This window comes from Saccostrea echinata, unplaced genomic scaffold (assembly GCF_033153115.1).
Source record: "Saccostrea echinata isolate AGI-Se365-2 ecotype Australia unplaced genomic scaffold, CSIRO_AGI_Sech_v1 ptg000051l, whole genome shotgun sequence".
In the NCBI taxonomy this organism is placed as follows: Eukaryota; Metazoa; Mollusca; class Bivalvia; order Ostreida; family Ostreidae; genus Saccostrea; species Saccostrea echinata.
In genome coordinates this window covers 1637577-1925934 of record NW_026889800.1, presented here as the reverse complement: position 1 = coordinate 1925934, position 288358 = coordinate 1637577, and the positions used below count along the sequence as shown (strand labels likewise).

Below are 288358 nucleotides of genomic sequence, written 5' to 3'. Positions count from 1 at the left end.
GTGTAGCTGTATATGGACTATTTTTACTTCATATAAAATGTATATATTTCAAGCACTTGTTAATATAATATTTAAACACCGATAAATGCTCCCTTCTCTAGTGATGTATTTACTTATACATGCATATATATACTGTAAATCAACTGCCAGCAACAAATATGCACGAGCATACTATATAATTTCAAAATACTCATTTCAAAATAAGCGTAGTATTCTTTAATTTTTATATCTTACTTTTATTTTTAGCCTTTAACCATCGAAATACAATAAAGAGCTAAATCCATGAAGGGGCTAAATCGGCCTATTTTTTCAGGAAAATCAAACTGAGGGGAAGAAGAAAATTAACAATAGAAATATTATCCTTGGGTATCAAACTTGAAAAGTTTATGCCAATTTTTTTATTTGATGACGTCATATTTGTACAGAAAACGTCTAAACACGCGCACTTTGCTAGTTTTTATCAAAATAAAGCATTTTTGTCGTCTTTGGTTCAAATTTTTGCTGTGACCACACCCTTCGAACGAAATAAAATTTATACCATTGAAAAGAAGATTAAAATATGAATAAATAAAGTATATTTTTATTTTGTTCGAGGGGTGTGGCCACATCGAAATTAATACTTTTCGTTCGATTCAAATACCTTAGCACCGACTCACACTGTGCAAATAGCGGGGATTACCCTACATTAATAGAAAAGAAAAAGATTCTATATTGTTTTTGTAAATATTAAAAAGTTTCGAAATGCGAATGTTATATTTCTTATAAGTTATTTTGTGTTGTGGTGCAAAAAAGTACGAAAAACTCTTGCTAAGCATGACTGCATGTAGATGCAATAATGTCGACATTTTGTGGACTACGTGTCTCAGTCCTGACCCAAGACTTTTCCTTCAAGAAGTTGATCTATAACTCATCATTATGCTGAAAAATAATAATTATGTGTTCTCTTTTCCTCTGACAGCCTATTTATTTATGCTTTTCCAACTCCCGGCTCCTCGTCACCATGGTCATTATGTAATCAAAGGGAGATCACCCGAAAAACATGTAGGCCTAGGCTACATCTTTATTTTCTCCTGCGTGGCCGTGTCGGAATAGCCTAGAATATTAAACAATTTACATCGGATGCATCTATCAAGACGTATTTATAATGATTGTTTTGTCACCTTACAAAACATAAATTGTTTATGTCCTGAAGTCTGCATCGACAGCATACAAATGGTTAATGTTACGCAATAGAGTCTATTATAACTATACATGTATTATAATTATAACCCATACCCAACATGCGTTGCAGAAATCTCCAGTGGCATTTTAAGACAAAAGATTAATTAATATTTATTAGTGAAAACCTTTACTGATCCGAGACTTCTAAACACAAATTGTTACGAAGTATTGAACCTAGAAAATTCGAGTTGACAGATCAAATAAACAATAGATTGATTTTACAGATCGCATGTAATTTTTTTGATAGGCCTCTATAAGAAAGTTGCCCTATATTGTATAAACGAATAACTTACTACCAAGGCAGTGACAACTCTTTATGGTTTTAAGTAATTTCAGTATCGCATGCATGCAGTGACCTAGCCAACACATGAAAAAAAAAAGGTCAAAGGGAGGCTATTTGCTATTGTAACAGGCCCAAGGGAGAGAGGGCAACCAAGATTAGCAAGCATGTTTATAATGTAGTAGTGTAAATTCATAACGGGGGGATTAAAGCATTGATATAAAATAAAAAAGAAGCAAAAAAACCTATTACATTTACAAAAAAAAAAAAAAAAAAAAAAAAAAAAAAAAGACAGGGGTTATTGGGAGGGGGGGGGGGGTTCGGGATTCCCACTGTCACTCATTAAATACGTGGGACAGTTCGACCAATTACTGCTGCCATTTAAACAAGAAAGTAGTAAAGTGAATAAATAACAATGCCAATTATATTAGTCCTTGTATATGCAGTATTAAAAGAATAGTAAATTCAATAGCAGTTTTCATTTTTTTTTTCAATCTCCTTGATAAAAATTTGATTTAAAAACGATTGATTTTTCGTGACTCAGTCATTGCATAAATTTATTTTACATGTAGATCCCAGGCTCGTAGGTAGCAATTTCAGTTTGGAGGGGGGGGGGGGGATGGCACAGCTATACATTTTCAGTTGGGGGCACTATCAGCTAGCAAAATTCCTTGACAAGCAAAAAAAAAAGGGGGGGGGGCATCAGACGTTTTTATTGACAGGGCACAAGCAGATAGTAGCTTTGTTTTATATAGTATACTTTATATCGGCAAAATTATTGGGGGGGGGGGAGGGGCATAGCCACACCCCCCCCCCGTTTCCTACGGCCATGCATCCTGAATGTAATATATATTATTATTAACGGATATAACCGCTGATTTTGCCTGTCTATCTATTTGTTTTTTGAAAGGATGTCTATATAGAATATAACTTCATAGATCGGGCATTTGAACATGATATTTTTTTTTGTGGGGGGGGGGGGGGGGTATGGTAATATGTCGCTCGACATGTGGTCTATAATTTTTTTAGACGGTCTGTAATGATTGCCATTTACTACTGCCAGTAGCTGTTTTTCGTATATTTTTGTTTAATTACAAAGAGTAACGATCCGAAAACGTCCAAGTTAAAAATCTCATATGTGCAATATGTATACGATATTATGATTATTTTATCGTCTTCTGTACTCATTATCGCCAATCTATTTGTAGTTGTGTTAGAAATTGCACATGGAGAAACGAAATGTTATTTTAAATATTTGAAAATTATGAGTAAAATGTTAAAACTGGTTTTGAACTATATGAAAGTCTTAGATGTTGTCTTAGATGTTGTTATGTTTCAATTTAATTTTCACTTCTCACCAGATAATCATTACTGTATGATTTTATTAAAAAGGGTTAATAAAAGGTACTCCCCAAAATGGGAGTGTGTAAGATATGATAATATGATAAAAAACGATTAGTTAGCAATAATTAATTCGATCGTTTTTGTCATCTGAAATCTTCATACCTATTGTGGGTACATAAAAAACGTTTCTCTTTGATGATATAACATATTTATCATAATTAGTGAACTTTATTTCAAGTAAGTAATTTACATTGAGTAAAGTGGTATGCTGCCATTTCTGTTTATCTTTTTTTAAACTTCAGGTTCCGTTTTGAAATTCAAATACTTCGGAAATCTTGTGTTTTCGTTGGACCCTTAATATTTTTGCGGCCGATTTGATGCTTTGCATCACTCTTGTTTAAAAGTCAGTAGTGGCTTCTTTCCTCTCAATCTGTGGTGCGCAGGATTACCGTCAAACATCACAATTGTACGTGTATTACATGTGTGAACTACGATTTCATTTCAAATGTCCGGAAAATGCCATCAATTACGGAAGTGCAACGAAATTCTCAAAATGACAATAAAATAGATGGTAACTTCAAACGTATTCATTTTTAATGCAACTTTTCATTTTAATTTTGTTTTTTGTTTTGTTATTGAAGAGTACTTTTTTGTTGTTTTCAGCTTAACGTGCCTCTTATTATCATTTAAAACGTGTTACATGTATCAACGATCATACCAGACAATCGTTGTATATAACAAATATTTGGCATTTCTTTAGAGTACAAATAGATTTAATTAAAAAATAAACCAAAAGTTTTCAGAACTTCTTGAAAAATTCATAGTAAAATTTTCCCAAAATTTTAAAGAAGAGCCTATATTGGTTATTTCTATTCCATATGTACATATGTTACTTTCTTATACAAAATGTCAACGTCACAACGTTAATGTATGTAACGTCAAAGTAATGACGTGATAGTATTAATAAGGAAAACAATACCAAATTTAAACGAATGTAAAAAGAGAACCAAAAAAGATATTCTTAAAAAATAAATTGTTTTACAACATACAAATCTTAGAGTTTTATGTGAGAAAGTTTCATTTATTTTGATGACTGGGCCGATTTAGCCCCTTCGTGGATTTAGCTCTTTGTCATAATTAATGTGCTACATGTAAAAGCTTTTCTATTTACGTATCGAAATAATAAAGTTACTGTACTGTTGTATTGCGAATGTCTTTAAACATAATTTAAAAAAAAAAAACTGTACACATTGAGTTAAATGCAAAAAAAGTGCATTACTGTTATTTATACATATGTGATCAATTATGCAAAGCCTAATTATTATTATACTTTTGATTATTGTGGGGTCCATTTTTTTTTTTTTATTTGAGAGGTAGTTCCGAGAAGGACCACCCCACCCCCCACCCCTCCTCTGGTGGTTTCAAGGCTTATGTTTTCGTTGGTTTATTATATAGAATTAAAAATAAAATTTTACAGATACCCCAAAACAACCTCGTTGTTAAAAAATATTGCGAACGGGAGTACGTGTATTTGGGAGAAAATAAAGAAAAAGTGGCAACATGGGTTGTTTTCATTTGCAAAACGTCATTTTTGGTAAAATGGTTTTGAATAAAAGAAGGGGGTCGATAGCTCTTATTCATTTACATAGAAATTATAATAATTAGTAGTCAAGAATGAGAGAGAGAGAGAGATAGAGATGTGAAATTATGCAATAGCTTGGACATCTGAAAGTCTTATCACTGAGCCTTTCTATTGGTACTTCATTGTTCAAATGATTTGATAAAAATTGAATTTTAATTTCGATAAATGTATGCTATGAATTTAATTTAAATTTGATGTTGCAATTTTACCGTATTATTTTTTTTTTTAAAAATGTTTATCCTCCGCTTTTAAATTACTGTTTATAAAAGTGCGTGATCTGATATAGTTTGGTGTTGGACAAGAGCAGATCAAGAATCGCCAGGTCTTAAAAATCTGATTTTGAGTATACAAGTATACATACAAATGGATTGTATTAACAAGAACCCGAAAGTGATAACTTGGGTTATATGTATAGGCTCAGTCTAATGTGTTTGTTTTGCACTAAAATGAGCAATATCTATTTAAAAGTGTAATTCATCCTTACAAATGCGCACGTTTAGAAACGCACAAAATCTTTTTTATCTTTCACTGCGTATCAAAAGAGACTCGTTACTTATAAAATACACACTATAAAATATATTTTAAATCATAATGTTTATATATATATATATATATATATATATATATATATATATATATATATATATATATATATATATATATATATATATATATATATATATATATATTCATTTTTGCTCGATTTTACTTCGTTCTTTGTTTTTGTACTTTTCGTTTCGTTTCGGTAGGTTTCGTTTTGATTTCGTTTCGTTTTGTTTCGTTTCGGTAGGTTTCGTTTCGTTTCGTAAGATTTCGTTTCGTTTCATTTCGTTCCGTTTCGTTTCGTTTCTATTTCGTTTCGCATTTTACAGGTACCCTGGTTTCATGCCTCCTGTCAGATTATAAACTTCAAGGTTGATGAATCCCTTGACAATACTAATTCATGAGTATGCGTTCAGTGTGGTATGCCACACTTCAGCAGTGGCCTATTCTCTTTAAGTTACCTAGAATTAGAAGACACCTATGCCCCTCATGATCAAGAGAACAATGAATCTAGCATGGATCTACGATCCAGTGCACCACAAATTACATCAACATCATAGACAGGAGTCGAAAACAAAGCACCAATAGTAAGGATAATGTTAGCAGAGAGATAAAGACCCTAAATATCGTAGGTCTATCCTTAATTAAAAAAGTGAATTCCAAAATATCATAAATTTTGTTTCGCGTGATATTGTAGTAGGTATTGAATCATGGTTGACACCTGATGCTAGAGACTGTGAGGAATTCCAGTAGACATGCTTTACACTGTATTTCATAGGAACGGAGATACAACCACAGAGGGGGGGGGGTATTTATACTTGTTCGTAAACAGATTACAGCATCAAGAGTCTCTGAACTGGAAACTGACTGTGAGTTGTTATGGGACAGACAAAGTTGTACTGTATGGTAGTAAATCAGTATATGTACATGCTTATTACAAACCAGAGGATGTAGATGCACAGAGCTTAGTTGAGCTGAACATCTCGGTATCAGGTTTGCTGATAAAGGTGGCACCATCTGGCTTCTACGCGACTTTACTATGTCGAAATATGATTTGAGAAGAGATAGCATAGTTGTAGAAATGCAGCTTTATATGAGTACTTCAAATAGCTAATACAAATGTAAGCAGTTCTTCTGAAGGAATTAATCCAACACTAGATTCGGCATAAAATTAATTTATTATATGCCTCATAGAACAAATGACCTAAGCTAAAAAGTATGAATAGAAAAACTCTCACAACACAATACACGCATAAGACGATTACTTTACATTTAACGTCGACATTAACAACAAATAAAGAGTAAAATATAAAATACATTTATATAAATATTATAAATATAATAAAGGTAAACAGAAACATACCAGGAATTCTACCTTAAGTAAAACTTTAAATAATATTGCCATTATTATGTCAACATACAGTACGTTTTCACCGCTTAAAGAAAACGTATCCTCAAACCAGCACCAGTAGAGAAGGCACTTTCAGTCGGTTTTTAGCCCAAAATCACCTCTCTCTCCCAGCTATGTAATATGAAGGTGAATAACCAACATAACAGTACTCCTCAATCAATTGAGTACAACTCAATGATGAATCCTTCCAAGCAGGAAGTCATATGTCTGAAACACAGAATGTCTAGAGAATCTGATTAGAAAACTGTTCCTGTGAAATTCTCTTCGGGGTAGTGTTGACCTTATTACTTTTCGTTAAGACATATCTTTCTTTTTATAGACGTCATGTGATGAAGTGCTTGGTTTAGCCTTAGGCTCATATACGTCTATACAATGGATGACAATAAAACATTGATGTAACCATCAATTGTCGCCCGGGAAATAAATAAAGTAAACAATGGAAATGAGTCTTGATCATCACACCGCTTCGATATGTGTGAAAAAGGCATGCATCTAAATGATGGAGACAATAGTAGAGAATATTTTGAAAACTTATAGTCGGATGAAAATCGAACAAAAACGATACCCTTTTAAACTTTATCAATTCCTCAAGTAAATGTTGGCTACATAAAATATCATTTGAAACCAGACACATGCATCACCTATTTTCAAAAATGTCTTTCACTTTATGATTATAAAACACGAACTGTGTTAAGTACGTTTTTATGCGATAAGTAAAATTCGATGTTCTAAAAAAAAGGGACCTGTCGTTTTTTCGATAGTAAATGATAAGCAACTTTATATATTAAATATGAAAAACATATGTATTTTTACAGATTCACTTTATGGAAGTAAATATATTGTGTATCTCGTAATTTATAAAGGGAAAGAACATTCTGATTAACAATCTTTTTAATGTTTAGAAAACCTTTAATTCTGAAAAACTTCTCCCACCTCAATCCCCATATACCAACATTTAAACTTATAAGTATAGAGCAGCCCGGTCCTCCGGGCTGCAATAATAGTAAATGTTTCATAAAACGAACCACAAGAAGCGTACCGTACCGTGCACAAAGCAAATGGTACCGTTCACAAAACGAACCGTACCGTTTATGTATATTTTTTTTTGGAAATAATTATGCAAGCCGTGCCTCGAAAGCATTCCGATCCCTGCAATGACCAAACACAGTAAATCAGTTCCATTTATTTCTTTTGACGCAGCGCCCGTTAAAGAAGGGCGGAAATTATCCCTAGAGATTCAAAAATTATTATTATGTACCATGCATGTGGACTTATATCTGTTAGCATAAGGAAACTACTCAAAACTAGTTCTGACTTCAAAACAACTCGACAGACTGGGGAGAGTTGGAGGCGATTCCGGGTTGTGCTTGACTGACATTTTTTTTTATATTAAATGCAGCATATATTTTCGTGTACAATTCATGATAAATAAAAGTGAATTTAACACTTTATCGTTTATTTCCATTGCTTTTATCTACTCTATTCTTGTCTTTATGAACGTTCTTGGAAACCAGGACACATTGAAAAATGTGTTAGGCTTCTGTGCTTTTTTTTCCCCAAAATCAAGTCCTTAATATCCTTTTTTATTAATGTAAGTAAAGGTTTAAGGGAGATATATGATTACAAATTTAGCAACAAAAAAAATTAAATTAAAAAATGCGGAATAAATTGTCAATTTGAAAGCAGACATGTTAAACTGCAAACACCCTCTGGATCACAAGAAAAAATAAATAAAGGCGATGTATATACATGTATAAATAATATGTGTTGATTTTCACTCTTATGACCAACCCAAGATGCTATCGTCAATATAACCATACTGTAAAAAAAAGTTCGATCGCCACATTTTCGCATGGAATTTTCAGTTTAACACACGTGTTCAAAAAACAAATCTGGATATATGTCAGAATTAATTTTCATTTAAAGCATTTTCCCATTTCATATGCTTTATTCACTGAAACATGCAGATGAAATATATTACCTGGAATTGAAGCAAAAAGCCCAGTTTATTTTTTTTAAAGAAATGCTTAGTCCGTGCATGCGTGTTCATCCATTTTTTTTTAAAGAAACACTGTACATTTCTTGCTATGGTCTCGTTATTTAGACTGACATGTTTCTATACTTTCGTCATTTGCTCTAAAACATTTGAAAATTTCGATCAAGTTTTGATAAAATATTGTCATCACACGTGCACAGATAAAAACTTTAGGTTGTTTATATTAATAAAACCGTATCTTATCCCGTTAGTCGAGATATGCCTACATTCACACGTGTCTTAAACAGTAAGTCTACAACAGAAAAAAAAGTTTTAATCAGTAGATAAACAGGATTTCATGTGCAGTCATTTTTTCTTCTAGATCTTCAATAAAACAAATATTGAGTTTGAGCCAAACATCTAAGGAATCTCTATAAAAAATATAATTCCTCGCAAATAAAATAAAACCTACTTATTTTCTATTGTTGTTTGATCATTCGGCGTAAAGTACCGTGCACAAAGCGAACAATACCGTGCACAAAGCGTACCGTACCGTTCACAAAGCGTACCGTACCGATCACAAAGCGTACCGTACCGTTCACAAAACAAACCGTACCGTACAAAAACCGAAACGAACCGTACCGTGCAGGTTTTAGGGTCTGTAGTTTAGCAATAGGAACATTCTCAGCTGTTATCTCACTTTGCCCATTCATTCTAATATAAAGTTAACAGAGTTCTCCACATTTGAAAATATAACCATGGAGGAAGCTGCGCGAAGGCCAAATGTGACCAAAAACACAAATGCGTGTTAGACTTCATAACCTTCATTAAACACAAAACTTAACCACAGCACAAAAAGTTGAAATAACCAATATTTTTTTAAGCTAAAAAATAAAAATAAAAAACATTATGCATCTTACTCTACAAATGTAACAAAATTGGCCCAAAAATGTAGAAGCATTTTGAAGGAATTTCAAAAAAAAATATTTTGATAGAGTAACCATGGCAACATTATTCAAAAACTGATGAATGGGTAGTATTTTGAAAAAAAAAGTTAACAGACACACAAACGAACAGACGAACGAACACCGACATCCTACCAATGCCTAAGCTTTTTTAACTGCATGGTGTATGAAAACTTACTGATGGCATGCATGGTAAATATAACTTAGTATAACCAGGGACATAAATTTGACATAACTATAATTTTGCTTTCTCTATTCTGTCTTTTTTCTAAACGAACTTTTTTCTACATATTGCATTTTCGTCGAGTTTCCTCCATTGTTTACTTCTCCACGTGCCCCAGTGCTAAATATAGCGCCACGCGACGTTTCATAAAAACGGGAGGTAACTCTAAAACTAAGACGACGATTGGCACTTGCGTACATTTTATCAGAAAGACAATAAAGTTGATACTTAAAAACAAAGCATGAGGAATTGATTAAATACAAAGAATAGGAAATTTTAAAAGGGTTAATTTTTTTCTGGGCACAGAAATCGGATGCTTTTCGATTAAAATGTTGTTACTGCTCGTTATGTCATTTTTTTTTATTTATTTATTTTTTTTTTTGTAAATCTGTTACCGTATAGTGAACACGTTGGAATTCCCAAAATTACCATGTGTACAGGGTAAAATTCTCAAGAAATTGATCATCAGCTGATTGACTCTCCATTGTCACGCTTCAAAGCATAGTCGCCGATCAGCGACCGTGTTTGTTTAGCGCAGTCCGCTTTCCCTTGAGGCATGCGGAGTGCATGGCAGTCGTAGTATAAACACAATTAACTATTCAAGTCATCAAAAAGTAGGTGTCAATACTAAAATGCAATACAAATTTAATCATGGCGGCCGCCGATTTTAACCATGGCGCAGCTTGTTTACCATGGCGCACATAAATTTAAGCATGGCGGGCCGCCATGGTAAAACCCCTTGTGGAGAACATTGAAGTTAAGGAATCTACCCCTACTGACCCAGCTCCAGATCGGATAACACAGAGAACCAAACTTAGCATCAAAATATGTCTTACTGCCTATTCAACCAACATAACAAATTTGAGATTAAAGAAGAATGACAGACAGACAGACGGACAAACAGACAGATAGAGTGATTGCTATAGGACATCTGCAATTCCTTGCGGGCCCTTATTATTAAATGGGACCTATGCCAGGCTTACAAGAACTCATGTACAAGATAGTAAATGGTCTGAGAAACACCTCTTCAGTTCAGTACAACTTGTCCCCCCCCCCCCCCCCAGTAGGACTACTCGGTCACCTCATACCCTCAACTTTCGTCAGATTCAGAAAAAATCTACAAAAAGGTTAATAAAAACTCATTTTTCCCACTTACTATACTTCAGTGGAAGAGATTTTCAGACAGTGTTGTTTCACTTCCAGATATTGAGAAATTTAAACAAGAGTTGGGCAAACTGAAACACCATAGACCAACGTTATATAAAATTGCTTTTATCTTTGTGAAAACTGATTTGCTTAACTTTTATCTTCTCCAATAACATAATATACTTTTTCTCTTTTTACCATATTGATTTTTTCAACTTTCTCCTACTGTAACCCGGGGTCTGGGGAGGTCCAGTAGGAATGGAATGACTTCAAGTAAAGTTTACATCATTTATTTAGAACAATACTTGGAACAGTCAACGGTTGATATGGTATACAGTGGTCAGTTGAGATTTTGACCCTGTAACAAAGTAAAAGCTTAATTAACACATTGCAAGAAAGATAACTCTTACGTTCAAGATTCTGAATAAAATGAAAATCCTAGTTAACTCCTTTTATATACAAGACTCGAAAATATTTGTGTCTATCAAAATTATCTATATCTGCTCATTATTTTAGAAAACAAAATATTTTAACATACTGATACAATTTTCATGCATACATAACGAAAATATTTACATGTATGTTTCGACAGTATTATGATGTATCATGATATAAATTTCAAACATAATACTCTAGAAATTATGTTTACCTCACATGAAGTGTAAAGGTCGTATAGCAGTTAATATCTAGCTTACATTATCTGATCATAAGAACTACATGTATATCTAAAAGTAACAATAGGCCCATGGGCCACAACGCTCACCTGAGTAACTTTGGTCCTGCTGTTCTTCACCAGACTTCCACCCATGTAATACATATTGTGGCCTTTTCATACCCCAGGGGTCAGGATTTCAACAATTTAGAATCTACACTACCACAAAATGTTTCGACATAAGTGGTTCTTGAGAAGAAGATTTTTAAAGATTTTTCGTATATATTTCAATATAAAAATTGGCTTCCCTATTTTGGGCCCACCCTACCTTGGGGGCAATGATCTTAACAATTTAGAATCTACACTACCCCAGGATACCTCAACTTAAGTTCCTGGCCCAGTGGTTCTTGAGAAGAAGATTTTTAAAGATTTTTTGTATATATATTTCAATGTAAAACTTGGATTCCCTATTGTGGCCCCACCCTACCCCGGAGGTCATGATTTTAACAATTTAGAATCTGCACTATCCTAGGATGCTTCCACATAAGTTCCAGCTTTTCTGGCTCATTGGTTCTTGAGAAGAAGATTTTTTATGACCTCACCCAATTTTTGCCTTTTCTTGATTAGCTCCCCTTGTAAGGGGGGTTGGCCCTTCATTTTAACAGTTTAATCTCTCTTTTACCCAAGGATGATTTGTCCTAATTTTGGTTAAAATTGGCCCATTGGTTCTTGAGAAGTTGAAAATGTGAAAAGTTTACAGACGGATGGACAGACCGACAGTTAAACAGACAGACGGACGGACGACGGACAATGGGTGATCAGAAAAGCTCACTTGAGCTTTCAGCTCTGGTGAGCTAAAATAAGTACACTGACCTCAGCTACTCAGTTCACCGTGCTATATCTATAATTATAGTACAAATCCTGTCTTTCTTTCAAAAGAAATGTTACATTTATACATGTGTTTACCATCAATATAATAAGCTATTTCAATAGAAAAGGTTTCTAAATATTTCTGTAATCACATAACAGCTGCCCTTTTCACAAAAAATCTTAAGAATAATAATGATAACTCCATAATTTTTGGTCAATAAAAATATTAGTTTTTTCTTAAAATATTATTTACAATGTAATTAAATAGAAATATAAGATTTTATATGACTTTCTACAGCTTAGATACTTCTTAGAGAAAGGGTAAGTATTTATCTTAGTTCCAAGATTTTTTGTGAGAAGGGCCACAGATATAATTTATGCATTTAATATAAAGACTATATATGTACATACAAATCAACTGACCTGATTATGAGAATAAACTGCAAAGCATAACAAGAGGCCCAAGGGCCTTAACGGTCACCTGAGTTTAATACAACAATTGAGAGGATCATAGAGTATAAAATCAACTGATAGATGAAGCTTTCTTGCCCAAAAGCAAGAGAAGTAGGAAGATCAAGATCAACAAAATAATTCGTTTAATATTCAGTAACAACTCAAAAATTAAGTTCTAATCTATCTCCCTCTCATCACTATTACCATATAGACTATTAACAAACTATTAGTGCTTCTGTACTATCTTTAATGTCATAATACAACCTCTCACACTGACCTGTCTTCGTCTTTGAAGAACATTTAATAAGATATTTTGTCTCATCTTTATTTATCTATTATTTACAGGTTTACCTGATAATTAAAACTAAGAAAGTACAAAAATTCTAGCATAATTCTCTTATTGTATTAACCTTTCAAATACATTATTTACAGAGATTAATTATCAAAGGTGAATGGAAAAGAGACATAACTTCTCTCAGTAGAATAAAAATAATAGAGCCCTGCCCAGGACCTGATTGCTTGACCAAATCAAAATCTGGTAAAAATACCCTTGCTTATTAAAACGTTTACTCAGTTTGCCTCTGATATGTCCAGAAGCAGAGAAGAATTTCACATGTATAATGCATTTTCACTACAGATTCAACACAGCCCTACCCTAACACCACAACCCATGACTCATGACCCAGGGTCAAGAAATTTACAAATTTGGAAGAGTTACCCTCAACATCATAACTATGCACTTCAAAGAATTAACACATTTCCACTATATTATCAATACCCCCCTCCCCTTTGTAATGCCCGAACCAATGACCCTGGGATAGGACCGCAAGTTTAAAAATTTCTGTTAGAAGCACCTTTATTCATCATAACTATGCAATTTGTTTATCTGCTTAACACTAAGGAGCAGATAGGATTAATTAATAGAATTAATGCATTTTCATAATATTATCAATAGAGCCCCACCCTTACACACAAATTCTGACTCAGGAGCAATGAAACTCAAAATTCTGAATGAAGCACTCTTGCTCATCATAGCTAAACACTTAGTTTCTTTGCTTTATAAACAGAGGCAGTAAAGAACTTTTTCAAAGATATTATGCTTTTCACTATATAATCAATAGAGCCCCCCCCCCCTTTCCACCAGAAACCCTGACCTTGGGGCAATATATTTCTGATCACAGTTTTGGAAGAGGCATCCTTGCCTATCATAATCATGCACTCAGTTTGGTAAAATAACCTCCAGTGGCAGAGAAGAAGATTTTCAAAGTATTGATGCATTTTCACTATATAATCAATAAAGCCCCGCACTAACACCAGAGCCCCTGACCCAGGGGCCATGAAATTCACAATTTTGGAAGAGTTACTCTAGCTCATCATAGCTATACACTTAGTTTCTTTGCTTTATAAACAGAGGCAGAAAGAACATTTTCAAAAATATTATGCTTTTCACTTTATAATCCATACAGCCAACCCCTTTCCACAGAAACTCTGACCCTGGGGCAATATATTTCTGATCACAATTTCGGAAGAGGCATCCTTGCCTATCATAATCATGCACTTAGTTTGTTAAAATAACTCTAGGGGCAGAGAAGAAGATTTTCAAAGTATTAATGCATTTTCTCTATATAATCAATAGAGCCCCGCCCTAAGACCTGAACACCTGACCAAGGGGCCATGGAATTCACAATTTTGGAAGAGACATCCTTGCTTATCATATTTATGTACTCAGTTACTGTAGTTTGTTTAATACCCAAGAGCAGAAAGGAAGATTTTCAAAGAATTAATACATTTTCACTTTATGATCAATAGAGCCCCACCCTAACTGCAGAACCCCTGACCCAGTGGCCATGAAATTCACAATTTTGGAAGAGACACACTTGTTCATCACAACTATGCATTTTTTCTTATTTATTAATCATTATGCAAACCCATTTACAATTTCTAACTATCCCGGGTCAGGATAGTTAGTAAAACATTAATAACAGTGTAACAAATATTTATTATAGCATTTCTACAAATGACACTATCTTATTTTTAAACATAATGAGTTTTCGTTAACTTCATTAATAAGTCCATATTGTTTTTAATCTTATTTTTTACATAAGAAAGTAACATATCATTTGTTTCAGTTTTGTTCTGACATCTACAAAACATTTTATATTTATATATCTTATATGCTAGGAAAGACACAAAGGTATTTAAATATTGTATTTTGGAATTCTGTTCAGAAAAAAACCCTAAGATGACATGTTTCCACTGTACATCAAAATTTAACACAGAACTCAGATTTTCCGTAGTATTTGAACATGTTCACAATCAAAAAGTAAATGTCTAATATCTTCAATTTCATCACACATATTACAAAAAGCAGATGTTCTGTATTTGCATTTAAAAAGAAAACTGTTACAACACAATGTATCATTTAACAGTTTGTAATTAAATTCACATATTCTTTTGTCATAGATGTCTTTTACTTTGTTTCTATATATAAACTTCCAGCTCTCTTTGGCAACAGAAAATAATTTTTTAAACATTAATTGATGACTTGGAGCTTTAAATTTCTTAAAGAGTAGATTATCGTAGAAAAAATTACATTTTTTATCTTCAATACAATATACACCATTGATAAAATTAAAATAACACTTTCCTATAGTCTGTATGTATGAACAACAAGTCATATTAAATTTTAAAGCTTTTTTATAGATTGTCGTTTTTAATATTTTATATTCACACATCCAATTCGATTTTTGTTTCAAATCAAGGGACAATTCTTGTAGAGTTTTAAATTGTCCATTTTTGTTAAAAAGGTCTTTACCATGTGTTATCCCACTTCGGATCCAATTTAAAAAAAAACTATTGTTTTGTTTTCATATTTAAACATATTATTATTCCATATTGGTTGCTGAGCAAAACTTACATTAGATAATTTAGTTTCATCGATATATCTTTTACAATCAATAAAACTACAGAACACTTCTTTATGAAAAAAAATCGGGAGGTTTGAAATGATTTTAAAATCTGAGGATTTTGTCTCCGATAAAGTTAATATATAATTAATATCGACATTAAGGTAGAACCTATGTCGGAAAAGTCTTTGTCACAAGATTTTCAAACTTTTCAAAATGATAAATTAGCACTCGCTTATCAATCAGTTAAAAATATATGTTATGTTTCCTTGTTATTAAATGAAGTGCAGCCTGTGCAACTTGGAATGATAATTTTACACTATGACTACATATTTTTTAGCCATTTTTTTTTTAAGTTTTAGGGGTACTGGTCATAAAGTGAATAAAGAAAATCACAAAAATACTTCTTCAAACATCGTCATTTATAGACTTTATTAACTGAACTGTACTAAGCAATATTATTCAAGAATAAATTCTTTTTTATTCAATTGACATAAAAGATTAAGTGCGAATATAGGCAAATGTGCTAAAATATTTTTTGATTCAATTTACAACCTAAATTTGTAAATATTTGTTCAAAAGTCTTTGTCAGAATGTTTTCAATCTTTAAAATGATGAAGAACATACCCAAATGATAAGAAAAAGTGATTAAAATATAAACCTTTCCCCACAAACTAATGAGAGACACTATTTATCAATACTTCTTTTGTTGACCTTTTTGCACTTACACAAGATTTAATTATTAAATGACTGTTTTGGGGTTACGTTCAGATTTACAATGTGAATATTTATCAAAAAATGTAATTTTTTTTCATTTAAAAAGATAATATTTAAAGGAAACATTATTATTATACACCAACCATTATGAATAATTAACAAATAATTATGAAAAGGAATGCACGTCATTTCATGATAGACATTACAAAATTTACACACAATTTTTAACAGATCTTTGACTCAGACACATTCCATCAAGATATTGTATTTTTAAATTTCTTAGGATTTTTCAAATAGAACCTTAGGTCACCAGCTCAGTTCACAACTATCAAACATGTTTACTGGGCGACAAAATGTAGTGCATTGCAACCGTAAAGTGAAAATAGAATAAATCGCACTACTGTGAAGCCTTTACAGTGTAAAACAACAAACAGAAAATCTATTTTTGTCAAAGGAATAATCATCTGGTATGAGGAAAGATACGGGAGGGGGAGCAACATTGAATGCAATATTATAAAATATAAAATATAAGTTATACAGCAATGGATTACGTAGGGTGACCTGTGGTCTCCCTAATGATATTATTATTTCATGTAAGTCAACAGTATCTATTTAACACGGTACCTACAGCAACCTCTGATCTCCTTATAATATATCAGAGTAGGCGACCTCCTGTCTCTGCATTCGTAGATATAACAGGCAGGGGTAGGAGGTACATTGTAGGTCTTGCCCCCCAACCCGCTCGGACTCTTCACTGATCCTTAAAGATAATGGAATAATTGTTTATTGTTTAATTAATTATATTAGGTGTCCTTTGGTCTCCTTTTTGAGATCATACCTCAATAGGCGACCTTATCAGTTTAACACTTTAGTAAACATCTGGTTAGTTAATCTTACAGAGTAGATGTACACCCTGTCATGCGAAGATGGAGGCTGAAGTTCTCCTCCCCCTTTCCCAGGAATTTACACTTATCAAATTCATAAACGAATCAAAACTTCTAGTATATTTTCCAAAATAATAAACTTAAAAAACATGGACCCATTGTCAATTGCTTCTGGGATACATATACTGTATACGAAGCAAAAGTTGTCTAATATCATCCACAATCCAATTGCATAAACTTAGAGAATTTATTTGGAGAAATTGTGAAATTGTTTGCTTGTAAAAAGACATCAGGGTCTCAATTTTTGTTTGGAGTGGATTTGAAAAATAATTCTTTACATGCCACATTTTTTTTAAAATTATTGTCTCCTTATAACTTCAAGTGGCCTCATGTTTTCCTAATAATGGACAATATAAAATTACCTCTGTTCTACTGATTCATATACCACTTCGTCTGACCTCTGATATCTTTATTGAAGTACAATATAAGACAACCTCATGTTTCCATATTCTTTATGTGGGGAGCAAAGGTAACATAAAGTTTGTATGAATATGGAGACCATAGGTCCCTTTATATTGTACATCATTAGTAGGACCAGAGAACACATTGTATTGTACATCAAAAGAAAGACAAGAGGTCCCCTAATATCCTTCATCTATAGGGAGATCAGAGGTCCCCTTATATCCTACATCTATAAGGAGACCAGAGGGCACCTTATATTGTAGATCAATAGGGAGACCAGACGTCCTCTTATATCCTACATGTACATCTTTAGGGAGACCAGAGGACACCCTATATTGTTCATCATTTGCAGACCACTGATCACGTAAGGCTGTGTATAATATGATTACGGAGACCAGATGTCCCCATATTGTGTACTTAATTAGGGTGACCAGAGGTCCGTTTATATTGTACATCAATAGGAAGACCAGAGGTCACCTTATATTGTACATTATTAGGAAGATTGAAGGTCCCCTTATATCCTACATCAATAGGGAGACCAAAGGTCCCCTTATATCCTACATCTATAGGGAGACCAGAAGACACCTTATATTGTACATCAATGGGGAGACCAGAGGTCACCTTATATTGTACATCAATAGGGAGACCAGAAGTTCCCTTATATCTTACATCAGAAGGGAGACCAGAAGATACCTTATATTGTACATCAATAGGGAAACCAGATATCACTTACATTGTACATCAATAGGGAGACCAAAGGTCACCTTATATCCTACATCAGTAGGGAAACTAGAGGACACCTTATATTGTACATCAATAGGAAAACCAGAGGACACCTTATATTTTACATCAATAGGGAGACCAGAGGTCACCTTATATTGTATATTAGTAGGGAGACCAGAAGTCACCTTATATTATATGAGTACAGTATAATATGTGTATAATATGAATTCGGAGATCAGAGGTCCCCATATGGTGTACTTCATTAGGGTGACCAGAGGTCCCCTTATATTGTACATCAACATGTAGACCAGAGGTCACCTTACATTGTACATTATTAGAAAGATCAAAGGTCCCTTTATATCTTACATCAGTAGGGAGGCCAGAAGTCCCCTTATGTCCCACATCTATAGGGAGGACACTTTATTTTTTACATCAATAGGAAAACCAGAGGACACCTTATATTTGACATTAGTAGGGAGACCAGAGGTCACACTATATTGTACATGAGTACAGTATAACATGTGTATAATATGAATACAGAGACCAGAGGTCCCCACATGGTGTACTTCATTAGGGTGACCAGAGGTCCGTTTATATTGTACATCAATAGGGAGACCAGAGGTCACCTTATATTGTACATCAATAGGGAGACCAGAGGTCCCCTTATATCCTACATCAGTAGGGAGACCAGAGGACACCTTATATTTTACATCAATAGGGAAACCAGAGGACACCTTATATTTTACATCAATAGGGAGACCAGAGGTCACCTTATATGGTACATTAGTAGGGAGACCAGAGGTCCTCTTTTATCCTACATCAGTAGGGGGACCAGAAAACACCTTTTATTGTACATCAATAGGGAAACCAGAGATCACTTCTATTGTACATCACTAGGGAGATCAAAGGTCCCCTTATATCCTACATTAGTGGGGAGACCAGAGGACACCTTATATTGTACATTAGTAGGGAGACCAGAAGTCACATTATATTGTACATGAATACTGAGACCTGGGGTCCCCTTATTTTGTTAATCATTGGGGAGAACATATTTTATATAAAAGGTCATCTTATGGTGTACATTATTCAAGAGACCAGAGGTCACATAAAGTTGTATATGAATATGAAGAGTAGAGAACATCTTATATTGTTCATCATTTGCAGACCACTGATCACATAAGGTTGTGTATAATATGGATATGTGAGACCAGAGGTCCCCTTATGTTGTACTTCATTAGGGTGACCAGAGGTCCCCTTATATTGTACATCCTTGGGAGACAAGAAGTCACCTTATATTTTACATTAATAGGGAATTCAGAGGTCACCTTATATTGTATATCAATAGGGAGACCAGAGGTCACCTTATATTGTACACCAATAGGGAGACCAGAGGTCAACTTATAGTGTACATCATAAGGGATTCCAAAAGTCACTTTAAATTGTACATCAATAGGGAGACCAGAGGTCACCTAATGTTGTACATCAATAGGGAGACCAGGGGTCACCTAATATTGTACATCAATTGGGGGACCAGAGGTTGCCTTATGTTGTACATCAGTAGGCAGACCAGAGGTCACCTTATGTTGTACTTCATTGTGGAGACCAGAGGTTACCTTATGCTGTTGTTTAGAGAGACCAGGGGTCACATAGAGTTTATATATATGCCAAGACCAGAGGTCCTCTTATATGAAACATAATTAGGGAGAACATGCAGAGGTCACGTAAAGTTGTGAATGAATACGGAGACCAGAGGTCTCCATATATTGTACATTACAGTGTTATAGGGAGAGCAGATATCAGAAAAAAAGTTTTTATGAATGCAGAGATCAGGCTTCTACGATACTAGACTCTGCTCAACTAAAAGACAACTCAAAAACAAAATAAAGCAATAAGTATGAAAATAAGCTTCTGAACATTTAATCATGTGAAGAAAAAATTACTTCTTTCACTCTAATATTTCTAATATCTTACATAAACAAAGATTGCAACAGTTCTTTTATATATCATAACACAAATAAAGATTATGAAAGATGTGGAGATAACGAACAGTATTCGAGCTAAAGAGTCCATTAAACATTAAAAAATAGGAGCGGAGCAAACACGGACCTCCTAAACATCAGAGGTGGGATAAGTTGCCATGCAGGAGTGAGCATCCCATGCCGACCAGTCACACCCACCGTGTGCTCCTTGTCATGTTCGTGAAAAAACGGAATCCGTGGACAACTCAGTGTGTGAATAATGGCCTAACAATCAGTTTGAAAAAAGTCAGTCAGCATTTGACTTAATTGCCGACAAGGTCATTGTATCGACCATAGAACTAACGAAATGATGACTTTAAACGAGACTACTGATATTCTTGCTTCATCAACTTGTTTGTCAATTACTTAACTCGTTTTAGAAATTGATCATACGAGGAGCATGCTCTTCCGTATCGAATCAACTGAGAGATATAAACTCCGTATGCAGGTGACAAAGGTAAATTGCTGCATAAGTAAGGGAAGTTGACGATTGAAAAGTGTTGTTAGATAACCATTAAGGATGGATTCTTGTCAGCATTTTACGTCGTCAATGGGTCTCCATAAATTATGCATGTCGTAAAATGCAAAATTCATATTCAATTATACTGAAGGAAAACTATTAGTTAATTTGTCAGTTTAAGTAATGTTGAATCTATTTCTTATGAAATAAATAAATTTTTCGTAATATTTTCTTTGATTTGCGACAATCGCCATAATATTCGCAATTCAGTAGCGAATGTCAACATATCCAGATCATTTCCTTTAGAAAACCCTGAGATGGTAGTTTTGTAAAATCTACAAACTGTGAACATTATCGAAGCATTGCAGAAGCCCAGGGACAGTTATGACAAATTAAATCATAGTTATTTATGTCCGGGGCATTCCGATCAGCCAAAAGGGAAGCTTGAACTTGAAGGTCACAAACACGTGTAAGATTGCAGATCCACGTTGCCTCGTCTGATGTCATGTTGGGTGCAAGTGAGCATGTAAGTTAGTACATATGTCTGAAGATTTTTATAATTTTGAAATTGAATTACATGCTGGTTTGTATTGATTTATGGGAATTCGCACGGAAATTATAGATCTGTTATCTATTTCGTCTGCTTATTCCCGCGACTTGTCAACATTTGAAGAGGATATATTTCGTGTGTTCGTCAGGTTTATGACTAATAATTCACAAAAATAGCATTTTTTGTATATGATTACAAGAAATTATATATTTTTTAGTCTACTTTGTTCAAGACACAACAATCATCAAGTTATTAGAAAAGTAAGGTGTTCCGCTTGGGTACAAATCAAACGGAAAATAACTTGATATTATATGTGGAATATCAATAATATTGAAATACACAATTGTCTAATAAATAGAGCAAAATGAAACATTATTCTTCAAAAACTATTTATATTATTATTATTATTTATTTTTTTTTTTTACTTTTCTGTACTTTGAGGATAAAAGATGTATATTTATTTATATCTAATACACTATAATATAAGACATTATATATGTGGTAGAATCTATTAAAATATCTTCATTCATTTAAATCAATAAATGAAATACAGATGAGATAAGTTGTTTAATCTTACAATCAATTTCCATTAATTAAAAAAAAAATAGTCTAAGGGATGTTCATGTTTAATTCTTAGGAGAAAAACAACCCTACTTAATCCTAGACTAGAAAAAAAGACTTGAGGTCAGAACACAGGATGATTGAGCAAGGGGTGCTGCCAGATGGACTATTGAGGTACATGTATAAGAAATATGGACACAACTTTATCTAAATATCATGTAATGCAGCATCTGTGCTGCTATGTAAAATATATTACTTTTTTTTTTAAATTATAGGTAAACAAAAAATTTGGACTTTCACCAGGTGGACACATGTTCAGCAGGAAATTCTCACATCAAATGAATGATGGTTGTCTGTGGAAAAGAGATTTTCTCGGAATATCTCATGTCAGAAGCAGGAATTACATATTTATCTGATCAAAGAAATGTTTTTATAGAACATGTTATCAAAGTCACTGCTGCTAATTGTTGCATGATTCCATTCTTGATTTTTTTCAGAAACTTTCAGTCAAAAATAGTTTTATTTATAATTATATAATGTTTAATTATTTGATTCCCAAGTACCCGATACAGTGCACACTTTGTAGAATGTATTTACTCTACAAAATCTTTGATTCAAATTTGAAATCTTACTCCCAGAGTGAATTTTTCAAGCTTTATATTATCTTTCATCAGATTACAATGTGAAGATTTACATGTACTGGCATTACAACAACTTGTAAATGATATATACCTAGCTCTATGTATTCAGTTGCTTTACATCTTCAAATACAGTTAAAATCTTAAAATACAGTTCTGAAATGCATAAAAATGTGCCTGCTTTAGATCATTTAGTTAAAGGGTGATTTTAAGCAAGAGCATGCAGAACAAAATTGCTGGTAGTGGCCGGGTTAAAATTTAGATTTTTATAAATGAACTACAATACATATACATGTACTTGCAGTAGAAACCCCCAAGAGGTAATTTTTAATTCAATTTCAATACAAGTTATTGACACTGATAAATAAATGTTTGTGTTACAAATTCTCAAAAAAAAATTTCATCCTTGAATAATTATTTTGCATCTAAATGTGAAATTAAGTTTGATAGCTGCATGCATATTATTGTTACAAAGTTCAAGGATGTCATTTTCAGGCAAAGATGTCAAAGGGCATTTGATTGTCATAAATGGCTTTTTTGTTATCTTAAAACTCCAGCAAATTTTTACGCAATATATGATCACATTGAGGAGTTATATATATTGGTGCTGAACAAACTATATACTTATAAATGTGTGTAGGTATTTATTGTCCCTCGCTTTCGCAAAAGCGAGGGGATATTATATCTCATTCGTCTGTCGGTCTGTCTGTCACAAAAACTTTAACCTTGGCCATAACTTTTGAGTAAGAAGAGATTGGGCTTTTGTATTATATACTGTGAATTTTGACCCCATGACCTTGGCCTTGAAGTTTGACTTACTTTTCAAAAAAATTTATGTTACCTTAAATTGGCATTACTTTTGAATGAGAAAAGATAGGACTTTCATATTATGCCTGTTCATTACCTGTGAAAAGACCTTTTGAAAATATACTATGACTTTTGACCCCTTGACCTTGAAGTTTGACCTACTTTTCAAAAAATTAACATTTCTTTAAATTGGTCATTAAATTTAAATGAGAAAAGATAGGGCTTTCATATTAAATATGAACATAACCTGTAAGAATACCTTTCCAAATGTACTATGATTTTGACCCCATGACTATTACCTTGAAGTTTGACCTACTTTTCAAAATTTTTATCTTTGCTTATAACTTTTGATTTAGAATAGTTAGGGCTTTCATATTTGACATGTGCATTAGTAGTGACAAGGTGTTTCCGAGCATGCTATAATTTTTGACCCCCTTACCTTGACCTTCATGTTTGACCTAAATTTCAAAAAAATTACATTTGGAGATTACTTTTGAATGACATATGATAGGGTGTTCATATTTGATAAGTGCATTACCTGTGTCAAAATGTTTCTGAATATGCTATGATATTTGACCCCGTGACCTTGACCTTCCAGTTTGACCTAATTTTCAAACATTTCATTAATTTGCTAAGTTTTGAAGGAGCAAAGATAGGGCATTCATATTGGACAAGTGCATTACCTGTGACAAGCATTTCCAAATGTACTATGATTTTTAATCCCATAACCTTGACCTTGAAGTTTGACCTAATTTTTTAAAAGTTTAGCATTGCTAATAATGTTTGATTGAGAGAAGATATATGGTATTTACATTTGACATGTGCATTACCTGCTCAAGACATTTCTGAATGTATACTCTGGCCCGGTTTCTGCTATTTTTTTTTTACATGTGCATCACTTGTGAGAAGATCTTTTGGTTTTTATTATGATATTTGACCTCATGACCTTGATGTTGAAGTTTGATGTAGTTTTGAGAAGCTATAATCTTTGCCATAACTGTTATTAATTCAATAATTTATGTTGTATGATGCACAGATAAGACAGGACAAACAAACACGACAGTTACATGTACAATAGGCCATAAATAATGGCATCCCATCCACTAAGACATCGAAAGGGGGGACCACAATTCTTTGAATTTGCTTGTTGTTTTCAAAACTCAGTCGACAAATGTAATATCCAATAATAACATGATACCAGGGACCTATATGTATATAACTACATAATTATACATGTATAGGCATGTATATTAGTCCCTCTGATATTCATATATTAAGCATTGAATGTCTAGATTCATATGGCATGTTCACTATACATGTATATTGATTTCATGTTTATATAATAAATAATGTATTGAAATCTTTTCTAGTCTATGAAAATTTTATGTATGATTTTTCGCATAATTTATTGGAAGGTTTATTATTTATTCCTGGTTATATTGAAGGTTAAGTTGCTTTGAATTAGTCCTGTGCATGTGAAGAATGCATGTGATAATTTTTCTGTAATTGCCACTAGAAAATTGATGTATTTTATAAAATTGTCAAACATAACATTCATAAGAATAAAATGACAGAGGAAATTCGAAATGAATATTTTGAATATCATTAGTGTAAAATACCATAAAAATAGATGTGTAACTGGTAGAAATGAATTTTTTATGTCACAATTACACCAAATTGATATATTTTTGGGGGATTAAAAATCTTTCTTATAGACATTAAAAACACTCTGTAAATTGAAGATTTCAGAAAGTATAGAGTAAATTCGGGCTAATTTTTTTTCGATAATTTGCCTGATTACTATATCTTTTTTACCTTGTAAATTAATCTTAAACCTTTGAATATTCATCAGACAAAAATCTAAATATTTGACATTATATGGTCAATTGTAAAAATTGAGATGAATTTTCAAGTGAATTCATGAAAACTGAGAATTTCGAAAAAATATCGAGGAAATTCGGATTAAATGTATTTATTGAATATAAAGGATTTCATGTTATCTTTTCACCAGCTCATTTCATATGAATTAGTTATCAAAAATAAGTAACAACTTAATTTTTATGGTGAAAGATATTTTTTCAGTCAGCAAAATTTATTCATATGCATAAATTTCAAAACTTCTCTGTGTAAAAGTACTATTTTTAGTACTGACTTTCAAATGACCTTGACTGAAAATCAAGGCCGATGACACCAAAGTTTTTGGATGTAAAAATAGTGTAAACAGTCTGAATATTGAGAATTCAGAAAATCAAGATTCTGCCATTATAAGAAATATGAGAAGAATCCATCCTTAACGTCTTTTTCTAGTGAAAGATCCAAATATAAAACAGATGTGTCAGACTCTGTGGTATCTTTTATTTCAAGCTTAACGGGATACTGTATGTGTACTTTAAAAAGCGGGCTTCATATTTTAGCGGCTTTGGTGCGGACAACTCTGATTTATGAATGCCGCTAAGAAATAATTTCTAAATGCAATACAGGACACAGGCATGTGTAGCGCTAATTCATGATAACACCAACAACTCTGTACCCAGTGATTGTGAATACGCCAAATTATGTACACGTACAGTATATCGTGTCGACATAAGAATGGGAATAACTATTGTTTATTGACAATACGTCGTTGATATATCTAAATGTCGAGTTGAAGGCCACAGCAAGTGTTTTCGTCTTTTCACGTAAAAGATTTTGAACAAATTCTGCTTCATATAATACAAATAAAAGTTACCTCTTTACCTATAGAAAAAGGAAAATCCACAGACTTTAAGAACTTTAAATGAGACTAAAATTAAGTCCAAATTTAGTTTTAATATCCTGAATTTGTTTTCAAATTAACTGATAATCAACTACAAACATATAATGAACAATGAAAAAAAAAATAGATTGGGATACCAAACAGAGATCGATCTCAAAATTCCTATTAACAAGGGACTTTGAGAACAGAGCAGAAAACACAGATTCATAAATTCCAGAGATGAGATCAGATGCATAGGAGCGAGCATCCCTTGTTGACTGGTCACATCAAATTTATTGTCATCAGCCTTCTTTGAACAATATCTTGCAAATGGAATGATTAAATAATGTGACATATTAATGCAGAGACCGGAGGTCATATAGTATGGTATTTCAATAAGGAGACTGGAGTGTGCAAAACAGTAACCAGATACCACCAATGTTAGGATAAGAGGTAAACTAATGATGCATATCAAAACGGAGACCAGAGGTTATCTTATATTGTACATTAATAGGGAGATCAGAAGTCAAATTATATTATACATCAATAGGGACACTAGAGGACACCTTATATTTTTCAGTCAGCATGTGACGTAATGGTAAATTTTATTTGCTGACAAGGTCATTGTATCGACCATAGAACTTATGAAATGATGACTTTAAACGAGACTGCTGATATTCTTGCTTCATCAACTTCTTTGTCAATAACTTACCTCGTTTTAAAAATTGTTCATACGTAAAACATGCTCTTCCCTATTGAATCAACTGCGAGATAGCATTAGGGAGACCAGAGAACAACATATAAAGTACATCAATAGGGAAATAAGATGTTCAATATAAGGTGATCTCTGGTATCCCTATTGATGTACAATATACAATATAAGGTGATCTCTGGTCTCCCTAATTATGTACAATATAAGGTGTCCACTGGTCTCCCTATTGATTACAAAATAAGGTGACCTCTGGCCTCCCTATCTATGTACAATATACTGTGTCCTCTGGTCTCCCTATTGATGTACCATTTAAGGTGACCTCTGGTCCCCCTAATTATGTACAATATAAGGTGACCTCTGGTCTCCCTATTGATGTACCAAATAAGTGACCTCTGGTCTCCCTAATTGTGTATAATATAAGATGACCACTGGTCTCCCTATTGATGTACAATATAAGGTGACCTCTGGTCACCCTAATTATGTACAATATAAGGTGATCTCTGGCCTCCCTAATTATGTACAATATACAGTGTCCACTGGTCTCTACTGATGTACTATTTAAATGACCTCTGTCCCCCTAATTATGTACAATATAAGGTGACCTCTGGTCTCCCTATTGATGTACAAAATAAGTTACCTCTGGTCTCCCTAATTATGAACAATACACAGTGTCCTCTGGTCTCCCTATTGATGTACAATATAAGGTGACCTCTGGTTTTCATTTTGATGTACAATTTAAGGTGACCTCTGGTCTCCCTATAGATGTACAAAATAAGTGACCTCTGGTCTCCCTAATTATGTATAATATAAGGTGACCACTGGTCTCCCTATTGGTGTACTATAAAAGCTGACCTATGGTCTCCCTATTGATTTACAATATAAGGGGGCCTCTGGTCTCCGTTTTAATGTGCAATAGAAGGTGACCTCGGGTCTCCTTATTAATGTACAATATAAGGTGACCTCTTGTCTCCCTTTTGATATGAAACAGTTTACCACTGGTCTACACATTGGTAGTATCTGGTGACTGTTTTGCACACTCTTGTCTCCTTATTGATATGCAATACCTGATGACCTCCGGTCTCCGCATTGATATGACACATTATTTTATCATTCCATATGCAAGATATTGCTCAAAGCAGGCTTATGACAATAAATTTGATGTGACCAGGGATGATCCCTCCTATGAATCTGATCCTATCTCTTTAGGGATCTGTGTTTTATACTCTGTTTTCAAATTCCTTTGTTAATAGAATTTTTGAAATCAATCTCTGTTTGGTATCTCAACCTTTTTATTCAATTGTTCACTATATGTTTGTATTTGAAAATCAGTTAATTTGAAAACAAATTCAGGATATTAAAACTAAATTTGGACTTAATATTATTCTCATTTAAATAAAGTCTGTGGATTTTCCTTTTTTCTATAGGAACAAAGGTAACCTTTATTTGTATTATGATATAAAATAACCTTTATTTGTGTTATGATAAAAGAACTGGTGTACTCTTTGTTTATGTAAGATAGGAGAAATTATAGAGTGAAAGAAATTATAAACCTCCTTAAGGAAGCTTATTTTCATACTTTTTGCGTTTATTATTTTTTTTCGTTGTCTTTTAGTTAAGCAGAGTTAAGTATCATAGATGACTGATGATAATACTGAACCATCGACCTAAATTGAATACTTTAGGTCTATGAATGAACGAATGAAGAAAAAGTCTCATTTTCCCTGTGTGCAATTTTTAACACACTAACAGATACATTGGTTCTCAAACTGCTGATAATGATACATGTATTGTTTGATAAAGTTAAGCAGTGAAACATTTGTGAAAGAGGGGGGGGGGGGGAGCGTACAACACCAAGCCTTAATTATGACATCAACTTGTCATGTTTTAATGTTTAAAACATTACCTTCACGTCTCTGCTAATCTATTAGAAAGATCTATATAAAGTTATTAATATAATTGTATTTGAGTAAGACAGAGAAAACTGTTTTTTTTTTAAATAAAATTCAATCAAAATATAGGGTGACCTGAGGTCACCATATTCATACAGATGAATTTACTTTTGTGCCTTTAATGCCTGAAGAGTTCATATAATGTTTTATTACTACGCAAAATGACGAACTATTTGCGGGTGACCCAAGGTCCTAGTTGAGCGTACGTTTTATCCTCCTGCAACTCATTTACTTGATATGACGTCATACGACGTAGGTTCTACGTTAAGACGATTTAAATAGCCTTGTACTATATATTTCGTTGAGTATACAATTCTTATCTATTAAGAATCTAGTCAATGCCGCCTTTAAAGCCTTAAATTTCAATTCAATATCTATCACACCTATTCCACCATCTTCCTGTTTTCCGATCACAGTATCTCTTTTAATTCTATCGCGTTTATTCCATATGAAGCTAAATATGCTGCTTTTAATTTGTCGAATATGTTCGGGATCGGGTATCGGTAATATTGAACCCATATAAATAAGTTGTGACGTAGCTATTGAATTAACGGCACATGATTTCCCGAAAATAGTCAATTTTCTTTTTTTTTTTTCCAAGATTCAAAGAGTTTTTCCATATTTTGAAAAGTTTTTAACCAAATTCATAACATTGAATTTTATTATGGCCAATATGTATACCTAAACATCGAACAGCATCATTAGTTACCTGTATGCCTCCTACATTGGTGTACATGTATTTATCTTTAAGACTACCTAGTAATATACATTGTGTTTTGCTTAAATTAATTTTTGAGCCAGCGTGTTTACAAAATTCATTAACAGTCGTTACTGCGACATTTAAAGAAGATATATCTTTTAAAGCCAGTGTGACATCGTCTGCATGCTGAATATTTTTTATATCTCTTTTCATGTTTGATATATTAATATCTTGTATTTCATTATTATTTTTAATTTTAAGGGCCAATATTTCTGCCACAAATAGATACAATAGGTACCTGGACACATTTGTTTTCCAAGATGTCCTCCATAACATACACCTTGGTAGACTCCCACTGCTCGTTAGATTTTTTTTTTCCTAAGCGTAGAGCGGCAAGGGCATCATCGGCATCCTTGATGATATTGGCAGACTCTAGGTCACCACATCTTACTGCTATAATGTACTGAAAGGCATGCTCAACCGTTTGACACCAAAGATATCCATATCGCATGGGTAAAAATTGGATAGAACATCCTCTGCACCACAGAAAGGGGTCAAATACTTTTGTGGCTGGTAATGAGGGCATGCTTCATTCCCGGGGGAAAGGCCAGGTTGTTTGCATATCTTACAGCAGGTATCGAATGCACAATTAGAGCGAGTGTGGTCGGTTTTCCAGCAATTTGTACATAGAAGGTTTATGTCCTTTTTGGGTTGACCGTAGTGAAAAATCTTACACTGAATACCACCACAGTAATAAATTGTGGGTAGATATTTTCCGTCTGGAAGAGGCTCAATATACATGAACCTGGTCCCATTTAGGATACGTTGTCATCCAGTTTGTGTCTGGATGGCGGATCTTTTCGTACACCTTTTTACTTGTTAATTTAACATTCAGCTTGTTAAGTAGTTCTTGTACCGCGGAATTGGCTACAGAGAGGGGGAGACCACATATCCGTAGTTTAAGAGTTTTTTGAGTCACAGATTTAGCACCAGAGGTGTATGGGTTCGTATCATAAAACTGGTAGGATACACTATTGATATCAATACCCTGCGTGAGAAGCTTAAGTCGGCATTCTGTACTTTTGAGATAAATTCTCCAAAGATTGCGGTCAAGTTGCACACAGAGAAGATCATAGCCGATTACTTATTTTATTGGGTCAATAAGATCAAAATCTGTGATCTGTTTTTTAGAGGAACCCCGAGGGTCATTGTTCTTCAAGTATAACGGCTTTGATGTTCTATCGACCGTGGAAGAGATTGAGCCGAAATCACTCTCGGCCATCGTCAGGTGAAATACACAGGTAAACAAGTGAGAAGAAATTACTGATGAAATCAACAAACATATACACACGAAATTAAACTTTTTTACAATGAACTTTTGCTGAAAAATCCTGAAGCCAAGCATACACATATACACACTAGACTTCCGAAACTTAAATATTCCTCAAGAAGAAACTCAGTTTCGGAGGAAATTGTCATAAAAACACAGAGCGGCAGAAAAACACGTCTAGCTTCGTCTGTGTCACGTGACTTTCTTTCAACTATGGATTTAGTTTGTTTCCTGAGTACCCAGGAGCAGAGAAGATTTTTTCAGGAATAATGCATTTTCACTATATAATCAACAGAGCCCTGCCCTAGCATCAGAACCCCTGACCCTAAGGCCATGGAATTTCACAATTTCAGAAGAGGGCTCAATCCTTATTACAATCATGCCAATAGTTTGACTGTTTGATGTCCAGGAGTAAAGTAGAAGATTTCTATAGTAACTAACAGTACCACTACTAAAAATATATTCATATTGAATAAACTCACGTGTTGGAAATAATTTTATAAATAATGAAAATAATAAATTAATTAATCATAATATATTGATTTAAAAAAAATGATAACAAATTTCACTCTGTCACACAACATTTTACTTTTTAACCAGCAGCGCACTGTACTCAGAATACTCAAAATATGATGAGTATTGTCGAGATATAGATAGATAAACTAACTTAGGGATCGATGTACCCTCAGCTATATTATATAACTGAAATTATGCCGTAATTAATTTTTCCGAGCTGTTTCTTTACTATTTATTTGTTTAAAGTTTATATCTCATACATATCAGAAATCATTTTAGATATTCACATAGCTATTTTATAGGTACTAGTTTGAGTGATTTCCATTGACCGTTGCTTATAAATTAACTGTGATAGCGGCATTCTCAAATCACTTACGGCTAAAGAATCCAAAGGTTCAATCTTTCTTTTCTTCTCTCTTAGGGTATGACAATTTGATTCGGAGGGAGGGGGCTGGAAATAAATAATCTGTCCTCGAAAATGTTTAGAATCAAAATTCTGTCCTTTACTGGCAAGAATATAAATAATCTGTCCATGAATAGTGCTACTGAGACCCCCCCCCCTCTCCCCCATTAAACCAAATAGAGTTTTGGAGTTTAGACTTTTACTTCTTTCTTTTATTTTTGCTTGTCAAACTTTTTTTAGTGAAAAAAAAAATAATCTGCCCTTGATCATCTTGCAAATAAATAATCTATCCTTGACTGGCATGAAAATAAATAATCTGACTCCAAAATTTTTGCCCTCAAATGGTTATCCCCTGGGGTTTAATCCCGGACTGCTCGTGCAGTCTTATTTTTATTTATTTATTAATTTTTTTGGTTTAGGACATGGTTTAAATTCTGTAAATTGTAACCAATTCCTTAACTAGACTCACATTGGTTCAAGGATGAATTAGATATCCATTGACCTTTATTGTGTTATTTATCATCAATAAATTGCTTTGTCCCTTTTGTAGGGCGTTCGGAAATTCTCAGTTTGCTTGCACTAGAGATCCACTTTAATTTTCAGGGTGTTGTATGGAATCTATTAGGGTGTATGAAAGCTCACTCCCATATGTTTAACACATATATACATCATTTTTTTTCTCTCATATTTTTGTTATCAAATTATTTACTTTGTTATTATTTATGCAGTAAATAATTTATTTTTCTACCTCATTTTTTTTTTTTTTTTTTTTTTTTTTTGCTTGCATTTTGAGATTATTTTGGGAACTTATTTGTAATTTGTTGTCAACTGCAAATTATTCAAAATACTAACCATAAAAAAATAGCTGTTAGCATTCCAACTTTCTTCTTAATTCAAGGTGTCGATCATAATCTAGGAATCTCAGAACCTGGGTTTAATAAAATAGGACCAGTAATTTTAAATTTACATAGTTGGTGGAGTTAGTCTGTTCCTTAGTTTAAATTTAAAGGATGATTTTGACATTCATTTATACTTTGGGCAGACTGAGTTCATTGTGGCCACAGACAAACTGGTTTCTGTTACACTTCCATATTAATATGATTTTTCAATGGCTTTGCTATTCTTGTGAAGATTTTTTTGGAATTATATTCCTATGTAAAGCTTTGATCTCCTATTGAAGCTCCGCCCTTCTACAAAATGGTCATGATTTGAACAAACTTATTCAACAATGCAATGCAGCTTTCAAATAAACATTTTCTGGCCAAGTGGTTCTTAACTGCGTCCCAGATAGCATGACTACGCTGGGCCAACATTGGTAAATGGTTGTATGGTTGGCGTTGGGTGGACAACGTTGGGCCAACGTTGGACCAATGTAACGATGTCAACCTTCTTGATCTTGTTGGGATTCCTATGTTGGCCCAACGTTGGTCCAACGTAACCAACTTCTATATTCGCTCAACTTTCAAAGGGAGTTAGGATTCTAATGTTGGCCCAACGTTGGCCCAACGTTTGTAATACACCCTTACTGAAAATGTCTAATCAAGTTGGTAGTAGTACGTCGGCCCAGCGTTGGCCCGATGTTAGCATGTATAAGTGTTTCAAGATGGGATATTTATATTGGGCCAATGTTGGCCCAGTTATTGTACTGCCAACTAAATGATGGTGTCCATGTAAGCTGATGAGCGTTACGTTGGTCCAACGTTGGTTCCAAGTTCTTAAATCGTTATGTTCCCAATGTTGCCCCATTGAACTGTTGTGTTGCAAGCTTATTTGATTGCAAAACGTTAATTGAGATGCACATTCTGAAATAATAGAGGGCATTCGCTGTCCTTGCTTTTAATTGGATGACTGCATCTGTTTAGATCTGATATTTTCACCATTCTTATCTTTGAACTAAAGTGATTACAGCACCAAAAAGTTTTTTGTTTTTTTGTTTTTTTTTTTTTTTTGTTTTTTAGTGGGTGCATGATTATTTATTAGTTTTAAAATCCTTGGCTCTAAATTATGAATTATTTCATGAGCGTTGTATTCATGAGAATAAGAGAAGACTGAATAACACTTAAAAAGTTCCCAAGAACAGGATGTGAATGAAGCTTACATATACATAAATCAAGATAACACAGCTTTATAATTAAATTGAAACAAAAGTTAGGCGTTCGCTAAAGCTTGGAGAGTCGCGGCGATGAAAACACCAAACTGTTGGGTGAGCTGTCAGATTTAATTGCTCACAGGTGGGTGATAGACTCAAAATGCAGAGCAAGTATAAGAAGGGAGATTTAAGAACTATGGATTATACCATTGTTACAGCTGCATCTTAGAAGCGATGTAAGTATAATTATACTTATTAATTCAAGTTTACTGTTAAATTAAAATTGTTCATCCTTTTCTTGTTTATGCTCACAAGCACTATATAAGTTAATGTAAATATGAATTATATATGTGTATACAGTTGGCACATACATGTACTTTAAACTTTTATTTACAATAACTTCTAGTGCCATTAAGAAATACATAATAAGTAAGGTAAAAAAACATCTTTCAACTTGTCTCCATCTATTGTCTATTGCATACACGATTATGATTTTAACAAGGATACTAAGGTTTATAGATCAACATGTACTAGTAGTATTTTACATCGTTGTCTTTAAAAGACTTAATTACATGATTTATATATTGGAGTCTGTACGTATTTGCTTTGTTTCCAATACCAAATCATTTGTATTTTCAATCAGAGACTGTAAGGAAAACAAATGTTGTAGCGGTAACTGACAATGAAACTGAAGAACATAAAGGACTGTATGAAGAACGTATGCCTAAGATCAAGATGGAGGCCTGGGGAGGCGACAAAGGGAGGAAAAAAGAAAGAGCGGGAAACTAAACAATAGGACAGTGATAGAGGAAGTGAGCCAGGATTTAGAACTTTAAATTAATATTTTTTCATACATTTCCACCATTATCTATTTTAAAAGTAATTTTGTAAATTCTGATTGAATTGATATATATCTATAAAATTATTTTACAGTGAATCACTTGTAATGTTTTCTTTGAACGTGTATGCATTATGAATGCAGGTTGAAGTGTGTATTTTTTTTTAAACAATTATGAGAAAGGTCTATATAAAGAATTATTTATAAATGTATTTTCAAGAAGTATTCATTCAATTTATTTAAACATATGTAAGTTTCATCCAACAATTGGCCAACAGAAAGAAGCTTAAGGCCAAGAAACCGTAAATATCGGACCAATCATTCAATGAAGGGTCAACGTTGGGCCAACCTAACTAACCGATTGCAAATGTTGTTTCTATGTTGGCTGTTAGTTGGCTTACTATAATAACTACGTTGGCCCAACAATATGCCATCTGACATTTCAACAAAGGCCCAACATTGGGCCAACCTAACCAACCAGTTGTTAAGGTTGGCTGTTAGTTGGCTTACAATTATACCTACGTTGGCCCAACAATATGCCGTCATGTTGGACCAACGTTGGGCCGATGAGCAAAATGACCGTGGGCCAACGTAGGACTACCAACAATGGGCCAACGTTGGAAAAAAAATTGGGCCAACGTTGGCCCAACAATGTCTTGCTATCTGGGGTGTCTACGAGAAAACCATGCAGAATGCTATGAAAGCAGGTTTTTCAAAATTTCTTGAAACTTTGCATACAAAGTGAGATCAAGGTCACTTACTTACTGCGTAAGTTTGGTGACGTCATTTGATTTGTTACCATGGATACAGGGAGAATTAGTTTATCGTCGTCCTATTTCTATGCCCAATATCGAAAAATAATACCTTTTGTACATATTCTGTTTGTGTTTAAAAAATTTCCATAATATCTTCAAAATCAATGGATTTAAGGAATTAAAACCTTTGAAAAAAAATATTTACAGAATTTATTCCACATACTTTTTTGAATGTGAAGAGCTACGAGTGCAAAAATGTCACGATAATTGTAAGGAATACAGATATTTGAATAGTATGCAGAAAAACAGCTATAAAATTCCAAGAAACGCTTCCATTGATTTAATATTTTTAAAAAGTGATTGTTTTTAAATATTTTATTTAGTATTAATGGGATTTTGGTTGCAAATTTCAATTAATGGAGTTTTCACTCTTGTAAGTGCAGAACTGCAAGTGCAAAAAGGTCACAATAATTCGAGGGGATATTCTGTAGAAAAAAACAGGCATAGAATTTCAAGAGACACTTCAGTGATTATATTTTTTATCAAGAAGTATTTGTTTTAAGATATTTTAGTAAAAATAATAGGTAATTTGGTGGCACATTTGAATTAGTTGATTTTTTCACCCTAGCAAAATTACATTATATCTGGGTAGAAAGGCATACTGGACTACTGGAGTGATTACATTTTGAATGTTAAATCATTTCAGGCACATGACCTTCAATCTTCATGACTGAAATTAGCTTATATTTATCCAGAATGTCACAAAGATGCATGATTTGAATATTTGTTTACCCAGAAGTCTTTTTCAAGACTGTAGCTCTACTGGTTTGTACTTCTAACAAAGGAAGAGATAAGTAGCAGTTAGACTTGAAACTTTGCAACAGCAATAAATAGAATAATGATCCTTGATTTGGTCTCTTTTCGTGGAAATCTGACTAAAACTAAAGGAGGAGTAGATTTTAAAAGATTTTTACAGAAGTTTCTATTTTAGTTACCATGGCAACACCGTTCATCAAAATCAAAATCCGATAAAAAAAAAATTATGTATCTTAGTGTAGTCTACTTGTGTGCCAAGTAATATTGAAATCAAACCAAAACTGTAGGAGGAGTAGCTTTTGTTGACAGACAGATGACCAACACCTTACTATCGCATAAGCTCTTCTGGTCTCTAACCAGCAGAGCTAAAAATCTTGAGTTTTTGACAAGGCTCAATGTATTATAGCAATGAACTGGCTATACATGTAGCTATGGGGCTCATTTTACAGGATCCCTTAGCATGAAAATGCACATCGCGAAAACTGCAAATACATAAAATTGCAAGTTTAACAGAGAGAGTGTTCAAAAATGTGAACACATCAGTAAATAAAATCCACTTTTTCACAGTGTTGCCCAAATTTCATACAGTTCTTCACTGCAAAAGTTGTTTTTAAACATGCAACACATTTTATACAAATGCTGATTTTGTTTGCCCTAAAATTATACAAATGAATGAACAGAACAAAGTTTATGTCTTTTTTAATACCATAAAGTCTTAAAAACACAACCAGTATTTAAATTAAGTATTTGACAATGCTCAATTAAGTTCTTTCCTGAAAGAAAGCAAATTTTTTTTTAAATATATGAAACATTAATTAGTGTCTAGGAAAATCAAGGAGTCCCAAAACTGTCATGAAAAAAACAAGAGGCCCAGGGGCCACATCGCTCACCTGAGCACTCTGGCTAGGAAAAAGCAGGAATCAGTTCAGTCTTGAAAAGTTTTGATATCAAAGTGGTTTTGGGGGGGGGGGGGGGGGCGGCGGATTTGAACTTGAATCTATACCTCAAAGGGATGCTGTTGAATTAATATAACAAGTAATGGCTATGCTGTTCTTAAGAAGACAATTTTTATTGATATATCATTTGTATTCCTTTGTATAACTATGATCCCCTGTTATGCCCCCCCCCCTATTCTCTGGGGGGGGGGGGTTCATGATTTGAACAAAATTTGAATCTACATTACCTGAGGATGCTTCCATTTAAATATGACTAATTATGGCTTTGCTGTTCTTGAGAAGAAGATTTTAAAAGGCTTTTTCCTATGTATTCCTATGTATAACTTTGATCGCCCATTGTGGCCCCACCCTACCCCCGGGGGTCATGATTTGAACAAACTTGAATCTACACTACCTGAGGTTGCTTCCATACAAGTTTCATATTTTCAAGCACAGTGGTTCTTGAGAAGAAGATTTTTAAATGATGCCATCAATTTTTCACAAATTCATGATTGGAAGAAGGTGTGGCCCTTCATTTGAACAAACTTGAATTCCCTTTACCCAAGGATACTTTGTGGCAAGTTTGGTTGAAATTGGCCCAGTGGTTCTTGAGAAGAAGATGAAAATGTGAAAAGTTTACAACGACGACAACGACAACGATGACGACAGACAATGGACAAATTTCGATCAGAAAAGCTCACTTGAGCCTTCGGCTCAGGTGAGCTAAAAAACATTTGATCCTTTTCCTTTGGAATGCAGCGTCGACAGCTTGAAGCATCAACTCTGTACCTTGGCATGGTGCAACAGGCCCTATTGCTAAATGTGCTGACGTATGTAAAATATTCCTGTACAGTATTGCAAATAGTCCAATTTTGAGATATTTGACACTTTAAGGGAGGGTAATCTCCATTTGACAGGATATGCTTTGCATGACTGAACAATTTATGCTGAGATCTTTCATCTTTTGACCAATTTAGATGCACTGATATGAATTCAAAATCTGTAAAAGCAATGACAAATTGATGTTTGAATTAAAGTTTATAATTGATATTGCAATAATCATGATAATCAAAGAAGACATTTTAGTACAGTAAATTTTCATTTATACCCAAAAGCAAAAGAGCATGTATTTTGATGTTCTAAATGACATTGGGAATTAGGGAATAATTTCAATTTTAGAACAAAGGGACCTTGGCAATGCTAGCCTGAATCACCTTTATTTCCTATTTTGTAAGAGATCCAAATGCCTTAAATGGCTACTTGAGTTTAATGCAAACCTGCAAATGATCCAAATATAAAACAAGCTAATTCAGAGAATTGTGGCCCCCACTTATGGAAAAAGATGAGGATGGAAAAACTGGACAAAAAAACATGCAGATGGAAAAAGAAAAAGGTCAACCTTAACCTTTCAGCTTTTGGCCTTAAAGTCAATTGGTGTCTTTTTTTATTAAAGAAATAAATTCAAGACCTCAAAGAGACCCAGAGTTATCACCAGGACATATAATTTAATGCAAGATATGAATTTTTCAACTTGACCTTTTAACTTAGAAATCAAAGGGGATTTCTTTAAGTCATTGGGAATTATGATATAAAATTTAACAGAAAAAGCTCAAGGTATTGTAGGAATTTCCAACCTTGACCTTTTGACCTCAAATCAATAGGGATCTTCTCTAGCCTGTAAGGAGTTGTGATATGAAATGATATTGCAAAAACTCAAAGGCTTTAAGAGATATTGTTCCCAAATTAAAGTGTTATAGTACATACATGTACAGACAGAATGACAAACGGACAGACCAAAATTAATATCCCCACTTACAGTACAACAAAGGGACAACAAAATAAACTGTTTACATAAAAACACACATACTTGCCTGTACAAGTTATTTATAAATAATTGATAAACATTTACTGGGGGGGAGGTTGTGACCTACAGGTATTAGGTCATATATGTTTTCTGTTATGTCCATGACTTCTTCCATTTTCCTCCACTCTTTGCTCTGTAAAATAATTGAAAAAGCCATGAAGTATATATTCCCTTATAAATTATAGTTAATGCTAAAAATGCTAATGCTGAAACATTTTGAATGAATCATAATTAAATAATCTGAAAGCTCAAAACTTGAACTATATGGACTGGACCCTTCAGTTTATCAGTCACATATTCAGGCATCTACACCATTTGGACCTAACTTCACATAAATTGTTCTCTGTTATTTTACTTATCAGTAATGTGAATGAGCAGTTACATGTATATTATCATGATTATAGTAACTTGTATGTATACATTATAAAATGTTAACCACATGTACAAACTCTGGTTCATCTCATTGAACTGCATGATAACAATGTCCACTTAGTTATATTTTTCAGTGTGGAAATGAAACATATTTGTTAATTTTATTTTTTGAGATATTAAACATTGACATTATCTTTATTATTATGTAGTACCTTAAAAATATTATATTATATTACAGTAAGTGATCACCTGTTTGGTTTGATTCATTTGTTGCCTTGTCAATAGGAACACATTTCTGCTAAAGAATAAACATTAATTTTAATATTAACTATACAATACTTAATAATCCTCATAGTTACATGAATACTTATAACCAGTTATGTACACATAAAATGAATTTTAATATTTTAATTTTAATATTTAAATTTTATTAAAATTTTAATATTTTAACATAATAAAAAAATTTAATATTAACTATACAAAACTTAATAATCCTCATAGTTACATGAATACTTATAACCAGTTATGTACACATAAAATGAAACAGAAATCACACTTGAGATTTTATTTTTAGAACTAATTCAAAATAAAATGCAATTGAAATTTTATTTCCAAACAGGATTGGATCATTTACATGTGAAATCTATCAATATTATGAAACTATTGAGTGTAAAAGTCATTCCTCAACATTTACTGTAGAATCCTTAATTTATGTGAGTACTAAATATACTCGAATGAGAACAAGAATTAACAAGTGGACTGCTCAAGAGTTTTCACTTTTTACATGTATTTCAGCTATAAAATAATAAAAGCAATTTTGCTTCATAAGTGAAACTTGATGTATAAGCTACTGAGTGAATTTTAGAAATAATTTGATAAAACTTTTACATATAATTATAAACGCACAGTATATGTATACATGTATGTACCTTTAAGCTCTTCCTTCAGCTTTACTTCCATACTGATTTCTTAGTGTGTGTTTCTATACATCTTTTGCATATACCTGTAACAATTAGGAATCAAATACAATTGTAAGTTTATAAATATAAACCATTATAGATTGGACATGTAAGTTGTATAAACTTGATATCAATAGGTTTTCACAAACTATAAAGACAAAGTCAGTAAATATTTCCAATTATGATATCACTTTGTGATATTATATTTACATGTATAGGGTTGTCCTTAAGACCTGTGGGCTGGGGAATTTCTTCACCTATAATGACATAATTCCCCAATTACTCTGGTATTGCCCTCTCAACCCTCACTAAGGGGAGGAACCCCCAACATGCTTTTTTTTTTTAATCTGTTTCATTTCTTATGGACAACCCAAATATCATGTACAGTGTCTCTCTGAAAACTTTAAGGTCAGAAATTAAGTTAATTTCAATGGTTTAGCAAAATTCCTTAAGTTTTTAATTCCTTGAGGGACACACAAAAACTGCATAATGTTCTTACCAGTTCCAACAGGCAAAACCTCATTCAGCTTGACCCTCTCGGTTAACGGGTTTGCATAATAGCGTCTCCCCTATCAGATATGAGTGACAACATGTTCTTTTTTTCCTTTTCCAGTGTAGACCAAGTATATTTCTGTGTTTGACACATACATGTACATGTAGGTATGTTTACAGAAATTAGACGGTCCAAGTGGCAAGTCCCATAACAGCTGCATGGTTCAAGATGGTTAATGATAAGAAGCGTTTCAGGGACAGAAATGTCTTCTGAGCTGCATTTAAAATACCTTGTATATTCAGCTGAATCTATTTTACAATCTTTCAACAAGGCTAGAGATCTTTTATCATAATACTGTCCTCAAATCAACACTTCATCTTTTCGTCTGCCATTAAGACACCATACTTTTAATTCCTTTAAATAAGGAGAGTTCCACTAAGGTAGATAATTTTTCTAATAATTTCAGCCAACTTCAATCTATTTTTAAATTAGCATAATGCCATTTGCAACCAAATTCCTTTTAACTATATATTGATTTTGAAGGTTTTTTTTTTTTTGCAATTAAACTGATATTTATAATGTTTTAAGGGTTTTGTCTTGGGTTTTTACAGCATTCTAAAGATAGTGGTATTTTAAACACATTAATTTAATCTAACTTTAGATCCCACTTTTACAGAAGCAGTGTTGATAAATGAAATTAAATAAAATATTTCTAGTTAGAGCACTTTCTTTAAATTTATTTAATATGTGACATTTGAATAAAAGTGCACTTTTTCCTGCAATTTTTTTTCTCTTAATCTATGGGTGTTTTTCAAAATATTTTCATAAAATGTGCTAAAAATAGAATATAGGGCTATAATAGGGATCCCCAAAGGTACCTGACAGTTTTGATACTGGGATTTATTAGAGGACACATGATGCTAATCAGAAACAATAAAATCAGTCAAAATGATCACAATGCCTTTCATAATAAAATTTGGATTTTGCATGGTTTTCTCGTAGACACGCATTTAAGAAAGTTTTAAAAAGCTGCTAATGTATTTTCACTCATTCTTATTTATCTCAACTTGAAAGTGGGCGTAGACTTTCATTTGAAGAAACCAAAAATCCCTTCATCCAAGGATGCCTTGTGGTAAATTCTGTTAAAATTAGCCAGCGGTTTTGGAGAAGAAATCAAAATTGTAAAAAGTTTAACCCTTTCTCTACCGGTGCATTTTAAGCGACTTTGGAGACCTTTTGACATATCATTATAAATTAATTTTTACCTTTTTTATCCAAAGGGAAAGCTAGGCATAATGCATACCATTTTGTAGGGAATTTTCCAGAGATGATATTCCATAGAAATTCAGATACCTCTGACTTTACTACTGGAAATAGAGGTTAAAGGTCAAATAAGTGCAGAATTTTATTGAATTTTTGGACACTTTTTAATTTTTAAGCTAAAAATTTACAATGATGTATGTTGAAATATGAAATTTAGAATATACTCACAAAAGGGCATTATACTGAACTACATTAATCACATAAACTTTTTTTTCAATTCTGCAAAATAAAGATTTTAAAGAGGTTGCTAAGCAACGGGTATTTTGTATTTTTCGGGCAGTATTTCTTGGTTTTTGCTCATCCAAATCACATTTATGCATTCCATTACCTTTTAAAGTCAGATATGGGGTCATAATATTAAGAGGGATGTACAGTAAATATTTGTGTTAAAGTTTGACCTCAGTAGGCTTATTTTTAGGAGGTCAAAGGTCAAATAAGTGCAGAATTTTATCAGTTTTTTCCAACAATTTTCAATATTCTAGCTAAAATTTTACAACAATGAATGCTGAAATAGAGTTCTGAATAAACTCTTTAGAAGGCATCATGCTGAACTACAACATCCGTATACCACTTATGTTCAAATATGTGTCCAATGACCTCTAAGTGGTTGCTAAGCAACAACAAAAATTTCAATTTTTCGGTTGTATAAGTTTGTTACCGCTCATTCATGGAAAGCTACTTTTGTGCTTTTCATGATGTTGTAAGTAAGATATGGGACAAAAATAATGTATAGAACATACATGTACATCAGATAGTTGTCTTAAGTATTGACCTTGACATTTCTTTTCTTAGGGGGTCAAGGTCATATCAATACAGAATTCTGCCTTAAATTGCAAGAACATATCCATTTTGAAATGCTGCAATTATTATGGACATACTGTCTAATAATTGACATATAAAATTGTGAATGACAAAATCCACAGAGATATTACACGAATGAATTGTTCTTTTTTTTTTTTTTTTAATTTTGCATATCTTGGTTGCCATTCAAAAAATATATCTATAACTTAAGTGAACTGACATAAAATTTGTAAGATGTGATTACATGTATATGTAATATACATATATATATGTATTAGTGACATATATATATATTAGTGACACATACTTTTAAAATAATATGGTAAAAAAGTAATGCAACCAGTTATCAACAAATTTTCATAAATTATACAGTTAAGTACTTATTTCATCATTTTCAAAAACTACCACAATTTTCTTTATCTATTGGAATATAAGAAAATACTTCCAATTTTCTTTTCTTACAAAAATTATCTTACATTTTCTAGTTTTTAACAGATTTCATGGCTTTATTGTGTCACTTGTTAAAACAATTTTTTTTCATTTGATAAGTATGAAGAAACCTCACAAGATGGACAATGCATGGAACTTTAAATCTCTTTTTCAAATAAGTGGCTTTTTCATTACAATCCTTTCATTCATCTTATTTATGTGGCATGCATTTGCTCATCTTTGGAAGCCAAGGATATCTGATCCGCTACTCTTCTCACAAACCCTTGGCCTATTATGCTATCAAAAGTCAGTATTGTTTAGGTCACATGACCTCGAATCACAGCTTGCATTAATGATAGAAATAAAGAGCATTTTTAAAAATGAAGTAACTGAAGAATAATAAACAAGCAGATAGGTTTATTTGTTAGTATACTTGCAAGTCTATTTCTGCTACATAGATTCCAGATTACATGATGTACACATCATCTTCAAGTTGGACGATGCCATAGCTATTTAAAGAATGGAAGTCTAGCATCTTATGAATCATTGTTTACATGAGTTTTTCATTATTAAGAATCCAGAAATATCCTGAATGAAGATAATGTTATTTAGCACTTGCTGTCTGGTCAAATGATGTCTATAAACTTTAATCATGACTTGAGAAAAAAAAAATCCTGACTATTGATAGCAAAATAAGCTAAGGATTTGTGAGAAGAATACCGATATTCAATAGCCATGTTTGATGAGAAACATTTGACTTGGTCTTTTAATGCAATAATTGACAATGCAAGTATAACAAAAAAATTCAAGCTCTCTAAAATTTGAAGTACAATTTGCGATTTGGGTTTCTTTTGTTCCAATTTCTTTAAAAATGAGTTCACAATCATAAGATCAAGTAAATAAAAAACCCAGTACTTTCCACCATTGCAACTATGTTCCAATGTATGATGGATATTTACAAGCAAATTGAACTGACAAACCCACAACTCCCATACATTTAACATAAGATTGGCTAATAAAGGTTTTTAAATTTCTTTTCTAACTCAATTTAACCTGAATTTCAATGAAAAATCACAAACAGGTTTGGCTGAACAGTGATGTAAAAATTACATAACAGTAACTACTATACAATCTTTCTGTTAAACAAAAATAAATCCATTTCTTGATACCAAAAAAATCATCTTTATTATCATGAATTTTCCCCCAATGTTTAATTCAGCAAGACAATGTACACTAACTGACTTCATCACAAGATTTTTAAATTCTTTGCAAAGTGCTTTAGGGGTACAATAAAGACTTGAACTGTCATCTTGAAAAAAAATGAATTTATGGCAATATTTAATGCAAAACATTTAGTCAATCAGTTAAAAATGGGGGTTTTTTTAACCCAAATATACAAATCCAGAAATATTGCTAACTGAATTCCAAATCAGACATCAATCACAAAATGCTGAATACCAGAGCACTTTTGCTTTGTGGCCACCATTCTTTCATCAACTGCCATCTCTCTGAAAGACTGGAGGATCTCCGTTGACTTGTCCAAGATATAATCAGTTCTGGTTGTATTCGCACAATTAGTTTCTATCCTATAAAAGATTAAGTTTTTATAATTAAATAGGTATTATAAAATTTATGTAAATTTACATATATAAGAGTAAGAAAGCTAGAATTAACACACTGATTATGTTGAAATAACTTTTTCAAATTAAAAGTATTTATTTATAAAGTTTATTTATTATGTGATATATTTAGTTACATGTATATGGTATGGGGACGTCAATGTATTATGACTAAAAAATTACCAGCCTAGTAGTAAACCATCATTTCAGTCAATTATTGAGCTAAAAGAAATAACATACCCATTAATTCTATCAAAATTTAAAAAAATACCTTTTTCAGTTTCGGCTGTCAGGGTTTTTAAGTGAAAGGATACAACGGACTGAAAACTGTTTCTCCAGGGCAAAATTCTCCGAACAAGGTTGTTCGTGTGCATGGGAGTGTTGACAAATAGCCATCCATTGAATGAAGTTTGACCATCCATGTATATGTGATAATTCAAAAGAAACTGAAAATTGAGAAACAGAAATTCTATTCACATACATCATGCAGAATGAAAATACCACAGCGGTCTATAAAAGAAAGCTGGCTCCATATTTGAGCATAATGGGTGGTAAAATGGCGAATTTACATGCATAATAATGCATTATAAATATCATGTGTATCACATATTTTTTTTCAAAATATTAGTCAATGTGTGAATGCAATATCAAATAAATACAATTAAAAGTTCACTTTATTTAGAATTAATGTTTAGAGATACAGGAATTTTCACTACAAAAAGAAAGAAAAATGATTTACCTGTTCATTGGTTATAATAAGCACCTGTGTCCTCCACATCATGGTCTTTCCAGTGCATGGTAGGGTTAGCAAGTGAATCTTCACAGCTGAACGTTCCGAAACCAGCACCCTAAACATGCTAAAAAATTCGATGTGTTTGTGTTAGACGACAACTCTCAAGAATTATGCCAAACTTGATTTTACTTTGAATGGTACTTGGGGTGGTCATCAAAAGTTATACACTTCAAAAACAACACAAAATTAGCTGAACAAGTATCAATCTAATAATGCAAGTTCATACCGGCTAACGCCAATGCATGTACATATATCAGTATCAGTGTGCATAGTGTACCACTTGTTTTCATTTGAACGTGAATAAATGCACTTTCAAAACAGTTTTAAACTCTTCAACCAATACTTACTCACCTCTAATACCAAAGGAATGACCGTCTTATCTGATGAATTGATGTGATGTTCTCCATCATAAAATAATCATGAAAATTGATGTGAACTCACATTATCGTGTTGTTGTTTACTGCTACAGCGGAAACACGTGGTAATCTCGACTCGTATCAACTCTTACAGTGATGAGTCGTGTAAAATTTATGCGAGTGCTTGTTTCAAAATGGATTAAATTTAAATTTCATGTCAGTATAGGTCTACTTATATTTTATATAAAGAATATATGACACATACAGCAATATAAATTCTGACTTTTTCGACGTAAAGACTCTTAGGGAATATACATGTACATTTTTTTTTACTCAACATTATTCTATGTATAAAATAGATAAGTAAATTCATTATGTGAAAAAAAAATACCACACTTCACTAAAGGTTTAAAGATATTATTTGTTTTTTTTAACCAATTATTTGTTAAAAGCATTTATTTCAATAAAAATATATAATAAAATAGTATTAAACAGTATGTTGTTCCGAGTGAGGCGCAACGAAATCGACCTTAATATTGATCAGCCCCGATTTTTCAACAAAAAATTACGCGGAGGTGCAAAATTCAAACTATCGTAATTCAGAAAATACTGAGAGTTAGAATACCAGTAAAGGCTTGTTGAAATGGACATTTTCTTCACTTTTACCAGCTGTATTTTGTTTTCCCTATTTCAATACAGAAATACAAGTAAAAATGAGATTTGTTTAAATATTATGAATAAAAACGAGAAAAAACACAAACATGGAAGAAAATGCTTGTTTTTAAAAAATATTTTAAAGTAAAAACAACAATTTTTACATATTTTAAAAGCAGGGAAAATATGCTTTTTAAATATATCAAACTTTCTTTATGCAATTAATCAGGAAAAATATGCCAATCGTCGGGAAAATCGTCCTTGCTTTGGAAATTTGCGCCATTTTCAAAAAGTCATGAATGTCTTCAAAACGTAAAATCTATTCATTACCGACGTATAATCTATAAAATTTTTACAGGTTTTAAAAGTAGAGAAAATTTCCTAAAAGATGATATATAGATTATATACCTTAATGCTATCATAAAAAAAGATACGGAGATCCTGTTTTCGCGAAGTCTTGTTTTAACGCGCTATCGGTCATATTGACCGATGCGGTAGAGAAGGGGTTAAAGAAGACACACGCAACTCAAATGACAACAGACAGACATAGTAACCCCATTGAACAGAAAAAGCTCAGTTAAACCTTTAGCTCAGATAAGATATACAGGTAAAATATCAAAAGTTTACAAACACAACGAGAAGAGAGATTACAGTTCAGGTGACATATAAATCATTATAATACTTTTATGTACAAATAATAAACTAGAAAAATACAAAAAGAAATAATAATTGTGCACATAAAATGAAAGCAAAACCATACGTTCTAGATTTACAAATTAAATTTACAAACAATGTTTGTGTATGTACAAATTTATTTTCAAGATAAAAAATCCAATGAAAAAATTAAACAAGAAACACACTTAAAATTTATGAACATATTCTATACAATAAACAAAGAAGGTGTTGCAGTTCTTTAGTCATTTTCCTTTAAGGTGTAGCTGTTTAAAAGAAAAAAAATTAAGTAACAGAAAACAACATTAATTTTTTTAAGATACAACGGTATATACAACAATGTAGAACAATGTTGGAAACTGCATATTGACTTCCAATTGGCCATTAAATAAAGTATAAATTAGGGACTCGATAAAATATGCCAAATTTTCATCTTATATATATATATATATATATATATATATATATATATATATATATATATATATATATATATATATATATATATATATATATATATATATATATAAGATGTAAATTTCGATATTTTTAATTTCTAGAGGATAGAAAATCAGTTCGCTATATACTTAAATTCGGTATACTCGAGTTCGTTATTTCCTTAAAATTTTACAAGGAATTGATATGAATTTCACCGGAGATTTCAAAAAAAAAATCGCTATATCCGTAAATTTGCTATACCCGTGTCTGTACGAAATGGGATCTACTGTAGTAATATTTTAAATTCACACAGAATTAAACTGTTTTCCTCGATACTGTGATTCAAATCTAATAAGACAATATGCTATTATTTAGTTGGCGATGTCTAAGAAAATAAAGTATCATTTTTAAATAATTTATTTTTTTCATACTCATTGCGTTTTATTTTGTGGCTCAAATTTGCCTTGAAAATTGAAAATGACTCAATGAAATGTCTTTGATGATGCATTAACAGCGTGATTGTGACACGATAGCGTTGTTCTTCTTTGAAGTTTGCTGTTCTGTATTAGCAATACAGAATGGCTTACAATGAGCGGAGCTACTTTCCGTTCTGTATTAGCCCTATATATACTGTCTTGTGTTAGCCAACTCTTCTGTATCTAAAAAAATACAGCACGGTCAAATAATAAATCTGATTCAATTTATCAAAATCACGTACAAATAGCAAATGCTGAAATTTTTCCTATGATAAATTTTGGAGAAATATTTCCTTAGGAATGTAAAATGTCAAAATCTCTCATTCACTTTTAAAAAATTATTCCGCACAGAATCTACACGTTATTTCGATTCAAACGAAAAGGAAAATTCGCAATTATGGAAAACATCGTATGTTGGATAAATTCCTGAAAACTTGTTTGCTTTTCCTGCTTTTTGTGTCCCCTTCATAATAGTAAAGCCAATGGGTTCACGGATGCAGCATACAAAATAAAAATCCGTAACATCAAAAAACTGTCTGCAACGCCTGTATGTGTATTTAGTTAAACTGAGATTTTTAAGACTCCTGAAATAAATTTGGATCAATCTCCATCTACAACAACATTAAATCGTCCACCTTATCAATTAAGACTGACTTCAAGTCTGTTACGTCTATCCCGTTGTCAAAACTAATCTGACTAAATCTTACATTGTCCGTGGAAATATATATGCTGCGGACGTATACTCTCCGTCGAGGCCTCATCTACAGAGAGAACAAACGAACTCTTGCGGAAGTTTGGATGCTGCATAGCTATAAAAAGGGCGGTGCATTTTTTTTTTTTGATTGATTGTGTCACAAATCATTTAGAGAAATCGACAGGTTCTGTATCGTAAATACAAAATTGGGGGTGAAGACTCGTGCTAAGCACTCGATCGTCCACCCCCAAATTTGTATCTACGATACAGAACCCGTCTCGTTCTCTCAATAATACTTATTGGAGACATATATATATATATATTTACATTTCCAATGTCTTTGTCCGAGATAAAATTACAAATTGTAAAAATACTTTATTTCTACATAAATCTACTGGTTCATCGATAGGCGCGGTTAAAAAAATATCACGTGCGGGGCGGGACAAATAGAGACAGAAGCGGGGCTATTAGCACGGGAATTTGCAGAATCAGGAGCATGTAAATATAAGGAATAACTGTCAGATTTTTTGGATTCATGACGATGATCAATCGATTGGCTTGCGTGATAATTTTATGCATAAACGCCTTCGGCGTTTATGCAAATTATCACGCAAGCCACTCGATTGATCACATCATGAATCCAAAAAATAAGACAGTTATTCCTTAAATATATATATATATATATATATATATATATATATATATATATATATATATATATATATATATATATATATATATATGTATTGAAAAAATATTCACACACATTGTCTACAGTACATCTTTCAAAATGATGTGCGAGGTGCATTGGCCATTAATTATTGCTTTTAATGTTCTAACTTTTCTCATGCAATATGCCGACATTGACAATCTAAAAATGTTCATCAACAGGTCACGAGTTGGTTTCTATGTTACGAAAAACTATGCATGATATAAACAAAAAATAAGAAATGTTTTGTTATAGCAAACTGAACATACCCAACGCATAAATAAAGTCATCTATGTAGCTTTATCTACATTTAGAGATACATGTAACTTATGCGTCATGCGTTGTGGGTATTTAGATGTCATTCTCGATTAAGGGGAAAATTGCGAGTTTCTGCAACACCCACAATAGTGATTTTTTGTGTGTATTTATGTACATGTATATGATAAAAATATTTATCAGTAATTATTTCAGGGAAATGCTCCACACAAGTCTGCAAGGGTTCCTTACAGAATGTAATTTTTCGAATAATTTACATATGCACACCTCTGTGATTCTATTTTCCTTTGTGTCCATATTTCCTATTTAGATTTCCATTGCTTATTCAGCAAATCAATGACATCGCTTCGTTCTATGAACGTCAAACCTCTACATATGTCCTGACGGCTTAAATTTGGACGCCTTTCTTGCAATTTTAAGAAAGATTTATGCATCCTTTCTTTAACAAATGGAACGTCTTCCTCGAGCTGTTCTATACATATATGTGGCAGACCTAAAAATCGCACCAAATGTGTGTAATCCTTTGAAAGGTTCTCCTTTAACATATCGAACTCACTCTCTGACACAGGCTGAGAAGGTGTTGATATTTCACTACATTCAAAGTCTGACACTTGAAAAGTCCCAACATAATCTGCTGCTTCTCCATCTCCAGCTTCACGTAAAATTCTCTCCAACTCTTCAAGGTGATTCTCGGTAGAACTTTTGCATTTCCATTTATAGAGAATTCTAAATCTATCTTCTTCAACATTGGCGGTTTCTTTCATATGTACTCCGAAAGCATGAGCAAGCACTAAGGAGGATGAAATTCCATGTAATTTTCTGGACACCGCATTCAAAATCAATTCAGTTGCTAAAATTAGAAGATACCATATAAGACTCTCCAAACCATTTTCTTATTTTATATATTTGAGATATCCATATTTCAGTTAATAAATGTTTTCCTTTCCCAAAATATGAAAATCATGAAAAATAAAAAGATAATGGGAAAAGTCAACAATGATGATACATACATGGAACTGATTCCTCCACACTTTTACTCGCTGCTTGTTGTTCCTATTTGATAAACAGATTAGAATTACACAACTCAAAATTTATTTTTAATTTTGCTTTTTACAGGGTGGGCAAAAACGGGAAATACTCATATTTCCCAGAAAGTGGGAAATACTGGTAATTACCGGGAATTACTGGTATTTCCCGGGAAATACTGGGAAATAAGAAATAGCTTCATATTTCATAATTTTAATTATATTTGTGGGGGGTATTGACATGTAGTATACCTTTTTAGCTAAGATTTCTACCTGGTATCACTGTCTCTGATTTAAAAATTTCTGGTGTCCAAGTAATTCTTTCAATATAATCATAACAGTATATTCATATACCAGTCACGAGTGTCATTTGTTTTATTTGTTTCATGTCTGAGTCAGATGTAGTATATAAACTTCCATGAAATGAACCCAAAGATCCCTGGGTTTTTATGTAACTAAAGAAGGTTCTAAGAAAATTGTTAAATGTAGAGTGTGGTGTAAATATCAAACCTAAGAAGAGGCTTTTCAGTCTACTCAAGGACATTAAATTTCAAAACAGGAGACAAAACTGTCCAGAGCAATTTGTTAAAACAACATGATAATCATTGATTATAATAGCTACAGAGTTTATAGTAAGATTAAAACAAGTGTGATTTTTCTTAGATTTATAATTAATAAACTTAATAATTTTACAAAACTGCATGAAAAGAAACTTGAATTGGAAAACTTCTGTTTTGTTTTTAATATACAGCCAAGGAAATGTTTACAGCTTCAGAATGCTTATGGGATGGGGACCTGGATTCTGAATAATTATGTTAATTTGCACTTTGAGACATATTCAATATTATTCATCATGTGTTTTTATATCCATTTCTTTCTTAATTTTGAATAAAATTGATAGAATTAAAGAAATAAAAAGATTAATAATGTAGTATTTCCCAATATTTCCCAGTTTAGAGAAAATTTGTAGTATTTACCGGGACGGGAAATACCGGTATTTTTTTCCCTTCTATTGAAATTTAGACATATGTAATCACACCTATCTTGTTTAGTATTTCAAATATATAATGGAAAAACACAATTGTACACCCCCTCCTAAATTACTGATATTCATCAGGTATATAATATTCTGATATCAATTCTATATTCCTGTGAAGCAGAATTTATATGTAATATTTTACCCAACATATTCTACAGAAGGGACAATCAACCCTCTTTATCTAATAATTTAATGTATAGGATGCGACCGCATTTTGTATAAAAGTTAAACATCTTAAGATGTAAATACATTCAAGGTGTTTTTCCAAGCTTGCAGTAAAAGCCCGATAAGAGGAGCTTGAGTAATTAGTTATTCCCATTCCTATGTCGACTCGATATATACCTGTGAACCTGAAATGAAAGACACCACAGGGTCTGCCAGATATATTTCATATTATAATATTACTGGCTATAGACGACAAAGGCTAACTCAAAACTAACAAAATTACATGACAAACGAGATGACTCCAGTGTTTTTTATCGGCAACTTTCCTTATTTATGAATCCGCTATTATTTGCATATGGTGTTTATATCTCCAAACTTATTCGCTACTCAAGAGCATTGCAACCACTATTAGAATAACGGCCACTATTGAAATAATTATTGAAATAGTGGTTGAAAATGCATTTAAAAACCAAAAGTAGATCAAAGCACTATTAAACGTTCACCAATGAAATAATTTATTTCAATAATGGTTGTTATTTTAATAAATCACTAATAAGCATATCCACTACTGAAGTAAAAATTAGTATCTGACTCAACTGATTTTTGTATTATAAGTGTAGGCAGTGTGACCCAATGTCTCTATTGTCAAGGAAATATACATACATAAATCTACTTGAAGAATAAGAATTATTTAACAGTTTTTTGTTGTGATTATCATTACCTTCAACAGATATATTATCTAACGTGTATTTAAATTGAAATTATCCATGAAGAAAAAGGTTCAAAATATAGGTACATATAGTAGGTTTTATTTCAATGTTACACCTACTATTGATATAAATCTCACTATTTAAATACTTATTTCAAAGGTAAGCATTATTTAAATGCTGTGTGGAAACGTACTTCTGGTTTTGATATGCAATGTAAACCATTATTAAAATGGTTATTTCAATAATTTTTGCTATTTCAATAGTGGTTGCAATCTGGTTTGCTTTTAAAATGCATTTTAACCACTATCAAAATAATTATTTCATTAGTTAACGTTATTTCTATAGTGATTGCAAGTTGGTTTTGGTTTTGAAATGCATTTTCAACTACTATTGAAATAGTTATTTTAACAGTAGGCGTTATTTCAATAGTTGATAGCATGCTCTGAACACGATCAAATTTTAAACCGAGACAGCTACCCGCACATAAGTTGATATTACAGGGATTTCAACAACCTCGTTTAAAGTCAGCATTTCGGGAATTTTATGGTCATTATAATGATCTTATTAGCAAATATAACGTATACCCGGGTCGTATTTAAGTTTATTTGTTTCATATCAAGTGCTAGGCTTTGCTTTTGTACTAAATTTGACTACAGAATGTTCCATCTACTCGATCAATACATTGGGTTCACGACGGATGTGACCGGTCAACAGGGGATGCTTACTCCTCTTACGCACCTGATCCAATCTCTGGGATTTCCGGGCGTCCGCATTTATGCCCTGTTCACATGTAGTTTTTATGAATTAGACCACTATTTGTTATCTTCACCTTTTTCATTCTAAGCATTTTACGGTAGAAAAGAAGCTGGAAAACTGACCAGTCAGCAAGGGCCCTGCAAAGGGATAGAAATCGGAGGGTACAGCTTAAAAGTTGAGAACTTGGAATAAAAAAAATTAAAAGGAAAATAAAAAATATATGAAGATAATAAATCATCAACTGTATGAATGAGGTTATTATAACTGTACCTAGTATATCACTGTTTCCTTTGAATTTACACAAGACCGCAATAAAAACTGACATTTTTAACTTTATCTATTTCTTTCTTAATTGATTACCGATGAAAATTATATTTCAACAAAAGAGTATTTTAACGAGAATGAATTATGGACATCATAAAAATGCACCCTTCTGTGAAATGCAAACATCATTAATGATTAACGTTAACATCAAAATAAACATCACTTGTAGACAGAGGTGTTAATCAATCTTGATGTGCCAGATACAGATCAGGCTCCTAATATTCTATGGCAGACGAGGTAATTAATCACAAGGCACTCACTACAGCCTTCCTAGTTTACAAGAGTAACATTTTCAGCAGTTATCTCTCTTTGCCTATTCATTCTCATTCAAAATAAGAAATCTACCCCACCACCTTAACACCAAACTGGATGACATGCAGTATCAATATTAGTATCAAAGTAAGTCCAATTGTCTATTCAAGCAACATACCAAATTTGAATTTAATAGGTCAACCATAAAAAAGTTATTAGGAAAAAACAGTAGATTTGCGGACGGAAAAATGACAGGCTGACAGACAGAGTGATTACTGTTTCACAATTTTGATAGAGGACTTATTGTATATTATAATCAAGACAATAGTTTGATTGCTTGATGTCCATGAGTAGAGAAGAAGATTTTTGAAAATTGCATTAATTTTTATGGCTTTGGTCCCACCCGCAGGCCGCATTGGGGGGGGGGCATGACATTTACAGAGTTTTGTCCCCATTTGCCCACAGATTCTCTTTACCAAAATTTGTTGAACTTGGTTCAGCGTTTCCAGAGAAAAAGCTAAAAATGCTCAAAGGTTTACGACCGACAAATGAAGGACGACGCAGTACGCACGCCGACGGACAAAAACAGATTGCCATAGGTCACCTGAGTGACTCAGGTAATCTAATAATGTAATTAACCAAGCAGTAATGAATTAACAAAGAATGCATTGAAGTTGATGGGGACAAGTGATTTTTTTAAGCTTCAAATAATAAATATATCAATAAATACTGTGGTTGAAAATGCATTCAATCTTTAGATTGAAATAGAATTACAATTAAAAGGATTTTTTATCGGATAGATTTCGTTTTAAATTGATTTTCATTAAATAAAAAAGATGGAGATAATATCAACAAAGTTTACAGGTCATAAATTAGGACACATTTCACACTTACAGACTAATTGTAATAAATGGGAATTATTTCTAAATATTTTCAACTTCTACACATCTGTTATTTATTCAATTTCATTGAATATGATGCTATTAGTGATGAAATGCCTTAAGAAAAATTGATAAGTATTTGGTGAACCATTTGGTTTTCCATAGTTCAAAAAACCTTTTTCAAATTACATATCACTGAGACGGTGGCCATCTCAAAGGGTTCTGCGTAATGTCAAGTGAAAAACATTACAATGTAGGATAAATTGGATTTGTAAAGAACTGTTTTAAGGAAGGATCATTTTATTTTCAGAGGTTTTTGTCTGTGCGTACGGAAAAATACTGTTTTCATTGATCCATGGTTAAACTAGAATAAAAAAATATCATTAAATTATTTGAAAAATATTTGTTTCGTGTGCATGACATAAAGCTTTAAAAAAACTAATATGGCTGACAATGCAATGTTTTATCTGCTTACTCTTTTAATTAGCAAATGAATGTTAATTATCAGTATACATAATTTAGATGATAAGAATTTCCAAACTTAATAAAGAACATTAGGATGTTGAAAAAATAATAAAGGAATGCGGTAGAGGGAATCATATTGTACTCAGATTTTGCAAACCCTTGGAATTGAAGCATGTGTCAGTGGGTCATGTATTTCACAATATCGGTAAAGGATTGAGAACTCTTAAAGTCATGCAAACAGTCTGTCTACATGATGTACATCAGTAAAGAATACTTTTATAGCATTAAATCCATTTCAATATATGACCAATTTATCCCTACCCAGGAGACTGACTTCTGAACCAAGAGGCCATAAATTAATCAATGTTAGTAAAGGTTTTATTGCTTATTATGATAATGCCAATAGTTTGCCTGCTTGATGTCCAGTACAGCAGCAGATTTTTGAAAACTGCATAAATATTGATCCAATCCTCCGGACCCTCAGAGACAGAACAGAAATTTTCCCATTTTTACTCCATAGAAACTGTATTAACTTCGAAAGATTTACAGACTGGATATTAATTTGACACTTTTTTCCTGTTAGTGATTAAATGACCTTGTGTAAAATCATGACATGCCCCCTGATTAAAAGCAAAGCTTTGCGTTAAATATTATCTTCCAATGTTTCTCTAATACAAGATATGGTTAGGACAGTAATTAAACTTTTTTTTCTGAAAGTGATCTTGAACCTGACCAAATGACCAAGAGTCACAAATCAAGACATAACTCCAATGTCCAATGTTTCTCCATGAAATATATATGGACGGACTAAAATGTTACACTTTTTGTGCCAGTGACCTATCAACTAAGCCAAATGAAATTTTGGACAAAATCAAGTCATGATGATACCCTCAGGTCATAAACAATTTCTCTACCAGTGTGATCTTGGGATGATTTCTCCACAAAGTTATAAACAATACAAAAATGCAGACAATCTAACAAACAAATGGGAAAAAAATATCCTTATATAGGCCTACGCCTTAACTGTTAATTTTTGTTTATCGGGGCTATGAAAATTAGAAATAGTTACCTTTTCCCAGAAACTCAGAGTCCTTTGTATATTTATCACGTGTTTCTCCTGAAGTCGACACCTACACTGAATTTCTTTATCAGTCTTGATTTTGGAGAGCTCACTTGCAAGGGTGAAAGATGAATCTTTTTCATTACAAATAATGTTTTGACATTTGTATCCTTTATGGAAGATTTTTGTGCCAATAAATGTTTCTGTCAGTTTTTCTATGGCTTTTTCAATATACTTTCCGATTTCGTTTGATATGTCTTTGTCTACAGTCAATGGAGTGATTCTCAATACTTGCAACTGGATATCATCATCATATATGCCAACAACAACAGTGTGTTCCTTGTGATCAAACACTGCTGCTGTTTGATAAAGACATGGACTTCCTTCACTGTCTTCGTCTATTGAAACACTCCATCTTAGAAAACTTATACAATGAGCTACAAGTCTGTAAAACACAAACATGGCAAAAGAAGTGAATCTATAGCATAAAATGGATGAGCATTCCCATTTATCTTCACAGAAATCAGCTTTAAAAAGCTTTTTGTTCATACATGGGACATACCATGACATTCCACCATCTGACACCGCCCCAAAAGACTTCAAAGGAACCAGCATTTGAAGCTTCTCCATGTATGACATAATTTCACTTTTGTGTTTCAAGTATGAGGGTTCATCTTTCCACAGAGCTTCTACCACTTTATCTTGAAGTTCCCCCGTTTTGTTGAAGGATTTCCACTGTTTGATCAATCTCCTTTTACAATCTTTATTGATATGATTTTCATCAGCAATAATCTTGCTGAAAGCATCAGCAAACCACTGAATGTCTATTACTGCATGTTCCTTTAATCTGTCTTCTTCAAAATACAGAAGAAGACCATTGTCATGGAAACACTTTAAAAATCTAGATATTTCCTCATTACTTTTAATTTGGTATTCAATTGGAAGGGATGAATTGAGCCTTTTAATTTCGCCCAGCGACAAAACCTTCCAGGCTCCATCATACAATAACTGTTCCATTAAAGCCCACGAGGAAGGCATTTCAATTTTTGTATTGATTTCATCTGTAAATAGTTCGACTATGGACGTTTTCATTGATTCCAGCATTTCCTTTGATTTTTCATTTAGTTCAACTAGACCCACAGCATATTCCCGATCATTCAGAGACTCACTTAACCAATCTCTGTCCTCGTCTGGTACAGTTTTCCAGAACTCCTCAAAATACTTCTCTATTTCCTGTAGAGCGTATTTAAGAAGAATAAAGATGACAGATAACTTTAGAACTGGTTTTCATTGCAAATGTTGAGCTAGGAAATTATTACTTACATTTGTAGATTTTCCTTCTATGTGTGTGACAACAATAAACAGTGGTGACTTAGTGCCTCCAAATGTCTTGATTGAGGTTATCCAAAACTTTAGGTAGTCTAAAAGAACAAATAGGGCATCATAATAGAAATAAATAGGGAGGCTTCTCGGATGAGAGTGTAGCTCTGCTGTTTTGTAATTAAAACGTCACCTCATAATTGACCCCAATAAACTGTTTCGATGATTTTTTTATATAGGAAAGACAACTCCAGTAGCAGTTATGAGAGTGAACAATGGTCTTCATAATGATTGTCAGGGTAAGATGTTTTCTTAAGTGCACATGGGATTCGTTTCCATTTTTTTCTTAAAGATTAAACATCAGTCATTGAATGGCAACACAAAGGAGAAAGAGCTGTTGTTTACTACTGTTTTATAAAGCACGGGTCTGTAAATATCAAGCATTTCATGAGGAAATAAATACAGAAATATCTAGTAAGAAACGGAGTGGATATGATATCTAGATTACGACAAATAATATTTTCTTTTATCCCAAGCAACAGTGAGATTCAAACATTGCAATATTCTTTTCTATTTGTTCCTTATAATTTTCTATTTGCATTGTATAATTTTCCATTTGTATGGTATAATTTTTATTTTTAACCCATGGTTACTTCTTTATCCCTTGAATATCACTATTTGGATATTTTTCTTCTCATATCCCACTGCTGTGACGTCACAATGAGTTTTGCGTGAAAGAGAGGAAGTAAAATAAGGTAAATTCATATATAAAAACGGTGTAAAACATTGATAGTTATGTATAAAACGTGATAAGAAGATTCTCCCATGACTAGTGGTGGATATGATTTTTATGCAACTCCTTTTGTGTTTTAATCCCCTCACCAAGGCTCGGCGATAGAAACACAAACCACGTTAGATAAAAATCTTATGCAACCACAAATCATTGAAGATCCTATATTTTTTTCTATAATTTTTTTCCATTTACGTGGAGACCGGTCCTTCGGATGAGACCGTATAAACCGAGGCCCCGTGTCGCAGTAGGTGTTCGCACGAAAAAGATCCCTCACTGCTCAATGGCCCTGAGTGCCGAGTATAGGTTTAAATTTGCAGCCCTCCAACGGCAAGTGGTGGCGTCCCCATATGAGTGAAAATTCTCGAGAGTGACGTTAAACAACATTCAAACAAACAAACAAAAGCTGAGGATTCTTCCCTGTAAATGTTTATAATCATGGTTTTGTTCTTCCTCTTCAGACGTTTTTTAATGATTAATTCCTATATATTTCTATGTAAAACTTTAATCCCCATTGTGGCTCCAGCCTATTCTCGAGGGTCATGATTTGAGGAAACTTAAATCTACACATTCTGATGATACTTGCTCATTATCTTCATATATTATGGCTTTTTTTTCTTGAGATTTTTTCCTTCATGTACAAAAAAATTATCAACCATTGTGGCCCCATCCTGCCCCTGGGGGTTATGATTTGAACAAACATGAATCTACAGTATGTAATGACATCACATAAATTTCAAGTTTTCTGGCCTAGTGGTTCTTGAAAAAAGATGTTTAAAAGATATCATCAAATTATAACTTATTGTTAAGTATCTCTTCTTGGAAGAGGGCTTGGTCCTTCATTTGAAAAAAGTGAACGCTTGAATGCCCTTCACCCATGGATGCTTTGAAGAGAGTTTCGTTGAAAGTGGTCCGGTGGTTCTAGAGAAAAAATCGAAAATGTAAAAAGTTTACATACGGAAGGACAGACAGACAGGAACAGGAAATAATGTGATCAGAAAAGCTCACTTCATATAACCAGGTTAAAAAATATGTATTTTTTTTATTAATGTTTCGCGAAAAAATATGCAGAATTATTTACTGCAGCAATGTACAATGTATGTCCTACTTAACAAAGTTTGAAAATGGAAAGATCAATCAGTGTCACTCATCTTCATTTTATTTCAAAACTTTAAAAGCTGTCTAAGTTTTGTTAAACAATTTTGTTCTTGAATATGTGTTTTTTATGTCTACATTAAATACTAGATGCTGTCATGAGACAGTATTACCCGCACTAAGGTGTGCCTCTAAATGCACACTCCTTCATATTGGGCTTACCAAAGAAAAAGTCAAAATAATTCTACAATTTACACAGTATATGTTTCGTCAAATCGAGCATAAAATGCTCAGGTGACCATGTGACCTATGTGCCTCTTATAGGTATTTCCTTAATTCATTACCAGTCTGAAATAACAGAATTTAATTAATGATGTAAAATAAGTTTTGATAAAAGGGGGGATATAAATTTTTGACCCATAATTGAACTTTTTAAAATTTATTTTCTCAACAACAAATAATACTACTTTAGTACAAAGCGTTTTTAATGAATTTATCAAAATGTGCAAACTTTTTTTTAGTCTTTGATTAGGCAAAAACCTTCTTGAAAAGCCAAACCCAATCAATTTTGTCACCCCCTCCCCCCCTCCCCAAACACACACACACAATTTGCCTGTTTTTGGAAATAGGCCTAGATGGCAAAGTTATGTTAAAACATCGTTTGTTATAATTTAGAATTTGTTCTTGTACTGTACATGTACGTGAACACCTTTTTGAAAATTTTTACATCACATTGGGCTTGCGTCACCCTACTAGTACTAGTTTTACCCTTATTATTTTTAGATGGTGCAATCATTACATGTATATCAGTAGAAATTAATTCATTTTGTGTTTTAATTGGATTATATTTCATGAAGTTGACAGGACCTATGATAGTCGGTAAGTACAAGTTTAAGTATAGATTGGGGTAAAATAAACCGAAATGCAAATGGTTAGGTTAAAGTTTAGAAAGGATCAAAGATCATCGAATGCCCCAATAGACGAATTTCACATTCTGAAGAGTTATCTCCCGTTGTCGACATTACATTCAGTCACATGCACAGATCCAGGAATTTTTCCGAGGGTGGGGGGGGGGGGGAGGGGGTTCCACACCTCAATCAAAAAAAATTCTAGCCCCCAATTTCCTGAGAAGCAAAAAAAAACAAACAAACGAAAAAAATAGATGCTGTCATAAGAGAGTAATACCCACACTAATGTGTTTGCCTTTAAATGCAGGCACGTAGGATCGGGGGGGGGGGAGAGGGGGGGGGGGGAGAGGGGGCCTGCCACCCACTTTTTTCGAAACATAACTTTTTACTTTTGAAAATGTTCTTGAAAGGGTTGTTTCTCCCACCCCCTCCCCCCTTTTTGTTGCATGATAGTCAAATAAAGGTAATGTAGTAGTGTACATATAAAATTGGGGTACTGAAAGAAGTTGGAACCCACCCCCACCCCACCCCACGAAATAGGATATTTGAGTATTCTGAGTTTTGAAAAATAAATTTTTTTGGCTTGTCAAGTGACGGGTGGGGGTGGGGAGAGGGGGGTTTGGCTGCTCACTTTTTAAGCTTCATATGTATAACTTTTGGTACCAACTTAACAAGGGTCCGTGTATTCTGGGGGGGGGGGGGGTGGTCCAAGGTCACTTTTAGTTGCTTTCGTATATAGGTTCCAGACCCCCCCCCCCTCTAGATCCGCGCATGTAAATATTTCATTACCAGTCTGGTATTACCTAATAATGTAAATTCTGATAAAGAGAGAATTTTTGAAAGATTTGTGTAAAAAAGGGGGTGGTTAATTTTCTACCCATAATTGGAACTTCTTGAATTTATTGTCAAAACAACAAATATTATTAATTTAGTGCATAGCTATTTTGATGAACTTAAAAAAAAATAGATGCCAAAATTACAACTTGTGCAAATTTTTATCAGTATTTGGGTAGGACTCGGAGAACCCCTTTCCAAATCTTGACCCAATCAACTTTGTCAAAAATCAACCCCACCCACGATTCACCCGTTTTCCTGTCATATTTCGAATAGATTTAACACAAACTTATGAAAAAAAAATGTATGTAATTTTAATATAAATTTTACAAATGTACACCTTTTTGGAAAATTTCTAGACTCGTGCGTGGAATTACGTCACACTGCGAGAACTACTTTTACCGTTATCATTATTGTTTTGCACATGGTGTATGTACATCATTATTACCGCTGGGATTATTAATATTTAGTGTGTGTTTTAAATGGATTTATTATTCTATCAAGTTAACAGTACTTATAACAGGTGGTAAGTACATTATGAATATGTTATTTTAAACGTTTAGTATAGAACGGGTTTGTTGTTTAACGTCCTTTTCGAGAATTTTTCGCTCATATGGAGACGCCATCACCTATGGTCGACACTTAGGGCCATTGAACATTGAGAGATCTTTTTTGTGCCAACAACTAGGGACCACGGTTTGTACAGTCTCATCCGAAGAACTGGTCTCCACGTCCCGCAGTGGATTCGAACCCGCGACTTAAGGATCAACTCCTTACTCCACGGGGTAAAATAATCGGAAATGAAAATGGTTAGGGGCCTATAGGTGGAAAAGGGTCAAAGATCATTGGAATGCCATAATTATACAAATTATCTAATGAGGCAAGTCCCTGGGGTCATTCCACTCGATCTTTGGAACCGGAAACAATAAAATAGCTGTCATTAGAGCAAAAGCCCCTAAGTCATCTTTGTATTATAACACACTAAATAGGATATATGGGATCATGACCCCCCAGAGGTCATTCCCAACCCCTAAAACTTCAAATGATCATATACATTGTATCTTGAAAATGGTTGAAAACTCTCCCCTTAACCATATATAATATTGTCCCTTGAGTCATTATTCATTAAATGGTATAAAGGTTATGACCCTTGAAGTCATCCTCATCCTGAAACTGGAAATGATCACAATATGACCTGCGTCAAAAGTGTGTTAGTGATAATCTGCTTGACATTTAATTCAGGACCACCTAGGGTCAGTCCATCCTCCTAGAATTAGAAAATGAAAATCATTCAGAGACCCATCATTACTTTGTGTACATGTACATTTTTGTATTATTCACAATTTATTTTATACCAAAACAAGTTATAAATAATTTGTATAAATAAACAAGCCTAGGGCTTGGAAGGGGGAAAAGGGGAAGGAGTTGTGTCTGCATGGTCTTAAATGTTGAAAACTCCTAAAATTTGTGAATATTAACCCGGTCGTTTCCCACTTGTCATCATTATTTACTGATCTTCCCACAACATACATGTGTCTTTATTAAATCAATAGATCATGGACTTTTTAGATCATATGCCTAGCTCTCCCTTGAATCAGGAATGGTGATATAAATATTTTAAGAATGATTAAGAATAAAAACAGGTCTTGCACAATCTCCTAAAATTGATTAAGCTCTGAAGCTCTAAGAATGAGTGAAAATTTAATGTTATTTCAAATATCCTCTTCTGAAGAACCACTGGGCCAGAAAAGTTTAAAATTATGTGAAACTTCATTACTTGTGTAGATTCAACTTTGTCCAAATCATGACCTTCAGGGGTAGGGTGCGGCCACGATAGGGATCAAAGTTTTGTAAACATGGGAATGTACAGTAAAACACGCTTATAACAAAGTGCCTGGGACGGACGGTTTTGCTTTGTTATAATTGTAATTGCATATATCCATTAAATTTACAATATATTTAAAAGTCACGGGGAATGAAAATCGCTTTGCTGCAAGTGTCAATTCATTATAGACTTGTTTTGCTATAAGCATGCTCTACTGTATAAGAAAAAAAATTCCTTCTCAAGAACCACTAGGCAAGAAAAGTTGAATCTTATGTGAAAGTTTCATTACATAATGTAGAAACAAATTTGTTCTTTCAAAACTACTCCTCCTACAGGTTTGATGCAACAAGTAGACTATACTAGTCTACATATTGTTTTTGTCAGTTTTCTTCTTCAATCAAATTTTGTCCGAGCCTTAACTAGACAACCGTTTGACATTAAGACTTCAAACTTGAAACATGGAGAGGTGGTATGGAATTGGGGTTGAGGCCACCAAACTTTTTTTTTTACCTTGACCTTACAATAAGGTCAAGGTCAATCTTTACATAAAAATATAGTCCAGGCTATAACCTGAGAACCCTTTGACATTAGGATTTCAAATTTGTAACATAGAAAAAAGACATTTACAAAAGATGCACTGATCTAAAATTTTGACCTTGACTCCTTTCTTCATTCAAGGTCAAATTGAGAAAAACACCTCCAAACCATAACTTAAGAACCTTTCGACATTTAAACTTCAATCTTGGAACATGGAGAGGTGGTTTTGAGAAAGGGTGCATGCAAACAAAATTTTTTACCTTGTTTTTATGCCCCGCCATGAATATGGCTGGTGCATAACTGCATAAAGTGTTTGTCATGTCCGTCTTCTGTCCTTTCATCCTTCCGTCTGTCTTTCCGTTTAGCTCTGTTTAAAGTTCAGTTTCAAAGAAACTATCAAATATATTTTTATCTAACTTCATATGCTGATAGATATTGATGAGAGCTATGTAACTGCATCAATATTTTTTGACCTTGACCTTTCCTTTGACCTTGACCTCACTTTTCTTAAATGTGTTTAGCTCAGTTTTAAAGATACCATTCAAGATAGTGTAATTAAACTTCTCACGTTGATACGTACTGATCTACGTTATTCAACTGCATCAACATTATTTGACCTTGACCTTTCCTTTGACGTTAACCTCACTTTTCTTAAATTAGAGTTTAGCTCAATTTTAAAGATACCATTCAAGAAAGTGTAATCAAACTTCATAAGTTGATACATACTGATGTAATCTATTCAACTGAATCAGCATTTTTTTTTTTACCTTGACCTTTCCTTTGACCTTGACCTCACTTTTCTTAAACTAATATTTAGTTCAGTTTTCATGAAATCATTCAAGATATTTAAATCAAACTTCATATGCTGATACATACTAATGAGAGCTATTCAACCGCATCAATATTTTTTGACCTTGACCTTTCCTTTAACCTTGTCCTCACTTTTCTTAAATTTGCGTCAAAATTCATAAATGGGAATATACCCTTAATTTAATCGCCAAAATATGGCTGAAATATTGCCACCTAGGCATTAAACAATAATAATCAATCATAATCAATCCCAAAGATGATTAGGCTGTTGTGTAAAATGTTGGAGGAGTTCTGGGAACCAGGGTCTTTTTATATAAAAAAAAAACATCATTTTTCGACCCCCATTTGACCCCCAGGGTGAAAATGAAAATTCCGAAACCTTATTGCACAACTACAGGACACCACCAACCACCTCCCAAAAGATAATTAGGCTACTGTGTAAAATGTAAAAGGAGTTCAGGGAACCGGGGGCTTTTTGCATAAAAACGTCATTTTTCGACCCCCATTTGACCCCAGGGTGAAAATGAAAATTCCGAAACCTTACTGCACATCTACATGACACCACCAACCACCTCGCAAAAGATGATTAGGCTACTGTGTAAAATGTAAGAGGAGTTCAGGGAACCAGGGGCTTTTTGCATTAAAAAAAAGTCTCTTTTTTTTACCCCCATTTGACCCCCAGGGTGAAAATGAAAATTCCGAAAACTTACTGTACATCTATAGGACACCACCAACCATCTCCCAAAAGATGATTAGGCTACTGTGTAAAATGTAAGAGGAGTTCAGGGAACCAGGGGCTTTTTGCATAAAAAACGTCATTTTTCGACCCCCATTTGACCCCCAGGGTGAAAATGAAAATTCCGAAACCTTACTGCACATCTACAGGACACCACTAACCATCTCCCAAAAGATGATTAGGCTACTGTGTAAAATGTAAGAGGAGTTTGAGAAAGAAGAGTGTGACAGACGGACGGACGGACGGACAGACGGACGGACGGACAGACATCAGTAACAACAATATACCCGAACTTTCTTTAGAAAGTGCAGGTATAAATATAGATGTATGCCACATTAAAAAGACATTGATCGTTTGTCTATCCCATTTTAAACAGTTAAATTCTTAAGACTGCAACAATATTTATTTTTACAAGAGATGGCAATTGGTAACTGGATAACCGGTTACACACTCAGTACATTGGTAATCAATTGCACAATCTGTAGTCGTAGAAGTATAAAACATGAATATTAGAACGAAATTTCATTCAACGATTTATTTTAAATTCTAAACAAAAATTGAAAATCTGACAATATTTTACATGTATCTTACCTTTGTAAGTCCACACAGAGAAGATGGATCCTTCTTGATTGTCCTTCTCTTTACTGACAACATCCTCAAACCTCTTAGTCATGTCCAACACAAGGATGAAAAAGGCCTTCGGTGTTACGTAAATTTGGTGGCACGCATAATAGGCCAATTGCCCAGCAAAATCCAGCATGCTTACTGTTGGTAATTTCTCTTTTTCAGACAAAATTTTCTGAAAAATTTCATCCTTCACCATTGCTTGTGCTTCTGAGGAGAGAACACTCGCCATTTTCTCTACTGTATTCTCTTCTTCTTTGCTTTTAATTTGTGAATTAGATAACTCAACATTCGCTTCTTTATTTTCCTCTCTTCTAAAAATTACTTTAGTGTTTTTATCAGTGCTTTTCAGATCCAAATTGTCCCTGTTTTCATTTGAATCAGAGATGTCTGTTGTACTGCTCGGGTCTGGTTTCAAATCTGCAGCGTTTACTCTTATAAACGTCTTCAATGGTGAGTCATCATCAATCACTGTTAAAAAAGGATTTTCTGAGTTGATACTTATACTTTATACATTTCTTTTTTTTTTTTTTTTTTGGTAAAATTTTCGAGGATTTCCGTGAATGGATCTCTTTCTTTCAAAGAGTTAAAGTAAATATCTCACAAATTTCATAACAGCCCTCCTATAAACTTCAAAATCCAGCGGCAGAGAAGATTTTAAAAGAAATAGTGCATTTTCACTAGATAATCAATAGAAACCCCTGCGGTTTACCCCTGCAGAAACCGCTACTATTAAGCAGCATTTTATCATAAGTGGTTGCTATAAACCCCTCCATCTCCACCCCCCACCCCCCCCCCCCACCCCCCACACACACAGGCACCAGAGCCCCTGACCCAGGGGCCAAGAAATTCAGAATTTTGGTAGAAGTACCATTGTTCATCATAACCATGTATTTGGTTCATTTGCTTAATACCAAGGTGCAGACATGAAGACTTTTAAAGAAATTGTGAATTTTTAACCATATTGACCGCGAGCTGCTAAAGCACAACAGCGACTTAGAAAATATGTTTCCAAATTTTAAAATAGTTATCAGATACTCTTCATCAGAGGCCCCAAATAAATTTTTTTGGAAGTTGGGTTGCCGTTGATCCATGCATGAGAAAATGATAAATCTGTCCACAAAAACAATAGATTCCATACTCGCTAAAAATTCTGTACAAATGAACAGATGAACAAGGAAATAAGATTTACCTTTTGTCGAGAAGTGTTTCAAATACTCATGAATGAAATGACGTCCCCTGATTTTTTTGTCTTTTTGTCTTATTTTTCTTTTTTTTTTATTTTTATTTATGTATTTTTTTTTTTTTTTTTTTTTTGTTTGTTTGTGTGTGTGTGTGTGTGTGTGTGTGTGTGTGTTTTGTGTTTGTTTTCATTTATTTTATTGGGGGGGGGGGGGGGGTCTGTGTATGATTTATCTCTATCTTATTCTTAATCTAGTTAATCCTGATAAAAAGTACATGTAATTATGTTCAATATTAAAAGGCATTTTGGATTATCATGTTTGTATTTTTGTATTGAATATATTTAATTTTTAATAGCTAATATCTAATGTTGTACAGGGTATAATCACTCCATCCATTTTCAATACAATTAACCGGTTAAATAAATAAATAGATAAATAAATAAATAAATAAATGAAAATATAGTGCACTAAAAATGTTCATGATTCTGGAAACAATAGAAAGTTTATGTACACCTGTGCAGTTTTTCAGTCCATAAAAATCAGCCTTGTTATTGCAGAAATGCTGCACTTTAAAGGAAAATCAATTAGGCATCCCACCATATTTCTTGAATGAAATACTGTGGGACACCTATAAATTTTATCCTTGTTTAAAAACATAATCTAACGGTCTAGGGATTGATCCCTACAAGTGTAACTTGTATGTTGTACCATTCTTTCAACTCTACTATTACAGCTTTGGGTTCAGTTCAGGGTGATTTATATTACGTGTTTTTAACAGAACAGATTCTAGTTGCGTATATCTGATGTTCAAAGTATGTTACCTATATAAAATGTTTTGCAGAAATTAGAAGAATTAATATAATAGAGGATCTGATTTGAATCTGAATCAACTTTCCCAATAAACTATATATTAGAAATTATGTTTACCTTCTAAAAGTCTGTTTCTAACAATGAAGAGATGTTGATGGACTTCCAGTCCCCTGGTGGACTTTGTGTCTTCACCGACATTTTGAGGCTGCCCTCTTAATCGCTTCAGTAGTGTTGTTTTTCCAGCATCAGCACATCCAACAAGTATTCCTCTGGCATGGGAAACAGTTGTCTTCTTCTTCCTCAAAAACTTCTTCAACTCATCAACTATGGTTATATTGTCACTGCTTGGATCTAACACAAAAACAATCATGTTCTTAGAATATTTACCAGAACACATTTTTTTCCCATTCATTTAACAAACCATTACTAAAAACATAAAAACTAGATTTAGTTTCCTTACATTTCAGCACAAACTACACATGAGTCTAAGAAGCTATAGGTCACAATGCTTAAATGACTTAAATAGCTACAGGACTCAATATTATGGCAAGTCCCACAGACTCAGACTGACCCAAATAGCTACAGGACTCAATATTTTGGCAAGTCCTACCAACTCATACTGACTAAACAGGTATAGGGCTGAACATTAAGGCACATCCCACCGACTTAGACTGACTCTAATAGTTACGGGCCTAGTCTAGGTCCAGTTTAGTTTTTTTTTTTTTTTTTTTTTTTTTTTGCTTCAGGGTAGCCCGACTGGTCATGTAAAAATACCCCTAGGTTCAATTAAATCAAAAATCAATGTTTAGATCAGGTTTCACTTTCATTTTTTCTATCCCGATGAAAAATAAAATATAATGAAAATATTTGTTTTGGAAAATTCTTCTTGTTTTATCTAATTATTAATAGTCTGTATAACAGGTTACTGATTGTGAGACATTTATTTATACTATTAATATGTATACGTATCAATATTTTGTTAATCTTGTCGCAATTTGATTTTCTTGTAAAGATGGCGGATCACTTTTGGTCTTTGGTGTATGATTAGGACTAGAGTCAGCGTCATCTTCATCCTCATCATTCGCTGGGTCGTTTAGTTTATCAAATGTTACAGGTTTAACCCTCGACGAGTCCCTGGTCACTTTCCACTCTCTTCTCTTTGCTGTTACCATTGGTCCTTTCCTAGTCACAACTTTGTATGGTTTAGGATCATAAATTGAAGTTATCTTTTCTATTACTTTATCTTCTAAGATCACGTAATCTCCTATTCGTTTTCCTGTTTCACTGGCTGCTTTGTTTTTCTTGTCCTCTCTGGATTTCATTTTAGTCTTCTTCAGGTCGTCATCTCTGCGTACTAGTTCCTCCAAGCAAGAATCGTTCATGCTGAGTGGTTAGTTCATTATGGTTGGTAATTTCGTGTTAGAGTATCTGTTGGAAAGTAACGTGTATGGTGTTATTCCGGTTTCTGAATGATGCGTTGACCTATACAAACAACGAAATTTCTGCAACTCCTGTTTCCAGTTATTTTTCTTTCAATGGATGCGGTTTTACTATCTTCATTAGAGATTACTGAAAGCCTCTGCTTGGGCATTCGCTCTTGACCAATATGGAGTGATCTTCCTGTGTCAAAAAACCTAAATGGTCTGCATATCGTGCACTCTGTTTAGAGCTAAATGGACTGCCATTTGTCTTGATACCCTTGGGTATTCCAAATATGCTTATCACTCTGTCCAGCAATGGTTGCATTTGCTGAAGCACTTTTGATGTTTTCAACTACTGGGTACCTCAAGTACTCATTTATTATTATAAACAAGTAGTCTCAAGATAGAAAGTGACCAGAAAAGTCCGCACTGAGTCTTTCCCTTGGTCTTGCGGGTAAAGGGCTCATTTTCAGTGGTTCACGCTGTATAACAGGTTTTCCCATTGCTTGACATGCAACATAGTTTCCAATAATCTTCTCAACTTTTTCGTTTATGTTATGTTCGTTAATGTTTGGAAACAAGACTTTAGAACGAATAAATGATTTTGTGTTGGTGAATCCGTGATGTCCTTCTTATGTATATGGTCCGAGTTCTGTTACCTTTGGGTATCACTACTCTAGTTCCTCTGAGTAAGATGTTGTCAGTATGTACAGTGAGCTCATATTGTAGGCTCCGGAAAGTATTTAGTTATAAAATGTCGATATCTTCATTGTCTTATAGCTGGTTAACTTTACGCCATTGGCTGTTTTTGGTAATTCAATCGCATTCTGGATTGGTTTGTCTGATATTGTGGCTGATTTTATTTCATCGAGTGACAATGCCTTGGGTACAGATGTTTCGAAGATAAAGTTTACGTAGTCCTCATGACCTGATGAAAATTACCTTCTCGAGGATGACGACAGAGGTAATCTGCAGTGTTTAACTCACCCGGTATGCATTCTATTTAAATTTGTATGGCTGCATTCTAAGTCCCTATCGTTCAATCCGAAGAAATGACTTGGTTTGACTTCAGTTTGGTCCGAATTTTCTCCAGAGGTTTGTGGACTGCTATTACTGTGAAATCAGGTGATCTATATATATATTAGCTTTGAGATGCTCAGAGGACCAAACAACGGCTAGTGCCTCTCTTTCAATCTGCCTATGTCTGCTCTCAACTGCTATTAAAGCTAGGCTAGCATAAGCTATAACATTGTTGTTCTGTGTCAAAACAGCTCCTAACGTATAGACCTATTGGGCTAGCATCTGCGATAACTTGAGTTGCCTAGTTGGGGTTAAAGTATGCAGATGTGGTTTTGTCAGATAGAATTTCTTTTTGCCTTCTAAAAGTCTTTTTTATGGTGTTCATTCCATTCCCAAGGTACATCCTTGTGTGTAAGTTTCCTGAGAATCTCAAAAGCAGTTGCATAGTTTGAAAAAAGGGAGAGGTGTAGCTGGTCATGCCCAGGAAACTACGAAGTTTCTTAACTGTTTTAGGTGGCTTCGCCTTTTTGATTGCCTTGACCTTTTTCTGGGCCAGGGGAAATTTCTTCTGGGCATAATATTACACCAAAGAAGGATATTTTCTTTTAATTCAACTGGAACTTCTTTTTGTTAAGCGTTAACTCAGCCTTGCTGATAGCATCAAATCTTTCTTCAAGGGCTTAGTCATGTTCTTCCAGCGTTTTTACGTCGTCTGATATGTTTATGGCTCCCTCGACGTGTTGAATGACACTACGCATTGCCTCTTGGATTACTTCAGAAGCCGAAGAAATTCCAAAGTTAAGTCTCTTGTATTGATAAATACGTGATGTGATAAATTGGTGATGTATCTGGGTTTTTTTATCGAGCTCTAGCTGATGATATCGTGACACAGATCAAGCTTACTGACAAGTTTGTTTGGTTCAGATCATTGACAACTTCATCCAAAGCTGGCATGATATGACCTTCACGTATTATTGCCTTATTCGATTCTCTCATGTCTAAGCAGAGGCGGATTTCTTAACCATCCTTTTTGGGTGGAGTTAATATTGGTGATATCCAAGTGGTTGGCTCATCTTCACCTTTTTCTATGATGTCTTTATCGTGCAGATGAAAATGTGTCCTTCTGTGGCGCAAAGCTACTGTATTATTGTCTTTGTTAATGTGTCGTTTGACTGTTGTATTCTTTAACTTTCCTATAACATTGAAGAGATGTTCGTACTTTTCAATTGGACAATTGACTCCGTTATATTTTGTTATATTTTGTTAATGACTTGAACAATTCCAAGGTCTGATGCAGTGTGAAATCCAATAAGGGATCCATAATTTCTTTCTACAAAATGGAATTTGTAGAGATCATGTTTTGTCATTGTCTCCACATGAAGTTTCAGAGTCCCTTGAGTTTTAATGGATTTCTTCCTCCATATGGAAGTAGTTTGGGACCTTTATCTTTCTTCTCTTTAATGAACCCGATTCTTTGATAGGTTATCTGGTAAATTATGTTGATTGACGCACCTGTGTCAACTAATAATTCTGATGATATGTTGTTGAGTTTCGCATGAACTCTAAGAGTTTTCAGTATTTTTGGGCCTCGTTTTAGAACTTGTTTTGCTGTTTTAATGCTGTATGCATATTCATCACTGTCACTGCCTGTTCTGATTTGTACATTACCGGTCTCATAGTTCACAACCCTTACTTGTCTAGGTGGTCTTTTTTGGTTTTTTTGAAGTGATTTTCCTTGCCTCAGTGGTTGCATGTAGCACCCATAGCTTTACATCTGGATTTGTGTGGCTATACCCCCCCCCCACACACACACACACATCTAAAGCAGGTGTCCTTTTTTGTGAATTTGGCCTTGATTTTGATTTGTGGTAAGCCTTGTCTGGTTTTATGTTCCTTGATCTTCCCTTGTCACATTTGGCTGCAGCTTTTCTGTTGTTTGTGTTTTTGTGGAGATGGCTTTGGCGCATCCTAAGTTCCTTTCAATCTGGGCTGAATATTTGTCTGCTGCCTCCATCGACCTCCCTAATTCAACCACAGCATCCAGGCTTGTGAATTAATCTGATTCTCTGAAATCTTTTTTTCTTACCTGAGAAAGTTGACAGTCTGAAATTAGTTGTGATCTAATGCGGTCATTTGTAAAAAAAAAAACAATATCTAGCAAGCTGTCGAAATTCTGTTATATATTCATTAATTGTTTGGTCTTCTTTTTCTTTGCATGAAGTAAATTCTTGTTCCGCGACCAATTCGTTTTTCTTTGGCGTAAACACTTTCGCTAGGTCTGTTTAGCTGAGTCGTACAGGCTCAGGTTCCGTTTTGTGAGCATCGTATATTTCATGTGTGTGTTTTCCTACATAGTGGAGCAAAAGAGCTCTTTTTCGGGCATCGTCCCGTATGTTCATTGCAAGGAAGACGTTTTCTAAACGGGTCGTGTACTTTTCCCATTTTTTACCCACGTTTGTTTTGCTTTATCTAGGTCAAATTCAGGGGAACTCGTGATGTGCGTCATACCTGATTGTTCTGTTTACACCTTTTAATTCCCGATATATTTCTTCACTTATCGATTCTCGTCGCCAATGTAATATTTTGTATATTCTCTATTGTTGCATTCTTGGCTGTAAAATGGATACAGAACAAAAAGAAAATAAATTCCAGTATTCTACAATATAAACAAATACTGAACAGATAGTGGATACTTCAACTATTATTGACTATAGTTAATTTTTGTTAGGGCATAACGATGCCTAGAACTAAATCGGGTTGAAATGTGTCTACCTTTCTGATATTTTCCCTAAACTCAAATAAACTGAAGTTTATTTTATAATAAAATTGTTTATTTTTTGCACCTCACAGAAAAAGACCAACTTTCGGTAATCATTGACTTGTTTTATTCTTTACTCAACAATGGGTCTTTTTCATCTTAATATATTCCAGTAATGTTCAAAAAGACATTCAATAATCTACGGATATAAGAAATTGAGGTTAGATCTAGTTAAATTGTGGTCAGGAGTAGTGACTTTAGAGGTCAGGACTAGTGATGTTGAGATCAGTGCTAGTGACGATAATGAGGTCAGATATAGTGAGGCATTGGGCATGACTAGTAAAAAGGTCAGGCCTACTGAAGATGAGGCCAGGACTTGTAAAATTGAGGTCAGGTCTAGTGACCTTTAGGTCAGGTCTAGTTCAGTTGAGGCCAGGAGTAGTGAAGTTGAGGGCAGAACTAGTGAAGTTGAGGTCAGGTCTAGTGAAGTTGAGGTCAGTTCTAATGAAGTTGAGGTCAGGACTAGTAAAGTTAAGGACAGGTCAGGTGAAGTTCAGTGCAGGACTTTTGAAGTTGAGGCCAGGTCTAGTGAAGTTGATGTCAAGTCTAGTAAAATTTTTAGGTACTACTGACTAGTCTAGTTTGTTTTAGAGTTAATGTTGAGCTCTGTAGCTGTTATTGATCAAAATGAAAATGCATTGACGTATCCTACTTTGGTAGCATTGGCATAACGTAAATTACTTGATACATATGTTACGAATTATTTCATTTTTTAAAGAATAATTTTTGAGTCACAAATATTCAATAATAAAGAATTCAGTGAACATGAAGTCAAAACGCAATAAGAACAACTTACCCCTCAAGACAGAAACCCCCCCCCCCCTCAACACAACTGATATGAAGACAACTCGCCCCATGATTTTTCCATATATATTTTATATGTATTGAGATAAATGTTCATATTTTTCATTTTTGCCTTAAAATATAAATACTAAATACAAGTAATTAAACAAAAAATAACCTGTGACATTTACGAACAACGAAAATCTTTTTTTTTAAACTTTTTAAAAAAAAAAATTAACAGATGGAATTAAAGATATTTACAGTATCACAGACCTGACACAGGGTCAAACTGCCTTAAGAATCCCGACTCGGGTAAAACACACTAACAGCATAGTTTAACTTTTCCTAAGACCCTGTTACAAAATGAGCTACATGTGTGTGTTACACTAGAGCTGTTGTAACAGAAATTTCACAAACATGAACCAGAGGTACTGTGAGTTGTAAACCTATAGGGCTTAGAACAAACATTATTAGTTGAACATTGTAAACTTGGAATATATTCATATCATAATCATTTTAGCAATTAATAGAGAGCTTATTAGTACCAGTAACTTAAAATAAAAGGATTGACATTAATGGTGTACCACATGCAGTGACTTTATAATTGGAAAAGGGACTTTAATTCCATGAATTTTAACTTGTTAAAACAAATTGGATTTTGATGTTGGTACTGTGAACTATAATTTTGTAAATTTTTTTGTAATGGAATTGATCAGAATACACTAATAAGGCCCATCGATACTAAGTAATAAAATTCGAACGGAAATGCAAAGTTACATGTACCATTAAGATTCTTGACCAAGAGCAATAAAGTTGGGAACTCTGAAGTTGATAAGTAAAAGAGATCAGGCCTTGTACATCTGTGGTGCTGAGATGGAAACTGAGCTCAACATAAAACTTATGTAGGTGCATGTATACCTTGATTGGAGAGTTGTGCCATGTTGGGGTTCATAGGTCAACGGACAGAACTACGTACAAGAGTAGGTGGCAAGGCGATGGTAAGGTAGCCAATACGGCGTACTTTAATATTCAGAACATGAATACCCCCTAAGCATAAAATAACCGGTTTGCCGGAAAAAGGCATTTATTTTACTATTCTTTGGAATCACTTTTGATTCTTATCTTTCAGACTTTTCTTTAATTTGTTTTGGGTTCTAGTTCTCAGCTCTTCTTGAATATTTTGGACTATTTTTAAAAAATTTTTTGCTATTATAAGTGCTATTATTGAATTATTATAACAGATGCTTACTTTTACACATCAATATCATCATAATAAATCACTATTTCATTGCATTTCCAACAGGTCTTAACTAAAATTATATTATTCTGAACTTTGGCCTCTTTTTAAACTGTAAAAATGCTGTGCAATAACTGCTGTGCAATAACCATGCAAACTGTCAACCCAGTATACGAAGTATACAATTACTGAACACCTGCTACAGAAATGTACAACATTCCTAGACAGAGCTGTATTAATATAAATTGTGTCTATATTAAACTGTCAACATGTACAAAATGTCATCTGTTGACTTTTGTAAACCATTGTAGTAACTGTGACTGAATATTGCTTGAATTAATTGAAAGAACCATATATTATCTTTATTGTTAAGAACTATGACAATGTCACCTCCAAACCCCTAATCCCCAATCCACCAACCCACACACCTCACCCATTTTGCAACTGTACCCCCTTCAATTTACTGACATTTGTAGTGATCTATAAATAAAGTTAACCTACAAACCAAACAACTGTACTGGTTTCCATTTCTTCACTTTAGCAGTGATCTATAAAATTATACTTAATAAAATAATCGTTCACTAATGTCTTGCAGACGATTTCAGCTTTTGTTGGATTAAAAATATCCTTTAATTATTTATAAATTTGCTTGTAACATATATTGATTAATTTTTATGAATGAAAAATAACAAAACCAGTTGTCTATTTCATTGATTTATCAGTAAAATCACGGGGAGTGTAAATGTTGTGGGGAGGTCCGTAGAACAGCCCACTTGGTTCAAAACGGATATTTATCAGCTGTTTCAGGCAATACACACGTTTAGACTGCGGAAGACGACACATCGATGTAGTCTAAATAAGTATAAGATTATACAGTGAAATATTTATTTCAACTGTACAGATTTGACATGTGTTTCTGATCTGATAATTTTTTGATGACGTTCGTGATTTATTGGAGAATAATGTCCGCGGCATTTCTTTGATCTCGGCAATGAATAATTCATTAATATCTTATAAGTATACTTCTAACTATGACAATAATAAATTGTACACATATTTTACCCGAAAAGGACGTTAATGGTAAACTAACAACCAAGCTTAATGATAAATGTAATGAATTCAGCTTTTCAATCGTCAATTTCCCTTACTTATAGCAATATACCCTAATCACTTTCATATGAGGTTTATGACTCTCAATTGATTTGATACGCAAGAGCATGGTCTACGTATGACTAATTTCTAAAACTAGGTATGTCGCCCGCGTGGCGCAGTGGTTAGAGAGTCTGCTCTAGAGTCGCGGAGTAAGGAGTTGATCCTTACGTCGCGAGTTCAAATCCCACTGTGGGACGTGGAGACCGGTCCTTCGGATGAGACCGTATAAACTGAGGTCCCGTGTCGCAGTAGGTGCTGGCACGAAAAAGATCCCTCACTGCTCAATGGCCGTAAGTGCCGAGTATAGGACAAAATTTGAAGCTCTCCACCGGCAAGTGGTGGCGTCTCCATATGAGTGAAAAATTCTCGAGAGGGACGTTAAATAACATACAAACAAACAAACAAATAAAACTAGGTAGGTTATTGACAAAAAGTTGTTGAAACACGAATATCAGCAGTCTAGTTTAACGTCCTCATATTACAAGGTCTATTGTCGATACAATATCCTTATCAGCAAATATAACCTATCATTAAGTAATGATCATGACAAAAAGCACACAGCGGGTGTGACCGGTCGGCAGGGGATGCTCACTCCTCCATGGCACCTGATCACACCTCTGATGTTTGGAGGTCCGTTTTTGCTCTGCTCCTATTTTGTATTGTATAATGGACTTTTGAGCTTGAATACTGTTCGTTATCTACATATATTTCACTTTTTAGCTTTAATAATGTTTGTTATCTCAAAATTTCATACACAAAATGTTATGTAAAATATAATCATACAACAGTACTACTTACCAGTCAGAGAATCCCCGAGTCTGTATATGTTCACTGTGTTTTTGTCCCATGAACCAACCCAGAGGCAGATCATTTTGTCATCAAAAATCAGGCCGCATGGTCCGTCAATCCCGTGCTCTCGGGTCTCTATTTGTGACAGGAATTGTCCATCTTTGTCAATTATCAGTACTGAGCCGGTGTTATAATCACACACGAAGATGTGTGACAGGGAGTCTGTACAGATTCCAAGCGGATCTAGTCGTGATCCTGATGAGTGTCCTTTGAAGGAGAAGCGATAACTCCCTCCACCATCCGTCACCACTACACAGAACCAGTCAGACACAACAACATCTCCATTGCGGTTCTCTGTGATGTATCTAGGTATACAATACAGTTCCTGACCTTTGTTGTCGTACTGTATGGACTGTACGTGTTGTCCTGTGGAGTTATACCTCACTACCTTGCCTGTATTGGTATCAGTATTACGCATCACGATCAGCAGGTATCCAGTGGAGGGGGAGCTGTAGACACACCGTGGTTCCCACGGTGCTGTGTACTTTATTAAAGTAGTCTTTACTGTGTTATCTGTAGACAGTTTGTTGATGTTGTACTCTCTGTCTATATAAATTAAATCGCCCTCATTATTCACTGTGTGTACTCCATAACCACTGAGTATACCCGTCAGATGATGTAGTTGATCACCTGCTGTGTTTGTCAAGATAAGATTGTTATCATCACAGATCCAGACACGGTCTGACGTAACACGGGAAATGTGACGACCACACCTAACACCTGCCACGGATACAGATTTCTGTTTCACTGCTCTAAACATCATTTAAAGCAGACAATTATTTCTTAACTTGTCTCTTCCATGTTGTTTCCCTCCATAACAGAATCATGTGTTTATTTCATCGGTCAGGGAGATTTCACTATAAATCACATCATTGTATTATAATTATATACATCATTAACAATTCACTCATGAATCAATGTTTTGGTTTTAAAAAGTTATAGAACTGAAAAGAACTAAGGCAAAATAAACATAAATACCTTTACACTGGGTGCTGAATGCTTACAATGACTTAATGAATGCCAGTCAGAAGTGTTCTCAAAGATACCTGTCTAACAAATCAATATTTACGAATAAAAGCATAATTATATGATTTGCAAAATACTGAAAGATTTTTAAGATTCTTATAGATCATAATATGGAATATAATATTTTACTACATTTTTTTACAGTCCAGTGTGTACATTTTATAGTTTATATAAGAATTGTCTTAATAAACCTTGCTTTTGTACAAATATTAATTCATAAGTTACTATATTGGTCAGAATTAAGTATAGATTTTCGTAATTGATATATGACACACTATTTATAATAGGAATGATCAATAGTGCGTTTTTGACACAGTTAAAAAATAACTTATAGAAAATTGTATACCACACTGATACCTTGTATCTGGTAATTATCTACAGTGTGCTATGACACAGTTATGAAAAAGTAACAGAGAAATGTTTATCACACTTATTACTTGTACCTGGTAACCTATCTACAGTGTCTCGTGACACAGTAACTTTTCGTAACTTTTTCATCTTGTGTCTGTGTTCTGGGTAGAGAAAAGATAGGACATTTTAGGAATAACTCTAATTCTTGGCCAAGTTATTCAAGTATAACCTGGTTTGGGTCAGTTTACGCTTTATAACCCGCGAAGTGGATTATAAAACAGCGTAAACTGACCCAAAGCAGATTAAACTCGAAAAAACTTGACTAAGAATTAGAGTCATTCCTTATCATTTCATTTTAAAATCATTAAAGCATTGTGAATGTAGAATTTCATTGCTTTTTAATAAGTTCAAATTATGCCGATCAATAAAACAACCCTAGCAACGGTAGTCAGGAGATCTAGAAACTGATACATTGCCTAGCAGCCTTGTTGTTCTTTACATGTTGTAAGATCGAGTTATTGTTTGAAGTTAAAGGTACGTTTAATAAATGTGGAATTTGCCGTGAACCCTGAGGACTGGAAATGAGGGAATTGCATGGATGCAGATGATCAAGCTGGTTGTGAGAGAAGCGTGTCCCCATGACAAAACCAGGTCATACAAATTTAACCTGTGTTCCTTTTTGGATATTAACTAATCAGAGGCTAGAATACATCCAAAATTAAATTATTATGATATGTCACTCCTACAAAAAGTATTTTTATGTTTCATTATCTTTTTAATTATTTCTTTATCTCCATAATTCATTACCTTATTTTTTACCATGACAAAAAACATGTCTACTTTTTTTAAATAACAATATTAAAAGCTTGAAGGCTTTCATCTTGATCATTCTTTTTACTTTATCTTGATTGATTTTAACCGATTTTAAATAACATTTGATGATTTAAATGTGCATCTATGAATGCACTGGATGCATTTACATTATAGTTTATAAACGTGCGAACTCCCACATGTGAAGGAAATATGAAAACCTGTAAGGTGGTGATTTCTTCATCCTCTTAACAACTGCTCAGCACATCGTGGGGAATCTGTCAAAACAAAATCAGAACATTAACCTATATACATGTATATAATGGCCCTGTAAAACACAATACAGATAGAAGCATATATACAAATAATATACAGATAGAAGTTTACAGACAAATAATATACAGATAGAAGTATACATAGATAATACACAGAAGTATACGTACAAATAATGCTATAGTTGGTTATGTTTTAATTACAAATATGTAATGTTTGCATAAAGTTTTGTAATATGCTCTTGTGATCAGTATAACCAAGGTCATAGTCTCAGAAACCTCTTCACTGAAACAATAATATATCTGTAGAACATGATTACCTAACCCAATTATACATTTGTATTTCGACATTAAACAACAGTCACAACAGCTCTTTTTTCCTCCCTAATCCAACAAATATTTTTGATGCCACTTCATGACACATTTCTACCCCCAAGAGCAATATTTAATGAATTTGCACCATCTGACAATGTTTAGATATTAATAATATAAATGGTAGAAACTAGAACTGTTCCGAATAGAGATATACCCCCCTCCCCCTTTCCCAGGAATTTGCGAAAAGAAACCTAGCCAAAATAATTCATAGATATTAGAGTGTGTCTTAGAATGTAAACAATGACCCTTCATTCCATTTTTATGAATGTTGAAATATTGTTTAATTCAGTATTGTTTTACGTCCCGTTCGAAAATTTTCCCCTCATATAGAGACGTCACCATATACCGGTGAAGGGCTCCAAATTTAGACCTTTACTTGATACTGAAGCCATTGAGTAGTGAGGGTTCTTCATCGTTTCAAAGCCTACCGTGACACCGGGCCTCGGTTTTAAAGGTCTCATCCAAATGACCCGCAACTTTCACTTCAAAGTTCCGAGCGCTTGGCGAAGGAACAGGTGTAACCTTTTTTTTATCTAATTAGCTCAGTCGCGACCGTGATTCGAACACACAACCTTCCGATCACAGAGCGAGCGCTCTACCGACTGAGCTACAGTGAAGGTTGAATTTTGAACTATGTCACATCTTAATAAAACATCGAAAATACTAACCATATTGCAATGATCTGTCATCTTATCATGACATGGCACTTTGCAATTTGTTTGGTGAGATATTTAAGTATTGAATTATTATTTTCTTGATAGATGTAGTCTCATAACTGCAACGGTGTGTGCAGAAGAATTAAGAAATGCGTGTTATGAAACACACTGTTGCAGTTATGAGACCGTGTTTTGAAGGCTTAAGCTTTCCACAAACCTTGTAAACAAAACACACACAGAATGTAACTATTAAAAGAAGCAGTATGAAAAAATCATTTTTTACAATGTCAAATTATTTTTACCAAATTAATTTTAAACGGTTTTGACGTTTTTCTACTAAAACCTGGTTATTAGAACCTATTTTATATTTTGCGCCGTAGCCTAATCACTGGTGGTGATCTGTAGATGTGAAATAAGGTTTCGGAATTTTAATTTTACTCTGGAGCCCAAAGGAAGGGGTGTGGTAAAAAGATGTTTTTTTCTACCAAAAAAATACTGATTCCATGATTTCCTTTCTCATATTACACAGTAGCCGAATCATTTTTGAGAAGGTGATTGCTGGTGTTTTGTAGAGGTGTTACAAATTTTGGAATTCTCATTTTCACCCTAGGGCCCCAACGGAGGTCAAAAATAACATTTTTTCCCTAAAAAGACTCCTCTTAAATTTTACTCAGTAGCTTAATCACCTTTTGGAAGATGATTGATGGTTTCCTGTAGCAAAGACAATTATTGACAGACACATTTTTACTCAGGAAAGTTTCCTTAAGCCTTTAGCTCAGGTGAGTTTTTTTTTGGTGGGGGGGGGGGGGTTGAGAATTACCCTGAAGCACTTGCTCAACATAATACTCACTGCGTAGCCCTTCCTAAAGTTTGGAAGTATAGGTTAAATATATGCTGGTGAACTTTTCCCAAGTACCATGAGATTAGGTACTATGCAAAGGGAGAGACAGATCGAAGCCATTGAAAAGTTTAACAGCATACAAATATAGCATGTTTACATGAGAAATTAACTCTTTTTTTATCTATTTTATCACAACTCAGGCGTGTTTCATGCTATTTTAATTAAGATAATGATGATTTAACCCTGCTGTACAGACTCAAGTATGATAATTATACCGAGAGGGTTAGGGTTAGCCGTCTGCAACAAGTCAGGTGAGGGTCCACATGAGTAGTTTTCCTAAATAGTTTTTTTTTCTTTTTTGCATACACAAAATATAAAGAAAGTCATCTATTTTCTAATAGATTTAAAGTAAGAAACCCACAGTTGGACAGGAGGGAAAATAGGAAAGGTCCCTAAGGGCCAGGAGAGAGAAAATAGAGAGAAAATATACCCTTGACAAGTATTGTACATAAATAGGTTTCTGACCTTGACCTTTCATCTATAAAAATTAGTTCAAAGTCACTGCGCTCACTCCACCCCTATACACTCTATGAGTGAAATATAAGCCCTTCTGAGCCAAGGGGAGAGAAGATATGGTTTGGACAAGAGTTTTACAGAAAAAGTTTTGATCGACCTTAATCTTTGATCCAGAAAATTAATTCAAGTTCACTGCACACCCTTTACCCAGGTACACTCTATATGTGAAGATTGAGTCCGACTGAGTAAAGGCTGTGGACAAGGATTTTTTATGCAGATATTTTTTAATCTGATCTTTCATTTATAAATTGGTCCCAGGTTACTGCACATCCTCTACCCAAGGGAACTCCATGAATGAAGTTGAGCCCAAGTGAGCTAAGAGAAGAGATAATATGCTCCGAATAAGATTTTACACAGTGGTTTATTGGCCTTAACCTTTGCATGAAAAATTGCTTCAAAGTCCCAACACGTACAGAAAGATAGGTAGAAGGACAGACAGACGTGCATGTTGATTCCAATGTACCCCCTGATCTTTGTTTATGAGGGATGTAACAAGCATTCTGAGACTATTGCATAAGCAATACTAGTCCCCTTCAGGCAAGTGTTAACTGCATAAACTTACAAATGGAAAAAACTGTAATTATTTTCAAAAATTAAGGCGGAACAATTTGTAAATTTGATCTGTAACTCAACAAGGTTAACTAACATACCAACAAGTCAGCTCAATACATGTATCTGCAAGCAGTCAGGAAACCTTTGAAGCCTTTGCCCTAAACCAGATAAATAGCCATTTGTCAAGACACATAAAATGGTATATAGGTCATGTCACCAGGATATCTCAAAAACATGTAAGCTTTACTCTTAACAATGTATTATACTTTGTGTCATGACATATTAAACATAATATAATCATGACGCTTGAACGCAGTTTATAAGTAATATTCTTAATCACAGAGAGGTCCAGTCTTGTATTCCATCATTTTCTCAAGTTTTAGTCCACACCTTGTATTTCTTACAAATATACATCGACGATTGCATCCAAAACATTTTAATTATAAAAAAAACTCTGAATTGCCTAGATATGAAGCATCTGAAGCATAATCTTCCAACGTATTCATGTTCTTCTTCATCCTACAAATATAGTCGTGCTGGACACGTCATTACTGGTGTCGTCAATATAATTAATAATAAGGACTTTAAATCACTTATTATAAGAGTTTAGTTTAGAGATACCCGATCTGACGTCCTAATAAAAATAAAAATAAAGGAGAAATCATTCAAAGCCATATGTCAGTTTAAAAATTTTTAATATTCACAACGATCAAAATAAATTTGAATTACCATACTTATACTGGATTCCAAAACTCCATAAAATTCCTTACAAACTGAGATACATAGTGGGTTCCAGTAATTATTCTACCAAAACTCTTTTTTTTACTCCTCACTAAAATATCTAATTTTCAACTGACTTCATAATAGAAAAAGCTCCCCTTTTAAGGAGGAAATTCTTCAAACCATATGCCAGTTTTAAATATTTCTAAATTTTCCCAACAATCAAAATAAATCGAATTACCATACCTCTACTGTATTCCAAAGCTCCATAGGAGTCCTTACAAACGGAGATACATAGCGGGTTCCATTACTTATTCTACCAAGCCTCTTTCTTTACTCCTCACTTAAATATTTACAGCAGTGAATGAGAAACGTCAGAGTACTGTATAACAATATATTCGAGAAGTGGTGAAAATCAAATGTGGATACTTAAAAACTCCAAGGAACTTTTAGAACATTTGAAGTCACAATTTTTTTTTCAAAATCGATAACATCAAAATGTACGATTTTCAACACTTTATACAACCATTCAACGTATTTTTGTATTCATATGAAGCTGAATTTATTTATGAGAACAAAACACTTGCTGTGGCCTTCAACTCGACATTTAGATATATGGACAACTTATTATAAATCAGCAACAGTTACTTCCATTCTTATGTCGACTCGATATATCCCAGTGTACTTGATATAAATGACACCACAGAGTCTACAACATCTGTCTTATATTTGGACGTTTCACTGACTACAGACGATTAATGCAAACTAACAACTAAAATGTAAAACAAACGACGTGATTTCAGCTTTTCCATCGTCAACTTTCCTTATTTATATAGTAACTAGATGAAATCCCGCGCGAGCGCGGGGAATTGTATTTATACCACTAACGACAGAAAAAATCCAATAATATATATATTGTAGTTTCTACTGACAGCCTACAGGCTTATAGCAGGAAGAAATACTTTGTTCAAAATCCTGCATGAAGTAGAAGTACGTCCCCACCCCTCACCCCCTCCCCATTGTAAAACTTAAATAACAATTTCATTAACTGACGTTTATTGTGAAACCTGTTATATACTATGTTATGGATATTGTACTTCAGATACTCTTATATCATTTCCGTCAAAAAATGCACATTTTACTGAGAAATTGATTTTTTTTTTGGTAAAAATCCGCAGGTACTTGGGTCTTGGTTTTATAAATATGTATGTACCTTATTGATATTTAAAAACTGAAACCTTACCTCTTTTTTTACATATCAATAAGGTACATGCATATTTGTAATCCAAAACCCAAGTACATGCGTAAAAATTAGCTTTTATATAACGCCCTATGAATGCATTGGCGGATTTAGAGGGGGCCCAGCCCCCTCCCATTTTATGTCAAAATATACATAAAATTTAATAAATCTGTGTCTGTGGGCCCCTACCCCTACCCCAAACTGGTCCCACCTTTTCAAAATTCCTAGATACGCCACTGGAATAGGCCGAGTATTTGATACAAAAGACTGTTTTCAGAACAAAAAAACTGAAATGTATTGATTAAAGTACAAAAATACAAAATTTTAAAGCATAAATGTATTTGAACAATGCCTTGTTTATTAATTTTCTATTTTGTAAGCAGGTTTATTACGAATTTAGTCAAAATTGCATTTCGGGTTCATTGCCACGATGCTCTCAGTGAGGAATATTTACAAATTTTACCGATATATTTATTAGGAAAACCTACTAAATATATGTAATAGTCTTTCGATATATAAATATATCCACAACTTACAGTGTTATCAATGATTTACCATTATTTCAATGACCATTCACACTAAAGTTTTTTTTTGTTTTATGTTAAAGCAGCTATTTTCTTTTTAACATCGGGCTCAATGCTATATGATGTTCTAGAAGCTTCCATCAATATTACGATCGGTGAATGACAAAAATAATTTGCACATTTTCCTTTTTAATCGGTTATCACAACCTATTTCTTTTATATCATTTAAATTAAGTTTTGATTAAATAATTCAGTAATGACGTTTAATGAAATAAATAAACGATTGCTTGTTGCCAGTTTCATTAAAAATTGCCAGTAACTTAGATCCGCCAACCGGAAACGCCACCGTACTCACGTTTTTGCTATTCCATGGCTGTTTATAGAAAATAAAAGTAGACTTTTAATTTAATGTACGATACTTACGATGCAAGAGAAATCTAAATATAGTTTACGGACATCATCTTGTATCATGTGTATTCTTAGAGGAGAAAGTCAGAACTCTGGTACACCCGTTTCGGAGTTTAATTGCAGAATTTATTAATTTATAAGTATAGATATCCCATTATTACCTGCATAGGTTGTAAATTCCTTCCAACTTATTTAATACTCATGAGCATGCTCCGAGTACGACCCAAGGCAGGCTACTGACAAATAAGTTTTTGTTAATTTAAAACTATTGTTAATTGATAAACGTCGTCGATAGATCTAAACGTGGAGTTGAAGGCTTTAGCAAGTTTTTCTTCTTCTCATGTAGAAGTTTTTGAATAAATTCTGCTTCATAGGGATATGAAAACAGATCTCTTTATAAAGGAAAACAATTAGTGCCCTTGTGAATTTCAACAGTTTGTTGGAAGACCTGGTTTCCGGAGACTACATAAATGATGTCAATGAAGAACTCCAGCAAAAATTTTTAATATCATCTTTAGAGTACTTATGTGTAGAATCAGAGTGATTTTTAAAAAAAAGTAATTTTTTGATGACCAATCACAAAATACGAAAATTTTCGACTTCCATGATTCTTGAAGAAGCAGTTGTCCATAATATCAAAAAGCATAGGTTTTAATATATCCTGAGGAATGGTGTAAAAAGTGTAGAAAAGTCGTACGTCTTGATGATTTTGACTTTTGAAAAAAATAAATACTGCTGATTTTCAATTTTCTATATGCTTTTTTGAGTTTTTGATTGTATGTTGTTTAACGTCCCATTCGAGAATTTTTACTAATATGGAGACGTCACCGTATGCTGAGAAGGGCTACAAATTTACACTTATACTCGGCACTCAAGGCCAATAAGCAGAGAGGATTCTTTATTGCCTCGGTTTTTAAGGTCTCCTCCGAAGAACCACGGCCTTTACTTCTAGTGAAAGGCGCTTGGTGAAGGAACAGTCAGTACGTATGTTTACGTCTTAGGTTTGACAATGTGCAGCGAAAGAGAATCGAATCGGGCTCCCGATCACGAATCGAGCGCCCTACCACTAGGCTACCGTGACCGGTCTTGGAATTTTTGAGAATCCACATCTGATTTACACTACTTTTAGAATATGCTGTAGCAAAGTACCTTTTGAAGTTTCTCCTCTACAGCAGTTACTTTTATTGTAAGGTGTAAAAATAAGGGCTTGGTAGAGCATTTGCTGGACCCGGCAATGTATCTATGTTTTTAAGAATTTTTATGAAGTTTAGGAATCCAGTATAGGTAGTATGGAACGCCTCAGTTGCCTTATGTGGAGAACATTCATTATATGCGGATTTCTTAACATTTTGTGCTGGTACTTTTCATTATTTGCTGATACTTTGTCAATTTATGCCGATGCTTCAACATTATATGCTGATACATCAATATGATATGCTGATACTTCAACATGATATGCTGATACTTTGGCATTATATGCTGATACTTTGGCATTATATGCTGATACTTCAACATTATATGCTGATACTTTGTCATTATATGCTGATACTTTGTCATTATATGCTGATACTTCAACATTATATGCTGATACTTTAACATTGTATGATGATGAAATATATGGAGATAACGAACAGTATTCAAGCTCAAAAGTCCATTAAACAATACAAAATAGGAGCAGAGCAAACACGGACCTCTTAACATCAAAGGTGGGATCAAGTGCCATGGAGGAGTGAGCATCCCCTGCCGACCGGTCACATCCGCCGTGTGCTCCGCAGGTAGGTTAAGGCTTCCCGTAGAATATTACAGTGCACTCTGTGCCTTCACATATCTGAACTACCAAAATATGACGTCATAATGGAAAATGACGTCAAGTCACTGCAAACTTGAGGTGTTAAGACAGGGAGAGTGTCATGAACTTTACACTTTATTTCAAACTGCATGTAAAATGCTAGATAGCTATTGCAAAATTCACGGGTTGTTAATTTTTTTTTAAATCTTATATGTCCGAATATTTTAAAAATACACCGCTTACCTACCCTTGATTGAAAATCAGCATGTTCAAAATGCTTATGAAAAATATACTTTTGAAATGTACTCTAGTTTATACCCGTGGTTGGAGGTAGAATTTATTTTATGTGTATAAAAGAATCTGGCGCAGGTGATTAATGAGGATTAATCTGAGAATTTTTGTGGAAATCTGTAAGAAGAGGTTTTCTCTAACTGAATCTTGCTTGGGAAAATGTGTGTTGGCTTTGTTTTAATACAGATTACGATATTGTGTGGAAAATACCCTCAAATTTTTAGGTAAGTTGAATTTCTCAGGAAATATTTTGTACCCAAGTAATACCATGACTTTTCCCAAGCACATTTCGGATACACAAGGATATGATGAGTTTATTCATATAACAAAATGTTAATAATTATCGTGTTAATCAGCTGCGTCGAACCGATTTATATGAAACACTTCAAAAAATTATAAATGAGCGTCACGTGATCAACAAAGTCATTTGATATCATAACAAATATGTTAATGAATAGCTGAGGAAACCCTTTATATAAATTGGAAGTACTAAAGTTCAATACTTATAAATTAAAACCAAAACCGACCTCGCAATGACATATTATGTTTTGAGCGCATTTTAAAGCTTTGGGAAGCCTTAACATAGCTGCGTCCTTGTCATGATCGAGAAATAACGGAAAAATCCGTCGACAATTCAGTGTGTAAATAATGGCCTAACAATTAGTATGAAAAACATCAGTCAGCATTTGACTCAAGGATAAAATTGTATTTGCTGACAAGGTCATTATATCGACCATAGAACTTACGAAATGATGACTTTAAACGACACTGCTGATATTCTTGTTTCATCAACTTGTTTATCAATAATTTACCTCGTTTTAGAAATTGTACATACGTAGAGCATTCTCTTGCGTATCGAATCAACTGAGAGATATATACCACGTATGCAGGTGATGAAGGTATATTGCTGCATAAGTAAGGGAAGTTGACGATAAAAAAATTAAAGTCACCCATTTATCATAAAGCTTGGTTGTAAGATTACCATTAACGTCTTTTTCAAGTAAAATATCCAAATATGAAACAGATGTGTCAGACTCTCTGGTGTCTTTTATCTCAAGCTCCCCAGGATATATCGTATCGACATGAGAATGAAAATAGCCATTGTTAATTGACAATACATCGTCGATATATCTAAATGTCGAGTTGAAGGCCACAGCAAGTGTTTTCTTCTTTTCACGTACAAGATTTTGGACAAATTCTGCTTCATATCAATACAAAATAGGGTTTGCTAATAACGGGGCGCAATTGGTACCCATAGAAATTCCAATAGATTGATGGAAGACCTGGTCTCCAAAAACCACATAGATATTGTCAATCAGAAACTCAGGCATCTTTTTAATGTCAACTTCAGAGTACTTGCTTGTACAATCAGAATGTTTTTTAACAAAATAATTTTGCAAATGACCAATGACAAGGTAAGTATATTTACGAGTTCCATTTTCATTGAAAAAGCAGCTGTCAATTATATCAAAAAGCCTGGACTTTAATTTATCGTGGGGAATGGTTGTGTATAAAGTAGAAAAGTTTTTAAGCTGTTGATTTCGGTAAAATCTTGTGATTTCAAATTTTCCAAAAGTTCCTTGGAATTTTTAAGTATCAACGTCTGATTTATACCACTTCTCGAATATATTGTTGTACAGTACTCTTGAAGTTTCTCCTTCACCACTGTTAATATCTTAGTGAGGAGTAAAGAAAGAGGCTTGGTTGAACATTTACTGGAACCCGCTATGAATCTTTGTTTGTATGGATTTTTATGAAGTTTTGGAATCCAATATAAATATGGTAATTCAAATTCATTTTGGTTGTTTGGAAGATTAAAAATATTCAAAACTGACGTATGATTTTGAGGAATTTCTTCCTTAGAAAGGGAACCACGAGTAGAGTTGGATTTCAACTTGTAAAATTAAATCCAAGTTCCTCTAAAATACATTTAATATAATGAGCCTTACAAACAAAGACAATGTTGTTACCTGCTTTGTCAGCAGGGACCAGTACGTACTGATAATGTAATCTATCTAATTCTTATTTCACTTCTGGATTATTGAATACAGAAGGATATATGGTTCTCATATTGCCCCTCAATCTTTTAATGCGTGATTTTAACATACATTTGATGCACATGATACTTCACCATATGGTGCTTTAAAAATAGGTCAAACATCGGGATCGTCTTACCTAAATTGTTTGACAAGAGAAAAAAAATTCCACTACTTAATACATTAGTTTTGTTTGTAATTGCATAGTTTTATTATTAGTATATACATGTGCATGTATTGGCAAATTGATAGGACGAAAGGGGGAAGGGGGGGGGGGGCATGTGAAAACAGTCTTAAATAATAACATAATGGTAAATTTGGGAAGGCATAGATGGTAAATATGTAATATTAAGAGTGAACTACACTGAAATAACTTTGCAAAAGCGCGCGTACTACACGAAAATTTTGAGATATTTACATTCCATATACTTGGAAACAAACGATGGTACAGGGACATCAAAACAGAATAATATAAATTAGTGGAGAAACGTTTGATTCGTTGGGAGTGCATTTTTTTTTTGAGTCAGATTATATATATTCATGTTGTTATAATTATTATGTTTAATACATGTATTTTGCCCATCATTTCATATTGAAAATCCTTGGATCCGCTCCCGTAGGTGGGTAAAGGTCTTATCACTACTATAGACAAAACAATCAACACGCAGGAAATGTTCACGATCCTTCTAAATTAAGAGACTTTACACATAGTTTATCATCTCATAAAAGAAATCAGCCCATGTCCAATTTGTGTGTAAAAGTGTGTGTGTGGGGGGAGGGAGGGGGGAGGGCTTTTCTACGAATACCAACTTCTTTAAGCATTGAGAAATCTTAAAAATTAATATTTTATGGTTTAGTTCGGGTTGATATAAACTATTGCTTGCAATAGCAGACTTTCTAGCTATATTTATTATTGCAAAAAATGAATTAATACAAGTATATAATTTATTTTGATTTCTTACAGATGAATTAATACTGATGTATACTTTATGTGAAATTTAACAATTTTTAATGAACCATTACAACGGGAGCGGATCCAAGGATTTTCAATATGAAATGATGGGCAAAATACATGTATTAAACATAATAATTATAAATTCTATAGAAAAAACAGAAGAGGAGTGAATGTTAATAAAATACCAGATCACATCAGCGGCATTAATTCTTATTCATGAAACCCTTAAGATCTTTCGTATCAATTATATCTGCATATTCTATCTCGCTGTTTCGAAGGAGGGGGGAGGGGTCTTGAAAATAGACATGTTAACTAGAGCCGAGCTCGTTGCAATGCAACGAATAGGTCTTCCGTCTGAGCTCCGGACAGGACATAGTGACCTTGAGTCAAGGTCGTGCAACATTTTAAGGTTATAAACAATCCTGTAAGGGGCATCAACTTTCAAAGTTTCAACAGTAGAAAGACAGTTAAGGAATGTAAAATTCCCCCGTCAGTGAACTTGAACTTGTCCAAATAACCTTGTGTCAAGCCATGACACATTCTGCAGCTGGTTAAGAGCAAACACCATCTGTATGTCACCGACATAAAAAAAATCCCAGTCACGTATTCTTTCAGACTATTCATCCAAAACATCATATTCTAAGTGACCTCGAATTTAAGTCAAGACCATTACACACTCTGGATGATATATTTATCAACTTTTCAGTGAAATGCAAATGCATGCAATTTTTTCTATTACAAAATTATGGACCTTTTTGTTTGTTTGTTTGTATGTTGTTTAACGTCAGCTTCGAGAATTTTTCAATCATATGGAGACGCCACCATTTGCCGATGGAGGTCTCCAAATTTGACCTATACTCGGCACTCATGGCCATTGAGCAGTGAGGGATCTTTTTCGTGTCAGCACCTACTGCCAGACGGGACCTCAGTTTGTACGGTCTCATCCAAAGGATCGGTCTCTGCATCCCACATTGGGATTCGAACCTGCGACGTAAGGATCAACTCCTTAATCCACGACTCTAGAGCAGACACTCTTACCACTGCGCCACGTGCGCGACTAAACCTTTTTGAATTTTACACTTATTATATCAGTGACCTTGATCTTGCCAATAAAGAACCTATGTTAAGGTCAAAAACAACCTTTGAACAAATTATGAGCTTCCAGTGATACTCAATGACAAAGATATACCTGAAAAAGAATATTGCACTTTTCTGTCAGTGACCTTGAACTTGCCAGAAAGACCTTGGATCAAGGTCAAAACACATTCTTGGATCATAAGCAATCTCTGTATCAAGTAAAAGCTTCCAGTGATTTTATATAACAAAGTTATAACATGGGGGAAAAAATAATATTTATCTGCCAGTGACCTTGAACTTGCCGAAAAAACCTTTGTTCAAGGTCAGGACAAACCCATCTCAAGCAATCTGAGAAAAAGTTTCCTGCGTTCCTCCCACCCCTTATAAATTTATAATCCAGGCACGAATTTTGCCATTTCTTCTGTCAGTCTAGTACTATGTTATCTCAAACCGGTGGATCATAAGCAATCTTTGTTCCAAGTATGAGCTTCCAAAATTATAGCACATACAGTAATCTTACACTTTTCTGTCAGTGACCTTGAACTTACAGGAATGACCTTGGATGAAGGTCGTGTCAAACCATTTAATTTTGTCATAAGCAATTTCTGTATCAAGTATGATACTTGCTATTTTTTTTTCCAGTGACCTTGAACTTGCCGGAATGACATTGGATCAAAACCTTGACACACCCTCGGATCATTAGTAATCTTTGTACCAAGTTGACCTTCCAGTTTCTTCATAACAAAGTTATAATATCCTTGGCAAACTATCACGTACAGACGGACAGCTAGGCAGACGGACAGTGTGATTCCAGAAGACTCAAAACACCTCCACCCCAAACCCACACACTTCGTTTGGGGGGATATATAAATTCCTATGTTAAATTATGAACACTCTTTCCGGCCCAAACCTTCTCCCTGGAATCAATATTTGAAAAAAAAAATGAATGTATGCTATGTTGGAAATTTTCTCATTCTAGTCCAGGGGTTCTTGAGAATACTATTTTCAAATGACCCCATGCGCGGATCTAGAGGGGTTTGGGGGCAGTTAAATGTATATACTAAGCGAAGTAAAAGTGACCATGCTCCCCCCCCCCAGAAAACGCGGACCCTTCCTCGAAAACGCGGATCTGTGTTAAAATGGTATGAAAAGTCTTAGGTATGAAGCTTTAAAAGTCAGCGACCCCCCCCCCCCCCATACACACACACAAACACACACACGAAATTGGTTTTTCACGTTTGGGAAAAGAGTTTCTTTTTTTGGCTCGTCAAGAAATTTCTGGGTTGAATTTTTTTTTGGGGGGACCCCCCCCCCCCCGCGTGGAAAAAAATTCCTTGATCCGCGCCTGGACCCCATCTAACTTTTACTACATGTATCCGTTAAAAGAGGATGTGACCCTTCATTTGAATAAAACTTTACCAAAAATATTCTGTGTTAATTTTCGTTGTTATGGTCCTGTGGTTCTTGATAAAAATGAGAAAAATTTACAAGTAGCTTTAGAACAACGACGATAACGCTCATATACACCAAGAAAGCAAACAAAGATGAAGAATTATGAACAGAAAAGCTTCCTTGGGTCTTTGACTTGGCTTGGAAGGTGAGATACTTATTAAAAATTGAAATTATTTTGTCATTTTTTTTTTTACAATCGACGGGCCTGCATTTCAAAGAGAGAGAGAGAGAGAGAGAGAGAATTTCTAGCTAGGTCTTTGAATAACAGTGACATCGGTTCAGAAAACAAGGTCCCTAGGAATGTACATGTATATAAAATAGGCAGTGCCTATCTCTCTCGGAATTCATCACCTGCTTCTGTAAAGCTCCATCCTCACTTGTACTGACATGTACCTGGTGAAACCAACCGACTGCGAAAGGAAAACTTTCTATTTATTTCGAGGATGGGGGTATACGTATAGTGATGAGAGGAAATTTATTCACCTATACGTTCATTAAATATGAAAGATTGCTTCTGAGTATTTGTATACGATCGCACGACTTTCGTGTTAATTTATAAAAGTTGGATTATGTAAGCAAAGAACTAAACTAACATTTGTTGTAGATGAATAAAATAATTAATTAGCCGTTTATAATTTTTTTTAACATCTGTAAGAACCACTTTATTTTAAAAAACGAATAATCGTCCTATTATGGGCGCCCATGATATATTAGACAAGGTGTTTAATTAAAACATAATTCAGATATCGACATCCAGGAGAACAACACATTCTTTTTCAGTGGCGGATACAGGAGTCTTGAAAAGGGGGCCCGACCAGTTTTGTGTCGGGGTAGGGGCCCAAACCCACATAAAAAATTGATTTATTAAATCTTGTGTATATTTTGGATACAAAAGAGGGCAGGCCCTCTGAACCTCCTCTAAATCTGCCAGCGTTTTTTTTTTTCATTATCTATCAAACACGTTGACAAAGTCAAAAAGACGGTTTTAGTTTTTTAGGGCATTTTTACAGTGATATGAGAAAAGTCTGATAATTGCTGTTAATTTTAAGAAATAAAGTTCGTCATTTTTCAACCTCGTTCGGTATAATATAATTTACTGATAATTTTTTCCGTTAAGGAGGAACACATGGACGAAGGATAAAAAAGCAGTATTCTGCATGTACATGTACACATCATTGCTATAATTGTGTACTCGGGATTAAACCCCAAATCCTTCGTTACATTGTATTTGGGTATAATTTTCACATGTTCTCAGGCGGATAATCATTTATTTTTATCTGTCTTAAGACAATAATTTCAGTTAATAGAGAAATGTTTTTATTTCGTCGTTTTTTCCCATCCTTTTGGTTTACACGTTTGCTTTGTACACAAAAGCGTGTGTTCATGTACCTCTGTTTCTACACGCTATCGATGTGATCAGGGAGAACATGATATCATCCAGCAATTTACTTCTTATGAAAACACTTAATGAAAACATTTTAGGTGAAAATATATATACCCGTTAGTATCTTAGTACCTGAGTATCGACCTGTTTAATTGCAGTGTCACCAACCGTAACGATCGCTGGCCAGGACTTGAATATAATTTATTACCGTTATTAAAACAACTCGTCAGCTGAGCGGACCTATGATTTAAACAGTAAAATAGGGAAATTCCAGAGTTCGAAGTGTATTTATTTTGGGCCCTCTTCCACATAAACATTTACGCGTACTTACATGCATGTACCAGTAATTCGTGTCATGGGTAAATTCAGTTTATTAGATGAGATAAAACAAATGCATAAGATTAATCTTCCTAAACAACACGTTTTTAAAATAACCTGTCTGATATAAGGGACGGTATAAAATAACAAAGAAAATAACGGGTTTGTGTTTGTATTTAATTTAGAATGAGAACAAATCTTAACCTGTCAAATCATTTATTTTCCAGACACTAATTGCCATGCGTAATCTTCACATGCACTGACCAATAGGTCACAAGTTCGAAATGTATGGCTTCTCATTGCGTGAATTTTGTCAACACATGTCGGAACAAACTATCTAAGCCAATTGCTTCCCAAAGAAAACTGCATAGGAAGGGTTTTTTGGTACACTTTTTAACGGGTAAAATTCTTTCGACGCTCGATAGAATTTTCAAATACAAGTGAAATATTTAGCTTACTTGCGTCCGACCTAGTATTTTGTATGCAATAATATTGTAAGTTAGGAAGAAAATAATACAAACTCAAAAGTACTTAATTTTATTTTCGATTTTCCTGACAATTAAAAATGTGACCTCTACGTACAATTATCGTGATAATTACATACATGCTGTTTAATGTTCATGAAAGAAATAGCAACTTGTTAAATAATAACATTAGAGAGATAAATAAACTGTTTCTTTAATACACAAACAAAGTGGTCTTTTCGGCATTCAAAATGCATTGAATTTGAAGTGAATAAGTGAAAGGCAGTTAAGACTAGCTGATTAAAACGAGCGAGTGATAAACAGTAAGACGAAATCATATGAAAGATTCGAAATGATTTTAAAGTAATTTTCCACAAAGCGCAATTATCTCAACATCGAGAAATACAATGTTTATAAAAATAAATATGCAACTTCTTCTAATATGTAAATTGAAATGTACTAGCGACTTAATCAAAGATATTACGAAATAGTCTGAAAGATTCAACATATTTATCCACTCATCACTTAGTTAACAAAATGTATTTGGAATGGCCATTCTATGGATTGTTTTGTGTATGACCTTAGGTCGCTGGTTCACACGCCGATTGATCTTCGGTGACCTCCTTTGCCACGCGCTATGGAGGGAGGGGTTACATAATTGTAAACACACAAAGTGAATGTAAAAGGCGTGTACTTAATGGCTGTGAATAGTCTACGTTTAAAGTTTTGTTTTATTTTCTAACTTTATTGTTTGTTTTTATATGATAAGAAGAAAAGGTTATCTTTTTTTCCCTGTTTAGTAGACTGGTTTATCCAAATTTGAAAACAAACGAAATAAAAGGGAAAGTTGTCAGTAAATAATTTGGAAATAAAGCACAAAATACTTCAAGAACCTGATTCTAAAGAGTATTAGCATCTAATGTAGCTAGGTTTATTATTTATAGTAAGTTTATTTTAATTACACGCATGAAGAGCTCTTGTTTACTTGCTGAATGAAAACACTTACCTGTATATATGTTATGCTTCTAGCTCATTTAGAACACAAGACTCAAACAAAATAACGTTTTCTTGAGATCAATAAGATGTTAAATAACAACTTTAATTACGGCAGCTATTTCGAAATATTTACCGTTTTTGAGTTATAAAGCAAAAACTTTAAAGGGCCCCAGATCCCTAATTTTAGGGGCTAGACCCTTTTTAGTGGTGTCAAATGAAAGGCCTTAAAATTGTGCACAACTTTTATTCTACATGTTTTATCAAAATATTTTTAGTTTAGAAGATAAAAAGGAAAATATGTGTAAATTTTCGCTCTTTTAGGCGTTCTAATTTTTGACCCCTCTCTAGCGCCATTTTGAATACAGAAATTGAAAAACAAAAACCGATGTGCACAACTTCAGTGCTTCTATTATTTAAATTCGGTAGAATTTCTACTCCAGCTTTTGTAGTCTCTGAGCCTTTGTCTGGAAATGAAGCCTACTAAATTTTCATTTAAAGGGAGATAACCCAAAAGCGGAAGTGAATTTTTGAAATGTTTGACAGCATTCTGATAGAGTTTTGTAACGTCTATAAACCCTGCAAATTTGAGCAAAATCCGTTGAGAAATGAGCAAGATATGAGGTCTCAAAGTTGGCGTCTAGGAAAAAAAAAAAGAATAATAAGAATAATCTTAACCATCAGAATCAGTAGAAGGTCTTCCGTTGGAAACGGAAGACCTTAATTAATCGTTATTTTGTAGTATGAAGCCTTAGCATTTTGAAAACTTTATGATGAAGAGTTGTTTGTTATATGAAGGTCATTTTATTTAAAACAAAACTTGCTTTCTTAACAATTAGAGAAAATTGACAGAGAGGACAGGGGGTGGGGTGGATAAAATATGCTATTGCCTTCTTTATTTGAAAAGAGGTAAATACAAATGCGCCCACAAGATATAAACCACATACATTTTTTTTTATTTAATAGAAACTCATTGCTATGATAATATGAAGGTTTTCTGTGTCTTCTCTGTCACCAGAGAAGTCATTCTTCTGCACTTCATACTATGTGTATTACTCCAGAAGAGTCCATGTAAACTACATAAATGAAAATAAAATGAATTGTTTGTAGTGTTTAAGGAAACGCTGGTCCTACTCTTTCAAAGTTTCAAAGATGGGCCTTTACGTACCCTAGGAGTCGCCCGCGTGGTGCAGTGGTTAGAGATTCTGATCTAGAGTCGCAAAGTAAGGAGTTGATCCTTACGTTGCAGGTTCAAATCCCACTGTAGGACGTGGAGACCGGTCCTTCGTATGAGACCGTATAAACCGAGGTCCCGTGTCGCAGTAGGTGCTGGCACGATAAAGATCCCTAACTGCTCAATGGCCGAAAGTGCCGAGTATAGGACAAAATTTCTAGCTCTCCACCGGCAAGTGGTGGCGTCTCCATATGAGTGAAAAATTCTGGAGAGGGACGTTAAACAACATACAAACAAACAAACAAAACATACCCTAGGATTATTGTGGAAAAAGAAATTAGGAAAACAAAGAAATTGAATAAATAACAATTTTAAAAAAGATGAAACAAACGTTTACACAACGTTTCAGGAAACTGCACTTAAATTATTTTTTCTATTCTAATGGCAACGTTGGAGAAAATTTTAAACGGATTTGCAAAACTATGAATAGTGATTATTATTTCTGTGGAGGGTTTCAATAATATTGTCAAAGACTTCTAGGAAAATATTCAAGGACAAAACAATGTGTGGAAATGTCGCGAAATAGATTACTCGACTGCATTTGTTTTAATTATTCCTTCTTTTTTGTCGATTCTGTTCTATTATTTTGCAAGAAACACTTTGATAGGATGCGACTAACAACTCAATAAATTTACAAGACAGATTTTATGAAAAATTACAGCAAAACGAAATTTAAAACATATGACTTTGTGTCCGTTGCCATGGCAACAGTGACAAATTTCAAAATTTTGAAGGGCTTTAGTACAATTACTTGTGGTCATTATCATTTCTATAAAGTTTCAATAAATAAAATAGGCCATTTCGAGATACATGCAGGACGGAATCATTAGCAATTCAACACCAAATTGGTCACGTGACATCAACTTTTCTTCAATTAATCGTATTATTCGTCCATCTTTTTTCAAAATTTTCTTCCTAAGTTTTTGACAGGAGGCAAGGAATACTTCTCTAAAGTTTCAAAAATATTTTATTTAAAGCAGCGGAGAAAGATGAAATTAAAAAAAGGACACTTTTTATCAGTTTCCATAGCAACAGTGACAGTTTTTAAAATTTCGAAGAAAGATTACACATCTATATTTGAATTAAAGTCCAAACTTTTGACATCGTTGACAGCTGCTTTTTTCAATAAAAATGGAATTCGTAAATTTATTTACCTCGTCATTGGTCATTTACAAAATTATTTTGTTAAAAACACTCTGATTGGACACAAGTACTCTGAAGTTGACATTAAAAAGATGCTCGAGTTTCTGATTGACAATATCTATGTGGTTTAGGGAGACCTGACCCCGGGGCCATAAAACTTAGACGAGCTCACTTTTGATCTCAGTCTAACTTTTCCACTATATATTCCTTTTTGTAAAAGTGAGACTGAGATCAAACGTTAGCTCATCCAAGTTTTATGACCCCAGCCAGGATTTCCAACAATGGAATTCCCATGTGTTCTAATTGCGACCCGTTATTAGCAGACCTATTTTTGTATTCATATGAAGCAGAATTTGTTCAAAATCTTTTAAGTGAAAAGAAGAAAACACTTGCTGTGGCCTTCAAATCGACATTTAGATACATCGACGACGTATTGTCAATTAACAATGGTTATTTCCATTCTTATTTCGACAAGATATATCCCGGTGAACTTGAGAGAAAAGATACCACATAGTCGGACACATCTGTTTCATATTTGGATATTTTATTAGAAAAAAATGTTAACGGTAATATAACAACCAAACTTTATTATTAACGTGATAACTTTAACTTTTCAATCTTTAACTTCCATACTGATGCAGCAATATACCCTTATCACCTGCATACAGGGTTTATATCTGTCAGTTGATTCGATACGCCAGAGCATCCTCTACGTATTACAATTTTCATACTTTTTGTTAGGCCATTATTTACACACTGAATTGTCGACAGGTCAAACACAGGCTAATTCCGGGATTTGGACGGTAATTTAAGTTTCTTTTGTTTTGTTTTTGTGATTTGCTTGAGAGATCATATTAGGAAACTGCCCTCCATCCCGCCACACTTTCTGGCCAGTTTTTTTTTTTTTTTTTTTTTTTTTTTTAATGGTTTTTTATGGGTTTTTTTTTTATCTTTTGCTTGTCAGAATCTTTTTGAGAAGTTCCCCCCAACTTTTGAAACAGTTGCCATGGGCCTAAAATAAAGAAATTTGATACTTTCATCTGTTAAACTTTTATCAAAAGAATTAATACACATGCATTGAAGCACCCCATAAAGACTTTCGAATTACACATATATATTTGGAAATACAACGTAAGCTTTCCGTGAAATGACGTTATCCGACTTTGAATGTGGACGACGATCGAAATGAACCTTTGAAATCGGGCCAAAGGGACTTCGTTTGCTGAGAAACGGCGTGGATATGTCGAACAACCTGCAATCTTCCACCTGATTTTATTTTTAAATAATAAAAAACTTATATAATCGCTTAAGATCGTATTCTCACACGTTCTGTTACATGTGTTTTTGGACGATTTTGGTATCATGATCCCGATGTTTACCGGGGTAACCTATTTTAAAAGCATCATAAAATGAAGTATCATCATATAATATTGAAGTATCATTATAAAATGTCAAAGTATCAGCATATAATTATAATGTTGAAGTACCAGCATATACTGATAAAGTATCAGAATATAATGTTAAAGTATCATCATATAATGTTGAAGTATCAGCATATAATGACAAACTATCAGCATATAATGTTAAAATATCAGCATATCATGAATATTCTCAACATAAGGCAAGTGAGGCGCTCCATAAGGTAGGTTAAATCGAACTCATCTTGGTTGAATGGAATATTTAAAGTATTAAGGGGGTTAGACCCAGTTTCACTGTTTACATTTTAAATTTCTATGTTTATTCAAAATATAATTTCAGTTAAATGAATTGAACTTAAATGTATATGTTTAGATTTCAATGACAACGACATTCCCCTTTACATCACGTCAAACATCTGTGTTTGTAAACAAGCCACATGCTCTGTTGTTGTTAATGTTTACGTCTAACCGATATTGTGTTCAATTTGTTTACTCTGTACACATCACTGAGCACTGACTGACGGTACTGTTGAGTAGGGTTTGCTTCCTCTTATTTCTATTCTGAGTTCTCTGGATTATAGTTTTAAAACTCTTTATTAAAACACAATGAACTTTCTATTTTTTTATAGGTATCGGGAACAGAGATAAATAAACAAAACACATTCTACTTAGAGCCACTAAGATCAATGAGGAGAGAAATTATGGAACAATTGCATGATAATCGAAACTCAGGACACCTACGAAAAAAACTTGACAGAGTGTCAGATGTCTATTCTATTTGCCTGGTATGTCCAGTGACAACTGTTTGTGCCAGTCATGCAAATTATCTACCATGAAAAAGTCAGGACCAAAAAAAGTATGACAAAATGGAATGTATTGCTATCGACATAGTAGGTCCAGTAACAATTAACAGAAATGACAACCAGTGTATTGTGGTTATAGGAGATTATTTTTCCAAATGGCAAGAAACCATCCTTTTGGCTGCCTTAATGTGTTCTTTTATGTTATTTTTTTGCAGTATCATTATAGGATTTAAACCATAGCTTTGTTAAACAAATAATATTCCTCTGCGTTTTTTTCTTATATTCAATCATTTAGTTTTTATTTAGTACAAGTAAATATACCTGTAAATTTAGTAAATTGTGCTTCTGTCAATTAAATTGTTCTTTTCTAAATTTAACATGCATGTTCTTGTAATAAAAATCGTTTCAACCGTATTTGCTGTACAATACAATAAAAAAATAGGTTACTTCAACACATCAATAGGATACAGATTAATACAATTTTTTAAACTTGTTACCGAATCCTGTTTTTTCTTTACTCAATGTCTGTTATGTGTGCATGCAATTTCCCAATAACATATGGTTAAATTAATAAGCAATTAAAATCGTATAGGACTCTGTGCCAGAAAGGGTCAATAATTATAGTCAAATCAAATTTTCGTACAAGCATATTAAATTTTTTCAAAGATCAAATGGATTTTATGCTTGAAAATCACCAAAAACTGACAATGTCATGTTCAATAATTCTTCCTTGTTCCTCAGTTACTACTCTATGGTAAACAAACGAAAACAAAAGAAAAAAAACTTATTCTACCGTCAACTTCATACGTGTTGCTCCTATTGCTTTCTACAGTGAGTGACTTTACTCGATTCTACGGTGACTTTATAGGCTGATAAATTGATTTTAAATACTCTCTCTTTTCAGTCAATTTTGCTTGGTGAGTTTAGCGTTGTCCTCTAGTTTTCGACCTTGGATTGGAGATATCTGTATTTCGATCCCGTTCTTCATTTATGATTACATCATAATGTATATTATTTGCGAAAGATCTACCATTGAGGCAAGGGAAGCAAATGCCTCACTAAAATTTTAGAGATTTTTGAAAAGTGAAAATGTTTTACTTCAGTATTATGTGTGTCTTTGTACTAAAAACATTTAGAGTGAAATACGAAGATAACGAACAGTATTCAATCTCAAAATGTAAAATAAGTTTCTTTTTCTTTCGTTTTCATTTGTTTACCATAGAGTAATAATTTAATTTTGTTTGTATTCTAGCCTCTGATTGGTTAATATCTAAAAAAGAACACAAATTATTTCTGTAATACCTGGTTTGGTATGGGGACACATCCCCCTGACAACCAGCTGAATCATCTGTATCCATACAATCCTCTCATTTTCAGTCCTGGGATTCATGGAAAATTCCAGACTTAATAAATGTACCTTTAACTTCAAACAATAATTCGATCTTACCACATGTAAACAAACAACAAGGCTGCTAGGCCTATGGATCAGTTTTTACCTCCCCTCGTTTCCCATCACTTCCGTTACTTCCGTTACTATGGTTGTATTATTGAGCGGCAAATTTGAACTAATAAAAAGCAACAAAATTTTACACCCATAGTTATTTAATGATTTTAAAATTAAATTAAGGAATGACTCTAATTCTTGGCCAAATTATTCGAGTATAACCTGGTTTGGGTCGTTTATGCTGTTTTATAATCCGCGAAGCGGATTACAAAGCGTAAACTGGCCCAATTCAGGCTATACTCGAATAATTTGGCCAAGAATTAGAGTCATTCCTAAAGTAACTTAGGAATCAAAGAAGTATTATTGAACTTGACATTTTTTCGTCTATTGTGCTAGAGAGCAATGAAGATATCAAAAGGTGAAAAAATGAAGTGATCTGACCTATTATACTTACTCTGAATGTGCACGCACATTTAAATGACATAATGGTTAGGTGGAGTGCAGGGATGATTGAACACGTCCGCGGGTATCTAATGTAGTATGGGTTACCTCCATGCTAAGGCGTGCTTCCATTTAGAGTATTGTTATGATTTGGATGAGTGCTTATCATCAGATCAAAATTTGTAAATACACCGTTTAAAAGAACACTCTGAGCTCTTCGTAATGCAAGTTTCCTTAATTTGGCATTTTTTAAAACTTATTTCTTGTATTTTTTGTTTTGATATTATTATCTTTTTATCAATTGATTTTTGTCTATAATATTAAGCTTTTAAAAAAATAATTATAAAAGAAAAAATCATTTTGTATTTCAAAAAAAAAAAATCATCAAAACAGAAATTATAAAACTCACAATTAATCATATTTACAGATGTGGATATTTCAAGTCCTACTAATATAGGTAAATAACGATGTAGATAAAAATGTATGGAACCCAAAACCATCTTAAACATCAATGGATTTAAATCAGATATATCTGATCGAGACTGAATTGATATCCTTAGTCTTCCTCACAGGTTGTCAAAATGCATCCAAGAAAACATGCAAAACACTCCGGTAAACAAACAGTATGGAGGCGATATGTCTGATCACGAACCCTACAGTACCACCCAAAAGTCGCAGCAAAGCGAATCTATGAAAGATCTATGAACGACAATGCTGGTATCTCGTTTAGCATAAGGAAGGAAAGAAGGCAAAAAATCGTTTGCTTAAAACAAATATACAGTCCAGGGAAAGGGACATATTTTCAAGACCTTGTATTAAGTCAAAGGGATTCAAAGACGAAATCAAATTTTCACGCCAAAACTTCATACAAGGAAGCTGTCAATGATATAAAAAAGCCTTGATTTTAATTTATCTTGGGGAATGGTTGTGTATAAAGTTGAAAAGTCGTAAGTTTTTAAGCTGTTGATTTTGGTAAAATCTTGTGATTTCAAATTTTCCAAAAGTTCCTTGGATTTTTTAAGTATCCACATCTGATTTACACCACTTCTCGAATATATTGTTGCACAGTACTCTTCAAGTTTCTCCTTCACCACTGTTAATATCTTAGTGAGGAGTAAAGAAAGAGGCTTGGTTGAACATTTACTGGAACCCGCTATGTATCTTTGTTTGAAAGGATTTTTATGAAGTTTTGGAATCCAATATAAATATGGTAATTCAAATTCATTTTGGTTGTTTGGAATATTAAAATATTCAAAACTGACATATGATTTTGAAGAATTTCTTCCTTAGAAAGGGAACTACGAGTATAAGTTGGATTACCACTTCTGAAATTAAATCCAAGTTCCTCTAAAATACATTTAATATAATGAGCCTTACAAACAAAGACAATGTTGTTACCTGCTTTGTCAGCGGGGACCAGTACGTACTGATCATGTAATCTATCTAATTTTTTTTTCACTTCTGGATTATTGAATACAGAAGGATAGATGGTTCTCATATTGCCCCTCAATCTTTTCATGCACAATTTTAACATACATCTGATACATTTAATTCATTCTGACAAAGTGTCAAGGTCTTCTTTTTCATGTCTAGCCCATCGCCTGGCGTAGTCCTCTACAGAATCCATAATATTTATGAAATTCCGACGCCAGTTGAAGGATCGGGGTTCCCTAAATTTAGGACCTTTTAAGATTAGTGATCTAAGGTCCTCATTATTAACTATATTTACGTCACCAGTAATAACGTGTCCAGCAGGACTAGTTATAGGGCGAAGAAGAACATGAACACGCTGGAGGATTATGTTTCAGATATCCAGGTCCTGTAAAGTTTTCTTGTAATTAAAAAAGTTTGGAAGCAATAGTCGATGTATATTTGTAGGAAATACAAGGTGTAGTCTTTAACTTGAAATATGGTGGAATACAAGACTGGACCCTTTTGTGATTAAGAATATTACTTATATTAACCGCGTCAATTCCTTTGTTGGCATATTGAAGTTTAAGGAAAAAACGGATTGTTTTAGCTGCATTTTCTTCAGTTAAACACGGGAGTTTAAAAAGCCTATGATTTGCAATATCCATAATCACAGATCCGAGCCTATATTCTGGTGTCGAGGAATCAAAAAATGGACTTTCCTTGACTTTTTCAAGAAGACTATTTAAAAGTTTCAAAGGGACAGAGTAAAGTTTGGTGCGAATATGATGTAGACCTAACTGTTGATTTACGTAAGGTAGTAATGAATCAAAAGAGACATCGTGTATCAAAGGTTTATTGTCAGACCGATGCCCATGACTACGCTTACGTCTCTGTGTATGGTTAAAAAGTCCCATCACATTTACATTGTTACACTGTGGACTGGAAAGATTTCCAACACTATCGACATTGTCATCACATCCATAGGGAAAGGCTGTCCCTAGCTCTCTAATCCAAAATTCTTCTCGTTGTCTACGGAAAGGTGTACTCAGTGATGGACTGTTTATTTGGTGGTAAATCTTTTCTAGAATTCTAAATTTCATTGACAAAATAGAATGATCAGGTAAATTAATATGTTTGTATAAAAGTTACTGACCCCCATTATTTATCTGAAATCTATGACCTGATGTTCTTTTATTGAGTGATCCCTTGAATCTAACATGGAGAGGACAGCGTTTGCAACCCACAAGAATTTATCACAATTTAAGGTATTACCTTTGGCCTTTTGATAGCCCAGGTACATTTGAGCGCCTTATGGAAGCCATACTATCGGGATAACTTCTTATTACCATAGATTTGTACAAGGCTTTTCAAATGTGGCCTATCTCCACATGTGCCTAACATAAAAAAGAAGTTTGAATGCTCTGAAGATTACAAAAAAGTTTTTAATACTTTTAAGCATCTAACAACATCCAATTTGGCCAAGAATTAGAGTCATTCCTAACAAACTGTCAGATGGCCTGACATGTCCATATTCACCGTTTGTGCCAGTCATGCAAACCAATTACCATGAAAAAAATAATAGGTCCAGGAAAGGGAAAATCAAGAATGCAACGTTATTCAGTGTATGACCCCATGGAATGTAATGCTATCGGCATAGTAGATTCAGTTCCAATCACCAGAAATGACAAGCAGTATATCGTGATTATGGATTATTTTTCCATATGGTAAGAAACATTTGCTTGGGCCGCCTTCATGTTTTCAATTGTATTTATATTTTTCAAAATCATTAAAGTATTTAAACCATATCTCTTTGTTAACCAAATCATATTCCTCTGGTAAAGTTTCAGTTCCAATCACCAGAAATGACAAGCAGTATATCGTGATTATGGATTATTTTTCCATATGGTAAGAAACATTTGCTTGGGCCGCCTTCATGTTTTCAATTGTATTTATATTTTTCAAAATCATTAAAGTATTTAAACCATATCTCTTTGTTAATCAAATCATATTCCTCTGGTAAAGTTTTATAGGACCCAGTACTAGAAAGGGTTCATTATTATAGTCAAATCAAATTTTCTTACAAACATATTATTTTTTTCAAAGATCAAAAGCTTTCATGCTTAAAAATCAACAAAAAATGACAACTTCAAGTTGAATAACACTTCCTAGTTCATAAGTTACTGGTCTATGGTAAACAAACGAAAACGAAATTTAAAAAAAAAAAAAACTTACATTACCCTCGACTTCAGACGAGTAGTTCCTATTGCTTTCTGCAGTGACTTCACTCCATTCTAGGATGACTTTATAGGCTGATAAATCGGTGATAAATACTCGTTCTTTTCAGTTACGACTGCTTGGTGAATTAAGCGTTGTCCTCTAGTTTTCGACCTTAAAAAATATTTGTATTTCGATCTCGTTGTTCATTTATGCCTAAATGATAATGCGTATTATTGCCACTCACTTTTGCGAAAGTTTTCACAAAGACCGTATCCACCAGAGGCAAGCGAAGCAAATGCCTCATTAAAATTTTGGAGTTTCTTGAAGACTGAAAATGTTTAACTTCAGTATTATGTGTGCCTTTGTACTAAAACATTTTGGGTCTTTTGTGTCTATTGTCTATTGTGTTGGAGAATTATAGAGAGAACAATAGAAAAAACAATGTGGTGACCTGACCTTTTATGTTTTTTTGTGAATGAGCACGCATATTTAAATGGCATAATGGTTAGGTGGCGTAAGGATCACTTATACAAATGAGTGAACACGGTCGCGTGTATCTAATGCTGTATGGATTATCTCCTTGCTATGACGTGCTTCCGTTTAAAGTATTGTTATAATTTGGTTGAAGGCTTCATTATAAGTTCAACATTTGTATATACACCGTTTAAAAGACCACTCTGAAACTGTTCTTAATGCAAATTTTCAAAAGTTGGCAATTTATTTAAAATAGACAAAGTATTCACACGTATGTCTACTACCTTCTAATAATTACATTATGATCATTTAAAAAGCAGACCCTGTAAAGGATCGTTTAAACTTTGATGCTTTTGAACACTTTTCAGAAAGAGATGTGTTTCAATTGTTTGAGTTACTATACAGCATCTTATGTGCGGTCAGAAATGAATAAGTATGATTACTTCACTTTTTACTTAATTCTTATAACAAATCAATTATCATGTTCACCAGAATGGACTTCCAGAAGTTATTTCTTAGTTTCAAATCAACTACCTTTTGTATATAGCCATAAAACGTTTCGAATTTTGATTGCAATTTCTCTGAAGGAGACACATCTTGGAAAACGATTGTTCATGCATTATTTTCAAAACAGTTCAGCGTCAAAAACTATCACTGCACAAAAGTGCGATTATTTTGAGTAAGGTGGGAAATGCTCATAATTTCTGAAATAGCAACCCTTTGAAAATAAAGAAGAATAAATCTTCAATTCGGATTTTTTTATATTTAAAATATAATTAAATGCGTCTGTTATTTCCCATTTATTTATACTTTTTCCATTTCTATTTATCAATTTGTTAACATATTCAGACACATTCTAATCGTACACTACCAATAAATGAAATCCGTCTATTTTGAACATGTTGAAGAAAAAAAGTTTTCCCAGTTTAAATGCATATTTTTTGTTGAAAAGTAAAAAAAAAAAAATACCAAGAATTATTTCTTTACATTTTTGTTTTTATATCAAATCTATATTAATTAACTCTTGAATATGATATTAAGCGTTTGAGAAAACGTCTATTAGAAAAAATAATTTTGTATTTTTCATTGAAATAATCAAAAATATCATTAAAAATACAATTTCGTATATTAAAAGATGTGGGTATTCCAAATCCTACATATATAGGTAAATAAAATGTAGAAAACGTGTGTGGTATCCCATACAACCTAAAACATCAAAGTGGGGGAGGAAGAGATGACAACAAGGACTCTATACTTATAAGAAACGAATGCTGAGATTACTCGCACGCGCTCCGCCGCCGCCACCGGCCGGAACGCGTGGATTCCGGAAACTGTTGACTCCGGAACCCGCAGACTCCGAAACTCTTCAAACTGATAAATTGCATTCAGAAAGAGAAATCTTCAAAGACTAAAAGGATTTCTGAAGGAAAAAGAAACGACGTGTGCATTTTCTAATCGCATACTGTGCTGGTATACAGAACACAGAGTATAGAACTTCTTTGAGGTTCATTTCTGGTTAATTAGGGTTTTTTTTCTTTTTTTTAATCATGCTGGAAACCCTAAATCAAATAAATTATATCAGTGAATATCTTGTCCTGATTTAGTCTTTTTTTCAGAGGACTACGCTTCCAGGACTAAGATGGTAACGAAACATTTGAGTTTAATTGAAGGGAAGCGCTTCATCTTTTGCAATAAAATGTACAGTAAATACGACATTAGCTAAACTTTTAGAACCCATTGCAGAGAAGGATAAAATACGGAGACAATGAACAGTAATCAAGCTCAAAAGTACATTGAAATAATACAAATCGTGAGAAGAGCAAACACAGACCTCAAAAAGCATCAGTGGCGGGGTCAGGTGGCATGGAGGAGTAAGCATTCCATGTCAAAAATTGAAGTCATCACGTTCATCATTAAGTTTTGTTGTAAGGTTACAATTAACGTCTTTTTCTAATAAAATATCTAATTATGAAAAAGACGTGTCAGACTCTGTGGTATTTTAAGTCTCAAGGGATTATCTAATCAACGTAGGAATGAAAATTAATATCTTCATATTTTTTTCTATATATTGAATTGAAGATCACAGTAAGAGACTTCTCCTTTTCATATAGAAGTTTTTGAATAAAGTCTGCTTGATATGAATATAAAAATGGGTCTGCTAATAACGGGGTACAATTGATACCCAGGGGAATTCTTGCAGATTACTGGAAGCCTTGATCTCCATAAACTACAAAGATACTGCAGGATTGATAAATATTCAATCTGTACTTTACATATAGTTACATTAAATAAAAGTATGAATTTACGAAGTATAAATCTGTTTTCATACACAGGAGTCTTTATACGATACAGAGGATGTTCACTTTTTTCTTTATACATAAGCCCTGTTCAGTTGCACCTATTTAAACATTTTGCTCCTGGTTGTATTTTAGCGCTTGTGATCAGGGAAGGGAGGGGATAAGCAAGATCTACGCGTGATTATTTTTATTCCTAGTGCAAAATTTACATCTCGTCAGACTAGGTACAAATTATATCTTTTCAATATGAATAAATTTACCAGTGGTGTATTTTCAGTCATGTGAACATAGATGGCAAAATTAACAGGACAGAAATATTGAAATTTTCTCTCAAATATAGGATTATCAATTTCATTAAAAATGCTTTTTATATCAGAAAGAACAGTGATCTTTTGCTGTATTACATTAAAAATGCAAGTATTATTTTAAGTAGCATTTAAACAAAAAATAGTAATATTCCTCTTAGTGCATGGGATGAACACTGAGTTGAAGAGCAACCAGAAAGTCAATTTGCAAATCAAGAATTTACAAAATGCTTTGAAATTGCAAATTTCATACTAATTTACATAAATTTTGAGGACGCAAATGAAAGCATTACAAAAATTAGAAATACACACCAAGAGTAAAATCTGCATACATATCAAAATTACATCTGTAAGTAAATCAGTGCATGTGATCTGGGTTTTATCCTGTTTTTTGTTCTCCGTTTATTAGCATTAAAAAGGTTGTATAAAAAGAGGGTTAATAGACAAACATACCGGTACGTGGATTTAAAGAGAAAAAAAAAAAACTTTTTTTTTCTTTTAGTAACCAGTTGTGACATGTTGAATATTATAAATTCACCAAGTGATTTCTTATATCAGGTATCTTTGTGAATACTAAACTTCGTCACGTGATGTAAGGTAGCATGTTTGTCTCAAAGATGGTTGATTTTGTTATAATAGAGCATATCATGAAAAGTAACTCAACTTAAACTCCGTCCGAAAAGAGGGGGTGGGGTGGGGGTTGACGATAAGTTCATGTCCTTTATCCACTATTTAGGTGCTTGTTGGAAGTACATTACTTAGTTTTTGGTTTGTATTGAAAATAAGTAATTCGACGTATTCCTCTCTGCAGTTGTTACAAGTTATGCAATAAAGAAGGTTTTTGGTTTTGCATGACATTTTTTCATTTACATAAAAAGTTTTTCCACGCTTGAAAATAATAGAGGATCCTGTTCGTAGAAAAGGGCACGTACCACATCTGGGATCACCGCATTTTGATACTGAATATTTTTCAGGAATGGAGTTGAATTTAGCTCTGGTCAATAATTTTGTTCTTTAATTGGGTGGTTGTTGTTGGCTGTGAATTAAGTCCGATTTCTGTATAAGTTGTTGAAGGTCATTATCTCGTTCAATAATTGTAAAGTTGTTTTTCGCCTCTTGAAATATATTTTTTGTGACAACATATAATCCAAAACATTTTAATATATTTCAAGAGGCGAAAAACAACTTTACAACTATTGAACGATATAATGATCTTCAACAACTTATACAGAAATCGGACTTAATTAATTGAGAAGATAAAGCATCGAAATTCCCAGAAAATGTAAGTAAAGGAAGCATAGAAATTCCCAGAAAATGTAAGTAAAGGAAGCATAGAAATTCCTGGAAAATGTAAACAAAGGAAGCATAGAAATTCCCGGAAAAATGTAAGTAAAGGAAGCATAGAAATTCCCGGAAAAATGTAAGTAAAGGAAGCATAGAAATTCCTGGAAAATGTAAGTAAGGGAAGCATAGAAATTCCTGGAAATGTAAGAAAATGAAGAAATAAAAAATCAGGACCAGTGTACGTGAAAGACACAATTGATATTCAAGGACGATGTTTATAAATTATATTTAGATATCCCATGCAAACATATTTAAAGAAGTTATTTTCCATTATAGCAAAGAGTTCCACATCATCAAAATCTACAGGAAGCACCTCATGGTTGCAGATGTGGAAAATCCCATTGCGACATTTATTTAATTTGTAGCTTTTATTATGATATAATGAATATAAGACAGTTTCATAATTTTACTTCGTATTACTTATGATTGTCAGTTTATATATGGTAGTTTAATACAAATAACTGAATGCTGTAGATAGAGGATTCAGATGTATAGTGGGTAATTTTATAGTTATAGATCATATGTTGACTTTTTTTGTTGGTAGGATGTTACCAGAGGTGGATGATGCTGTCTTCTGTTTAAAGGTTTTGAGATACTGCATGTATATGTGGTAACTTAATGCTGTAAGTATCTGAGAGAGAGAGAGAGAGAGAGAGGAGGGGGCTGTAAGTGTGGTTACCAATGTATCTACTCAATTCTTTGAGTATGAGAGAGAGAGAAAAGAGAGAGGAGGAGGGGAATTATTGTGTGTATATTTGGCTACCAATGTATTTACTTAATGCTGTAAGTATGAGAGAGAGAGAGAGAAAGGAGAGAGGGGGAGGGGGATTATTGTGTGTATATGTGGTTACTAATGTATTTACTGAATGATGTAAGTATTAGAGAGAGAGAGGGGGGGGGGGGTTACTGCATGTATATGTTGTGGTTACCAATGTATTTACTGAATGCTAATTTCTTTCTTTGCGCTAGAAAAGGGAAGGTATTGCATATTGAGTGATTACAAATTTACATATTGAGTGATTACAAATTTGCATATTGAGTGATTACAAATTTACATATTGAGTGATTACAAAGTTACTTATTGAGTGATTACAAATTTACATTGTGCTCTAAGCATTAGTAGGACAGAGAAGGCAAAGATGGGATAATGTATGTATATTATGCTTATCCCCAGATAGCAAGACATTGTTGGGCCAACGTTGGCCCAATTTTTTTTCCAACGTTGGCCCACTGTTGGTAGTCCTACGTTGGCCCACGGTCATTTTGCTCATCGGCCCAACGTTGGTCCAACATGATGGCATATTGTTGGGCCAACGTAGGTATAATTGTAAGCCAACTAACAGCCAACCTTAACAACTGGTTGGTTAGGTTGGCCCAATGTTGGGCCTTTGTTAAAATGTCAGATGGCATATTGTTGGGCCAACGTAGTTATTATAGTAAGCCAACTAACAGCCAACATAGGAACATTTGCAATCGGTTAGTTAGGTTGGCCCAACGTTGACCCTTCATTGAATGATTGGTCCGATATTTACGGTTTATTGGCCTTAAGCTTCTTTCTGTTGGCCAATTGTTGGATGAAACTTACATCTGTTTAAATAAATTGAATGAATACTTCTTGAAAATACATTTATAAATAATTCTTTATTTAGACCTTTCTCGTAATTGTTTAAAAAAAAAATAATACACATTTCAACCTGAATTCATAATGCATACACGTTCAAAGAAAACATTACAAGTGATTCACTGTAAAATTATTTTATAGATATATATCAATTCAATCAGAATTTACAAAATTACTTTTAAAATAGATAATGGTGGAAATGTATGAAAAATATTAAAGTTCTTAATCCTGGCTCACTTCCTCTATCACTGTCCTTTTGTTTTCTTCCCCGCTCTTTCTTTTTTCCTCCCCTTGTCGCCTCCCAGGCCTCCATCTTGATTTTAGGCATACGTACTTCATACAGTCCTTTATGTTCTTTAGTTTCTTTGTCAGTTACCGCTACAAAATTTGTTTTCCTTACGGTCTCCGATTGAAAATACAAATAATTTGGAATTGGAAACAAAGTAAATACTGGTACAGACTCCAATATATAAATCATGTAATTAAGTCTTTTAAAGACAACGATGTAAAATACTACTAGTACATGTTGATCTATAAACCTTAGTATCCTTGTAAAAATCATAATCGTGTATGCAATAGACAATAGATGGAGACAAGTTGAAAAATGTTTTTACCTTACTTATTATTGTATTTCTTAATAAGCACTAGAAGTTATTGTAAATAAAAGTTTAAAGTACATGTATGTGCCAACTGTATGTACATATATAATTCATATTTACATTAACTTATATAGTGCTTGTGAGCATAAACAAGAAAAGGATGAATTCCGAACAATTTTAACAGTAAACTTGAATTAATATGAATAATTATACTTACATCGCTTCTAAGATGCAGCTGTAACAATGGTATAATCCATAGTTTTTAAATCTCCCTTCTTACTTGCTCTGCATTTTGAGTCTATCACCCACTTGTGAGCAATTGAATCTGACAGCTCACCCAACAGTTTGGTGTTTTAATCGTCGCGACTCTCCAAGCTTTAGCGAACGCCTAACTTTTGTTTCAATTTAATTATAAAGCTGTGTTATCTTGATTTATGTATATGTAGGCTTCATTCATATCCTGTTCTTTGGAACTTTTTAAATGTTATTCAGTCTTCTCTTATTCTCATGAATACAACGCTCATGAAATAATTCATAATTTAGAGCTAAGGATTTTAAAACTAATAAATAATCATGCACCCACTTAAAAAAAAAAAAAAAAAAAAAAAAAAAAAAAAAAAAACAAACTTTTTTGGTGCTGTGATCACTTTAGTTCAAAGATAAGAATGGTGAAAATATCAGATCTAAACAGATGCAGTCATCCAATTAAAAGCAAGTACAGCGAATACCCTCTATTATTTCAGAATGTGCATCTAAATTAATGTTTTGCAATCAAATAAGCTTGCAACACAACAGTTCAATGGGGCAACATTCGGAACATAACGATTTAAGAACTTGAAACCAACGTTGGCCCAACGTAACGCTCATCAGCTTACATGGACACCATCATTTAGTTGGCAGTACAATAATTGGGCCAACATTGGCCCAATATAAATATCCCATCTTGAAACACTTATACATGCCAACATCGGGCCAACGCTGGGCCGACGTACTACTACCAACTTGATTAGACATTTTCAGTAAGGTGTATTACAAACGTTGGGCCAACATTGGGCCAACATTAGAATCCTAACTCCCTTTGAAAGTTGAGCGAATATAGAAGTTGGTTACGTTGGACCAACGTTGGGCCAACATAGGAATCCCAACATGATCAAGAAGGTTGACATGGTAACATTGGTCCAACGTTGGCCCAACGTTGTCTACCCAACGTCAACCATGCAACCATTTACCAATGTTGGCCCAACGTAGTCATGCTATCTGGGTCACTGTGCCTGAGAAGCAGAGAAAGTCAACACCAAACATGATTCTAACAGATTATTTGTTTATAATACTTGAAGTAAAATCTAAAGTTAACATGAAAGACCTAGTTATTTAAATGTGTTAACCTTTAAATGTGTCATCTATTCTTTCATATCATTTATCTTTGACCTAAATCTTGCATGTTAAAATGCTTTTTCAGTTAAAGTACACCAAAGCCCAGGCTGGTATGTTTTCTACAACATTTGAGGTGGGTGGAGTGTTAGGCAGTGCTGTTATAGGAATTGTCATTGACAGGTTATCTTTTCTACAACACATTGGAGGGGTATTTGGGAGGGGATAGTGCTGTTATAGGAATTGTCATAGACAGGTTATCTGTTTACAACACATTGGAGGGGGCTGTTTGGGAGGGGGCAGTGCTGTTACAGAAATTGTCATTGACAGGTAATCTTCTACAACACATTGGAGGGGGTGTTTTAGAGGGTCAAGGAACCTGACACCAAAAGTGTGTCAGGTTTTAAGATTCATGGTGACTCAATTTTATCTGTACACAGAATACCCCCACCCCCTTACCCCAGTCAATATATATCCTATCAACAGATAATCTGCAAATTACATGCAACTGTATTGATTTTGCCTAATAAATGCCAAAAAGAAATGCTTTTCATACCTTAATAGTAAAATTTACAGATATCGTAATTACAAAATTGATATTAACCAGAATTGTAACATAATTTTGTCTAATTACAGGTCTTTAGCAGGTACCGGATATTCCGTGGCTTTATCGGCTGTCTCCCTCCTGGCGTTTTATCTGACCAGTACATGGGGAATTGTCTTTAACACGGTGTTCATGTTTTTAGCTGGAGTGTTCACCTGTGGTCCTGACAGCATCCTAAGTAATTATATATCAAATATTCACAGTGTATTACATTGTGATTAATTTGTGGATCTGACATTCCGATTGTTTTGTAGGTGGATCTTACATTGTGATTGATTTTGTAGGTGGATCTAACATTTTAATTGTTCTGTTGGTGGATCTTACAATGTAATTGTTGTGTATGTGGATCTGACATTGTAATTGTTTTGTAGGTGGATCATACTATGTGATTGTTTTGTAGGTGGATCTTACATTGTAATTGTTGTGTATGTGGATTTTACATTGTAATTGTTGTGTATGTGGATCTTACATTGTAATTGTTTCGTAGGTGGATCTTACAGTGTAATTGTTTTGTAGGTGGATCCATCCCTAATGAGCTGGGAGAGATGGATGGAAGAAATGCCGCCGCTGCAGCTGTTGGTCTTGTCAATGGTGAGTGCATTTCCTATAGAAATAATACTGCTGCTGTTGGTCTTGTCAATGGTGAGTACATTTGATATACAAAATGGAGAACTGTATATCAGCAAATTTTTGTGACACCTCATTTTCTAAAGAAAAATTGGGAGGGGAGTATATTTTAAAGAATGCAAATGAACCTAGAGTTTGCATCTTTAATCAATTTATTTTCTAAACAATACCAAGAAACACACACATTGTAACTTAAATTCCCATGATGATACACTTTAAACTTTATAGGCCATCCAGCCTTAAACAAATGCATGTACTACTTTTGTATTTTATTTCAAAATTGTTCCTTTTTATGTGCTGTCAAAATTAGCTCTTTTGTGTTTTGAAGAATACTTCTGTAGATATGAACAGGAATAAATCATTTCTGACATTAAAAGTCCAAAGCTGGCTGTATTTTACCAGGAAAAATAATTAAAAATCATAACAGCCCATATTTTGAAAATGAAAATAATAATGAGGATACATATTAAGGTATTTTCTCTTTTGTTTTTCAGGTTTTGGTAATGTTGGGACCTTTTAAGTAATAATAAAGGGGGGGGGTATATTTAATGCATATAATGATAACCTCTCCTGTCTTTTCAGGTTTTGGCAGTGTTAGTACCTTTTTGGAGGGTCCCATTATTGGGGTGATATCAGCGAACCACGGCTGGTCTGGGATGTTCTACCTTATGATTGGACTATCCGGAGTCGGCACCCTGGCCGTTCTACGTGCTCTGTCTATTTATAACAGGAGACATGGGAAAATACCAGATGCTATACCATTAGAAATGGAAGACATCGCATAAATAGGAACAAATTCATAGTGGTATGCTGCTGTTTTGTGCTATATCCTAGGATAACCTCTGGAAAGTGGCTGTTTTTATGTATGCAAGAAATCTTGCTCAGGGTGTTTTTTTATTGGTTTCAAAGGTCTTATATGTGATGAATTAACAGCAGAATATGGTCAGGTGTTCTACAAAGAAGGTGCAGTGTGATGAAGGGACAAGTTTAGCAATAACACAAAAGTCCATTGTTAATCCTGAGGGATTTTATTTATTTTTTTTTTTGCTTTAATTAGTAGCCATTTATTGGCATTTTTCCATAGAAATGGGGTAAATTATAGAACATATTAGATGGAAGAAAGTGTACATTAGACAAAAGCAAATATGTCCCAATAACTTTTTTATTAACTTGGTTTGTATAATGATATGGTAGTTCTACTTCATAAATTATTTAATGTAAAAGACAGTGTAATACTATGATATTCTTCCTTGTAAAGGTTTTAGTGTACAAAAGATTTTTTGTTTGTGATTTGTATATGTGCTCTTTGTTTTTGATTTGTATATGTGCTCTTTGTTTGCGATTTGTATATGTGCTCTTTTTTGTGATTTGTATATATGGTCTTTGTTTGTGATTTGTATGTGTGCTATTTATCATATATGTAATAATTCTAAGTTAATTTTTAACTATAGTATTTAAATTATGTTTAAACATCCTAATACTTTATTTTGTTGAAATATCTGTGTACAGAGTACATGTGTAGCTACACTGGGTGTGCACAATGTCCCATATATTTATTGAATGATGTTTTAATAAAGATATTTTTGAAGACTTGGTTAAAAATATAATTACATGTATTTATGCTTTTTTGTTATTCTTTAAAAAAAGATAATTTGGGTACAATTGAAAAAAAAAACAAAACAAAACAAAAAAAAAAAAAACGCAATTGCTCCTTTTGTAAAATCCAGCAAGTTTATTTGCCCACTTGAGGGAAGGCTCAGTGTGCTGTTCTGATCAAAATTTGTCAGTGTTTGTCATTGTAAACTTTATAAACATGTAATATCATCTTCTCCAGAACCACTTATCCAGTTTCAACTATATTACAACAAGGTATCCTTGGGTAATGGGGATTCAAGTTTGTTCAAACGAAGGACCAGGCCTTTGATCTTCCAAGGAGAGATAATTACAGAATAGTGAAAATTAATGGCATCTTTTAAACTGGGCAATGAAAGATGATACATGTGAAAGCATCCCCAGGTAGTGTAGATTTTTGTTAAGATCATGACCCGCAGGAATTGGGTAGGGCCACAATGGGCGATCAAAGTTTAATAAATATCAAAATATGATCAATTATGGTTTTCCTGTTCTTGAGAAGATTTTTAATGATTTTTTTCTACGTATTCCTATGTTAAAGTCATGTATGACGTATTTTTGATAAATTCAGACTAACTAGAATTTAAAAAAAGATCTATCTATTTGTTTTAATACTTTATATAAAGATAGGACTCTCCTGTAAATTACACAAATTAAATCAATCACGTTTCATAGATATTAGAAATTTAAAGCAGTAATCGATTTATTTACGGACTCTGCATTTAAATATCATACACAGTTTAAAGTCAATTTAACTATAGAAACGTGGGGCTATTCAAGTTCAAAATCGGTGAAAATTTTAATTTGAACGTAAAAAAAATATCCTGTTCATTTACATCCCCAGCGCTCAAGATCAAATAAAAAATTTAACCTACACTATTTAAAAAAGGTTTCACATAAATCTCAACTTTTTTTTGGCGTAGTGGATCTTGAGAAGAGTATTAAAAGGTACCACCAAATTTTAACTAATTCTTAATCATTCCCCCTTGAAATAGGGCGTGGGACTTTATTTGAACAAACTTGAATCCCCTTCACCCAAGCATGGTTTGCGACAAGTTTAGTTGAAATTGGTCCAGTGGTTTTAGAGAAGAAGTTGAAAATGTGAAAAACTTAGGGACTAACGGATTTCAAACAAAATGTGATCAGAAAAGGTTACTTGAGCTTTTAGGTCAGGTGAGCTAAACAGGTCAGCTAACAAAGGAGCACAATTAGTGCCCATCGCAATTTCTACAGTCTAAATCATGTTTGTGGTATGATCCTCGACTAGATTGACTTCAAGTATGTTTCGGAAAGATACGACTTTTAAGTCATAGAAGTGTATTTTTTTAAGGAAAAGTTAAAGAATGGGTCTTTGCTCTATATTTTTATAAACCAAAAATGTATATGTATAATGGAAATTTTGAGCATAAATTTTCAAAAAAATGTGGAATGAAGACCACCTATTAAGGAAAATTTGTCTAATAATATGATAAGATAATCTTTTTAATCCTCTTTTGGTGTGTGTGCTATTTCATACACAAAAAATATTCAATCTTTATAACATTTTTGCAAATTGGAGATTTTACATAAGGTATACTTTATTGTTATTTTATGTGTTAGCTGAAATATCAAAGAAAATTCTCTCATAATTGAGGTTCAATTTTTTTTCAGCTTTACATTTTTCGCACCATATAGACAATTCGATCGCTTTTTTCGCCCATCTTCTCTCCGAGTTTCATTTTCAGCTCTACTGGTCAGAGACCAGAAGAGCTTATGCGATAGTAAGGTGTCCGTCGTCCGTCCGTCTGTCTGTCTGTCCGTCCGTCTGTCTGTAAACATTTTTTTTTTTTGAAAATGCTACTCCTTCTACAGTTTTGATCTGATTTCAATATAAGTAGACTACAATAAGATACATAATTCTGTGAATCGGTTTTTGATTTCGATGAACGGTGTTGCCATGGTTACTAAAAATAGAAATCTCTGTGAAATACATTCAAAATGCTACTCCTCCTACAGTTTTGGGATGATTTCAATATACCTTGGCACACAAGTAGATTACACTAAGATACATTATTCTGTATATCAATTTTTTTTTTTATTTTGGTGAAGTGTTGCCATGGTTACAAAAAAATTGAATTTCTTTGATATACTTTCAAAACATTACTTTGCCTACAGTTTGGTCTGATTTTAATATAACATGGCATGCAAGTAGACTACACTGAGATACATAATTGTCTTAATTTTTTTTTTAATTTTGATGTATAATGTTGCCATGGTAACTAAAATCCAAATTTCTCTAAAATCTTTTAAATGGCTACTCCTTTTACAGTTTTAGTCTGACTGCAATTCATCTTGCCACAAAAAGAGAGTAAAACAAGGATTACTATTTATTTATTGCTGTTGCAAAGTTTCAAGTCCAAGTGGTACTTTTCTCTTCCTTAATTGTTATAAGTAGAAACCAGTAGAGCTACACTCTCGACAGAGACTTCTGGTTATTGAAGTAGCAGGTGTCTCTGCATGATTTCAAAACGCCTGGTTTTTAATTTATCTTGAGGAACTGTTTTATAAAGTGTAAAGTGGGACATTTTTTAATGTTAGTGATACTTTTTAGGGAAAAATAATGTGATATTGAATTTTCAAAAAAAATATTCTTTGGAGTTTTACATGTTTTAGAGAATCCCATTTAATTCACACCACTTTTAATGCTGTATTACAGAATGTTTGAAGTTTCTCCATAATTAACAGCATTTATTATTTCTGTAAGTAATAGAGATGGGGACTTGGTAGAGTATTTGCTGGACCCTGCAATGTATTTTAGTCTATCAGGATTTTTATGAAGTTTAGGAATCCCGTATACACTGTACCTCTATATGCCCCGGCCATACTTATGGCGGGACATAAAAACAAAACAAAACAGGTATTTGAGCCTTCGGGGTCACCTACATATATTATTGCAGATATCACGTGTTTCTGAGGCTAGAGAACTATTTGCCCATTTACATTGGTCTAGACTTTTTTTTTTAGTTTGGTAAGGATTCATCATTATCATATTCCTGTACATGTGTGTCGTCTATAAAACATCAAGAGTAAAGAAGATCTTTAGCCATTTATTTATGATAGCACATCTTTATCCCTTTCTAAGGATTTATATGTTTTTCTCACTTTGAAGGAGCCTCTATGCACTAAATCAAGTTTTCTTCTTTCTTTTTTTTTGTTTTTGATAATGAGAAAACTACATCGTATAAAGGTACAAATATTGAGATTATCTATTATAATTTCATTTTCAACAAAGGGTACTTATTCTCAAAAAATTAAAGACGTTGTAGTATTGATAAACAGAAATCACTGTTATTTACTTAAGTGGGAAAAAAACATCCAAGTAGTGTTTAGTTTATTTATCTTGGACTATTCAAATGTTAAGAATGCTGGCATTAATTACAGTTTGAGTTATTAGACTGTAGAATTTAGTTTATTGAATTTTAGATCTAAGAGTAGATAACTCTAACTCCCTAAAATACCATAAAATCAGATTCTTCTGTGTGCAGTGTATAAAGGGTTCTTGAAAAGGGACAATGTTTATATCATTTGAAGGTCCATCTATATTGTTTTAAAAAAAAATTTCTATATTAAATACCATGCATAATTATGACAGTCAAGACATACAGTCCCTGAAACCTTCTACTTTCCCACTTGAACGGTGAGCGAACGCTGAACGAACGCAGAGCGAACGGTGAGTGAACGATGTGTGAACGCTGAACGCAACTTGGTGAACGATGTGTGAACGTTGAACGGTGAGCAAACGCAGAACGCGAACGGAGCGCAAACGCGAACGCAAAGTGAACGGTGAACGAACGGTGAACGCAAAATGAACGATATATTCGGAATGCCTCTGATCTTTTCCTTGCATTGAAACTATTTTATTGTAATATAATGTCAGGTGCCAAAAAAAAAAAAATAAATAAAATAAATAATAAATAAGTAAACCAATAAATGAATGAATAAATAAGTCAATAAAATAAATTCTCCAAAATTGTCCTAAGAAAGACGATGAATGCACATTAAGTTTTTAATCACACGATTTTTAGCGCATTAGAACGTTGCAATTGTTGCCGAACGCTGAAGTATAAACAAATCAGAGAAAACTTCTGACTTATAGAATGAATTAAAGCGGTTGTAACATTCATTCATATATCTCCGTGTCAGGGCGATTTCGTGTAAAGTAATGAAAAAAATTAATTACAAAGGTCAGTGAGTTTTGCATTTTTACGCTCGTATTTTAAATTTTGAATACAATAATATATCATGCGTCATTTCTATTTTTCATGATGATTTATTGAGCTGACTTCTACATGTATATGTAGATGGCCGTGGTTACACTCGGCCAAGATAATACAAAGATATATATTCATATTATTTGTTATAAATTCAATTTTCAGAACTTGATATTTAAGTAATATGCTGTTATAGTTTTTATTAAACAGACAAATGAGAGAGAGAGAAAGAAATATTCCGTTTTAGCCCCCCTCCCTCCTTTCAGGCTTCACCAAATGTTTGTACCTATATCAAACAAAAACTCTGAATTTTTTTTTCTAAATATATCAGACAGTGAAAGTAACTTTTTTTTTTATCAACAAATCCTATCCATTTGTTTGACAGTCATACTCGTTTTTATTTTGCTGCTTCAAGTTCACACGAAGTCCACGTGCTTGTCCTGTCAATCAAAGTCATTCGACACTGTGCAGGTGTGAAAGTTTCGTCACATCAAGTTATAACATCTATTTTTATCATTTCTAGATTTGATCCAAGCATTTGAATAATAAATGAATAAAATACATTGGGCATTAACACTACTTGAATCTGAAACATACTCTCTGCCAATTTCAAATACCAACGCCGGCACGTGTACATTTTGAACTATTATTGTTTTGTGACTTTTTTAGATGCATGTTAGTTTTGAGACTGAAATTTTTGTTCTAAAAAAGACCGTAATTAAAAAAAAAAGTTAATTAAAATATTCTGGAAATACAGTAAAGACTAAGTTATCAGTGTAGGGGAAAAGGAGGGGGGGGGGTATTAATCATATTGAATGGCAAACATATAAAGTTACGGTGAAGAAAGATTTTTTTTTTCTCTATAACTATAGACTTTACATATCATAGTAGAGAAAATTCTGTACTGCAGTACATTTCAAATAAATATTTCCTTTATCAACACTATCAATTTAATTCGCTCCAAAGATAATAAATTAAGAGGATATCCGCAGTACTATGTATAACTCTCAGAACTAGTTCTGTCATATTTTCTGTAGTAATTGAAAAAAAAAAAACGTGTTAGAAATAAATATTTTCGTAATTTTGCTGCGTAATTATTTGACTTGGATAATTATATCACTATTAACGATTTGTCGTCTTTAACAACAAAATGTTGCAGTGCTTGAAGTATTTGCACATTGCCCTTAGTTAAATTTATTATTTTAGCATCGTTCTACATAGGTACAGAATGTGCTTATAACAACATGTATTTTCCAGAGTAATTTAATAAATAACCTAACAGCTAAGTTAGAATAATAAAAATATATATCGTAGATATTTTTCAACATGAAATAATGATTCTTTAAACACGATATGTTAGTTATCAAATTAAAAAAACCTGTAACTCCTTCCCTACAAAAAGATAAGTCCTTTCACATCGGAGTTCCGAATGACAATGAAAACTGAACGATAGGTGAACGCTGAACGCAATGTGAACGCAAAGTGAACGGAACGAAGAGCGAACGCTGAACGCTTTGTGAACGGTGAACGCGAGCGCATGGTGAACGGTGAACGCAAAACTGTGAACGGAGAGCGAACGGTGAACGCACGGTGAACGAACGGTGAACGCACGCTGAACGAACGGAAAAATGGGAAAGTAGAATGTTTCAGGGACTGTATCTATTCTGAATATCTTTATTACATGATGTATAACCATATCAATTCATATTAATTCAATACAACAAGCAAAGCTGAACTATGTTCTTCAATAAGAGGTAGATACCATCTATCAAACAAGAGACACATGGGACGGGCCACTACCCTCACCTGAGTCACTTTTGTCCTGGTTTTCTTTGGATTTCCCCCCATATGTACATGTATTCACATGTATAATCCTATGTAAAATTTTGATCGCCAAATGTAACCCCACCGCACCTTGGGGGAGGAATGAGGGTCATGATTTGAACAAACTTGAATGTACACTGCCTGAGGTTGCTTCCATATTAATTTGACTAATCATTGCTTTGCTGTCCGTGAGGAGATTTTAAAATATTTTTTAAATAAATATTTCTATATCAAACTTTGATTCCGTATCGTGGCCTTACCTTATCCCAAAGGACCATGGTTTGAACAATATAGAATCTACACTACCTAAGAATGTTTCCACATAAGTTAAAGCTTTTCTGGTCCAATGGTTCTTGAGAAGATTAATTTTTCCTAGTATATATTTCAATGTAAATCTTGGATTCCCTATTGTGACACCCACCTTATCCCCAGGGGCCATGATTTGAATAATTTAGTCTTCGCTACCTATGTCTACATAGGTTTCGGTTTTTCTGGCCCTGTAGTTCTTGAGATCATTTTTTAATGACTTCATGCTATTTTTTGCTTTTTCCTGATTATTTCTCCTTGGAAGGGGGTTTGGCTTTTCATTTTAACTTTTTAATTTCTTAGCAATTTATAATCCTCTTTACCCAATGATGCTCTGTTCCAAGTTTGGTTAAAATTGGTTAAAATTGACCCAGTGGTTCTAGAAAAAAATATTGAAAGTGTGAAAAGTTTACAGACGGACGGACGCCAGACAACAGGTGATCAGGAAAGCTCATTTGAGCTTTAAGCTCAAGTGAGCTCAAATCAAGGAACAACAGAAGTGTCATTTTAATGGCACACTATATTATAAACAATATTAATCATAACCAAAGGAAAAAAAGTATCGTAGCTTAATTAGAATAGGAAAAAAAGAAATGTTATCATACATTACTGAAAAAAAAGCTTGATTTAGTTCACACACATATAAACATGGATTTACACAGAACAATCGGTTCAGCTTACTTGAGGCTCTATCAAGTAAGAAACTATAACATTTAAATAAAAAATACAAATTAAATAAATGCATATTATGTGGTGAATAAGCAGGTAGATGTTCAGTTATACATACATTGTCAAGTGATAACAGTACACTTCAAAATTCATCCAGCATGGGTTCAATTACAATGCAATATTTATTACATGAGGATCTGGTGTGTTAATTTTTTGTGATTTACAAACCAATCAGAAAATAACAAAAAAGAATATTTTTTATTTTCTAAAGATTGAAAAAAAAGATTTTTTTTTTCCAAATAAAAATATTCAGACATATGGATGATTACTCCAACAAGACTCATGATCAAGTAGTGGACGAACTAGGTAGGAAAAATGTTACATTAATTTAACTGTTGATTCGCAGACAGATATATCATCAAAGTCATTCAATCTGCACGTCAACCATTCATGGTTAAGTTAAAGTACAATTTTCATATATGGTGAGATCTTTACGAGTCTAAAGCTCCAACATGCTTATTGGAAACATTTTATGTACATTATCATATAACAATTTGTTATTATTTGTCATTAATTCAACTTGAGATTTATTATAATACATTAGCATAATTAACAAAAATTATTGACACCAGCGACAAAGTAGGATAGCAAATCTGTGTCAGGAATATGCAAGCATGCATTAGATAATTACTTATGTGGCCGACTCTAAGTATAAAACGTGTACAAGCAATAGTAACATGGACATTTGAAACACAATCCTTTAAAACAGAAACATTCCCGCAATTACAAACTTAAAAAATAAGGATCCCTTAGGAATTATTATGATACAATCTATCACTAAGTCGAATACTGACTGACGTTTTTTTGTACTAATTGTTAGGTCATTATTTAAACCCTGAATTGTCTACGGATCATGATAATAAGAACACGGTGGTTGTGACTGGTCGACATGGTATGCCTACTCCTCCATGGCACCTAATCGCACATTTTTTTTTGGGGGGGGGGGGGGTGCTCTGCTTCGAATTTGTATTGTTTCGATGTATTTTGAGATTGATGTTTGTGAATATGTGTTATTATTGCGGTGAAAATGGACATTCCTCACGGAATTGTAGGCATGGGCAAAAAATTGTTTGCTGGAACTGCAACTCTCCGGGTCATAAAGCAAAACACTGTTCCTATTAGGAATACGGCAAAGAGGATAATGCCGAAAACCCATTCCTCTTAAAATCAAACCCCTTTGGTGTTTTAATCTGTCTTTGTGATGAATGTGTTGAAATATCATGCAAATGCTCACAAGTATGTAATTTACAGAATACTACTCATATATCACCAAGATCGAGTCTAGATAATGATTTTATGTCCTATTCACGTTTTAACAATGACAGTGATGTAAATTGTTCTTATAAAAATGTATCTCCTAGGAAAACTTATACATGTACATCCTTGACTACAAGTTCATCAACAAGAAATTCTAACTTATTAAATCCTGAAATCAACGAGAAATCAAACAAGAAAAATTCAAATTCACACTCATTTAATTTTGGACTCATCAAAAAAGGTCTTAGATTTGGAAATCTAAATATATGTCACATTTTGCCTAAAATTGACCAGCTTAAGCTTCTTTTATCAGGCTATCATTCTATTGATGTATTTGGTATCTGTGAAACATTTTTAAATGAACAAACGGACAACTGTGAATTAGATATCGATGGATTTAATTTTGAGAGAAGGGATAGATTAGGGAAATCAGGGGGAGGACTAATTGTATATATCTCCAATAATTTGCATTACAAACGTCGCAATGATTTTGAAAAGGGAGACATAGAAACACTATGGCTTGAAATTAACATCCCAAATTCAAAACCAATTTTTTATTGTACCGCATATAGGCCCCCATCTGCTACCACCTGTTGGGTAGAAAGTCTTACACGGGAGATAAATTGTGCATCCCGCTGTGACGATGCTGAAATCATTTTAACAGGTGATTTTAATATTGACCTGATGAAAGACCCCCCAAGGTACTGGACCTCAGCTTTTGAAGAATATGACTTCTCACAGATAATTAATGTACCCACTAGGATAACAAATGCCTCCTCAACCCTAATTGATCATGTATATACTAACCTACCCGAGAACATATGTGAATCTGTAGTACCGCCAATTGCAGTCTCTGACCACTATCCTATTTGTTTCACGAGAAAATTACATGATTATGTGAGGAAGTATAAACACACAGAGATAACATATAGAGACTTCAAAAAGTTTAATGAAATAAACTTTCTCTCAGACTTGGAAAAGGTTAATTTCCAATCTTTAGATTCACTCTCTAATCCAAATGATACATTAAAAAAATTTTATTCGCTTTTTAATACTGTACTAGACAAACATGCAAAAATAAAAACAAAAAGAGTGAAGTATGATGCAAGACCAAAATGGTTAACCCAAGAAATTCTCGAAGCACAGCACATGCGCAATAACTTCCATAAAAATAAAGACTTTGAAAACTATAGAATATGGCGAAATAAGGTAACATCACTTATCGAAAATGCAAAAATAAATTATTATAAATCAACTATAGAGCAAAACAAAAATCCACGCCAGATGTGGGACGCATTAAATAAATTAGCTTCTACTCCACAAAATTATATTCCGACCGCACTGGCACAAAATGATAATGTTACAGAGGATACACAAGAAATTGTGGAGATGTTTAATTCTCATTTTTCAAATATCTCTACTAAACTTCTTGAAGGTGTAAATAAAGAGGAGTGTGACATTAACGGCCTTTTGAATTTTGTACAATCTAAAATGGGTACAGAAATAGTTGATATCCCACTTATAAGTCCCGATGAAGTGCTTTACTTACTTAATAAGCTAGACGTTAGTAAATCATCAGGTGTAGATACCATTGGTCCACGTCTATTAAAACTTACTGCACAAATAATACATAAACCTGTGACCCACATAATAAATACTAGTATTACAACTGGTATTTTTCCTAAGAGTTTTAAACTTGCCAAAGTTACACCAGTTTTTAAGAAGGGAAACAAACTGGATCCAAATAACTACAGACCCATTTCTATTTTACCGACATTATCAAAAATTATAGAAAAACATGTGGCAAAATATATCCGATCTCTATTTTCAGACTTTGATCTTCTAATAGAATCTCAATCAGGTTTCAGAGAACTGCACTCATGTCAAACAGCCCTAACAAAAATTACAGATGAATGGTTATATGAAATGGATCAAGGCAAACTTGTTGGTACTGTCTTTCTTGACTTCAGTAAGGCATTTGACCTAGTAAATCATGAAATTCTTCTTAAAAAGCTACAGTGTTATAATTTTAATGAATTAACTTTACAGTGGTTTCGATCATATTTAAGTGACAGACTTCAAAGTGTCCATCTGTCTAACAAACAATCATCTTATCAGCAAGTCACAGCGGGAGTTCCACAGGGATCTATACTAGGGCCTCTTCTGTTTTTACTTTACATTAACGATCTTCCACTTAATATTAAAAATTCAAACATAGATTTGTTTGCAGATGATGCCACTCTACATGTCCCCGGCAAAGATTCCCAATCTATTGTAAATGCATTATCAATGGACATCGCTTGTATAGAAAGATGGTGCTCTCAGAATCAAATGGTACTTAATGCTTCAAAAACTAAATGCATGTTAATAGGCACACATCAGAAGAGATCAAAATTCTCAGAGCATGATTTTTCTTTATACATATCAAATCAGAAGCTAGACAACGTAACACATGAGAAGATTCTTGGAGTATATTTAGATAACTCTCTACAGTACAATGTACATATCGACCATGTGTGTAAGTCCCTGTCACATAAAATTTCTACCCTCCGAAGAATTAAAAAGTATCTTCCCACTCAAACACGCAAGCTGTTTTATAATGCATATATCATGCCTACTATTGATTACTGCCTTACAATTTGGGGCAATACATCCCGATCAAATCTTGACAGAGTTCATAAGCTTCAAAAACGTGCTGCAAGGTATATTTTAGATGCTCCCCCTGATGCACCCTCACGACCTCTTTTTGATGAACTTGATTGGCTAACTGTCTATGAACAACTTACTGTAAATAAATATGTATTACTATATAAATCCCTCTTTAATTCTTGCCCTACTTATTTAAATGACATGTTCCAATTTCAAAGTAATAACCAATACAATCTCCGATCTGAATCTAATGTTGACTTGTGTGTGCCAATTCATAAATGTAAACTTTTTGAAAATTCCTTCCAGTACTCTGGTGCCATGTTATGGAATGATTTACCTATACATATAAAAATGTCACCAACTCTTAATGCTTTCAAGAAACAAGTAAAACATTATGTAAAACAATGTCAGAATAATTTGTGATTCATATTTGTCTTTGTATATTTATGTATATATTTATTATATGTTTGTATGTGTATAACTATGTTAACTTTATAATGTTTATTGACAGAAGGCCCTGGGGAAGAATAGTGCTTGCACTAATCAGGTTACCTTCTTTAAATAAAGTATTATTATATTATTATTATTATCTTCATAGATTTTACAAGATCATTGCAAAGGCATTAAATATCATCGATGCTTTTAAAAAGATGTTTTGAGAATATATAAATACACAAAAGAATTTTTGTACAGAAACAAAATGATTTTCGACACTATCAATGTACGGGGCAATAAGAGGTTTGGATCCATCCAACGACCAAGGAAATTCACTTTTCTTGTCACCCTCATACAAAGATACTAGATTCTAAAACTTTCTTGAAATTTCTTCAGACATTTTTTTTAAACGGACAATGACTAATAAAGTTTGAATTTATTAGGACACCTGAGTCACTCAGGTGACCTATTGCTATCTGTTTTCGTCCGTCGTCGTGCGGGTGTGCGTCGTGCGTAAACTTTTTCACATTTTCGACTTCTTCTCAAGAACCACTGGGCCAATTTCAACCAAACTTGCCACAAAGTATCCTTGGGTAATAGTGATTCAAGTTTGTTCAAATGAAGGGCCAAGCCTTATTCCAAGGGGAGATAATTAAGAATTAGCGAAAAATTAATGGCATCTTTTAAAAATCTTCTTCTCAAGAACCACTGGGCCAAGAAAGATGAAACTTATACGGAAAAATCCTCAGATAGTGTAGATTCAAGTTTGTTCAAATCATGACCCCTGGGGGTAGGGTGGGGCCACAATGGACGATCAAAAGTTTACATAGGAATACATAGGAAAAACCTTTAAAAATCTTCTTCTCCAGGACCACTGGGCCAAGAAAGATGATACTTAGGTGCAAAAATCCTCAGGTAGTGTAGATTCAATTTTGTTCAAAGCATGACCCCTGGGGTTAGGGTGGGGCCACAATGGACGATCAAAGTTTTATAAGGAATAAATAGGAAAAATCTTTAAAAATCTTCTTCTCCAGAACCACTGGGCCAAGAAAGATGAAACTTGTGTGCAAACATCCTCAGGTAGTATAGATTCAAATTTGTTCAAATCATGACCCCCTGGGGAAGGGCGGGGCCATAATGAATCATTATGATCAAAATTTTACATGGGAATACATTGGGAAAAACTTCTCCTCCAGAACCACTGGGCCAGGAAAGATGAAACTTATGTGGAAACATCTTCAGGTAGTGTAGATTCAATTTTGTTTAAATCGTGATCCCCGGGGGTAGGGTTGGGCCACAATGGACAATGAAAATTTTACATTGGAATACACAGGAAAAATCTTTAAAAAAATTCTTTTCTCAAAAACAGCAAAGCCATGAGTGGTTATATTTACATGGAAGCATCCTCAGATATAGTATAGATTCAAGTTTGTTCAAATCATGACTCTGGGGATAGAGTGGGGCCACAACGGACGATCAAAGATTTACACATGAATACATATGAAAAATCTTTAACAATCTTCTTCTCAAGAATAGCAAAGCCATGATTTGTCTTATTTATATGGAAGCATCTTTGGGTAATGTTAATTCATATTTTTTTCAAATCTTGACCCCCTGGGGTAGGGAGGCGGCACAACAGGTGATCAAAGTTTTAGTTAGGAATATATAGGAAAGATCATTTAAAAATCTTCTCAAAAACAACAAAACCATGATAAGTCATTTTAATATAAGTTAACTTTGGTTGTAATGCATCATTTGATTGGATGAAAAATTAATACATATTATATAACCTGGGTTTGTTTTTGCAGCTTTCAATTTATGCTCTATAAATCCTCTATGGATTGTTGTTTTATACTCAGGTGATCGTTAAGGCCCTTGGGCCTCTTGTTTAATGATGCCGTCAAAACTTCTAAGCAAAATTATTTCGAAATTTGACCTTCTTATACTCATTATTTTAAAAATGATCCTCATTAAAGGTAAGGTGACATTTGTATTTTGTAACCAACAACACTTTAAAGTTTGAATTCATTGAAATCAGTAAACCAACAATTGTGAATTTCTTATCAATTGAAACTACCCCGTGTTCTACACCTTGAATTAAGTTTTTGAGAAATCTCAGTTCCAAATATCAAATTCCTTGAATGCATTCATTCAAATTTGATTGTGAATTCTATTTCAGGCCACAATTACAATTCTTGAGCAATCTAACCAGATCCACATCCATAACTCTTAGTTTGTAGATTTTAGTTAAGATTGAGCATTGCTTCAATTTCAAGCATATTTGATTTCATTGTCTTAAAAAATTCTTGCATTTTATTCTTTATAATAGCATCCTCATCTTCCTTTCTCAAGGTTAGTGTTTTAATATCCTTAAGGGTATCAAAGTATTTCTTTCCAGTGAAGGTTTCTAGTCTTTGGCAGATATTTGACATCGTCAACCAGGTGTCATCGAACTCTGTCTGAGGGATGGAGGCTGAGCTCACATGAGCAGTCAAACTGTTTCGTATTAACCTAATTCTCTCGATATCATCACCCACTGTCACCTCTCCTGCTGCTGGCTCTTCTCCCCACTTTCCTTTTGTTGGTTTAGGAATCTTTGAACTAATATTTCTGATCAATGTGTATGTTAATGAAATGTCAAAGTTCTTATATCCTAAATGTTTAGCATCTAGCAAGAGATGCTCTTGCTCTGGGCGCAATCTTTTATAAACTGGAGATGATTTAGCTTTGCTCTCAATATCAGAAGGGAGGACCTCCATCTCTAGTATATCTCTGTATGCCTGATTTAACACATCATTCATTGCCATTCCAAGTTTTGCAAATCTAGACCGACCCCCCAGGTCTTGTCCAGAGGCCATTGGAGTACTGGAATCACTCAACTTTCTCTGAAATACAGTTAAGCATAGTTACAGTGATGAAACAAACTTAGCAGAAAAAAGAAACTAAGAACAAAATGTATAAACATTGATTGATTGATTGTATGTTGTTTTACGCTCCGTTCAAGAATTTTACACTCAATTAGAGATCACCATATACTGGTGAAGGGCTTCAAATTTAGACCTTTACTCAGCACTCAGTGCCATTGAGCAGTGAGGGGTCTTTATTATGCCAACGCCTACCACGACACAGGGCCTCGATTTTTAAGGTCTCATCCAAAGGACCAACTTTCACTTCTAAGTGCCGGGCGCTTGGCGAAGGAACAGTTGTTACCTTTTTTTATCGAATTAGTTTAGTCGCAGCCATGATTTGAACACAAGACCTTCCGATCACGGAGCGTGTAAAGATATTATTCTATATGTTTATAATGATGCTAGACCAAAAGGGAAATTAACTTTATGATAGTTTTTAGAAGTACATGTAATAGAAAATTGAATGGTGTTACTATTCAGCTATTCTTCAATGTCATCACATAAGGGACATTGGTCAGTGTTTTGGTAAACTTGTTTGCCATAGTTCTAGAACAGGTCAATAAATCTGAAGCAAACTAGAAATCATTGAGATACCGACCATCTTAAAGGGCCCTGCCTTAAAGGGCCCTGCCTTTAAGTAATTGAAGAAATGTAGGATGAAAAGAACTTGTATTAAGGATTGTATAATTTAAAAATTGACGTTCTATATTCAAAAGTTTTTTCTCTGCTTGAAGAAAAAGAATAATACTGTTAACAATGGTATACAATTAAAACAGAAACAAGATATGTTTGAAGACATCACACCGGTTATTGACCAATTAAAATGAACTCATGCAGTCAATTGTAGTTCCATACATAATAAAGAACTATTTTTTTCATGATGTGAGAAATTTCATATTTTCCTCTCCTTCTATTTTTACATTTTTGGTGTCTGTGCTTAGGATATTTTATGTACTTTGTAAAATATTGGTTTTGACAAGACCTAATTCTTTCATGGCAAACGAAGGCCTCTTCCTAAGGTACACATACGATGTTTACAAACACATTGAAAACACGTGGTTTTGAGTGTATTCCTGTTTGTGGATGGAAAAAATCAGAAAATGCCATGTACATACCCTTTTTGTGTCAGCTGATGTGACTGGTAACGTTTAATAATTAAGAATTTTTTCCTGAGTTGGAATACTTGATTTTTAAAGATTTTATATTCTATATAGAATTATATAGTGAAAACAATTACCGAGTGTGATACCTTTAGAAATACATACCCCCGGTATGCTTCTTGTGTGGCATTCTGAATAAAACTTTGAAATTAAGCCTGATCTTCAGCTCTTCTAATTAGCAAATAACAAAAATTAAGCCTCTTTCTATTTATCTTACATTTATCACTGACATCGGCCACACGTTTAATAGAGAAAATTCAGATGAAGGGAAACTGTAAAGAAATGTACGGGGTTTATATCTCTCAGTTAATTCGATACACTAGAGCATGCTCTACATATGAACACTTTCTAAAACGAGGTAAGGTATTGACAAACAAGTTGAAGAAAAAAGAATATCAGCAGTCTCACTTAAATTCATCATTTCTTAAGTTCTATGGTCGATACAATGACCTTGTCAGGAAATACAATCTATCATTAAGTCAAATGCTGACTGACGTTTTTCATACTAATTGTTAGACCATTATTTACACACTGAATTGTCAACGGATTTTTTATTTCCTGGTCATGACAAGGAGCACTCGGCGGTTGTGACCTGTCGGCAGGGGATGCTCACTCCTCCATGGCACCTGATCCCACCTCTGATGTTATAGAGGTACGAGTTTGCTCTGCTCTAAAATTTGTATTGTTTAATCGACTTTTGAGCTTGAATACTGTTCGTTATCTCCATATATTTCACTTCAAAAGAATAATTAAATGATTTAAATAATATTGCACTCGATTTTGCAAAACCCCTCGAACGTGAATCATGGGGGTGGGGGTTGAATTTGCAATTTTGGTAAAAGTATTAGAACTTCTTAAACTCTTGCAAACATTTTATATTCAAAGAAAACCATATTCATATTTTGCAATAACCTTGAACTTGGAACCATGAGCCAGGGGGCCATACATTTTTCACAGTTTATTAAAAGACTTAATACTCATTAGACTCATACACATAATCAGTTTACAGGATGAACATCAGTAAAGAAGATTTTTATAAAATTTAATGCATTTCAATAAAGGATCAACGTAACTCAGCTCAAGGGTCATGAATTTAATATCTAAGGCAAAGGTTTCATTGCATATTATAATCATGCCAACATATTGACTACTAGATGTTCAGGAGTACAGATCTTTGACATATTTCATACCAATAGTTAGCTCTTAATATTGAAACTTGATTTGACGGGAAATAGGATCACTTGATCAATACAATACATAGTGCTCACGACGGGTGTGACCAGTCAACAGGGGGTGCTTACTCCCCTTAACCTCCTGATCCCACCTCTGGAATTTCCAAGGATCTGTGTCATATGCCCTGTTCATAGATTTGTGTTGTTTTTAGTTTTATCATAGATTGATCACTTATCCTCATCTTTACTTTTTAAAAACTCATTAATATTGATGGATCTGAACTCAACCCTCCAGAATTCGAAGGCAGAGTCCAAGAACTTCACAATCTTTGTTAACCTACATATATAATTTATTAAAATTGGTTCAGCTGTTCTTGAGAAGAAGCTGAAAATGTTCAAAGATAACAGACAATGCATTGTGTTTAACAAAAGCAGATAACAAAAGGTCTGAGTGACTCATGTTCCCTATAAATGGTTTGTTCAGAAAGGAACTTTGGGCCATCATCAAGATCATGACATAACGTTAGGTCATGAGCAATCCTAGCAAGCTCGGAATATATTATCCATTTGAAAGATTATGAATCACCTTTAAGTTATAAGCAATATTTGCGTCAATTGTTATCTTCCTGTGTTTCTCCATTAGAGGATATAGCTTGGATAGTAATTGAAATATTTTTTTTTTTTCAAATTGTTCAAAAGACTTTGGGTTAAGATCAATACACATCTGTAAGTAGTTAACAATCTTTGTACAAATTATAAAATTCCAGTGTCTCCATGAAACATTAATTGACTGAACATGAATGTTAGATTTTTTCGTACCAGTCAGTGACCTTTTCCCCAAATGGCATTTGGTCAAAATCAAGTCATGATGATACCCTCAGGTCATATGCAATTTCTCTGCGAGTTTGATTTTACAATGATTTTCCACCAAGTCTTAGCCCAGACATAAATGCAGACAAACCAACAAAAAGAAGGGCAAGATAATCCTTACATACCTCTAAATGTTAAGTTTTGTTTGCTGAGGAATATAATTTAGTAATTGTTACCTTTTCCCAGAAACTCAGAGTCCTTTGTACATTTATCACGTGTTTCTCCTTCAGTCGACACTTGCACTGAATGTCTTTATCAGTTTTAATATTGGAGAGCTCACTTGCAAGGGTGAAAGAAAGATCTTTTTCATTACAAATAACGTTTTGACATTTGTATCCTCTGTGGAATATTTTTGTACCGATAAATGTTTCTGTCAGTTTTTCTATGGCTTTTTCAACGGATTCTCCAATTTCATTTGATACGTCCTTGTCTATAGTCAATGGTGTGATTCTCAATACTTGCAACTGGATATCGTCATTAGATATGCCAACAACAACAGTGTGTTCATTGTGATCAAACACTGCTGCTGTTTGATAAAGACATGGACTTCCTTCATTGTCTTCGTCTATTGAAGCACTCCATCTTAGAAAACTCATGCAGTATGCTACCAGTCTGTAGAACACAAACATGGCAAAGGAAGTGAATCGAAAGCACAAAATGGAGGAGCATTCCCATTTATCTTCAAAGAAGTCAGCTTTAAACTGCTTTTTGTTCATACATGGGACATACCATGACATGCCATCTTCTGATACAGCCTCAAAAGAGTCCAAAGCTACAAGCATTTGAAGCTTCTCCATGTAAGACATAATTTCACTTTTGTGTTTCAAGTATGAAGGTTCATCTTTCCAAAGTGCATCTATTACTTTATCTTTAAGTTCTCCCATTTTATTGAAGGATTTCCATTCCTTGATTAAATTTGTTTTGCAGTCTTTATTGATATGGTTTTCATCAGCAATAATCTTGCTGAAAGCTTTAGCAAACCACTGAATGTCAAGCACTGCATTTTCCCTCAATTTCTCTTCTTCAAAATACAAAAGAAGGCCATTGTCATGGAAACACTTTAAAAACATAGACATTTCCTCATCACTTTTAATTTGGTATTCATGGGGAAGGGATAAGTTGAGCTTCCAGATTTCACTAAGGGACAAAACCTTCCATGCTCCTTCATACAATAACTGTTCCATTAAAGCCCATGAAGAAGGCATTTCAATTTTAGTATTTATCTCATCTTTAAACAGTTCAACTATGGACATTTTCATTGACTCAAGCATTTTTTTCGAGTTGTCATTTAGTTCATCTAGACCCACTGCATATTCACGATCATTGAGAGAATCTCTTAACCAATCTCTGTCCTCATCTGGAACTGCTTCCCAAAACTCCCCAAAATACTTCTTAATTTCCTGAAAAGGTAAATAAAATCATGAAAAAAGAATACATGAGGCCTAAGGGCCACAACACCAACCTGAATCTCACTGACATTCCTGTTGTTTATTACAATATTTTAAAAACTCCCATCTCTTTTCTCAAGAAAAATTATAATTGATTGAATCCAAACAACAATTTCCATATATTTCCATTTCTATTTTTTTCTCTGTGATAACTCTTTGAAAGTTAGTTGAGTTGATTTCTTGATCATTCGTTGATGCCCAGGCATTTTCTACTAACTAGACAGTGATTCCTTAAATAATTGCAAAATGTGTGGCTCTTGTATTTGAAAAAAAAAATTCTCATAAAATTCCTTTTAAAATATTGATCCCTTATTGTACCCAACCTGAACTCCTAGAGCCATAATTTGATAAACAAAAGGCCCATGGGCCACAACGCTTAAAGAGTAACTATGGCCCTTCTGTTTTTTATCAGCAGTTACTATAGTTAAATTATGTTGAACAATATTTTTTTCTTTGTTCGTTTGATTGTTCTTTTAAGGAATATTCTACATTTTGGTACTCTTGTATCACATATCACAGCCCCACTGTTCTTGAAAAGAAAAAGATTTTAAACATTGTTTTAATATATGCAAACCCATGTAAAATTTCATCACTTACTGTAGCCCCATCTTACCCCATGGGGTCACTATTTGAACAAACTTGTTTCTAAGGATGATATCACTAATCAATTAATCCAGGTTAATTAAAAAATGTTTATTTTCATGTACACTGTATATGCGGTCTTATTTAGAGGGTCCTAGGTCTTCCAATTATTCAACTGCAAACAGATGAAAGCATCAGCATATCAATGGAATCTTGGATTAACTTCAAGAGTGGTTTTTTTAATAGCTTTAATTTCAAATTATGAAAATAACATTAATTAAATCATAACGAAACCTTATACATAACGTAATTTATCAATATATTTTCATTAACCTGTGAACTACAAGGTCACTGGCTGGCATTCGTACTCGTTGACCTTGGGAAAAATTATGTGGAAGTCTGGCCCTTTGTCTCTCATTATTTTTACTATCCACTGCTTACGTAGAGCTAAGTCTTTAAGAAAAAGATGGGAGGACAAAGAAAAATCTTGTCCATTGTCCCCATTACCAGGGAACACAACAGTGGGATACCGAACTCTGCATTCTTTTAACAGATGCGCTAGACGCCATGCTGCTGCAGTCGCGTTATGTACGCCAAGCCTCGTTTTGAAAACAGGAATTTTGCATGGTCGCGTGAATAGAGCATGTTTTCACTTCTCTTATTTAACTACCTTTAACTAACTACTTTTACCCAAGAATGCTTTGTAGTAAGTTTGGTTGGAATTGGCCAAGTAGTTCTGGAGAAGATAAAAATGTGAAAAGTTAATGATGATGACAACAATGCTTAAAGACAAAGGACAAATTTTGATCAGAAAAGGTCATTCTTTGGCTCAAATGAACTTAAAATACAACTCTGTGCTAAGTTGAATACTTAGATTTGAAAATGTATAATTTCAGTTTAAACATTTGTACTCAATTTTTGTTTTACAATCGAAATCAGAAAAAAAGAATAAAGTAAAACATGCTTGTAACAAAGTGCCAGGGATGGGTGATTTTGTTTCATAATTATATAATTTCTTATATCCATTAACTTAAAAATATACTTTAAAGCCACTGGGAATGAAAATAACTTTGCTGTGAGTGTCTATTCATTATAAACATGTGTTTGCTATAAGTTTGTTTTACTGTAAATTTACCTTTACACTCTCACGATTTGTTAATGATCTGTTAATTTCTCCTAATTTACATTCAAATTGAATTACCTCTGCTAGCATAAATACTTACAGCTGTAGATTTTCTTTCTGTGTGTGTGACAACAAGAAACAGTGGTGCCTTTTTGCCTCCAAATGTCTTGATTGAGGTAATCCAAAACTTCAGGTAGTCTACAAAAACAAATAGAGCATCATAATAAAATAAAACAGGCAGATGTCTCTGACGAGAGTGTAGCTCTTCTGATTGTACTTACAAACAGTGGGAAGATAAAGTTGTACAGTGAGTTAAACTTTTTTTTTTTTTGGTTATACAGGTATAAAATTATCTGTTTCATATTTGGATATTTTACTTGAAAAAGGAATGGTAATCTAACAACCAAGCTTAATGATAAACGTGATGACTTTAACTTTTCAATCGTCAACTTCCCTTACTTATGCAGCAATATACCTTCATCACCTGCATACAGGGTTTATATCTCTCAGTTGATTCGATACGCAAGAGCATGCTCTACGTATATACAATTTCTAAAACGAGGTAAATTATTGACAAACAAGTTGATGAAACAAGAATATCAGCAGTGTCGTTTAAAGTCATCATTTCATAAGTTCTATGGTTGATACAATGACCTTGTCAGCAAATACAATTTATCTTTGAGTCAAATGCTGACAGACTTTTTTTTCTCATACTAATTGTTAGACCATTATTTACACACTGAATTGACGGCAGATTTTTCCGTTATTTCCCGAATATGACAAGGAGCACACGGTGGGTGTGATCGGTCGGCAGGGGATGCTCACTCCTCCATGGCACCTGATCCCACCTCTGATGTTTTGGAGGTCCGTGTTTGCTCTGTTCCTATTTTGTATTGTTTAATGGACTTTTGAGTTTGAATACTGTTTGTTATCTTCATATATTTCATTATACAGGTATATAATTATATGTCTAGTTGTTTTTAAAGATTCTCCAACAAATTTATTCAAATCAAGCAAAAATTTTCGGAAACAGCTTTTTGAACGCATTCTTCTAACTTCAGTAACTAGAGCAGCACTTTACCTTGACATTAAAAACGGACTGCACAAAAGTGTATCGTAATGTAGCATTCTTGTGTACAGGTACATGTACCAACTTTAATGATAGAAAATTAAATAATAAGGAATGAATTTAATAGCTACCCAAAGTTAATACTGTGTAACCTGGGTTGAGATAGTAAAGCTTTATTAACCGTGAAGCGGTTTATAAAAATAAAAATAAAAAAAATTAAGTGTTCAAACCCAGGTTATACCAGTATTACTTTAATATTTATTAAAATCATCCCTTAAACTGTAAAATCACATATTTTCGTGGTTTGAAGAAAAAATATGGGCTTGTGGGGATTTAATTTTAATTTGTGGATGAAGAATTGTTGAGTAGATATGCATATGACATTTTACATTTTGTGGTGGACATGAATTCTTGGATCTCTTCATACCTCGAAAACAACAAAAAATAAACCTCCAAGAAAATGAGTGATTTCTCAATAATTTAATTTTCTATCATTCAATGTAAAAAAAATAAAATAATTTCCCCATCAAAAATGCCTTCAATTTGTAGAAAGAGGAGTGATGCAATTTTGAATAAGGTCATTTTCACATAGGAAACACAGGCTATACAATATAATTTTTTTTTTATCCAATCAAACGGCGTGTTATAACCATAACTAAATTATGACTAATCAAGGTTTTTGCTGAACTTGAAAATTTTTTTTAAAACATTCCCTTATGCCCATTGTGGCCCCACCCTATCTCTGCTGGTTATGATTTGAACAAGTTTTACATTTCACTAACACGAGGTAAGGAGTTGATCCTTACATCGCGGGTTCGAATCCCACTGTGGGACGTGGAGACCGGTCCTTCGGATGAGACCGTATAAACCGAGGTCCTGTGTCGCAGTAGGTGCTGGCACGATAAAGATCCCTCACTGCTCAATGGCCGTAAGTGCCAAGCATAGGACAAAATTTGCAGCTCTCCATCGGCATATGGTGGCGTCTCCATATGAGTGAAAAATTCTCGAGAGGGACGTTAAACAACATACAAACAAACAAACATTTCACTAACTAAAATGCTTTAACATGTTTAATCTTTTATGGTCCAGTGCTTTTTGAAATTTTAAAAAGATCTCATTAAGATCTCACTTATTTTAATTATCTCCCCTTAAAAGAGAGTGAAGCCCTTCATTACAACATGATTAAGATAATGACAGACAAATTTTGATAAGAAAGCTCACATGAGCCTAATGCTTAGGTGAGCTAAACACTGATTGAGTTACTGTGTTATGATGTATAAATATAAACACTCAGGCGTAAACATATGACCCTCACATTTTTACGAGCTACCTGCTACAATTAAGCACTTCTTTAGCCTGCAGGCCAGAGTGTCTGTTACAAAATTATAATCTCACCTTCATTAATGCCAGCCAAAAAGACATAAATTTGATATCACAACATCATGTCTTATCTTTGTAAGTCAATATCATGACATCATGTCTTACCTTTGTAAGTCTTGATGTCACTACATCATGTCTTACCTTTGTAAGTCAATATCATGACATCCTGTCTTACCTTTGTAAGTCTTGATGTCACTACATCATGTCTTACCTTTGTAAGTCAATATCATGACATCCTGTTTTACCTTTGTAAGTCTTGATATCACTACATCATGTCTTATCTTTGTACATCTTGATATCATGACATCATGTCTTACCTTTGCAAGTCTTGATATCACGACAACATGTCTTACCTTTGTAAGTCTTGATATACTGACATCATATTTTACCTATGTAAGTCTTGATATCATGACATCATGTCGTACCTTTGTAAGTCCACACAGAGAAGATTGATCCTTCTTGATTATCTTTCGCTTTACTGACAACATCTTCAAACCTCTTAGTCATGTCCAACACAAGGATGAAGAAAGCCTTTGGTGTTACGTAAATTTGGTGGCAGGCATAATACGCTAACTGTCCAGCAAAATCCAGCATGCTTACTGTTGGTAACTTTCCTTTTTCAGACAAGATTTTCTGAAAAATTTCATCCTTCACCATTGCTTGTGCTTCTGAGGAGAGAATATTGGCCATTGTCTCTACTGTAGTCTCTTCTTCTGTGCCCTCAGTTGGTGAACTAGACATTTCCATATTATCTTCTTTCTTTTCTTCTTTGCCTTCAGTTTGAGAACTGGACAACTCAATATTTCTTTCTTTCTTTTCTTCTCTGCTATAAATTACTTCATTGTTTTTATCAGTATTTCCTCGTTCCAAATTGTCATGTTTTTCATTTGCAGCAGAGACAGAAACTTCACTGCTCGGGTCTGGTTTCAAATCTGCAGCATTTATCCTTATAAATGTCTTTAAGGGTGAGTCATCATCAGCCACTGTAAAAGAGGAATTTTGTTATTTAGTTAAGGGTTTCCTTGTAAAGCACATCATTTGTGGCTAAATATCTCTTTTATCAAAACGGGGGATTGACAACAAAAATTTTACTGATTGTATCATATATTTTGTATCGGTATATATTAAGGATGTCAACGAGTACCCGGTTAACCGGGTACTCAATCAAACGTCCGAATATCGAATACCAAAGATGGTACTCGGTTATTTGGATGTGTATTTTGTCTTATTTCAAAGTACATATTTTTATCAAAAACTAACCAAAAAATAACTTAAATGTGCATACGGATAATTAGCGTGTCGTCATCTACACATGTAAACACCCGTTTGTCGCCTGTGGCTGTGTATATACAGTAATTACCGTAACCAATCACCTAGTACACAGCTGTACTCACCTATTGTGGTCCTTAATTTTTTGATGGCTTCAATGATTGTTTTTTTTTTCAATGAACATCATTTAATATGGTCTATTATCTTCAAAATATGTAAAGATTAAAAAAATGTTTAAAGTCAGTTTCCATAGTAAGTTAAGTTATACGGGGGGAACAACCAACATATGAAAAATATTAGACTAGCAATCCAAACAACGTCCCTGCCTTCTCTTTTGCTTGTCTAATCATCACAAACCTGCGTTAGATTGTCCTCCTTTTGCGCTGATGAAATAGATCCTAAACAAGGACTGTAAACCATTTGTAACTTTTGATGTATTAATTGTGTCATTTGTATTTATTTAGTACGAAAAATCATTTCCGTTGTACTCTATGTTTATATACATTCATAAAACATGATAAAAACAGCTTTGGGGTTTAACAAATTAACAATTAAAAATTAACAAACTTGTATTTACAGTGCCCGTGTACTCGATCGGATAAACGTCCGAGTAACCGATTATCAAAAATTGATCGATTTGACATCCCTAGTATATATTGTTAGTTTACTTATGTATAACATGACAAGAGAAGTAACTCTAGTTTATGCTTAACTTATCTCCCCCTAAGGGAGCTCTTCATCTTGTAAAGTTAGTTTGAGTGTATGATGCTGAATAAAGCAAATGTCTAACAATGGTAGCAGAGCGTGGTTGGTCATTGATAAGCAAAGAAGAAAGGATGATTGTCTTGACAGGAATGAATTTTGAGAACAAAGAAACTTTATATGAAAAAGCTAAGAAATCCTTTAAAAAATTCAAAGGTGAAATGTGTGAAGGAAATGCCCCTACCAAACCAGTATCCATTAAACTTGAACCAGCATTCCTTGCTGAAAATGAAGAAGCGCTGATGGCAGCTGGATACACTAGAATGAGGAGCAGTAAATTTTATCGAGGAGGGGAAAGGAATGAGCAGATGAGAGGAAGAGGATTTCAGAGTGGTCAGAGTAGAGACTCTCATCGAGGTCAGTACCGCGGACAATCACGAGTAGGCAGCTCAGCAATTAAAAAGAGTATGAATCCATCAGGACCAGATGGGAATGTGTTGACATGCAAATCTTGTGGGTCATTCAGACATATGGTGGCCGCATGTCCTCATAGCTGGGAAAATATGGCTAACGTCAATACATGTTCAGCTGAAGAAGAATTTGTACTATTTACAGGTTACCAACCAAAGGAAATAGGACACTTGGGGATGGATGCTAGGAACTGTGCAGTTCTAGACAGTGCCTGCAGCAGTACAGTGTGTGGTAGTACATGGATCAACACATACATTGATTCACTGGATGAATTGGACAAAAATAAAATTAGGAAAACAGAGGGCAGAAGAATTTTTAACTTTGGAGGAGGAACTCGTCTTAAATCCGAAGGAGAATTTGCGATTCCAGCTCGTATAGCAGGGAAAGATGTGACGATAACTACTGATGTTGTTAATTCAGACATTCCATTACTGTTGTCAAGAACAGCTATGAAAACTGCTGGCGTAAAGCTGAACTTAGAGGATGACACAGCAGAGATTCTAGGAAAAACTATGAACCTTAATGTGACCTCTTCTGGACATTATTGTATTCCCATAGACAAAGCAGAAATGATACCTGTTGAGGAAGTCTGCTCAGTTAGAATTGATGAGGTGGATCCAAAAAAGAGATACTCAACTCTTCTGAAACTGCACCGACAATTTGCCCACCCACCAAAGAAACGACTTGTATCCCTCTTGAAAGATGCAGGTGCTTGGTGTGAGAGCTTTGAAGAAGACATTGAAAAAATAGAGCAGAGGTGTGATGTGTGCAAGACTTATGCCAGAACCCCATCACGACCTGTTGTGTCATTTCCAATGGCGTCTCATTTTAATGAGAAGGTAGCTATGGACCTAAAGTACTGGAGAGGGAAGTGGATATTACACATGATTGACATGTGGTCCAGATACACTGTGTCAGTTTTTATCCAGAGGAAAAAGACAACTGATGTTATTGATAAAATCATGTCTCATTGGATAGGAATATTTGGTGTCATGGGCGCAATTATGACAGACAATGGAGGGGAGTTTAACTCGGAAGAAATTCGAGAAGTGGCATCCATTTTGAATGTCAAAGTGTGTACTTCTGCAGGCGAAAGTCCATTTCAAAACGGCTTGTGTGAAAGAGTGCATTCTGTAACCGACATGATGCTCACAAAATTGGAACAAGACTATAAAGATGTAAGTGAAGAGAGCTTGTTGTGCTGGGCAAACATGGCTAGGAATGTATTGCAGATGTGGAACGGCTTTAGTAGCCACCAGCTTGTGTTTGGATGGAACCCCCAACTTCCGAACATCATGACGGACAAACTTCCAGCACTTGAGGGTCGTACAACGAGTGAGACATTTGCTAAACACCTCAATTTATTGCACAGCACTAGACGAGCTTACATAGAGGCAGAAGCTGATGAGAGAATCAGAAGGGCATTGTTATATAAAGTGAGAGCAGCTGAAGAATCCTATGAGAATGGTGATCAGGTGTATTACAAGCGTGAGGGTAAAGATAGATGGCTTGGACCTGGGAGAGTTGTTTTTCAAGATGGTAAAGTTGTTTTTGTTCGTCATGATGGAGTTTTTGTGCGAGTGTCACCTAACAGGTTACAGAAAATAACAGATACTGAAACTATGAGTACCGATGAAGAGAAAACACATCAAGGAGTAACAAGTGAAGTGGGACTTAAGAATAGTGCAGTCACTGAATACCTGTCAGAGAGGAAAATAGACCAAAACTCACACCAACCCCCCAAACCTGCACTGAAAGCAAATGACAGTATTCAGTACAAGATGGGATTGGAGGATGATAATTGGATAAAAGCAACAATTCTCAGCAGAGCTGGCAAAGCTTCTGGAACCAACAGGGATTGGTATAATGTAAAATATTCTGAGAGTGAAGAAGAAAAAAGCATAGACCTAGGTAGGCTTCCTTGGAAAATAATCAACCAAAATGATGAGAGTGTTAATTCTGCAACATGTGAAAATACAAACTGTGACAATATATCTCTAGCAAAACAGAATGAATTAGAGAAACTAAAAAACTTCGACACATACACTGAAGTTCTGGATGAAGGACAACATAGACTATCTACAAGATGGGTTGTTACATCAAAAGAAGGACAAGTAAGAGCTAGACTTGTAGCGCGTGGGTTCGAGGAGGAATTTTATATCCCAAGAGACAGTCCGACAGTTGGAAAGGGCGGCCTTAAGATATTTTTGACCATAACAGCAAGTAAATTATGGGACGTCAAAACCACAGACATAAAGTCAGCCTTTTTGCAAGGAAAAACACTTGACAGAGATGTTTATCTTCAACCGCCAAAGGAAAGTATCACACCTGCTGGAATGATATGGAAGTTGAAACACTGTCTATATGGACTGAAAGATGGTGCGAGACAGTTTTACTTAAGTGTTAAAGAAGAACTTAATAAACTTGGCTTTGAGCAGTGTAGTGTAGACCCAGCTCTCTTCTGCTATAGAAAGGATGGAAAGCTACATGGAATAATTTGTTCTCATGTTGATGATTTTCTCCATGCTGGGGATGAGATTTTTGAGAGACAGGTTTGCAAGTTTAGAGAGAGATTTTCAGCTGGAAAAGTTGCCGAATGCCAATTTCATTATATCGGTTTCTATCTTAAACAAGATCAAGAGGGAATAGTACTGGATCACACTAATTACATGGAGAAGTTACAAAGTGTAGAGATTGACCCCTGAGAGCAAGTCAGAAGAAAAGTCAACTAAGTGATGAAGAACAGACTGAATACAGACAAATCATAGGATAGGGCAGATCAATTGGGCAGTGCAGGGGTCTAGACCAGACCTTGCATTTGAAATGATAGACATGAGCACTAAGCTGAGAAGTGGAACCATGGCAGACTTAATCAGAGCAACAAAAACCATTAATAGGCTTAAGGACTTCAAAAGTATCCTGAGATTTCCAGTTTTAGATCTTAGCTCACTAAAAATAATAACATTTACTGATGCATCTTTAGGAAACCTTAATGATGGAATTTGAAGTACCCAAGGAGTTATTATCTGGATTATGGACAAACATGGAAAATGCTCCCCCCTTTTCTGGCAGGCTAAAAAGATCAGAAGAGTTGTCCGCTCCACCCTAGCAGCAGAGGCACTTAGTCTACAGGAAGGACTGGAGGCAAGTTTTTATTATCGACACATGTTGGAGGAAATTTTGGGAGTTCCCAGCAAATCCATCGCGATTTATGCATTTGTAGACAATAAGAGTGTGATTGAATCTGTGCATTCAACAAAACTTGTGGAGGATAAGAGACTTCGAATCGATATTGCCGCATTGACAGAAGCAGTAATTCAAGGAGAAGTGAAAAAAATTCAGTGGTGTTCGGGACAAAAACAGCTAGCAAATTGCCTAACAAAAGCAGGAGCAAATGGTTTGTGCGTTTTGGAGATTCTACAAACAGGACAGATGTTGCCAGACTTTTGTGGTTAAAAGTGACAATATTACTGTTAATCTTACAATCAGAAACATTTTAATCATTCTTAACTTTTGTTATTTTAATTTTCTTTACCCAAAAAGAGAAAAGTATAATTAATGTTAGTTTACTTATGTATAACATGACAAGAGAAGTAACTCTAGTTTATGCTTAACTTATCTCCCCCTAAGGGAGCTCTTCATCTTGTAAAGTTAGTTTGAGTGTATGATGCTGAATAAAGCAAATGTCTAACAAATATATATTATATAATTTACAATATTTTAATAATTAAATTTTGTTTGTTTGTTTTTTTTAAATGGAAATTAATGTGGCAGCTGTTGCAGAAAAAAAGGAGACAGCATTATCTCTTAAATACACTTGTGTCTGGATGAATTTCAATTAATATGTTAATTGAAGCCAAAAGGAGATAATAATCAGTGGATGTAAATATTATATCATCAAGATTATTTAAGATAGATAATTAGATACAACAGAGCTCACCTCAACGAATGCTGTTTCTAAGTACTAAGCCAAAGTCCCACCCTAAACTAATTTTCTTGTAGTGTGCATCACTAGATGCATTATTTATGCAATTTTAGTCTGATGAGGTTTGCAGCTACTCTGGAATGGACACATCTAAAAATTTATACTTTATTTAGAAAATGTAAATCAAATCCAGCATTTGAAGCAAGTTTGAGAGTTTTCATCCTTGATGCATCAACCACGCAAGTTTGGTTCAGATAGCCCTTATAGTTTCTTCGTAATGGACCTGCTCACAAAAATTTAACCTGGTCACTCATCTGGAAATGTAGGTGAAGTCCCGCATCCAAAGCATGTGCATCAATAAATGTATCTTCAGTGCAAAGTTGGTTAGCATACGGCTTACAGTCACTTTAGAAAGAAACTACACCATAAACTTTAACCTGGTCATTCATAGGGAAAATGTAATCAGATCCAGCATCCATAGCAATATTCCAGTAGTATGCATCCATAGATGTATCATCCATATAAGTTTGGTCAATATAGGCTTTTAGTTACTTGGAAATGAATTCTACTCCATAAACTTTAACTTGCTTCAAAAACTTCAACCTACTCCAAAAACATTAACCTGGTCATTCTTTAGCTGAATTTGCAGCATCTGAAACCTTGACTGGTACAATGAAATATACTAGAAGTATCTTACATGCATCTCAGATTAATATAGGGCATAGAACTACTTAAAAAAATTGGCTCCAAAAACTTTAACCTGGGATGCGGACACCGAGGGTATTACATAAGCTCCCCCCAACTTCGTTGAAGTGAGCTAAAATAAACTTTAAAATTTCCCTTGTTAAGAAAAGCAGTCACGATGAATCATATTAAAGTGGGAGCATCCTCTGGTAGATTTCATTTATTTTTGTTCAAACCATGGCCCCTGTGTATAGGGTGCTAGCTACAATTTGTAAATCCGGTGTGACAATATTAACGTGTACCAACGGACGACAATATGTGCGAATATGGGAGATACACAATGTCACCAGCGGCAATACACATAAGAAGAGAATATGTACCGTTACTGTCGTGCTGCACTGAATAGCATACAATATATGTCTGTGTGATTTACACACCAATTACATTAATAATTAATGTCGACACTGACAATATGTTCAAGTGTAACTTTTCAGCCAGCCACAATATGTACCGATGGACGACAACACGTGCATTGAGGGTAGGTACATATTGTCGCTGATAATGATATATGTACAGAATGACAATATATAGCATCACAACACATACTCTTCAATCACAAAAATCCTGGCTTATTACTTTTTCATATGAGAAGAGGTCCTCAATTAAATGAATTTAAATTTCTGCAGATCCTAAAACATGCATGTAGATATACAGTTAAACACGCTTATGATGAAGTGCCAGGGATGGACAATTTCACTTTGTTATAAGGCTTTATTCGCTAAACCTGTTAAGTTTACAAAATATTTTTAAGTCACAGGGAATGAAAATCACTTCACTGTAAGCATATTAAATTCATTATAATCATGTTTGCAATAAGCATGTTTTATTGTATGTGCATAATTATGTATACTGTCCTCACAAGGATAGTGAGGTGAAATCAAATGGTGTGTTCAATGCACATGTACATGCAGAAATACAAAATCCAACCTGCATTTTCGTAATTTCTACAGAGATTTAGATTTGTTTTCATGTTTCACCATGGATCATAGAATGATGAAGTAATTTTAGTCACATGTTAAGCTTAATATTATGGTGTTTTTTTTTCCAGGTTCACTAAAATAATAATTATTACTAAAAATTCAAAAAAGGGGGATCCGGAGCAAAGCTGTGGCTGAACACAATTTTTGTCAAAATCTTTGTACACAACACACACCTGCATGACAACAGCCAACAAAGAAAGCAATATGTCATTAGAGTGACTTAGATGACCTTCAGTTAAAAGTCCAAATTTGTCAGGATAAAATAATACATGTATTTATGAAATTATAAATTCTAACTATTTAATTAATTGGCAATTAAAGTCAAAAATACACAAGTGGTGAAAGATTTCGAATAGGTTTGATAAATAGACTAATAGTTTTAGATCACATGGGAAATACCTCTGCGGGATCAGATTTTCAAAATAATGGACACATAGGGCACCTGCATTGACTTCATTATACTTTTGAAAGTAAATTAAACCAGACGTCTCTGTCGAGACTCAAACTCTACTGCTGTGTTCTTCTAATAAAGAAAGATGCATTTTATTGAAGATTACTTGAATGTGTAAAAATTGTGTAAAATGTGTAAAAAATCTAAATAGAATTAAACTGTAGGAATAGGGTTTTTTGAAAGAATTTCAAAAAAGAAATTTCTATTTTTAGTAACCATGACAAAACCAGATTTAAACATCTTAATGCCGTCTAATGTAACATGTCTTACTGAACTGGACCAAAACAGTAGAAGGAGCAGTGTTTTTTTTAAAAAAAAAAAAAAAAAAAAAAAAACTTCAAAGAAATTTCTATTTTAATAGCTGTGGCAATGACACCCTTTGTTGAAATCAAAAATCGATACACAGGATTATGTATCTTAAAGCTGAACACGTTTCGTTAAAAGAATCTGTCCGCCATATTCGAATGGACTCTCGCTATATCTGAGGGCCCCTATATATAGAGCCGCTCACTTAGTCACTGTTCAGTGTAATCAATTGTCACCGGTCTAAACGGACGTCAATGCTATACAGCACTCGGTAGCGACAAAAAATAACTGGGTACTTCTAATACAGGAGAGTAAGATACCAAAGAGACGTACAACAGTTGCACAGGTCAGTGCAGTATACAAACAAACACAAATACGCGTAACTGTAATAAATTGTAAAACAAACATAATGCAAGATAACCAGCACGAACACAGGTCGCCATTCCACGCCGATACCCGTGACAATAAAGCAGTCAGGTGTAACGAATACAAAGAGTATACCCCGGTGCTGATATCGTAGATAGTAATATCGAAAATGGCGTATGCCTATTTACGAGTCTTGTTCAGCTTTAATGTAGTCTACTTGTGTTCAAAGTCTTGAAATTAGACCAAAATTGTAGGAGGAGTTATTATCCTGTAGAAATTTCAAAGAAATTTCAATTTTTTAGTAACCATGGCAATACCTTTTGGGAAATAAAAAAAAAATTGATACACAGAATTATATATCCTAATGTAGTCTACTTGTTTACAAAGTCTTACTGAAATTGGACTAAAACTACAGGAAGAGCGTAGTTTTGGAGGAATTTAAAAGAAATTTATATTTTTATTAATTACCATGGCAACACCATATGTCGAAATAAAAAAAAAATGATGTACAAATAAATGTATCCTAATGTAGTTTACTTGTTTACAAAGTCTTACTGAAATTGGACCAAAACTATAGGAGCAGTAGCGTAATTACTTTAACATTCCAGTCAACAAAGATGAGTACGATCTACCCTACAAATACTGGATTACTAAAATTCATAAAAATTCTTACAAACAGAGATACATTGCTGGGTCCAGCAAATGCTCTACCAAGCCTCTATTTTTACTCCTTACAAAAATATAAACTGTTGTACAGGAAAAACTTCAGACGTACTGTGCTACAACATATTCAAGAAGTGGGGTAAATCAGATGTGGATTCTAATAACTCCAAAGAACTTTTCGAAAATTTAAAATTGCCAAATTTTTCAAAAGTCAGTAACATCAAGATTTTCTACATTTTATACAACAATCCCTCATGATAATTAAAACTAGGCTTTTTGATATTATAGACAACTGCTTCTTCAATAACAAGAGGCCCATGGGCCACATCACTCACCTGAGCACTGTTGCTAGGAAACACATGGGAAAAAGCAGAAATCAGTTCTGTATTGAAAAGTTTAAATATATAAGTGGGCCAAACCTTCTCCTAAATGAGAAGGGGGGGGGGGGGGTTAGCACATGATTTGAACAATCTTGAATATTCACTGAGGATGTTTCCATATTTCTTTAATAAATCATGGTCTTAGAATATTTTTAAAGATTTTTCCCTATAAGTTTGATCTTCTGTTGTGGCCCCACACAAACCCTGGGGGTCATGATTTGAACTTACTTGAATCTACACTTCTTGAGGATGCTTCCATACAAATATGACTAATCATGCTTCTGCTTCCTCAAGGAGAAGATTTTTGAAAATGTTTCCTAACTTTGATCATCCATTGTGGCCCCACCCTCCCCCGAGTGTAATGATTTGAATAAACTTCAATTTATACTGCCTGAGTATGCTTCCATACATATATGACCGAACATGAATTTGCTGTACTTGTGGAGAAGATTTTTAAAACTTTGATCACCCATTGTACCCCCCTTCCCCCGGGGGTCATGATTTTAACAAACTTGAACCTTCACTACATGAGGATGCTTCCTATGAATGGGTATCTTATTAAAAAATTTCGTATCACGATATATATGGATTTTCCCCCAAAATATCACGATAATATCATGATATTTTTACAAGCAATTTTTGCAATAATTTTTAAATGAATATTCATAATTTTCTTAAAAATACGCTGGAAATTTTTTTTCTTCATATTTTTATTTACATAATATTAAGCATGTTTGGATGCTAAAATGCCGTTCTTTTTCAACATCTTTTTTTTACACTTCCTGTTATTGTAATTTGAAAGATTGAAAAAATAAATGATTAATTTCTGGACTTGATAATTATGTACCTAGTAAATACCAGTATTTAACATGTTTAAGTCTCCATATCACCATACGTATCACGCAATAAAAATTCGCGATATACTGGAATACTGATAAAATAGCACATCTCTAATGCTTCCACATAAATTTCATCTTTCCTGGCCCAGTGGTTCTTGAGAAGAAGATTTTTAAAAGATGCATTAATTTTTTCACTAATTTGTAATTATCTCCCCTTGGAAGAAAGCGTGACCCTTCATATGAAGAAACTTTAATCCCCTTCAACCATGGATACTTTGTGGCAAGTTTGGTTGAAAATGGCCCAGTGGTTCTTGAGAAAAAGTAGAAACTATGAAAAGTTTACAGACAGATGGATAGACAGACAGACAACGGACAAAATATGATCAGAAAAAGCTCACTTGATCCTTCGGCTCAGGTGAGCTAAAGAATGAATTCGGAGACCAGGTCTTCCAACAAATTGTTTTCAATAATTGTGCTTCTATATTATCTGACCTGTTTTTATATTTATATGAAACAGAATTTAATCAAAAAACTTCTACACCAGTAGAAAAAAAAATTGCTAAGACCTTCAACTCGACATTTAGATATATCGACGACATATTATCAATAAAAAATTACTTCCATTGAAAAATTCGACACGATATATCCCAGTGAACTTGAGATAAAAGACTCCACAGAGTCTACCACATTTGTTTCATATTTGGATGTTCTACTGACTATAGATGGTAAAGGCAAACTAACAACTTAACTGTACGACAAATGAGATGACTTCAGCTTTTCCATCGTCAACTTTCCTAATTTATGTAATAATATCCCAATATTCACTGAATATGGTGTTTACATCTCCCAACTAATTCAATACTCACGAGCATGCTCCAACATGTCCAAGTACCATCAATTTTTATACTGAGGCAGACAGAGTCAGCATTTCATAAATTCTATGGTCATTATAATGACCTTGTTACAAATGTAGCAAATATAACCTGTCATTGGGTCATATGTTGGCTGACGTGTTTCATATCAATTGTTAGGCATTTGTTTTCTTTACTGAATTTCACAACGGGATGTTCCGTCTACCTGATCTATACATGGGGCTCACAGCGGCTGTGACGGGTCAACAGGGGATGCTTACTACTCTAAGGCACCTGATCCCACCTCTGGAATTTCCAGGGGTCCATGTTTTATGCCCTGCTCACAAATTTCTATTGTTTGTAGATCAATCACTATTCATTATTTTCACTTTGTCATTACCTACAGACGGACAGATAGCCACCTTAACAGAAGGACGGACAAGACACCTTAACCAATACATAAACTCTTGAATCTTCTCGTCTCTGACCAGTAAACCTAAAATACTAACAAGAGACCCATAGACCTGAGCACTTTCAATTGCTAGAAATTGAAAAGAGTTTAAATAATTATATAACTTGTCCCAAGCTATCACCTAAAAGGGGGAGGGGGTGCGATCTAAACAAAATTAACTTGAATCTACACTAACTGAAGTTCCACATTTCAATGACTAATCATGTTTAACAGGGTATTATTTAATCTCGGACCTATTATTTGGCTCGGACTTTCAATAATTTTCAAATTTCAGTGTAGAAGATTTATTTAGAAGTTAGAAAAACAAATATTGATGATTTTTTGTGTAGAACTATGTAGTTAGAAATTAGTCTTGAAATTAACACATATTTTTCTTTGTAGAAACTGGTCTTCCTAGGTATAAAGTTATTATGTGCATGCTTTGATTTAATTTTTAAATTTTGTGTTTTTTTATTTGTAATAATGTTTTCTTGATTTATTTTGTTCAGTGCTGTTTTTATGTTTTGGAAACGGGGTTAGAACTTTGAAGTTTGTGTATCAAGTTCTAAGAGGGTTAGTCGTGCGGCGCACGGACTAACCCATTTGCGCATGCGTCGAAATGGTACCTATCCTAGGCCCTTGATTTCTTCATATAAACCGTTTTTCAAGCCAGGGAGTGTGAATAGTCCGATCTATAAAGAAATCCCTGGCGCAGTGTCACTAAAATCTGCCAATAATGTCACGATACCGATAAAAGGCCGAGATCACAGCATACCGTTACCTTGTGCACAAGTCCCTCACTAGACTAGCCCTGCGCTCCACATTTCACGTTTGGCCTCCGTAAAATAGTAAATATTATATTCCGTAACCATAAATTATGGTTCTTTAGTAAGCTCCGGTAAAATAAAACATTGTTTTCAGCTTAAACGTCACGTAAACACAACCTCCGGGCCTCCCTACCTATCCACTTCACAAGAAAACAGCAGAAGATTCTATGGAGGCGTCACTTCCGCTTCTGTGACGTTATGACATTCGGCAAATCTCGGATGATTCCGTCGCTTTCCGTTTTCAACACAAGCATATTGCTATATTTATTTTTGTCACCTGTCTCACTCCAGTTTATTCATTTATTGTAATAAATGTGAAAATTCAGGATTAGAATATGCATGTCTACATTCTTTAATACATACGTAATAATTCATGTGCATAGCATGCAGAAATGTCATAGATCTACTAATCAACATTGACATGCCTTCATAATTTTGATAAAAGTTCTCATTCACCTTAGTAAGCAAATGTCACAAGGGGAAATGAAACAAGTAATTGTTCCGTATTGAAATCATGCTGCAAACTTTGAAGAATCATGATCCGCCTCTTTGTTTTCCTCCAGCTAAGAGGTGCATTTTAATGCCCTGTTCACACGGAGAATTTAATTCGCAGTAAATTAATGCGAAGTAAACTAATGCGAATGAAACTAATGCGAATTAAATTGCGTTCACACGACAGCTAATGCGAAGTAAACTAATGCGAATTAAATTTTTATTTCTACAATAAGGCTATTCAGTAAGGCTATTATGACGTCATTTTGCGAATCACGTCACATTGTGCCGAGCAGATACATTTGACCACTGGTTTGACATAATGTCACAGTGTCTGTACACATTTTAGTGATTATCATAATTTTCCTTTGTTTTCCACTCAAAAATAGCACAAGTACCTATATCTGACCATCGACATGTGGCCTGTGACTTAATGCTGCCCTTACGCATGCGTCAAAATTTAATTCGAATTAGCTTCGCTTAGCGTTCACACTGAGCTAATGCGAAGTAATTTAATGCGCAGTAAATTAATTCGAATTAAACTAATTCGCATTAAATTCTCCGTGTGAACGCGATTCAAATTTAATTCGCAGTAACTTACGTTTAATTCGAATTAAACTCTCCGTGTGAACAGGGCATTAGTGTGCAAATCTCGAGTTTTCAAGCCGATGTGACGTGTAATTGTTTGTTACGTCATAATGCCCAAACTGAGGTCGATGTTACATGTAGACAAATCCTCTTCGCTTTATGCAGTGTGTTGAAGGGGGGGGGGGGGGTTGATCTCACATAGATTATATCCGTCTTCTCAGAAGGTAAACATAATGTTGACCCCATCTTTAAGTGCGATAATACTCATGTAGAGGTGCTGCACTTAATTGGAAGATCTTTCTACACTGTTTCAAAACAACACCGATATCATGAAATGCATTTCACTTTATTTTTATTAGTTTTAAATAATACAGACTAACGTATGAATACTTACTTTAATGTAACGTTATAACGTATTGTCTTTGATCATTATTTTTTGTTCATAGTACCTTGAGATCATGATATAGATTTCCTACAAAATAATTTGCTTAATAAATATTTTTTCGAAATGAATTAAGATCAATTTATTAGTAGTACATATTTCATGTGTGAAATGATCTTTTCGGGTACAACGCAAGAATTCTTTAAAATTTCAATTATTTGGATGGGATTCCTTGAAAAGTTTTATGTCAACAGATCGTTATTCACAAAATAAATCTGAAACATTTCTAAAGGAACACCTGAGAAACCATCGGACAGAAGAAAAAATGGAAAGAACACTCTAAAGCTTCAGATACCGCCTACGTACAAACCTTGTTATCTAGAACTTTATCGAGAAAATACTTCGAGATATACGGGGTTTCGATATATCCAGGGTAAAATACTATGGAAATAATGATTTCAACTGTATTCTGTCGACCAATCAGATAAAGCCTAACATATCAAACCTCCTGCAAGGCTATCAAAAGATAAAAGTTTATGTGTCCGTCTAATAAATCGTCTGATTACAGCATATGAAACACTAAAGATGGGGTTTAGAAATAAACGAGTAGGAAAACATCTCCCCAACAGATATGATAGGTAACACTGTCAGCACCTTGGAAATCAGCCTCGAAGCGGGAAACCCCCTGTTGTTTATAATTTTTTGTTTCTTACCTTGTGTATTTTTATTATACCGTATATGGCCAATTTTTAAACCTTAAAGTACATTGTACAAACCAAGTACACAGAATGACACACAAATAGAATTGACGGAGAAATAACATATTTTCGAGAAAATAAAGACTCCTTATACTTTATTAGTTAGTGCGGGGGGGGGGGGGGGGGTTCCATGCTTCAGGTACCTGTGATCATACTAGTTTATGCTCAGCAGTCTTATATGCATGTACTAGCTCAGTAACTCAGAACTATTTTATACAATATATGAAAATAATTATACGTAAAAAATAGTAAGGGGACGACCATTTGATTCTGAGGGGAGCTTGGTAGATTTTGGAAATAAATAGTCTGTCCTCGAAAATGTTGGAAATAAATAATCTATCCTCCACTTGCAAGAAAATAAATAATCTGTCCTTGACTAGTGATACCCCACCACCACCACGAAATAGAGATTTGGGCGTTTTCCTTTTAAGGTGGGGGGGGGGGGGGTTGTCAACTTTTTTTCAGAGAAAAGAAAATAATTTGTCATTGATCATCTTAAAAATAAATCTGTTTTATTTCAAACAGTGCACATGTATGCTAAATAACATAGACTTACCTCTTAAATGTCAAAGATATACTTTATATCGGAACTATTTTGAAAAGTAGGTCAAAGGTCACGATACCATGGTACTTTACAAAAGCCAAAGTGCAAGGCAATATGTGTGCAAAATATCAAATCCATACCTCTTATAGTTCTAAAAATATAGGATGTGACAGATGGATACACGGAAAGAAAAACAGACACTGCTTCTGGAGGATAGATGGATTAAAACACACGTACATGTATTTACATGTATCTTGTTTTTAAATGAATAATGAATATTTCTAATATGTAATTTCAATTATCAATTATTATTAACTCTAGCTTTGAAGGTTGGGGAATCATATTTCTATGTGAATGTCAGATTTTATATGATAAATGCTATTTTATCGGTCTTAATATTTGTGGATTTTTTTCTTTGCTATTATAAGTCATAATAATGCTAGTAGCAAATAATTAATTGGCCACCCTTCTTTAATGATGCTATAAAGCAGGCGACACTTGTTCCTTGGCACACTCTAGTTCACTATCGAATCCAGCGCCCTCTACTGTTGCTAATTGGTGGATCAGAATTATTATTGAAATATGCCTTTGAGATTCTAAGTTAAGCGATTTAATAACATTTTTTCTTGATTTAACTGTTTTTTCCTTAAAATAAAAAGTATTTTTTAAAAAACTCTACCTTTCATGATTTTATTTTCGTAATGTGCTTTATTAAAATCAAATCAATCATCTCCGAAACAATTTTTTAGGCAGCTAGGCACGTACATGTATAGCATCGGGAAAGGGGGGGGGGGGGGTCTGCCCGTTTTCTGAAACCTAAATTTTTACTGTTCATTTACTATGAAAATGTTCATTGAAAGGCCTGTTGCTCCCTTCCCCCGACTTTGCAGTTTAGTGAAATCCGGTCCTGTTAATCTGAAGAAAAAAAAATTATGATAAAAAAGTTTGACCCCCCCCCCCCTCCCCAACGAATTAGGATTTTCGACTTTAGGAAATTCATCCTATTTCCATTTTTATTTATTTAATTTTTTTTATTTGTCCAAGACTATTCAGATAAGTTGTATTTCTTTTCCGGCGCCCCCCCCCCTTCCCCTTTCAAAATCGATACTACGTGCCTGTTAGGTGAACATCCTAGCTTGTGATTTGTCTTGGTAGTATCTTCGCATCTACTTGCCTTTCTTTTTATTTTTGTATCCTGTAATACCAAATTTTTCGACTTTCAGAAATTCAATGATATTAATCGTGGCTTGTGTGGATGTCGTAATTTTATTTAAAAATCAACTAACGTTTAACTCAATATTTAAAAATCTTATATATCAATATCAACTCAATCTGGATCAACAGCACACTAAAAGTTTTGATTTACGTATTATTTTGTAATCACACTTTCGTTTTTCTATGATTTGCTCTTGCGCGAGTTCAAATCGCCCTAATAAGGGCGTGCTTGATTTAGCTTAACTTGGTGTACACCAGTGTACACCGATGTGAAAGGTGGTGGTGTATAATCAAGTGCATTTTACGAGGTGTAGTGTATATGGTGTAGTATGTGTTTTGCATCTCGCCAGTGTGGGGCTAAAATTTTTTGGTTTAAAGTAAAAAAAATTAAAATACATTAAGAATTGACTAAATTATTTAAAATGGTTAAAAATAATTTGAATGTCATCACTTACACACAAAAGACAACTTGAATGTGATTTCTTATCCTTTATATTACATAAAATCATTCTTAAATTTTCAATCGTACCATTCTCCGTCATATTGGATTCAGTGTACACCTTTCAACGCATGCCCTAAATTTGGTGTAAGAAAGTGTACACCGAGTGTACATCAAAAGTCTACACCCCTGCACTTGATTAAGAAAGGTGTACACGGTATAAAAGGTGCAAGTAAATCAAGTTCGCCCATAGTGTTATTGTAGAAAACAATCATGCATACACTTGTTATAAAAACATTATACACTCGGATAGAACATTTATAAGTTTATTGTATTAACCTAGTAATAAGATTTTCTTAAATTTGGTAATACACCTGTTTTTCTAGAACATTTAATGCAAAAATTATTCGATACTGGCATACAAGCAATTGATCAAATGCTTCGAAAACAGGGATCTACCAAGTTTGACTTGTCTTGATAATATGAATGAGAATACGCTTTTGTTCTTCAATACAGGCTTGATTTATATTATGCAATTAGTTGCAGCGTGTGTACACAAACTTGTATATAAAAAAAAAAAAACAAAACAAAAAAAGACACCAGACCGATGCTTGGCCAAAGGTGGGCGTTGTAGTTGAGTCAGTATGGTTTCTACAGGAAGAGAGTCGTTAAAACACGACTATTGATATTAAGTGATAATCTCGAAAATGATTTAATAATAATGTTACAGTATTAGATTTATTAATTTATTTAATAAATCTATAATGTATTTCATATGTTTTTAAATTGTAAATATAAATGCATTATTAAATCTTTAAAGGTCACCCAAGTAGAACAGGCAGTACCTGTACTTAATTATTATTGCCTTGGGTTATGAAGGTTCTGGTCTTTGGTCTTTGGTTTGAAGTATTCACTGTTTTCATTGGTTTGGACTTTGTAAGGTTGTGTTTTATTGGTTCAGTATTTTTCCCTCCAAAAAGTCGTTGTTTGTTATGGTCATTCTTTGTCCAGTATTTGTCCAGAAAGGGCTGTATTTACCAAGTTTTATGATTATGACCTTCTGACATTGACAGAGACAATACTTTTCTCTCTTAAGGTAAGATAACATTTATATACTAATTCTAATATGATTTCTAATATTTGATTTAACTGTAAAATCTGTAATTTTGCCAAAGTTAATTCCATAGCACTAGCACAGTCAGAATCTGATTTGAGAGACAGTAATTAGGGAGTAACTATTTTATTGAAAGTATTTTTTATTTTATATATATCTACTAGATGTTTTTATGATGATAGGTTTACTTATGTAAACTATGATAATTTGTAGTTTTATGATCTGGACATACGTGTACAGTGAGCCATATTGTGACTACAATGAATGGGAGAGGCTCAGTCCCATAGATTGGTATGATATTTATGATATTAATGTTTTTATATATTTTATGACAATCCTGAAATAGTAAAGTCTGTGTAGACATTATTGCAGCATATAAATCAGTTTTTGTCGTATATATGTTTTTATATTTTTTTCAAAGCGTAATATTAAAAGGGGGCATTGATTGTATGTAAATCATGTACAGAGTTACCTCCCTTTATGCAGCGTATCTGTTAACCGCAGATTGTAATTACTATGTTGATACGGATATATTAGAATATTTTATGCTATGTATTTATTATTTGTTATTATGATTTTTCAGGGCATTATTCCAAATTCCTTCATTGTTCCATTATTCCAACTATTCTATGTGTTCATCTGTGAATGTAATAAATGGAGATGTCAGTAGAACCCTGAAACGGACTTATTTATATTTCCATGCTCCAGATTTATAATAAGACACCGTTACAAAATGGCGCCCATGTAGGGACTCTCCTGATTGAACATCATTTCAGATGACACATTCCTAAGAGTGTTCTACTTTCCCGTTGACCAGTTAGATCATCAGTGATCTGTTACACCTGAATAGACACAGCTGTGCGTGTGAATTCTACCACTATATTGGCCAACCCATTGACTTGGACATATATTGCCGGTGATTACTGTGACAAACTGTGAGCTTAATGTCTTGTGTGAGTAGTATCATTTTTTGTGATTGTTGTATATTTTTGCTATGTGACATTGGAGTATCAGCTGATCGGTGAGTTTTTGAACAGAATTTTTACAGTGCTTTCAAGCAACTAGCAATACATGTATATATTCTAGTTTAACTAGAGGTAGATCATATTATTTTAATAGCTGGCCAGTACTGTTATAGTGTTGATCAACAATTTGTCAAAGTGTATATAGGTTTACTATAGTTTAGCTATTTTATTGGGTACCCACATATAAGTTATATTATTTGAAGAATTGAAGTACCGGAGAGGAAGACGTATGGGTAAGTGAGGTATTGCACATTGCGCACCATCCAAGTACCCAGATACCCTTGATTTACTAAATCAGAACTTACAATAATGTAGTAAATAATATCTATCCCTTTTGACAAAGACATATTGACACTTTGACAGATAATTAATTTGTTGCAGTTGGTCAAGTAGTTTATTTAGTGCTCAAGTATGGTATTTTGAAGTGTAGCCTATTCATTTTGAGTCTGTCGTCTGATCCAGTGTGCAGTGGGTGTTGATACAGTGAAAAGTTGTTTTACATTAAGTTCATATTTTTTTAGAATAATGGTATAGCGTTTTGTCTGTCATCTTCTCCAAACTTCCCTTAAAGTATTGATTTATTTATCATCGGGTTCGGTTTATTTTCTATAGCACTGCCTACTTTTCCGATTGCGTAATTTCGATCGAGCTCGATATCCGCTAAATCCGTTTTAACCGGAAACGACTTTAGAAAACGTGATTTTGTAAACAAAAAGTTAAAATTTGATTTATTTGTTTTATATCTTCAGTGTTTGTTGTTTATTTCTTATTAACTTTGAATACCAGGTATAGTATAGATAGTCTGATACCCTTATTCTTTTTCAGGAGATTTTTGGATCGTAAACGCAGTTTATTTTCAGTTCTTGTTCATTGAATTTGTTACCAGCTGATTTTGACATTTATATTCGATACAGAGCGTTCTACAACTGTTTATTTTTCAGCAGATTATTTTTTTAGTCAATATACAACATTATTTAGAGATCATCATTATCGACATACAGCATTCGTAATTATGTAGATTAGTGTAGTAGTTACACATTGGGTATCACAAGAAATATTGTACTTTGAATTTTGCCTTTAAACTTTAACTGCAGTACCGGAAGTGCAACTTCATACCGGAAGTGCAATTCTACTTTCACTTTTGTTAAGTAAATATAACCTTACCCTTTGCAATTAGCTCGCGCATTGAGCTACCCTCCTGTTTAAATACATTACTTAAAAAAAAAAAATCCCTTTTCAGTAGTTCAGTTATGAACTCCCTCTTTTGAATTCATTACATTAAAATTGCCCTGTGTTCTTTATAGTTCAGTTAGAACTACCCTCCTGAAAATTGCATTGTATATTATTTTATTTGTACATAATATTTTATTGCCATTGATCTGTATATACAACCATGTCCGAAGCAAAAGCTAAGACAGCAGACAAATCAGAGACTACAACTGAAACAAAAACAGAGAAACCTTTAGATGCTAGGCCCAAAGAGAAGCCAGCAATTACGACAGAATTTAAAATGGAACCTAAAGGACATAAAGCCGAGGCAGCAGAAAGTACAATGTCAGAGGAAGACATGAAACAGTTCTGGATGGCATTGCAGAAGATGAAGATCAATCCAGAAAGTTTTGTAACTTGGGCAGCCAGTCATTCTATTGCAGAGACCAAATCCAAAGAACCAGTCGCTGCAGCATCATCATCTTCTAAAGATGTTTATCTGAAATCTCCTTTACGGATATCCATGTTCTCAGGTGATGGAAAAGGTGAAACTTCCTATGACCTGTGGAAGTATGAAGTTACCTGTCTTATAAGGGAAGCTCATTCAGAAGAATCCTTATTACAAGCCATTAGGAGATCTGTGAAAGGAGAAGCAGCCAAAGTTGTGATGAGATTAGGAGTTGGTGCCACTGTAGAAGAAATTCTTTCCAAGTTAGACAGCATTTATGGAAATGTTCTGGAAAAAGAAGACATTTTAGCCGAATTTTACAGTGCTAAACAGCGGGAAGATGAGACCTGTTCAGCTTGGAGCTGCAGGTTAGAGGAAATTCTGAACACTGCCATGAAGTTGGGGAAGGTCCAGAACTATGCGGCAAATGAAATGTTACGTACAATGTTTTATAAAGGTCTGCGACAAGACTTAAAAGATATTTCTGGATACTTATTTCACTCAATTAAGGATTTTGACAAATTAAGAGTAGAAGTGAGAAAGATCGAGACAGAACATCCAGGGCAGACCAAATCAACAAAAGTAAAGCCAGCCATAGTAAAATCAGGGATCTCCTCAGAAAAAACTGTAGTTGATGACGACAAATATGAAGCTTTGCAAGCTCAGATAAACCAGCTGAAGGCAATGCAGCAGCAGCCTTATTATAAACCACCCAACTATAGTTCGTATAACAACAGAAACAGACAGCCTTTTCAAAGAGGAAGAAGAGGACAGTATCCTAGTAGAGGCTACACTCCTAGGATGCCTGAGCCCAGATTTACTACTTTTAAGAAGACTAATCAGCAACAGGATCGGAGATCTGATAAATTCGTATGTTACAGATGTGGTCAAGAAGGACATATAGCTATTGGTTGCAGAGTCAGAATTGATCATCAGAAATCTTTAAACTACAGATGGCCAAATCCTGGGGACAAGGGTCTGGCAGAAGAAGAAACAGTCCCAACAACTTATCGGAAGAATTAGTAGGAACATCAAATGAGGTTCAAGTGGCTATTAATGGAGTTCCATGTTCTGCATTATTGGACACTGGAGCTACTGTCTCCACAATATCGCAAACATTTTTTGAGACACATCTGCGAGATGGAACAGCACTTTATCCATTAGAGGAACAACTTGACATTGAATGTGCTGATGGGCAGATGATGCCTTATTTGGGATATGTCATTGCAGATTTAGCCACTCATGGACTCTCTTCATTGGAAGTTCTGAAGGAATGTATCTTTTTAGTTGTTCCTGATAGCAAGTATAATGCTAATGTACCTGTTTTGATTGGAACAAATATCTTAAGTCGTCTGATGGACATTACCAGAACAGAGTATGGTTCTAGATTTCTTCAGGATGCTGATATGCATGCACCATGGTATCTGGCTTTCAGATGTATTGCTCTTCGACAAAAACAACTAGAAAGGAACAGGAATAGACTTGCTGTTTTGAAGTCAGCAGAGAAATCAAGAATCCTGATTCCACCTAATGGAAAAGTTGTTGTCAATGCATACCTCGACAAGAGAGTTCCATACCAGAAGGTACTAGCCATGTTGCAGCCAACTTTCAAATCTAGCATCCCATCAGACTTAGATATAACTCCTACCTTGCACTACTACAACTGTCAGGATGACAATTTAACACCTGTAGAAATAAGTAATGTGACAACTCGGACAGTGTCGATAGCACCAGGAGCACTTCTTTGTGAGATGCAGCCTGTTACCATTGCAGAAACCTCTCATCCTAATACATCACCAACAGTATTAGAGAACATCTTTGAGAAGGTCCACATTTCAGAGACTCTGTCAGAACAGGAGAAAGAAAGATGTAAAGGACTTATTTCAGAATTCCAAGACATCTTTTCAACAAGTTCAACTGATATTGGTACTACAGACAAAGTGTATCATCACATAGAGTTGTCAGACACTACACCTTTCAAACAGAAATACAGGCGCATACCACCAGCTATGATTGGAGAAGTCCGAAACCACATACAAGAGCTACTAGCCAGTGGAGTAATTAGACCATCTCACTCTCCATTTTCTTCCAATGTTGTTTTAGTGAAGAAACCAGATGGCTCTTTGAGGATGTGTGTGGATTATAGGCAATTGAATTCCAAAACAGTGAGAGATAATTATGCATTGCCGAGGATAGATGAAATTTTGGACTCGCTTGCTTTTGGACTCGCTACTTCACCGTTTTAGATATGAAGTCCGGCTATCACCAAATAGAAATTCTTGAAGAACATAAACAAAGAACAGCATTTACAGTCGGACCATTGGGATTCTTTGAATTTAATAAAATGCCTTTCGGATTAGCTAACGCTCCAGCTACCTATCAAAGATTACAGGAACAATGTTTAGGAGATCTCCATATGCAAATTTGTTTTATATATTTAGATGATGTCATTGTTTTTTCTAGGTCTATTGAGGAACATCATCACCGCCTCAAAGAAGTTTTTGAAAGGTTCCGGAAGTTTGGGTTGAAGTTATCCCCAAAGAAATGTTCTTTCTTCATGAAAAGGGTGAAGTATATAGGACACATTGTGTCTGAAAATGGGGTACAGGCGGACCCTGACAAAGTTATTAAAGTCAAAAACTGGCCTATTCTGAAAAATCCAGAAGACGTACGACAATTTTTAGGATTCGCTGGATATTACAGAAAATTCATTCAGAATTTCTCCAAGATTGCTCGACCTTTGATCGATATCATGGCTACTGGAAAGAAACCAAGAGGAAAAAAGAAACCGCTTCCACCAACATGGACATGGGGACCATCCCAGGAATCAGCATTTAATGCACTAAAGGAAAAGCTAACATCAGCTCCTGTACTTGGTTATCCCAATTTCAACAGTCCATTTGAATTACATACTGATGCATGTCAAAGTGGCTTAGGAGCGGTTCTGTATCAAGAACAAGATGGAGCTAAAAGGGTCATAGCATATGCCAGTAGGGGACTTAGCAAATCAGAAAGAAATTACCCAACCCATAAATTGGAATTTCTAGCATTAAAATGGGCTATTACAGAGAAGTTTTCTGATTACCTCACAGGACAAACTTTCTCTGTCTTCACTGACAACAACCCCTTGACATATGTTTTAACAACAGCCAAATTAGATGCAACTGGCCATAGATGGATAGCTGCTTTATCTTCATACAATTTCAGCATTACGTACAAACCTGGAAAATCCAATACTGATGCAGACATTTTATCAAGATTACCTGAAAGAACAGAAACTATGGATAAAGAAGCTATTAGTGCCATTATTAATTCAGAACATCAACAACCATATATCGAGACCCTTCCAGTTTCCTTGCCTCATTCTGTATGCCAGTTAGTACAACAATTACAAGACAAAGACAGTAGCCATATTGATATAAAAGAAATACAGAGGAATGATGACACCATTTCAATGATGATTGAATACATAAGAGCAGGAAGAAAACCTCCCAAGAATACAGCAAAGAATGAAACAGAGGCTATTCTTCATCAAAATTTCAAGAGGTTAAAGTTGAAAGATGATTTGCTTGTGAGAGAAACCAAAATTGATGGGATTATTCATCATCAGTTCATCATTCCCAATTCATTCAGTCATCTTATACTACAATATCTGCACAATGACATGGGTCATCCCGGAAGAGAAAAGACCATAGCTTTAATAAGAGAGAGATTTTATTGGCCCAAGATGTATATTGATGTCAGCAATTGGATAGAACAGTGTGACAGGTGTATCAAGTTTAAGACTCCTAACAACCAGAGAGCAGAGTTAGTTAACATCAAAACAACTCAACCCTTAGAATTGGTTTGTATGGATTATTTAACCTTGGAACCATCGAAAGGTAATATCCAAAATATCTTGGTGATTACAGATCACTTTACCAAGTATGCTGTAGCAGTACCAACAAAGAACCAGACTGCCCGTACCACAGCAGATGCCATTTTCAACCATTTTATAGTGCACTACGGATTACCTCAAAAATTGCACTCAGACCAAGGAGCTAATTTCTGTAGTAATATCATCAAAGATTTATGTCAACTGACTGGAATTGCCAAATCCCGTACAACACCATACCACCCAATGGGCAACGGTGTCACAGAAAGGTTTAACAGAACACTTATTTCCATGTTAGGCACTTTGGATCCTGAACAGAAACATAACTGGAAAAATTACATCAACCCATTGGTCCATGCATACGACTGTACAACACATGATACAACTGGTTTTTCTCCTTATTTTTTGATGTTCGGCCGAGAACCAAATTTGCCGGTTGACTTAGTCTTTGGAATAGAAAGGAATTCTCAATCAAGTTCAACATCAACTTACTTAGAAAAACTACAGAGGAATCTACAAGATGCATACCAGAAGGCTGAAACAGCAACTAAGAATTCCCAGCTAAAACAAAAATGGCATTATGACACTAAGGTTAGAGGAGTCATTTTGAAAGAAGGAGACCGTGTATTAGTCAAACTTGTAAGTTTCGACGGGAAGCATAAAATTCAAGACAAGTGGGAAGATAAGCCATACATCATCATAAGTCAGCCCAATTCATCAATACCGGTTTACAAAGTCAAAAGAGAAGATAACCAAGGTAAGTTAAGAATTCTCCACAGAAATCTTTTATTACCATTTGGATCAGCCAAGACACCCATTCCAGTTCCTAGGGCAAGACAGAGGAAAAATGGAGAAGAGTGTAAGAGAGGTCAGGAGCCTGCCATCCTCCATCAGATGGAATCTGATGATGATGAAGATGATCTGTGTCTTACAGTGGAGTACCCTGTAAAGTCTAAGGCATTGTCTGAGGAGGCAGTAGGTTTGAACATTGTAACTGGTGACGACCAGGTAAGTGCTGAAACCATTGATGAGCCAGGGGAAGCGGATAGTGTAGCATCTGATGAGCCAGATGCTAGTGGAATGGTGGATGATATTGATGAAGACAACCTTGATGATGATGGAAGTAATCTGCAAGAAGATGACAACCAAGATGCTTATGATGGCCATGAAGATGATGTTCATGATGACCATGTTGATGATATCCATGCTGATAAGGATGACAGTCCTGATGAAATTGAGACAGATGAGTTACCGAGGAGATCAGGACGAGTTAAAAAGAAGCCAGCATGGATGAAGAATTATGTATGTTGTCAACAGATACCACAACAGCCTGAGTGGAAAGAGAAACTGATATACTTTCAGAATATGGCATCACAGTTAGCAAAAATGGACAGAGATATGTCAAAAGCATTTTTAAAAATGATTACTGAAAAGTTATAATGTTTTAATTGTATAAATTTTGTTTTAATTTCAGATTTTCCTGATTATGCCAGAGTACCAGATAAGTGGTAAGTCTCCATTTGAATGACGTGGAAGTCATTTTAAAAGGAGGGGAAGTGTGTTACAGTATTAGATTTATTAATTTATTTAATAAATCTATAATGTATTTCATATGTTTTTAAATTGTAAATATAAATGCATTATTAAATCTTTAAAGGTCACCCAAGTAGAACAGGCAGTACCTGTACTTAATTATTATTGCCTTGGGTTATGAAGGTTCTGGTCTTTGGTCTTTGGTTTGAAGTATTCACTGTTTTCATTGGTTTGGACTTTGTAAGGTTGTGTTTTATTGGTTCAGTATTTTTCCCTCCAAAAAGTTGTTGTTTGTTATGGTCATTCTTTGTCCAGTATTTGTCCAGAAAGGGTTGTATTTACCAAGTTTTATAATTATGACCTTCTGACATTGACAGAGACAATACTTTTCTCTCTTAAGGTAAGATAACATTTATATACTAATTCTAATATGATTTCTAATATCTATACTTATAAATTAATAAATTTTGCAAATAAACTCCGAAACGGGTGCACCAGAGTTCTTACTAACTCCTCTAAGGATACACACGATACAAGATGATGTCCGTAAACTATATTTAGATTTCACTTGCATAGTAAGTATCGTACATTAAATCAAAAGTCTACTTTTATTTTCTATAAACAGCCATGAAATAGCAAAAACGTGAGTACGGTGGCGTTTCCGGTTGGCGGATCTAAGTTACTGGCAATTTTTGATGAAACTGACAACAAGCAATCGTTTATTTATTTCATTAAACGTCATTACTGAATTATTCAATCAAAACTTGATTTAAATGATATAAAAGAAATAAGTTGTGATGACCGATTAAAAAGGAAAATGTGCAAATTATTTTCGTCATTCACCGATCGTAATATTGACGGAAGCTTCTAGAACATCATATAGCATAGAGCCCGATGTTAAAAAGAAAATAGCTGCTTTAACATAAAAAAGCTTTTGTGTGAATGGTTATTGAAATAATGGTAAATCATTGTTAACACTGAAAGTTGTAAATATATATATATATATTGAAGACCATTACATATATTTAGCAGGTTTTTCTAATAAATTTATCGATAAAATTTGTATATATTCCTCACTGAGGGCATCGTGGCAACGAACCCGAAGTACAATTTGTACTTCGTAATAAACTTGCTTACATGAAAAGAGAAAATTAATGAATAAGGCATTGTTCAAATACAATTATGCTGTAAAATTTTGTGCTTCTGAATATAGTCTTTTGTATCAAATACTCAGCCTATTCCAGTGGCGGATCCAGAAATCTTGAAAAGGAGGGGGGCGACCAGTTTGGGGTTGGGGTAGGGGCCCACGCACACACCAAAAAAAACTGATTTATTAAATTTTATGTATAGTTTGGACACAAAACGGGAGGGGAGCTGCCCCCTCTAAATCCGCCAATGTACTCATAGGACGTTATATAAAAGCTAATTTTTACACAGGTACTTGGGTCTTAGATTATAAAAATGTATGTACCTCATTGATATGTAAAGAAGAAAAAGAGGTAAGGTACAGTTTTTACATATCAAGAAGGTACATACATATTTATAAACCAAGACCCAAGTACCAGTAAATATTTACCCCAAAAAATCAATTTCTCAGTAAAATGTGCATTTCTTGACGGAAATGAAATAAAAGCATCTGAAGTACAATATCCATAACATAGAATGTAGTATATACAATATCCAAAACATAGTATATAACAGGTTTCACAATAAACGTCAATTTATGAAATTTTTATTCAAGTTTTACAAGGGGGTGGGGGGTGGAGACGTACTGTCTTCTACTTCATGTTGGATTTTGAACAAATCCCCGCGCTTGCGCGGGATTTCATCTAGTTTGATTTAACTGTAAAATCTGTAATTTTGCCAAAGTTAATTCCATAGCACTAGCACAGTCAGAATCTGATTTGAGAGACAGTAATTAGGGAGTAACTATTTTATTGAAAGTATTTTTTATTTTATATATATCTACTAGATGTTTTTATGATGATAGGTTTACTTATGTAAACTATGATAATTTGTAGTTTTATGATCTGGACATACGTGTACAGTGAGCCATATTGTGACTACAATGAATGGGAGAGGCTCAGTCCCATAGATTGGTATGATATTTATGATATTAATGTTTTTATATATTTTATGACAATCCTGAAATAGTAAAGTCTGTGTAGACATTATTGCGGCATATAAATCAGTTTTTGTCGTATATATGTTTTTATATTTTTTCAAAGCGTAATATTAAAAGGGGGCATTGATTGTATGTAAATCATGTACAGAGTTACCTCCCTTTATGCAGCGTATCTGTTAACCGCAGATTGTAATTACTATGTTGATACGGATATATTAGAATATTTTATGCTTTGTATTTATTATTTGTTATTATGATTTTTCAGGGCATTATTCCAAATTCCTTCATTGTTCCATTATTCCAACTATTCTATGTGTTCATCTGTGAATGTAATAAATGGAGATGTCAGTAGAACCCTGAAACGGACTTATTTATATTTCCATGCTCCAGATTTATAATAAGACACCGTTACAATAATTCGAAGTTTTAACTGAAACATCAATTTTCATAAAATATACTATCATTTTAAATACAGTGTTTATGTATTGCAAATCTATAGCAACCGGCAGTGTATACACCGGATACGGATGCCAAAGCATTGGCTGGAAGTAGTCACAATGCATGTTTACAATCATTCTCAGGAAGTCTTGGCATCACTTAAGGAAAATTCGGAACATTGCTGCAATACTTAAGATGAAAAAAACCCCGAACTCTTACAAATCCAAATTATGGAACTTTTTTTCCTTTTTGTTAAACGTGAAGTTTAAGATATCTGTTTAATAGGCTCAGTCTTTGTTCGGGTAACATGATGAAAATAATTCAACAGTTTTACCGACTTCGCCAAATTGGAGATGTTCCTATACGTTTAAAGTACAAATACTCTATATGTGATTTTTTTTCTCTCTAAAAATAGGATGTTTCTTTTGCATGTCAGACTCGGTATAAATTATTCCTTAGAATTCATTGGAACTCTCATATGGGGGTGAAACTAGAATTTATTGAATGACCATGACACCCTCATGTATGTTTTAAAGAATTGCGTGTATGTCACAGGTACTTGTGGACAGAACCCCCCCCCCCTTCCCCCCAATTCAATCCCGGTGTTTGTTGGACATTTTTTCACTATACATTATAAGAGGTATAATGGAGTATATTCGTGTGAAACATTTTTTTGGGGTTTTCACGATTTTTTTCCTATGGTACACATGATGAATAATGCAATAAATATAATTTGTGAAAAAAATGTCCAACAAGCCCTAGGGTTGAGGGGGGAGGGGGGGGGGGTCTTGTCCACAAGTACCTGTGGTGTATGTGTCCGAAATGGTTTTAACTGTACGTGCACGTAAAAAACTGCTTTAATTTTAAATCACTGGAAGTCAATGTTCAAACACAGCTAATACATGTAATTGTGTTTTGTGACCATATTCTTTGGAAGATGAGATTGGCATATAGATTCGAAGCTGACTTTTCACTCCCTGTTACTGTTTGAAGGTTACAGTTACCCCTATTTCACTGACCTTGCAAGTAGTACCAGTTCTTTTAAAAAAAATTTTCTTAATTTCTTTGGATGTATATGAGGTGGAATAGCTTTATTTCATGACATAGACTGAAGGAAGAGGGTCTAAAAAATATAAAAATATGGGTAATTATACTCTTTGATACATATGAGAAGGGTGTAAAGAGATCCGCATTTACCTGCTTCTCAAAGGTAAAATGTCCATATTTCTCATTGGTTTGATTTGTTCATTTTAAGTATTGATCAATGCAGGCCATGGAGGATGTAATCGATGCAAAGAATCAAATCGGCCGTAAACTTGCAACACTAATGCAGATCATGATTCCTTGAATCTATTCGACGTGAATTTGCCGATGATTTCTACAAATGCTGCTGCACGGTGCGAGAATGGACATCAAAATAAAGTGTCGAGAAAATTATCGCTGTGTCATAAGCATCCGTAGCAAATTTAGTACCAACTTTACTCCAAATATTTTAGTACTGTAATTATCCGTCTGGGGAGCATTTCATGTAAAAAAAAAAACATAAATCACAAAACAAACAATCTAATTAAAATGAGGAAAAAATGAAACACATTAATAACAAGATAAACTAGAAAGTCTGCTATTGCAAGCACTAGCTTATGTCACCCCGAACTAAACCATAAGCTTTAAGATTATTAAAAGCTTAAAGAGTGGGTATTCGTAGAAATAGCCCCCCCCCCCCCCCCCCCCCGACACACACACTTTCACACACAAATGTAACTAGTTACGCTCGCTAGATTTGGTCGAACCAAAGTTAAGGGAAGAGAAAGTAAAGCTTGCAAAGTCGTCCAAGGTTCACGTCAAAACATGGCTGAAACAAAATAATTCCTGAATTTTCCTCTTCAATTCGGACATTTCTTCACTGGACAGGGGCTGATTTTTTTTATGAGATGACAAACTATGCGTAAACTTTCATAGTTTAGCAGAATCATGAAGATTTCCGACGTGCTGATTGTTTTGTCTGTAGTAGTGATGAGGCTTTTACCCACCTTCGGGAGCGGATCCAAGGATATTTTCAATTAATAAAAATGATGAAAATTAAGTTTCAATAATTCTAAACATCATTCAATGAAATTATTCACATGAAAGTAATACATTCACAAGAAAACTCAAAATGCTAATGAATTCAGCTAACAATCGCTAATTAAAAAAAAAATACATGTATTAAATATAATAATTATAAATTCTATAGATAAACAGAAGAAGAATGAATGCTGGTAAAATATCAGATTACATCACCGGCACTGAATTTTATTCATGAAGATCTTCCCTATCAATTATATCTGCATATTCTAGCTCGCTGTTTCGAAGGGGGGGGGGGGGGTTATTGAAAATTCACATGTAAATTAACCATCATTTTGTAGTAAGTGTGGAGCCTTAGCATTTTGAAAACTTTATGACGAAGGGTTTGTAATTTGAAGGTCAAGGTCATTTTATTTAGAATCCAAGACATTAAACAAAACTTGCTTTGTTAAAAATAAGATAAAAATGACAGAGAGAAAAGGGGGATGAAATACTATAAATATGTCATTGTCTTCTTTATTTGAAAAGAGGTAAATACAAATGCGCCCACTAGACGTATACCATATACAATCCTTTTTATTTACTAGAAACTCAATGCTATGACAATATGAAGGTTTTCCGTGTCTTCTATGTCACCAGAGAAGTCATATATCTACACTTCATACTATGTGTATAACTCCAGTAGAGTCTCCGTAAACTACATAAATGAAAATAAAATGAATAGTTTGTAGTATTTAAGGAAACGTTGGTTCTACGTTTTTTTGGAAATGCTAAGATATTTAATTTCTTCTTAATCAAATCAAGAAATTGGTAATATATAAAAACTCCATAGATGGGCCTTTACGTACCCTAGGATTATTACGGAAAAAAGAAATTAGGAAGACAAAGAAATTGAATAATTCACAATTTTTAAAAGATGAAACATAGACGATTACACTACGTTTTTTGGCCACTCGTTTGATTACATCTTTTAAAAATTGATTAATATTGTCAAAGCCTTTTACGAGAACATTCAAGGACAAAACCAAGTGTGGAAACATCGCGAAATAGATGACTCGACTGCAGCTTTTTTTTAAATTAATCGTTCTTTTTGTCCATTCTGTTCTATTATTTTGCAGGAATCACTTTGATAGGATGCGACTAACAACTCAATGAAGTAACAAAACAGATTTTATGAAAAATTACAGAAAAAAACGAAATTTTAAAATTATGACTCTGTGTCTGTTGCCATGGCAACAGTGACAAATCTGAAAATTTTAAAAAGGGTTTTAAATAGCAGAAGTACAGTTAGTGATACTGAAATTTTAGTCTGCTCACAATCAGGGGTCTATCATACATTACAAAGTACATGTACCAGTAGAAAATACGAGCATACATCGTGAGCAACACACGGAAATGGGGGTTCGTGCAATCGCATCTTCTCGGGCCTTTCCGACAAGCTAGGAATCACTTTTTTCCCACTTGTCGGAAAGGCCCGAGATGTTGCGATTTGGGGTTCGTGTATACAAATGATCCAATGCGGAGATGTTCAAGTGTTGGGATTCGTCCCCAGCTACAGCAGTGGACACAGATTAAAAGATGAAAAGTCTAGTATATTTATCATACATTGAATATTTTACAATATCATATGATTTTATAAAACAAAAATGATTGAAGACATCTGAATGTACATGATTTCTGATTCCCGAGAATTATACCAGTAAAGTATGTTTGAATTACAGTAGTATTTATGTAAAATTTATTTATTTTTGTATTTGTAATAAAATATCTTCAAGCGAAGGATACAGGATAAAAACGGGAAGTCTTTTTAAAAATATATACACGTATACATACTAGTATATAACTTATAGGGATGTGCGATTTTATCGGTATACCGGTATATCGTGATTTTTAATTGCGTGATACGTATCGTGATACGGAGACTAAAATACCGGTATTTAGGTACATAGTTATAAATTTCAGAAATTATTCATTTATTTGTTCAATCTTTCAAATTACAATTACAGGAAGTGTAAAAAATGTTGAAAACGGTAAAAGAAAGGCATCCTAGCATCCAAAATTGCTTGATATTATGTCAATAAAAAAGGAAATAAGTGAAGTTACGTTTTTCAAGCACATTTTTAGGAAAAATTATGAATATTCATTTAAAACCATTGTAAAAATTGCTTGTAAAAATATCATGATATTATCGTGATATTTTGGGGGGGGGGGGGGGGGGAAATCGTGATATATTGCGATACGAAATTTTTGGCGATACCCATGCCTAATAACTTATATGCTATATGTAAATGTTTTTATCTACCGATCAATAAAAAATATTCAATTAGGATGATACTCCAGTAATGTGACTAAAGTGATCCATGCAGATTGAGTGTATCTTGATATAGACAGTCAACAGTGTGATGCATGGTCCATTGGTACTGAACATTCTGAAAATAGAATACTACTATATATGCGCGACTGCATCTTATACCAAAGTGGAATCGACATCGTGAGCAGGACACAGAAATAGAGGTTCGTGCATACAAAAGATCCAATGCGGAGATGTCCAAGTGATTGGATCCGCCCTCGGCTACAGCAGTGAACAGTTTAAAATTATGCATGTATCAAGCGTGAATAAAGAGAAAATATGGAAAATTATTCAAAATTGATCTTACAAACTTGAATAGTGGTTGGGCATTTATCATTAGATATTTAAAGACAGTATCAAAATATATCGGATTATTTTGCATACGTTTTCTTTTACTTTGCAGTGTGTCACTAAACAGAAAATTGAGAGCCTCTTCTGAACTTTATCAAAGTATATTTAAACCAAAAAAATTTGGTACAGTATTATAATGTTTTCTTGATATTGTATTTAAATCATTTTAATAGCTCTGTTTTTAGTGGAAATGAACACATTCAGGACACTAGCAATTCCGGTTTTGAGACACATTCAACAGATAATTAACCAACAGAAAGGGGGGAAGGGGGGGTTCAGTGGAGTAGTTTTGTCTTCTATGGAAAAGTTTACATTGCCCCCCCCCCTCCCCTTTCCCCTCCTGCTCCTAGGGGCCTGCATTTACATGTATTTATGAAACCACAACTGACTGACAATTCAAATTGTACAAAATTAACCTGAATTTCAAGTATGTATCATTTACTAAAGTAAATGATGTCTGTATTTGAAATCAAAATAATTCTTTTGGAAAGAAAATAAGTTTTGTAGGTAAAATTCATCCAGAAATCTGCAGTATAAGTAGTAAAGGGCACAGGAGCGTTTTATAATGCAACATTTCCTAGTACCATCTAACATACATCTCTCCAACCCCACCCCCACCCCCATCCCAGCCTAACTACCAAAATATTTTTCGAGAAAATATTGGCTCGTTATAATTTGGTATCGGGGGGGGGGGGGGGGTTATGAAGAGATTATGTTATCCATGAGTAGTATAAGGCGCCTAGATAGGGGGGTCAACTGAGTGCACTTTTGGGCCCTGGGGGATGGGGGGGTCAACTCAGTGCACTTTTGGGCCCTGGGGGATGGCCGGGTCAACTAAGTGCACTTTTAGGCCCTTAAAGTGCCTGAAAAAAAAAAAATCCATGTGAGATCCTACCTAGCCCTAAACTTGGCAGCGATTCAAATCTTGATTATGACGTCATCCTAGTCCTTCATCGCCTCTCTGGCTGCTTAATTTTGACACTTTAAAAACACAGCTGATCTCCAGCTGTTATTCTAAAAAAAAAAAGAAAAACAAGTCAATGTTAAAGTTTAAAAACTCTTTTTATTTAAGTATGATACAAAGTCAATTCTTCTTTTGAAGTTTCAGGGACTTCTTGACCTCTTCCTTGTGTTTTCTTTTCTTAGGCTGGTCCAGTGGAATCAGATTTTCTTTGTTCTCCTGATGTACAATAGCTTCTACAGGAATGTTTAATAAATTACCCTGTTTGTCCCCGAGACTCATGTTTTCCTGCGTCTTTTTTTTTCCTTGGGCTTGGGTGGTCTCTTCTTCTCAGACAGTTTGTTTTGGTCACACTTATCGGCCCAATGTCCAAATTTTCCACATTTGTAGCATAGGTCTTTCTTGGGACATTCAGGGGCCCAGTGTCCTAACTCTTTGCAGATGAAACAGGGGTTGGTCTCTCTGGTTTTCTTTGGAGCTTCTGTGTCTGTGGGTTCTCTACCTTTGCCTTTTTCTTCTATTTTCCACACTTTATCCTCCAGTTGGGCCATTTTGTCTCTCAGGTCAACGAATTCACTCATGACTTTCTCTTCAAACTTATTTGCATTCACTTGCATCTGGTTTAGCATGTTGACGATCCCCTCTAACGTGTTGGTTAAAATACCAAAGTCCTCTTTGGTCATGGCCTCTGGGAAATTATACAATCCCAAGTCCAGTCCTACAGGATCCTGAGTCTCTGGCATGGGGGCTATGACATAGCCTTCAGGTGTCGCATAATTAGGGTTGTCTTTGGTATTCATCATTGCTTGTGCCATGGTATACACCTCTGACTTCTGAAAAAAGTTCTGACTGAAAATGATGACCCATACACTCTCTGCGCTGGTTTTTATACTTTTTTTTAAAGGAAGGGGTCCTGGAAAAACCCACACGCGCTCAGCACGTTCTGAGATCTGGAAATTCCTGAGATGTGAGATGTGAGATCTGGGAAAAACCCACACGTTCCTATTCTATTTAAGTCTATTGGTTTTTCCAAAGTCTAAAAATAAATTTTTAAAAAAAAAAATTAAGTCTATTGGTTTTTTCAAAGTCTAAAAATAAATTTAAAAAAAATAAGTCTATTGGTTTTTCCAAAGTCTAAAAATAAATTAAAAAACAGGGGTATAAATAAGATAAAATATCATGTCTTCTGTTCATAATCAATTGTCATGTCGATGCAATACCACTCTTTGATTTTAGAAGGCTATGATTTGTTAATGCAATGGATAGAACAACACGAACAACCTCTTCCTCCCGAGGCAGAACAAGTGTTTCAGAGAGCCACTACCATCATAGAAACCATTCAAGACTTATGGTTACAATGCCTGGCCCTGTTACATCGTCCCAACTTGGGGAGACTAGCTACACTGCATTTTCTATGTCAACGCATGAAAGAAACTCTGCCCCAGAAATGGTATGGGTTAAGCCTGACCCACTATCTCGGAAAGCCTTACACTTTTTTATGCCATCCCCAAGCAAGGAAAGTGATTTTACTCTGCCAGGAAATAGAATCGATGGAGAAAATATGCATTCAATACGGGATGAAATATGTGGAAATTTCAGAGAGACTAAGAAATGTGTGACTTTTAATACAGACTTGAATGAAATTCATTATTTACCACCCGAAGATCGGAAAAGTGAATGGATGGCTCTAGTAGCCGATCGAATGAGATTTCAACGCAGAATTCAACATTTGGAACAATTGTTAAACCAAAAGAAATAAAAGAATGAAAAGACACTAAGCTTTTTTTTTGTTATTGTTGTTGTTGTTTAGTAATGACGTCATCATGTATCCGTTAGACGCTGAGTCTATAAAATCCTGGTTTATTTAAAAATCTAAACTTTTCCACTGCAAATAAAGTGTATACAATTTGTTTTTAAACCAATCTGATTCTATTCATCTCAAAATTTTTATCTGAAAAGGTCGGGATCGAAAAGAATCTTATATTCCCTATACAAGTCTATACATTTAGACGCTGGGATGTTTTGTTCTTATTTAAAAATCTAAACTTTCCCACTGCAAATAAAGTGTATACAATTTGTTTTTAAACCAATCTGATTCTATTCATCTCAAAATTTTTATCTGAAAAGGTCGGGATTGAAAAGATTCTTATATTCCCTATACAAGTCTTATACATTGATTTTCTGAAAATGTCTGACCTTTGACCTCCCTTGTGTTTATCCCGAAACCGACGCTAAGTTTATTTTTACACTTGTAACGATTCTTTTGATCTGAAAACTATATAGACACTCTTCCCTAAGTTCAATCTTATTGCGTACCATAAGTTTTCTTTGTGTTACACTCTCAAAAGTCTAAAACGACTTATTTTATGTATTCAGGTCAGTCAAGGTTAACCCTTCGCTTCGGCATGAATGAGCCTGTTCTAAACAAGGGAACAATGTCATGTATGAAAAATACTGTGAAATCATTCTCAGAACTTACCTTTATTCTTTTACTAGAAGGTTTGAATGTATATATAATTCCATAATATGTTATTTACTCCAATAGAGGTATTCACAAACACAAATAACACAATTTTGATTTTTCCATGATTTTCTGAGCTCTTCGTCATCCGGGCTTTTAGGGTGCTCTCTTTTCGGCTCGCGCTGTGTGTATAAATACCGACGCTGATCAGCTGTTAACTGTCATTCGTTAGCGAGCTGTTTCAGCGACACCACAACAACGACGACGAGATGAGTTTTTATGAGAACATCTTTATCGAGCCCGGGGTGGAGGTGCTTATGCAACTCATCGTGCGCAACCAGAGGACCGGGGAAGAGTACGGCGTGTTGAACATATGGAGAGTGAGGGTCTCCGATCTGACGCACTTCACCCGCCGTAGAAGGAGGAGAAGAAGACGAGAGGCGACAGTAGCGGTACCGGAGGACGTCAGACACCATCGTCCCGTGTACCACCCGAGGCCGGAGGAGGAGGGGAGAAACTTCCATCTCCCGGATTCCCCGGAGTCCCCCCCTTCTTCGCCCTCGGGGGTCAGAGTCCAGCACCTCCTCGACCCTCCAGCAACACCGGAGCAGGACCGTGCTCATTTCCACGCCTGCGTCCCCTGGTGGGGCCTTCCAGCGCCAGTTTGGGAGGGATACTGCCCCCTATGTCTCTGTGAAGAGGAGGAGTCGAACTTTGTGTGTCAGAGATGCCATCAGAGACCGGCCTGCTACTTATGCAGTGCCCGGCTCATCGACCGCAGAGAAGGCTGCCCCCTCTGCCGATACGGGACCGAAGAAGATGAAGAGGAAGATGAGCCCCCTCAGCCCCCCACCACCACCACACCACCTCCTCCTCCGCCGACACCCAGGAGACCTCTCTCCGAGAGGAGAGAGTTTGCGGGCCGAGGCCGTGGGGTCCGGATTGAGAGGAGGGAGAATGGAGTAGTTACGGGCCGTGGACGAGGGCGACGTCCCAGGGAGTAAACCCTGAAGAAAAAAAAAAAACAACGGCCCTTTTAAGGGCCAACCCAAATTTTACGAAAAGATACCTTTTTGATACACGGTTATAAAAGAAACGTACAATAACACCAGAGGTCACTGTTTTTTTTTTTAAGTAGTTTAAAGTTTTTTACACATTGTTTATTGTTGTGATTATGTTATCCCTCACCTATATGTTTTAATGTCAGCTATGCTAATGAACCCAGTTCTGCATGATTTTGAGATAATGGTTTGTCATGTGCTTAAAGTATGGCCTGCTATTCATGTCATCATTTATGGTCCATAGTGAATAAAGTCTGTATTTATCTTTTTAAAAAAAAAATATTTTTATGAATGAAATTTCATTGATTCCAGTATAAGTTAGGTCTTGATATATATATTACTCTTTTTTTATTCCATTACATTTAAACATGCATTGTTTCATGTAGTATTTTGTCATAATAACAAAAATGGATTTATTTCTACAGTCCTCAACATGGAAGATATGTTTTGTTTTTTTTTTTTTTTAGGTTCCTAACCATCTATAATCAAGTCTCTATGAAGTGAAGCCTGGGCTGTACTCTTCCTTTTGGAAAAACACACAGTTAATCATCCAACATATAGAAACAAACAAAACTTTGAAGTTTTCAATGAGATACAAATTTTAATTCTGTTTTTACTATACATGTTTATATATATATATATATATATATATATATATATATATATATATATATATATATATATATATATATATATTAAAAAATGGATAAAAAAAAATGGATAAGTCAAAGATAATTGATAATGTAAATTATAATACCATAGTTGTTAAAGATAGCAAGGTTTTTTATATCTCCAAGTGCTGATGATTTTCTGAATTTTTCCATTTTTAATATTGACATTATATTACAGGGGGAAAAGAAAAAAAACTGTACTGTTAGCCAAACTGGATGATTGCATGGAATTATAAAAAATTCCTAGTGTTTCTACTGGGTCCCCCCACCCACAAGGATCTGCTTATGAGTGCATCAGACTGCTGTGGACCTTCTCACCTGTTTTTAAAATATATCTACTTTTGTGGAGGCTGGAGCATGGCACTTCATTCCTAAAAAGGTACTTTCAATAGCATCACGCCTACCCATATATTTCAAAAAGATTTATTTTATATCACATAAAAAAACACACACACAGTTAATGTTTATGAAGAATGTACACATGTTTGTCATAAGTGTGTACAAATTGTTCAATATAATGTCTATAATGAGTCCAATTTCCTCCAGCTAAGCCACATCCAATCTTGTAAGGAAAAGCAAAAGTTTTATAAGGTAAATTTCCCAATTCTTGTAAACAGGCTTGAAACCATTGCTCTCTATTTTGTGGGGTGTCCTGATAAGTGGAGATTCTTTTAGGTCTGTGACTTGCTCTGCCATAATCCCATTGAGCTAATAAACAAATGACCACAGGTGTTTGTGAGGAAAACACCCTAATGGTTCCTGGCTTATCCCTGTCCTCTTCTAAGGCTAAATTTCTAGACCCTAAAGGTCTGCGGGTGGCATACAAATTCGCTTGAGGATATTTATCTGCTATACTTTGACTCAATCCATGAGCTCTGACTGTTAAACAGTTACATTGATGTACGATAGCTTCTACAGGAATGTTTAATAAATCACCCTGTATCTCCTGGAGACTCATGATCAAGTGAGGCTATTTTTTTCTTTTTCTTTTTTTTTTTATATACCTTTTTTTTTTCTATCTATATTTAGTATCATGGGGAAAACCCCCTTTTTTTAAAAAAAAAAAAAAAACAACAACAAGAACATATTTTTTTTTTTTTTCAATTCTTTTATTGATAACAACAATTAATTACATGACATTTTGATAGAAACATTGACAAGTTTGTCCATGACCCGTAGGTCTTTTATGATAAGTGTCTTTAAACCATTGAGCTACATAATGATCTCTTTGTAAAGCTGTAATATGGTCAAAGGGGAATAACCACTCGTCTGCTTTCTTTCTCAACTTGTGTCTTTGATGTAAATAATACACACAATATTGTCCACACACATTGGTCTTCCAATCTTGATATCGATACGGATTATAAATCCATTGGTGAGCATGACGCTGGATAAAGTCTTGAATTTCTTTCTGTAAGGGAGGAAATCCATAAGAGTCAAAATATTCCACCACTGGACTGCTCACGTACAGACACACCCAGTGTTCTCCAGGTTGATCTTGAGGATCCGTATTCACCACGATGGCTTTTTTTCTCCAAGTCTTAATTGATCCGGTAATATATCCAAAGGGTACACTCCACCAAAAGAACTCTTTAATTCTCTGGATAAGACTTCTCTCAACTGTCCCGTATCCATTAGTAATCAATACTCACTTCTCTCTGTTTGTTAATTTCTAACAGGTTATCGAATTCTGCATACACCACACAATTTAAGGTGTTCACCGTATTGTTCGTAAATTGGACTTCTATTCTCAGATTTCCGGTTTCTATGATGTGGAATTTGTCCGATTGCGCTTCTTGATCTTTGGTGAAATCCCAGCCCCACAGAATGTATCCGTTTTTATACTCTTCTAGGGTGATGTCCGGAGCCCAATCTTCTCCTAATTTTCCCAAGGCTTGATATAGACTCAGATAAGATCTCAGATATAAATCTTCATTGAAATTGGGCTCAAAACAACGAGTACTCATGGTCTCTCCGTTGATACTGACATCTAATTTCTTAATTCCAAAGTTTTGAAAATGAAACGGATTTTTAGTTTTATCTCCGTTAAAAGCCGCATTTTCCACAAAGCCTAAAATGAGACGTTTAGGCATCTGGCCTTGAAACAGATGATCAGTAATCTTAGATTGAGTTCCTGTCAGTATGGTAAAGGTTTTCACTTCGACTCTTCTCAAAGGATATTTAGCTCTATGAGTGTTCAAACTTTGATTAATGCCATTCATCATGACGGCCGTGGGTTTGACTTTTCTCACCCACAAGACCATGTTCAATATTTTCACTTTTCCCGTACTTAGTGCTTTGATCATCATATAGAACTGAGGTCTAGCTCGATTAAATCTCAAACAGACGTCTACTCCATTGGGTAGAAATCGGTCTTGTTGAAATAGATCCAGATGTAAACGATCAAACAAGGCTATTTTCTTACTATCTTTGATGGCCTGGTGACGTTTTCTAAATCCTTCGTTTCTAGAATTGGCCGGTAACTCTGGGACGATGGGTTCGTCAATGGTCACAGTATCGGCACCACCCCCTGAACCTGGGGTTACATCAAATGTCTTATTTTGAGCCACTCCAAGGTCTGCTACCCCCACTTCGTCCATGTGTCCTGCCGTATCTTTTTCCCACAGACTACAGGCTCTCATCTGGGTCATTAAAGTTCTGGGTTTGTAAGAAAGTAATTTCTCCAGATAAGCTTTGTAAGGATAAGTATCGGTTCCTGGAGACACTATTTTTCCATTGACACTGAGATCGATTTCCGTAAACAAGGAATGAAGGATATTATTCACCGGGGCGCAAGTGGTGTTAGCTCCAGTCAGATCACCACCATCCTCTTTGGTGAATTTACACACCATTTGAACATACGTTTGAGATAAATCCAGATATTGATCTCCTTGTCCTTTAATTTCAAATTCAATGGGAGCCGTATCCGAATTTAAAGTACTAGAAATGGGGTAATATTCTTCCCATTTGGAGTCTTCTAAAGCAATATTAGTCGGGGGGACTTGGAACAATTGTAAATTGTTCATCCCACACGCACAGGAATCTGGTTGCAACATGATGTCTGTCTACTAAGATGGATTTTTCACAAATGAAGGTCAATCTCACTCGACTCCCCTATTTATAGTGTCTCTCAATCAAAGATATCTAAACCCCTTTTTCTCTTCTTAGGACCTCCTCGGGCTAACACAGATGCTTTTTTTCTTCTTCTTCTTTTCTTACCGAGATTCAATCTTTGTTTCAGGGCTTGTACTCCGTGAGTTTTGACAGCGTCTTTTAAAGATCTCTTATTTTCTAACACATCTAACCCCGTTCTAGCGGCAGCAGTCAAGGCATGTTTGGCTCCCGTTTTCAGTAAATTTCTCACAACTCCTCTCCCTCTCTGCCCTCTTCTTCTTGTTTTTCTTCTCCCTTTACCTTTTTGACCTTTCTTATTCATCTTTTTAAAAGCTAGACTTCCTCCTCTATTGAGAGCAAATAAGCCCGTATTTTTAACGGCATTGAGTCCATGAGTTAAAAGAGCATTTTTGATATTTTTCCTTTTTTTAATCACATCCGCTCCTATTTTAGCTCCGGCAATCAAGGCTTGATTACGACCCATTTTGACTAGATCTTTAAGAAATCCTCGACCTCTTTGTCGCCGCCGGCCTGAGCCTAATTGGACAGCTTCTTTTAAAGTCATCCCTATAGGTAGGTTCGGTACCATTCCCGACAGAAAGTCTATAAAATTTCCTCCTCTTTGAGATTTCAAATACTGGCGAATTCCCTTTAAATGGGGTGGAAGCAAACTGTCTGGAAGAAGATTTAGTATTGGAAATCCAGTAGGATTAGGGGTAAGGGCTCCAGCCAATCCAGAGATAATTCCACCTACAACACCGTGTCCTTTTTGACGTAATAAACCTCTATGATAGAAAAACTGTCCGTGTCCTCTTTGTCTCAATAATCCTGGATGATACTGCATGTTTTCATGACTCGTGTCAGACTGACCTAAATGCACTCCGGGGACTCCTTTTTATACCCCTCCTGTCTTAAGGTTGAATACAATACAGACAGCATATCAGACAAGTCATCACTCCCAATAGGATGTAACAAAAAAGATGTACACTCATCTCAGTACACTTTTCTGAAATGAAGTTTCACGACCGATTTTCCATTTAAAAAAGGCATGGGAGTCCCTAAAGGAGTCATGATATGAATCTCAATGCTATCGAAATGTTTTTTACTCAGTTTCAAATATTCCGCTCGAACAGGTTCCCATTTGGCTTGTTTTTTATCTTCCAGATTGAATGTACAAGGAACCACTCTTAATAATTTCAAGGCATTGGATCCTACCGTCTGGGGTTCAATCAAGTCACAATACACGTACATGGAATTCAGATTTCCATATAAATCGACGTTATGGTTGCCCATGTAACTCACGTTGATCCATTTGGTTTCTGTATCGTTCTGAAGCATCACCTTCTTACTTTCTATTCCTAACTTATAAGCTAAGGCTGTGGGAAAACGAATGCATAAGGGATTTTTTCTAAGTTCTCTCCCCGTAAACTGATACATCACTTTATCATATTTGTCATGATAGACATTCTCTTGTCTAGGATCACCCAAAAACTTCCATAATTTATTCAAAGTTCTTTCCAGTCCAAGACTGATTTCATTTGTTAAAGCCATGGGATGAATGAAGGGCCCCGGTCTAAAGTGAATTCGTTTAATTTCCATCTTCTGGTCTTCCGTTATGAGATTAGCAAATTCAGTATGGTCCCAATCTAACAGTACAGGACATTGCCTTAATGGCAGCGCCTCTATGGTTTTCATTTTAAATCTGCCCCATTTAAAGGCACTAGGTTCTTGGAGTTTTGGAACATAAAGCTGAGGAAGCAGGATGTCAAAATAAGCTTCCTCTTCTGTGATGTTTTTCAATGAAATGGGATACATCAATTCTGTTAAAGCCACTTCCCATTGTCCATCTGTTAAATCTACTGTTTGTGGTAATAAGGTTTTAAATTGAGCAGTCGTATTACTCGGAAAAGATTGCATGGACCCATCACTGGGTAAAGTCATGTAAAAGCCACTGCTCTCGGCCATGTTCAGTGAGATACTGAGACAAAATAACTTAGGACCCTTCTATTTATAACAACACTTTTTTTTTTTTTTTAAATTTTATTGAGTTTTTTTTTTACACTTTTTCTTCTTCTTCTGATCTGTAATCAATCACTCTGTCTAAAACACCAAGTCCTTCCTTCTCCATATTGTCTTTGATCTGGGAAAGGGGGATGCGACAATACACATACTGTTTAACGTCGTGATAATCTGAAAATGTCAGTTCTCTTTTCTTCATCTTGAAAAAATGTCTCACACACTCTGCTATGTCGGAGTACCAGAGACTTTCGTTCAGAACCAGAGTCATCGGTGTCGAACGATTCATAGGATGAGTACAGCTGACCCATTTATATTGCTCGTAATGCTGGTTGAATTTCACCCTCACTCTAGTTCCTTTAGGATGCGGGATTTTGACTCTTTTTTCCAGCCACACGTTTTCCAGGGAATGTCCTGGATGATTTTCAAAGAAATCCAGGATCGCTCCTACTTTAGTTTTCATCCACCCTCCTTCCATGTAAATAAACCGAGTGACGGGGCTCTCACAATACCAACGATACTGCATCTTTTTAAAACACGTCTGACTTGGACAATGAACTTTTTCAGAATGAATGATTTTTTTGGGGGTCATACCTCTTTATATAACCTTATCCAATCTATTTTTAGCATCTCAGGAAAAAACCAAACAACAGTTTTTTTTTTGATTTTATGATTTATTTCCTTCATATCTACATAATGGACAAAGTCTGTAGCAAATCTTGACGAAGTTCTCGACACATTTCACACAGCATGGATACTGTCGGCATTGTTGGCACTTCCATCTCCCCTCCGTATTTTCCTCCCAGCAGGTCAGGCATTTCTTTAAGGCTCTCTTCCTGGTCACTTTGACCCATAGGGGCACCATATTCTCTGCCCCGTACTTCCATGTGAAATATTTCACGCACCAACTACATCCACAGGTCTCCATGGAAGGGGGATCATCCACAAACCAGTGAGGAAAAGCCATTTCACAATGCTCGCACAATCGATAAGTTCTGTGATGCCATCCGGGATGATCATACACCGTAAATGTACGCTCATGGATCATCTCCCTATCACAGTAATGACAGTAATACTTTTCTACCTCAAAGAAATACTTCAGTCTCCACATAAAAATCATGATGAAATGTGGTGAAATTTTTTTTTTCCCAAAAAAGCTCAGCTTTAAATACCTTTGGATCTGACTATTTATAGTCGCTTTGGAAAAACCCACACGTGCTTCACACGTTCTTACTCTATTTAAGTCTATTGGTTTTTTCAGTCAAAAAATAAATTTTTTAAGTCTATTGGTTTTTCCAAAGTCTAAAAATAAATTTTTTAAAAAAAAAACCTCAGGTTTTTACCTAGGGCATAAACTTGGCACCGATTCAAGTCATCAAGCTGCCTATTGTGACGTCATCACATGTATTCAGCTGAGAAAATAAGACCTGGTTTGTTTATAGTTTTTATTATTATTATTATTATCATTATTATTGTTCAAATCGACACAAGGGACAATTTCTGTAAGAAAGCCGTATAATGGACTTGTAACACTTTTCACAGCAGGGATATTTCATACACTGTTGACATTTCCATTTTCCTTGGGTGTTTTCTTCCCAGCAGAAGGGGCATCTCTCGATCTTGGTATTTCTTCTCATGCGCTTAGCCCAACGTGGCATCATAAAATCAACCCCATATTTCCACAGGTAACATTTCAGGCACCAATCACAGCGACAATACCACAAACTAGGGGGATCTACTTCCCAGTGAGGTATACGTTCTCCACATTCATTACATCCCCAATACCAACCAATAAGGTCGTCGTCGTCACTGTCATACTCAGGTAATCTGCTGATCTCTCTCAACTGCCTATGGCAATGAGGACAGGCACTATTTTCTTGGTGAAGAAAATACGACATTCTCCACACAGAAGGCATGATTGAAAAAATGAGCACAGTGAACTCAAAGCTAAGATTTATATATACCTTGGGATATCTATTTTTAGTCGATGCGGAAAAACCAACAACACCAGAATTTTTTTTTTTCTTAGGTTTAATTCACAACAACAACAACAACATTAAATTAACAAACATGGAATACTTTTGCATAGTTCTTTTTGAATAGGAAAAGTTCTCCTCATGTACAAATATTCTGTTTCACAAGCACAGTCCATGATGTCGTATCCTTCTCTGAGCACTTTGTTTACATAATCTTTGATACAATCTCGGACTTCTTCCATCCATTTCCCTTGAATCCAGGTCCTTGCTGGTGCCTCTGTTTTGTGAGCCAAGACGTATTTGACTTTCCATTTGAATTCCTGATACTGGGGTCGCCATGACCCTAATAATACTATTATGAGTGGTGCACATTCATGGTCCGGTAATTTGAATCTCTTATACAGGTACACATCATTGAGTCCTGTTTCTCCCGGATTCTTATCCATGAAATCTTGGATGCATTCCTCTTTGTTTTTCATCCATTCTCCTTTTTTAGTGGAACCTGTATGCTCTTGCATTTTCCAACGATACTCGGAGCTTAAAAATTCCATGTTGTGCTCTGTCCTCAGTCAGATCAGAAATGAAAAAAATCTTTGTTGTTTCCCCATTTTATTTATATACTCTGTGGTGTATCTATTTTTATTAAAAGACATTAACTCTGTGCATTCGTGGTCTTCTTAGGGGTAGGTGTATGATGTATCATCGTAGGACTAGGCATGATATAACCCACTGAAGAACTCACACATACCATCCAATATTCTCGATTAGGATCGTGTAAAGCTAACATGACCACACTGGTGACGATGAGAGATACACAGATCAATAATTGTGCGAAATAAACGATTTCTTCTCGGGGAACATTCTCTCCACAAAATTTCCAGTGAGGAGTTATTGGATGAGATCCGTTTGGGGAATCCATGAATCGAAACTAGGGGGATATCCTTTCCACCGAACTTTGACTTCTTGAATGATTTTTTTTCCTAGGCGTCGCTTTTTATACCCCAAGATTTCCTCCACTTCGTACAGGTCGTCTTTTTTAATGATCTTTTGTAATTCTTTCTCGTAAAAAGTCCCTTCTAATTCCTCTCCGTTATAATCTTGCACTCTATACACGTAAGGATACCTTCCAGGAACTCTTTTTGAAATGGTAAACAGTTCTGTGGTCCAGTTAGGTAAATATCCTTTTTCAAATGTGCGCTTGGCTTTACTGATGCGTACCCGATCTCCTTCTTTAAACTGAGGTTTAGGAAACTGTTTCCGATTGGATTTCCCATATAAAGTTTTCCAGACTTTTAACACATTAGAAGCATTCACTTGAGCTGGTGTTCTTTGGATACTGCGATGATAAGTGTGATTGTAAGCATACACTAAATCCGGTAAGATCTCTAAATACCGTCTGGTTTTATGACGGGTGAAATAACGCCACATGCGTGCTTTGAGAGTACGCTGAAATCGTTCCACGATACTGGCTTTGGTGTCCGTATTACGAGTGGTAAAAAAATGAATGGATTTAAAAGCTTGTAAGAATTCTCGATTGGTAAATTCTTTTCCTTGATCCGATTGAATGCGGACGGGACGTCGACCGTCTTGTTGAAAAATCTCTCGTAATCCTCGAATCATTTCCTTTCCCGTTTTCTGTTTTAAAGGCACCACCCAGGCATATTTAGATAAGACGTCAATGGCACACAATAAAAACGTATATCCGTCATTGTGTTTCTTTAAACTGGACACATCTGCTAAATCTAATTGCCATTGTTCGTCTATATCCGTCACTCTAGTCTGTTGTCTCCGGAATTTTCTTTGAATGGGTTTATGTAAGGTATACGTATCTTGCTCTTTTAACCATTCTCGAATCTTTTTCAAGGAAATCTTATGTCCCAGACTTCTGACCTGACGATACAAAGCTTGTAGTCCTCCGTACCCTCTTTTAGGATCATAATAAATCTCTTTTAAAATGTCTTCCACTGGTTTCTTTTTCATATCTTAGGTAATGAAAGCCAATTTTCGTCGATCTGTTCTAATCTCTTTTTCGGTAAACTTTCGGACTGAATTTAGATTTTTTGATGGCCTTCGCTAAATTTAACAGAGGTCTAGGAGTGGATTTTTTTATTCCTCTATCTCCAACAGGTCTACTAATAGGGGTCAAAAATGAAGAAGAAGCATCTTTAAATCCACTATCGCCCTCGTCCTCACTATCACTGAGGATACCTTTAGGAGTACTGATTTTTCCAGGTCTCTGCATGGCTTTTATAAGGTTTCCATTGCTCACGTATTCCAGAGGAGTACGCGTCTCTTTTAAAGCTTGAGCAAATTCATCTAATCCTTTAGGAAGGGGATGGTTTTTACGAGAACGAGATCTCATACTATCAGCCATTAAATCCACAATGTTAGAATCGGGAACTTTTTGACCTCGATAACTAATTTCACCTTCCTTATTCCAACTCAACACCTTGGTTTTCTTTAAATGATTTAATAATAATCCAGCTTTTCTTTTCATGTTTTTATTCACTGTTTCAAGGATTTCATCTTCAATCTCAGCTGGGGCTGCTGGTGATGCTGCTGCTGCTGCTGGGGCTGGAGCTGCTCCTGCTGCTGGAGCTGCTGAAATTTTAGGTTTAGAAATAGGTTCCTGTCTAGCTTGTTGTAAATAATTCCTATATCGATGAAGTTCCTGGCCATATAAAGCGACTTTTTCTTCTGGGGTTAAATCTTCACGTCTTGTAATCTCGTCCAATTCCTGACCTAAACTGATGGTAGATTGAAATTCCGGAGGTTTGGGTAATTTTGCCTTGAGATCATTCAATAAGACTTCGGGAACTAACACCATTTTACGACTCATTTTTTTTTCTTCTTCTTCTTGATGAGTTTATAGACGGACTGACCGGCACCCAACAGTAAAGGTGCTGCTGAGATTAAAAGGGGTAAAATGTTTCCTCCTTTTTGTTGAAGTAATAAAGCTCGTCGTTTATGGACAGATTGAGGTTTGACCAGTCTCCTGAAGATGTGTTTCTTAGGAGCTAGTTTTCGTTTATGAGCCGAACTGAGAGGTAACACTCCTTTTAATAGGTTGTACACGATCTCGCAGATTTTGAGAATACAATCTCCAGAACAATGTTTTAAAATACCCGTCTTTAATGGAGAGGAATAGTGAGGGTCAGATAACACTCTTAAAAGAGGCCAGTGAGGTTTTAATCGTGTAGAACAGCAAGTCCTTCTTTTCTTCTTCTTAGCCATCCTGGGGTTAAAATGAGGACATGTCCCAGGTTTCTCTCCTTTTTATACTCTCAAGGAGGAGGAGCATACATGTCGTGTTTGTCCTTCTCGTGTTTGTCTCTATTTTTCTGGGTGACGTAGATTTTGGAACAATATCGACATTTATATCTCATTCCTTTAGGAAGTGTAGGTGTAGAGGCGGTCAGAGGTTGAAAGCGTGCTATTTTAGGAGTGTGAATGGGTACTTTAATTCTAGGAGAGGGAATTCCCACATTGACTCGAGGAAACACTTCTAAATCGGTAGCTCTTTGACTGCCTATGGGCCCCATAGGACGATCCATTCTCATTTCAGCTTGTTTCTTTAATAACTCCCCAATAGTTTTTTGTCTTTGTTCCTTATAATACTGATTGATTTCGTTTTTCAGACTTTCGGGCATGGCTTTTCGTTGAGCTGGAGTCTTGGGAGTCGTTTTTTTTTTCTTTCTACCACCAGGGGCTTTTCTTTGAGTAGGTTTTCTCTTTTGAGGTTTTCTCTTAGGAGGTTTTCTCTTCTTTCTGGTCTTTTGAGCTGCTCCTCCTACTCGCACCATCCAATCGGGAAACACTCTTTGTTTCTTATTATCGACTCTGACTACCACACTTTTCAAACGACGGACACGTCGTTTCTTAGGTGCATTCCATTTAAATAAATGACGAATGATGACTCCGCCTAGAAATCCGGCTTCTCCGCGTTTTAAAATGGCATTTTTTCTGTCTTGATCACTCGCCGACTTATCGGCTATGATGCTTAAATCTTGACGATGATTATTAATAAACTTTTGAGTCTGTTTATTGATGGGTAAGACCCCACGTATCAAATTTCGAGCTCCCATAGCAAACCAATTCAATAAGGCTTTACGCCCTAATTCGATTAAATGAGCTCGCTTGGCAGGATCTCGTTCCCGCTGTAAACGTCGTAACGTTTTCACTAATTTACTCTTGGCCGAGAGAGGTCGACCCATGACGACTGTATAATGATGAATGACAAGTGTAATGTTGGTACATTTTTATTTATACTCTTGTGGCATGTGTACAGTCAACCATTCAAACAATCGACTTTTCAATCTGTATTCGTCTGGGGTCTGTGGATTCAGGTCCACCAGGAGATACCCGTGAGGAACACTGGTGGCTTCTTGATAGGCCGACATCAAATGTGGTAAGGCTAACTGTCGACTCAAGACACTGATTTGAGATTTGTCTCTGGGATTTTTAAACAACACTAAATAATGAGCATTCAAACTAATGGTGCGATGCTGTGGTGCCCGATCAAATAAGTTCTGAATGATGTAAATCACTGGTATTCCGATGATGCGCTTTACGGGTAAACCAATCCACGATCGATTCGATGGCTTTTCCTCCCATCATGTCGTCAAAAATGAGTAAGTGAGGAATAGTTAAATTGGCCACTAATTTCTCATCGTCTTCTGGAATATTTCGAATGAAGGAGACCCGATCTGTTAAAGAAGTGTAAGCAGGTTGCCATTCCCGATAACACCAGACAATTTTTTGTGGCATGGGGGTAATCCAATGTAAATTTTCCACCAATTTCTTGACAAATTCCGTTTTTCCCGATTTAGAAGGTCCTGCTACCACCATGGTAAATTCGTGTTTCAATTGAAAAGACGGGAGTGTCTCCTCAGGTTGCATGATGACAAATGAAGAGAAAAATAGGGTTTCAATCCTTTTTATTCATAGTCAACACAGAAATATACGCTGGGTTCTCTTCACATCGGCTCGACAGATTGGGCAATACCGGAAGGTGGGAGCACATAATGAACAGCAACATACGTGTCCGCAAGGGAGTAAAGCCATTTGTAATTCTCTCTCTAAACAAATGTGACATTTTCCTGTGGCCTGGATCTCTGTAGAGGTTTGGTCTAGTAGAGGTTTGATTTCAGGTGAAGGTTTGTATCCCGCCCGGAGTAAATGGTTAATGAATACATTCATCACCCACTCACGTCCTTCATAGGTATTGATGTAGGGACAATTAGGGTTCCAATAAGCATGTTCTGCATAAGGATCGTCTGTAGGTTCCCAGAGGTTTAAAGTCATACCACAATGAAAACAGATGGTCTTATCACTCACTCCTCTGTAATAAAATCCGGCTTTGGCTAGGTCGGGTATTAATCCTTTTAAAGAATCGGGCCATCGATCATCAAAGGTAGCTTCTCTCTTTAAGAGCAGAGCATATTTAGGGTAAACAGGAAGGTAGTCTGGCTCCTTATCAACACCAGCCATGACTGAAGTGTTATATTATTTTCCCCCCCTTTTTATAACCCCTCATTTTTGGGGGTTTTCCCCATAAAATAACAACAACACTTAAAATACAGTTTTTTTTTTTTTTTTAATAACCATAAGGTAAAGTGTTATAATCTTCCATCAATTGTCTCTTATCATAGACAATTCTATATTGTTTTTCTAAAGGTATTGTCTTGACTTCATGTTGACGAGTCCTCTGTATTTTGTAGGGATACGAGACTTGGATTTCGTCAATTTCTTTCTGGAGCATTTTTTCTAAAGTCTCTGGTGACACGATCTGAGAGGCCCGATAATTGAGAGTCAATCCTTTGACTTTACACATGGATTTTCCCTTGGCTGTGAGGTAAGCATAATTTTTGGGGCCTCCTGACATGAATTTGATAATGTGGTCCCCGTCTAATTCGTCTGTCCATTCTCCTAAACTGTTGCCAAGGGTAGGATTAAATTGTCCCTCCTCATGTTGGTATATGATACTGTCCGTGTCGAAGTAAAGGACCCGATCTCCCAAAGGTTGTAAAGTCTCGTAGAGGTGTAATCGGGCATGGGCGGTAGTGAAACAGGCCAGTACCACGTTTCCGAAGGGACACTCTTCCACGAATTCCTGTTTCTCTTGATAATTGACCAGCATCATGTCCGATTCGGCCTGCTCTTTATTTTCTAAGAGTTCTATCCCTTTGATGTCAATGGTCGAATCTTGTAAGAGTTGCTGTAGTTCCTTTTCTTCGGTCAAGTATAGAGTTTTAGGTAATAACAGGCGTTGAGCGAATTTTCCCCACAAGCAATTTAAAAAGAGTTTGGCTATCGTTCTTAGCACCGGATTTTTTTCTATACTTAACAGGTCCATCCTGATCCCTTCTCTGTCTAAGACTTTAAGAATGTAATCTAGTTTCTGTTCCTCCGTCTGACAATCAGGTGGGAATCCAGAAGCTTCCTGTTTGATCTTTAAGAAGGTATCGATGTAAGATCTGAATAAATCTCGACTGCTTTGTGAAAAATGCCAAACCTCGTAAATCCGCTCTAAGGTATATCCCATGTCCAGGGCTTTATGTAATTCTGTAGTCACCCAGGTACCCGTAAGACTGCGTTCCTGGTCTGCGTGTTGACATCGATGTTTAGAGGTAGAGTCCTGTCGTTCCGCACACGTTCGACATAAGGGAAACAATAACTTGCCTCCCGTGCGATAAGGTAAAACGGGGTGATAGAGGCCTCGGGGTGGTAGGACCCGACAGTGAATGAGGCCGAAATAAGTTCTCACGTCCTGGAATTGGTCTGTTATGATCTGAGGATGGCCTAGGGGGAAAGGTCTGTGTTTTAATACGTAAGGGTATAAGGAACAGACGTCCACGTATCTCATGTCCCCCTCCTCACAATATAATTTAGTGGCATTAGTCCGACCTCCGTACAGGGCGTCTCGGGGGTTCAAAGGATCTGGAATGTCCAGGTCTCGTACATAATTCTGTAGAGTTACCTCTCTTTGTACCTGTTGATCGAATTCGTGCTCCCAGATGCTACGGAGGGAGTACCCCGTTTCCTCTAAAACAGAACTCCGTCTTAAAGTTTCCTCGTGTAATTGTTCATAGGTAAATTGGGTCCGGTGAGGATGACTTTCGGTCTGTAAATTCGGATAGCAGGTGGGGCATCCGTGCCAATAGCATCCGTAAAATTCGTAGACGGTGCGAGTGGCTTCCTGGTATCCGTCGACGGTATAACTTCCGATCTTGACTTCTCCCCCGTTTCTAGCATGTTGGATGTGAGATCCGGTCTGGTGACTCATCCAGCTTAACCACCGACAGGCTTTGGCGGAATATCGACGCGTAGGCTGATACCCCAGGTTGGGAATGATGGCAATGGTCTCTTTGGGCATGAATCCTCGACGGTAAGCTAAATTGGCCGCACTGGCAAAAGTGATGGATTCCTGGAAGGGGTCTACATGGACCAAGCTCTTGAGGGTGGCTCTAAACTGAGCACAGCATCGTCGTAAAATATCGACGTCCGAAATACAATAGTCTAAAAATTCCTTCTGGAAGTCAAACACTTTTCCGGCTTGTTGTTCGTACCATTGATAAAAAGCCTGTCGTCCACTAATAGACATGTCGTCCGGATTGTAGTAAGCTGCCGGTGGATAAGGCCCCACGTAATTCTGGTTGTGTTCCGTATTAAAAAAGTGTGGAAAATATCCTTTCTTCAGTTCGGTGAATCCGAAAGCAGAGGGTATCTTGGACAGGGCAAAAGGTAAAAAATTATAGGAATCGATGAATTTCAGTCCGCAGATTTGCATGGATAAGATTTTACTGCCGTTCATGATGACGGTAGGTTTCAGGCAGGCGGTATGAACCAGGTAATTTAAAATGAACTGTCCGTCGTATCCTTTGAAATTGTGGGCGATGATGATGGCCTCGTCGTGTAATAAAGCGGAATTCTTATTTCCTGTAGTGGGTTGTAATAACCAGTCCATGAACTGCCTTAAGGTCTCTGGCCCTCGGAACACGTGTTGACGGGGTCCCATGTGTCGATAGTGAGGACAGGGATCTTCTATGGGTAAGTGACCGCAATGTTGACATACGCGGTGTGCCACACACAGGTTAGGGACGTGGATGCCGGTTTCCTGCGTACATTCGAAATCGAAATAGATGTAGAACTGTAAGGTCTCTTTGCCTTTCTTTTTCTTTTTCTCGGGCTTGAGTTGAACGTAGCACTGATGATCCGTGTCTACGGTTTTCTTACAGATCTTACATTGTTTCTGTCCTCCGCAATGGTGATGAGGGAGTAACTTTTTAGGCATCCATTTCTGACAGTGCCTACATCGTCCCATTAAACTGCATACGGTGGTGGCCGTATTCTTACTGTGAGGCTGCAGATGGTTTTCGTAGCAAGTCATACTCTTAAAAAATCCCTGGCACTGGCTACATTGAATGTGGCTCCCGTCTGGAGGGCAGGGAGTGTTAGTTAAACAAAAATTACATCGGTGAGGGCACTGGGTACGATGGTGTTCAATATGACTGTAGCCCACGTCGCAATGATCACAGTAGTATTGATTGCCCGTCACACCAGGCATAGATATGATGGCATCGTAATGATGGTTGTTTAACAGGACATTCAAACAAGTTCCCTCTCCGTAGCCTTTGTAAACGGGTTCTAAGGTGAGTTTAGAGGAGGTGGACTTGAACTGGAATATTTTCAATCGATAGCGAGGGGTTAACACTTGTTGTAATTTCCCCCATTCTTCGGGTCCACAAGGCCGATGGATATCACAGCCGGCTTGTTCCATGAGAGCTAGGGCTTCGTTTTTCTGGTCTAAATATTTGTAATCACGCTTCCGCATACGTATCCATCGCTTTTCCCATTCAACTAAACTCTCTGAATGTTCAGGTTTTTGACTGTATAACCGGGTGACTACGATGGCCCTAGCTAAACAAAACTTATCCCAGGGATTGTCGATCTGAAGGATACTTCTTTTTCCCTTCTTAAAACTCTCCTTGTTGACCATCAGATGTTTGGTTTTGTCTCCACCACTCCCTTCCGGATACTTGACCCGAAACATGTCGAATTCCATGGCCCCGTCTCCCAGTTTAAAATCCTTCTTGGATTGTTGCACGGCTTCTATTTTGTCTAAAATGACGTCCTCGTTTAAATGTTTACATTGCGTAAACTCGTACCAAATGTCGGAATCCAGAGAAGGATGGCGTATGTTCAGGCGTACGTAATCGTTGGGATTACACTGCATTTGATATTTGACATTTTGCAGCATGTCTCTAAATAATCGCCGAACAAAGCCTCTGTTTTCCTCCTCTGGAAATTCCTTAAAATTCACACTGTAGACATCTTCTTTAGCTTTAAATTTTCTGGAATGCTTGGCTTGATTCAGTCTCACTTGATAATATTGGGAAATGGCCTTTGGCTTCTGGGGTGGTGAATGGGCTGATGAGTGTGGTTCTTCATCCGACACAGTCCTTTGTTGTTCTTGTTGGACTTGGGCTCTCTGCGTTCTCTCTAATATTCTCGCATTTCTTTTTCTGAGCGCTAATTCTCTGTGTTTATTGTTGGAAATAATTCTTTCTAACTCTTTCGCCCGTCTTCTCCATCTCATCAGTTGCTGGGCATGTAACAGTTTTTTCATAGCAGAATCCATGTCGACAGCTGATGGAACTGACAACAGAATGAGCTTCAAGTCAGACACATGCAATACTTATACAGTGTATGACGTCATAATGGCTAGGTTTTTCCAGGTGAGTGCTGAGAACGTGCAGGTTTTTCCAGATCTCACATCTCATATCTCAGGAATTTCCAGATCTCAGAAGGTGCTGAGCGCGTGCGGGTTTTTCCAGATCTCTGACCTTGACCTCGGGGGTGCACTGAGTTGACCCCCATCCCCCCAGAGGCCCAAAAGTGCACTCAGTTGACCCCCCCATCCCCCCAGGGCCCAAAAGTGCACTCAGTTGACCCCCCTATCTAGGCGCCTTATACTACTTCCATGCTTCGTTTGCCTTTGATAACAATGAAAACATATTGTGAAAGTTGCTGATTTACGATAAGCTTTAGAGCATATGTTTCAGTGTAACAGTATTGGTAACTTTTAAATATTTTTTCAAGTATCAGGCTTTTTTTTTTAATCTTACGATATTTCGTCGAAGAGTTTCATTTCAAAATACGGTAAGCTGTTAAAATTTCGAAATCATTTTAATATTTAACTTGTACTCTAACTGATAAATATGTTAAAGTTGATAAAAACAACTTGACTGTGTTATTTAATATCATAGCGAAGTGGCAATTCGGCCGCGTATATATAAAACATGTATAAAGCCAGAACGTCTTATTGAGTTCTTTTCAGTGAATATTGAGTGTTCTGAGAAAATATGTTTTTCAAAGATACTACCATAATAAATCATAAATAGAAAGGGATGTTCTTTAAAGTCATTGCATGTCGCTGTCCAAATTTCATTTTCCCCTCTCTTCTGTTTGACTTAAAAGAATTTTATCTATGAGATAATTGAAAAGGGGGTGGGTGGGGGGTAAAACTATCTACCTAGAGCTAAAATGCGTGCATCAAAGAAGACACATATTACATATAAAGGTACCTTAACTACCTTTCTTCTGAAAAAAAGTATTCAGAATATGTGTTAGAAAGGCATGGTGTAAGCTGAAACACATATCTAAAAATATATTTTGCAGTATGTTTTATTCAAACAGGAAAGGAAGATCTTCTTCCAATCAAGTGCGACATGAGTATTATCGCAGTTCAGATATTGTCAACTTTGTGTTTACCTTCTGAGGAGACGAGTATAATTTATGCAGCCCCCCTTTCTTTCCTTCACATTGCACAAAGCGAAGAGGAGCATCGACGCTAGTGTTGGCATTATGACGTAACAAACAATTACACGTCACATCGGCTTGAAAACTCGAGATTTGCACACTAAAAATGCACCTCTTAGCTGGAGGAAAACAAAGAGGCGGATCATGATTCTTCAAAGTTTGCAGCATGATTTCAATACGGAACAATTACTTGTTTCATTTCCCCTTGTGACATTTGCTTACTAAGGTGAATGAGAACTTTTATCAAAATTATGAAGGCATGTAATACATGTTGATTAGTAAATCTATGACATTTCTGCATGCTATGCACATGAATTATTACGTATGTATTAAAGAATGTAGACATGCATATTCTAATCCTGAATTTTCACATTTATTACAATAAATGAATAAACTGGAGTGAGACAGGTGACAAAAATAAATATAGCAATATGCTTGTGTTGAAAACGGAAAGCGACGGAATCATCCGAGATTTGCCGAATGTCATAACGTCACAGAAGCGGAAGTGACGCCTCCATAGAATCTTCTGCTGTTTTCTTGTGAAGTGGATAGGTAGGGAGGCCCGGAGGTTGTGTTTACGTGACGTTTAAGCTGAAAACAATGTTTTATTTTACCGGAGCTTACTAAAGAACCATAATTTATGGTTACGGAATATAATATTTACTATTTTACGGAGGCCAAACGTGAAATGTGGAGCGCAGGGCTAGTCTAGTGAGGGACTTGTGCACAAGGTAACGGTATGCTGTGATCTCGGCCTTTTATCGGTATCGTGACATTATTGGCAGATTTTAGTGACACTGCGCCAGGGATTTCTTTATAGATCGGACTATTCACACTCCCTGGCTTGAAAAACGGTTTATATGAAGAAATCAAGGGCCTAGGATAGGTACCATTTCGACGCATGCGCAAATGGGTTAGTCCGTGCGCCGCACGACTAACCCTCTTAGAACTTGATACACAAACTTCAAAGTTCTAACCCCGTTTCCAAAACATAAAAACAGCACTGAACAAAATAAATCAAGAAAACATTATTACAAATAAAAAAACACAAAATTTAAAAATTAAATCAAAGCATGCACATAATAACTTTATACCTAGGAAGACCAGTTTCTACAAAGAAAAATATGTGTTAATTTCAAGACTAATTTCTAACTACATAGTTCTACACAAAAAATCATCAATATTTGTTTTTCTAACTTCTAAATAAATCTTCTACACTGAAATTTGAAAATTATTGAAAGTCCGAGCCAAATAATAGGTCCGAGATTAAATAATACCTTGTTGTTTATAGATTTTTAAAGATTTTCTCCTCTTATTTCTTTGTAAATGATTGACCTTCTATTGTGGCCTCACCTTACCCCCAGTGTACATGATTTGAACAGAACTCGAATCTACATTACCTGAGGATTCTTCTGAATTAATATCACTAATCATGGTTTTGCTTTTCTTAAGAAATGATTTCCCTCACCCTATCCCTGGGGGTCATGATTTGAACAAACTTGAATGTCCACTATCTGAGGATGCTGCTATACAAATATGACTAATTTTGGCATTGCTGTTCTTGAGAAGAAGATTTTCAAACATATTTTCTATATATTCCCATGTATAACTTTGATCTCTTGTTGTGGCCCCGACCCACCCCAAGGGTCATGATTTGAAAAGATTTGAATCTACACTACCTGAGGATGCTGGCATATCAATATTATGATGTGGCATTTCTGTTCTTGAGAAGAAAATTTTCAAAAATATTTCCTATATATTCCCATGTACAACTTTGATCATCTGTTGTGGTCCATCCTACCCCCCAGGGTCATGATTTGAACAGATTTGAATCTACATTACCTGGGGAAGCTGCCATAAAAATGTGACTAATCATGACATTGCTGTTCTTGAGAAGATTTTTTAAGATATTTCCTATATTTTAACATGTATCAATTAAATCTCCTATTGTGGTCAATCCTTCCCCAGGGGGAGGGGGGTGTCATGATTTTATCAAATCTGAATCTACACTACCTGATGATGCTTCCATGTGAATATGAAAAATCATAGCTGTGCTGTTCTAGAGAGGAAGTTTTTTAAAGATTAAACCAATATATTCTGAAGTTACACTTTGTTTGCCCATCCTATCCCACCCTAATCATGGGGGTCATGACTTCAACGAAATTGAATCTACACTATGTCAGCAAGCTTTTACATAGGTTTTATCTTTTCTGCACCAGTGGTTCCCTTGGTTTTTAAATGACCCCACCAAATTTTCACTATTTCTTAATCATCTCCCCTTAGAAGTGGATGAGGCCCTTCATTTGAACGAACTTGAATTCCCTTTCCCCAAGGATACTCTCTGACAAGTTTGGATGAAATTGGCCAAGTGGTTCTGGAGAAGAAGATGAAATTTTGAAAGCTAACAATGACAACAACAACAACGACAGACAACGGACAAGTTTCGATCAGAAAAGTTCACCTGAGCCTTTGGTTTGAATCTACACTACCTGAAGATGATTCCATATGAGATTAACCTTTCCTGGCCCGTTGGTTCTTGAGAAGATGATTTTTAAAAGATGCCATTAATTTTTCACTATTTTGTAATTATCTCCTGGTAACTTTAACCTGACCACTCATCCAGAAAATGTAGGTCAGAACCAGCATCCGTAGCAAGTCCAGTTGTATGCATCCTTAGATGTACCATCCGTGCAAAGTGTGGTCAATAGAGGCCTTATAGTTACTTGGAAATGAGACCTGTTCCAAAAACTTTAACCTGGTTACTCATCCAGAAAATGTAGCTCAGATCCAGCATCCGAAGCAAGTCTGGTAGTGTGTATCCTCAGATGTATCATCCATGCAAGTTTGGTCAACAGGGATGGGGTCAATAACATTGGAAAGTAATTAATTAAATTACAATTACTTGCCCAAAACCTTCAATTAAATTACCATTACCATTACAAAGATTTTGAAATGTAATTAATTAAATTACAATTACTTTGTAAATGTAATTAATTAAATTACAAATTACATTAAGAAAAAACATATAAAATAATCAATGATAAATTAATAGTCATCAACATTCATTTATATTTAAATAGTTTCAGTTACTTTTTTTTTTTTTTTTTACATTAAGTAAACATTGTGTAGATGTTAATGAAATTTTAGAATATTGTGTCCCATATTTACATCTATCAGGTTTAAAGATTTTTCTGCCACAATGAAGATATTTTACACTGGGGCATTTGTGACAGGAATAAATAAATACCGACTAATATAGCAAGTTTCAGGGCTTAAGGTGGTATGGGATACCAAACGAAACTTCTCCTACATATTTATGTACCCAAATTAGAAGGATTTGAAATACCCCCACCTTTCAGTATATTAAAGTGTAATTTTAATAATTTTTTTATTATTTTAATGAGAAATACAAAAACGATTTTTTTTCTTGCATAATTCTTTTTTCATAAGCTTAATATAAAAGGCAGGCGTTTGCTAATATAAAGTGTTTATAAAAACAAAAATGACAAGAAATATGTCTTAGTATTTTTTTTAATTTTCAACAAAAAATAAGCGTAAAAAACTGGGAAAACTTTATTTCTTGAAAACAGACGGATAACATTTCATGAAAGTCTACAATAAGAATGTATCTTAATATGTTAGCAAAGTGAAATAAACAAATTGAAAATATATATATAAATGGAAAATATAAAATGCATTTAAAATTTCTTGAATTAAAAGATCCGAGCGGAAGAGTTATCCTTCTTTATTTTCCAAGGGTTGAAAAAACCTGGGTGCTATTTTAGAAATGATGAGCATTTTTTCCCAACCATAAAAAAATCGCACTTTGTAGTTTTCAACTTTGAGCGGTTTTGAAAACAATGCATGGACAATCGCTTTCCAGGACGTGTCTTGTTCAGAGCAATTGCATTCATCTGAACGTGTTGGGACTATATACAACAGCTAGCTGATTTGTGACCAAACAGTTACTTCTTGAATTAAATAACAAAAAAGTCCAGCTCTGGTTAACGTGATAATTGATTGGTGATAATTCAGCACAATGTGAAGTAATCGCATTTATCCATGCCTCACCGCACACAAGGTGCTGTACAGTTACTCAAACAATTGAAATACAGCTGTTGCTTAAAAGTGTTCAAACGCAGCAATGTTGAAACTACCTTTTACAGGGGTTTGCTTTTTTAAATGTCCGTTGTACAATTATAAGTAAATTTATATACTTGCGATTTTTTTGTCTGTTTTTACTTAAAATGCCGACTTGTGAGAACTTGCATTGAAATAGGCTTCAGAGTGTTCTTTTCAACGGTGTATCTACAAATTTTGACCCGATAATAAGCATTCATGCAAATCAAAACAATACTTCAAACGGAAATACGTCATAACGTAGAGGTATCCCATACTACCTTAATTGATCCTTTTTGGTACAGGGTCCTGTACCTTTCTAATTAGGAATTTTTAATCGAAAAGGTGGCAAAATTGGGAAATGTTGTTGACTTAACTTTATTTGTTGATTAAAGAGTTAAATAGTGGAGTTGTTCCCCATATACACATGATATATATCTTTAAAAATGATTAAAATTTCAAAACATTATTTCTATGTATAAACAGCATCAAAAAATTGAATTTGGTCATCTTTAGGGAATTGTTACCTGAATTTTTTGGGGAAAAAAGCCAATTTTCACCTGGGACATGGTCTTTTTACAGGACCTTGATGCTGTTTTCCATTAATTCATGTGTCCGTTTTAAAGCTTTCTGATATATTTATGCAAAACAATGGATGCATTTTGCCTTGTTTCCTGCTTTTTTTTCATCATCCTAAGCTATACATCTCACAATGTTATAGTATTTGTCATATCGTGCGTTAAACAACTGTCTTCCCACCAATTTTTTAATTAAAATAGAAAAATTGCCATGGTGTTATAACACCAAATTATATATTTTAAAAAAGATTTGTGGGAAGACATAGTCAATGTATGTGTATAAAACTACCAATAGGTAATGTCAAAATGTGTGAAATATCTGTATTTAAGTTAAGTGTCAATATGTACATAACCCTAGGGTACTAATTAGCACCTGTTAATCACTTCTTACACAAGCTGTAGGTATGGCAAACAAAGGATTAGAAGCCATTGGACTAGATATTTTTAGTGTCAATTCATAAAAAACTTAATTGAAATTATTCATTTTATTTAATATATTTATAAACAATGAGATAAATAATATTAAAAAGTTTTGAAGAAAATGCATTTTAAACAGCAATTCACTAAATAAAGAAAATATAATTTTGTTAATATATTATAGAACATTTTGTCCTAAAAATTAGCTAACCTTCCTTGAATAAAGTGTTCCACAAGGGGTTTAACCTTGGCGGCCCGTCATGGTTAAAATTTGCGCCATGGTCAAAATGGGTTGCCGCCATGATTAAATTTTTATTGCATTTCAGTAATGACATCTATTTTTTAATGACTTGAGTAGTTAATTGTGTTTATAATACGACTGTCATGCACCTCGAGAAAAAGCGAACTGTGCTAAACAAACACGGTCGTTGATCGGCGACTATGCTGTGAAGCATGACAATGGAGAGTCAATCAGCTGTAGGGCTGTATCAATGTATCGATATATCGATACGTATCGATATTCAAGAATATATCGTATCGAAAAAAATGACTTCCAATACGTATCGGGCAAGTAGCTTTTCATATAATTCTGTGAAAAAATCGGAAATTTCAATCACCAAGGTTTGTACTTAAATGTTTTGAATTAAAATTGAGGTAGCTCATCTTAGATAATTATTACAAAATACATAGACACCTTTATTTAACATGTTGATTTTACCATGTTTACAGTTGTTAAAAGTTTGAATTTGAAGTGTAATTTGTAATGACAGTGAGACAAACTCTTTGAAATGAGTTGTAAAACAATTAATTTTTTAAAAAAATCCATGCACTAAATGACTTTTAAGACTTTTTTGATAGACTTGTTAAAGAATCCAATATATCGCATTATAAAATATTGTATTGTATCGAATTTTTTTTGCTCAATACGCAGCCCTAATCAGCTGATGATTAAGATATATATTTGAGAGTTAATTTTCCTGTACACATGTAATTTTGGGGAATTCCAATGTCTTCACTACAAGATAACAAATTTATAAAAGATGACATAACGAGCAGTGCTCCCACTGAAATTAACCATTTCAATTTTTCCCATTCCTTTGTATTTAATCAATTCCCCATGCAAGGTTTTTAAGTATTAACTTTATTATCTTTCTGATAAAATGTAAACAAGGGCCAATCTCCGTCTTCGTTTTAGAGTTACCTCCCGTTTTTATTAAACGTCGCGTGGCGCAATTTTTAGATCTGGGGCACATGGAGAAGTAAACAATGGAGGAAACTCGGCGAAAAATGCAATATGTAAAAAAAAAAGTTTAGAAAAAAAGAATAGAAGAAACCAATTACAATTATGTCAAATTTATGCCCTTGGTTATATGAAGTTATGTTACTTTTATCATGTATGCCATCAGTAAATTTTCATAGAGCATTCAGTTAAAAAAAAGCTTAGGCATTGTAAAGACGCCGGTGTTCGTTCGTCTGTTCTTTTGTGTGTCTGTTAACTTTTTTTTTTCAAAATACTTCCCATTCATCAGTTTTTGTCATATTTAAATAAAATATTTCATACAACAGGCAACATCAACTCTGTATATCAGTTTTTAAATAATGTTGCCATGGTTACTGTATATTTTTTTGAAATACCTTTAAAACATTCCTACAGTTTTGGTCCAATTTTGGTACATTTGTAAACTATGATACATAACCCTTTCATTTTTATTTCCCGATCATGACAAGGAGTACATGGCGGTTGTGACCGGTCGGTAGGGGATACTCACTCCTCCATGGCACCTGATCCCACATCTGAGGTTTTAGAGGTCCGAGTTTGCTCTGCTCCTGATTTGTATTGTTTAATGAACTTTTCAGCACAAATACTGTTCGTTATCTCCTTAAATTTCATTAATTTTTTTTAATCTTAAAAAAAAAAACATTGTTGGTTATTTCAACTTTTTTGCTGCAGTGGTTAAGGTTTGTGAAACGAATCATTGATTAATGAAAGTGTGAAAGTCCAACACGCATTCATGTTTTCGGTCACATTTCGCCTTCACGCAGCTTCCTCCATGGTTAAATTTTCAAAGGTGGGAAACCCCGTTTCTTAATTGAACTTTGGTTAATTGAGAACTTTCAAATTGATACACTTAGTTCTGAAAAGTTATTTCACCTGCACCTGACTTCCACTCAGGTGAACATAACAATCAGGCACATAAAATCTGGGGTTGGGGGTAGGCTGCCCCCCCCCCCCCCTTTTTTTTCTAAACAAAAATTTTTACTATAAAATTTATTTAGTTTGAAGAAGTTCATTGAAAGTCTGAACGCCCTCTCCCACTTTCTGATACAGTACAGGAGAATAAATCTCTCCTCCATTGATTAGAACCTAACCACAACCCCCTGAAATAAGATACGGAGTTTGGAGAATTTTCATCTTCTGGGGAGGGGAGGCGCTTGTCAAAATCTTAAATGAAATACAGTTTTGTACTATGTTTCACTTTTAACTTCTTTTATTTCTTGGGAAGAAATAATCCTGGCAAGGGCCATGAGCTTAATTCCTAGAACCGTAAAATACATGTTGTGTGTGGGTTTTTTTCTCTCAATATACTCTTCTTTCAATTCCAATAGTGCAGCTTTGTGGTCAGTTCAGGGTGATGTATACTATTGTTTGTAACAGAGTTTTAAGTTGTGTATACTTTATGTTCAAAGTATGTTACCTATGTAAAATCTTTTGCAGAAATGACAAGATTTCATATAAGGAGACACTGTGTAACAGCAAAGAAATTTTGTATATTTGTTCTATGAATATATATCAGAAATTATTTTTACCTTCTAAAATTCCATCTTTAACAATGAAGAGATGCTGATGGACTTGGAGTCCCCTGGTGGACTCTGTAACTTCACTGACATTTTGACGTTGCCCTCTTAGTCGCTTCAGCAGTGCTGTTAGTCCCCAGGTTGACACTGCTACGTCTACATTTTGACGTTTCCCTCTTAATTGCTTCAGTAGTGTTGTTTTTCCAGCCTCGGTACACCCAACAAGTATTCCTCTGGCATGAAAAACAGTTGTCTTCTCCTTCCTCAGAAACTCTTCAAACAATAAATAAAAACCATATATAATCATGATTTAATTTCTTTACATTTCAGCACAGAATACACATGACTACAGAGCTTTACATTAAGGCATGTCTGACTGACTCAGACTAGTAAAAGTTTGGTACGGTCTATATTATTTTGCCTCAAGGTAGCTTTAGAACTATGGCTCTCTGGTTGAGAAAATTTGGACTGACAAACAAGTTCTATTCTAGTAATATTTATTAATTCTCAAAATCCATGGATATTAGGTTAGGACTAGTGAAGTTGAGGCAAGGACAAGTGAACTTGAGGTCAGATGTAGTGATAATGAGGTCAAGACTAGTGAAGTTGAGGTCAGGACTATTGAACTTGAGGTCAGGACTAGTGATTCTGAGGTCAGGACTAGTGAATTTGAGGTCAAGTCTAGTGAAGATGAGGTCAGGTCTTGTGAAGATGAAGTCAGGACTAGTGAAGATGAGGTCCAGTCTTTAGTGAAGTTGTTAGACTGACTAGTCTAGTTTGTTTTAAAGTTAATGTTGAGCCCTATAGCTGTTACTGATCAATATGAAAATGCATTGAAGTCTCTTACTTTGGTTGCACTGGCATAGAGTAAGTTACTTGATCATGTTGATACATGTGTTATGAATAATTTCAAACAACTTTCTTTTTTTAGAATATTTTGTTTAATCAAAATATTCAATATTGAGAAATTCAATGACCATGAAATTGAAATGGAATCAGGAAAACTCGCACCAAAGACAAGAGTCAACACCAACATAACCAATATGAAGACAACCCCAGATATTTTTACATACTAATTCATATGTATTGAGATAAATATTCATACATATCATCATTTCTGTCTTAAAGTATATCATATTACATATAAATAATTTTTAAACATTTATAAAACCACTGTGACATTTAGGAACGAAGAAAATCTATAAATTTTTAACACAAAGAATTAAAGATATTTACAGTATCTCAGGATTAACAAAGGGACAAATCACCATTAGAACTATGACTCAGGTAAAACACACACAAAATAGCTTTACTTTCTTATGACCCTGTTACAAAATGAGCTACATGTGTATTTGTTTGTTTATTGTTTCAACATCCCTCTCAAGAATTTTTCACTCATATGGAGACACCACCATTTGTGGATGGAGGGCTGTAAATTTATATCTTTGCTTGGCACTCAGGGCTATTGAGCGGTGAGGGTTCTCTTTCATGCCAACACCTACTGCGACACAGGACCTTGGTTTATACGGTCTCATACTAAGGGCTGGTCTCATGTCCAGCAGTAGATTTGTACCCCCGACGTTAGGATCAGCTCCTTACTCTGTGACTCTATAGCAGACATTCTAACCACTGCGCCACGCAGGCAACAGCTACATATGTGTGTTACACTAGTCTAAGAGTGGTTGTAACAGGGAACATACCAAACATGAACCATGCAGAGGTACTGTGAGCAAGCTCACAAATAACCTATGCTGCATTTTCTAAAGTGCCTATTTGCAATTTTGTAAGTGTGACGAACTTGCCAAAATGATCAAAAATTTTACACATACTCTGGTCATCATGGTCATTAGTAATCTTTGAGTGAAATATGGACATCTAATGTTTTTTTAATTAGAAAATTTTAATATGTCAAGAATTTTATAATTTATTCTGCCAGTGATCTTGAACTTGTCACTATTACAATGGGTCAAGGTTATGACACATTCCTCAGGTCATAAACAAACTTTGTACCAAGCATGAGCTTCCATTGATTCTCCATTACAAAGTTATAGCCCAGACAAGAGTTTTATACTTTTTGTGCCAGTGACCTTGAACTTGCCTAGACAACCTTGAGTCAAAGTCAATGATCAAAAACACTCAGATATAAACAATCTTTGTACCAAGTAAAAGTTTCCAATGATTCTCCATTTCAAAGGTATAGCTTGGAGAAGAGTTTTATACTTTTTCTTTTTGTGACCTTGAACTTGCAAGAATGACCTTGAATTAAGGTCGTGACACACCCTCAGGTCATAAAAAATCCAGCTTGTAACACGATATTTGATTGGTTAGCAAGCCGGGTGTAAATTATCTTGCACCTGGCTTGAGCCAGAGTAAATAACATGACCTCACAATGCATAGTTTTTCTATCACAATTTTAAAGCAATTAATATGACGTCACGATGCATTGCAGCATGTAGTAAATCTCATCTATAGTTTGAAACACCATTGATTGGAATTGTGTTTAGAAAGAATTTATTTGTTTACATAGGAAATAAATTCGTTATCCAGGTTCAATTAAGGGTGTACGAGGATTTAGCCTTACCCTCAGGGTGTATTGAATAAAACCCGGGGTAAATTCCCGTACACCATTGATTGGACCTAGATACATGTAACTAATAATGCATCCAATGGTTCTCCATTACAAAGTTACACACCATGGAAGACTGCACAGGCAGAGGGACAAGGTGATTGACCTATACACCCCCCAACTTCGTTTACAGGTGACTGTGGTCGTGGGGTCTTGTCTTAATTGTGTAATAAGGATTTTGAAAAGAGAGTTAATGTCAAATACCAGGGTACAACTTTTACTGTTTGTATTTAAACTCACCTAAACCATGCAACCTTCAATTGTTTTTAGTAAGCTATAAACTTGTTTGTACACTGGTATAAATTAAGTTCAATGTTTGAATTATTCTCACAGATGCTTACTTTCACACATCAATATCATTAGAATGAATCACTTTTTCATTGCATTTCCAACAGGTCTTAACTAAAATTAAATAATTCTGAAATTTGGTTTTATTTTTAATCTGGCAAAAATTTTATGTAATATACATGTAGAATGTCAACCCAGTAAACAGTGTATATTTACTGAACACCTGCTACAGAAAAACAGAAATACACAACATTCCTTGACAGAACTGTGTTAATATCAATGGTGTCTATATCTGTCAACTTGTACAAATTGTCATCTGTTAAAAGCCTGTAAAATATTGTAGTCACTGTTCATTGTATTTTGCTTGAATGGAGTATTGAAAGAACCATATATCAACTATCATTAAGACCTATGGCATTGCCCCTCCAAACCCCTAATCTCCAATCCCCCACCCCACCCCACACACCTCACCCTACATACATCACCCTACACACCCCATCCATTTTACAACTGTACTGATATACATTTTCTGACATTTCTAGTGATCTATAAAGTTAACCTACAAACCACACAACTGGACTGGTATTGATTTCCTCACTTTAGCAGTGCCTACTATAGAATTATGATGTCAGTCCAAATAGAAGACAAAATCAGTGAGAGTCATTGAACATATCCTTAACCAGTCAGAGAACATTAGACATTGTATGTGATGTAGGACAAAATCTATGTCAAGTCTGATCTGTACAAATCAGTTGTTTGTCTACCATAACAAAGTTATAAACTAAACCAAGTACACATTATAAGAACTCTTAACTAATTAAATAATAAGTATATTATCTCAAAATGATATACTTTAGTTATAAATTACAGTGTATAATTTATATATCCTCATCTTAGGAATATTTCTTGTTACTTAATGCAACAAGTTAGAATTGAATTAAGCATGTAATGTAATTACATATAAAACAATGACTATAATTGTTCATTAATGTCTTGTAATTACACATAAAACAATGACTATAATTGTTCATTAATGTCTTGTAATTACATATAAAACAATGACTATAATTGTTCATTAATGTCTTGTAATTACAAATAAAACAATGACTATAATTGTTCATTAATGTCTTGTAATTACACTTAAAACAATGACTATAATTGTTCATTAATGTCTTGTAATTACATATAAAACAATGAATATAATTGTTCATTAATGTCTTGTAATTACATATAAAACAATGACTATAATTGTTCATTAATGTCTTGTAATTACACTTAAGAGCCAGTCCGCGAGAAAACCATGCAAAACTGTCCAAAGGTTGTCATATCTTGATGAAATTTGGTGGGTAGTTAGACTTCATAACATGTAATTCAAAAAAAGCAAAAAATTTTCCCATCATCCAACATGGCAGCCGTAGGAAGTGCCACCTTCTTTTTGCACATTTTAGTGCAAATGCACTTAAATAATACAAGCAAAATGGTAAAAATTACATTTGATTTATTTTACTTAAAACTAAATTAAATTTTGTATTTCGATTAAGGTATTTTAAAGTAACATATGACTATGTTCTTCTAAAACTGATATTTATCATAATCAAATATGCAACATATCGAAGAGTAGATAACTCTTAAAAATTGGCACAATGCCAAGTTTGAAAAATTGACAAAATTATTACATATTGAATGGCCAAAATCTTCCAAGACCAAGCTACAAAATTACAATTTTTGATCTTATTATCAAAATATAACTCTAAATATTATCTTTTCAAAATATTAAGCTTGGGATTTCATAATTTATTGAGATATAGAGATTTACAAAAGCCAATTTTCAAAAAAATTCTTTGAATTCCAATGGATTACAAAGTCTAATATAGAACTTTAAATTATAAATACTTGTTGTTAGATAAGAAAAAATGTTACCATTTTCTTTATAACCATAATCAAAATTGAAAAAAAAAAATTATAAAATTGAAAAAATATATATAATTTCAAAAATTAGCCTAATTTGAGGTTTGGCATTTTGCCAATTGTTTAGAAATGGAATGAATTCATGATAAATTGCTCTGGCTTACTCGTGAATTTTCAACGATCATATTGAATATTCATGTTTCTTTCATTTTTGTAAGATAGTTTCTCTATAATTGAAAAAAATGGAATTTACATGTCTTTAAATTTAGGAGGACTCTATTACATCACGGTTCACCATACATATAAATTATGAGACTTGAACACATTTGAGCCTCTGATAAGTTGTTTGCATTCTGTCAATTTTAAATTCACACTATTGTCAAAATAACAATTCTCAATTACAAAAATACTTACATGAAAATGATGAAATGCTATACAAAATACTCTATAAGGGAGTTTAGCAATTTTTTTTTCATATCATAGAACTTAATTTTCATACATCCATGTAGATACAATATGGTAGAATTCTGAGATATGAGGAACATAAGTAAAAATCAAAGAATTGTTTTTATTAAAATCAGTTTTTTTCCCTTACAATCTTACTAAAATGGATTTTGTAAAATGATATACTGTTAAATCATTTATATTTTGTAGTTTGAGGAAAAACATTTGGTTCTGGGGATTCGTTTTATGGCTCTGAGGTGTTTAGTTGTTGCATATTCCAAAATTCACATTTTTAATAAGGGACTCTTTATACCACAACAACAATGACCCCCCCCCCCCCTTTTCCTGTTTTAGACTCCAAATCTTTTACTACGTTATTAATTGTGTTAGCCAGTAATTTCAACATACCAATGTTTTCAACATTCACTTAAAAATTGTATTTGTATAAATATTTTTGTAACAAATTTCTACATATATAGTCCAATTACACAAAGGTTTTCATTTCAATCACAGTGCAAGTACTAGCAATAATATTTCACTAAGTTTGCTCTTTGAACACCATAATATGGTACTTTCTTGATCATCTAAAAAAACCCAACATATTACATGTATAAGAAATACATGTCAGTGCATGCAGTTTTACATTATACGTGCATGTATATATTGATATGCTAGCATTTTTTGGTTATCACAAATTCTAGATTTTTGATTTGCATTAATGATGGAAAAAATTATAACTATGTTTTAGTATGTGTACATTTTACTGTAAAAGTAAAATTAATTTGTTAGCAATATTTTGGTCGCCCGAGTGGCGCAGTGGTTAGAGCATCTGTTAGAGTCACTGAGTAAGGAGATGATCCTTACGTCATGGGTTCGAATCCCACTGTGGGACGTGGAGGCCGGTCCTTCGAATGAGACTGTATAAACCAAGGTCCGGTGTCGCAGTAGGTGCTGGCACGATAAAGATCCCTCGCTGCTCAGTGGCCCTGAGTGCCGAATATAGGTCAAAATTTGTAGCCCTCCACTGGCAAGTGGTGGCTTCTCCATATGAGGGACGTTAAACAACAAACAAACAAACAAAAAAGCAATATTTTGACAATTTTAAGTCACAATATCTTTCATCCTGACAGTCAGTACGTGTTTTCCATGCACTTTCATTTTTTTTTCTCCAAATCCTCATCATATACCAAATTTGCATAAATTTTACAAAAGAACTCTGTTTAAGTTTGGATCTTAGATTATTTCACAAAATCTGAAAATCACCTCCTGATCTGAGAAGAATTAAAATTCAACCATTCAATTTCCTCTGTTTCAATCATTTCCTTTTCTGTCACATTCAACATATATGCTGTTTAAGACTTCTTTCACTTTAAGTCTCTTTTAATAAGAATTTTGATTATCTTAAGGACCTATCCTTCTGATATACATGTATCTGTACTGCATAAACACATACTGCACTACATTGTTACTGGTTATAGGCATACAAAATGTGTATATTTTATAAGTAATGAAAAGTTTTACCAAAATTATATTTATGATCCTATGTATCTACATACATATTGGGATGTATGTACAGCTAATAAATTTCTCAAAGTCAATTTTAATCCACACATACCTTATTTTTTTTTATTTTGCTCATTGAAACTGGTATAACCGTCCTGATAAACAATTACCACTATAAATTTTTATTATAACATCCATTTTCTTGGGGGAACAACCATTTCAATTTCATTTGGGTGGGGTAAAACTACTGGGTAGATACACATGTATATAGAACCTGAATAATCTTTCCTCCACTGTTAAGAAGTTAATCTGACCTTGAATGGTGCCCCCCCCCCCCCCCCCCCCCCCGCCAACTGTTTTCAGTGGATATACATATATACAAAAAAAATTCTCCGATCATATCCAAAATTAAACTCTGTCTACAAGGGTATTATTGTTACTATTATGGTTATTCAGACAAAGTATCAAATAAATTACAAAGCATAATACAATTTTATTAATTATAATATTATATATAAAAATATAAATATAAATATATATATATATATATATATATATATATATATGCCATGACAAAATTCAACAACCCCTCCCCCCTTTTACCATCTGAATGAAATTATCACTCCTTTATCATTTTTATATATCTTACATTCATGCCCATTTTTAATTTTTATCAGTTTGTACTGCAATTTGCCGAAATGGCATATGTTTTTGGCTGCAGTCATGTGTTGTTTGCACAAGCTGAATATTGTAAACGTGTATCATGATACATGCTTTGTCCTTGCTTGTTTCAGGATGATCCTTCTATCCACATACATGCACGATGTTTGCTTGTCTCTCCAGTGAACAAAATGTCACCACGATGTTTTAAGGCATATAATAAAGGTTTTAACGAGTAGAGTTTATCACAATTTCCATTTCTACACACCGATATAGCATAAAAGGCCTTAGCGCAGGGGCTATTTGCCTGTTCAAGCTGGATTGTTTTTTTTCCTTACATTCAAAGATCTTAAAAATGAGTTTTTCCACTTTCATAGTGCATTGATGCTCCACAACAACTCCCTAGGTTCATATAAAATGATCATACATGACCTTCTTATTCCATGTTGATATGCTTGTCATTTTTATCCAATAATACTAAAGAGTTCAAACAAGGGGAGATAACAATTTAACTCCAGGAAATTAGTTGCAGGGGGCTAAAATAAGCAATAGAAGTTTATATGAAGTATCTAAATCAGTTATTCCTATTTTAAAAAAATATATTTGATTGAGAATCTCCTTTTTTCATTTAGATATTTAAGAAATAGTCCATTCATATGGTAATAGACTGTTATTTAAAATATGTGAAATTATAGCGAAGTATGGTATTTCAAAGTTAATTTTAAACATGTAGATATTATTTCCCAAGCTCAATATTTTAATATGTAGTAGACCTATGACCATTTTAAAGATTACACTTACTTCAATTTAATTTTTTACTTGGTCTTGAGAGAAAATTGCATCTAAAAAGTGGCTAAAAAATCATACTCATTGATTTAGGATCTAAAAATAGACCTTTAAAAAATAAAACATTAATTTGAATTACGTTTTTCTTCATTAATTGTATAAATAAGACCATGATTTTGAAAAGAAAACAAAATTTGGAAATAAACCGATGGCAGAAGGTCACTTTTTGAATTAATCAGTTTGTATGGTTTTTCCGTATAATTAAGTGTGATTTTCGACAAATATGCAAATGAGCTGTTACTAAAAATAGATGCGAGGTTCGACAATTTTTTTGTAGATATTTTGACTTCAACTTATATGTAGAAAATTTTAAGCCACTAAAAAATCCTATGTTGCAACCTTCCATTTGACGATTTTTTTAAATTTTGCATGGTTTTCTCGCGGACTGGCTCTTAAAACAATGACTATAATTGTTCATTAATGTCTTGTAATTACACATAAAACAATGACTATAATTGTTCATTAATGTCTTGTAATTACACTTAAAACAATGACTATAATTGTTCATTAATGTCTTGTAATTACACTTAAAACAATGACTATAATTGTTCATTAATGTCTTGTAATTACATATAAAACAATGACTATAATAATAAATGTTCATTAATGTCCTGTAATTACATATAAAACAATGACTATAATTGTTCATTAATGTCTTGTAATTACATATAAAACAATGACTGTAATAAATTGTACACACTAAATATTGTTAAACAAAACACCTAATCATACTTTAGTATAACTTACCGGTCAGGGAGTCTTCATGTATAAGTCTGTAAATGTTCACTGTGTTGTTGTTCAATGATCCCACCCAGACACAGTTAGTGTTGTCATCATAACTCAGGCTCCATGGTTTGTATAACCCGTGTTGTGTTTTCTCTATCTGTGACAGGAATCTCCCATCACAGTCCAGTATCTGTACTGAGTGGGTGTTAAGATCAAACACCAGGATATGTGACAGCATGTCAGTACAGATTCCACGTGGTTCTAGTCCTGATCCTGATGGAGGTCCTGTGTAGGAGAAGCGGTGTCTACCTACACCATCTGTCACCACTACAGCACGATGGCCAAAGTCAGACACAATAACATCTCCATTGCGGTTCTCTGTGATGTAGAGAGGTTCACTATATAGTCCCTGACCTTTGTTGTTGTGCTGTATGGTCTGTATGTGTTGTCCTGTGCTGTTGTAACGGTTTACCTTGGCTGTATCTGTATCATATCTATACATCCCGACCAGCAGGTCTCCAGTGGAGGGGGAGCTGTAGACACACCGTGGTTCCCATGGTGCTGTGTACTTTATTAATGTAGACTTTACTCTGTGATCTGTAGACAGTTTGTTGATGTTACTGTGACTGTCTATATAAATTAAATCACCGTCCCGAGTCACTGTGTGTACTCCATAATAACAACGTATACCTGTCAGATGATGTAGTTTATCACCTGCTGTGTTTGTCAAGATGAGATTGTTTCTATCACTGATCCAGACCCGGTCTGATGATACACGGGAAATGTGACGACAATCACTAACACCTGTCACTGTGAGAGATTTCTGTAACACAAATCTATACATCATTGACAGCAGACATTTATTTCATCTTTATCCTGTGGTTTCAGAATCCCGTGTGGATTTCTTCAGTCAGGGAGATTTCTCTGTAAATTACAACACTGTGTTATAATTATCTACATCGATAACTGGGCTCTCTTTACAATATTCTCATTTACCAATGTATTGATTTTAAGAACTTACAGAATAGAATAGAATTAAGACCCAGATAAACATAAATACCTTTACACTGGGTGCTGAATGTTTACAATGTCTCAATGAATAGCAGCCTCCAAGTGTTCTCAATCAAACCTGTCTAACAGATAAATATTCACAAATTAAAACACATATATAAATTGTGAAATACTGGATGACTTTTAAGAATCTTTTAGATGATAATATGAAATCATTTGAAACATTACATTCTCCTACATTGTATTTACAGTCCAGTGAGTCAGCTTAATTTACATAAGAATTATCATGATAAACCCTGTCTTCTTACAAATATTAATTCATAAGTTACAAGGCTGTGCAGTATTAAATATAGATTTTCTTAATATATGACACACTCTATATTTAAGCATGACCTATAGTGTGTTTTAACATGATAGTTATATAAAGTAACAGAGAAATGTTTACCACATCGATTTCTTCTAGCTGGTAACCACTAGTTTGTTCTTTTCATCTTGTTTCTTTGTCCTAGTGAGTAAAAAAAAAACAAAGGACATTATTATTTATCATTCTTACAAAAACATATTTCATTTACCTTATTTTAATTATGAGAAAATCATGTCAGACTCTATTTTTTGAAATTACAAAATTCAAATCATGATAGCTTTAATTTTGATTGTTTGTTAAAAAAAACAAGAACAAAACATGTACATCTACAAATGTACTGCATTTACTTTTATAGTTTAGGCCAAAAAAATCAACTTTTAGTTTCTCAGGCCAAAAGTTCAATGCAGCAGGCAGTTTTTTTCTTCTTTTTTTTAAGGTTTTATCTGAATCTTTTCTCTTGTCAGTCAACAAAATGATGATATTTAGTATTCTTACTTTTTGTACTCTTATGTTAATTATTATATAGACTCAACTTAAATTAATTTTAGTCCAAACATTTTAATAAGGAGTTAATCTATAAAACACCGTTTTTACAAGAAATACATTGTGTATATAACAAGATGCCCATGGACCACAGCGCTCAACTGAGTCAATATGGCCCTGCTGTTCTTCATCAGCAGATTTTTTCTATTATATATCCCTAATGTGTAAAACTTTGATCCCCTACTGTGACCCCAACCTACTCCCAGATGTCATGGTTTGAACAAACTTGAATCTACACTATCTGAGGATGCTTCCATATTCATATGACTTATCATGGCTTTGCTGTTCTTAAAAAAAGATTTTTGAAGATTTTTTCCTATATATCCCTATGCTAAACTTTGATAGCCCATTGTGGACCCACCCTACCCCCGGGGGTCATCATTTGAACAAACTTAAATCTGCACTACCTGAGGATGCTTCCATATCAATATGACTTATCATGGATTTGCTATTCTTGAAAAGAGGATTTTTGTATGATTTTTTCCTATATATTCCTATGTTAAAGTTTAATCCTCTATTGTGGGTCCACACTACCCCCTGGGGTCAAGATTTGAACAAACTTGAATCTACACTACCTGAGAATGCTTCCATGTCAATATGACTAATCATGGCTTTGCGTTTTTTTTAGAAGATCTTTAAAGAGTTTTTCCTATATATTCCTATGTAAAACTTGGATCCCCCCTTGTGGCCCCATCCAACCCCCGGGGGTCATGATTTGAACAAACTTGGATTAACACTAACTGAGGGTGCTTCCATATCAATATGACTTATCATGGCTTTGCTGTTGTTGAGAAGAAGATTTTTGAAGATTTTTTCCTATATATTCCTATGTAAAAATTTGATCCCTCATTGTGGCCCCACCCTACCCCCCGGGGTTATAAATTTAAGCAAAATTGAATCTATGCTATGTCAGGAACCTTTCACGTAAGTTTCATCTTTTTTAGCCCAGTGGTTTTTGAGAAGATTTTTAAATGACCCCACCCAATTTTCACTATTTCTTAATTTTCTCCCCTTGAAAGAGGGCATGGCCCTTCATTTGAGCAAACTTGAATCCCCTTTACCCAGGGATGCTTTGTGACAAGTTTGGTTGAAATTGGCCATTGGTTCTGGAGATGAAGTTGAAATTGTGAAAAGTTTACAGACGAATGGACGGACAGACAGCTAGATGGATGATGGACAAAATTTGATCAGAAAAGCTCAATCAGGTGAGCTAATAAAACCGTATTTTATTAGCATGTATGAAAAGGGGAATAACTCAATTTTCTTTTTCTGCTTGGAAAAAATAGAAAATTGGGTTATTTCCCTTTTCAATATGTCAATAAAATTGATCAATGCGGCAATGTTTGACCTGATGCAGTGGTGCCCGAGGAACTATTGACTAATTTTATTTTGGCCTTATGAACTTTTGCATGTGGAGGAATTATGATAACCTGTAAGGTGGTGATTTCTTCATCCTCTTAATAACTGCTCAGCACATCCTGAGGAATCTGTCAAAACAAATTCAGAACATTAACCTATATACAAGTATATAATCGCCTTGTCAAACACTATACATGCAGAAGTACATGTAGAAATAATGCTGTTGCTGGGTATGTTTTGATTACAAGTATCTTAATGCTTACATAAGGTCAATGTAATATGCCTCTTGAACAGTACAACCAAGGTCATAGTCTCATAAACTTCGAAATTGATCTATGAATATGTCCATAGAAAATGAATGTCCCATCCAATGATAAGTGAATCAAGAGGCCCTTGGGCCGCAATGCTCACCTGAGTCACAGTACCAATGCTGTTCTTCAGAAAGAGATTTTTCTCCCCTCTATATTCCAACACTTTTTTTTACCCGATGTTATTGCCTCATACAATCTCTGGGGTCATAATTTAAACAATCTTCAATCTGCATAACCTGAAGTTGCTTGGCTATTAAAAACAGAAATAATCATGCCTAGACTATTCTTGAGATAAATTTTAATTAAATATTAATTACAATTAATTTAAAGTTTTTCCCCATATACTCCTACACAAAATTTTTATACCTGAAACAAATATTCTTCAGAATACTTGCATATTATATTAATCCAAGATTTCTTCCTATATATTCTGATATTTAAATCATGGCCCTGCTGTTCTGAAGAATGTTCTCTCTCTCTCTCTCTCTCTCTCTCTCTATCTCTCTCTCTCTATATATATATATATATATAATCATAAAAGAAAAAGAAAATGCACAGTTTCCAAATTTCATTCCATTCATTTTCTTTTTCTTCTATGATTACTGTATGTGTACTTAAAAAAGAGGGCTTCATATTTTAGCGGCTTTAGCAGGGACATCATTGCACTAATTCATGGATACCGCTAAGAAATTATTTATAATTACAATATACGGCACGGACATGCATAGCGCTAATTCATGATTATGCCAACAACACCATACCCAGTGATTGAGCTAAATTTTGAATACGCCAATTTAAGTACACGTACAGTATTTTTCATGTGTGACATCATCTTTTAACTATTTTTGAATTATATATATATATATATATATATATATATATATATATATATATATATATATTCCCATAAAAAATATGTATCCTCTATTGAGGCCCCATCCTACCCTCCCCCCACCCCCATTATATGTGAAGAATTGGTTATGCACTGAAGATATTTAAATATTATTAGTTCATATCATGGCCAAGCTGTTCTTGTGCAGATTTTTGAAGTTTTTTCCAATATATTTCTATGTAAAACTTTGATCTCCTATTTTGGAAACCCTACCCCCAGGGGTCCTGATTTGAACAAACTTGAATATACACTATGTCAGGAAGCTTTCATATAATTTTTCTTCTTTCAGCTGAGTGATTCTTTAAGAAAAGATTTTTAAAACAAACTGTCAAATTTTCACAGAGTATTATCTTCATTTGAAAGAGGGTGTGGTTAAGCATTTGATCAAACTTGAATCCCCTTCACCAAAGGATATTTTGTGGCAAGTTTGGTTGAAACTGGCAAAGTAGTTCTGAAGAAAAAGTCAACTAGAAATATGTCCATGGGACATGAATGCCCCCCAAGGGTATAATAGTAATGCAACATGACAATTTGTATTAGTGAATGATGTTTGATGACAATATCTTATATAGTTTCTTTAAAATTGAAATTGAAATCTAAAAAATAGGATATAGATGATAAATTCTCATAAAATTATGTACAAGAGCATAAGCTTACATAAAAATATCTGAAATGGTTTCTTTAAAACTAAGCAAAATGCAAATTTAAGAAAAGTGAGGTCAATCCACAGGAAAGGTCAAGGTCAACAGTTTTTGATGCAGTTGAATAGCTCTCACTAATATGTATCAGCATGTTAAATTTGATATAACTTGAATGGTTTCATTAAAACTGAGCTAAACACTAATTTAAGAAAAGTGAGGTCAAGGTCAAAAGAAAGGTCAAGGTCAAAAAATGTTAACGCAGTTGAAAAGCATACATCAGTATGTATTAGCATATGAAGTTTGATAAAAATTTCATGAATGGTTTCTTTAAAACTGACCTAAACACTAATTTAAGAAAAGTGAGGTCAAGGTCAAAGAAAAAGTCAAGGTCAAAAAACGCTGATGCAGTTCAAAAGCATACATCAATATGTATCAGCATATGAAGTTTGATAACACTATCTTGAATGGTTTCTTTAAAACTGAGCTAAACACTAATTTAAGAAAAGTGCGGTCAACGTCAAAAAATGTTGATGCAGTTAAATAGCTTTCATCAAAAAATGTTGATGCAGTTAAATAGCTTTCATCAATATGTATCAGCATTTGAAGTTTAAAAATATCTTGAATAGTATCTTTGAAACTGAGCTAAATGCAAAGTGTGACAGAAGGACAGATGGAAGGACAGAAGGATGGAAGGACAAAGGATGGAAGACAGACATGACAATTTCTATATGCCCTGGCCATATTCATGGTGGGGCATAAAAATGTTGAAAGTATCAACAAACAGACAGACAGACAAGAGGCCCAGGGGCCATATCGCTAGTAAAAAAGCAAAAATCAGTTTAGTATTTCAAAGCTTTTTCCTATATACTCCTATGTTGAACTTTGATCGTACACTGTGGCCTCACCCTACCCCCGGAGGTCATGATTTGAACAAATTTGAATCTATACCACCTGAGGATGCTTTCACATACATATGACCAACCATGGCTTTGCTTTTCTTGACAAGAAGATTTTAAAAAAATTTTCCTATGTATTCCTATGTAAACCTTTGATCGTACATTGTGGACCCACCCTACCCCCAGAGGTCATGATTTGAACAAACTTGAATCTACACCATCTGAGGATGCTTTCACATAAATATGACCAATCATGGCTTTGCTGTTCTTGAGAAGAAGATTTTTAAAGATTTTTTCTTTGTAATTCTATGAAAAACTTTGAATTCAATTGTGGACCCACCCTACCCCTGGGGGTCATGATTTGAACAGACTTGAATCTACACCACCTGAGTATGCTTTCAAATAAATATGACAAATCATGGCTTTGCTGTTCTGGGAAGAAGAATTTTTAAGATTTTTCCTATATACCCCTATGTTAAACTTTGATCCTCCATTGTGGCCCCACCCTACCCCCAGGGGTCATGATTTGAACAAATTTGAATCTACACCTCCTGCAGATGCTTCCTTATAAATATGACCAATCATGGCTTTGCTGTTTTTAAGAAGAAGAATTTTTAAGATTTTTCCTATATACTCCTGTGTTAAACTTCTATCGTCCATTGTGGCCAACACCCTACCCCCGGGGATAATGATTTGAACAAACTTGATTCTACACCACCTGAGGATGCTTCCATATAAATATGACCAATCATAGCTTTGCTGTTCTTGAGAAGATTTTTCCTATATATTCCTATGTTAAACTTTGATCATCCACTGTGGCCCCACCCTACCACTGGGGGTCATGATTTGAACAAACTTGAATCTACCCGGTACACTACCTGACAATGATTCCACATGAGTTTCATCTTTCCTGGCCCAGTGGTTCTTGAGAAAAAGATTTTTCAATGATGCCATTAATTTTTCGCTATTTCATAATTATCTCCCCTTGAAAGAGGGTAGTGGCCCTTCATTTGAACAAACTTGAATCCCCTTCACCAAAAGATACTCTGTGCCAAGTTTGGTTGAAATTGGTCCAGTAGTTCTGGGGAAGAAGATGAAAATGTGAAAATTTTACAACGACAATGCCAACGACGACAACGCCAATGACAGACAACGGACAAATTTTGATCAGAAAAGCTCACTTGAGCCTTCGGCTCAGGTGAGCTAATAAAAAGACAGACAGACATCTGAAAACATAGGTAATCAAATATTACGAAGCTTACCTCGACAATGTTATCTATAAGTAAGTAAAAGTCTCACATTAAACAAATGTTTTGGCACTGTGCATCCCTAATTGCAACATTATTGCAAGTTTGGTTGATTATATTTGGGAATGGACCTGCTCAAAAATCTTTAACCTAGTCACTCATCTAGACAAGAGGCCCAAGGGCCTTAACGGTCACCTGAGTATAATACAACAATTTAGAGGATCCAAAGAGTATAAAATGAACTGAAAGGTGAAGCTTTGTTGCCCAAAAGCAAGAAAAAAAGGGGGATCAGGATCAACAAAATAATAAGCCTACCACTCATTAACAGTTCATAAAGTAGGTTCTAATCTGTTCCCATTTATCACTATCACCATACATTATATTAACAAACTATCAGTGCTTCTGTACTATTTAAATTCCTAATTGAAATCTTCTTGATCTTTGATGAACATTTAATAAGACAAGTTATTTTTGTCTCATTTTTATTTATCTATTACTTACAAGTCTACCTGATCATTAAAACTATTAAAGTACTTTTTGTGTTATACAATAAAAATTCTTGCATAATTCTCTTACTCTATTAACCTTTCAAGTACATTGTTTACAGTGATTAATTATCAAAAGTAAATGGCAAAGGGGAATAACTCCTCTCAGTAGAATACAAATTAATAGAGCCCTGGCCAGGACCAGAATACTTGACCAAATGGTCCAGATGTTCAAAAATCTGGTAAAAATACCCTTCCTTATTATAACTTTTACTCTTTTTGCCTCCAATATACCCAGGTGCAGAGAAGATTTTTAAAGAAATAATGCATTTTTACTACAGATTCACTATATTGTCAATAGAGCCTCCCCCCCCCCCCCCCCCCCCCCCGAGAAACACCAGAGCCTCTCACCCTGGGACCAGAAGTTTGCTCATCGTAAGTAATCACTTTGTTTATCTGCTTAACACTAAGGAGCAGACAGGATTATTTAATAGAATTAATGCATTTTCACTATATTATCAAGAACCCCCCCTTACACCAGCACATCTGACCCACGGGTCATGCAATTCACTACTCTGGAAAAAGCACTCTTGCTCATCATAACTATACACTTAGCTTCTTTGCTTTTTAACCAGAAGAGAAAAGAATATTTTCGAAGAAATTTTGCCTTTTCACTATATAATCAATAAAGCCCCCCCTCCCCCCCCCCCTTTTCACCAGAACCCTTGACCCTGGGGCCATGAAATTCACAATTTTGGAAGAGGCATCCTTGCATGTCATAACAATGTACTTAGTTTGTTTAATTAATACCCAGGGATCAAAGAAGAAGATTTTCAAAGAAATAATTCACCTTCACTATAGGAGCTATATAGCCTGCCCTAGCACCAGAACCACTGACCCTGGAGCTATGAATTTCACAATTTTGGTAGAGTTACTCTTGCTTATCATAACCATGTATTTAATTTGTTTAAATAATACCCAGGAGTAGAAGAAGATTTTCAAAGAAATAATGCACTTTCACTATATGATCTATATAGCCCCAACCTAGCACCAGAACCCCTGACCCTGGGGCCATGAATTTCATAAATTTGGTAGAGGGCTCAATGCTTATTACAATCATGCCAACAGTTTGACTGCTTGATGTCCAGGAGTAAAGAAGAAGATTTTTAAAGATTGCATTAATTTTGGTGGTTTTAGCCCCACCCCTCAGGCCCCAGGGGGGCAGGGACCATGAAATTCACAAATTTTGTTCCCCTTCACACATAGATGCCATATGCTAAAACTGGCTGAAATTGGTTCAGCGGTTTCAGAGAAGAAGCTGAAAATGTTCAAATGACGGACGACTGACGATGGACGAAAACAGATAGCAATAGGTCACCTGAGTGACTCAGGTGACCTAAAAATGTAGGTCAGATCCAGCATCCAAAGCAAGTGGTGTACAGCTCTAGATGCATCATTCATGCAAGTTTGATTTAGGTACAGTTCACTCTTCCAGAAAATGTTGGTAAGATACAGCATCCAAACCAAATCTGGTAGTGTGTCCTAGATGAATCTTTCATGCAAGTTTGGTCCAGGTAAGGATTTGTTGCTTGAGAATTGGCCTGCTCCAAAAACTTTAACCTGGTCACTCATCCATAAAATGTAGATCAAATCCTGCATCTGAATTAAGTCTTGTGTGCATCCCTAGATTCATCATTCATGCAAATTTGGTCACCATACATGTATTGAACTTAAAGTAACTTGGGAATGAGACCTGCTTCTTAAACTTAAACCTGCTCGAAAACTTTAACATGCTCCAAAAACAGGTTCAGAAATTTATGACACAGTTCAATAGCTCTCACCAATATGTACAGTCTGTTTACGAATTTTGACAAAATACAAAGTTACAAAGTTTCTTTGAAACTGAACTTCATACAAAGTGTGACGGACAAACAGTAGGAAGACCAGGAGGTATTGTGAGTGAGCTCACAAAATTATACCACCCCCTCCCTGCAATTATTGAATTTATACAATTAAATGTAACCTTGAACTTGTCAAAATGACCTCGGATCAGATTATAACACACCAATATAAACAATCTTTGTATCAAGTATCGTCTTCCAATTAGCCTCTATTTGAGAGTTATAGACCAAATACAAATAATAAACTTTTTCTGCCAGTGACCTTGAACTTGCTGGAATGACCTTGGGTCAAGGTCAATAAATACCTTAGTTCTTATGTAATATTTGTGATGAGTATAAGCCTATAATGTTCTCCATAACAAATTATGGTCAGGACAGAAATTAAACAATTACATTTTTTAATGTGACCTTGAATTTGATCAAATGACCTTGGATCAAACTCATGACACACCTTCATGTCATAAACAATTTTTGTATCAGGTGTAACTTCCAAGATTTCTTCATTACAAAGTTGTAGACTGGACACAAATTTTTTTTATTTTTTTTGCTAGTGACCTTAAATTTGTCGGACATTGGTTCAAGGTCATGATTCACCCTCAGAACACAAATAACCTTTATACTAAGCATGAGCTTCAAATGGTTCTCTGTTACAAAGATATAGCATGGACATGATTGCATGGACAGACAGACAGACAGATAGCTAAAGAGACAGACGGACAAGATGATTCCTATGTCCCCCTTCAAACTTTGCCATGGGAGGTATATAGACCAACATGCCATATTCACAGCAAGGCACAAAATTGTGTGCTGCCTCAATTAAATCTTAACTCATATAAAGGGATTAAATAAACCTGCACAATGTTGATATCCTCTTCTTTTCTAAAGTTGTACTTTACATCATGTGGAATCTGTCAAAATGATTTAATGGCATTACTAATTTAACATACTTTTCAATTGGTATACAAAAACTTGTGTTTAATTTTTTTTTCTTCAAAGGTACATAATAACAAGCTAATTCAGAGAATTTGTGTCCCCCGCTTAGGGAAAAAAAGAAGAGCATGCACAGTTCGGGGGGGGGGGGGGGGGGGGGGTCACACTGCCCCTCTGGATTTGTAGAATTATTAAATGTATACATGTATATTGAAGCAAATTAAAAACAAGAGGCCCATGGGCCTTGAATCGCTCTTCTGATAAACTGTACAACCTATCACTTCTATTTGAAGCTTCGGAGTATCCTGTATATTTACATAAACCCTTGAAATTCCAATTCACACTCTGAGAACCCAAGATGATTATATGCCATATTGAATTTTAAACTACCTGATGATTCTTCCATGTCAATATAACAAATGGTTTTCTTGTACTTGAGATGTTCAAAAAAAATTTCCCATATATTCCTTTGTAAAAATTTTATCCCCCATTGTGGCTCCTCCCTATCCCAGGGGTCATCATTTGAACAAATTTGAGTCTACACTACCTGAGGATGCTTCCAAGATATTATCCTATATATTTCTATTTAAGACTTTGATCCTCCATTGTGGCCCCACCCTACCCCAGGGGATCATGATTTGAACAAAATAAAATCTACACTACCTGAGGATGCTTCCACATAAATATGATCAATCAGGGCTTTGTTGTTCCTGAGAAGATTTTTAAAATTTTTCCTAAATATTTCTATGTAAAACTTTGATAGTCAATCATGGCCCCGCCCTACCCCCGGGGGTCATGATTTGAACAAACTTGAATCTACACTACCTGAGGATGCTTCTATATTAATATGACTCAATACAGCTTTGCTGTTCTTGAGAAGAAGATTTTTAAAGGTTTTTCCTATATATTTCTATGTAAAACTTTGATCCTCCATTGTGGCCCCGCCCTACCCCCGGGGGTCATGATTTGAAGAAACTTGAATCTACACTACCTGAGGATGCTTCTATATTAATATGACTCAATATGGCTTTGCTGTTCTTGAGAAGAAGATTTTTAAAGGTTTTTCCTATATATTTCTATGTAAAACTTTGATCCTCCATTGTGGCCCCGCCCTACCCCCGGGGGTCATGATTTGAACAAACTTGAATTTACACTACCTGAGGATGCTTCCACAGGAGTTTCATCTTTCCTGGCCCTGTGGTACTTGAGAAGAAGATTTTTCAAAGATGCTATTAATTTTTCACTAATTCTTTATTATCTCCCCTTGAAAAAGGGCGGGGCCCTTCATTTTAACAAACTTGAATCCCCTTCACCCAAGGATACTTTGTGGCAAGTTTGGTTGAAATTGGCCCAGTGGTTCTTGAGAAGAAGTCAAAAATGTTAAAAGTTTACAGACAGACAGACAGACAGACAGACAGACAGACGGACAGACAGACAGACAGACGGACGCCGGACAAAAAGTGATCAGAAAAGCTCACTTGAGCCTTTGGCTCAGGTGAGCTAAAAACCTAAGTTGAAAAGTGCCGAAATTCCCAGAAAAAATAATGGAATCAGAATTTCCTGGTAATATGCACATCTACACACTGTGTACTAAATATCTGCAGAGATTGACCAAATTCTGTGCAGCGGTTTAAGAGGAGTTGCGCAGACAAACTGTTCATCTTTATATTCAAGATATGGCCAAAAATCTAAGTTGAAAAGTGCCGAAATTCCCAGAAAATATAAAGGAGTCGGAATTTCCTGGTAATATGCACATCTATACATTGTGTGCTAAATATCTGCAAAGTTTGACCAAATTCTATGCAGCGGTTTAACAGGAGTTGTGCTGACAAACTGTTCACCTCTATATTCAAGATATGGCCAAAAACCTAAGTTGAAAAGTGCCGAAATTCCCAGAAAAATATGGAATCGGAATTTCCTGGTAATATGCACATCTACACACTGTGTACTAAATATCTGCAAAGTTTGACCAAATTCTGTGCAGCGGTTTAAGAGGAGTTGCGCTGACAAACTGTTCATCTCTATATTCAAGATATGGCCAAAAATCTAAGTTGAAAAGTGCTGAAATTCCCAGAAAAATAATGGAATCGGAATTTCCTGGTAATATGCACATCTACACATTGTGTCCTAAATATCTGCAAAGTTTGACCAAATTCTGTGCAGCGGTTTAAGAGGAGTTGTGCTGACAAACTGTTCATCTCTATATTCAAGATATGGCCAAAAATCTAAGTTGAAAAGTGCCGAAATTCCAAGAAAATATAAAGGAATCGGAATTTCCTGGTAATATGCACATCTATACATTGTGTGCTAAATATCTGCAAAGTTTGACCGAATTCTGTGCATTGGTTTATGAGGAGTTGTGCTGACAAACTGTTCATCTCCATATTCAAGATATGGCCAAAAATCTAAGTTGAAAAGTGCCGAAATTCCGAGAAAAAATAAAGGAATCGGAATTTTCTGGTAATATGCACATCTACACATTGTGTCCTAAATATCTGCAATGTTTGACGAAATTCTGTGCAGCGGTTTATGAGGAGTTGCGCTGACAAAAAAACAGGACTGATGGACTGACTGACTGACTGACTGACTGACACACTGACTGACTGACTGACACACTGACTGACTGACTGACTGACGGACGGGTCAAAAACATTATACCTCACGCAACTTGTTGCGTGGGGTATAAATATTGTTATAATGAATTAAAATTTGAGGTCCCAGAAACTTCCTTATAAGCTAGTTTTACTGTATACATTTAAGTATTTCACAGAATCTTCATGCTCTGTGTATCATAATCCGAAAGTAATATCAAGGTTCAAAGTCCCTCTGCTCACTCATGTAAAATTTTCCTCGAAGGCTTATGGTTTTCCAAATCTATATTATAATTAAGATGCAAATAATTTTAGTTTACCTTCAGGGTAAAATCTGACAGAGAGTCTTTAATTTGACAGTTTTAGTTATTTATCGCTGTTCAAGTTATCTCTCAGCAGAGGGCCTATGAACCTTAAAGCAATGAGTCTTTGTCTTACTCTACCTTTTACACTTTTTACAATAATTGAGAATTATGAAAAAGAATGAAATATCAACATGGTCAGGACAACAATGACTAAGTCACCTTAATACCATATAACAAACTGACAGTAATAAAGAACAATAAATATGCATCAACCCCTTTTGGCAAAACTTCTTCTCCTCACAGGTTGGAGCCCAATGACAACATTTTTTTAAAAAACTAAATCCACTTCCAAATGTAGCAAAATTGAAGGACTCCAAATAATGGAATGATTCTTATTGGTCAAGATCCAATTATAACACGTACCAAAACTTAAGAAAATCTCCTTTGCAAATACCATCAATTGATGATTTTCATTTTATGATTGAATTGAACATATTTTACTGTAGTAAATATATATACAATGGGGTTGGGCAAAAGTTCTTAAAACTTACTTTGACCTCTCCCTATAAAGTATTTTTTAATAATCAAGCCTTGAACAATATTAAACTTTCTATGCAACACTGAAAGAAGGTTAATGGAGTACTGCAAGTCGTTTTAATTCCACAGTGTAAAAATTTCATGATTTCGCAAAAAGTACCAATCGCGATGGTTTAATTTTCATGCTGCAAGAAATTAATTTAAATTTCGTATAAGCATTTAAACATTTTTAAAAACAAATGTAAATATGGCATTCACGATGGGTTTTATTTCGCAGAAAAATAATGAATCACGAACATAGTGAAATTAAAACCATCATGATTATTTGCCAATCTACAGTATTTACAGTCCAATGTTGAACATGGCTAGAAATCAACTAAACTCTGATCCCCCTTTCCAACCCACCCCAAGAACTTGAACAAAGAATTAGCAAAAACTTTTCTTCACACATGTGACTATTGTGACACTTCATTACAAATTTCTCTTCAGCAGCCAATTATTTATCAAACCTGACAAGGTAACCCTTTTCTAGACCTTTTTGTGTTGTGCCACAATAAGAGAATCTCTCTGTCCTGATTCAAACCCTTCCCTTTGCCAAATCTTTCTTCAGAAGTTGGTGAAGCTTCTAGTGAGGCAAAAGGAAAGAGTGACTTAATGATAGCAGATGAGAGCCTCCAGTTCACTCAAGCATTCTAAACACTTGGCAGCTTACAGGACATGAGATGCAACAAGTACATTACATACTGATGGCTTCTGCTAGCAGGAGGAATTCACAGAGACAACACAACACTGCTTAAACCTTGTCTTAGTTCATTAACAATACCAGTGTAAAACATGGATACAACTCTTCTTCTAACTGTGGCAAGAATATTCCAGAATGTCAAGAACATAATCCTATCTTGCATTTAATTCTTATTTTCTTTACAGTTATTTGCACACCTTGACATTTTGCAAGCTGCATGTGGTCCCAAAGTAGTAAGATTGTGCAATCATGGCTTACAAGATGTATCTGAAATAAAACAGCATGCATGAGGTCTGAATTGAAATGAGGACCAAATTTAAAGCCAAAGATTTGTCATGTACTAATTTAAGCATCCAATCCGACTCCTGACATTCTTCAATATTAAATCTCTCTTCTAACTGACTGTCTCCCCAGTACAATTTGGGTACTAATAATGGTAAAAGTTTTCATGGAAAGAAATCCATTAATATCGATAAGACCTAATTTAGTCTGAACCATGGAATTTAAACAAACCCACAACTGTATTCTACCAATACCCATGGTTCTGTACTTAAATAACCCAAACATTACATCTCTTTGATGGACTTTAAACAACTCAATTCTTCATGTCTAACATTGGCTATATTTGCTAAAACTGTGCACGACTCTTCAGAAATGTATCAAACAGCAACCCTCTTATCCACTGTATTTGCTATACTTTTTTCAAATTTTTTGCCTCATTTGGACTGAACTTATTGCTTTTTCTTTTTGGTATTTCCTTCTTAAAACTCCACACCATAAACACAATGTACAGTTGCATTCATGTGCACATGTCCTCAACAGTGAATATCAACCCCAGGGTTAACCAGCATTGTGTGTTATCTTTCAGTATTAGTTGTATTCCTGGCAATGAGGTCATTTCCATTGGTGCAGCAGTGCAATAGTAGATTTGGCACCAAGCCCACTCTGGATCCCCATTAGCTTTGACAGAATCTTAACTACTGTGAGCTTCTGTAATACTTGCTTCCCTTCCACCAGGACAATGCCGTAGTAACTATAGCAAGCACCTAAAGTTGTTTTTCATGCCCCTTTTTCTTGGTGTTTGTAGCATTGTTGTAAGTTGTGACTTCTATGCTGTTATGGCCTCTCAAAGCTCTAAGGAATGGTTTTTGGGATCTCATTATAAACTTAATTGAAAGGTGAGAGTCCTTTTGATGGGCTGCTAGACACAGCTATAACTTTCTCTCCCTATAATTGAATTTTATGGAGACTATATTTAGAAGACTGGTCACAGACAATTGGAAAGGGAGACACAGGGATATTTTTCCCCCAGTACACAAAAGTTTAATGTGTGTATACATACAAAAATATCACCAAACTGTTAAAATCTGTTAACAAAATCTAAGTCTGTCCATAACCTGAAAATTTTTTCAGCATGACTGACAAAGCCTCATTCAGCATATTTGGACTTCAGGTCAAGAAACCTTTTTTTTTCAAATCAGATTTGTAAACTGGTATTTCACCCATTAAAGTACAATTTGCAACCAACCATTCAAAACAAGGTGAAATTTCTGGGGGAGATAGTGTCAAAGAAGTCTTTCTTCATTTACTACTTGAAATTAAATAAATCTAAAATATATTAATAACCATAGTTATCATGACAAAATAAGTAATTTGTTATTCATAAAAAACATGACTTTAATCAACCACTGTTAACCTACTGTTTAAATGCATCAGCCCACAATTGATTATCAATATTGGTGGAATAATGAATCACCAAACTGTTAAGATTGTACTAATGTAAGTCTTAATGTATCGCCAATGTTGACATGTTTGCCTACGGCATAGGTAAACAATTCCAAATAAATTAGTTTTTGATAATAATTCCATGCTGGATATTCCCAGTAAGCAGCCCAACTTGCACAAAAAAGCAAAGAGGAGGGTCTACCTCTCATGAAGGTCATTTGCCAGACTTTAGTTTCACATTAGTTTGGAGTACATTTTAATACACACACAGTTATTTCAAAAAGACTTACATTTTAGCACCTTAGTGCCTTGTCAATCAAAGATAACAGGGGTGGGTGCTTCAAGGGTCATCAGCACTTCCTTGGGGCAAATAGGGCACTTGCTAATTTAATATTTGCCATACATGTGTGTTTATGTGGTGTTTATCATCAATTTAGCACAATTCCTATCATTAGATTCTAACAGGTGTAAAGAAATCCAGCTCCTTTCTGCCTCCAGTTGATGTTTTCATGTCCTTAGGAAATCTTGAACTTAAGAGCTTTTTAATACCAGAATGTTTAGAAAAGGGCCTTGTTTATTTGGTTTCCCTCTGTGTGTACAAGACTTCCGGGGTGCCATGCTTGCTTCAGTGCCCTTACCAAAAATATTGCCTTCCTGCAAACATTTGCTGCAAGTCTGCAGCAAACTTTGCTGCAAACCTGCTGCAGACATTGCTGCAAGCTTGCGGCAATGAAGCTAAAGAAACAATGACAGCCTATACAAAGCTTCTGTGTTTGCAGCAAGTTTGCGGCAGGTATGCAGCAAGCTTGCAGCAAACATTTTACCATGCAAATGAGGTTTGCTGCAAGTCTGCAGCAAACATTGGGTTTTCCAAATATGGAGACCTTGCTGCAAGCTTGCGGCAAACATTGCTGCTAACTTGCGGCAAGCAATATATTTATTGTTTTTCAGCACATTCCTGCATACAAGCAGCAAGTTCGCTGAAAGCTTTTGTCCTGACCTTAATCTGTTTATTATAGAGAAAATCCACCATATGTGCAAGTTTCTGAATTGTTGACAGTCTTTCTTTCTTTTCCTAGACAAGGTTCCCATACTATTCTTAATTAAAATGTAATATAAATTTTGTTCTGACATGTACAGAAAAAATTAAGAACCCTTGCACATGACTCTATATACATACAAATTAAAATTTTACAGTTAATAACAATTTATTTGAAAACCTATAAACATTAATTAAAATTGAGTTTGAACCTTTAATACATTAAAGAAACATACAAATGTGACATTAAACTAAAGATTGAAATTCATCAATAGATTTAGATTTAGCAAGTACACAAGTTTTTCAAGAGATATAATTACAATTGTTTCATATTAAAATAAAACAAAATCAAATCTTACCAATTTGATGTTTGTATGCCAATGTACTCCTACGTCCAGAATTATGCTTTTGTAATCATTCAAAATGGTATATATTCCTAACAAAATACTGAAACATCTACAACTTCAATTCAAACATTTCAAAATGGCGAATTCTGTATTGACCTCAGTACAGTCTGCATTTCATTGGCTGACTTGTTTACTGTTCTTGCGAACTTCCTGCAAACATTCAATTTGTTGAATATTTCCTGCAAACTTGCTGCGAACAACAGATTGGCGTTTATGTTTCTTGCAATGTTCCTGCAAACATATTGAGTTCCTGCGAATTTGCTGCAAGCTTGCAGCAATTGCTGCAATGTTTGCCGCAAGATCGCAGCTAGCGGCAATCATCTGCGAACAAGAAAATTTTCTTCCTGTGAACAATTTTGTTTGCTGCAAACTTGCAGCAGACTTGCTGCAGGTCTGCAGCAAAAGTAACAGTTTGGTAAGGGTGTTCTTGTCAAAACCAATTCGCCAGAACTGAGAATTTTAGTGGGAGTAAACATTACACAACAAATTTCTTACAGGGGCCTCTGTTTCCTCTCAGGTTTTCTGCATCTAAAGAGGTAGTTTAGAGTCTTTAGTGAATAAGCCATGTTAATTTTGCTGCTAGTTGTCAGCTTTATTGGGAACACAAGACATTGATGGGCAGAAAGCTGCGCTCTGTTACACGAGGCCTCCCTGAACTCCCTTACAAAATACCAGCACAAATTGAGATTTATTGAAATCAATAAATTGCCATACTCCTTGCAGCTAAACTATCCAATTTTATCCAATATGCTGATGAAAACATAAATAACCAGAAGTTTTGTCAAATCAATTTCCAACTCCCAACTGTTTTCCAATATGTGAACTGAATTAATGTGTCATCAGTCCAAATTTCAATTAGATATGGAAAATATTTACCAAACAGTTATAATGGTTATTGACTTCATCACATGTCATAAACTTTGACTCCAGGGAAAAAGACTATAAACACAGGAACTGCGCTTAAAAATAATCTGTTTTACTTAATGCAAGCAAATTTTTTTTTAAGGACGTCAAGTAAACACATATATATATGTATAACACTGGGGATTATAGCTTCTCATCATTAACTTAACATTTTGGATTAACCGAACAAGAAATGAACTGGCACCAGCTTCAAATACACTTAAAACCTGCGGGTTCTGCTCAGAACATATTTTTGCAACATTGCATAGGATAAGTCAATAATAAAATCCCTTCACTACTGAACAATATATCATAACAATCATGCTCTCAAACAGAAAACAGGGGTGTTTTTATCAAACAATCCGACATTTTCAGCATCCAAGCAGCATCAAAGGTAAACCCCTACCACTGCCTGAAATAACATTATAAAGCCTCTGCTTCACACAGCGTTTCTATTTCCTGACCAAATAATTTTTTTTCCTTCTAAAAATCAGAAGGAAAATGATTCAGCATGGGATGTTATACTTATCATCTGAAAATCAATGGGGATAAAATAAAAGCAAAATAATAAATAAATATATCTGTTGTGATTTCTTTATCGCTCAGCATTCACTATCCATCACATGGGGCAACCATTATCTATAAATAGAAGCACAGATTGGTCAGGAGAAATGCCTGCACATTGTAACCTTGAAGTAGTGTCCTTCTCTTTCCTCCCTCCCCACAATCAATACGCACACTTTAGCTTTCGCCACTAGGGCCCACTGTACACTTCTTTTTTTTTTTCCCTTAGCGTAAAACTGTGTATTCCACAGTAATATGGAAGCCTGATCAATACACTAGTGTCAATTTTAATCAATCTGTAACCATGTATTGGCGGTCCTCCGAAATGCCCAGAAGATGCACGGCTGCCACTGATTTTTATTTTTTTTGGCAAGATAACCAGGTCCTGACACAAATTCCACAAGTAGCCAGACACGTGTCAGAAATTCCCAGAAATCAAAGAATGATCAGCATATCGTAAAACATAATCACCAGACACAATATGGATCTGTGCAAAATCACACACACACTGAGTTATACTGCCTCTATATATATAACCTCCCCATGATCATTCAATAGAACTCGATCAACTGTGAAACAATCCCAATGATGAATGCTGATGGATGCAAAAATTGTCTATTGGTGAATTTCTTACAAAGGACTTGACACAGACAATCAGATATTCTGTGAGGTGTGCGATTTTTACCTGAGTTAATCCAAACAGAGGCTCAGGGGGCCAGCCAGGAATAAGCATCAATTATGCAACATAATCAATGAAGGAAATCTCTTATTACCACATACTGCATCCTCTACCAGTGCTCTGCAGTCTGCATCTCAGTTTAACTTTTGGAGAGCAAAGATATAGGGGTGGATCCAAATGACAGATGAGGAGTGGACATTTTAAAGATTCACATAGCAGGCTCAATTATAATTAATCAATGCAATTTACTTTTTGACAATATTTTGTGCGTATTGCTCAAAAATACATATATAAACTTCCTCTTTAATATATAAATAATCTGGGAGTATTTTAAGTAATTAAAAGGACATCTTGAGATAAAAATTGACATACTTTCCTCAAAATATAAAACAATAAAACAATTTGAAAGGTAAATTTGGTTTATAAAACTGTACAAATTTACACAGGTTTTTCACACAAACTGTTGTTGTACAACACTAAAACAGCTATTTATCAAAAATACTGTTTCCCTACCTTTAATAATCTATTGTCTAATAATCCATTCTAACTTCCTGACACATTAGTCACAAATCTTATACAGCATTTAAATTCCTTGTGGGAACAAAAAAACATCCCTCTGCCTGCTGAACAAGCATAAAAATAAAAAAGAAAAGAAAACCCCTAAATGATGGCATATGTACATATGAGAATTCTGGCACTACAAAAGAAATGTGTGAGGGTGTGTGTGTGTGTGTGTGATGCGACTTCCAGAACAACCACGCATGCTAATTCCTACGCCAATCTGGCAGCAAACCCCCATTTTATATAAACCAACAGGATCCCTCATTAATATCATAATGGTGAAAAGGTATGAAAGTTATTCTCCATCACCATGACAACAGAATATGCTTTTTTCATGTGTGTATACTTTTTTTTTGCCAGATCTTGTCTTTTTGTCCATATATCATATATGTTCAAATGTATATATATACTGTCCATGCACACAGCTGTGGAAAGAGGAAGAGGGTAGCTGATCCAGTGTGTCAAGCTTTAATACTGGCATTAAGATCTTGGAATATAAATATCTAGGCTTCAATTTTTACATCAGAAAGCTTGTTACAATGTAATCCAACAAGACCTGATGATCTCAATAGCTATAAACTTCATACAAGTTTTCAAAACTAAATGACATTGAGCAAAAAAGATGGATATGGTCATTTTTTTAAAAATCACTTTTCATACATTTTATAGAACAACTTCACGTTATACATTGAATGTTATACAGTGTAATTTAATTATGTCACCATCCTCACAACTATACATCTTGAATAATCACAGACATAACTTACTATTATACCATTCAGTTTTTTAAGCTTGCATGAGCAAAATGCTATCTGCGAATCATTTAATTTGAGCATATGGTTACATTTTTCCCCCATTTCTTTCATCCAGCTATTTTAAAGATCTGCGTCAAAACTCACAAGATTTTAAAAGTCAATAGAAATTAAAGTGCTTAATCCCGTAGTTCTGACTAAAGCGATACAATAAAAAAAAACCTCAAGGGAGACTATATATAAATGAAGAAATTTGACAGTTTTTAAAATGTTTTACGTCACAGCAAATCAAATAGTGAGTCACTGAAGCAAGCCCAGGTCTATCAATTTTTTTCTCTGTAAAATGTCTCAATCAAACATGACTAATTTGTAGCTATACTGCCTCCTCTCCCCTTTACATTGATTTCTGGACTCCGAATTGATACAAATAATGGCTCCATTGGAAGGAGGAATGAAAATAACCCACAGCCAAATAATCAATGCTTTTAATATATCTCCAAATCAATTGGCCAGATAAACTTCACTTTATAAACAATATCTGAATTCTCACATTGTATATATAGATTTATTTCATGTGTATAAGGAATGACAAGAAAACCAATTTTACTTAAATGATACCAAAATAATGTATGTAAAAAAAATGCATGTATTACATAAATATAATACATGGTCACTATTTCAGGATATAAGCTTTCATCATATTCATGATTTACATATTTACGTTTCACAGAAACTTTCTTTATTAACATGATTAATTTACACTAAACTTCTGTCTCATTATAAACTCTTGTTGTCACTGGTTATATCTGGTTTTGAATTTGAACAAATGTTGCTTTGTCAGGTACAGATCTTTAATTAGCAAATCAGGCAGCCAAGATAAGATTTGTCATTGAAAAAGCATTTTATGTGTGTGTGTGTGTGTGTGTGTGGGGGGGGGGGGGGGGGCACCATTCATAGTGCTGTGAAATGGAAAAATAATAATCATTGAAAATTTTTTACAAAAGAATTGGGATGATACATTGCACATTTATGTGCCCATCTTCATTATAATATGAAGAAGATTGAGACGTCTGGTTCTTTTCTACCAATGGGAACCTAGGGCAGAAATACGGTGCAAGTAGTACCTCACCCAGTCTCCATCTGTAGATGTGAGAAAATTTAAGTACTGTGTAATATACTGTATGTGTACTTAAAAATGCGGGCTTCATATTTTAGAGGCTTTAACGCGGAAAACGATGCGCTAATTCATGAATACCGATAAGAAATCATTTATAAATACAATATACAGCAAGGATATGTATTGTGCTAATTCATGATTTCGCCAACAACTCCATACCCTGTGATTGAGGTAAATTTTGAATACGCCAACTTATGTAAACGTACAATACCCTCAGATAGAGGCTCTTAATTATCATTCCAATCATTAACTCAGAGTAAAAGGAAAACCTATATATCCCCTGTAAGAACCTGATCATACACGTTACGTAGGAAATATCTGGCTAGGTTCGGGCCACAGTGAGAGATCAGAGTTTTACATAGGAAATGGCAAAATGTCATTTAGATATGCAGCACCAGTTCTATGGAACTCTTTAACCGAAAATTTTAAATGTCATTCAAACGTTTTACAGTTTAAATCTACGATAGCGTTCTGGAGCTGAAAGGACTATGGGTGGACAGCCTGCTCCACTAGGTAAGGTCTGTCTCGTTTTTTTGTGTGTGTCTGTATCTGAGTGTTTATATATGTATATTTATCTGATATGTATTCTCAATGTGACTCACTTGTGCTGTACTATTGTGATGTAAATGTATGTTTGTAGTGCTGCATGTTTTATTTTTTTTATTTTATTGCGTTACGTATATGTTACTTTAGTAAGTCAAAAGCTAATTAGAGCTTGTGTTGTCTTTTAACTACCATACTGACTTTAAATGAAGCTTATTTTATGATGAATGAATTCATCTAAAAACAATATATTGACACCAGACCTAATATTACCTGTCACAAACTATACATGTAGTTCAGTCTGATAATGAATGATGAATATATCACTTAAAAAATATTACATTCTAAATTTTATAATAGACACTAAAAATGGAAAAAAAAATCTAGACGAACCACCATCGTCATCGGCATTTTTATGCATCAATTTTAGCGAACTCTAGCACACATACAAATTGAGTTTAAGGTATAAAATAAACAACAGAATATGACTCTGAGAAGCATTCCTACGGTATGTACTCCCCAAACCCCGTCCCCACCCTGGAAATGAAGATTGTCTCCTCCTTTAAACTGCCAGTCTGGCATGAGGTGTACTAAAGCAATTTCTTAATTTGCTTCATTAATTTTGACAGCTTCTACAGGATGTGATGTACAATGTGTGAAAGACTTCATAAAATAATTATCATCATACAGGTTTATCTTTTTATAATTGGAAAAAAATAAAGTATACTTTTATATAGGCATCATGAAACAAATGAAGGAGTAATCCCAAACATGCCATACAATAACATTATATGTACCTTATGTGTACCTTAAAGACACTGACACTGTACACACCTAGTTACTAATCATACAGAGTATATTTTGACAGATTTCCCAGGATGTACTTTATAACTAATTGTACAGAGTATATTTTGACAGATTTCCCAGGATGTGCTGTATAACTAATTGTACAGAGTATATTGTGACAGATTTCCCAGGATGTACTGTATAACTAATTGTACAGAGTATATATTTTGACAGATTTCCCAGGATGTACTGTATAACTAATTGTACAGAGTATATTTTGACAGATTTCCCAGGATGTACTGTATAACTAATTGTACAAAGTATATTTTGACAGATTTCCCAGGATGTACTGTATAACTAATTGTACAAAGTATATTTTGACAGATTTCCCAGGATGTACTGTATAACTAATTGTACAGAGTATATTTTGACAGATTTCCCAGGATGTACTGTATAACTAATTGTATAGAGTATATTTTGACAGATTTCCCAGGATGTACTGTATAACTAATTGTATAGAGTTTATTTTGACAGATTTCCCAGGATGTACTGTATAACTCATTGTACAGAGTTTATTTTGACAGATTTCCCAGGATGTACTGTATAACTAATTGTACAAAGTATATTTTGACAGATTTCCCAGGATGTACCGTATAACTAATTGTACAAAGTATATTTTGACAGATTTCCTAGGATGTACTATATAACTAATTGTACAGAGTATATTTTGACAGATTTCCCAGGATGTACTGTATAACTGATTGTACAGAGTATATTTTGACAGATTTCCCAGGATGTACTGTATAACTAATTGTACAGAGTATATTTTGACAGATATCCCAGGATGTACTGTATAACTGATTGTACAGAGTTTATTTTGACAGATTTCCCAGGATGTATTGTATAACTAATTGTACAGAGTTTATTTTGACAGATTTCCCAGGATGTACTGTATAACTAATTGTACAGAGTTTATTTTGACAGATTTCCCAGGATGTATTGTATAACTAATTGTACAGAGTATATTTTGACAGATATTCCAGGATGTACTGTATATCTAAACATACAGAGTATATATTTGACAGATTTCCCAGGATGTACTGTATAACTAATTGTACAGAGTATATATTGACAGATTTCCCAGGATGTACTGTATAACTAATTGTATAGAGTACATTTTGACAGATTTCCCAGGATGTTTTGTATAACTGATTGTATAGAGTATATTTTGACAGATTTCCCAGGATGTACTGTATAACTAATTGTACAGAGTATATTTTGACAGATTTCCCAGGATGTACTGTATAACTGATTGTACAAAGTATATTTTGACAGATTTCCCAGGATGTACTGTATAACTAATTGTACAGAGTATATTTTGACAGATTTCCCAGGATGTACTGTATAACTAATTGTACAGAGTATATTTTGACAGATTTCCCAGGATGTACTGTATAACTATAATTGTACAGAGTTTATTTTGACAGATTTCCCAGGATGTACTGTATAACTAATTGTATAGAGTATATTTTGACAGATTTCCCAGAATGTACTGTATAACTAATTGTACAGAGTATATTTTGACAGATTTCCCAGGATGTACTATATAACTAATTGTACAGAGTATATATTGACAGATTTCCCAGGATGTACTATATAACTAATTGTACAAAGTATATTTTGACAGATTTCCCAGGATGTACTGTATAACTATAATTGTACAGAGTTTATTTTGACAGATTTCCCAGGATGTACTGTATAACTAATTGTATAGAGTATATTTTGACAGATTTCCCAGGATGTACTGTATAACTAATCGTACAGAGTATATTTTGACAGATTTCCCAGGATGTACTATATAACTAATTGTACAGAGTATATATTGACAGATTTCCCAGGATGTACTATATAACTATAATTGTACAGAGTTTATTTTGACAGATTTCCCAGGATGTACTGTATAACTAATTGTATAGAGTATATTTTGACAGATTTCCCAGGATGTATTGTATAACTAATTGTATAGAGTATATTTTGACAGATTTCCCAGGATGTACTGTATAACTAATTTTACAGAGTATATTTTGACAGATTTCCCAGGATGTATTGTATAACTAATTGTATAGAGTATATTTTGACAGATTTCTCAGGATGTACTGTATAACTAATTGTATAGAGTATATTTTGACAGATTTCCCAGGATGTACTGTATAACTAATTGTACAGAGTATATTTTGACAGATTTCCCAGGATGTACTGTATAACTAATTGTACAAAGTATATTTTGACAGATTTCCCAGGATGTACTGTATAACTCATTGTACAGAGTATATTTTGACAGATTTCCCAGGATGTACTGTATAACTAATTGTACAATGTATATTTTGACAGATTTCCCAGGATGTACTGTATAACTAATTGTACAGAGTATATTTTGACAGATTTCCCAGGATGTACTATATAACTAATTGTACAGAGTATATATTGACAGATTTCCCAGGATGTACTATATAACTATAATTGTACAGAGTTTATTTTGACAGATTTCCCAGGATGTACTGTATAACTAATTGTATAGAGTATATTTTGACAGATTTCCCAGGATGTATTGTATAACTAATTGTATAGAGTATATTTTGACAGATTTCCCAGGATGTACTGTATAACTAATTTTACAGAGTATATTTTGACAGATTTCCCAGGATGTATTGTATAACTAATTGTATAGAGTATATTTTGACAGATTTCTCAGGATGTACCGTATAACTAATTGTACAGAGTATATTTTGACAGATTTCCCAGGATGTACTGTATAACTGATTGTACAAAGTATATTTTGACAGATTTCCCAGGATGTACTGTATAACTAATTGTACAGAGTATATTTTGACAGATTTCCCAGGATGTACTGTATAACTATAATTGTACAGAGTTTATTTTGACAGATTTCCCAGGATGTACTGTATAACTAATTGTATAGAGTATATTTTGACAGATTTCCCAGAATGTACTGTATAACTAATTGTACAGAGTATATTTTGACAGATTTCCCAGGATGTACTATATAACTAATTGTACAGAGTATATATTGACAGATTTCCCAGGATGTACTATATAACTAATTGTACAAAGTATATTTTGACAGATTTCCCAGGATGTACTGTATAACTATAATTGTACAGAGTTTATTTTGACAGATTTCCCAGGATGTACTGTATAACTAATTGTATAGAGTATATTTTGACAGATTTCCCAGGATGTACTGTATAACTAATCGTACAGAGTATATTTTGACAGATTTCCCAGGATGTACTATATAACTAATTGTACAGAGTATATATTGACAGATTTCCCAGGATGTACTATATAACTATAATTGTACAGAGTTTATTTTGACAGATTTCCCAGGATGTACTGTATAACTAATTGTATAGAGTATATTTTGACAGATTTCCCAGGATGTATTGTATAACTAATTGTATAGAGTATATTTTGACAGATTTCCCAGGATGTACTGTATAACTAATTTTACAGAGTATATTTTGACAGATTTCCCAGGATGTATTGTATAACTAATTGTATAGAGTATATTTTGACAGATTTCTCAGGATGTACTGTATAACTAATTGTACAGAGTATATTTTGACAGATTTCCCAGGATGTACTGTATAACTGATTGTACAAAGTATATTTTGACAGATTTCCCAGGATGTACTGTATAACTAATTGTACAGAGTATATTTTGACAGATTTCCCAGGATGTACTGTATAACTATAATTGTACAGAGTTTATTTTGACAGATTTCCCAGGATGTACTGTATAACTAATTGTATAGAGTATATTTTGACAGATTTCCCAGGATGTACTGTATAACTAATTGTACAGAGTATATTTTGACAGATTTCCCAGGATGTACTATATAACTAATTGTACAGAGTATATATTGACAGATTTCCCAGGATGTACTATATAACTAATTGTACAAAGTATATTTTGACAGATTTCCCAGGATGTACTGTATAACTATAATTGTACAGAGTTTATTTTGACAGATTTCCCAGGATGTACTGTATAACTAATTGTATAGAGTATATTTTGACAGATTTCCCAGGATGTACTGTATAACTAATCGTACAGAGTATATTTTGACAGATTTCCCAGGATGTACTATATAACTAATTGTACAGAGTATATATTGACAGATTTCCCAGGATGTACTGTATAACTAATTGTATAGAGTTTATTTTGACAGATTTCCCAGGATAACTGGTTGCTGTTTAACTGTGTAAAGCTGAACAAGATGAAGAAATCACTATTTTACAGGTTTCTGAATTTCCTTTTTGAATATAAAGGGTTTGAATTGTTAAAGGATTTTCAAAATTCAGGTCTTAAATCAATGTAAGTAAACATTTTAATATAAGAGTATTGCAAAGTATTCTTAAAATGAAATTTAAGTAAAAAAGTGAGAAGTGAAAATGTATGATTATTAATTCTGAAATCACGTGTCATTCAAATTTTCATGCAATGATGTGTCATCCTTGAAGTTTCCCTCTTTTTGTCCCCCGCTTTCACTGAAAGTAGGGGATATTAATTTGGGTCTGTCTGTCCGTCCGTCTGTCTGTCTAGCTGTCCGTCCGTCTGTATTTCTGTCTGTCTGTAACACTTTCGTTTCCGTGCGATATCTCGAGATTCCTTTGAGCTTTAGCAATGAAATTTGGCATAGTAATTCCCTATGGCCTAAAGAAGAACCCTATTGATTTTGAGGTCAAGAGGTCAAAGGTTAAGGTCATAAATTCTGTCTGTTTTAACACTTTCGTTTCCGCACGATATCTTTGAGCTTTTGCAATGAAATTTTACATAACAACTCCCTGTGGCCTAAGGAAGACCCCAATTGATTTTGAGGTCAAAAGGTCAAAGTTCAAGGTCGTAAATTCATGTATGTTTGTGTAACACCTTTGTTTCCGGGCGATATCTCAAGAAGCTTTTGAGCTTTTGCAAGGAAATTTTATACTATAACTCCCTATGGCCTCTCTTGCCACTCTCAAAGTGTCCCGCCCCGTTTTTTTTAGAACTGTGTAGTAAAGGCTAAATTAGACAACATTTATTGTGTAAAAATTTGACAATATCAAACGTGAATATAAACACAGTTATATCTGACCTAATGTTTGCATTTAATTTGCTGTATAATCAAGTTCCTCCATGGTCTAGTGGTATGTTGCTTGCTTAGCAAGCGAGAGGCCCGGGTTCAATCCCCGGACGTTTCTCATTAGCTCACCTGAGCTGAAAGCTCAAGTGAGCTTTTCTGATCACCCGTTGTCCGTCGTCCGTCCGTCTGTCCGTCCGTCTGTCCGTCCGTCTGTAAACTTTTCACATTTTTGACTTCTTCTCAAGAACCACTGGGCCAATTTTAACCAAACTTGGTACAAAGCAACCTTATGTAAAGGGGAGTTTAAATTGTAAAAATGAAGGGCCAAGTCCCCTTCAAAGGGGAGATAATCAAGAAAATACAAAAATTGGGTGGGGTCATTAAAAAATCTTCTTCTCAAGAACCACTGGGCCAGAAAAGCTGAAACTTATGTGGAAGCATGCTGGGGTAGTGTAGATTCTAAATTGTTCAAATCATGACCCCCGGGGGTAGGGCGAGGCCACAATAGGGAATCCAAGTTTTACATTGAAATATATAGGAAAAATCTTTAAAAATCTTCTTCTCAAGAACCACTGGGCCAGAAAAGCTGAAACTTACTTAGAAGCATGCTGGGGTAGTGTAGATTCTAAATTGTTCAAATCATGACCCCCGGGGGTAGGGCGGGGCCACAATAGGGAATCCAAGTTTTACATTGAAATATATAGGAAAAATCTTTAAAAATTTTCTTCTCAAGAACCACTGGACCTGAAAAGCTGAAACTTATGTGGAAGCATGCTGGGGTAGTGTAGATTCTAAATTGTTCAAATCATGACCCCCGGGGGTAGGGCGGGGCCACAATAGGGAATCCAAGTTTTACATTGAAATATATAGGAAAAATCTTTAAAAATCTTCTTCTCAAGAACCACTGGGCCAGAAAAGCTGATACTTTTGTGGAAGCATGCTGGGGTAGTGTAGATTCTAAATTGTTCAAATCATGATCCCCCGGGGGTAGGGCGGGGCCACAATAGGGAATCCAAGTTTTACATTGAAATATATAGGAAAAATCTTTAAAAATCTTCTTCTCAAGAACCACTGGGCCAGAAAAACTGAAACTTATGTGGAAGCATGCTGGGGAAGTGTAGATTCTAAATTGTTCAAATCATGACCCCCGGGGGTAGGGCGGGGCCACAATAGGGAATCCAATTTTCACATTGAAATATATAAGAAAAATCTTTAAAAATCTTCTCAAGAACCACTGGGCCAGATAAGCTGAAACTTACTTAGAAGCAAGCTGGGGTAGTGTAGATTCCAATTGTTCAAATCATGACCCTTGGGGATAGGGCGGGGCCACAATAAGTACTACGGGGGGGGGGGGGGGGAGAAATCAGGTGAAAAACAGCAAGGCCAAAGTTACTCAGGTGAGCGTTGTGGCCCATGGGCCTCTTGTTTTAGAAGTATATGATTGTTTCAAGTTTTTCGTGACAACTGAAGATAAACACTGAACTAACAATTCTCAGTGAAGACCAGTGTTAAATTACCCCTTATTGATCATATAGTCATATTAATACAGCAAAATTCTTTACAATTCAGAAAGAAATTATTTCACCTCAACCTTTAGTGGCAGTTAATAAAAATCAATAGACCCTTGACAAGGTATTTAGTTAGGCCTAATTATTCATACTCAGTGTGTATACAAATCTAAAAACATGTATGGTCCCTTGTGTACTTCATAAATCTAAACAGTATTGTACAATTCATTTGTCAAGCTTCTGTATAATTATTTGCAAAACTTCAAAGGTCTGTGCTGAATAAATAGAAAAAAGATGAGCTTCATTGCTGACGTAAGCAAGGTTAAACAGAATTGTGTTTTCATTTTATGACTTAACCACATCTAAATCTGTTTATTTATGTAGATCTTTTGCTTGTTTTGTACTGATTAATTTCTGTAACATTAGAGCATATCTGTGCTTCTGCAATTATCTTGCACACCTTGCAACCCAAGGTGTCTTAATAAGATAGTTTAGAGAATACGATTGTGTATGGAATGTTGTCTCTCATGTAATATAAATATATGGCTGAACATTGTCTACAACTAGGAAATCTTATTGGCTCACTTGGAACAGAGATGGTCTTGGATGGCATATTTAAAGGTGTTTTTGTGCAATCCAAATATGAAAAGTATACAGCAAGGTAAATTGATTGTTTTTTTTCATGTTGGAAGGTGGATCAAGTCCTTTTTCATACAGAAAAAAATGGTAAGGAATCACTCAAGAATCAATGGACAAGAAAAGATGAAACTTAATGTGAAAGGTAGCTTCCAAACATAAAGTAGATTCTAAATAAATCAAATCATGGACTCCGGGAAAGGGTGGGCCACAATAAGGGATCAAAGTTTTACATTGAAATATGTAGGAAAAATCCTTTAAAATCTTCCTCTCAAGAGCCACTCAATCAGAAAAGATGAAACTTATGTGAAAGTTCCCAGACATTAAAGTAGATTCTAAACTATTCAACTCCTGGCCCAAGGGGGTAGGGTGTGGCCACAATAGGGAATTTGAATTTCACATGGAACTATGTATTACGAGTTTTCAAAATCTTAAGAAAGACAATAGAACTATTAATATGCAAACATTCCCATGTTGTGTGGATTTAATTTTTTTTCTTCAAATTATTGACCCAAGCTTAGGGTTGGCTAAAATCATGCAGGAGCAAATTTTACATAATGCATGCATAAAGGAGAAGAATTTTCTTCTCCATAACAGAAAGGCCATGTTAGTCATATTGATATTGAACCATCACAATGATTCAGAGACCCCTTAAAACTTAAAGTGGGGCCATAAGATGGGGTTATAATTTTTCATGGAAATATGAAAATCTTTTATTTAAATTAATAAACATGATAAAATTTGAAGAAAAGCAGGGCTGAAGTAACTCATGTGAACATTATCTATGTCTAAGGGACTCCCCCCCCCCCCCCCCCCCCCCCCCCCGGTTCAGATGGCAGAAATTTTTTTTTTAATTTTGTTTCTTTACCAAGCTGATTTATTCTTAATGTAATCAATTGTCAGCCCCTTCCTGTTTCGTTGTCTTTAATGTTTTATTTATTGCATGTTCCTGTCCTTCATTAAACATTTTCTGGTTATGAAAATTCACAGACGTATATGTATAAATAAATGGAAAATACAGCATATTAATCAATATTTAAGTTTTATGACAGAGTTCCTGGAATGCCATTTTCAAGTGTCTGACATTTTGAAAATTCAAACAGTCTGTAGAATGAATTCCTGTTAGCTAGTTCAAACAGACCAACACATTACCGAAAGTCGAATCTGTGCGGACTGAAAGTTTTCTAAAGTCTTGACAGTATTGGGGTTGTTATTTGGACAGTATGGTGTTGCAATTGCTGTTATGAAAATATATGCATAAACACCATGATGTTCCATATCTGACTGTTACGTTTTGCCTGTTAGTGGAATCCAAGACAATCTTTCGGATGCATTCATAAATGTCAATCTGCATGTTCCTTATATATTGTTCTTTTTTTTTTTTTTTAATTTTGAACACCATTAAAGACGACTGTAGAAGATTTCCAGATAATTTGTTTAGATGGAGGTAGCATCATCATGGTTTTTCCGTACTAATAATGGATATATACGTCAAATAATGTCGTAGCTGCAGGGTGGCTCAGGCTTTCCAAAAAATTAGAGATGCGCTCCATCTCCATAGCTATTTCTGATTGGGCAGTCGTGCCAGAGGGTTTCAGTTTCAGTAGTGAGTACAAATTAGAATGAACACATTGCTGTGTAAACTATTAGTTATTGATTTGCCATCTCGACAGTGGCTGGCGAGAACAGTCATGTCTGACTGAGCCAGGGAAATGTCAGAGGTGGAATAGGGACTATTTTGTCGGTCCTGATATTTATGTACCGCCCAATCAATAGGCTGGCTTTTGTCGTAATAACCAGTGGTGGTCGCAAATCTTAATTCAAGTCTCGTTTTTTTTTTTGTGACCATGTCTCATTAGAATGAGAAAAAGAAAGAAAGTGTTCTAGGATCTGTCTAGAATCATTATGTCGTGAAACGTTAAGACTGTGCAGTATAGATTTTTCTCTTGAGTTTCTCTGGTTCTCTTGTTTCTGGTATGACAGATGAATTTATGTAAAGATGGTGATATGCAACCCCAGTGATTTACTTCTTGATTGTGACCAAATTGATTGGTGTTTTGCAATATATACTGGGGAGAGAAAAGGGGAAGAGAGAGGCTTTGGGGAAGAAATCAATTTAACGTGAGTTATTAGAGATAGCTCTGATAAATTTCAAATGACCTTCTCTCTTTCCTTCCCTTGTGGGTCTTCCAAACCCTGGTCAGAGAACAGCCAGAATAAATAGCAGAAAGAGTTTTCTATGAATGACATATTCATGATATTTATTAGATATGAAGGCAATGCCTTTTGATGTCCTTTTACCATACAGTGTCAATTTAAACATCATAAATTTTACTTATGAGGAATTTTCAGATAGTTTCTTTGTCATACGTATTTTATTTAATTCTTGATATGAAAGAATTTTCAGATAGGAAAGGTTTTTGAAGTCAGGGTAGGTAATTTGTGTTTTTAACAAGTGAGAAGGTTGTTTTACTCTACTGAATTACTGCAGGTATAAAAAATGAATTTCTGCTTCCTAAAAGAGTGGAAATGACTGTATTGCTTAAACAGGAAAAACATTCAAGATTGTATGCTCTTCCAACTTGAACAGTATAGTAGCTTATAGTCAAAACAAGCTTGCATTAAAATGGACCTAGATATCTAGCCTAGCAGCTAGGCTATGATCAGTTTTGAATAAATCATATTTAATGTTTCATTGTCCATATATATATGTAGGATATGGCAAGTGGTCATTTTTACTTACTGAAGATAACTATATGGCCATCTGCTGAGGGTGAAGTTGAGTTCAGAGAACTTAATTGACTGAGTATTCTTAGTTTATTTTATTACCTAATTTTGTTTAATGCTTATTTCCTTTGGTTCTTTAGGTCAAACAATTTGCGTAAGCAACAGAACGTTCGAGTAACTTAACAATTTAAAGTTATAAAACTTTATTAATGCCACAATGGATGCGGAATTTGTTGCATTTTCTGTCATGATCAGGACGATTAATTGTCACAATCAAAGTTTTTTACTCCATCTTTAGTGTTACGACATCACACCGCACTGTGTATCTTCTCCATAATGGAACTCGGCTATTAAATGATGAATGGTAAAATTCACTTGGGTTGATAGTTCTTTTGATTTGGTTGACTGTTTTTTAGTGCCACAGATTAATAACTTATGAATAGGAAGAAGGGGTCTTAAATTGGAAGAGGTTGCTAGAATTGTGATTTAATGTGGCTACAAATGGATTTCTCAATTAAGTTCACTAGATCTCTATAGTTTTAATACACAGTTTATGTTTCTGACTGGGGAATTGCTGCTCTAGGCTCAGGCTGATGGTTGGAGGCAGAGAATATGGCTAAGGGATTTGAATCATTATTTTACCATTTTCTTAAATAGAGGGGATTAACATGCATTATTGAATAGTCAGTTGCACAAAAAAAAAATTTCTGGAACGTTATATTGTATTTTTTTTGTTTTAATTTGTTCGAAAATCATAGAAACTTGTTCGATTAATTTCAGTTGTTTGCTGCACTAATTGCAACATCAATTTGTTTTCAAATTGATCGTGATAACATGCACAAATTTTTACAAGATTTAATTATTCATGTTGTTGTGTTTGGATATCAGATCAGTAGCTTTTAAAATGATGATGCTTTGTGATACGTGGATATCTACAAACGTGATAGAGAAGTCTGTCACATTTTTTTTATTCTTGGTCATTTTCATGTAACAGTTGATATCAATGACAACTGGTGTTGACATTGATTGAAAATAAATTTGTGTGAGTAGAATGTAACATGAGTTGATGTTTTGTGAAATAAGTGGTTAAAATAGTTGGATTAGTTTGTTATTTAAAAAAAGCTCTGGCAATGTATATATTGATTAGATTCTGGTTAACCCCATTCTTACATATCATGCACTTGTTGCAGAAATTTAATTTGTGTTTTTATTACATATATGTATTTTGCTGTGGTTGTCATGAATTAATGTACCTGTACACAGTGTATGGTTGTAAGTTACATGAGGATTTATTTGCATCATTTAAGATAAGAAATCACTATACAGATGGTACTATGTCCAAATCACAAAGTGTGAAATCACAATTTTTTTGAAGGAAAAAAAAATTGTTGTGATCATGCATTTTGTACACTTTAACACAAATGAAAGGGATAAAAGCACCCCCATCCTTTTCCATTAGCCAGTAATTTTTTGATCAAAATTAATGTGTACAACTTGGAATTTGAAATATTTGCATCTTCAATTATTTATCTTTTGAAATTTGATGAGGATACACTTTTAGGTGTGATGGGTCTCTCCTACAACAGAGGTAATTTTACACTTGTATCAAATTCGATTGCAGTTTTAGTAGCCGCTTATACTGATTGAACTATACATTTAAAATTCAAAGAGGGTAATCAGAAATGATCATACACCAGCGAGAAATAAGTATTTTTTAATGATTTACCAATTACAAAGTCAAAGGTCAAGTCTGTTGGTAGTAATTATGGTACACTTGACTTTTGATATTTGGAACATTGCTATCTCAGATACTGTGAGTATGTAGTGTGAGTTGGTTGTCTCAACCCTTGTTTCTTTAAAACCTCTGTCATTGTAAATCTGAAAATTTGGGACGTCCCATTGAGTTCCAGATAATGAGGTTTGTTTGAATATATACATGACTTGTATGTATCTTAATATATCTCTTTCTGAATTACTTTAATAGGAACTTGGAAAGTGATAATTAAATAATTACATGTTCACCTACCATCCCATACCAAACCATTCTCACAATTTGCTCATGAGCAGCTCACGTGAGGACTAACCAGATTTCCTCACGTGAGTTGCTCATGTGAGTCTCATGTGCAATTTAACATGCAAATTAGGTGAAATGCTCACATGAGCAAGATTCTGCACATGAGCATTTTTTGCTCATGTGAGGAATCATTTTGCTCACCTAGAATATTGCTCACATGAGGCTCATTAGTCTCATGAGGCTCATTAGTCTCATGTGCAACAATTGCTCACTTGAACAAACAACAATAGAATAAAATTTAGATTACAAATATAATATATACATGTATATTTAAAATATGATTTGTCAATAATATTGAACATTTTAAATATTCTTGAGCAACATGTAAATACATGCATAAATGTTCAATGAACTTCATTTTTCAAACGTAAAATGAAATGAAAATTAAAATCAAATTAAATGAACAACTTGTATATACTATATTGAACACATTTCTCTGTATTAATCTTAATTATACATGTATAATTAATTAATTATGTACAATATACATTATTGTATAAATTATCAAAAAGTTAAATTTCCAGTAGATTTACACTAGAACATCCAATGTAAATGTCCAGTCAACAGTTTTTGACTGCACTAGATGGATTAAAGTTGTCTCTGATATGTCAGTCTATGTAGATTTTTTTCCAATTCCTGAATGTGTGGCAATCATACTTGGGTGTGAAATAAATATTCCAGCAGTCATAAGAATCATAATCATTTCATCAAGTTCCTTTTCCTTGCATTTCCTTTAAATGAGTGCCAACTTCAGAACTCCGTCTATATGTAAGGGGCCGGGGTTAACCTGCAGATCCTTCGATCAGCAACTTTTATCTGCAAAAAATTTGAATTTATAGTTATTATATTTTTCATGGTTCAATTGGTCATGAAAGGCCAGTCAATAAAAAAATCATATGCATCAATATTAAGCAACTTATCTTATTATAGACTGATAAATTATAGATTACTGCACTGAGCTGTTATGTACACTTTGACCTAATCTAACTTACCATATTTATAGTTCTTAAAAGAATCTATAGAGAATTTGCAATACATTAAGGATTTTATGTTTGATTCTATATTCAGAACTATAATTATATAAACATTAATTACATCATGTAATGATGTAAATTTATGTTTATATATTAAACTGTGATTACTGATAACATACTGCATTTCTATCTAAATTAAGTATTACCGGGTAATTAATAATTAACACACAAACATACTATGTTTTATAATTAGTAATCTGAAATGAGAGGGGGATTGTAAAGCCCATGCATGCACTTACCTTTTTCTCAGCATACTTTAGTACCAGCAAATCTTTGAGATTTTCCTAAATATATATCACAGTTCTTTTTCTTTGTGGCTGCTTGGTCATTCGTAATTGATCTTTAATACTTCCTCATCTCATGGACATAAGATACATTTGTAACTTTTAAAATGTTGGCATCCAGTTCAATATATGGTGATGACATGTATTTGCCAAAGCATATATTTCAATTCACTTCTTTACTGTATAAATCTACCGGTATATACTTTCATGTCCCTCACAAACATTTTGGATTGAAATTTTGAACTGGTCTGAAAGCGCGCACAAATCCTGACTGGCTCCCCTCATTGGATACTGCCCTAGATTAAGCAACTGTGGGGGACACAACAGGTTGTTTAGGTAGAGCAAAAGCATTTGCAAATTGATGGGATGAAGATTAGAAGCTCAAGAAATTAAGAAATTCCTGCCTGGCCCCCAATTATTTGTGATGCTATCATCAGGAAGCATTAATAGTTAACACATGGGCAATTGTAATGAAGGCTTGTAAAAGCTTGGACCACATAGAGTGACAAAGTATTGTATTTCCTCACGTGAGCATTTGAAATGCTCACATGAGGAAATGAGACTTAGAATTCTTTGGCTTTGGTTCTACCTGTAATACTGAATTTTGACTATGTCCAATTTCCTAACCTCTTGCTCACGTGAGAAAACTGAACTTAGAAAAATTACTACCAATGCTATATCTTTATATAAGGCTGTTCATACGTGAGCAAATGAATAGACTTTTGCTCATGAGCATTGAGGTGAGCATTATTTTGCACATGTGCATTTTGGTTAGTATTTTCCTCCCTAACAAAGACTAACAATCTGCACATGAGCAAAATCAAATTCTACCTAATTTGCATACATTTCTTACTAGATTCTCATGTGAGTCTCATGAGCTGCTCATGAGCATTTGTTAGAATGTTTGGTACGGGATGTGGACTTTAAGTACGCCATGACATTAAAAATCTGCATCTCATTGAACAGTTCAACAGTGACGTATGATGTATGACGCATTAGAGCAAGTGTTAGCATGGGAAAAGTTGTAAATTAAGAAGAGATTAGTCACCCTAGTCAATGCATACATGACATTTTCTGTAATCAATATCAGGATTACATCATATTACCATTCGTCATTGACACCTGAAAGTCAAAATTATGTCCTAGGTTATCTTTATGCTTCATTTTCCAGTATTAAGATCAGAGGTCAAGGGCATGCTTTGCTAATTATCAATTAACAATAGTTACTTTCATTCGTATGTCGACTAGATATATCCCAGTGAGCTTGAAATAAAAGGTACCACAGATTCTGACACATCTGTTTCATATTAGGATATTTTGCGATAAAAAGACATTAATGGTAATCTAACAACAAAGCTTTATGATAAACGTGATGACTTTAATTTTCAATCGTCAACTTCCCATACTTATGTAGCAATTATTTATACACTGAACTGTCTACGGATTTTTTTTTCCAATTTTTGTTTCCCTATCATGACAACGAGTACACGGCTGATGTGACCGGTCGGCAGTGGATTCGCACTCCTCCAAGGCACCTGATCCCACCACTAAAATTCTGATGTCCGTGTTTGCTCTGCTCCAAATTTGTATCTTTTTCATTGGACTTTCGAGATTGAATACTGTTCGTTATCTTCATATTTCACCAAATTCTCTATCCTTAAATGTTCATAACATACATAATACTCTGATATTAATTTGAAGCATTTTACAGTAGAAAAAGATTTACCAAGAGAAAGTTTCAAAAATGTAATTGACTAAGCAGTAATTAATTAAGAAAGATAGCATTGAAGTCTCTCGGGACGAGCAATATTTTTAAAAACAAAAATTCAAATGATACGCGGGTATGTTAAGGCTACACCCAGAGATATCCTACTTGCCTCTGCAATCTGACGTCATACATGTAGTAAGCTGTATGACGTGAAGTTTAGAAATAATGATTTCTTAATATTTATATTTAAAGTTTAATTTCAGGTCCAAGAAATGAATGGAATCATTCAAAACATAACATAAACTAAATCTTGTCGTTTTTGGGTGGTATGAATAGCTAAGTATTTATCACGGGGGTTAAATACCAAACCCATGACGTCATAACTATTGATCAAATATTTGCCGAGTGAAAATCAAACGTGACGAGAATTCATGTAAACAAATATATAAAATTGGAGTTTTAAAGCATATACCCTGAATGTTATGTGTTCATAAGGAATTAAAGATTTAGAATCAGGTACGCTGATATATTCTTATCATGTTCTCTTATAATGAACACAGGCAGTGCTTTGAAATCCCGATCAGCCTTTCCTCTGTCGTTCTATAACATCAAAGTTGCGAAAGTTCAACACTACGCCGCATACTTTGAGACATAATTCTTGTTTGTATCGAAAGCTTGTATTCTATAGAACTTGGAATGTGCTGCTAGAATCATGTGATTAACATGAATTGATTACAATTCCTTGATCGTTTGTACAAAATGTAATAATTCTGGTAAGGTTTCATGCGAAACTTTGGAATAATTTTTTCTGTGTCGGGAGAATAGGATTCTAGCAGCACTTTTCATGATCCAGTGATGTTTTTACAAAATTATTTTCACAAAAAGAAATGAATTTTCCCCGGGGTAGTGTTGAACTATTCACTTTTTCATTAAGGCAATTTTCTATTTATAGACGTCACGTGATGACGTCGTAGTGGAGTGCTTCTTTTAGCCTAAGACTCAATGACGTCTATAAATGGATAATAATAGTAAATGTTTAATCTATGGCTTTTCCGATTTATCAATGTTACATTTTATGAAAAAAGTCTAAATTCGCCGAAATATGATCTGGTTACTGCCTTAACATACCTGCGTAAGAATATCAATTAAATACTGAGCTGGAAAGAGGCATTAAAACATTAGAAATAGAATGACAATTAAAAACGATTTATTTTTCTAAAATTGATTTTTTTATAAATTAAAAACATGAAACCCTGACTTTCCCAAAGCTTGCCTTATATACCTTTAGTTCGTTTAGTCCATTCCAAGGGTTGTCAGGTCATTCCATTATTTGAGGTCTTGAATGCGTTTTACTCAAGTGCTCATTTACCATTACACCTATAAATTCCTATGTAAATATTTGACCTACAGTTTTGGCCCCGCCCTAGCTACGACTTGGGGTCATGATTTGAACAAACATTATTCTAAACTACCTGGGGATACTTCTATATGAATATGATCAACAATGGCTTGGTTGTTTTTGAGAAGAAGATTTTTAAAGATATTTCCTGTATATTCCTATGGTAAACTTTGACCCCCTCCTGTGACCCATCCCTACCCCTGGGTTCATTATATGAACAAACTTGAATCTAGAGTATATAATGAAGCTTTCACATTTACATCTATTCTTGCCCAGTGGTTCTTGAGAAGAAGATTTTTAAAAGATGCCACCAAATCTTTACAAATTCTTAATTTTCTCCCCTTGAAAGGGTGCGCAGCACTTCCTGTGAAAAAACTTAAATTCCCTTTATTCAAGCATACTTTTTGTCGAGTTTGGTTGAAATTGGCCCAGTGCACGTGGCTCTGTAGAAGAAGTCGAAAATGTTAAAAGTTTACAGAAGACGGACGACAGACGAACGCCGGACACTCTCTGGTCAGAAAAGCTCACTCGAGCCTTCGGCTCAGTTGCGCTAAAAATACGTTCCAAATTAAAATTTGAATTCTGAAATGAACTTAAATAACAATAGAAACTGTTTTGGATTTCGACGTATATCATAATATATTACTTAAAGGGCAGAAATACACTACGTTAGAATTAAAAGCGTTATATGATAAATCTTTACCAGTGAAGCGTACAGAGAGACAGCGCGTAATTATTTGGCTCAGACAGGTAGAGAAAAGGTTATTCTTTGTTGACATTGTAAAACCCTGTCGCAATACAGCTATTGTAAGTTGGGAGATTTGAGATAAAAGGGTTAAGTCGTGACACAGATTTTTTATTGTTAACTTTATATATTATTATAAGAGAAGGAAAAGAGACGACATGAATAATAAATAATCTGAAATACAATTCTTCTTATCTCTATCTTTAAAAGAAATATTAAATATAAATTTTGATTTTCTTAAATCAATGCAATAAAGAATTATTCATGTGCATAACGGCTACATATAAGATTGTAATTGTTGAAATCTATACTACTATATTAAAATTATAGACTCGAATTTTTGGCCTTTAATACCGATAAATCGGAAGAGTGCTGTCTTTTGTTTTATATATTTTAAATATCATTGGTACTTGAAGATTACCAATTTGTTTTTAATTTTTCTCAATTAAGCTTCGCTAATTAATAATCAACGAAAATTCCTCAAAAAATTCCGGAAATCATCTGGATTTTTTGGATTTTACAATCTTGCGCGTGCGCATTACATTCACGCTAAATCAGTATCAGAACACAGGTGCTTGGGGACAGGACCCCCCCCCCCCCCAATATATATTTAGTGCTTCCCAAGTTATTTTTTCATGATTTATTTTTTTAAGCATATGTTGATGTATATTGCTCTATAAAAATTCACAATTAACGCGATATAACGACGTATAAAATATATATATATATACCACTGGTATACATAGAGAAGAAATCATAAAATTAATATATATATGAACAGAATATACAGCAAATTTCCAATGAAAATTTACACGTATTTGTATTATCGTTTCTGAGTTTATCCATGCAAATGTGATATTGTGGCCACGTGGGTAATCATTCGCCATCTCGGAGACACATTTATTATATGTTATTTATGTCTCTGGCCATCTCAACGGAGGCAAAAAGCTCATGATCGTAGGAGCATTATTAATGTAACTACCCGATTTTATTTTATCCTTCCTTTCTTTTATGCTTTTTTGAGGGGAAGGGGGGGGGGGTGTTACAACTCCAGCTAAAATGAATTATATTTAATTGTAGCAAACAATCTAACATTTTATTAATCGCCACAAGAAAAAATATACCATGCAGCGTGAAAACAAGTTGTCTTCTTCAGCAGCCATGACAGTTCTCATGTGATGTAATGACTTTTGATAGAAAACGTTTAATACTGCAGTAGATTAACTTTTGTTATCACTAAACAGATATATAAATGTTTATGAGGTATGTATTTTATTTTTGCTGCATTATTTACGTATGAAGTAAGAAAAATTCCCATATTCAGTTCAAGATCTGCTCCCAATTAAATTCTCATTGACTGTCCCAAAATAAAATCGGTCAAGGTCAGTAAACTTTAAAGTTTGCGGTAAACTCAGACTTTACTAAATATTTTGGAAAACTTTATGCTCTGAATAATTACATCAAAAACATTTATTTTAAAATGTTTCTGATAACAATTGTATGATTTCAATTTAAAACAAGAGGCCCAAGGGCCTTAACGGTCACCTGAGTATAATACAACAATTTAGAGAATCCATAGAGTATAAAATGAACTGAAAAGTGAAGCTTTGTTGCCCAAAAGCAAGAAAAATAGGGTGATCAGGTTCAACAAAATAATTAATCTAGTGTTCATTAACAGTTCATAAATTAGGTTCTAATCTGTTCCCCATTTATCACTATCACCATACAGTATATTAACAAACTATCAATGCTTCTGTACTATTTTAATTCCTTGTTGAAATCTCTTACATTGGACTCTCTTGGTCTTTGATGAACATTGAATAAGACAAGTTATTTTTGTCTCATTTTTATTTATCTATTACTTACAAGTCTACCTGATCATTCAAACTATGAAAGTACTTTTTGTATTATACAATAAAAAATCTTGCAAAATTCTCTTATTCTATTAACCTTTCAAGTACATTATTTACAGTGACTAATTATCAAAAGTAAATGGCAAAGGGGAATAACTCCCCTCAGTAGAATACAAATTAATAGAGCCCTGGCCAGGACCAGAACACTTGACAAAATGGCCCAGATGTTAAAAAATAATTATCAAAACTTTTACTCTTTTTGCCTCTGATATGCCGAGGTGCAGAGAAGATTTTCAAAGAAATAATGCAGTTTTTACTACAGATTCACTACATTATCAATAGAGCCCCCCAGCCCCCCCCCCCCCCCCCCCCACCTCCCATCCCCACCGAGAAACACCAGAGTCTCTCACCCTGGGACCAGAAGTTTATTCATCATACATGTAAGTAATCACTTTGTTTATCTGATTAACACTAAGGAGCAGACAGGATTATTTAACAGAATTAATGCATTTTCACTACATTATCAAGAGCCCCACCCTTACACCAGCACATCTGACCCAGGGGTCATGCAATTCACTACTCTGGAAGAAGTAATCATGCTCATCATAACTATACACTTAGCTTCTTTGCTTTTTAACCAGAAGCAGAAAAGAATATTTTCAGAGAAATTTTGCTTTTTCACTATATAATCAATAGAGCCCCCCCCCCCCCCTTTTTCACCAGAACCCTTGACCCTGGGGCCATGAAATTCACAATTTTGGAAGGGGCATACTTGCGTATCATAACAATGTACTAATAGTTTGTTTAAATAATACCCAGGCGCAGAGAAGAAGATTTTTAAAGAAATAATTCACCTTCACTATAGGATATATATGGCCCCGCCCTAGCACCAGAACCCCTGATCCAGGGTCCATGAAATTCACAATTTTGGAAGAGGCATCCTTGCTTATCATAACTATGTATTTAATTTGTTTAAATAATACCCAGGAGTAGAGAAGATTTTTAAAGCATTAATGCATTTTCACTATATGATTTATATAGCCCAGCCCTAGCACCAGAACTCTTGACCCTGGGGCCATGAATTTCACAATTTTGGTAGAGTCACCCTTGCTTATCATAACTATGTATTCAATTTGTTTCAATAATACCCAGGAGTAGAGAAGAAGATTTTCAAAGAAATAATGCACTTTCACTATATGATTTATATAGCCCCGCCCTAACACCAGAACCCCTGACCCTGGGGCTATGAATTTCACAATTTTGGTAGAGTCACTCTTGCTTATCATAACTATGTATTCAATTTGTTTCAATAATACCCAGGAGTAGAGAAGAAGATTTTCAAAGAAATAATGCACTTTCACTATATGATTTATATAGCCCCGCCCTAACACCAGAACCCCTGACCCTGGGGCCATGAATTTCACAATTTTGGTAGAGTCACTCTTGCTTATCATAACTATGTATTCAATTTGTTTCAATAATACCCAGGAGTAGAGAAGAAGATTTTCAAAGAAATAATGCACTTTCACTATATGATTTATATAGCCCCGCCCTAGCACCAGAACCCCTGACCCTGGGGCCATGAATTTCACAATTTTGGTAGAGTCACTCTTGCTTATCATAACTATGTATTCAATTTGTTTCAATAATACCCAGGAGTAGAGAAGAAGATTTTCAAAGAAATAATGCACTTTCACTATATGATTTATATAGCCCCGCCCTAACACCAGAACCCCTGACCCTGGGGCCATGAATTTCACAATTTTGGTAAAGTCACTCTTGCTTATCATAAATATGTATTCAATTTTGTTCAATAATACCCAGGGGTAGAGAAGAAGATTTTCAAAGAAATAATGCACTTTCACTATATGATCTATATAGCCCCGCCCTAGCACCAGAACCCCTGACCCTGGGGCCATGAATTTCACAATTTTGGTAGAGGGCTCAATGCTTATTACAATCATGTCAACAGTTTGACTGCTTGATGTCCAGGAGTAAAGAAGAAGATTTTTAAAGATTGCATTAATTTTGGTGGTTTTAGCCCCACCCCTCAGGCCCCAGGGGGGCAGGGACCATGAAATTCACAATTTTTGTCCCCCTTCACCCATAGATGCTATATGCCAAAATTGGCTGAAATTGGTTGAGCGGTTTCAGAGAAAAAGCTGAAAATGTTTAAATGTTAACGCACGACGCACGTCGCACGACGGACGACGGACGACGCACGACGACGGACAAAAACGGATAGCAATAGGTCACCTGAGTGACTCAGGTGACCTAAAAATGGAAATGATATTGTATGATCCAAAAAGAGTTGTACCCCCCACCCCCACCCCCAGGAAAAGGCTTCATTATTGCAGCAAGAAGTACTTTCAAGTTCCTACTTTCCTACTTAGGATACCCTTGGTAAATGTCCGATATGCACATGGATGCATTCATAACAATGTCAACCCGTGCACGCACGGGTCAAAGTCTAGTATTTTATTATGAAAATATGTAAACAAAAAAGGTTGACTAAAATTTTTCTTTTTCGTTTTTCAAAAGTGTTTAGAAACACAGGAGGGATTAAGATTGTAAGAAATTGGTGTGCTTTAGCTTCACCTACCCCCTCCCTCTTCCCACACACACCCACACATATTGACAAGAATTTTTTTGTCATACTTACACATTTTTTTTAAATGTAAATTTATTAAATATTTGAGAATGTTTTGCTGTATTCAAACGTCACAGATGGGAATCAGATTGGTGAAACGAACATATATAACAACAGAAACTGCTTTGACTTTTAAAGTGTGTTAAGAGGAAGAACAAGCAGTGTGAATTACACTTTCAATATTTTACTTTAAAAGCTCTTATATATGATACATCTTTTCTAGTGAAGCGTAGAAGCAGGTACATGCGTTATTTTGTGAAGCCAGGTAGCCGAAGATGATAGGTTACCGTCGTAGGACACATTTTTGATTATATAATTTATACATGTTTTACCCAAGGATGTGGTGACGAATATAAGGAGTTTGCGTTTTGATTTATGCATTTTGAAATAAAATTGAATGAAACTGTTTAGGTCTAGTTATTTTTTTTCAAACAAAAAGGATCCGCCCATTCAGTACTCCAAGTCTGTCTGCTTTTCATTAATCATAATACGTTATACTATCAGGTCACTATACAAAAGAATCAAACCAAAGTAAGCATTATAAATAATTTGAACAAAGAATCATATACAATTACGGTAAGCATTGGATTATTATTTTGTGAAAGATACAGTTTCATAACTGCAACGGTGTGTGCAAACAAATTGAGTATCGCATTATTTTAACTCATTGCCTTGTCTGCAAATGTGATAATATATATTTCACGATCTCTGTAATATCCTTCGGGTAAGTTATAATTAAATGAAAGGGCTATTCCAACAACTACTACACTGGCACTCGTGAATGTGAGCGTGAATTTTGATTTTCGCTAATTAAGTTTCACTTGCATGGCATTCAGCCATTGTGAAGTGAAAATAAATTCCATAGAGTAGTTAACCTTTCGAATTCCTAGTCCGTGTTATGGTGTTTTCAATGCCGAAGCTTTCCATATATAGTTTATAAGCAAAATACATGTGGAATGTAAATATCTTACTTATTTTATGCTCTAAAGACTTCCCAGTCTTAAATCTTGGTTCAATATCCAGTTTTTTTTTTTGTTTTTTTTTTTTTTACAGGATTTACGACTAATACTTTCGTTTTAAAACACAAATTGTGGGAAGCGGAGGAGTGACATGTGCTCTTTGGTTGAATGCCAATTATATAGAGAGGAATAAACCCTGAACAGTGGCCATTTTTTATTTCAAAAACTCTTAACTGAAAACAAGTGTTTATTTGTAAGATGAGACCTCTAGAAGTCAGTTGTTTGCTTTTTTCAATCTAGAAGAAAAATACCAACATCCCATATTCATCTCAGTTATTTCTGACTTATTTGACTGGCGTTTTTCGTACTAATTGTAAGGCCATTATTTACACACTAGATTGTCTACGGATTTTTCCGTTTTTCCCGATCATGACAAGGAACACACGACGGGTGTGATCGGTCGGCAGGGTATGCTCACTCCTCCATGGCACCTGATCCCACCTCTGATTTATTTTACGTCCGTGTTTGCTCTGCTCCCGATTTGTGCTGTTGAAATTGACTTTGAGCTTGAATGAAATGATCGTTATCTGCATATTTTATTAGTTCTTGTCCCATACGCATCTCTGCTATTCAAGAGCAAGGAACTGGAAAGAGTTGCGGGATTCAGGCATAGGTTCTTTAGCAGAAGTGGAGTACCAACTTTCTGAGTTCTTATCGGGTTCCATCGCGTCTGCAAGTTTACCAAATGACCAGAACACAAATAGATATGCACATGCACGTTATTTTTACAACTACCAGCACAAATACCAAGTGAGGAAGGTCTTTATTTTCTCCCATTACATATTAAGCAAAACTTTTCGCTTCAAATCAGAGATATAGCGACGATATTTCAAGGATTTAAAGGAAAAGAATAAGAAATATCTTTGCGTGTTGGAATTTTCATTGGCAAACCCCCATACCCTATGTATGTCTATACATGTTGATAGCCCCAAAGTATTTTTTTCTCTACTGTTACTTTGAACAAAAATGTAATAAATAACATTATGCTGTTTTATTTCTTATATTCAAATGTCTACTTTATAAATTTATTATTTAAACATTAATGAATAGGGAATGACTGATCTTAAAATAAAATGCATATTTTAATCAGAATATCAATCAATATTGACTTAATGATAAATTCAATATGAATTCGTGAAATATGTGGAGATAACGAATAGTTTCTCCACAGTCCATTAAACATTACAAAATAGGAGCAGAGCAAACACGGACCTTCAAAACATCAGAGGTGGGATCAGGTGCCATGGAGGAGTGAGCATCCCCTGCAGACCGGTCACACGCGTCATGTGCTCCTTGTCACGATAGGGAAATAACGGAAAAGTCCGTCTACCATTCAGTGTTTAAAAATGGCCTAACAATTAGTATCAACATGTTTCTCTGCTGGTGGACAGTCTGTCCCCAAGGATACTTGTCGTTCGGTACCTATTCATTCATGAGTACACAGAATAACAAAATGATATTGACAGACGCGTCGCCCAGTATAAAAAGGCGTCACTCTTTTGAGTCTATAAGGGACAAAGACTCAAAAAGTTCTTTCGGTGCCTCTCGGATAATCCTCAGGGATATTAAACATATGTCATATGTACAGTCTTCAGATTCCCAGTTTTGGTATAAAACCAATTGTTCATACAAAAAATGAAAGAATGTAAGGTTTCTATTAGAGATATGTTTGAAGATTCCTTTTCCTATCCCATGTCTTTTATTTCAAAATGTTCTGCGACAAACTGTAAAACCTGTGACATTTTGATAACTAAGTTAAACACTTCTTTCACCAGTAATCTTACTGGACAGAGCTTCTATACCAAAACTTGGGAAAAATCTGAACTGTAAATCTACTACTGTGGTCTACGGAATAGAATGTAATCTTTGTGGACTTGTTTATGTTGGTGAAACCAAGGGTTCACTTCATAAAAGAATATCGGGTCACAGATTTCAAATCAACAACGGGGGCCAGCAGCTTCTCTACAAGCACTTTAATTTACCTGATCATTCAATTTTGTCAATGAAAGTTAGAATTCTAGAAAAAAAAATTACCACCATACAAACAGTCCATCACTGAGTACACATTTCAGTAGACAAAGAGAAGAATTTTGAATTAGAAAAATAGGGACAGCCTTTCCCTATGGATGTAATGACAATGTCGATAGTTTTGGAAACCTTTCCAGTCCACAGTGTAACAATGTAAATGTGATGGGACTTTTTTACATACATGGAGACGTCAGCGTAGTCATGGGCATCGGTCTTACAATAAACCTTTAATACACGATGTCTCTTTTGATTCATTACTACCTTACGTAAATCAACAGTTAGGTCTACATCATATTTGCACCAAACTTTACTCTGTCCCTTTGAAACTTTTATATAGTCTTCTTGAAAAGGTCAAGGAAAGTCCATTTTTTGATTACTCAACACCATAATATAGGCTCGTATCTGTGACCATGGATATTGCAAAACATAGGCTTTTTAAACCCCAACATTTCACTGAAGAAGATACAGCTAAAATAGTCCGATTTTTCCTTAGACTTCAATATGTCAACAAAGGAATTGACGCGGTTAATATAAGGAATATTCTTAATCACAAAAGGGTCCAGTCTTGTATTCCACCATATTTCAAGTTAAAGACTAAACCTGTCGCCCGCGTGGCGCAGTGGTTAGAGAGTCTGATCTCATTACTGGCCTAAAAAATTACTGATAGTGCCACTTTTAACTGATAATTTCTGATATTTACTGATATTATGCTGTTGGTACTGAGAATTTCTGATATTTGCAGATATTTTTTTACTGTTGTTACTGATAATTGCTGTTGGTTCTGATAATTACTGATATTTACTGTCATGTTTACTGTGGATTCTGATAATTACTGATATTTGCTGAGAGTTACTGTTGGTACTGAGAATTGCTGATAATTATTGAGATTATTTCTCTGAACCCAGAAGATGTAAAAACTGACAGGAAAGGGAGGGGAATTGGTCGAAAGGACGAATTAGGAAAGAAAAGCCGTTAAAAATCGCTAAGAGTCGTTCTTTTATTTAAAAAAATGATTTCAGAAAAAAGAAAAATGACTGGTAAATGAAACTTTTTAAAGACTTTTTAAACTCCAGCTGTTTCAATAATAATTTTAATTTAAAAATAATCCTTTAAAGTTTTCCTTATTTTTTTTTAATACAGTAGTTGTCACACATAAAAAAAGTTCTGTTGAAAGCAGTGTCAGAATTTCTTGACAAGCCAAAAAAATTTAAATAAATAAATGCATTACCTAATAATAGAAAAGAAAAACAATAAATACAAAAAGAAAATAGTTTAAGGGACGTTTTTAGAAGACACACAGATTACTGTAAATGAGCCTGATGGAAGTATTGCAGTAAAATTATTACTGTTGCAAGTCTTTAGGAAAGATCAGTATTTATTTTCACTAATCACAACGGTACCTGATGTAAATTGTTTTCAAAATAGAATTCTAAAATTTCCTTCCAATAAGTCCATTACATGCAACAGATGTGTGCTGGTTCCGGCATTATTCTTAAACTACGTCTTCATTGAGTCTATACCTTGATCTTGAGTAAATATATCTAATAAAACATTTCCTAGATGTAATGTTAAATCATATTAATAAATATTTTTAAACCAAAACAAAATTGCCGTCACCCTGTAATAATAAACATCCATTTTAACAACCTGCTTATTGCATGTATATCCCCCCTTTTTTTCTGCCTTAAAATGTAGAATGCACAATAACATGTACCCAACCTCGTGAAAAATAAAAGGATTAGAATCACAGAAATATGAAGCTTGACACTGCATTTTTTATACATCCCGGACCCTGTTTCTGTTTAGTCAAAACTAAATTATTTCCGCTATATATTCCCAGAAGTAGACTCTTACGCTTTTTTTTCCATTCATTTATCTAATTGTGTATATGTATTGGATTTATTTCTTCTGAATTAAAAAGAGGCATTCTTAATTACGAGTTTTACTCATCAAGCTTAGCCGGAAATTAAAAATATATATATATTTTTTAAAAATTTATTTTAAGCATTCCAGTTTACAAGCATCGCGTTGATAACATCATATTTTAATACATTTAAATTCTTCTTTAATTATTTTTCATGTATTTGTTGTTTTTCTGTTCTTTTTACGCAAATGAACGAAAGTGAGATATAACAGAGAGAGATACATTTTTGAATCCACCTGTCACTTCATTGTTGCGTAACTGACTGCTTGTGATATTCGGCGAGTGTCAGCCGCCGAGTGCCCTTCTCTCTCACTCGCTGTGTCATACATGTATATGCTGGAATATATACACAGCAGGGACACCTATTGTGTTATTTTCTCGCTACCGTACAGTGTACATCACAGTGCTTCCGTTTGTGTACAATAGCCATAAAAGTCTTAGGACCCCGTCACTGTGTCCAACAGTAATCAGGCAAAACATAATTGTAACATTTGGGATGAATAATATTTTTGTGGTAAATCGAACAGGATTTTTGAACTTTTTCATGTAAATGAAACCTTTTTTTAATTAACTTATTAATTAACTTTATTTTGAATTTAATGAGCTAAGTGCAACAGGAAAACAAGTCACAGTAACTGGTTATGAGGGATATATAGTGAATTAAGTTAGAAATAATTCATACTGATATCAAACATGGCGATTCTCTGTTACATAACGTTGTGAAAATACGATTTCATTTTCAAGTTTAATAATTTCACGAAATCCTTACATAATGATCCTTGAATTGTTTCAAATAACTCCAGCAAGACGCTAAACTTTGTTTAAAAAATATTTCAGATCTGTTGTTTTCCTTTACAAATCAACTATACTTCCGTGTGCATTCTACTTATACAGTATGTCGTCATTTACACAAGTCATGTAAATGCATACCCTTCTGCAAAAAACTATTCAAGGATCATTTTTGATTTCAAAAACTCAAACTGTAAAAAAAAAATGTTTACTTTGCAGTATTAGTCATTGCCTAATATGCAAATACACTTGTATGGCGATACGAGTATATCTCGAGTAAAATAACGTGATTGTTTTTAAAATTCTCTTGCAGTCTCATTAGAAATCTTTAAGACAACATATTTTATCGTCAGAATTTGGAGAAAGCAAAAAATGGCACTGAAACCGGTGCACTGGTCATGGAGGTATTCCGTATTGAAAATGCCTACCCTGAGAAAAATAGGAACAGTCCATAAAGAGTATGGGGTCATTTTATATCTTTTATATCGTCTGAATCGGATGGGACCAGTACGGCATATACTTTCGGCAATAAGCAACGGGTTTTTGAGACGAAGACCGATTCAAACGGACGAATTCCTTTTAGAATACAGAGCTTCGGACGCAGACAGGGCGAGTAATAACGACTGTTAAGACCAAAGGAATTTAATTCTATTCCATATCTATGAAAAATTTTAAAATTTGAAAAAATAAATAAAGCTTTATATTATCAATATACAATGAATATTATTTCATTTTCAAAACAGAGGAGGGATTAAAATTCTTGAAAATGAGTGCTCTATCTTAACCTACCCCCCCCCCCCCACCCCAAACACACTCACATACATTTTAACATTTTTTTTTCAAAGTAACACAATCATATTTTTGTTAGAATAAAATTTATTAAATGTTTGAGAGGGTTTTGTTGTATTTAAACGTCACAGATGGAAATCAGATTTGTGAAAGTAACATATATACCAACGGAAATTGTGTTGGCTTTTTAAGTATGGTAAAATGTCAGAATTTGAATAACTCTTATTACGCATTTAAAATTTTACTTTGCGAGCACTTCTATATGATACATCTTTTTAAGTAAAGCGTAAAGGCAATGTCATCTATATGTGTAATTTATTCAAGCCAGGAAGCCAAGATGAGTTGATAGATTACAGTCATAAGACACATTTTTAATTGTATAACCCATACATGTTTTACCAACAGATGCAGTGACAAACATAAAGAGTTTAAGTTTTAAATTATGTACTTTGAAATACTTTTGAATGAAACTGTTTAGATCTAGGTTTATTTTCCAAACAAAAGCGATCCATCCATTCTTTTATCAAAATCTTTCTGCTTTTCGTTACTCATTATACGACATACTATCAGGTCATCATACACAAAGGAATCAAACAGAAGTAATTATTATGACGAATATTTTGAACAGAGATTCACATATAATTAAGCGTAGGATAATTATTTTGTGAAAGATGTAGTTTCATAACTCCAACGGTGTGTGCAAACAAGTTGAGTAATACACGTTTTTAACTCACTGCCTTGTTTGCAAATGTGATTTATATTTGTATTTCACAATCCAGGCATCATCCTTCGGGTAACTCATACTAAAAGGAAGTGAATCCTAACTCCGTTACCAGGCCTCTCTACAATATGCCAGCATTTCAAATTGTTTTTAGTACTAGTAATAAAAAAGTGCAGTTATTGGACTTATATAATATCATTGAATAGCACATCCGTGTACGCAACGTATCAAATATAATTTTTATTTTAAGTTGAGTTTTTGGTCCTTTTTTTAATTTCTAACGATTAAGTTAATTTTTAAGATTCAAAAAAAGTATTAAATTGAATTTTAAAAAAACTATCAATAATAGAGTAAATAACATTAATACCCGTATAACGTGTTTAATACCGTTATAAGCAGACCTTTTTTTGTATTCATATGAAGCAGAATTTTTCCAAAATCTTATACGTGAAAAGAAGAATTAAAAAACTTGCTGTGGCCTTCAACTTGACATTTAGATACATTGACGACGTATTATCGATTAACAATGGTTATTTACATTCTTATGTCGATACGATATATCCCGGTGAGCTTGAGATAAAAGATACTAAAGAGTCGGACACATCTGTTTCATATTTGGATATTTTACTTGAAAAAGACGTTAATGGTCATCTAACAACCAAACTTTATGATAAACGTGATGACTTAGACTTTTCAATCGTCAACTTCCCTTACTTATGTAGCAATATACCTTCATCACCTGCATACGGGGTATATATCTCTCAGTTGATTCGATACGCAAGAGAATGCTCTACGTATGTACAATTTCTAAAACGAGGAAAATTATCGACAAACAAGTTGATGAAACAATAATATCATCAGTCTCGTTTAAAGTCATCATTTCGTAAGTTCTATGGTCGATACAATAACCTTGTCAGCAAATACAATTTATCATTGAGTCAAATGCTGACTGACGTTTTTCATACTAATTGCTAGGCCACTATTTACACACTGAATTGTCCACGGATTTTTCCGTTATTTCCCGATCATGAGAGGGAGCACACGGCGGGTGTGACCGGTCGGCAGGGGATGCTCACTCCTCCATGGCACCTGATCCCACCTCTGATGTTTTGGAGGTCCGTGTTTGCTATGCACATATTTTGTAATGTTTAATGGACTTTTGAGCTTGAATACTGTTCGTTATCTCCATATATTTCATGTGAGAATGTCACATGTTACATCCAATGTGTAGTGAAATAGGGCAAATATAGAAAATTAAAATATGTTTAGCCGTATTCAACAAATGTCAAGTAAAACTTTTTACACAGACCCTCATATAAATGGCTGAGGCATAAAGTATGTTGACGAACATATAGGAGATATAGCGATGGAAGAGCGCATGAAAGAAAAAGTGCTTACTGATTTCACATAATATATGATAGAAACAGTAGATCACGTGTAATTGTTATTTGACGCATTCTGGATCTTGACTGTTATAATATCTCGGCATTTGATTGTAGATTTTCAGCATATAAAAAGACGTCACAATCGCATTCGTTTACAAACAGCGCGGAGTTTTCCAAAAGTGACGGAATTGATAGCCAATTAAAATTTAATAGCCATATTTCAAACATTTGCAAAAACGCAGCAAGACAACTTAATGTATTAAAACGGATAGGTAAACACCTAACCAAACTGGGCAAATTAACTATCTATTATTCTTTTATTATGAGTAATTTTAATTATTGTCCTGTTGTATGGCATTTCTGTGGAGAAAATAACACAAGAAAAATTGAAAAAATTCAAGAAAGGGCTCTCAGATTTATTTACGATGATGGAAACAGTACTTACGAAGAATTATTACTTAAGTCAGGTTTACCAACTTTAAAAATTAGAAGAGTAAGAACAATGGCCACAGAGGTTTTTAAAATTTTAAAAAATGAAAGCCCAGGTTATCTGTCTGATCTATTCACTTTTAAAGAAACATCATATCATTTTAGGAAAAGTAATACAGTGCAGGTACCTAGGGTAAGAACTACTAAACATGGCCTACACTCCTTTAGATATGCAGGAGCCAAACTCTGGAATGAACTCCCAGAAGACATTAGAAATGCAGCTACAACTAGTAGACTAATTGTTCTCGAACAATTAGAGGTCTTTCCACCTTCTTTGAATTTTGTTTTGTTTTTTTTTTTACTCTCTGGAGTTAATTTTTATACAAAAAGAATCCATAAATGGCTTGAAAGATAGAAAAAAATGAAAATTTTAAAAATTTTGAAATGACCTTGACCTTTGACCTTGAACAAATATTCAAGGTCAACGGTCAAGGGTCACATTGCACTTGACCCCATGCTTCTATGACTTTTAGTTTTAAAGTTATAAGGTTTAATAGTAAGCGAAAAGACGTTAAAGGGCGATAACTCATATATAGGGTCATCGGATACTTTCGCACTGAATAGATTGAAGTTGTGTCTAAAGACCCTGAAGACATTAGTGAAGGTTTTGTGTCTCTGTGATTAATGGTTTCGGAGGAGTAGCGATAACAAGGTTTTCAGTTAAAGGGGCAATAACTCTCAAAGGGGTAAATGTTAGGGGACAAGTATGAAATATTTGAAATAGTTTTAAGAGGACATATTAATGATACAAAGATACTTAGTATACATTGAAAGACGAAAGAGATATAAAAAGAGCTTAATTTCTCATATTTTGAATGACCTTGACCTTTGACCTTGACATAGATTTCAAGGTCTGAGGTCAAAAAATCTTATCCAATTGGTTTCATGTCTCTACGACTTATCATTTTGAAAAAAAAAAATTATTTGTAAACTTCAAAAACTTTCAGGGGCAATAACTCAGTAATGGGGTCGACGGATACTTTCTCAGTGAATAGATTGGAGAGAGTACTCAGTTAGTTGAAGACATTGGTAAAGGTTTCCTACCTCTACGGTTTACGGTTTCGGAGGAGTAGCGATAACAAGGTTTCTAGCGAAAGGGGCAATAACTGTGAAAGGGGTCATAGGTTATATGCGTTGGGTCAAATTTGTTCATAACTTTTTATGACTTTTACGATGAACAAAAAATCTTTTCGATAAACCTGGAAACAAAAAATCAGCGGAAGAAAAATAATAATAATAATAATAATAAACAGAACAATTTCAATAGGTCTTTCCACAGAAAGGTGGAAAGACCTAATAAATCAGTTTAAAAGTCTTATTAATAACTGGAATGGAGATTCCTGTAAATGTGGCTCCTGCAGATCTTAAATCTTTAAATATTTAGTTTTAAATTCAGTTCTTTTATAGGTTTTAAGTTTTCAATTTTCTGTTTCTTATGTTTAGCATGTTTATTCCTTTTAATGAGTTAATTTACTATAAAACTATGAAATTATAAAGTTTAACTTTTAATCCAGTGAAAGTGCTATCTCATATTACATATTTTATAGAAATTTAAATTATAGACTACCCTTTTTAGAGTATAAGTGCTACTTTGACTTTTCAATCATATATATTTATTTCTATTTATGTATCTTTCCATGTATTGTCCTATATGTAAATGCATGCTATATGTGTTGTTTGTTGTTGTGTCTTTGTGTGTGTAAATTATGTCTGTTGTGCTGCATGCCATTGAAATTTTAACTATGTTTATATGTGTATATTGTCATTTACGTATTCTATGTATATGTCTTACTAATCATGTCGGTCAAAAGCTCTACAGAGCTTATGTTATTTGTTAAAAAAAAATCCGACTTTAATTAAAAATTTCTGATTCTTCTGATTCTGAGTTAGGGTAGTGGCGGAGTTTGGAGATTAGGCTAATGATGACCTGAACACAAATAAATGTGCACATGCAAGTAATTTTTACAAATACCTACACATATAAATATGCATATTCAAGTACATTTAACAAATAGCAATACATTTGCCTAATGAAAAAGGTTTTATTTTCTCCCATTACATATTTAGTAAAAAAGAGACCTTTTTTTTTTTAAATCAGTAATGTAAAAAGACATTTCAAGGATCTAAAGGAAAAGAATAAGAAAGATCTTTGCATTTTGGAATTTTTATGGGCAAACCCTCATACCCTATGCATGTCCAAGAAACAAGAATATCAACAATCTCGTTTAAAGTCTTCATTTTATACGTTCTATGGTCGATACAGTGACCATGTCAGCAAATACAATCTATCATTAATGCTGACTGACGTTTTTCATACTTATTGTTAGGTCATTATTTACAAACTGAATTGTCGAAGGATTTTCCATTATTTCCCGGTCATGAGAAGGAGCACACGGCGAGTGTGACCTGTTGGCAGGGGATGCTCACACCTCCATGGTACCTGATCCCACCTGTGATATTTTAGAGATCCGTGTTTTCTCTGCTCCTGATTTATAATGTTTGAATGTACTTTTGAGCTTGAATACTTCACGTTATCCCCATGTATTTCATCAGACTGTATTTGGACAAAGAAGGCATCAAACAGGTTAGTACTTTTACTTATAGAACTGTATTCAGCACATATTCATTACTTATTGTTTAAATATCATATTTAGGATTACATGGTTTGGCCTATCACAATAAAGCTCTTTAAGGTTGTAAGGCTCGAGATAAAATGGTACACCTTGCAGTGGTAGGACAGACCTTTGATTTAAAACTTTATATATAATTAAGAGAACGTTGGGAAAAGAGAATACAAATAGCTAATTTTTTTTTCATTTTTACAATGTTTACCTAAAAAATTTGCAGTTGCTGAAATATTTTATGATATACTCTTTAAATGATTGTGTAAACCAAACGATTTTAGTAAATTTTCGATACTCATTTGTATTTATTAATTTTTTTTGAAACCTCACGATGGAAATGGGGATGGTAAAATGCTTTAAAAATGTTATAATGTCAAACTTCTCATATTGCACATTCAACATTTTATTTAAAAGCCATTATATATTTTTGAAGTGAAGCGTGCAGGTAATTCACAGTTATTCAGTGAAACCAGATAGCCAGGAGAGTCTATATGCTAAAGTCTTCATTGAATTTAATTGCAATTGATATATATTTAACATATTTAAAATGAGCGATTGTGGGAGAAAGACAAGTATGAAGAGTTTGCATTTCATGATATGTATTTTGAAATAAATTTGAAAAAATAAACCAAAAAGGTGTATTTTTTCCGGACAAAAGGGATCCGCCCATTCAAAACCAAAAATATTTCTTCTTTTCAGTGAACATACAAATACTATCAAGTCACCAAACAAAGAACCAGAAAGAACTAAGTATTACATTAGGTAATTTGAGGATAGAATCATAAATAACTTACTATTAAGCTTTGATATTTCAAATTCCCAGTCTTAAATCTTGGTTTAATATAGAATCTTTACGCAGAGTTGATGAATAAAACTTCCTGCTTTTTAAAAAGAAGAGAAGTGACATGCGCACATCTGTGGAGTGCCGATATACGAGGGTTGTCGGGAAAAATCGTGGATAAGTTGTCTAGATCGCAGAATAATCATCACTGCGTTCTAAAACTTTCACTACTTTTAGTACATTTTTCATCAATATACAAAGCAAATTTCAAATAGACATCTGCTCAAATAAACAAAATATGAGACTTTATGTTATGTGTGGTATCGCTTTACGGCGCACGGATGATAACGTTAAAGTGTCTAAACCAGCGTCACGTTTCCTCTTTGCTGAATAAATGTTGAATAAGCCCCACTTAAATTCGGGGATTTCTTTGATGCACATACTTGATTTTCCCTATATTCCTCAATAAACAGTCGTGGAAGCAATCTCGCACACACATGGGACCTTCTGAAGATTTATAAGTAAGTTATGGACAGTGCTCTCACTATCATTCAACCAAAAAGGCTATCTTATATCGACGGTCTACAGTGACAGCGTCTTTTGCTATTGCCAGTGGCTGTTTGTCCGTATGTTTTGTTCCACCAGGGGAACCGATAAAAAAGCTTCCGCTTAGAAAACTTTCATTTCACTTGTATACTAAAGATCTAGTGATATTTTTTTCTATATTTTTTTTTTCTTCCGCTTAGAAAACTTTCATTTCACTTGTATACTAAAGATCTAGTGATATTTTTTCTATATATTTTTTTTTTCTGTAGTCACTAAGAGTTTTTAGGGCGTCATTCCTACATCTAAATCAAATTGAACTGCTCTCCAGTGCGCCGTAACGTCACCAAACATCGCCATTTTTCGTGTGTTGCGTTTACCACTTTCCCATTTCAAATGCTTGTTAAACTGCCAAAAATTAAGCAAATGCCTTGATATTTTACAAAAGACGATATAATAAATAGTGGATTAAAAATATGATAATTTTTACCCCAACCTCATCTATTTAATATTTTTATTTCGAAATAATACTCGTGTATTCGCTAATGAAACCCTGGTTTTTGATCGTGCGCAAAGGACCGTACCCTGTGCACATTCAAGCTTAATAAAATCTTTATTTTTTGTCTATTTTTTATAAAAAAAAAAATTAAGTTGTACTTAAATATGATGAATACATTAGCTGAAAATTTCAGCTTAGTGCGCCCATTATTTTTCGAGAAAAACGCTTTGTCCACAATTATACCGGTCAACCCTCGTAGAAACGAAAAACACCCTGAATTTAATGACAGAAATCATTTTTTTCGATTTTTAAATTCCAAACTGTGGATATAATATAAAATGTTAAGTTTGCATTATTAGTCATTGCTTGCAAAATATGCAAGTGTGGCAATAGGAGTAGGGTGAATTTACACTGTACCATGCCACGGATAACCCCGTTAGTTTTAGCGATATGGCAACACATCGAATAATATCAAAATGGAGCTTAACATGTAGTATGTTATTACAATATAATTTTTTGACACAGTTATATGCTATTTATTTTGAAATATCACAAAAAAACGATTTTTTTTTAGTTTGTGAGAATTCACCATGGACAGGTCAATATTTACCATGCATCGGTATTTGAACCGGAAAAATGTCATATCTTTATCTTCGTGCTTTAAAATTGGTGATTTGGAAATGTTTTTATCTTTTATTTAAAAATTAACAAAGGACAAGGTATGGTAACGGCCGAATCTGGCCCCTTATTTGAAGTAAAAATCAGAACACAGTTAAAATTGTGATAGTTTGTAGTTAAGAACTTAAAATGATGCTTGTTTTAGCAGTATGTTGGCCCAACGTTGGCCCAATGTAAGCTTGGGTGTTTTTTTTTTAAGTTGTCTTTTATAGTTAGAGTGAGTACGTTGATCCACCGTTGGCCCAACAGTTGGACTGCGAACTAAAGGACGATGTGAAATAAGTTATATTGAGGATTTTTTGAGAAGTATATTTTAGATAAGTACTAATGTAACATGACTCAATTTTGCATAGAAAATGGAGGGTCAGTGTGCATCTTACTGAGCTACGGTACAATTAATTTGACCTTTTTGCACTTAAATTGTAACTCTTGGGTTAATCACTTTAATCTTTATCATATTTTATCAGATGTAATCATGAAAATAAATATAATCTTATTTTACATAAAATAGTTTGAATAATATGTATCACTGAACAAATGATGCAAATTAATGTGCATAAATTATTGTGTGACCTTTTTGCACTAAAAAAGTATCATAATTAGGGTATTGAAAATCTAAATAGACAATAAAATATTTTCTTGTATCAAACTTTTTATGACTTTAGTGCTGATTGGGTGGAAGTACCGTGTAGTTTAAGATAACAAAAGAAAAAGTTGGGGTCAGTGATGTAAATTTTGAGATATTGGTTAAAATATGCAATTTTTGGGCAAAAAATGTATAAATTTTGTTTTGACTTCTTTAGTATATTTTCATTTCTTGGTAAAGTCTGGTGAGAGAATGTGTAAAATTTGTTCTAAAAATACACATTGAAACCTATATTTAATATTCCTAGCATATAATAACGGAAAATATTCTCTGAGTAAAATTATATGGGACTAAAGTTCCAAGATATTAATTGTAACAAATGTGTAGATTTGAAGAATTTTATTCTAAATACCCTTCCACCACAATAAATAGTCCCTCATAAATTTTGTTCCTTTATGACTTTATGAGCAGTTTTTAAATTGAATATTGTGTAATTTGCATTGTTTAATTCAAATATGTTATAGAAATTGAATTGTAATGAATAGTTTTGTAGTTAGAGGTTCTGACCGAACTTTTCTTAAAAGCTGACGAGTGACATACCTTGAGCGTAATTGTAAGACTTGTTTCCTCTTGCATAGAATTAACGAGAATTCAATATAAAAGGAGACTGAATATTTTTTTTTATATCAGTGTAATATAGAAAACGACTAAATAAAAGTTTGTTTGTTTTTTTTTTTTTTACATTAGCATAATATAGAAACTGAAAGTTCCAGGGACACTGATGTGAATGACGCTTAAATATACATAAATCAAGATAACCCAGCCAGCTTTATAATTGCATTCAAACAAAAGTAAGGCGAGTTGCTAAAACTGAAAGAGTCGCAGCAATTAGAACTCCAAACTGTGTGGTGAGTTATCAAGTTCAATTACTCACAGCTGGCTGATAAACTCAAAAATGCAGAGGAAGTTAGAGTAGGATTGGGATTTTTAAAAATGCTGGGCATACAACGGCTAATGGCTAAGTCCTTAAAGAAATGTAAATATATTATCATTACATTTTCAATTATAGCTACTTCTTATATAAAATGATTCAGTTAATATGAAATTACATAGTATCTTACATTGTATATCATGACGAGAAGTGAAATAGATAAGAAAATTTCACATCAAACATTAACTATCTCATAAAGTGTTAATCGTAAGACTTCTTTTGTATTTAAACAGGGTTAAGTGTATCATGAAGGTTAATCAGAATTTCATGATAAAATAAATATTTTACCAATATTCAAATATGTTACTGTAAACGTATTACATTTGGCTGTGTTTTGTTTTTAGCGCCTTTGGCGGAAAGCAACTTCAGCTAATTCAAGTACAACGCTAAATGTCTTGCACATATACACAAAAATAAGAACATTAAGAAATGAGCTATTTCAAATCTGCGCTAATTTGTTCGAAAATCAATTTCTGCCAAATATCATACACGCTAAATATAATACGTTTACAGTATTTACTTTTTTTTAAAGGTATACTAGACTAGACGGGAAAATATGCTGTATGCATTGGCAAACATGATGTAGAAATTGCAGCAATTGTTAAAGACTGGTTCTGCTTTGATGACAATTAATGAAGAAGGAGGAAGAATTATGGGAAAAAACAAGTGAATATGTGAAAAACAAATGCAATCCCAACATGACCAAGAACGATGTCATCTATTTTTCCTGGATAATACTATTTAAGATTTTAGTGAACCGAGAGATTTATTAAAATTAAAATTCAAATATGGCCAAGTTGTGGTGTGAACAATAAGCTCCTTAATACTAATAAACTATTTATGGGATTATACAAGATTTATGTGAACAAGGAGATGATTTTGGAATTGAAATGAGATGATGTTGGAAAAAGGAGATGATGTTTGCAATTGAAATTTCCACTGCCTCTCTATATTAAACGTTTTACACTTGACGGTGTGCCGAATCCAGAATTAATCATAGATGTAAGTGATATAGAGGAAGTGTGGAGTATATTCGACATTTTGAATAAACTTTAAGGCAGGAGCGTGAAAGTAAGATATATAATTATACAATTTGATAGTAAAAATATTGTTTATGCTTAAACTTTGTGAACTTTGGCAAATGTTTTTGTTTAATTATTATTATAATATTGAAACAAGCATAACAAAATTTATTAGAGGCTAACAAATAAATTGTACAGTTTATAATTTTTCCTTTGCCTCTTTGTCAAATTAGCTAGTTATTTTTCGACAAGATGGATTGGTTGTATGTTATTTAACGTCCCTCTCGAGAATTTTTCACTCATATTGAGACGCCACCACTTGCCGATGGAGAGCTGCAAATTTTGTCCTATACTCGGCACTTACGGCCATTGAGCAGTGAGGGATCTTTTTCGTGCCGGCACCTACTGCGACACGGGACCTCGGTTTATACGGTCTCATCCGAAGGACTGGTCTCCACGTCCCACAGCGGGATTCGAACCCACGACGTAAGGATCAACTCCTTACTTCGCGACTCTAGACAAGATGGATTAATTTTGAATTGAAATCATTATTTATAAAGGATAGGTTGGACCTCTCTTGGCCCTACGTTGAAAAAATCACTGTCCGTAAAAGAACAATGGGCCATTGTTGGGCCAACATAAGTAAAGGACACTGGACCATCATTGATCCACCGATGGTATGTTGGTTAACAAACGTTGGGCCTACACAGAAAGTATGTTGGGCCAGAGTTGGGCTTTTGTTGATACAATCACTGGTGGTAGTGGACGTTGGTCCATCGTTTGGCCAACATTGACCAAATGCAGTAATAAAATAGACAAACGTTGTGCCAACATTGGTCCAACATGTTGGGCCAACGTAGAGCCGATGAGCAAACTTGCATTGGGCCAACGTTAGGTTGCAAACGTTGGACCAACGCACTCAACAACTGTGCTCCAACGTTGGCCCAACATAGTCATGCTATCTGAGATACTAGTAAAAAACATCTCTGAAATTATACAATCATTGAAGTGACATTTCTTACAAAGTTCTGTAAAATTCCCAATCATTGACAAATTTCACTTAGGTCCGACTCGTTTTGTTTAAGTTTAATTAAAAGAACGACGACTCTAAAAATTTGCATAATCATAAAATTCTGGTTACTCTCCTTTGATGATGTAAAATATGACGTAACTTCAAGGCCATTCTCGAGGTATTTTTATCACAACATGATAATAAAAATCGGCATCATTAAAAGTTTAAATCTTCAGCTTCAAGATAGAAGTTAGTAAAAACACGGGAACACTCAGGTTTAACGAAAGTTTATTGCTTAAAGTTGTCCGAGGTATGTGTCTGATGCATGGTTAACTCGCCCTATACGAGTAAAATAACATGATTGCCTTTAAAAGGTTTCTGCAGTGTCACTAGAAATTTGGAGAAAGCAAAGAAAGGCACTGAAACTGGTGCACTGGTAAAAAAAGTATCCCGTATTGAAAATGCCCAAATAAATTTTTACCCGCCCAGAGAAAAATAGAAACAGACCATAAAGAGTATGGGGAACCGTGACATTACAATGAACAGAAGAGGGTCATTAGAGAAACTGAAAAAAAAACGTACTGTAAAAATGATAAAAAGGATCAGTTAATGTCTGATGTATTGTCTGAATCGGGTGAGGCTAGTACTGCATATGCTTTTGACAATAAACCAATTGTGTTTTCGAGCCATAGACAGATTGACGGATGAATTCGATCACTAATACAGATGCTCTGACGCAGACAGTGCGAGTAATAACGATAGGTAAGACGAAAAAAAAAATCTATTGTACACCTGTGGAAAATTTAAAACTTTGAAATAATAGAACTTGATCTCTATTAAATAAGAAGATAGTCGATAAAAAAATCAATGAAATAAATTACCATTAACATTTATTGACACACGCGATACACACATTGGGTACTCTATACGCAGCACACGCAATCCTGTCCAACACGAGCGAAAGTTTTAATTTTTAAACTTTTTCATTAAAAAAATTATATGAAATAGTTATTCAAACTTTTTTCATTAAAAATTATATGAAATAGTTATTCATACTTCAAACTTGTATCAATTCATTGTATGAACAATGCATATGTAATCAGAAACATAAATAATTGCTTGTGTTAAGTATGTCTTTGTCTAAATTCCTTTGATTTCTTTTTCAATTTTTCAACATAAGTTTTGAAGCTATTTTTTCTTTAATTTAAAAAATAAAAATATAAAGAATCTGTAAACAAATATTAAACATGGGGGTAGCTACATGTTAGCTTTTGAGTCAGATTTGCGGATTCAATTCATGTATCAAAGTGGGCAGATCTTTTTTTATGAAATGCATTATCATAGGTACTCTCATGCTCCCATTAAGGTAGTACTTTGCAATTAGTGCTTTACAGAACAAGGTGGTTTTTATCCTGTTCGCCTCCATAATTGAGCATCGCGTACAGAATGTTATGTGCACAGACAGTAACACGAATGAAGTATGAGGAGAATCAAGCTCAAACGTCCATTGAAACAATCATTGAAAGTGTAAAAGCTACACAGTTTCTTCAGTTGAAGATGCTGTCTTTTGTTCGTACATCTTTGTTGAACCTAGAATATTCTATTATTTAAGGAATCACTGTCTAATTAGTAGAGTATGCCAGGGCATCAACGATAGTTGGAAACGTGGGATAATTTGCATAACGGGCGAAGCTCGTTATACAGAAATTATCCCACGTTTCCAACTATCGTTGATGTCCCTGGCATACTCTACTTAACTAGACAGTTATTCCTTATATTCCATCTCATTGTGAAATGAAATTGTAAATTTAGATTTTAAAAATGTAGACTAATAGATTTAAATTACACGAGGCCTCACATGTCAATTTCAATAGTCCCCACCCACTGACGTCAAACACAAAGACAGCCGCACGAGATTTACATGCATATTAGGCCTCCTTAGCGTCAGACACAAAGACAGCCGCACGAGATTTACATGCATATTAGGCCTTCTTAGCTCCTGACCTTTCGCTTGGCGAAATTTACATTCCGGTAGAATGATCAAGAAATCAACTCAACTAATTTTCAAAGAGTTATCACAGAGAAAACAAATAGAAATGGAAATATTTAGGAAAATAGAACTTTAGATAATGTTACATTAAAAGTTTAGACTTTATCAAGTTAAACTTAGACTGTTATAGATAAGTTTAACTTGATAAAGTCTAAACTTTTAATGTAACAATAAGACTGAGGCTCAGTGTTAAAATAGGTGCTTGTTGCAGGCACAAAACATTCCTCACTGTCCCATGGCCCTAGGTGCTGATAACAGGTTTAATCTCAACCAATCAATCGGCCATTAGTGGTATTCCAGAAAGAGTGAAAATTTTCTTGAAGGTCCAAAAGAAAAACAATATATGCAAATCCTCTCTGCATAGTATATACAATTATAAATTACCCATAACTTTCATAAACATGATCCAAATACATGTATTTGCCATTCATTATTCGTGCATCTGTCTCTCTCTCTCTCTCTCTCTCTCTCTCTCTCTCTCTATATATATATATATATATATATATATTAGGGATGGCAATTTGTAATCGGTTAACCGGTTACTCGGTCGGAACGATGGTAATCGGTTAGAAAATCTGTAATCGGTTAGTTGGAAAAAAATTTAAATAGATGTAAAAGTCCTTAAAACACGATTAACAATGTTAAAAACCCTGAATATTGATAAGTTTTAACGTTTCCAAATTTAATTCGACTGATTAGGAGGTAAATAATTTAATTAAGACGCTCAAGACTGAATTTGTTGGGGGTAATTGGTCACTTTGCGAAGTGTTAATTGCTGTTTAAATACCATGTCGTTACCCAGCCTGTCTTAATTATGATATTGATTAAATCTTTTTTGAGTTCTGTTAAATGATTGCGATGTGTATCTTACCCTGTCTATCCTTCGCAGTTATCTATCAAATTATATTTTCAAACACACATTGTAAAATATTTCAGACCCAGTTTCTGCTTATGGTGACAATGCACAATGACCTTGTGTTGTAACAATATCAATTTCTGTGATTTCTAAGAGATGTTTCATGGTTTCCTTATTATACCCGCACTTTCTAAAGAAAGTTCGGGTATATTGTTGTTACTCATGTCTGTCCGTCCGTCCGTCCGGACGGACGGACGGACATACATTAGGTTATATATTGGGTACGTCAAGTCCAAGTCTTCTTGGATATTGCTTATTGGATATAAAAAAAGTGTACATACGAGAGAGCATTCTTTGGGTAGTAACTGTTTAAATCTTATTGGGTATAAATGCTTATGTCCAAAACTTTATTGAGATTTTTCTTATAATTCTTGATTCATACCAAATTTGTGGCTGTTTAATTGTTTGCAGGTAAATTTAGAGAAGACTGTAAACCTTTGATTTGGAACACACTTTTTTCATACTTTCTGTAATATAGCTTTTTTGAGAAGTAAATATTGTTACCATCCACATTATTCCTGGCAAATTAGGATATATATTTAAAAATACCTCATACTGGAATGTGTTTACCTAAATGCAATACACATACGAAGACAACCCAACACATCTCAGACACCTGTTTAACCCTTCTTGGATACTTAAAACAAGCATTTGATGAGAAACCCAACAAGTCAATTGAATCATGTCTAATTCCTACTGGATACATATAAACTTGTATTAGAATATAAGCCAACAGGTATTGGACACCTGTCCAACTCCTCTTGGATACCTACATCCCTTAAAACAGATACAACCCTACAGGTATGGATCTGTCCAATTCCTCTTGGATATCTACATCACTTCATCTGAATACAAGCCAACAGGTATTGGACACCTGTCCAACTCCTCTTGGATACCTGCATCCCTTCATCAGAATACAACCCAACACGTAATGGACACCTGTCCATCTCTTGGATACCTACATTCTACCCAACAGGTATTGGACACTTGTCCAATTCTTATTGGGTTAATTAAATTCCCTCATCAGAATACAACCCAAAAGGTATTGGACACCTGTCCATCTCCTCTTGGATATCTACATTCCACTCAACAGGTAATGGACACTTGTCCAATTCTTCTTGGGTTTCTTGAATCCCTTCATCAGAATACAACCCAACAGGTGTTGGACACCTGTCCAACACCTCTTGGATACCTACATTCAACCCAACAGGTAAAGTACACTTGTCCAATTCTTCTTGGGTTAATGAAATCCTTTCATCACAATACAACCCAACAGGTATTGGACACCTGTCAAACTCCTCTTGGATACCTATATTCCACCCAACAGGTATTGGACACCTGTCCAACTCCTCTTGGATACCTACTTTCCATCCAACAAGGAAATGACACTTGTCCAATTTTTCTTGGGTTACTTGAATCCCTTCATCAGAATGCAACCCAACAGGCATTGGACACCTGTCCAACTCCTCTTGGATACCTACATTCCACCCAACAGGTATTGGACACTTGTCCAATTCTTCTTGGGTTAATGAAATCCTTTCATCACAATACAACCCAACAGGTATTGGACACCTGTCAAACTCCTCTTGGATACCTTCATTCCACCCAACAGGTATTGGACACTTGTCCAACTCCTCTTGGTTACCTGCATCCCTTCCTTAGAATACAACCCAACAGGTAATAGACACTTGTCCAATTCTTCTTGGGTTAATTAAATCCTTTCATCACAATATAACCCAACAGGTATTGGACACCTGTCCAACTCCTCTTGGATACCTACTTTCCACCCAACAGGGTAATGGACACTTGTCCAATTCTTCTTGGGTTACTTGAATCCTTTCATCACATATAACCCAACAGGTATTGGACACCTGTCCAACTCCTCTTGGATATTTACTTTCCACCCAACAGGGTAATGGACACTTGTCCAATTCTTCTTGGGTTACTTGAATCCCTTCATAAGAATATAACCCAACAGGTATTGGACAATTGTCCAACTCCTCTTGGTTATCTGCATCCCTTCTCTTAGAATACAACCCAACAGGTAATGGACACTTTTCCAATTCTTCTTGGGTTACTTGAATCCCTTCATCAGAATACAACCAACAGTTCAAATTGCAGTTTTGTTTCTTATTTTAAATTTCTGATTTAATTTAAAAAAAATCAGTTTAATGGTTTGAACGTGCAGGAATTCTTAAAATTCAGCGACAACAATATTCTTCATAAAATTACATCAAACACCTGCATTTGTAAACATGGCACAAGGTCTGTTATTGATTTTGTTTACTTTTTACTGGACTTGTTAGATTTGCTAACTTTGCACACATCACTGCACACTTACTGACAGCACTGGTGAATCAGTTTTTGCTTTCTACATTTTTATTATCACTTTTCTTGATTACAGTTTTAATATGTTCTATTGATATGCCACAGAATTTCCACTTTTTTTAAATACTAAGGATGAATTTCAGTTTGAGAAAATGCAAGAATGTACAGCAATCATACACACCCAAAATTCATTCTTTTATAATTTTATGATAAATGAAGTTTCATAACACGCTTTAACAATGTCAGTCTGAAATGCTATTAAAGTTATGATATTATACTGACAATTTTGAAAAATATTAGCTTCAAATCTGTACCAATGCCTCTTTAATGACAAAAGGCCCAAGTAGCCCTAAATAAATAAGATCCCTTAATTGTAAATATTTGCTATCAGTTGCTATGATTAAACGGATTCTCATCAACAGAAGAAAATCCATGAAATTGCTATATATTCTCTAGTGCCACATTGCTAAATAGATTGCACCCTTGAGTGCATATTTTCTATCAGTTGCTCTGATAAAACAAAAAATTCTCATCAAATGTACAGAAAATCCATAAAAAAGTTTATATACATGCATCTTCCTAAACCAAACATTCTTCAAGTTAATGAAAATTCTCTTCTGTCATAGAAAAAAAAAAAATCTCAAACTGATTACATGCTACTGTAAAATAAATCATACAGCTTCCTGTACAATACAGATACAATGCATATATTCCCTGTAATAAAAGAAATGACTTGTGATATTCACCATTAACTCAAATTCAGCAAGTATGAAGTACAATTAATAAACTACTTTGTTTAAAAACTAAAAACTTATGCCCTATGTCAAATCTTTTCTACAAATCTGCATCAAAATATTCAATCAAATATCCACTGTAATTAGAGCAGGGGAAGAGTCAAACATCATTCCGTGACAAAATTTCACAGGTAGGGCTTTAATCCTATATAATAAAAAATGTCAAAATGGTTTAATTTTTGTTTCTGGATTATGCTCCATACTTTCTTCTTCAGGGACTCCCATGGCCTATACTGTATGCACCTTCATTGGCCCTGTTCTTCTCTATTGCCATATTGCAATCTTTCCTTCCTGGAGTGGTGTTTGTGTTCAGACATTCTCTGAAATATTCATGCACCTCCTTCAGTTTTGCCTCCATCCACTTTATTCATGCTGCAATTAGATTATCAGTACACATTTGTATTTGACTCTTGATTCAATTTCAAAGTGTTATCAGACACTGGACGGGAACCAAATAGCTATAGGTCACCTAGGTGAGTCAAGTGACCTAAAAAACAGTAAACTTACGCAAAAATGAAGGGGACCAATTAGACTTAATTACATATTCTATTCAAGTGGAATAAAATGGAAATTTTAACTCAATAAATGTAATCAATCAAGATTTATATAATACAAAGTTTTAAATAAATGACATTTTCATCCCCATCCAAAGACAGATATATAATTAAATAGGAGTATTCATAACATTTCAGATTTACAGGCAATTCAATTCATAACAAGAGGCCTAGGGGCCACATCGCTCACCTGAGCACTATGGCTAGAAAAAAAGCAGAAATTAGTTCAGTCTTGAAAGGTTGAAAAGTTTAAATATAAAAGTGGGGGGGGGGGGGGGGGGGGGGTCATGAATTGAACTAATTTGAATCTACATTATTTGAGGATGCTTCCATTTAAATATGACCAATCATGGCTTTGCTGTTCTTGAGAAGAAGATTTTTAAAGATTTTTCCTATATATTCCTACGTAAAACTTTGATCGCCCATTGTGGCCCCACCCGACCCCCAGGGGTCATGATTTGAACAAACTTGAATCTACACTACCTGAGGATGCTTCCACATAAGTTTCATATGTTCAAGCACAGTGGTTCTTGAGAAGAAGATTTTTTAATGATGCCATTAATTTTTCACAAATTCTTAATTATCTCCCCTTGGAAGAAGGCGTGGCCCTTCATTTGAACAAACTTGAATCCCCTTTACCCAAGGATACTTTGTGGCAAGTTTGGTTGAAATTGGCCCAGTGGTTCTTGAGAAGAAGATGAAAATGTGAAAAGTTTAAAACAACAACGACAACAACGACGACAGACAACGGACAAATTTTAATCAGAAAAGCTCACTTGAGCCTTTGGCTCAGGTGAGCTAATAAGCTCTTAAAAAATTCAACATCATTACCTTCCAGTGTGATATCTGTCAATTTTCTGCAAGCATTTTTCACAGTCAAGCCATACACTGTTTACAGCACAAGTTTGGAAATGTCCACAGGCTCAATGACCCCCGAGATCTGCCTATAATGTATTTTATGGACGTCTACTGTATGACCCAAGTGATTTGTCAGCCATTGTTGTTGTTGGGGTGATATGTCAAATACCTGAAAACACAAAAGCAGTCTCATCAAGATTCTAGAAACTATTGTACATCCTATATTTTCAAGTAAAGAAATTTATCGAAGTCAAACAACTATTTGAATTCCTGAGCTATATGTTTATTATGTAGACTGAAGTGTATCAAGCTATAAATAAATATACTAGTCTGTACTGGTCAGCCAAGTTGACTTTTAAATCAACAAAAAAAAAAAAAAACAATTACTGTGTAGAATCCACAAAGAAACATTCTTGTCAAGTTCCTGTCCAGTTTGGTTCAATTTGCCCAATGGCTCACAATAGGATTGAAAAGTTAAAGTTTACAGACAAGGTGGACCATGGTGTACATTAAATTTTATTCATTAGGTTAAGTTTCTCAGTAATACAACTTAATAAATAGTGTATTTGATATTGTTATTTTATTTTGTTGCTTTACTATTGTTTGTCCTGTTTACGAAAATAAACACAGCAATAGGTCGCCAAACCATAATGCACATAACGCAACTAAATTTCTGAAAGTCTAGGAAAACAGCTGATAAAAATAAATGGCTTTTTGTTGATAAAAAATTCCGGTCCGGCAGAAATTCATTTGGCCCTGTGAAATGCATCAGACTGTCAGTCCAAATGTCCAGTGTTAATTTTTTTTTTTCAAGAACACTGAGCAATTTAGTTGATTTTCAATTATTTCTACGGAAGTTGGCAGTTTTTTTTTTTACCACAGTCAGATAAAGCAAAATGATGAACCAGATGGAAAAAGCTACATGCACAGTATTCTTCATACACAAGTCTAATAAAGTACATGTTATTAAATACATTACATGTAAGCACTCTGAAATATGTCTTGTGTTTTGTTCTGTTTTAACTTCCATTTCTGGTAAATTTCATTTTTATAAATAGTCTATGTACTCAAATTTTGCTATGAAGATGGCTACTGCTTTATTTAAAAACTTGACAGAACATTAATAATGACTATAGAAAACATTAGTTTATTTTTAAAAAAAATTGTATGCAACCTCATGAATGTTTATTACCATTTTAAATTTTTACCATTTCTATTTTCAGACTTTTTTAAATCCCCTCAGTCACAATTCTATGTCAAGTTCGGAAAAAAAGCCAAGGGTTCCAAGTAGACTAGGATACACTCATCCACATTTGTGCAATTACATGAATGAATATCCTGAATATCTTTTCATAACCTAAAATTGGAAAATGTTCATTCCTTTCTTATCCCAAATAGATTTCTTGAATTGATAAAAAATTCAATACTGTAAAAATCTAACAGAAAGAATTTTTTGAGACTGAAAAAAAATGGTAAGAGAATGTAATTGATAGGGGTATTCTGTCATGTCATTGTTCATTTTAAAATTAATATTGTGAATTTTATGTGCAACACATTAAGTGCTCTTACCTTGGCATATCTCTACATCATTTGGTAATTGATCCACCTGTGCAATGGTAAAATAAGAAATTTATCTCTATATTTTTAGATAAACCTTACTACATAACATGCAGAAGCCCTGTCATTATTTTCCTTTTAAGAAAAATATACCCCTACCTTAATAGGTAGGGGTATATTTTTTCTTCACTAAAAGAAAAGTAATAACTTCAGCCAGTCAGGTGCCTGTGATTGCATGTTGGGAATATGTTAGGTATGTCAGGGGTGTGCAGTTAAAAAAATTAAATACTAGCCCACGGGCTAGTGGCAGCAATAAAGTTACTAGCCCCAAGTAAAAAATTACTAGCCCAAATGTAAAGGGGGGGGGGGGGGGGTTAACAGAAAATAGTTTATTGTTGAAAAAGTCAGGGTTTTAATGTCATTCTTTTTAAAATTAAAGTTTAATTCTCACTAGTAAAATTAAATCATGTATAAATTAATAATTATGATAGAAAATAAAAATAAATTCAAATAAATTATCTACAATGAAATGAAAATCATTTTTTTTTTCATCTTAAATCATTAAATACGCTGGAAATATATTTTATGTAAACCACATTACACTTATCTTTCAGTTGATTGAGTGATCGTAAATAATTTAATGAGATATCTGCATGTGTATTTACCATAAACAGAGGAATAGAGGAAATTCGGATAAGATAAAAACGATCGTTTTTGGAAGTAAATAAGTCAGGTAGCACTGCAAAATGGATA

The 288358-nt window shown here is 34.4% G+C and overlaps 4 protein-coding genes and 2 long non-coding RNA genes across 7 annotated transcripts in view; 2 read left to right on the top strand and 4 right to left on the bottom strand.

The window, feature by feature from the left end:
• The first annotated feature begins 34033 nt into the window (after positions 1-34033).
• Positions 34034-34821, top strand: LOC133203794 (uncharacterized). The gene is made up of 2 exons (XR_009723473.1): positions 34034-34120; positions 34528-34821. It is a non-coding gene; the product is annotated as an uncharacterized LOC133203794 (long non-coding RNA).
• A 12980-nt stretch (positions 34822-47801) lies between these two features.
• LOC133203783 (uncharacterized) lies at positions 47802-225549 on the bottom strand. Of its 2 annotated transcripts, XR_009723472.1 has the most exons (11): positions 225514-225549; positions 218361-218417; positions 216469-216528; positions 216073-216145; positions 215034-215936; positions 206024-206284; positions 141272-141829; positions 138498-138595; positions 135421-136644; positions 131080-132018; positions 47802-47816 (listed from the first exon to the last, which is right to left on the bottom strand). XR_009723472.1 is itself a non-coding variant. In XM_061339567.1 (10 exons), exons 5-10 carry the CDS (start codon positions 215857-215859, stop codon positions 131377-131379), a joined length of 3609 nt encoding a protein of 1202 aa, XP_061195551.1. In that variant the 5' UTR covers positions 215860-215936; positions 216073-216145; positions 216469-216528; positions 218361-218417; positions 225514-225549; the 3' UTR covers positions 131036-131376. The 2 variants fall into 2 exon arrangements, 1 of the variants encoding a protein (XP_061195551.1); XM_061339567.1 differs by lacking the exon at positions 47802-47816 and having other exon boundaries at positions 131036-132018.
• Positions 50444-69688, bottom strand: LOC133203461 (uncharacterized). The gene is made up of 7 exons (XM_061339240.1): positions 69331-69688; positions 68424-68657; positions 66280-66783; positions 58157-58254; positions 56843-58066; positions 51167-51209; positions 50444-51006 (listed from the first exon to the last, which is right to left on the bottom strand). The coding sequence occupies exons 1-7, from the start codon at positions 69686-69688 to the stop codon at positions 50459-50461; spliced, it is 3009 nt and encodes a 1002-aa protein (XP_061195224.1). The 3' UTR covers positions 50444-50458.
• Positions 72633-78346, bottom strand: LOC133203459 (uncharacterized). The gene is made up of 2 exons (XM_061339238.1): positions 77536-78346; positions 72633-72769 (listed from the first exon to the last, which is right to left on the bottom strand). Exons 1-2 carry the CDS (start codon positions 78344-78346, stop codon positions 72633-72635), a joined length of 948 nt encoding a protein of 315 aa, XP_061195222.1.
• Positions 115323-116933, top strand: LOC133203458 (uncharacterized). Its single transcript, XM_061339237.1, has 4 exons — positions 115323-115330; positions 115457-115602; positions 115941-116015; positions 116634-116933. Exons 1-4 carry the CDS (start codon positions 115323-115325, stop codon positions 116834-116836), a joined length of 432 nt encoding a protein of 143 aa, XP_061195221.1. The 3' UTR covers positions 116837-116933.
• A 60482-nt stretch (positions 225550-286031) lies between the features above and the next one.
• The window catches only part of LOC133203795 (uncharacterized), a 3119-nt gene continuing 792 nt past the window's right edge, over positions 286032-288358 (bottom strand). The window contains exons 2-3 of the long non-coding RNA XR_009723474.1: positions 287618-287654; positions 286032-286217 (exon numbers count right to left, since the gene is read on the bottom strand). This is a non-coding gene — a long non-coding RNA (uncharacterized LOC133203795). The remainder of the gene's footprint in view (positions 286218-287617; positions 287655-288358) is intronic.

Coding starts and splice junctions, on each gene's coding strand:
- LOC133203461 (XM_061339240.1), bottom strand. CDS start 69,688: ATGAACGATTCTTGCTTGGAGGAACTAGTACGCAGAGATGACGACCTG. Junction 58,255..66,279: donor CTCTGTGTGGACTTACAAAG/GTAAGATACATG, acceptor TTGTTCTTTTAG/ACTACCTAAAGTTTTGGATA. Junction 51,007..51,166: donor TGTGGAGGAATCAGTTCCAT/GTATGTATCATC, acceptor TTCTAATTTTAG/CAACTGAATTGATTTTGAAT.
- LOC133203459 (XM_061339238.1), bottom strand. CDS start 78,346: ATGTTTAGAGCAGTGAAACAGAAATCTGTATCCGTGGCAGGTGTTAGG. Junction 72,770..77,535: donor ACTCGGGGATTCTCTGACTG/GTAAGTAGTACT, acceptor TGGTTGAATTAG/GGAGGTCGATGGAGGCAGCA.
- LOC133203458 (XM_061339237.1), top strand. Junction 115,603..115,940: donor TGGTCCTGACAGCATCCTAA/GTAATTATATAT, acceptor ATTGTTTTGTAG/GTGGATCCATCCCTAATGAG. Junction 116,016..116,633: donor AGCTGTTGGTCTTGTCAATG/GTGAGTGCATTT, acceptor CTGTCTTTTCAG/GTTTTGGCAGTGTTAGTACC.
- LOC133203783 (XM_061339567.1), bottom strand. CDS start 215,859: ATGATGTATAGATTTGTGTTACAGAAATCTCTCACAGTGACAGGTGTT. Junction 206,285..215,033: donor ACATGAAGACTCCCTGACCG/GTAAGTTATACT, acceptor TATTGTTTGAAG/AGTTTCTGAGGAAGGAGAAG. Junction 141,830..206,023: donor TAAAGATGGAATTTTAGAAG/GTAAAAATAATT, acceptor CCTCTTTTACAG/TGGCTGATGATGACTCACCC.